We start from the raw sequence: 222,088 nt of genomic DNA, 5'->3' as shown, positions 1-222,088 counted from the left end.
GGAATACGAACGCGGAGACCTTGGAAGAATATTGAATTATCTGGAAAAGCTTTTCTTGGCTCGCTTCGAGAAATCAGTTGTAAAAATTCCAGACTTGTATGACAACCGACTACAAACGCAGTTGATCACTCAGTTGTCTTCCTCTAATCTGTATATGTCCAATCCTTTCATCTCTCCCAGAGCTTCCGGAACATTTGGCCCATTGTACGCCTGGTCCCTCATTACAGCCCAGTTGGCACACCAAGTATCCAATCTTCTAAGACTCTAATAAAATTTGGTACCAAGTCCACTCAGGATGTTTGCCAATTTCAATCCTGGCCATATCTGGATCCGGAAAACAGCTTCTCACCGCCTCATACAAACGCTCCGTTAAAATTCCTGCACTCCAAAGCTTTCTCACGCACTCAGCATTTGAGTTTCCAATGCTACTTCAAGAGCATTTCGGAAGACCTTCTCCATACGGCCTGCGAACTATCGCGTAAATATCAAAAACACATCTACCTGCACTAATATTGATTCTGGGACGTGATGTAGACTTATTGATACCGTGCATCTGCGCCAGTGCCGGCCGAAATGCCACAATATCGGGATTGTTCGGACGTAATGTAAGAATGCACCGAAGACGAGGTATATAACACAGATAAAAATCCCTCAAATGTAGAGATGTACAATGTACAATATAAAATGCACATAAAATTCAAAACTGCAAAGAATATCTACATACCCAAATACTTATGAGAGGATGTACAATGTAGATTATCTGAGGGCTCCGTTGGGCCTTGAAGGGTTACCACATAGTAGTCTCTTCACCCCGTCCACCTCTTCCCCTCCCTCTCTTTCTCTCTCATTCACTTACTTAAATTGATACAACACCAGATGCGGTTATCTATAAAAAAGTTGATTCTTGAAAGTTCTCATTGTCTGGTTGCTATTGGCGATGGACAATTACATACCTAATACGAATGAATTACAAATGAAAATCTCAACGGTATAAAGTCGGTAGCTTGATAATTTACTAGACCCATAATTATCAATTTAACTTTTTTCATTGGTTAAATTATCTCAAGGGTCCCCTCCCCACCCAAATATGTCCAAATTCCTCCATCTCCCTTCAAACATCCCCCAAACCCCAGAATATTAATCAAAACATTACTTCATTTTCAGGTGTAAATTGATGTAAAAATTATTATATTCAGGGCAGTCTATTCACGCCCTAGTTAACCATGACTTCATCACGACCACCACCGACTTCTCCACCTTTACGATCAAATTCCAGAACTCCAAGTCTGCGAAATCAAAATGTTTCGCAATTCACACCGACACATCCTAGCGGATTGAGAGAATCGTTTACCCTTGCGACGAGTCCGGAGGCGACAAGACATGTTGAAGAAGATGGTACAAATGACAGGAACGATGAGAACTCGAGGAACGATACCGAGCAACCATTACCGCATGCTCGCCCTACTCGCGCCGATACATCTGCAAGCACAGATGATGGACTAGACGGCTATTCGCATGAACACACTGGGTTTGGAGGAAAGCTCTCCGACGAGACCACCGCTTTACTGAGGAAGCCTTTTGAACCGATTGGCAATGCGGTACATCCTGGACCTTGCAATCATGGAACATTTAGCCCGAGGCTGGGGAGTCGTGCGGACAGTGTGAGGAGCTTTGGAGGTTCTGCGCCAGTATCTCCCAATGGCAACGGGGAGCCTAGTGACGGACTGATTGGGGGATTACTTAAAGGCTTAGGAGTGAGGAATGGTCCAATGGCAAAGCCAAAGAGGATGAGCACGACAAGTTGGCTCGCAGAACAACATGGAATTACCAACACTACTGGAATGTATGTATAAACACTGAGCTGCCAGAATTGCGTATGGAGTTTTGCTAACAGTTTCTTGCGTAACAGGTACATAAATTACTACATACCATTTTTCACCTGGATTCGACAATATAGATGGGTACATCTTCGGGGCGACCTCATAGCTGCTATCACAATGGCTTCCTTCTACCTACCTATGGCTCTTTCTTATGCATCCAACCTCGCACACGTTCCGCCAATCAACGGTCTTTACTCTTTTGTTTTCAATCCACTTATATATGCTATATTTGGAAGCTGCCCGCAAATGGTTGTTGGTCCTGAAGCCGCGGGAAGTCTACTAGTTGGCTCGGTTGTGAAATCTACTGTCGATATCGGCGACGGGGGCGAAGAAGACGATTTAATGCACGCAAGAGTTGCTGGTATTGTTACCGGTATGGCGGGAGCAGTAATCTTCATTGCTGGCTTAACTCGCCTAGGGTTCCTAGACAGTGTGCTGAGCAGACCATTTTTGAGAGGTTTTATTTCTGCGATTGGTTTCGTCATTATGGTCGATCAATTGATACCAGAGATGGGACTGGCAGCACTGGCAGATGAAATGGGAGGTGTCGCTCATGGAAGTAGTGTCGATAAGTTGGGCTTTTTGATTCGCAATGCAGGCAAAGCGCATAAGCTTACTTGTGTTGTTGCTGGTGTCAGTTTTATCATAATTATGATTTTCAGGTATGTGGGACCAAGGATCTTAGTTCCGCTCATTACTGATTTGATTCAGAGAGATGAAAAAGCGCCTTCAACCTCGATATCCAAGTGTTGCATACATACCCGACAGATTTCTAGTAGTGGTTATTTCGGCTATTCTAGCCTGGAAATATAATTGGGAAGACCTGGGACTCCAGATCCTCGGTGAAGTCAAATCGACTGGCGGAGCACCATTTACTTTCAGATGGCCATTCCAAATTTCTCATATGAAGCATGTCCGAGAATCTATGGGAACATCTTTCTTGATCGCGCTTCTCGGCTTTTTCGAGTCATCCGTAGCGGCTAAAAGTCTTGCTGGTGCAGAGGGGAAAGACTTGATCCAAGGAGTACAGCTCAGTCCTAATCGCGAATTGGTCGCTCTTGGAGTCGCAAATTTAGTTGGTGGCTGCTTCCAAGCAGTTCCTGCATTTGGTGGGTATGGTCGAAGCAAAGTTAATGCTAGTACTGGTGGAAACACTCCCATGAGCAGCATTTTCTTAAGTTTGTTAACCGTACTCTGCATTCTGTTTCTCTTACCTGCGTTCTATTATCTTCCGGTATACCTCCATAATTTCCCTTACTTTTTTTATCCTAAGCTAATATTGTCCTAGAAAGCGGTTCTCTCCTCAATGATTACGGTGGTAGCCTATTCTTTAATCGAAGAAGCACCGCATGACATAGCATTCTTTATTCGAATTCGTGGATATACTGAATTAGGCCTTATGTTCATCATCTTTGCCTCGACTATCTTTTACTCACTCACTCTTGGCATCGCTATTGGAGTCGGTCTCTCTCTTCTATCCGTTATCAAACACTCTACTCGTCCTCGTATCCAAATTCTAGGCCGTATTCCTGGTACCAATCGTTTCGAAAACGCTGAAGACAATCCGGAGAAACTGGAATTCATCGAGGGATGTCTCATTGTTAAAATTCCCGAGCCACTTACCTTCGCCAACACTGGTGATCTCAAAAACCGACTAAGACGATTAGAATTGTACGGCACAAATAACGCCCATCCTGCACTACCTCGCGTACGATCTCCTGAACATAATAAAAATATTATTTTTGATATTCATGGCGTTACAGGACTTGATGGTTCGGGTACACAGGTTTTAGAGGAAATCGTAAGAGGATATAGAAATAGAGGTGTTAGAGTGTTCTTTTCCCGTGGTCCTCAAGAAGGAACTCACATTTGGAGATTATTGGAACGAAGCGGGATTTTGGAAACTTGTGGAGGCAGAGAACATTTCGTCAAAGATGTGGAAGAGGCATTGAGATTGACGGAAACTGAAGTCGATCCAGATGCTACTAATTTAACAAATGATTCTGTGGGTACATGATTGTATATATTTACAGGGGGTTAGCAGGTGTTGTCGCCGAAAATTTGGCGGATTGGTCAATCAGTCGCCGGGCTGGGAATTCCCTTTCTTTTCTTTCTTGATATTTGTTTGTTTGCTGATTGGGCTGTGTGTGGATTGGCTATTATATGATTGATGAGCGAATGAGCGAATGAGCGAGCATTGCTTGGCGCATGGTTTGGTGATTGACCGATTGATGAGCGATTTATATTCAATGATGAGATGAGATGAGATGAATGAAGATTTATATATATTGTATGTAGCACGGGATGGTAATTTGGAATGAAACGTAATCATAATTTTGTTGATATTTTTAAGTTTGAAAAGCGAAAGGAGAGATGTATAGTTTGGTGTGAATTTATTGAAATCCTTCCTTCGACAGTTGTAATATTTATGCTTTGCTTTGACGAATGATATTGATAGTAGATTGCACCATTGGAGTTTTTATAGTATTTCAGACAAAACTACATACAAAATTACACATGTTTATATATAGGTATGCTTGTTTCAAAGACACATCCTCGCACCACATTCTCAATTCCAAAATCCAACGCCGATATACTTGAAGAGACGCGAGGAAGAATTTTACATGGTATATACATTTGAATCATAAATACCAAAAAAGATCATATATATCTGTATCGAGTGAAGTAAAAGGAGATACACACACATCCAACTCCAGATCATCAAATCTCCATTTCCTTTCCTATCTGTTCCCTTCGAGCCCGGTCCATTTCATGAATTTCCTATCCTATCCTTTTCTTGGCCCTCCCATTTTCAGATATCCAGGTGAGGGTCTCCAAATTTCATAACTTGATCATATTCCCGGTCCAGTATCCATCCCTTGCCTTTCCTGCCCTGCCCTGCCTATCCCATCCGATCCCATTCCATCCAGTTACTCGCGCACTGCAAGAAAGCAAAAGCGCGCCAAGAAATGAAAAAAAGAGAAAAAGTTAAAGGAAAATTTCATAGAGCTAAACCCGTTCCATCGCCTGTCCAGCGATATAGAGAGAGCACTTCTCTCCGCTTCAACTGTTGCTCGTTGAAGTCTTCTGGGATGCGGCCGCGCACCTGTGCGAGTGCTGAGCGCATTACTTTGCGGAAATTGCGCTGGAATTTTATGTTAGTTTTTTGTGGATGCAATTGAGAATGTGGAGGAGAGGGAAAGGGGGGGGGGTTGAATCAATGAATCAATGCGGAACTAACCTGATATTCTGTATTCAGCGTCGCGACACAGGCTTCGTGGGCTCGGACGATGGTTTCACAGGCTTTTACTACGCTGGGCGATGCTTCGACCTATTTATTTATGTTAGTTTCATGATTCACATCATTTCTCTAAATGGAAAAAAGGTAGATAGGAAAGAACATACCTGAAGTTTATCGGCGATAAGTAACAACAGAAAGCTACCCTGCAACAAATACACACCAAAGAAAAACGGCATAAACTCCAACCCGGGATCATATTCCAAAATATTGTTTATGGCTTCTGCTGCACTAACAGCATGTCCCGTTGCGTTGATAAAACTCTGCGACGAGATCCATAGGTCATTATCATCAAGTAAAGAAATCGGGTCCCATTTTCCCGTTAATAAGATGTGAAGAACATGCATGACATGTGTACCATAAGCCACCACAATCCGTGTTTGGATGTTGGCTTCGGATACGTGGCTGGAGGATACGGTGTGAACTGAATGAACTGAAGGAGAGCCGATATCGTTGTGTTCGAGGGATTTGTTTGGCGTGGAGGATGAATTGTTTCCTTCCATGTTTTGGTCTTTTGAGTCATCTGGCAAGGGGGGAATCTGCTCCGCTTCGAAGGCTCGTAGACTCTGTCCATAGGCATCGAGTTGTTTTGCGATTTCATTGGCATGATCATCCCACTCACGAGCAGAGCGAAAGCCAATGCCAAATCGAGGATGGTTTTTGGCGTGGTATAGGTCTACGATCTCACCGAGAATCGTCATAAGGGGTAGGAAGTATCCGAATATACTATGTCCAGTACACTCAAAGTTAGGTCCGTGCCTCCGTATACGATGAGTGCCGGAAGGGGAAGTAATATGAATGCTTGAATCACCAGTATAGTATTCTCCAGCCTGCCATAATGCGTCATCCATTGGCTGGAGAAGACCATCACATTCTATATCTAACAGAAAGAGTGGCCTGTTGTAACACAATGCGAGGTGCCTGTCCACTGTATAACAAAGCCACCAGATCCTTCTTCTCTCTTCTCTTTCTTCTTCAGTTATCGGCCCTGGAGTTCGAGGTAATTCATCATCATCTTCTCCATCAGCATCCACATCATTGGCTCCTTCATTTGGTTGTTCTGGAGCCATTGGTGCTGGATGGTGGGGTAATTCCCTTCCTAGTTTGAGTTCACGAGCTAATGACCAAGCCGCATTCCACCAACGCAGGCTCGCACCTTTGTACTCGCTAGCTGACACAACAGTAGCGAGATGAATATAAGTTATAACATCGTCAAGAGTGCCAGCTGCACCGAAAGCACCTGTTTCATTCAGTGCATCTGTAGATACCGAACCGGGCATTGCCACACCAAGACCGCCCAACGCCACACCATTAATGACAGTATTAGAGAAATTGGAAGCAGATTCATTGCTTCCGGAAGTTCCATGAATAAGAGGTTTAAGAAGACCGACAGTAAGTTCGAGTAATTTTTGACAAATTCGTCCACGAGATGATGGACTGGCTGTTAGAAAAGCTGCATCACTAGTTTGTGCCACAACCCATAATATGCTAGCAAGTAAGGCAGGCATACATTGCCGAGGCTTCGTAGGGTGAAGTATCGAGTGTTTGCGAAAGACGTAACCGAGAATATAAGGAGAGGTAGGGTGCATCAAAGCTGATGACGAGCTTGCGAAATATAATTCGAGTAAATCACAAGCTAAAGGTATGGGGATGATACTGCCAAGGTGAGGTACCAATGGCTGTAGCACGGGATATCGTAGAGGTGCATTGAAGTTCTGATGTGTCACGTGTTGGTACTGGTTTGAAGGAGAGGGTAATGACATCCACCCACCGGGTGAAGGGGCCTCAGAGCCCATAGGAAAACCGGTCAAAGGGCTTTCGGCTAAACGAAACTGACCTTGGGTATTACCCGTAAAATTAGGCGGGCTTTGGCCCTGTATAGCATAGGGTAGATCTGAATAACCGGTCTGCGCCGTGTTAAAGTTTGCATGACTGCCACTGCCGTTCATCATGTGGGGATTTAAGGTAGAGCGGTAACCGTGCATGCTTGAGTAGCCATGCAAATTCAGGGACCCAGGGCTCCCGATTTGATCGACGTCTGCGCGGCTAACGTGGGGCGGATGTCCTTGGGATGGTACTTCTGTAAGGCTTTCGAGACTACCAGCACGAATTCTTCCTTTCATCAATTCACGAGCTGAAGGCTTTTCAACTGCGGCTGTGTTAAGACTTAAAGACCTGGATGGTGTATGTCGTGGGAATTCAACATTTTCGTTTGTCAAGGAAATGGCGGAAGTTGGATCATTGTGGGACTCCACGGGCGATCTCTCTTCGGACGATTGATCAGTAGGTGATTTTTGTCCATTGGCAGCAGCGGCGGCGGCGGCTTGTTGCGCAAGATCTTTTCGGGAAGCTTTTCCTCGCTTTTTTCGTTCACGGATATACTCGCATCCTAGTCCAAATTCTATATCCTCATGAGCCTTATCCGTTAGATCTCAATGAAAATACTTACCGACACAATGAGCGCAGGGACTTTGACCATCGCATTTAGTTCTGAGCTGATTACACTGATCGCAAGCTCTGCTGATCCTCCTTCGAATTGGTCCAGAATTCCCGGTCCCTCTAGCAGATGTAGCGTTGCCTCCTGGCATTCCCATTGCATAAGGATGCTGTCGATGTTTTGAAGTAGCATTTCTGTGACTCTGTGAGTTTTGACGAATGTCCACTTGTTGTTGGTGAAGCTGTGAGATAGCATATTGTGAGCCATGAGCAAGAGTATCTAAGCCTGAAGTGTGCATATGATTGGATGGTAAGTGTCCGTTAGACAGCATATTGTTTGAGGGCATAGTATTATATGCCGAGAAACGGTGAAGGGGATTGGAAAGCATTTTGGAGTTGATGCGCAAACAAAGTTGCTAGAACAAGGTTGGTTTGAAGAGACTTAATCTAGCTGTGATGGAAGCTCTGTTAATGGTTGGCAGATTTAATAGTTGATAGCTGACGAGCTTTCCAGAAGATGCAAGTAAATAAGGTTCGAGGATGTTTGTAAAAGTGCGATTCGAGCATCTATATCTCCTGAATACGGCATGGAACTGACATATACCTTGGCTCCCTGTATATCAGCAGGACCGTCTTGGAAGGGGAAATAAAAGCTAAAATAATAGGCACAAGATGACAGGGCAAAGTCTCTAACATGAGCTCATGAACTAATAAAGTCTATTAACTATATGGCGGGGTTCGCATGAAGTACCGGTAAAGGACAAGAGGCATGTTCCTTTCCTAAAATTTATTGATCTTAACTTGTGGAGAGAACAAGGATTAAGAAAATCAGCGAATAGGTCCAGGGTATGCAGATGCTGGTCTTTTGGTCTCGGAGAGCCTACCCCACGGTGGCATCACCTCCGAATGTCTTTTCCTTCGGTCATACTTTTTCCGAAAATCTTGAAATCGAAGATTGAATCATCAAGGATGCTCTGGTGGTTGGTGTGAACCAGGTTTGAATTTTTTGTTGAAATTCCAACACTCACCCAATAATACTCAATATAAACGAGGACGGCCAGTAACAATGTAGGTATAGGGTATGATAAAGATAATATCACTTATCGTTTTTTTTCGCTTTCTCTCTCCTGCAGTACTTTCATAATCTCGTTGTTTCGTTTTGCCATTCAATCCATGACTTGGTTGAGGTCCAAATATGTAGTAGTAGCTCGTTTAACTAGCTATTGGTGGAGTGGAGAACGGAGCGGAGCGAGTCTCTGGCGAAATCTTAATATTTGCCATCCGTCAACTTTATTCAGTGGATTGAGAAGGATTGGACAAAAGGAAAATTAGTCAACTCGGTAGGACACGGCTCTATCCTTCAATTGGCAGTTCTTAATCTTGTCAACAGTGTTCTAGTGTTCTAGTCCATGAGCTTGCGCAATAAATCACCCCCAAGAAAACGGGATCAGGGATACGATCTCTACTATTGTCTTTTAGTAGTGTAGCACACATGAACGAGTGAGTTATTCAGGAAGTTGTCAAGACAATCCAGATTCCACATCCCTTGAAATCGAAATTCTCAAATGAGTGATCATCAGGGCCCCCCTCGAGTCAACCTAGTTCAACCCAAATCGACCCCCTCCTCCGATGTTGGTATGACCAGGAAATTTTAGGAAATTTTAAGGACGACAATCATCGTTGTTGGGACAAGGTAATGAATGATCTGTGTTCATTTCCCCCCTCGAGACCTTATTTCTCCATAGCTTTTTTAGAATTACCTTTCCCCACACCCCTTTTCATCTTAATCTACTCGGTACATCGAGTTGACACAAATGTGAAAGAAGAGGTGAAAGTGGGTGGCGTCAATTTAGTGATGATACGGTGCTGAGATCCGTAATGTGATGTGCAAGTACATTTCTCAATGAAAGCTTGCCTGCTTGCTTGTTTTCTTTCTTAATTAGATTATATGTTTTGGTAGTGTATATGTGCGTACTCGGTATGAGTTTGTGCTCCAACTCTATCTTGACAATTAATGCGCCAATGAAACTTCAATATTTGATTCAGATCCCGCTTTTCTAGAAGCCGTAGTAGATATTTTGGATACCTTTCTCATGTACTTAATTATTGAATTTAAAATAATTATTCCATCGTCATCCATCGTAATGGTGCGCATAACACTTCATTGTGAGGTGAGTACATCAAGTGCCCCCCTCTCTGATCGCCATTTTCAGCCCGAGGTAACTTCCTTTCGGGCACCGCACAAGATCCCCACACTTCAATCATCAATCCAAATTCTGACTTTATGGTCAGCAGTTTCCAATCTTCAACGCAGCATTCCATTCGCAGCATCTTCCCGAACACAACCACACATGTTCTGGGAAGATCAATGCAACAAACACATGCAAACAACATTCATGACACGATAATAAGATTATGGATAGTAAATAGTACGTTAGCGAGGTTGGGTACTCGAGTCTAGCTGGTGCTGAATGCATGTCAATTCTCATACATACTCACCGAAAAGGAATCGGATATGGTACGACCAGTATTGTTCTCATTGAATTGTTAGTGGTTATTCCTGGTTACTTGACCATCCAAGCACCAAACGGTCCGATGTTCCTCGTCCTTATTCGAGCTTGCTCGTCTGCACATGCTTTCGCTTGCACGTTTATAAGTGTTGCTTTAATCCCAATGTGACTCTGTGCCCGACCCCAACTTCTTGGCAACCCCATATCGATTGTGTTGATTTGATGAAAGCTCGTAAGCAAAGTCACATTTTAAGCCGTGATCAATAAAAACGATTCATAAATTCACTCTCTATCTCATCTCCAAGGTCGGTAACAGTCGGGTCACATCAGGCTTTCGAAAGGGTGCAGCATGCAATATGCACATCCAACAGAATCCTGAAGGTCTATCCTTCTCCAGATCAAAAAGATCCCCACGTATTACCAGGTGCGAGGCCTTGATAAGCGTGAGAAAATTGGAACTGCCATATGCAGGTGCAGCTGTTAGTAGGACCAAAATGCGGAGTCCCGAGGAGATCCATGTTAAATTTCCCCGTGAAATTCCCCCATTCCCTTGAGAATCAGAAGTAACTCTGTTCTTCTCCAGAGTCGGTACTTACTTCTTTTCTCGAGGTGACATTAGATTTTGTCATCATGCGAATCATTCATTTCATTCATTTCAGGCAGGGGTGGCGGATTGTTGGTATTTGGATGTGATAATCCTACTTTCCATGGTCCCTTGTAATATCATGTGCCAGGATAAAAAAATAACGTAGGCATTTCGTCTCGGACTCCGTGTCTAGGTTGTCAAAGATATTAGTTAGACGATAAGCTTTAGCCAGCCACCCGAGAAGCGCAATATGGCCCGTGTCTCTTTAGGAGCCGAAACCCGCCGCCATCGAGGTGGAAATCTTAAGGCTGGCGCGATATACTAAGGGTTATCCAGATGAATGTATACGTGCCATTATAATACATTGAGACCATCCCGGGGACCCCTTTTTTGAATCCTAAGTTCATAAGTGCGTCGTGAGGTTGTCGAATCATGAGCAGAAGAAATGTCTGGACCCGTGTACTGATATATTGATTTTCCAGGAACAAGTTGACCAATATTGAACATTAAAACCACGGAAAAATCTCCGATTACTTCACGTTCTAGTGAAACCTGCACTGTGAGAGAAGCGCTGCGGTGAATGGGCCGATGTTCCCGCACTTTTTTTTACCTTGCTACCCCAGATCAACGAGCCTCTTGCCATAAGTTTCACAGCTTGATAATCTTTATAGTTTTTGGTTGACTTTCTTCACTCTCAAACACCAGCTGACTTGAAGATCCCCATTTCTTGCTTTTTTGGCATACGGTGATCACGACCTGATTCTTAGATCGCACCAAACACGAATTTGGAGGGTCGGAAAATGTTTACCAATGTAGAAACTCATATCGGTCCTTCGATGGCGAAAGATTGATATCGGAGGAATTCGAAACAATTTGATGGCTTGGTACATTCCATTCTGGAACTAGGATGAGATTGAGCTGGGATCACAAAGTAAGATGCATTTCCCCCTAGCCACATGTGTTAACAAACATGCTGAACAAGACCGTCAGAAACGCCTTTTTCGATGCAAAAGATGCTCTCATAGGAAGATTGTCAAAATTGTACAATGAGTGTTGGGATATTTTTTGGAGGTCAGACGCTGCTATCCATGGCATGGAATGCCAACTCGAGTGACAATTCTGATGTCGTGTCACTCTGAATTACTCGAGGCGATGTGGTACCGCATTTGAAGTCAACATGAGATCAATGTCGCAGTATTGTAAGGGTGGACTAGGTGTATATCGTACCACTACGATCCCACCACTTAGGTTTAGTAATTCTGGACAGTCATCGTCTAAGCACTCTTGATGGAATGATCTTTCAGAGTCGATCTTAACGGTGCGAATTTTGGCACCTATTGAAATCTCAGCCGCCATGAACGCCGTCACTAAACACATGTTGATAGGTCAGCCAGTTGAGGCGCTTGTAAGGCGATTAGAAATTGAAACCCAATACTCACCTCTCCAATCCAATTTCATTCCTTTAACTTAATCCGAATCTCTATGGTTATGCCTACAAATATTGAACTCTAGACTGTATTGAGATCCTACCTACTTGGGAAGGTACTTCAAAAGTTACTAGGGGTAGTACCTCGAAGGCATTGAGCTTCGTAACAAGCATGTGAATATGTTATTTCTTGAAATCATAATGAAGGCGACTGCCGAACATGTACAGCCGGATTGATAATGAATGAATGCCCCATCCCGAATCTCAAGCTTGTCTGTTCATGGGTACTTGAAGTATCTTGCCTAGGAACAAAGTGTCCGAGAATTACGAAGGTCTCGTTATATAGCAGCTGCTGGTAGTGAATGTACGATATATAGGTGGTCGAGATTATCTCGTGCGTGCGAGAAGTGTACAGAGAGAGTACAACTATCAGCATACGATGTATACCTAGTACTTAAGACCCGTTCAAGGAATGGCAAGTTTTGTTTGATTTGGGTTCTCCTCGACCTTACACAGTACGAAGTACCGGCAATGAGTAAATTTTATCATTTGTCATCCATCATCAGAGCCAAGATGAGAGGTGGGTCTCAGACGAAGATTGATTGGTGGTCTAGTTGGATCATGTGATCTTTGGCAGAGTTTAACTACCTAGTACTAGGTAGTTCGCTCATATCTCGGCGTCCAAGGCTTCAGACGTCATTGCTTCATCACTGGGAATAACCTCAAAAGAATATCAAGACATGTCAAGATCTGGCCATCTTTTAGGTCTATTCCACCTCCTTATGTAATGCCGCTTCAACTTTCCTGAAACACAATACACGTACTGCGTATGGCCAATACGTTTGCTCAGATTTTTGCTGGTTAGTTTCATTTTGAGTTTCTGGTTGATGAGGAATCAGCATGATTGATTAAGTAAAGTTCTCCATCAAAGAGAATGCCATCAAACAATCTCAATGGTCAAATCATATCTCCGACGTGTCTACATCATCAAACTAGGAGATAGTAGGTTGTGGATTATTAACAATCCACTCAGGCGGGGTGATCTTAGCCATCATTTTCTTTGTACTTGGTATATATCTGCTCACATCTTTGTCACATTAACATCATTTACAGCTTTATATTCCCTTTCATTGAAACCTCATACTTTACTCACATTTACATATATAATTAACAACTAATCAACATGTCCCAATCAATTCCCAAAACCACCAAAACTTGGAGAATCGAAGGATCAAACGGATTCGATAGCTTGAAATATGATACTCAAGCTACACTTCCAGAATTGGGTGCGAACGACGTTCTTGTGAAATTTCACGCTGCTTCATTGAACTACAGAGATTTGATAATCCCCAAAGTAAGTTTGTAAAACCAATGCTACCTTTGGTGATACTGCTGCCGTAGTTGAAACTAACCAGTCATTTTCTTCCTCAGGGCCAATATCCATTTCCACTTAAAGATGGTATAATTCCCGGCTCCGATGGTGCTGGCGAAGTCCTTGCTGTTGGATCAAAAGTAACTCGATTTGCCCCCGGTGCCAAGGTCCTTACTCTTTTCAGTCAAACTCACTATGGTGGTTCGCTCGATCATTTATCTATGCAAAGTGGCTTGGGTGGTGCCATGGATGGTACACTTCGTCAACACGGTGTCTTTAACGAAAATGGGCTCGTAGACATGCCTTCTTCCCTTTCATACCTCGAAGGAGCAACTCTGCCATGTGCAGCCGTCACAGCCTGGAATGCTCTATATGGATTAAAGCCGCTGAAACCCAGTGATGTGGTTCTCACGCAAGGAACTGGTGGTGTTAGTATATTCGCTGTTCAATTTGCCAAAGCAGCTGGAGCAACCGTAATTGCCACAACCTCCTCCGAGTCAAAAGCTTCGACACTCAAAAAACTCGGTGCCGATCACGTAATAAATTACAAAACCACTCCAGAATGGGGTGCACATGCCAAATCCCTTACTCCCAAGTCCGCTGGCGTATCGCACATTCTCGAAGTCGGCGGTCCAACTACCATGGCACAATCTCTACGAGCCATCAAGATCGACGGCGTTATCAGTATAATTGGATTTGTGGGCGGACAAGCAAAAGAAAAGGAGCCAGGGTTCTTGGACTGTTTGACAAACGTCTGTACCGTTAGAGGCTTGCTAGTAGGAAGCAGAGAGATGTTCGAGGATATGAACAGGGCAATTGATGCAAACGAAATCAAACCAGTGGTCGACGAAAAGGTATTCGGACTGGATGAGCTTAAAGAGGCTTATCAATACATGTGGGATCAGAAACATTTTGGCAAGTTGGCCATCAAAATCGAGTAGAGGCAAGTAAGCATATTACCATGAGTACTAGGAAATTCCAGGACTGTCAGGATTCTCGTTTGGATATATCATCAATACATACTGTAAAAAATGGAGTAACACGGATGAGATTCTATCTCATACACACTTTTTCAGATCGTACTCTATTCACAATTTAAACTCATTTATTTCATCTTTCCTTATCCCTTTCCATTTTATATTTTGGAATCTCTCATTCTCATGATTCTCAGAAAATAAGCATTGAAAGTCGGCAAAAGATACAGGTTCTTTTATCCTATTCTGCTCTCTATTCTTCATCTGTCGCTGCTCATGCTTCCTCTCACCTTGCTTGTTCCACCTCCACAGTGTTCACATCTACAAAATCGGCGATCAGAATTTGCTTGCTAGGACTCTCTTGCATATAAGAGTCCGCAGCACGGCACACATTATGTTTCAATAACAGGATTGGACCTGCGTGAACCTACTTCAAATATACCTGTACTCGCAATTCCTGTTAGTGATAGCTATGGTCTGATTTTATAGGCTCGGATGTTTGCACTGTTGTGGACCTTTGCACTTGTATAATCTGGGACAGTGTGCATAATGGTTTTAAGTGGCTTCTAAAGTATTCTCTTCTAGGATTGCAGCTCGAATTCTTGAAAATAGAGTTCGCATTGAGCTTTGGTGGTTTGACAAATTCATTTCCGTGTAATCTCGAGAGCGTTCGAGTGCATGCTTGGGTTTTTCTATCTTTCTTTGGCATATTGAAGTATCACATCGTATTGTATCGCAAGCTTTCTCGTCATCAGACATGTGGTCATCTAATGGAGCAGGGTGTGAGGAGTAGACAACCTTGAAATGTCTATATGATCGAAGATCTTCCCGGAAAGTCAAGGGGCCGGATACTTAGTGATGTCCACAAAGGAGTGATTTCCACCCAGTCTCTAATAATGTTGAACTTGAGGGCTACTACAGGAGTATTCATTGCATGGCGGTTCATTGTGTATTATTACATTGCCATTGTAGTCCCAGGTACGGATAGTCTGAGTTTCGCAGCGCCGGTTGCATCAGGGGTACTCAAACACCGGTCTCATGGTAATCTGCAAAAATCAAGCAAATGAGACTCTACTAGCCCTTCGGGCCTCCCGTGGAGGCAGAACGATTTGATAGGAGTTCCTGAGGGCAGCGAGCTATGAGGATGAGGGTCTTGTCCTAATAATGATATTTTTGCGGTAATAATTCTATATAGTAACATTTTTATATGGGTATCGGGATTAGTAGAAATGCTATTTGGGGTCTAGTATATACTAGTTTGAATTATTTTACTTTTGCAAATATTGTTATTCTACCTAGTTCTAGTAAAATATTGAGATTTTAATTTTGAAAAGGAAAAAAGGAATTGATTTTCTAAGTATAGGAGATTTTCCAGATCTTCTTGATCTTCTGATTAGCTAAATCTAGGTTCTTGCTTGACTATAAAATTGAGAGTTACGTCATTGAAAGCTAAATTTATCTGTTATTGAGGGAGAGGGTGTACGTAGCAGACTCTCTCATCTTCGAGTGTATAGCACTCCTCTACAGCTTTGCTGTCTTATTTAGGCTATATTTTCAATGTACACTCAATATATATGTTGGCATTCGATGAGCTAATACTTAGGAGCATGAACTCTTTATCAGATCATATTACTCAAGAGGAATCTTCAAAATCAATGGGTCAATCACATGATCAATATCAATATCAATATCAAAACGAAACACTATTGACTGAATGTAAATTTGCTATATAATAGGTGCGAGATTCTAGTTACATTCTTTAAGTCAAAGCCATGCCGATTTATGCGGCGGTAGCGAAACCGATGCGGGAGTTGGTGGTGTCATAGACGGAGTAGTATTGCTCCAAGAACTTCTGTCCAATGATGGTGTTGACACCGGAAGAACCTCCGTCGTTGATCCAGGCGTAGTGATTGCCGGAGGTAAGACCGAAGCTGGAGTATTGGGCGGCTGGGACCAAGTATTGTGCTGGGGTAAGGGTGTAAGTGGTGGTTCCGAACTTGATGGAGAAGTTTGCTGTTGGCTTGGTGGTGAAGACAGCAAGACCAGATGCGCTTTCGGTTTCACCGCCTGTGGCACTGAGGAACTTGTTGTAAGCTGCGGTTGGGATGTAGATCAAAGTGGTTCCAGTGTCGACAATTCCGGAAGCGGATGTAGCGAGGGATGTAGTGCCGTAAGTGAAACCAGCGATGTTGATACCCCAGTAGTTTGAGGCATCTCCAGATGTGGCCTTAGGGAAGTAGGTAAGAGTACCGGTGTACTTAGTGGTATCAACACCACCGAGGGTAAGCTCACCGTTAGTGTCGTCGCCATCGCTTCCAGATTCTGGCTTGAAGTAAACACCAAGAACCTCACTAGTGATGGAGCCTTGGGACTTGAGGTTGTCCATGAAGGTTGGGACGGTAGAGAGGCCGGAAACGGTACCCTCAGTAAGATCAACTGGACCAACACCGAGAATGCCATCGACGGTAGAGAATCCAGAAGCGCTGGTGGCAGCACCAATGGATTGAGACTTGACGGTAAGACCGCCGAAGCTGACAACGTCTGTGTACTCCCTTCCGGAGAACGAACCACTACCGTAAGAGACAGAGACGGAACCACCAGAGGCTACACCGGTTGAGGACTTCTCGCAAGAAGACTGAGCACCGCACCAGGTGTTGGAGGCTGAGTGAAATCATTAGTAAGATTTTTAAGAGTAGATTAGAGAAGTAACTTACATCCAGTATCGACGATGAGAGAGTATGTGGCACCTCCAATCACGACTGGGGCGACGTAGGAGACATCATCGTTAGTGACTGCGCCAGAGCTGACTGCAGTAGCACGCTTGGCACTGGTTACGATACCGTTGACCTTGTTGAGACGGGCTTGGCCTTTGTCAACGATGTTCTTGATGGAGGTGATGTTGTGGTTCTTGGACAACGGAAGAACGGCAGACTTGACTTGGGCAACTGGGGATGCCGATACGGCAGCGGCGCCGGCGAATGCAAGAAGGCTGGTGAACAACATGGTGCAAAGAGTACAGAACTGGTGAGGCAAGTCAAGGTGAAGATGAAGATGTGAGGATGAAGAGATAGAGGAAGATGGAAACGTCTTATTTATACTTCAAAGACTCACCAGTGACTCGTGCCTGATGCTTGATCTAATCCCTCTCTCCATCTCGGAAAGGAAGGTAACGATCAAATGCTTTGATGGCGTATTATCACCATGTATTGCGTTGAATAACGATATAGGGTTTGTTTATTGAAACGAAGCATTTCAAAGACAAGACTTACTGTTCTTGGCAGGTCAGTATTGAAAAGGTTCAATGTCGGCATTTGCCATGCTCAGGGGAAGAATCCATTCTTCACAAATATATGTGAGTTTCTATTTCTGGGGTGTAGAAACCAGCTAATGGTGTTAATCTCCCGCACAGATTCGGGTTAGTGAGAGGAGCACCCGTTTTCATCAGATTGATCTAATCCCGTGCTATCTTGAAATATCTGTACGAAAAAACGCCATCAACACAAAATACAAGCTTTGTTGGCGCTAGCCAAGTTGTAGCTTCCCGTCTCGGCGATGTATGCCGCGCCGGCTCCACCGCCGGCTATTAACATTTATGCATACTAGGATATTTTAACAGCACTGGGTACTCTGCAGCTAAAACTCGAGCCTTCACGCCTTATCTGCTAATGATTTGATTGCTATGTACTTCTTTCCTTCCTAGATGGATATAAGTCAAGGCGTCCCCACCATCCCACCTTCCGCAATAGGAGGTTCTCTGCCGTTCTTGCCTCGGTGCACTTTAATTTACTTCCCTTCTATGGACTGAAATTTAGATAACCTTACCGCCCATCTACTCAATTTGTCGATCGGCGGCTCTCCATAATTCGAATTGTCTAGATCTAATCTCTCTGTATCGATCGATTGATGTAACCCACAAGGCAAATCAAGAACCAAGGGAACGATTTATAGATGCTGTATCTCGCAATTTGGCAATCCAAAGGTATGATTCGAGACATAGGAAAGTTCAATCTTATTGTGCCCTCCATTGATCATTTGAGTGACACACTCACTGAAGTTTCTACCTCACTTCAGTGCTCACGACAAGTGCCTTTCGTACTTTCCTTCTCGAATCCTAATCCTAATCCTAATTCCAATTGCTGAGTCAAAATAGACCATTCAATGATTCACGATGTGATCTACAATTGATCGAAAAGATGTTCATTTGATTTCATTGGAGGGAGTTGATCAATCTTACAAGTTACCAAATGCCCTTCCAACGTATGGGTCCTACCCCAAGTGTAAATATTAACGGTACCGACAGCTATCTGGATTGGAAATCAATCAGAGTGATCAACAAGAATGAATGATTCTGTAAATGATTACCTATCATTTACCACCAAGCCAATATCGCAATTTTACAATCCACCTCAATTTCTCCAATCGCAGATCATTATTTTATGACACCCCGCTCAACCCGGCACATAATTGCGAGCACCCCTCACTTTGACAACTTGCAGATACGATCTAATCCCCTGACATTAATCACATCACTATTCCACAAAGGGATTAGACAACCTCGTCTCGAACATTCATCATTCATTTGACTTGCAACTATCTCAAACTATCCCAAACTACCATTTTCTCTAAGCAAGTGGTTCAGATTCTATAATACTCTTCTCAACACAATCATTACAGCGATACAAGACATGAATGGAGACTCAAGCCAATTGTCTCAAGTTGTGGGTATAACCCCCTAAAGAGTCGCTTGTACTTACCACTAAATGACTTCATCTGGTTGAGAACATTGTGAACAGGGTCATAAGAGCCGAACACTAAATATCTCAACGCTAGGCGTTACTGTACTCATTATCATGTAGTTTACAAGCGTTTGCTGCAGACCTCAACACATTGATATAGAGACAATGGCTCCTCGTACCCTGATGGTAACTGAGATTTAGATGAAAGGCTCGAACGCCAAGAGTTATCCAGAGATGCTCCGTCCAGTGCTATTTCGTATCAGATACGCATGGACGTAAAGCCAATCTGTTTAGAGCCTATTGCCCCGTGCCCTATCTGCGGCATGTCTAGTCTAGGAAAATAAGTCGCCATTAGCTACAGATCAATGTCAGGGTATCCAATAATCCGGAATACAGCCTAACAATGTAAGGTTTTGGATATCTAAAGCGGTTAGAAATCTGACAACAGTTCAATCTTCCAATCAAATTCAATATCTTGAATGGTTTTAATGTTCCAATTGGTTTGGAGAGTCTAAAAATCTTCATTGTTGGACTGCATTCCAGACTATTGAACACTCTGCCAGAGATTATTTCAAGCGAAATAGATGGAGGATTCCTCATGGTGATGAGCAGACGAGATAGCAGTAGCAGAAGAAATCGTAGCGGTAAAAGTGGCGAGAATGGAGATAGTATAAGATGAAACATACTCAAAATGAAAGATATGAGATGAGTGTGATCTAGAAGAGAAGATACTCAACTTTCAAAGAAGTAGGGATATTGGGGAAGGAAATCCTTCCGGCGGTGGGTTTGCACTATCTTTGTGGCTGTTCCTACCGTTAGTTCCGAGCTCTAGGAGCACCTTTATACATAGAAGATATAACTTGAGTTCCAAAGTAAAGCTGTGTCTACCATGATTGGGCGACGTCAAGGTGTGATAGATGTACTAGGAAGAAGAGAGAAGGTGAACGTGTGCTCGAACGCTAAGTGAGAATGCCGAAGACTTAGGTTACGAGGCATGAAACTAAAGGTCAAGATGTGAATGATAGTGCCAATATCCAATCTTCACGAGTTGTCGTCAATGTGTGGAGAGTGTAAAGGGGTTAAGATATCCTGATTACAGGGCAAGTCCCTGTGTTCGGAAATTTAAAGTTTTGACGGGCGGAATAGGGTCTCAAAATTGAACGAAGCGGGGCGGATGGGAAAATCTTAGATATAATATATTGCCTCGAGATTGACAATACAACGCACCTGTCGGTATTGCCGCAACTCAATAGAAGTAATTTCGAAAACTTCTATGGACCTACATACGAGACAATCAGAAGTCCCCGCATCGATTATCATAATATCACTCTTTTGATACTACCAGGAAGGGAAATTTGTCGCTTCTTATATCGTTTCCAAGATGCTGTCTCGAGCGGAATATGGATGAATGGATGAAAGGATGTGAATATAGAGAATACTTAAATAGATGTAATGATCGAGTTTGAAGACAAGACTTATATGGTCTACATGTCATGAGCGCAGACTCTATTTCATTGTGTGTTATTTATTTGAAGATTGTGTCAGAAGTGTGAGCTGAAAGAAGCAAATGATGTTTTGAATCATATGTAGAAAAGCGACAAGCTCATAAAATGTCGAAGACAATGTGAAAAACAACAACGGGCATAATAACAGTGCCGTCGATTGTCGTATTTTGGTACATTATTATCACTGAACGCAGGCATGAATTCCTAGTGCAAATTCTCATAGCTATCCTTTCGCTACCCGACCTGACTTGGAAATATTGCAGTGAATTTGGCTGTCAAGTATTGAGACCTTGAAGTCCAGCCTCATCAGTTGTATTAAGCACTTCTCCATGATCGTCTCATAATAAAATGCAGAAATACAGAGCTGGAAGTTTCACAGTTCTTCTATAGTGCCAGGTTGAAATTGTATGGAGTGAGTAGGTATGAGCGTAAGTAGATGAAGAGCTCGATCTACCAAAAGTGGAAAGGATAACAGACATACATTAAGTGAATGTCGTTGTAACGCAGAGTGTGTTCAAGTGGTGCATATTATATGGTAACACGTCAAATGCTATAAAAGTATGGCTGAACATAAGAAAAAAGAGTGCACCCAAGTTCTGGCCATCAATGGGTACTGAAAACATGACCTGATCATTCGAAGGATTTCTGACATCTGGCAATAAAGCTCGATCAATTCGAGTTACACTGCTCTTGCAGATTTGTCTTTCCAAAGCACTGAACATCAAATAAAAGCATCGACAGCAGAACATGAGTGCAATGAAATTTTCAATAACAGTCAGAAGAGCATACGACGAGATAAATGAGATGGCAGTCATATGCTAATGACCAAGCACTTGCCGAGTGGAGCGTACAACCTGTTCCTCGAAGCTGGCAAGATGTTCACAGAAAAAGGTACTATGACACCAATTTGTGAGCAGGTTTGCGACCTTCCATTTTTGATGAAAACTGCGGACTATCCAGCTTCCTAGCCCAGCTAACCTCACAACTAGTTACTAGCGCATCATCTTCGCCAATGACTGGCCCTCACAATACGCCCTTCAAAGCCCACGTGGCAGACGTCAATAAACTTCAATCAATGCTAGCGAATAAAAAGACAGAACCGTGTTAACAAATTAAATATCTCAATTAAATCCTTGGTATCAAGTACAATACATCCAAACATATATCACAAGTGTGCTCTAGCCTTCAGCGCCTGCCTTCTCTTCTCTCTCCTCTGCAATTCCTCCTTGTCCTCCTCCGACATCCCTATATCCCCAGATCCTTCCGCAAATAATGTCTGACCCAATTCATCAGCAAGTCTCAAGACTCTTGTTGATACAGTTGCTCCATCTCGTCTATTCTTCCCTTCTCGCCTTGACTTTGCAATCTTTTCAATAAAATCCCATAGTTTTCCTTCTGCAATTATCATACTAGTCTCTGGATTTCTCTGTGGTGTCCATTCAGGAGCAAGTCGAGATCGTGGTGGGATCTTTGAATTTCGACTCTTAGATACTATTACAATGCCTTCATCTTCAAATCGCTGATATGCATTTTTAAGTGTTTCTTTATTAACGGCTTCGAAGTAAGATAAATCACCTTGATGATAAAGAGTTTTGCCAAGCTTGAAATCATTAGCAAGTAGTCATAGACGACACACGACATGAAGAGACTTACCAATTGAGCGCCGTCATGAGCTTTCTTGACTTCTAACCAAACATCATTTGGTTTGCTTGGAGGTGGTGTGAAACCCATAAGAGAAACAGCACCAAGCCAAAATGCTTCAACGAATGGCCATATCAAGAAACAGTAAAAATCGTAATTTTCGCGTCCAACAGAACGCTCATGATCAGATAGACCGACAGTCAATATCTTTCCTTCCGGATCCCGAATAAGTTCAACAATATTGTCAGCTTCCAGGTCGTGTAGAGTGTTGTCCAGATTAACAACCAATCCTTCGGTCGGGTAAATAAATTCACCTCGAAATAGTTGAGAGAGAAATTGGACTTGACTTCGAAGGTCTTCATATGAGATGTTCTGGTGAACTTTTCCTCCGCCACGCTTTACGTTCATGTACATACTAGCGCTAACTAATGCTTCAGATATGAATAAATGGATTGTCATGTTTCGGTAGAAAGAAAGTTGGAATCGATCGACAGCGTAGTATGTTTCTTCTGCCAGCCCATCTACCCTGCCTACAAGATCTTTACCAAGAACCTCAAGAGCCCGCTCAACAACTGTGGATGTGGTTGCACCGGCAAAATGAGCTACTCGCCCACCTTTGTTTCTAACTCGTTCGCTGATCCATTCGACTCGACGAATCAACTCAGATTTTCCAACACCACGGCCTCTCAGAGTCAATAAAACCGTTCCAACCAACGCAGTAGGCATGACAACCGAAACTGCATTGATATCGGATAAAACTTTGTAACCTAAAGTTCTCAGTAGCTTTTGCCGAACACTAGGTACATTGATGCTCTCAAAATCAAGAGTCTTTGGTATTCCCAGCGATCGAGCTTGTTGTTGTAAAATAAAATCTCGTAAACTCCAAGGTTCATGAAATCGAACATCCACACGACCCAATTTTAGAGAAAGAACTGATGATGCCGAGAGGAAATCGGCCAAATTCTCCTTTTTCTTGGGAATACCAAGTAGTTCGCCAACATAACCTTCGGTTTCGATTACTTTATCATACTGAGTGCTGACAGGACATATTATTGTATCTTTGACTCGACCTGAAAGAATACTGTCCAGGATGAAACTCAGGATACCGAATTTGGGAGGCAACAACTTTCCAGTTCTTGATCTGCCGCCCTCGATGAAACATTCAAAATTATAACCGCCTTGTAGAAGGGTATCTATGTATGATTGTACAAGAGTGGTATACAAAGCATCATCTCCGAAGCTTCTTCGTATCCACATGGCCCCTATAAAATTATTATATGTCAAGAGCGTTTGAGGATATAGACTAACCAGCATGTTGTAGAAAGCTCCCCACGACAGGGAAGTTAAGATTATCACCAGCTACAACTGTTGGTAATGCGATGCCCAATCGATAGCAAATCAGTTGCAAAGAAACATAGTCTACATGGGATCTATGACATGGAAGGAAAATTATGGATGTTTTGTCTTTTTGTGCCTTTTCGGCAACGTTTCGTAATCTAAGGACTTCCTCGCTGGACACATGAATACCTGCATATTAATTAGTATGGAAACAGAGATCCATGTGTATTCACTTGCCTTGATGATATGCCCTTGTCAAGAGCTGAGTACATAGATAATAAGCTCCTCTGATGAATGGCCTACTTTCCATTTTGCATATCATATCGCTCGTTAACTTTTCTGAAAGCTCTTGCAAACTTTGTTCAATGGCAGACTTCCTCTGTGATCTTTTCGAATGGTATAATGGATCATCTTTATTCAATAGACCTTCCTGCTCCTCAATTCCTGTCCGTTTCTCGGCCAATTCAGATATTCGTGTTTGTAAAATAGGTGTAGACATGACCGCAGCTGTCATATTTTCCGAGAATCCAGGATAAAAGATAGGTTGTCCGATGAAATGATCGTAGGCACGCCATCCTGTCTGTAAGAGCGTTAGATATTGGCAATGGAGATTTATGCCCATTAGTGAAGGCACTTACTCCTGAAACATGTAAGGAGACTTCTCTCAGAAATTCCAAAGGACTTGACCTAAACCTAGCCATATGCTCCACCAAATTCCTTTCTTTCTCCCCATCGTGAGGTCTTTCCGGAGGCTCGATGTAACCACTAGGATGCAATGTTACTTGATCACCCAAGATTTCAAGATCAGGAGCCGAAGTCCTTGGAGGAGATGAGGTTTTGTTGTCTGCCATGTTGATGGATATTGGAAGATGATGTTATCATATTATCGTTGTCGCACAGTATTATTGAATGCCGAAAACAAACATACGCATTGTTATCGCAAACCTGCTAGGTGTGATGGATCATTGTCAATTAAATATTTTAGCCTCGGCGAGGCACGCCGGAGCGCGCCATCCATTGCCTTGAGGATCGCAGCGAAATCTGGGGTCACCAAAAGTAGTTTAGCGTTCATTTCTACTGTGGAACTATGTTTTAGCATGTGAATTTTGGTAGCTCTAGGCTTCTTCTCAACCTTGTAATCTTTTGCGACAAATTTATTTCTACATGGAACAAAACAGAAACAGAAACAGGAAAGATGGCATCGAAGGATAACAGTATAGCGACTCAATTATTGTCGCGGGCGCATTCACCTGATACTTCAAGTCGGATCTTCACCGAAAAAGTCAAACAACGGCCATTACATCTAAAACCCACAGAACCAAATAACGAACAACAACGTCGTCGTCTCGAAAGACAGCGAAAACTAGCTCTACGAAAAAAGAAATTGAAGCCGGCCCCTCTATCTGCTCGAGAGAAACGCGCTTTATGTCTATACGATGTACCAAAATTGGCCCAAAAATACAACATCTACGAACCATTAAATAAAATGTGGTTAGGATATATTTCGGAAGTGTTGGGAGGAGAAAATTGTATGCCAGTTACTGGATCTGCGGTTGCTAAATTATGCAGTGCAGATTATCATGGAGCGGAACTTGAGGTTGTGAGAAGTAGATGTGTGAGTAGAGTTGGTATGAAGGGGATTGTGATCAAAGATTCGAAGGGAGTTTTCGAGGTTATCACGAAGAATAATAATTTAAAGGTTCTGCCAAAGGAAAACACCATTTTCAGATTCACGGTACCAATTCAGGCGAACAAGAAAGATATCGAGTCAGAGAGTGATGGAAATTCCGTCACAGAACTGGTCTTTGAGTTACATGGTGAACAATTTATGCATCGAGCAGCAGATCGTGCAAATAAGAAATTTAAACCACATTTCTTACCTCACGTATGAAAGACCAACTTGGGGGATCTTTTATCCCGGGGTCTCCTGATGGAACAATTTTAAGTCACCCTTCTTTGCATGCGATGGCTCGCCAGACCCAATGCAACTGTCTCATACGATTCCGCAAAAGTTAGAGCGTTGGGACGGGCGTTGAAGATGTAATTTGGATGTCATCAATATCATATTGAACGAGCATTCGGTCAATAAACAAGACATTCCATGAACGCCGTCATCATCTAATCCTTTTCTCAACCCACCGAAATGGCCCATTATAGCCACCATACGACCCAAACTCCAGGCGGCAGACTATACATAACGATTTATACATGAACTTCTCCTAAAGATAAAGCATACACAACTCACTCCTCAAACCACATCCTTCGAAACATGCGCTGGTGCTGGCTGCGCGATCCCCGATGATTGCTGAGAGACAACTGTTTCCCCGTTTGCCGGCGCATAAGAATAGGCCGGCAAATTCACATCATCCGTAACACTATAAGGTGGAGCCGCCGCATTCGCTCCCGGTCTATTGTATATCATTCCCGCGGATTGCGTGTGTCTTTGTCTTTGTCTTCGTCTCCTTGAACCGATCGTTGTCAAGGTTACTATAATAACGACGAAAACCACGAGGATGATCACGCTGATAATTACGTGAATGGTAACAGCATTCTTCTGTCCGGAGTTGAAATCTCGTTCTTGTGAATCCGACGGTGATTGGGGATAATCATTACCGACATTTGCCATGGCCATAGGAAAAGCGAGGAGGAGAATGGGAAGGATATTCTTGAGAGTGGGCATGTTGATTGAGATACAATGTCGTATTGAGAGATCAATAAGTTGTTGTTCTGAAATGATATTGTGCACAATAGAGAATCAAAATTTCAACCTTGAATTTTACACAATATCTTCAGGCAAAAATTTCCAAGTCTTTCAGATAAACCAAAATAACCAAAAAGAAACTTTCCCTTCAAGAAAAAAGAAAAAAACAACTCACAACCACACCATATACCAAATCTCACCGTCTCCCTTCCCATCTACCTCCCATCCCTCACCCCTCTGCGCCTCCCCCAAACCCCATCTGATACACTCCAATTCGTGGCTCTGCTCACACCATTCGTTTCCTCTCCAAATCATCTCATCTCATCTCATCTCATCCATCCATCCACCCACCCATCCATCCATCCAGCAAAATATAACACTCCTACCCAAACTGTTAGTATAACATTGTCTTGCATTGTCTTGCATTACAACAGTTGTCCAAAAGGTTTCAGAAGTAAGATAAGAGAGAGGCACAGTATTTAATGCACCTGTCTGTGGTAAGTTATAACGCATCGAGGTATTTATATAAATCATGCGTAAAAGTGTGGAATCGAGGCTGTGTGGACATATTTCTGGCCTTGGGGTAGATAGTGCTTACTGCATTTAGGTATTTGATTGATTTGAATTTACGCAATCCGGGTAGTAAGCGCTCGGTTATATCAGGGGGTGTCGAGGGTCGGTAGTACACACCTTATAGTGTAGTATTTATGTATGTATTATGCGTGATATGTGACGTGATGTTTCATGTTATCTACATAGTTTATGATAGATAGGGCTGCAAGGCTGATTTGCAGGGCTATTCTATAACTTTACCTACTTATCTAGGTCCGCAATGGTACTATTGTCTTATATAACTTAATCAAGAACCTAGCTACCAGTAAGGGGATCAAATCAAGTGATCCTTCATCCTCAAACGACATGATCGTATACCTGCACGAATCATGAAGAGGCCTTCAACCCTAGGAACTTTGGCCAAGACTCTACCAGCGTTCGTCATTACAGACCTTCTTCTGCTTGTTTCATATCCTGCTCTCAAATTTATGAATATTTTAGTTTGTATGGCTAAGATTTTGATAACAAAGATCATCGTTAGTTAGACCAATTATCAAGAACTTCAGATTACCAAACATGATTTACGTTGCGTCACTTCAAATCTCCAGACGTATGAGGAACCATTATTGAGCCATATTCATCGATTCTTTCTCTGCCATTTGGACTCTTCAATTACCCATTTAGGGATATATGTAGCTAGACCTTTGACATCATTCCAGATAAGATTCGTCCATATCCTTTTCAATGCTAGGTATTTCTTCAGCTTTCAGTCTCCACTCTTGTACAACCCCTCTACTATATTGTACAACATTTCCAGATATCATCTGAACAAATTCAGAAGACTTTCATGGGTATTATCTTCATTGATCATTCTTCGATTGTTCGGTCTCGGTAAAGTCGTTTTGTACTCCTGACGCCATGAAATTGTAGGTTGTGGGAAATGAGCTTGCTAGATTGCATAGTTCCTCTATTCCGTACCGAATCACCATTTTACTTCACTCAATACCATAGACTGATGAGTTCCTCACTAACAGCACTTGGAGTCAGAGCCCCCGATTCGGTGATAAGCGCGGATATAAGAGCTGGAGGCTACAAAATAGTTAGTATTATATCAAATCCGGGTAGAAAACACTTACTGTAAAGTCCACCGCATCAACAGCATCTGGTTTAGATATATCAATCTTGCCTGTTTCAAAATATTCCAATTTCTCCTCAATCTTCGGAGTTTTATCTCCTTCATCATCCTCAGTACGGAAATCAATAATCTCTTGATCAATACCAAGATCATACTGTCCCAAAGGATATAATCGCACAAACTTGTGACTTTCCGCAGCGACATAGAATGGTTTTCCAGCAGCTTTCGCCAATAATGCGATTTGATATGTTCCCAATCTCGAAATGACCCCTCCATTTTCTACCACACCTTCTGCGCCAACGATAACTAAATCGACTTTTCCCATAGCGTATCCTACAGCACCTTCTGATATTGTAGCAACTGGTACACCTTTAGCCCTTAATGATGTAACCACGGCTTTACTCTCTGCGCTCCTAGCATCATTCATAACATAAATGACGTTGAATCTAACATTTCCACCAGTAGCTCTCGATTCCGCAGCTTTATCTAAAAGAGCTCCCACAACTCTACTTCCTCCATGAGTCAAAACCACACTTCCATCTCTAACAAAGTTTCGTCCATAAGTAGCAATACTATATCTAGCCTGCTTTGCTCTTGTAACAAACAATCTTCCATTGCTCAAAAGATGCTGTCGCACGGTCTCGAAGTTTCCGGTACTTGAAGGTTTTAGAGATTGTATCATATATCTTTGAAATAAATCCGTTCCGGCAGATAATGATATGGAATTAGGAATGCGAGATTTCAAATAATCGGACTGGGTTTTAACTAAATCGAGAGTTTCGTAAACGGTGACTGCGCGAGAGCAGGCCAGAAGTTCAATGAGCGCTTCGATTGCAGCGACTGGCATAGTAACATCGGGATCATCGTTGAGGAGTCGATGGTAGGTTTCTACTATACTGATAGAGGGGTTATGAGTCAGTGAGGGGCTCTTTTGAGGATTATACACAGAGAGATGTACTCGAATTGTTTTGAATCCTTCTTTTGAGGAATATTTCCTATGGAAGCCATTTTCTTTAAAGCAGGAGGATATCCAGAAAGTGCCGGCGGAGTTGTACTACGGAAGCTTTCTTCGAAAAGAGGTGTTGCTAATGAGGAGGGGAAATTTTGTTAGCAAGAGCAAGGCTGTGACGCACCACAAAATGGATTTTCGACGGCGCAAGAGCTAGCTAGAGCAATGGTTGATCAAAATCGCATTGACAATTTATAGATTTGGCATACCTGGTTCTGGATCCATTTTCGGTGTATGTTTATCCTTTGAATTTCTGCAAGATTTCACGTCGGTTTGTAAAGATTCCTCAAAAAATACTCGTTCTATGGAATATCAATAGAGACATGAAATTGTTTGTAAATGCAATTGATGACTCTAAGCATTATCGAAACAATGAATTCATAATTAGAGAGGGCAAGGATTTTATCAGCCAATCAGAGATCATTTCACGTGCAGCCTTACCATACAACGATACACTGTGGGGAAAGAAGGCCGAACACCTAGCATCTCCTCTAATGGAGTACTAGATACATACATACTATGTAGAACTTTCAGCTCTTTCTTATCAATCATAAAGACAAACATCAGGAACCTCAAAGAAAGGGGTTGATCTCAAACTGATTTGTTTTCCTGATAATGATATAGAAAGAGATCCCCCAGCCTAGAGATTAAACAACTTCCGTCAAAATCATGGAGACTATCGACCCCTCCACAGGTAGACCTTTACCACCCGATGCACTCCAACGAATCCTCTTCATCGCACCTTCAGTCCACGTCTATAACATTCCACCTCTTACCTCGAATAAAGGCTACGTAGCTGCTACCTGGACTGCGGACAACAACAAACGACAAATCTTCACTGCGCGAGTTCGTATTCTCGAAACAGCTATCCCGGATAAAAATGGCGAGGAGAAAGTCAAAGCAGATATCTTGCTCGAAGATCCAAGTAACGGGCAGCTATTCGCCGCAGCTCCATACACAGTAACGGGTGTGGTAGAGCAAGTACTGGATAGTTCACGATTTTTCGCAGTCAGAGTACAAGGAGAAGGAGGAATGAAAGCGGTTCTGGGAATAGGGTTTGAAGAGAGGTCGGAAGCATTTGATTTTAGTGTGGCATTACAAGAAGTGAGAAAGACGTTGGGGATTGAGGAACAAGGAGGAGGAAAACCTCCATCTGCGGGAATGAAGAAAGGAGAAGAGAAATCGGAGGTGAAGAGGGATTTTAGTTTGAAGGAGGGGGAGACGATCACGGTTACTATTGGAGGGAGAGGTGCGGGTAGGAGGGCACCTAAAAAGAGTGAAGAATCTGAGAGAGGGCTGGGTGGGTTTTCTTTACCTCCTCCGCCGGGTGGAGGAGGCATGGGCGCATTTTTACCACCACCTCCAAGTGCACAGGCGATTAAGGCTCAGAAGAGATTAAGCCAGAATAATATGGAGGCACCTTCAATACCTGAACCATCTGCTGAGGAATTAGGGTTCGATGATGGAGAGTTTGGAGAGTTTCAATAGAGGACTGTTGATGGACGATGATGAACAAGCTAGAAAGATGGATATGGAGATTCAAGCGAGATGCCCAAGGATACGAGAGGGGAAAGACTAGAGGAATTTGGCCAAGGATTATTGAAAATTTAATCTCTCGCCAATCGAGAGCGATAGAAATCTTCAAAGCCTGGTACTGACTGTCGTCTGCAGGATGTGAACTGGAGTTGATAATCGGGTGTACAAGAGGACTTTTCTTCGGACCCGAACCTACAGTCTTCACAAAAGATTCCAAGAAATTTGAAACAAACACATTCACCCAGCAAGATATTTCAATACTCATAATGGGACAATATCTAAGGCGCATAAAGAATGGAACGGAGTTCAAAGGATCTACATCTACAATGAAACTGAAGTTATTGTCATTTAATTAGATATCAATCAATCAACACCTCAAGAATCATTATTGTCCATACAAATTAAAGTAGTGAGCTGATATTCATAGCACGTGTATATATACCTACTATCCCGATCCCTCCATATAACTTGCAAGTAATAAAATCTGCAATCCAAACTCCGTCATGTAAAATATCAATTCTATGTAAGATCTTACGAGTACAATCCGCATAAAGTACCTACTAGGTATGTACATAATGTTACAAAAGATCTCCGAAGCAAAGAATACACATATGTTATCCGATAGTATCCCCTAAGGTGCCAACAAATAACGCCATCGCTTAATTAGTCAATACTAATCAATCAGAATATTAAGATTTCTCAAAATCTCGATATTTTAAAATCTTATTTTATAATAACTATTAAAACACTTATTATTATTATATAAATAAATATTATATTCTTAATATCCTTATTTATTTTTATATTTATTATCTTTTAATCTAAAATTATTAAATATCTTTTTTAATATAATCCTTTTTGTATTAAAAAACTAATTTTTATATATATAATAATCTCTTTTCTTTTCCAAATTTATTAAATAATAATCTTTTAATAAATTAAAATCTTTAATTAGAATCTTTAAATTATATTTTAAATTTCTATATTGATATTTAGGTTTAAATTCAGTAATCAATCTTTGAGAGATTAATTTTCGAAAATCATTATACTTAAGAGATTTTATTATATTATATTTTAAAGTAATTTCCTTATAAATCAAATAATAATTGATTAAAATAATAACTAATAGCTATTATTCTATTGCTTAGTAATCTCTACAATATTAATATTAATATTCTGATATTAACGAATATAATTAATCCCTTATATTAATAGAATTCATATTGAAATTATAATTATTATAAAACTCTAGAATAGGTAGTATCTTTTTCTATTTATTTCCAAATAGTATTCTAACTGTTTTAGCTTTTGAAAAGATAGATTATAATTGTTTACATAGTTTTCGAATAAAATCTTTGTTATTATATATTATAGATTATATTAAAATTAATGTACTATTTTTTTATATTATTTGATATATATTATTTGAAAAAGAAACCCTAGAAAATATTATTCTTTATAATATATTATTCTTTTTTATATTTCGAATTTTTAAATTAATTAGATCTCAATAAATTCCTGAATTCATTTTATATATTCCTATTGTAGTGTATTCTAGATAATATATATATTCTAATAAATTATAAAAAACAAATAAATTATTAAGATAGATATAATATAAAGCTTTAAATAGTTTTTGTATTAAATGTATAATTACTACTTATATTTTATTCAAAGATTTCTTTTTATTTATTAATTCTAAAAGAAAAGGAATTGAAATTTCTATAAAATTATTCTTTTTTTTTAATTTATATTAATTTTATACTATAAAAAACCCTCGATTTATAATAATCTATATCTTAAAGTTAATAGATATAAATTTATTTTTAATAATTGTGATATATATCAATTGATTGGTATAGTATATAATATATTTATTTATTATAATTCGACTTTGAGATTATTAAATTAAAAGATTAATCTTTTGAATATAATCTAATAAAGGATTTACTTATAGAGAATTATATTAATATATTAATTTTAAATAGGAAAGTTGATATTTTACTCTTTTATAAATATTTTTTATTCCAAAAGATATAATATAATATTATATATAAAACTCTTAGAATCTATTCCTTAATATAAAATATATAAAAGAATATATAATAATATTTTTATTATATTTTTAATAAATTTTAATCTTATATTTAAAATAAATAGATATATATATATATATCTAAATATAAATAATTTTTGTTTATTATTATAAAATACTACAAAAATGTTTATAAATTTAAAAGTTTTTTATTTTCTGATATTTGTATATATAAATTTGTTTATTTTATAATTGATTTTATTATTTTAATAAAAAAATAGAAATAAAATAAAATGAGTATATTACAATCTCGAATATTGATTTGTAGAATAAATTCTCAATCGAAATTTATATAATCTATAGATTTAAAACAAATCTCTACTTTTGAAATAAAAGGGATATCTGAGTGTAATATTTTTATATTAATAAAATCAAATTGTACATTATCTGGAAGTATATTAATGAAATTATTATATATAATATATTTATTGATTTTTGTATTATCAATATTATTCACAAAGTTATTGATATTCTTCCTCAATGCACAGGCTACAATTGGCGCCATTTGTTGGTACCTTAGGGGATAGTAATCCCCAAACCTTTCAACATGTAGAACTTTTCATCCCGATCCCCTTCTTATCATCATCATCATCCTCCTATACAATTCAATTCCCTCTATCCCTATGCATCTATTCCTACACACCATCCTCCAGGGTCATTTATAACATCCATACGTCATCATATATCCAACTCCAAAAAAATCAATGTCAACATCAGAATTCCTATAAAACCCCCTTACTAAACCTGATCAATCTCATTCCTCTCTTTCAGAACTTCCTTTCCATGAAACTTCCCCTCCCCCTCCCCCTTCCCCCCACAAACCCCCTCCCACCGCTGCCTCTGCACACCCGGCAAACTTTTACTTTTCTTCTCTCTCCCCACTCCCTCTTTCCCACACAACCCTCTCTTCCCCTCCCCATCTACCCCATCAAAAAACCCCAACATCACATCATTAAAACTCTTCGCGCCTCCCATCGGCGACATCCTCGCGCTCTGTTGCGGACTCGGCGTCGTAATCGCCGTTTCAGTCGAGGAATCTCCCGCTTCACCCTCTCCAGACCCAGAGCCAGAACCCTCCCCTTCTTCTCCCATCCCTATCTCATTCCCTTCCTTATCCCCACCTCTAATCTCCACGCTCCATTTCAAAGAAGATTTTCTTCTCTCCTCAGCCAAGGGCGATAATTCACATTCATCCCACCCCCTACTGAGTCTCTCCACCTCTCCATTTTGCACATGCTGCGAGATACCAGAAGGAACCGTAGACGTAGAAACAGAAACAGAAGTAGAAGAAGAAGGTTTAAAGAAATTAACTGGTGAGAAGACAGGCGCATCCGTATTCCAAAACTCATTTGAATATTTTCTTCCCCCCACACTCGCCCTCGTATCGACAGGAAAAGCACCGCTAACACTGACGCTACCACCGGGTTGAAACGCAGGAGTGCTAGCATTCAACATGCCTTCATGAGCGTTACCATGTCCAAATCCATATCCATATCCATATCCATATCCACTCCCACTATATCCATAGCCAGCCTGACCAACAGCACCACCAGCTCCAACAAAACAATTCCAATATCCCCTCTGCCACTCCATCATCTCCTCATTAATCCTTCTCTGCCGCTCGATTTGCATCCATCTCCATCTCCTCTCCTCCTCCCCAATCTGCTGCAACCTCTGCATCAAAATTGTCTCCTGTCTCGTACACTCCTTAATCCGACATCTCAGCCACGAGATTTGTTTCTTCAGTTTGCGACGAGTGGGCGCCTGCGCCTGCGAGTGCGGTGTGGCGGGCGTAGAGATAGAGGAGAGGGGAGATGTGATACCTATCCCCACACCCTCTAACTCCGTAGCTAGGTGTATGGAAGCGAGATTATTTTCTGCCGCTGCGATTTTTTGTCGTAGGGAAAGGGCTTTGAAGTTTTCCCGAGAAAGGGATAGAAGAAGATAATGGTGTTCTGGGTTGAAGAGTTGGGTCTGGCATGGTTGTGGTTGTGGTTGAGGGATTGCAAAGGGATGATGTTGGGTCAAAGGGAGAGCGGATAGTGGATTGATCTGGTTATGATGTACTAAAGGCGGGGCTGAGATTGGATATGCAGAGTTGAGATTTTGAGGATTCTGAGAATGCTGAAGGAGACAAGGTTGTTGAGAGGACGGCGCAAGATCTGTTACTAGACTTAGGGATCTACCAACAGATTTACCACGGCATGGTGATGTGGTTTCATGATTTTCTTCCATTGCATATAATAAGTCTGCTAACAGAATTTTACTTGCTTTCTGATACGCTTTGGAATAATATTGCTCGTTACAAGAAGTGAGTGACAATATATAAATTCAATTTCCAAACAAGTCAAATGAATGATGCTGCTGAGGGAGAATACACTGACGCTGTCTGAACAATTGGTGCAACAAGTATATAGCAATCTCCAATAAAGAAAAAGCACTAGTGATTCCGCCCAGAATCGTAGCGAGTTGACTTACCGAAAGAATATAAAAAAGTCCCAGGCTACCTGACATACTCACTAACAGAGGGGTAACAGGAAAGTAAGACTAAGAGGCTTTCACGAAGATTTATGATGAACTGGCGTTGTCTCGAGATTAAAATTAGATTTCTTCGCGTCAAATTGAACAAAGAAGCAAGAATACCACGAGGTCACTACCAATTAAGTCGAAGATGTAACATCGTTTCTTTGTTAAAGAGATCTACCCCTCGTTATAGTTCGGACCATCCTTCTTTCAAGAGGGCCAAAAGACTCGGATCAGAAATGAAAGGGTTAAGGAATAAACCGAACTTGGTGCCTGAGTAGCTTCAAGAATCGTGGGGAGTGTTCTTTGTGCTTGGCATTCTGGACAAGCCTCCGTACGAGCAAAAACCAATAACAATCAAGATGTGTACTTGAAAGGCCAGGCTAATCTCCGCAGAGATCAGATAGTCTACTATTCTAGATCGATTTGTCCCACTTGAAGTCGTGAACATAGTTCTGTCCATAGCAGGATATTTCCATCACGGAAATGCCATAAAACATACTCTTGCTTTACTCAACCAGGAGACTTATCTTCAACAGCAACTATACCATCATGATTTGTGGCTGGTTTGGTATTAGTGTCCTTTGACTCCAAGACTGCAGTTGCTTTTGGTACTGAGGGCGCTGGTGGTTCCAATGCTTGTTCCAATGACTGCAGTGGCTCATTTCCCGAACAAAATAAATCTCCTGCAAGCATGTAACTTCTTTCTTTCTCTGCCACTCCATTGGCACAACCTCCAATTTCGTGTCTGAAAGTCCGACTATAATCCTTGGCTTTTAATTGTATCTCTTCGCTGTTAATATTCTCGCCGTCCCAACCAATCAATTGCATTTCAGCTATTTCGACAGGTAAATCCGATAGAAGAGTTTGCAAAGATGCTGAAATTAATGGCTCCTCTTTGTGTTTTAATGATAGATGTTCTGTTGGATTTGCCGTAAAATCTGTTGCTTCATCTGGTTCGTTCATGTATTCTTCTGGAGCTGTGTATAGTTCTGTATGAATGGTAGATAAAGCATCCCAGCTTTCGAAATGAGGATAAAGAGTCCAATAGCCACGAGCCCTTGCTAATCTAAGAACATATTCTAACCACGATGGGTAGGTTTTGCTGACGTGTTTTTCTCCCAAAGTGGCTGGTGGGGGTAAGGAATGTTCGGAAAACATCGATCTAGCTATGAAATCATGAAGTTCCACCCACTTATCTCCAAAATAAAGAGCGGCATTGCTGTTTGGTGCTTGCCATAGAAATGGACTAGGGTTTGTACTTGAAGGCGGTATAAACGACGTTGAATCATTGAGATAAGTTGATGGTAGATCAAGACTTATCCCAAGCATGTTTTTTTGACCGATTGCTCTATTGTAAGAGTACCTATACTCTAATAGTGCAAATTTGAGGTAATGAAAGAACAGTGGAGAAAGTTCGGCTTGGGGAGAAAGAACGAGAACATGAGCGGACATAGGATCCGTAGGCCAAAACGATTCCATGAATTTGATTGAATTTTCCTCGGGAGTGAGTCCGTGTTGTGGGATTCGATGGTGAAGTGTCAGGAGACTTGTCTCATCCTGATTACGCTTTGGTGGCCACTTGAATCTCGAAAGATATTGTTTGGTAGGTTCATCGACGTCATGCGGCAATTCTATCGTCAATCGCGGTATGTTGCTGGAAAAATAATCGGCTTTCTTAAGTGATGTGAGTAACCTGATCAAAGACCCGGATTTTTGTGGTTGCGCGTGAACAACAATATCAATACTGATTTTGGTCCAGGCTATAATTGTTAGCTAAACGGCAACAGTTTCCTTCTTCAGAGATGTACTTACCACTCAAAGCGGCACTATCTAATTGAACAATCCACATTAGATTTTGTTCGATGTTTTTAGGAAGTTCAATCAAGGTTCTGTCTAATGCATTGGCCCTGGTCCTAAAGGCAGAGATTAAGAAATTATCCTCATCTCCAGATGCGTCAATGAGAACAGCTTGAGGATGAACGAATGCATTGATATGATTGAAACCTGCAGAACAACTGACTTCCATTCGAAAATCTGAGCTTTGCAAGGAATAATCTGGTCGTGCGTCTAATGGTGTTAGAATATCTAGCAAAAATTCAGGGGGAGTTCGTACCATGAAAGAAGATCTGGCAATCCTTATTGACCCCATTCACAGATTTTAATATATCCATCGGTATATCATCTCTTCCCATAAATGCAAAGTGTACATAATTTCTTTCCCTTAATGCCATCTCGCATGCAATGGGTAACAAAGTCGAAGCGCTTTTTAAGCTCGAGGCCGCAAATAACTAAGCACTTTATTAGCCGTGAAATTCCATGCTAATTTGCCAAACTAAGAACATACCACATTATTGTTGACAGGATCAGAGCCTTTGACCTTAGACATCGCATGTAAAGTCGTCGCCAGTTGATAGAATTTAATGGGGCCATTAAAATTGTGCCCTATCTCGATCGATTCATCGTCATCTGCTTTCGAAGCTTGATTCGAACTCAGCTGCGGAGATGGAGCTCTCGAACCAGCTTGCGCAGGAATTCCTCCGTTCTGTGTATAATGTGGTCTTTGTCGCGGATTCTGAAGATCTGTCGGCATATTCTTGTAGAAGTAATAGAGACCAATTCCGACCAGCAGACCTATTATAATCTTCTTCATTGATCGCCGTTGAACATGTGGCCTTCGATGTTGCCATGCCATTCCTAATGGCGTTTTCGAGCCAGGCCTATGATCATCATCTCGTTTCCCCAATTCCACGTCACCATGGAAAAGCCTTGGTGGGAGAGGCATTGTTATGTGCGCTTCCCACACTTATTAAGAGAGAATAGCCATGCGAACAATTAGATTAGATTGTGGAAGGGCGAAGGTAAGGAAGGCAAGAACTTCAGTTGAATCTCCACATAACAATATACAGATGGTTATAGAATTGCGATTCAACAGTACAAAAGATCAATGGAAGAAGTGTTCAAAAGAAGGAAATGATGACTATGAATGAAGTTCGTATTGATTTGACATTGTCTGAACTCTAAGATAGCTCGAGTTTAAGGTTATTACATACACATAGACAGCGCACGGACGTTTTGATGAGACTTAGCGTTATTGATACTGACATTGCCGCAAACGATTCAAAACCCATGCTTCATGCTCTATGCTTCATGCTCTATGCTCCATGCTCTCCAGCAAACCCCCAATGATTCTCCTTTGCAGCGGGATCTCACTTGCCCTTCCCTCAGATTTGCCCCTCCATGAACCATACTGTACTTGTACTTAGCCACGCTTATGTCATCTCGGTTTTCCGAAAACACTATCTAACCTTTTAAACATCGCTAAGAAGGAAAAAGAAAAAAAGATCAACACACCTCTTCATACTTGACACAGCCTCCAACATAGCAGCTTCAAAAATTGCAAAAATATAATCTTCAATGACCAGACTGGGGCACGATCCCAGGACCTTGTCCGTGTATAACAGGTTTGAAGTGTTAAGGACACGTGATAACCAACTACACCATCCGGCCGTTTTAGTTGTATGGCAGTTTACGTATCTGAGTATATATTACAAATTGGTAACTCGAGATTTTTTTTAGAATGCACCCTCGCGCCCCACCAACATGCATGTATCAATTGATCAACAATAGAAAGTATTGTTCAATTTTCTATTTCTCTCATTGTAAGAAGGCCCGAAGAAAGGTGGTACTCTGCGAAGTCATTGTATTTTATTGATTGCTGTTTCTCTTTATCCGCTATGCGACAGGCATCATTTTCTGGGTCAAGTAGAATAAGAATCTCGAATTGAAAAGAGCAAGTATCTATCGTATTGGCGAATTCGTCTACTGTGGAATTTTCTAATGATCGATGCCATTCATCTGACTGTTGCATACTATATCGATACAGGGTGCGTCGTGCTGCCACACAACGCAGGCCTCTTCCAAAGGGCAAAAGGGCGGATTTCTTCAATTTTTGGGATTTTTGGAATTGCTGATTAGGAAAAAATCAATCAAAAAAGTGTCAAGAATTTTCGAGTGAAAAGTGGGATTTATACCTATCTCCCCCCAAAAGCACTCTTATTGTTTTTCAAAAGATTTCTCCTTATACTTCGGAAGAGGCACTATCTCGATCAACCATGTTTAATCCCATCAATGCTGTTAAATTCGCTGTGGAGTTTCAACTTATCTACAACATACTTACCAGCCTTGCTGTTCAATCATGAGTATGATATTCAGTTAGATGCATCTCTTGTCAATCTAAAGCTACTGAGTCTGATCCTTCACTAGATCTCATCACTAGTCTCCTATCAAACTCCATGGCGTTTACTAATCCCCTCATTGAACCTCAGCGCAGGCCATTATCAGATCACATTGGAAGTATTCGAAAGAATTTCCTCAAGAGAAATAACTAGTTTTCTCCCTCAGGAGTGGACTCTCCCTCGTTCTATGTAGCTAGCTTCAACGAGCTCTCCATGTAGTCGTCTACAGAAGAGAATGCAGTCTCCGACCCACTACCGGCACTGAGCGATTTCAAGACACCATCAGATCCGACCGAGTCAAAAGCATCGGTGAATTGAGTCACCTTCTCTTATTCGGGATCAACACTTAGCTTGTAAGCTCTCCAATCCTTGATTACCTCGACAATGTTGGCGCTGTACTTCATCGCTGCAAAGTTCACCTCTGGGAATGCTGAATATTGCGCGATATCCGACGATTCACTACGCGGCCATACAGCTCGTGTAATTTACATAAAAAAGTGAACACGCTTACTTGGTAGCTTGCTGGCCTCGTCTCGTCTCGTAATGTGTCAATCCGGTACTCGAAACCAACTAATCTCTCAATCTTCAAACCTGCGGGCTAGTCCACCTGAGCGATTTTCAAACTATTTGTGTCGTCTCTTGAATCTTTGAAACCTCCCACCAAAAGACAATACCTCTTTTCATTAAAGCCGACGGCAACGATCACCTTTACTTCTTGCTTCTCGAATTAAGGGGGAAGACTTCCAATTAAGAAGTTTTAGCACAATCAATCGCTTCACCCTTTGAATAAGCTCGAAAACTTACAGCCAGAGTACTTGTATCCACCAACATTGAAATTTGTTGATGAGCTAACTTGAATAGCCAAGATGACTGAAAGATCAAATGTCGAGCCCGACCCTTACATAGTCGAAACTGCTGAGAGAGAATCAAAAGTGATCAGCTTGGTCAATCAGGTAGACGAATACGTTCGATGGACCCTGGCAGAAGAATTACGAGCTTGCCAAATGGTGGGAGGAGTTCGTAGTACCATGCTGGAGATAATGGTGCCGCTCGACATGGAGAATCCATGGTTCAGCGAAGAGGACGATGAATCAAGACGCTCCGCCCGATTCACTGACTTCATCGAGAACCTCGAGAGCATGGCACCCCAAAGATATGTCCAGGTCATCACCCGTGGTAGGGTTCTTCTTGTACACACACTTGTTACGCTGAATAAGGACATCAAACTATGGAGATTGTAATCTCTCAGTAAATTACATTCAACCGCATCCATTCGATTCCGTCGTGAGAGTTATCGAATTACCTTACAGACGCTCAGAGATGCCTGCAGTTCCTCGTTGAGTTCATCAAGAGACAAATGGGAAGAGATAATGGAAGAAGTAAGGTCAGCAGAAAGCGGAGGATATCCAAGGGAGCCATTGATTATAAACGAGCTCGAGAATTACTTTGACCCTGATATCTTTATGACCCAGAGAGTCAGAAGAGAGAGCAGGATTACGGAAAATAAATGGCTGGGGATCATTGCGGCAAAGATGAAGATCATGATAAACGAATACAAAGTGAGGAGACAAGGTGTAGAACTGTTCGTCGCTCAGATCGACGAGTTGTACGCTTGCTGGTACCCGAAGAAGGGAAACAACACCTCGTATAATCAAGCCAATGGAGATCCTTGGGGCAGCTCCAGGTCGGGGATGAGAATTCCAAGGCAAATGGAAGTAATCAAGGGCGATCAAGCTCAGTGGATGCGAACTCCGCGGCAGGAGCCGGACAATGTAAGCCTTGCTCATGGTCTTTCGTCAGTTTTAATGCTAACCAACAGCTTTATCAGCTTTTCCAAGCTATCAACAGATAAATAAACATCCACAACCGAGTTCTTCTACTACCCAAACTGTTACTAAACACGGAAAGTATGCAATGACATCTAGCAGCACAACCCACGACACCGAAACTTCCAGCAAGAACACTATCTCAAAGAAGCGAAAGCAATCGACTCTAATCTCCGAAACAAGCGACGCCAGTACCGAGTCTAAACCCAAACGCTGTTCTGGAAAAAACGTATCTACTTCTACCGTAGATGATCCGACGACATCGTTGAATGCGAGAAGAACGATATTCGATAAAACACAGAAAAGAAAGCCATTTGATAAGAAGATGAAGGAAATCATCGCTATGAGTAAGGAAGTATATTACTTAGAGCATTGATGAATTTTCGCGGCACTTGGGGATTCGCGTTCGGCGCCAGGTAACTTCACTTTAGCAGTCTAGAATATTTTCTGGGATGACTTACTTTTATTTCAAGAAGACAGATGGGTTTGCTGAAAATAGCCTTTAATACGATAAAATATTCTACAAAATCTGGTTTGATAGGAAGTGATCAGTAGTCTATTCCAAAATGCTTGCTGGGCTTTCACCATACCTGTATATCAGAAAAATATCTCACTACCTACCCAAAGATCCCCTCGCGCTGGCCAGCGAGCAATTCAAAAAATCCCAATCGATACAAATGACAAAGCAATTTATTAACCCAAGCGTTTAATAATACCACAGTCATGATAACGATAATAATAACAACAATAACAACAATTTTTCTAGTGAAATCGAAGATCAACTCATGCACACATCCAACCTCGAGCCAGCTTCACGACACCTCAAGACATTTTTCTTAACCTAACCAAATCCGTTACATAAGAAAGCGTGATGAAGCTTAAACTTTTGTTGCACATCGCAATTAATTGAGACGCACTAAGATTGTCTGGTCCATCTGACAAATTGACTCTCGGACACACACTATTGAACCACGGACATCACAAGGAGCCTCAACCAACCTCACAACCAACCTTAACGCACTTAGTACCCAATCACTCCAGCGAACTATACTTTGAGAGCACTAATAAAGCACCCAACGCGCACAGATTACAGTGCTATAAAATACTAAACTGAAGTATAAATTTCATCACATTTTGTAATCAAACACATGATAACTCATTGGATTGGAAGCATTATATTTATGTTCCGAAAAAAAAAATACCATTGCTTTAAAAAGCCATGCAAGTCGTGTCCGTAGTCCAACAACATTGTAATCTCAAACGTTAATCTTCACTTTTATGATCCACCCATGCATCAGTAACTACCTGTCGTACCATTTGACAATGCCCCGTTACTATGCCCATTAATTAGACCATTCGCCTTGCCATTTTTGTGAGGAGCATGACCATTGGTTCCATTGGCATGTCCATTAGTTCCATTTGCGTGCCCATTGGTTCCGTTGGTATGACCATTAGTTCCATTTGCATGGCCATTGGTTCCATTCATCTGGCCAGCCTTTTTCGCTGCCATTTCAATGATTCTTTCTTCTTCCATCTTCGCGTTCTCGGTGTAACCGGTGTCAGATGCGTCAACAAATGCCTCGAGCCCTTCTCCATTTCTAGGATACTCCTTCATAAGCTCCTTGTGGCGATGTAAAGCTTGGTTCATCTCCTCGGCAGAAACGTCATTCAAGAAGGTGCACGACCCAAGAGGATTTGGAACAGCGGCTCTGAGTTTGCCATCTCGTGTCTTGAGGATAGCAGCAGTAGCCTTTTCGAGGATCTCTTCATCGAATTGATGATGATCCATTGAAAGACCTGCACGAGAGAACAAGTTCAAGATGCGGCGATGCTCCTCATCACTCAAGAGCTTTCGCTGATTGGCAAGAGTTGCCGAGTAGGCCATATCAATGGATATCGCGTGGCCGTGTCGAAGGGGTGTTTCCGGAACAAGCTCGTGGAGAGGTGACCATCTAATGATGTTAGACTTTGAAACAATTCGAAATATACAGCGGTGGACTACTTACGTGTGCCCATAGGCAATAACACGATCCAAACCAATCTCATGAAGGTTTGGTGTTTCCAACTTCAACATTTCGTGGATACCCCCTCTGTTGATCGTGTCTGCGGCATCGATCAATTCCTTGGAAGAGCCATCAGCTCGACCAAAAGAATTTTCAATGAGCTGTTCACAGTATTTGTCTAATAGATCGAAAGTAGGGAGGTGAGAGCAGGATGAAATCTTGATCAATTCGGCAAAACCATTACGTATTTGCGCAGTTGGAAGTGTTCGTAAAAATGTAAAGTCAAGGAATGTATGAATGGGAGCATGATAAGCGCCTAGTCTGTTCTTGTAGTTGCCATAGTTGACTGCAACCTTGATTGACACTGATGCGTCAATCAATCCAATGACGGTAGTTGGAACACGAATAAAGTTGGTGTTTCGTCTGTATGCTGCGCAAGCAAATCTATGAAAAAATAATTGTCAGACTTTATTCACATGACTTGAAGATGATTGTGATTATATAACTCACCCGGCAACATCAGTGACAAGACCTCCTCCGACAACAAGAACTGGCTCCTACAATTATGTTAGAACGACACATGACGACTTATCAAACAATGGTCAGAGTACAAACTTTGCGATAGATTCCAAATTCGGTCATGGAATCCACAATACTCAAAAAGGTAGGAATGGTCTTTGCCTTCTCTCCGATCTTCGTCTTGTGGAATACCAACTTGATGTTGTAGTGCTGAAAGTACTTCTCCATCTGCTTTCCGTAAACATTGTAAATGTTCATGTCAGTGACTGCTAAGCATCTTCCCCAATGGGTATAGCACTCGGCAAGATTTGGATTGTCGATATTAAAGACACCATCAATGAAAGTGAAGTCATATTCAATCTTCTCATAACCTTCAACGTGGAACCCGGCATGGCCGGACTTGGTTGTGGTCTCTGAAACGGTTGCTTTGAGGTCTGACATGTTGAGAAGAGTTAAATGAGAGGTATGAGATGTATTGTTGAAAATTTGGTTGCAGTTTTTCCAACAGATCTTGGGAGAGGGGTGTTCTTAAGCACCCCTCGACAGGGATAGGAAGAAGTCAACGTCACTAAGACTTTTCTATTAGCACGACTATTATTGCACCATTATACACTATCAGACACCAAGATCAAACTATGTCTCATTAGTGCACCGCAGACTATCAAACTCCTTTGAAGTAACATATCGATATTGATCAAATGCAAGCAGTTGAGTTACGGAGATTGTTCAGTCAAACATGCAAGGTGACAATAGCCAGTCCACAAACTCAATCTATGACATTATCACCCCACGCTAACCAGGAAGAGTTCAGCCATCGAACAACGTTCCAGACTACATTGAGGTCAATTCCGAAACCAGGAACAAGCAAATATAAAGAATTCGAATTGCCGGGCGAAATCGTGGCTCTACGCTAACTTACAACGAAAATGCAACAGGCAGGCGCGAAGAGAATGCAAAAGCCAAGGATGTGGCTCGCGGCCCGCGCCTGGCATGCTAATGCTCTAGCATGAGCGAATTCCATGACCCCACGATCAGCTGGTTCGAGATCTCGGGTAGATTTAGTCCATGGTTCACCTTACACTATCTTCATAGCTTTGCTGTTCGGAAATCTTGACACTTGGTATGATAGCACAGCATCCGCATCTACCCGTTCGTACTACTTCAGGTTGAAGGCGTGCGTTTGCTTGTCATTTCCATTGGGGTACATTTGCTATCTTGTAAACTACGACAAGGTAACATTTCTGTAGCTTTGTCGTATTTTGTATGCTTTCATCGAAGCACCGACCTTTGTTCACAGATTTGATAAACAAAGGGAAGCTCCTTGAGCTCCCCCACATAGCCTGTCACGCTAAAACAGTAGTCTAAGCCTTAGTACAATTAGGTGCATTGATGCATGCATCCTGGGGGACATAGTTCGATATTAGAACACCGAATACGACACGTCGAGAAAGTCAATGACACCAACACCTTTCAAACTAATGCGAAAATCAAGATCTGATTACGACGTCTGTGCCTAGAAATCAAGGCCACAAATATCGGAAGGTTGTATGCAGTGAGACATGGTTATTTTCACTATGCCATTCCTAGACGTTTGTGCTAGGTACTAGATTTACTGCTTAGCAGACAGTGACAAGAAACTTCAAGCAGTATCAATAGTAGGTATCAAATTGCCCTCAGCACCTTTTGCAAAGACAACAACATGGCTCCATTTGACAAGACGAAGTCATATGCTTCACAGGAAGAAACATTTGTGGGTTTTCTGACTATGTTTCAGGACGTTTCACTGCTAACTTTATCCGTAGTTCGATGACGGTAGAGAAGAAGAACTTGTCGAGTTTGTGCGAAATCATCACGATCGATCTAAGATTCAAGGTTCGCCGGCGAACGTTCTCAAAGCTATCGATGAGTATGGACGAACGAAGAGATATCTCATGAATGTAGGAGAGGACAAAGGAGCTATTGTCACCAAGATAATCAGTGAAAGAAAGCCTCATATAATGGTTGAGCTCGGAGGGTATTGTGGATATTCTACAATACTTTTTGCGTCAGCAGTACGGGCTGCAGGGGGAGCGAAGTATTATTCATTGGAGAGAAGCCCGAAGTTCGCGAAAGTTATCACTGCTCTCGTGGAATTTGCTGGTCTCGAAGAATTTGTTGAAGTGATCGTTGGTCCTAGTAACGAGGGAATTCAAACACTACATTCTCGCGGATTGAAGACCATTGATATGATGTTCCTAGATCACTATAAGCCAGCATACACGACTGACCTAAAGTTATGTGAACAACTGGGCCTGATCAAAAAAGGAACAGTTCTTGCTGCCGACAATGTTATTAGTCCAGGAAATCCTCCATATCTGCAATATGTGCGAAGCAGTGTCGAGGATAAACTTCAAAAGCTGAAACAGGAGGGACAGCTAGATACTGATGGGTTTGCAAAACGATCTGCCACTCAGTATGGTGGGATTGAAGCTCTAGACACCGGAGTCAAAGGCAATCCCAAAATCATATACGACAGCCAACTGATTAACAGCTTCGAGCCTACTGGAGAACCAGTATGTAGCCCAACTTTATCCGATTGAATTCACTGACAATATTCTCGTAGGATGGAGTGGAAATAACTCGGTGTATGGGGGAAGTTGGAGGTAGCCAGTCGTAGAGTCGAACGGCGGCCTGGGATCAGTATTTTTGACAATTTGATCAGGTCTTCGTCGGGAATCGATCGAGATTGGAAATCTTCCTGTGGATCCTCTCATTTCCGCTATTGCGGTGTATATTTGTGAGTGGGGCGCGAGACACCAATGTGCCAAAACGCGGCTCTTGTTGCTTCTCGCCACTCTCTCGCCACTCAGTGACCTCGCGACAATGAGTAAGAAGGATATGATTTCCGGACGTAGCTTTACGATACAGATTATATGAATATCGATGCCATTTAACTTTATCATGGACTGCAATAAATCGAAGGTTGTACTGCGAAGTGTATCCCATAGATGGATTAATTTATTAAGATGTATAGTTGTTGTAGAATTAAAGTACAGAGATCCATCTAGCTCAATAATAGTGGCCTTAGGTTACAATGAAACACCCAGTGACTAACTTGCTCATGCCTTATTAATGAGTGGTGGCCTTGAAATCCAACTGTGAATCTCAAAGACAAGGATCACGTGTAAATCAAGGATTATGATTATCTAGTAGAAACTAACAAAGGTCGAAGCAGAGTTATGCCCTCCAAAGAAGTGGCAAACGAACCTCAACAAAGCATGAGGTAATGCACTAACCATAAATACTTGTGGAAACGGAGTGAAGGAGCAACTGAAATTTTATACATATTGGGTTCAATGTGCCACATGGAGCTTAAACTCTGGAGTTATGAGTCTCGATAATTTCTCACCGCTTTGATGCCTCACAGCCCTATCACACATGTGAATATATATTCCATTTTGAGCCGTCCCTCCATCAACAATAACTCAAAATCGCCCACTTGGCGCAGTGGTACCGCGTAGCACTGTAAGTTAAATTCCAATTCCTCAAATGTGTATTTCTTCTAACAATATAATCAGCGTATCTCAGAATATGGAAATGCTAAGATCATTGGTTCGATTCCAGTAGTGGGCATTCTTTAAACTTTTGCTTTTCTGAACTCTGATTGATGATGGTACACGATTTTTTTCACTCAGATTTAAGGACAATTCCTTGCTTTTTCATGTTACCAATTGTTTATGTTTCATTGTCAATTCGCGCCTCTGCATCCACCTCTGGCTATGTTTTCTTATCTTTTTGATCTATCCACTACTGTGAACCAACCCCTCCATGTAGTCAAGGGTCCCGTCTTGCACACATGGGCCTAAGACTCAAGAGTCAAGACATGCCTAAGCTCCTCTCTTTCTGGCGGACGATCATGTGATATTTAATTTCACCTTGCACATACATCATGTACATGTACAGTGTATGTACATGGTAAGAACAGGTGGTCCTTCCGCGATTCAGTTCAACAAAACGTGTAATCTTTTGTTTGGTGTATTTTCAGACCTTCTGTATTGATCGTTCTTCTTCCAGGAGGAGGTTTCGCAGTTATAACCTTAGCTCTGGGTTTAAAATCCGTGCTTCATGGTGATTGGTTGCACTAGAGACAGAGTATGTCCTCATCAGTTCATAATGCAGTTAAACAAGTGTAAGATCCTGCCAACAAGTGATTAGGCTGGTGAAAACAGCTGACATTCATTAATTAAATGACGCACTACTACCTAGGTGTATGTAGTCCGTTTCTTAAGGATTTTTCCAAACCTTGCCCACAACGGACAAAGCGCTCCGGCCCGGAATAATTGACTGCGCGGCGAAGAAACAATTGTCTCTCGCATGCCGATTCCGATGTGGTCGGTTCCCTGATTTGACTTTAGAAAAATTTAGTTGCAAGTCAAAACACCAACCAACCTTAAGGTAGGGCTTAGGAACGACCCAATGTCCTTTGATGATGGGCGTAAGGTCTCTTCAATCACAAAAGCTTCTTCTACACAGTCCTAGCTTTGACCCTGAATGTAGAAATAGTTCTGCCCTCTCAATACTTGGCTCCTCAAATAAGGGACTGATCTACCTTGACAACGCAAAGAGAATTTCTCAAATCTGTCTCCGTGCAGAATAGCCTAAGTATTCGTGATATTTCACAGTCCTCATATCCTTTCCTATCAAGTTCAACATCATTTTGCGTGGGTTCTTACTTGAATTTCCGAGACTCCGAATTTCATGGACCATTGCCTATCCTCGTCGTGTATGCCCATCCATATCTTATACTTCTGCAACTCGAAAAGCTAGTTTACATTAGTTCCATACCCATGCCTTTGATGTCCAATCCCGATGACGTAGTTGTTCATCAGGCTCTCACTTGAGACCCTCTTGTGCTCGGGTTATACCGCGTTGGAAATCTATGTCATGAGAATTACCATTTGATTGTTTTGTTCTCTTTCAGACATTCCAAAATCCTATCTTGTATTGCATTTTCGGACTTCTTCTTGTTTCCAAATATCTGGAGGCATTGTATATTTTCAGGCACGGGATACTGTTGTTTCATTGTTGAACTTGGATTGAGAAATTGGAATATCTCTTTTAAAGATGATCTGCTTTTCCTATTAACCAGAGAGGGATAGCTAGAGCTTTTCGCTTGATGCCAACGTCAATGCTATGTTGGATCGCATCTCGGCTGTATTGATGAGATATGCACTGCATGGCAATGAACGGCAATCGCATCGTTTCTTTTCCTGCTTGATCTATTCTGCAACGTGAAGGTTGACCAAAATTCCAGGCTACCTTTCAATGGCAAGGTTTTCAAAGAGGTGAGAGCCTGGATTAGTATTATGACAATGATATGATGTACATTTCCCTCGCTCGCAAGCATAAGCTATACAGATTTCTTATATTTTGCCTTTGTTCTGTTTGAAGGAGATGACCATCTCAGCTACTTGATTCGAGTAGGCAATAGCACTCAACTTTCTTGACGAACTCCTCTGACACAAAGAAAGTATTCATTTGTTGCGTGTGCCTTTTCGGGGTGCCCAGTATTCATACATGTGCCCCTCATTTCCCGCTCTCCGTGCACCCAAGTGATGGTTGGAACCATTCATCGTTGGCACGCCTCAACAAATCCTTCAATTCTCCCAGACTGTTACATATGAGATTTGAGAATATTACATTATGCCGTCGCGGGGCTGTGGTAACATGCTATTCCACAATCATTGATCTGATAAGTGTTGGTGTTTCGCTAGTCCACAAAACAAACGTTATTTTACATTAGTGAATGGTGAGAGAGATCACAGAACTTTGAATTAATGGTCTGCATCTCTCTGCAAGCAGATAAAATATCTTAGACAGGAAATATGTGTCTTGATTTTGGGATCGTCGTTCGAGATGACTTGACTGTCCGAAGAAGTATTCGCATCAATCACAGTATTTTTGTATCTAATTCCCTCATTTTTGAGGCTATTCATCGCTGTAAATGATGTTCTTGTAGGGAGATATGCAATGCTCTATACGAGCAGTCCCTCATGAATGAAGGGAGATATACGTGAGAGTTAACCTTTTTCTCTATTGACTCGAGATCGACATGTGTTAGTTTAGTGTTAAATGAGCGCTGCTCTGGATATAATGACTACCACTCGCGGCTCATCATTAGCAACGTTTGGTATGGCATTGAAGCAATGACATCTATCTAGCATGTATGCAGTGAGCTTTGGATCGACTCCATCGATCAGGTACTTTCATATTCGACTATACACTAAGGTTGTTAAATAGCTTTCATATCAAAGTACACAGTCAGACCATATCCATCAACCCTTTTTAACTATTCACCCATCATACTAATACAAAATATCGTCCTATAACAACATCATGCTGAGCAATCAGAATTACATAATTCGTCTCATCCAAAATCACGATATCGAAACCCTTTTGAAAATGAACAATCAAACATTTTTCAATACAAATTTCAACAAAATATCTTCTAAAAATGCCATTGCGAATGCTATCAACTCATCATATAATATTCCTATAACGATTGAGTGGTTGACTGTATCTAGTCAAATAATATTGCTCCAACAATTATAACTTCATCACTAACGAAGCTATTAACCCTATCCTATACATCTGATCTAATGTATGCAAAGCTATGAGTGCGGTTATGATAGCAGCACGAGGGATGTAGACTTGGTATGATGATCAGTTGAGAATACACGAACAAAACTCATACGACTGACGAACTCGTAAAGCTCTACAGCCAATTCAATCATATAATAGCAGTATAATCTTTCTCAATGATATCAAACAATAACCCTATATACAAACGATATTTCAGATGAGACTATCAAGATCGTGATCTGAATTCTTGATAAGATCACCGACATTGGCATCTCATACTAATATGACATTACATTAAATGACACTATGACACTGCAACCTGATAAAACGGTCCTTTCACCACCCTGAGCAGCACTCGCATGTCGAGCGGGTGATGTTTCAAAAACGAACTTCTCAAATACTATGGAATATACTCGATATCGAGAGGTTGAAATTGCCATTTCATCAACGTCCTCGGAAGCCATTGCGCTGCGCGATGGGTCCGCTCGTGTGGCCGGGACGGGTAATTCAAAAGCTGGAACAGATAAATCACGGAATATGCGCAGTTGATCTGCGGAATATGTGGAATATTCCAATTTTTCGCTTATTTTTAAGGTTATTCCCAAATCATTTCATAGTCTCGATATGATCCAAGCTTATATTATACTGATACCATTCAACACAAAGGTATTTAGGTGCCCAAAGATAGTTCGCAGATATTCCACGGGTGACCCGTCCCAGATTTTGACTTTCTCACCCCGCCGACAGATGATCCGCCTCGCGGGTACCCGATGCGTAGCCTAGATCCTCCAGCGGCGAATTCAAGACCTGGCCTTCCATGCCAATATTTTTCCTCAGTTGTTATCCAACGAATAGAATACTCAATCATCATGTATGGCCGAGGATGAGAGTTAGTTACATGACGGGCACAACATTTTATATGGACCAAGATGAAACTGAGCAAATTGAATCGGCAACCTCGGAATTAGATAGACTTCATACTAACGAGCACCATCAACTAGAGTATGTTCTTGGAGTCTGGAACATGAGCAAAGCAAAAAAATAGATAATTATCTCTAGGAAGAGTAATAGGCTCCTTGGCCATAGATTCGATAATGCAGACTACAGTCCCACAATGAGTGATTCTTGATTTCTAAATCTATTTGACGCACTGAGATCTGTTGAAATACCCGAGTGATTTGATAGATTGATATCCTGGAATCCCTTCGATTGTAGTTACTATCAAGAATTTAATCTTGCTTTCCGCAGCCTGTTAGGAGGTTAGTTGACGGCGACTCTAGATGGGAGTTGCAGTGTCTCACCGAAGAAAATGTTAATGGCAGACATATGCAGCGTATTAACTTTGAAAGTTCTCAGATTTTGAAACACCATGATAATGCTCTTTGAGTGAGATCCAACGTTCCCAGTAGCTACATATTTTGCTCCAGACAGATCTGATACTTTGATATATCTCAATGTATTGAATGAAACTAGAACTGAGCTAAGTCCGATGTGCTAGGAGAGAAACCCAGTACCCAATAAACAGACGAGGAGATCGTAAGACTAGGTGAGTTAGGTCGCTAAAGGATTTATGATCGCATTGAAAGAAGAGAAAAGAAGGAATTAGAATAAGGTTATCTATCTCCGGCTATATTGTCTAAATATTCCTTGCTCAAATATTTACTAATGTATGATATAAGATGGATGAGATAAGTTGCAGACGAGGAAAATCTTGTAATATAGTCTGTTTTGAACTTGATAATTTCATATTTTTAATATTTCATATTATATTACATGTTTCAATAATTCGGTTTGAATTTGATAATTTGATACTATCAATATTTAAAATCAGTTCAGATATTTCAATATCTTTAATAATTTATATTGAATTTAACAATTAGAAAATATCAATGTTCAAAATCAGATGCCATATTTGAGATAGATATTACTAGGAGCAATTTCCTCCACTTGATTTGTGTGTTGCATGGCCTCGCAGGAGTCACTTCCACCGAACCGTATCATTCACCTCGTCCCCTTCGTCATCCATAGTTTCGTCAACATCCTTGGAGGCATTCAGAGGTTTGCTTGCCGCTCCGCTCATCCGAATTGCAACGATTAGACTAGGAGGGCCTTCGGGGGCCTTTCTTCAATGTCTTTATGATATCGGAACATATGTCCACCTTCAGCCAAAACTGTCCTAACCAATCGATATTCTAGTTCGGCTTGAAGATCGACAAGACCTTTCTTGATTTGCCTAATCGCTTCCCACCTAATCTCTTTGATCTCTGGCCACAAACTTTGAATCTCAGCAATAACATCGTACCTCCTCGATAGTGAGGTCTCTATCCACCTCACAGAAATTGCGAAGTGCAATACAATAAGGCGGAGGACAATATTCGAAATCCGCGATTGCATCTTTGACAAATGCTTCTATATCTTGTAGCATCAATTCGTGCCAGTTTAAAAACCAACTTGGAGATAGGCTCATAGGCTTGCTTCTCTTCAAGTCAAACTGTCTCTCTGTGCGTGTTGTCAGGATATCTGGTCAACATACAGCAGCAAGTGCTTGCCGTCCCCAAGTAGTTTCCCTTGTATTCAGATCAAGGATTCTAATACTTTCAATATCTATTTTGAATTTGATAATTAGATACTATTAATATCCAAAATCAGCTTAGATATTTCAATATCTTCAATGACCAGATTCGAATTCAACAATCAAACATTATTAGCAATTAAGATCAAGATAGACATTTAGAAACTCTCAGTAACAGGACTCGAGCACGGCAACCAGATACTACCTAGTATTCTAAATCAGATCCTATATTAGAGATAGATGTGAAAATCTATTTTGGTGTAAGGGTTGTTATGAATACTTTACCGTTTGTTTAGAAATAGTTGATATAATTATAATTGTAGGTTCGAGCACAACAAGAACTCCCAATTCTGGTTGTATGGTGTAATGGTTAGCACGTCGGATTCTGATTCCGGAGATATTGGTTCGATTCCTATTACGACCTTCTCACACGAAGGTTGTTTGCTACTTCAGTTCGATCCTGAGGTACAACCGCGAGTTCTCTTTTGCTATTCCCTTTGGGATTTACATTTTTTAAAGTTGTATTTCTCTTTACCTTTCGCGCATGTGGAGATATTGAATTTTTCCTTCTAGTGTATAGATCCACTTTTACAAACCTAGCAGGCGCAGATGCATGTGTCATGTTACGTAATCTAGATAGACCCCGCGAATCGGCCACAATTTTTTCTCGAATCTTTTAGTGCGGGCACCCTTTGTATCTTTGATTTCCCATGCGCCTTAAGCCGATCATTTGATAATTTATTCCTCCCAGCTACCTATTTCTTCAAATACCACCACATTTCTACCACAACATCATTTAGAATCAAATTAAGAGAAACTTATCAAAATGGCTCCATCAGCAACATCTCCTGCTCCAGAGGAGACTACTACAACCGCTACCATCCTCAGTTTGCGCAAAACCCTTTGCTCAGAAGCCCAACCTATCGGTCTCCGATTCCGCGCCCTCTTTTCCCTTAAACATTTCGCATGCATGCCATCTTCACCCTTGAATGTTCCCGCCATCGAAGCCATTGCGGCTGCATTTGCCTCTCCATCCGCGCTCTTGAAACATGAGCTTGCCTATTGCTTGGGTCAGACCAGGAACCTTGAGAGTTCCAAATTCTTGAGAGGGGTATTGGAGAATCGACAGGAAGATAGTATGGTTAGACATGAGGCTGCTGAGGCTCTGGGTGCTTTGGCAGATAGAGATTGTCTGCAGTTACTCAAAGAGAGGAGGGATGACCCCCATGAGCCGGTCGAGGTTAGGGAAACGTGCGAATTGAGTGTTGAGAACATCGAGTGGGCACATTCGGACGCTGGTAAAGCAGAAAAACTACGACAATCGTGAGTGAACCTTTCATATGTTTCAGAAGAACACAACATGCACATAGCAGAGGTAGCGTAGTGATACGCTCCAATTTTCCAATGCTGGAGAGAGTTCCTCCATAAGTTGCATGGGATTCTTTTTGCATTGCATTACTGACAATATCGTTAACTATAGGGATTTCGCATCTATTGACCCTGCTCCACCAACCGCAGAAGAGAACTCAGAATCACTATCAGTCGAGAAACTTGAGGAAACCTTTTTGAACACCAAAGTTCCTCTATTCATCCGATACAGAGCCATGTTTGGTCTCCGAGATCTTGCATCACCCCCAGATCTTCCTACCGCCGTCCCTGCTGTTCTTGCCTTGGCTAAAGGCCTCCATGATAAATCTGCACTTTTCAGACACGAAATCGCTTTCGTTTTCGGACAATTGTCTCATCCAGCATCCATTCCTGCCCTTACTGATTCTCTGAGTAATTTGGAGGAAGTCAGTATGGTGAGACATGAAGCGGCCGAGGCTTTGGGAAGCTTAGGTGACGAGGAAGGCGTCGAAGATACCCTCAAAAAGTTCTTGAACGATAAGGATTCGGTTGTGAGAGATAGTGTCATCCTTGCGTTGGATATGGCGGAGTTCGAGCAGAGTGGAGAGACCGAGTATGCGCTGATCCCAGAGAAGGAAGCTGTCGCAGCCGCATAAGTCTTTTTATTTTTCCCAAAAAAACGCGTCGTATTTATTCTACTAAAATAGACGGCTGGTGCCAAAGTGCTTGGCCCATTGAAATATCACCATTTCTTCCTACCAAACACCAGATCAAAGTCCCCATACCATATGATTTTTAATTCGTGAATCGTGAAGTAACATGTCCATGCGTCGTGCGTCGCAAATTAATTGTTCTCGGTCCACCTAGTATATGTCAGTAGGGAAGGAACAATTGTATCAATACTATGCAAACTTACTTGTTTCCACAGGTACAATTGTAGAAAATGGTACTTCCTTCATCCGCACTTCTCAATTGTACGGCTGTGAATCTGACCTCCTTCGCGCCGCATTCTGGGCATGGTGTTTTACTCATTGCTTGGTTCTCATAATCAGACTTCTCTACCGTTTGAACGACTGATCTTTTTTGGCGCAATACTGAGGGGAAGGATGCTTCTTTTGTTCTCGTCTCGATTGTTTGTGAAGCAGTATCTAGAAGGAAAAATTGATCAGTACTATTCACTCTCACAATAGTAAGAAACATATTGCGCTGCGCGTACCTTTATTTTCTGCTCCACAGCAATCGCATGTTAAAATAGTGTTCTTATTACCAGTAGAACTTTCCAATAGATTGCCACAATCCGTACAAAATACCAGAGATCCAACTGCAGACATCTTGAAGTTCTGTTTGATTGTCAAGTTTTGAAGATTTTGGTGTTTTGATGTTTTCTTGATGCTCCTCAAAAATAAATTTCTATATCTGCAAGGTATGCATGCAAGGCCCAAAGTCGAAATGAAAAAAAGCCGCTAGTGACGGCCCATCCAATCCAGATCTTTAGCGCAAGGCTGCCTACATAAGTTGTAACGGACGGCTACTAATAATAATATTCAATGGTGAAGTCGAATTGGTCGTTCGTCGACAACCTTTATTATGCTTCAAGAGAAACAGTATGTCTTGCGGATAACGACTTTTGATTGTACAACGATATGATCTTGTAAATCAATTCTATTGGATCTTCAATTTCCCACCACACCTCTACGAGCCTTCCGGCCTTGCGCCTATCCACGCCTCACTACGCTGAACAAGTTCACCATGGATTCAAGTAATGGATACGGATATGGCTATGGTTATAACTACCAAAATGGCCATAATGGGACAGATGGCGCGTCTTCCACAAGTGAAACCCGTCAAATGAGGCCACGGCCATTCACCGTCGACGAAGCTCTTCCATATTCACCTTTTTCCTCTGTCGTTCCTTTCAATTCTGGTAACTTGCCTTCTCTTCACTTTTCAACCTATCCTATCCCCAATTACTATTATCAGTTTTTCTAATAACACTTAAATTACAGATATCATCCCGTTACCTACAATAGGACTTGGTTCTTCCTCTTCATTATTTTCAAATGCAGCAGAAATTCAACATGGCAGAGGAAGTCTAGAAAGTTTGAACGCCGAAACAACAAATCCATATCAGACCTCGCAGCGCCTGCAACGAACTCTGAAAGACCTCGAACAGTTGCTCAAACCAGAAGACCATACAATATAGTAAGTTCGAAATCCAGCAAACAATTCGATCTGACTGACGTTCAAAAAAGTAACTTCAAGATCGGACCAAAGATCGCATCTGTTCCTGATGCTACTCCATTGAAACCAAACCTTTCACCCTTTGCGCAGATGCTATACGACTCAACTAAGGTGGAGTATAAGACTGCGGAGCGTCTAGAAGTGGCAGCTATGAGGCATAAAATCCAGAAGCAGAGAACCAAGTCGCAATCGAAGTCGAGAAATCCAAGTAGCAGCTATGGAAATACGAACTTGCAGGCCCATGTTGTGAATACAAACGCTACTATATTCTCTGAAGCCACTACTACGAAGCCTGCTGCTGAACATGCGAATGTCCCGCCTAAAGCAAAGTCGCAAATCGCGGTCGAAATTCCTTTGCCAAAGGCACTTGCGCCTATTCACAAACAAAGTCCAAGCCCTGCGTCAAATTCACATGTCATGAAGATCAGTCCCAAAATATCGCATATTCAATCGTCGGTTGCTCCTCCACAAGTTGCACCAGCCGCTTTTCAGGATGGCAAGCAAAGTCAGAATATTCCACCTTCTTCCTCACAACCAGGCATATCCGTTATCATTCCACAATTACAGATAAAACCAGAAGAGTACAAAGTTGTAGAACCTCTTCCAGACTCGCCTGAAAGTCCTGCTAAGAACCGAAGACGAGCGGGCTCCGATGAATATGAAGGGAATGTTTCCGGAGTGATCGACCAAAGAGAGAAGGCCGATATTGCCGCGCGAAACCTTCGAGAATATCTTCAAGACGTTTTCGAAGCCGAAAATCAATTCCAGCCTGAAACTAACATCTCTAGCAATTTCCTTATCTCGACGAACGAGGGAATCGGCCTTGCGGCTAATACTCAAACGCGACTCGAGGGCCTCTTGAACAGAATTATTGAAGTTGGCAGAATCAAACAGGTTCCCTTGGAAGACTTAATTCGAATTCAAAAACTTTCTGAAGCTGCTTTAAAAGAAGCCGAGACACTCGACTTGAAGATCGACGAGGAAATGGGAGAGTCAGATGTCGAAAGTCTGTTTTTACAGATTTCAAATGCAGAACTTGGACTCAAATCTGCTCGCACCTCGCTCAGAGTTATGACTGGCGGGCGTGACGAGAAGCAGCTGTACTCAGAAGACCTAATTCAGTCCACTTTGAATGCCTTTAAAAACATCATGGAGAATTTCATAATCCCGGTTGTGGAACTTCGCAGCACGGGGTCGACTTCAACATTGTTCAAGCTACTTTCTGCCCAGAAGAAAGCTATTCTTAATTTACTTGCTCAATGCAGACGCCTTTTGTCACTCATGGCAGTTCTCGTGGCCAATATTGATCTATCTGAAACGGTCATCAACAGTCTTGAGTATGCAGCCTCCAAATTGATATTTGTCGAGAATGCTCATGCAGAGAAAGACTCCGTACTTGGTATCCCCAAATTCGACAATCTTAGAGTCATAGCGATGGATGTACTTGCACAAGTATTCAATAACAACCCGAAAGAAAGAGCAGAAATCTTCAATGAAATTCTGACATCCTTGGAGAAGCTTCCTGTTACCAAACAGAGCGCTCGGCAATTTAAATTGGCGGATGGGGGAAGCATTCAGCTTGTCTCGGCTTTGATTATGAAGCTGATTCAGACAAGTGCCAGCAAAACGGATGATGCAAAAGAGAAGCGAAGACGAAAGGCCCAAGATGCTCTAACTGGAGATGATGAGGGTCAAGATGATGGAATCAATGATGCTGATAATCGTCGGCGATACGATACAGAAAGAAGAGCAATCGAACAGAACGTCACAGCGATCCAAGAGCTGAAAGACTGTGGAGCTTCACTACTGGAAAGTGCGACACAGAATACAGGATATGTGGTCAATTTCATTGTTAGTAGAGCAATCAAATCTACGAAGAATGGCGATACACCATACCGGAATCTGCTAGATCTCTTCGTCGAAGACTTTGTTACATGTTTGAACTCACCGGACTGGCCTGCTGCAGAACTACTCTTACGCCTATTCCTCTTCAAAATGGTTCAGCTTGCTGAAGCAGAAAAAACACCTGCTCCTGCTAAGAACATGGCCCTTGATCTTCTTGGGTCAATGGGCGCAGCAATTTCGGAATTGCACTTCCACGTTCGGAAGAGTGCCGCCTCGCTTGAAAATCGAGATGGACGCATGGGACAGTCTCTTTCAAGAATGGTTGAGGAATCACTTAAACACGAAGCAAATACTCATGAAATTTTGACATGGGGCGGACCTTACTTCATGTGCCTAGACTTCATGGAAGATCGCTGCTCTGCTGATCCTCAGTTAGCAAGCAGTATTTCTCTCATGATTGTCGAATGGGCTTCAAAATTGACAGACGAATACGACAACATTCTTGATAATGATCCTGATCACGAGCGTATTGAGGAGAACTATGGTAAAGTGGCATACCGACTTAGAATGATGATCACAGATAAAAAATGGTTTTCTACAGAATATGGTCATGGCTCAGTTGACCCAAGTCATGCCCGCTTGGCTTACTCTGTGACCTTGTTGCATTCAACCTTCTGCACATCCTTCAGTCGTGTGCTGGACATTCTACTTCGATCAATGTTCAGCGAACAAGCTACCGTCAGAAGTAAGAGTCTGAAGAGTGTAAATCAGGTTTTGGAAACAGATCCAACCATCCTTGAAAGAGAGCCCACCGCCAAGCAAATGATTTTGAGGTGCTCAAATGACCCTTCAGTCGGTGTAAGAGATTCGGCATTGGGCCTCATTGGAAAATGCATCTCACTGGTACCATCACTTGAGGTGGAGATGACTCCTAGTATTCTTCACCGTGTCAATGATAGTGGTGTTGGTGTCCGAAAACGAGCCATGAAACTATTAAAAGACATCTACTTGAACAACACCAATAAAGATGTGAGGGCCTCAATTGCAGATGCTATTCTATACAGAGTCACCGACCTTGATGATAGTGTTCAAGAATTGGCCCGGTCAACAATCGAGGAAGTTTGGATGTTACCTTTCTACAAAATAACTGGATCTGAAGATGCATCAGTTCAAGCAAAGCTCGCCATTTCAGATCATGTTACCCTGATCATCAAGACGGCTCAAAGACAGAATGGAACCTCTGGTGTGCTAGACAAAGTGCTCCAGAATCTACTTTCACCAAAGTCAAAATACCCCGAGGCCAATTTCAAGGTCTGCAAAGCACTTGTTGCTGCTATGTTCGAGACAATTATAGATAATACCACTTCCGAGGATTCCGATGCACCAAATCTTCGGGAATCTCTAGAAGTACTCACCATATTTGCCAAGTCCAATGCAAATCTATTCACAGCTGATCAAATCCAATTACTACAACCATATGTTGCAAATGTCGGTAGCGGTGACGAAGCTGCTATCTATCGTTCAGTTGTCATCATATTCCGCTATGTCCTTCCTAGTTTACCCAAGGTTCAACATGGTTTCCTCATTGAAATTAGGAAGCATCTCTTGCCAACTATGACACGCAGTCCCAAATCTATTTTAGATGACATTGTTGCATGCTTATGGATCATTAGTAGTGTTCTTGATGATTATCATAACTTAACAAGAGTCGTATTATCTAGTTTGGCTGGTATTCAGAAGATGAAAAGCATCGATTTGAACGATCCAAAACGAGCTGATCTTGTTAAGAAACTGACAAAACTTCTCCTTATTTGTGGCATGTGTGGTAAGCACTGCGACCTTGATCCTCAGCATGAAATTTTCAAGGAGAAGGAGTTTCCGAAAATGAAAGGCAACTCGGTTTCGAAGCTGATGGTTGATACATTTGCTCCATTTGCAACTCCTTCTCAGCCTATGGAAGTTCGGAAGCATGCGCTTGATGCAATGGGTATGGTTTGTCAATCTTGGCCGAAGAACTTTTCCGCCGCCAACGTTTACACTACGTTCATTCAAGTATTTAGTGATCAGGATTTGGAATTAGAGACGATCGTGATGAGAGCCTTCAAAGAGTATCTTTCGATTGAGGAAAAGCGATCAGAAGAAAGTGGCGATGGTGCGGTCGGCACTGGTACAGATTCAAAGGCAAAATTGGGTGTCATGGGCGGCAGTCAAGGTGACGGTGTTGCATTGGACATCGCACAGAGATTCTTGAAAGATATTGCTCGCATCGCGCTTGGTAGCCAGGATAAGGAAGCACTTCTTGCTGCAGAGGTCGTGGCAAGCATAAATAGACAAGGTCTTGTTCATCCCAAGGAAACCGCCTGCACTCTTATTGCTTTGGAAACTTCACCCACCAGCAAAATTGCTGACATTGCATTCAGGGAGCACAGGGCTCTTCATGAGAAGCATGAGACGATTCTTGAGAAGGAATATATGCGAGCTGTTTTGGCTGCGTACGCATACCAGAGAGATGTAGTCAAGGACACTCATGGTGCTACACTTAATCCCTTCACCTCGAAACTGTGGATGATGATTGAAATCATGAAGATTAGCAAGGTCAAGAACCGAAAGAAATTGTTCGATAGCCTATGCTCGCGAATTAATTTTGACCCGGCTAAACTCGACGCCATTGAAGATCTACCACATTATTTGGATTTCGCGCAATTCATCATCGAGAATCTCGCTTTCTTCGAATATCAAACCGTGGATGAGTTACTGTCAACTATCGATTTGATGGAGAAACTGGTCGCGGGTACAGGTACGGGTATTGCTCATGCGATTGAAACAGAGGTTCTTCACATTAGCCTCGACCAACCAGCAAATGAAACCGATGCAAATGGTCATATTCATCCAGACGTACCAAAGCGAGATTCAATGCGCCTACAACAGCTCACTGCAATATCAATCATGCTTACGAATTTGTGGGAGGCTCGTACATATCTTCGTCGTCAGTTTGGATTGATGAATAGAGATGGAAAAGTTAAAGGTGCAACCAAAGATCTCAGTCGGGCTCCAATAAGGGTAACAAGCGTCTCTGGAGATAAATTCTGGAGTGAAGTTTGCGGTAGAATGACTAGTTGCGAGTCTGAGGAAAAAATGGAAGCGCAATGTCGAGCCTTTGTGGAACTACTCAATGTAGATCACGACTTCAAGGTCTCAGCAGAAAATGATGAGATTGATGAGAGAGGCAGAATGAGCACGCCAAGCGATGATGAAGATGGCACCCCTGGTCCGCCGGGTGGCAGCGGAAGAGGCCGTAAGAGGAAGGCTGGCAGCAACGGAGTTTTAGGGGGGCGAAAGAAGCGAGCTAGGTCCAGTTCAATCTCAAGAGGACGAGGTAAACCAAAAGGAGCGAGTTTCAGTTCCGGAAAGGGAGCTTCTGTTGAGCGTAACGATGAAGGCGAGTGGGATAATTAGGTCCAACCCCTCCAACATGATTCTGGAGAGGAGTTTGCTTGTGGCGTTCGCTTGGCTTCTAAAGTGTGTTCATTGGCTGTTTGGGATGGGAAGGAATTACATTTTTATCATTTGAGATACCAGAACATTCATACCATTGGATGTCACTTTATGCTGGATTTATTTCACTGGGAAGGATTATTGAATCGGGAAGTGCTACATAAACAAGTGCGTATCATGGGAATACAGGTCGGAAGGGTCTACCCGGCATGTCAAAATGGCTCAACATCTAGCTTGGTGCTTGGGTGAATTGGCCACATAGAATCAATATCGTAGATATCTTTGGTTGATTTAATCAATCATATCATCCATTAGCAAATAGTATTAATAGAAGTAACATTTAATAATTCAACGTTTAATATGAAGTGCGAGCAACTTCCGGAGCTCGAAAGTCTTTTTATTGTAAGGGAAATCACTTTACAGGTTCTGTATCGTATCATCAGATGGCTGAAGTGTCCAGCAAGAGAACCGAGGCTCATGAACATGATTGAACGAGTTCCAACGAGGGATCATTCGAATGATGTAAACAATCGCAAGGAATTGTTCCGTGAGGATTATGGTTGAGGCTAAAAAGGTGTTCTATAGATGGTGGAAGTGAAGGAGGAGTTGATGTGGACGGTTTAGTTTACTTTATCTTGGTGACCCGGCAGTTCGTATCGTCTTCCTAGCTAGAAAAGACCTCGATTCTTAATTCTAAATCTGGAGTTCCGACATCGACATGCGATTGCTCTCTGACAACACCGATACACACCATGTCTAGCCCTTACCTAAGGACAATATTGAAATAACAGTAAGGGGGTGGGAAGTGATAGATGTTTTAGACAAAGTCTTATTGAAACATTGCTTTTGTTCCGTTTTATCACTAAGTTCTGTACATGTTGCTGCACAGAGCAATGTTTGGTCTGAACTTGAGCGTTTCATACATCTGACGTTCGAAAAATGACGTCGAGTCATGGGCGGAGGGGGCTTTGACGATTATAGTCACGTGACATTTGCGCTTCTTTCTTGGGTTTGCTCTAGACGATGAAGTCTTGAGCTGTTTGTTCATCTAGCGCTCGGTAAATATCCAGAACGTTGAATAGTTTCGGTCCGGCACTCGTATTTCGGGAAATAGATGTCTATTTGTCATATTATTGTGGAACGTACAGTATTCTATTCGAATTATATATTTCTAGATCTTCAACTATTAGGTTGCTAGATATATATATATCTGAGTATGAAGCGATGGCAAAGGAGCTGTCAATTGCTCGGTCTGAACGTTACGGGTCGGTAATGAACCCTACTTTTTCCATTTGTGGTGCCTGTGGAGATGAAATTGAATTATATTACGTGTGTAAGTATGCTCATTCACGATCCAATCGTCATAGAATAGATTGCATGAGTGGGTAATATAAAGAGTTGTATTGATCTAGAAGGGGCAGTAAAAGGAATGATCTTTTATACTCCACTTTATTTACCAATCTATGGGTAAGCACCACCCTTCCTTCTGTCATGGACCTACCTAAGTCAAATTGGTGTATCACTGCGTTGGGTACAAAAGATATTGATTCTTAGTGTTCTAAGTACGGAGAATGGCTATTGAGCTATTAGTTGTATTCGGGTAATACAAGAGCTGATCTCTCGATACCCCACCTAACTAGCCAATTCTACCACGGAAAGAACCCTTTGAAAAATACCCGTGTAAACTTTATAGATTCAGTCTCTTGGTATTTAGGGTCTGGTTCACAGAATAGTCTTGCCAGAAAGTCTGGGGTTAGATATGATGAAGTAGGCAGTGGTCAGCCGAGGTCGAATTCTTTAGACACAACAGTCTCGCCAATCGTAAAGGCCCTGGTTGCCAAGAGGGCGAATCTTTTAAACTTATAATTACAGTCTGGAGAGACGACACATTCTTTCTGGGGCTTTTGAATCTTGACCCGGCATTGAGTTTCGTGGCCCACAGATCGACCACTAGGATAACATCTGGATCGTCGTTTAATTGGTTGTTAAGAATTAGATGCCGAGGACTCAACCTTCAAAGTCTAAGCGGTCGCAAGTCGAGCAAGTGTGTGATAAAGTATGTCTGTTAATTGATTGATCTTTTTCCTCGGGGAATTTTATTGCATCACTATGCTAAGCAGAGGTCCCTTCCTTACCTGTTTACAGGATGCAGGTCTTACAGAATTCTTCCCCTTGCATAACCGAGCATAATTATCACTATTATCGCATAACTAAAACTCAATAAACTGATAATGAATCTTTCGGTATTTACTGCAAAAAGCTCTAGTTTGCCTCCGTTCCGCCCCAATCTCGGGAATTTCGACGGAAATTAAGCAGAAATGGATTTAAACTCCTCTTTAAAAGGACCCACTTTGCTAATTCTCGCATCCATACATACTGCCCAGCTTCCCCAACTTGACATCAGAACTCATATGGTATGGTATCTCTGCACGGATCGTCGAATCCCCTCGATTTGTCAATATGCCAAAACAATCTCAGTGCGGAAGTCGAACGTGCAGTCGAGCCTTCCATCCCCTCATATATGTGGAACCGCTTGGGTCTAAATCTTAAATTTGTAGATGAAAGAAAATTTAACATCTGTATCTTATCATGGTTGATTCTCTTAACGTCTGAATAGCTACTCACTGCGAAGCGGTTGTTTATATCATGGAAGGCCGACAGATCCAGATTGTGACCTTAGTGACCCTAGGCCTGTTTTTTTCTTGGTTAAGTGTTGGATTGCGATGTTATACGAGAATAATCGTTTCGAGGACTTTTGGAAGTGATGATTATTGGATTATTCTCGGACTGGTGAGTGAACCCTGAGATATAATGATGGCGTTTGAATCTCAAATAAGCTTTGGCTAATCGAACTTACAGGTTGCGTATACTGCCGATTCAATTTTTGCATACCTTGGTGTTCATTATGGAATTGGAGTGCATGCTGCTCAACTCACTTACGATCAGTTAATAAATGCTGCAAAGGTATACATTCTGAGTTACAGCCTGCATTGAGTTACAATTCGTGGAAGGATTCTAACACACCCAGTACCAAGTCTTCGTCGAAATCGGCTATATTCTTTGCACAGCCATAATCAAAACGAGCGTCGGGTTGCTCCTCCTTCGCATTACTTCTGTCAAAACCTTTTACAAATATGTCATCTGGATCAGTCTTGCCATAATATGGATTTGGACAATAATAACATTTGTTATTAGTTGTGTGCAGTGCAGACCATTAAAGGCGTCATGGGATCCATTAACTCCAGGAGTTTGTCTCGAACCCCGTATTATTGCGAATTTTGCATATGCCATCTCGGCCGAGACAATTTTCTTTGATTGGCTTTTTGCATTGTTGCCAATACCAATTTTGTGGAAAATCAAGATGGGTCTTCGTTTAAAGTTCTCGATCATGGTTATTCTGAGTTTAGGAATCGTGTAAGGAGACAATCCGTCGTACTTACAGTCAAAGGGAAACTGACACGAGGCTTTGCCTTAATAGTGCAAGTGCTGCTACCATTATTCGTCTTAAGTATCTGGTTGCTTTTCTGAATGTTACAGATTCATTGTGTAAGTTGCTCCTCGTTAGCGTCTCCATTGACTTAGCAATACACACTTAAATTCACTGCATCAACTAACATCTCATCTCCCTCACAAAGATTCTATCACTCCTGTTTTCATCTGGTCCACGATTGAGATTGCCCTTGGTATAGTCGCTGCATCAACCGCCACCCTCCGACCTCTTCTTCGTAGCTGGAAAATCCTTGGTTTCAGCAGCGAACACAGCTCAGATAGTGAACCTGGAGGCCCACGATCGGGTTCTTGGAGCGGATTTAAGAAAACTCCTCGTGGTGGGAGTGATCCTACTGCGAGTCATCAGTCAAATGAATTGACTCTGAGGGATACTATCCATACGCAATCTTCGAATCTTAAGACGACTAAGAGTTGGAGCGGGAGGAGTGGACACAGTGAGGAGGGAATATTGAGGAGTCCAGATGGAAGATTTGCTGATAATGAAAGGAGAGGGGAAGGGGAGAATGAGGAGTATGAATTAGTTTCGAGGCCGGCCGACGGAATTGAGAGGCGGACGGAAATTCAGATTGAATATGCTGAGAGGATGAATGATTTGGGAAGAGACATGGTTTGATTTGTATACTAATATTCATGATTAACTGTACAATATCCTTCATAATGACGGCGTTGGTGGATATAGACATAGATACAGGCATGGAAAAGGGCATAGGAGGCAGGATACTTGGATATCAAAGTTTTGGTTAAAGGAGACCAACAAAACATATCCTAGTGAACTCGTTATATTTTTTCAACTTCCAAGCTCTTACGAGTTCTATATCTTTCTCGTCCATCAAATTCCAAAGTCAAGAATAGTCTTCTTGATGTCTTTACATAATGCTATCATCGGCCATCAATTTTTACTTTTTGTCGCATTCATGGAAGAGACGTGCTGGTTTGAAAAGGATACGGATGACGTAACGCCTTCAATATGGAGGTCTTCAATGTCAATATTGTATTCTATCTAAAGAGCTAGTTATTGTACACAAATAGTAGGCCTTGAATAAGGGCTACTGAAAGAGCTAGTCTCTTTCGCATTCGCCTAGGTTTAGTATAGTGGCCATTGAATTGAAAATTTCACTTACGTTCATACAGACGAACACAAAAATCTCATGGGTATCATTTCAGGACCAGAACATTGAGAATCAACAAGAGAAGAGATCTTGGGGATCCATATGATTGTCTCCAGAAACAAGTCCCTGCACTCAAGTATATTTCCAGTATACTTCTCGCTAACCTCAATCTTGTAAAATCTTACAATCAATTGATTGATCACTACCTAGTCAAGGATCTCGGTAATTGGTGCGCTTATCATAATCCATCATCCAGTATTCATTATTGATTCTTTCTATTATATCAGCGCTTTATTAATGAGATTTTTCACTTTATCCCTCTTTTACATCTTCCAAAAGAGGGCGTGGGTAGGAGTAGTAAGGAGTTGAAAAGTCTAATAATTATAACGAATTTTTGACTGTGGTGATTTATCTATTCCTTCTTACCATATACAATTTGCTCGCATTGTAATGACACTGCTTGATTTGGGAAACGCAGAGTGGTTTGCTCATGATTAGTAGGTCCAGTTGACTTTCCGTCTTTCTCCTTTCTTATACACATCTATTAATGCGATAGATGGGATGTGAGTTTCTTACAAGTGATTAAAACTTTGAATTTAGAAAATGAAATACACAATGTACTCGTCGTATATTCTCCTTGGTTCATTTTCCTCTGTTGTTGATAAAAGGGGTCAGAAGTTTCAAGCGAATGTAATCATATGCGACAATTCTCTAGTACGTACCAACACTAAGGTGTAAAGAATTTCAGGATAGATACGCATTCATCTTGATATATTGATATTTTATAGCGAGTTATCTCTACCTGACCATGATATATTCACAGCAATCTTTGTCCTAACTTCTCGTTTCATGAATCTCACTTTTGTAACCATTCTCTACAATTGCAAGTGTTGTGTTTGATTACACCCCAACCCAAGATTCAAGGCTATCCAAAAAAGATTATCAAGAATTTCTGTAATCGATTGATTAATATGCTCTCAATACTACAGATTTCAGGAAGATTTCTCGCTAATATCTATGTATAATCCATTTACTTCCAAATAACAAAGCCATCAATCCATCTTCCCCCATCAAATGCGGCAACATCTCTTTGTTCCCTCTGGAAATTCTCGCAAATCTAAGTATAACAAAGCTAATACAAATCAAATTTCTTTCAGAAATACTAGTAGCAGACTGTACTCCAAGCTGTTACCAGCTACTCACGATCGCGATTTCACTTCCAATAAAAAAACATGTCATGCAACACTCCAACCCCAAAATATTATCCATCCATCCAAACCCAAATCCAACAAAACCATGCAGCAGGAGCAAAAACCCAAACCCAAACCTCTACTATCATATCCACATCTGTCCCGTCTATTCATTATAGGCAATAAACTTAATTACTGCTACCTCTACCTCTCCCTCATCGTCACAATCTACACCCGTCTCCTAGAAAACAACACTTCGCTAAGTGGGGGTCCTAGACTACCTCCACAGATTATCCTACTACTAGGAACCCTCCAGGAGATATCCCGGCGTTTTTTCAAAGCAATAGGTTTATGGAGCAATCCCGCGGCCGTCCCTCCACCCCTCCCCCCACCACTTCCCCCCGCAAACCCCCCAGACCCAGACCCTCCCTCCTCAGACGACGAAGCATCCGATTCTTCCCACCACTCCTCCCAAGATACCCCCAGCCAATCCTCCTCCGACTCCAACGCAGAATCCATCTACGCACCCACATCCCCGCCCCAAAACTCCTCGCTCTCACAACGCGATATCCATGAATCTGAAGAACGACTCGCGCATTATTATCAATCGTTGAAGAAGGAGCCGAAGAGTATTAGGCGGAATAAGTGGAGAGAAGATCCGAGGTTGGGGAGGCTGGAAAATCAGGTTTTTGAGGGGATATTGGGGGTTGGGGGGTTTGGGAGTGTTTGTAATTATTTTTTTTCTTTGATTCGTCTTTTATGTATGAGAATATAGGGGTGGATTGGGAAGGAGAAGTTTAGTTCCTTCGGTTTGGACGGGAAAGAGGGAATTCGAGTTTTGAAAAAAAAAAGGGATGAGATGAGATGCCCAGAAACGGAGGATTCTCGCTACCCCTATCCCATCCCATCCTATCCCATCCTATCCCAAAATATTCCCACCCAAAACCCACAAGCTAACCTCATCCCCCAATTATAGACCTCGTTCTCAACACCCTCACCCAGAAACGATACGCGCTGAAACTCCAATCCGAAACCACCGACCAACGTCTCTCGCGGCGCAAACGCGAACAGCCCCCCACGCCGCACACCCCACCCGATCCCCTCTCGCATACACCCCCCATCACGCCCTCCTCCGAAGCAACCATCACCTCACCCACCCTCATCGGCGCTCGCAATCTGCTCTCCAAACGCTACCGCGAAAATCGCTGTTATCTGCAATACATCAAATCCGGGCATCCCAACATCTGCGCCCTGGACGCCTTCCTCGATTTCACTTCCCAATTCGGCGCCGCGGAAGAACGAGGAATCGTCATGTTCGCTTCATACTACGAGTACTGCGATGGCGGCGATCTCTTCCGCATCCTGAGCGGCTATCGAAAAAGACATCAACGCATTGCCAGCGCGCGAAAACGAAGCGAAATGGTCAACCTCGTCAACATGGGTCGGCACATGCGGCGCGAACCCCTCCTCCCATTCCCCCCGGAAGCAGAACGTCGATTCCCCCCCGAACTCTTCCTCTGGCACATATTTTCGCAGCTCATTTCCGCCATTCTCTTTCTGCACAACGAACATCCCGATTACAATACGCTTCCCGAACATCGAAATCGCGCCATGGTCATCACCATGGATCTCGCGCCGCAGAATGTCTTTCTGCAATGGCCGGACTATGCATCTACCCCGGAGCAGCGAAGAGCCGTATACCCCGATATCAAAGTTGGGGATTTCGGGACCGCGAATTTCCTCCCGCCGGGTGGACGCATTCCCGCTGAAGAGGGAGTGGAGGCGGAGACCCCGGATCAAGAATACTATGATGCGCGGACGGATGTGTGGACGGTGGGGTTAATGATCTATCAATTTGCGACGCGCGCGCAAGCTGGTGAGCAGAAGGATGATATCGAGGGGATGTATAGTGCGCAGTTGAATAAAGTTGTGAAGGCTGCGATGAAGAAGAATCGCGAAGAGAGGATTGAAGGGAAGAAATTAGGGAGGATTCTTCAATCCGGGTATGAAAAGCGGATTCCGCATATGTTTAAAGAGCTTCCCGATTGGGCGATATCGCAGGAAGATGTGCTGAAGTATCGGTTTTCGGAACGGCATGTAAAGGAATTATGGGAGCGGGATTGGAATTTGAAGATTGAGCAGGAGGAGGAGGAGGAAGCGAAGGCGGCGGAGGATGAGGATAGGGATCTTCATTTGATGTTGTTGGTGAAGGAGAGGAAGTTGAGGTTTGGGATTGAGTTGGACGAAGATGAGGAGGATGATGAGGCGCATTTGGCGTGGATACAGGCATTGAAGGATGAAAAGCCGGAGCTGTATGCGGAACTTCTGGCGGAGGCGAGGGAAAAGGTGCCGAGTCCTGAGGTGCCGGATTCGGGAGAGAGCGAAGAAGATTTGGGATGAAGTGGTGAGACAGGCGTTAATCGTGCATTCTGTGTGTAAAAAATCTTCCTGACAGTGGCTTGATACTCCTGGCGAACCACCTCTGGAAACAATTTACACGAGCTGAAAAGTTCGAATGCGAATACGTCGCAAGATTGATGAATTCTAGTATTAGATGCTAGTTATATAGCTAATTTCGATTTAACAAAAGTATGTTAGGGAGAGAAACAGGAAAATACTCAACACGTGTGGAGTGTGAACAAGGAACTACTAACATAAATATTTTCGTTTGGGGAGGAGGGGTGGGGGGAATCAAAGATCTCAGAAACAAAAATGCATCAAATTCAAGATGAGAAGAAATTAAATAATGAGTATATGAATTTATTAGAAATCTATGTCTCTATTCCATTTCGAGTCGTGGTATCGTTTTCATCCATCCATCCGTTCATTCGATCTCATCTGATAAAGAGAAGAGAGAAACCCCATCCAGGCAAATGCCAGTAAAAAGCGCGTATATACAGTAAACAATAAGTTTCATCTATTAAGATGTTCGTAATCCCATCCCAAACACCCCAAACCATCCCAATTCATCCTTCCCAAAGTATCGTTAAAGACAGCGGAACTCGTTTAGATGGTTTCCTTTTGCTCAACACTCATTACTTTATCTCCATCATAATGAACCTTTTCAACCACACCACCTGCAGCACCACCTACAAACTCAGCTGAAACGACATCCTTGACTCTCATGATATGTCTTCCGTGTCTAATCCAATGGAAAGTAACGTATCCCAATACATAAATGAATCCAACCAATGGAACCACATATGAGATTCTAGTACCCACAGAATCGGCAATGGCACCTTGAATAGGAGGGAAGACGGCTCCACCAGATACACCCATAACGAGGATACCTGCACCACGACGAGTATGACGACCGAGGTTGGCAGTACCCATGGTGAAGAGAGTAGGATACATAGGAGCCTCGAAGAAGAAGAGAAGGATGAGGATAACTACAGCGCCATTTCCGTGCCACGCAGCTACAACGGCTGTGAAAGCGATTGCAAAGACAGAGTAGATGATCATGAGGAAATCAGCTTGGAAAACGGTTGCGAGAGCAGTGGCGATGAATCGACCAACGGTGAAAGTGATCAAAGCGTAGGACAGCATGTTAGAAGCCTGGGAGGAAGAGTAAGATGCATTCTCGGTAGCGTAGTTGATGAAGAATGATGCAACAGTGACTTGAGCACCAACATAGCAGAATTGAGCAATGAAGGCGAAGATCATGTTGTATTGCTTATAGATTGGTCCTTGGCCGATTTCATGTCCAAACTCATCGAGGGCCAAGTTCTCCGTCTTGACGGTGCTAGATTCGAGCATTTCTTCGGAAACTTCAGGAAGTTTGGCGACAAGGAAGAGAACGGCGATAGCGGCACCAGCGCATGCAACTGCCAGATAGACGAATTGAACATTGGTTAAGTTGTGAGCATTTTCACCCGAGAAGAAGTATTTTCCGGCAATCAATGGACCGATGAATGAAGCAACTCCGTTCCATGACTGACAAAATTGAAGACGAGCTGATGCGGATGCTGGGTCACCGATAACAACGGCATAGGAATTAGCGGCAGTTTCGAGAGTAGCAAGTCCACATGCGATGACCAATGTACAAGCACAGAAGCCACCAAATGAGGCAATTCTATTTTCGTATGTAGAGAAATGAGCAGTTGGCCTGGATATTATGTTAGCTCTGATTCGAGTGGTACAACGTTGTAAATCAATGCCAAAACTTACCAAAACATAATGGCACCAAGAGAGTAAAGTGAGAGACCCATCAAGATAGTAATCTTATAACCCTTGCGCTTCATGACTTCGGCGGCAATAGGAGAGAAGAGAAGATAACCGCCACCGAAGTAAACGACTTGAAGACCGGTAGATTGAAGCTTGGTGATGTCAAGGACTGTTTGGAAATGCTTGTTGAGAACATCGAGTAAACCATAGGAGAAACCCCATAGGAAGAATAGAGAAATGACGAGGGAGAGTGGAAAAATGAGAGCTCTTCCACGGAGGAAACCCGTTGAAAGAGGTGTAGTAGAAATTGGAATTCCACCGGCCATTGTGAAGGGATTGAAGGGAAGTGTTGTTGTTGTCGTTGAGGTGGAGAGAATGGAGAGAATAAGAATGAAACTCTTCTATAGAGTATAGAGAGAATACGAGGTTCTTATTGGAAAGAGAGAGGTTGAATTGATGATGATGTTGTATTTAGAAGTTGGGTTACTCCATCTTTATAGGAATTTCCCAAGTTGAACTTCCCCAAACCCCAGTCTCCATTCCATTACCCCAGACCCATCATTCAACCCACTCACCCACCTCCATCTCCCACCGGAGATATCCATCATTCGACTCTTTACTTTTTCACCCTAGACCTTGAATAATTTGATCCAATCAAGTAGATTGAATCAATGTGATTGCATAAGGGTATCCACACTTTGGAAATATAAAATTATTCAAATGATATAAAAAGTCTGAGTGAATGTAATCTTACCCAGTTCGGCATAGTCTATATCATTGAATCAACCAAATCCCGTACTCCCCAAAGATCGGTAGATACTTTTAGACAGACAGATGTTTTGACCGTCTAAGTTTCTTAAAATCAACTAAGCTATATTCATACTTTAGTTTACGATCCCGTCTCAAAAGATAGGTTTGATTTGATCTGATTGGCTATTTTGCCATTGAATGTTCTATTTGAAGGGAGAGATGCGCACTACGTAGGTAGTCAAATATTTTAAGTCGTTTTAGGACGCTCCGAAAATATGACCGAACAAGGAAAGTCCCGCAGTCGATCTATTGAAGAAGTGCGAAAGTTCAAAGGTGTCGAGGGTGTGAGAAAAAAGCTGGGAAAATCTGGAGAAGCTAAGTGAACTAATGCAAATGTAGAGGAGCTGAAGGAACTAAGACGAATATAGAGAAGCTTCATGTGAAAGCTTAACCATTTAGCATGATGTCCTCAACACATTTACCCGGACCAATCCTTCCATTGGATCAGGTTTCTTCTTCTCCTTCTCCATACTATCATCTACATCGTACATGATCTTCCCAGTCTCATGGCCCTTGTCGTCGGGGTTATTATGGATCTTGGAGGTATCGAGTGATGGTACTAAGATGCTTCTCCAACCTCCAATGCTTCACTGATCAAAGGGGGAAATATCCAGATGAGCATCTAGTCGTTCATGGTTTGAATGAGATCGAGGTCAAGTGACCATGAACATGTAGGTATCCACGTATATGTGCATTGGGAAGAAAGGGCTAAGCCTGTTATGTATTTCCCCATGGGTTACAATCCGGTGCGAGGGTGAGGGGCAAGAGGGGCAATAATATCAAATTCCAAGAAAGATCCACTTGTACACGGACTGAAGTTGGTGGGGAAGACCAGGAAGACTAGGGAGACAGGGAAGACAGGGAAGACCAGGAAGAGAAGGAATGGTGCGGGGGATTTTCATGACCTAGTCGAAAGGGATCAACCAATAATCATTCATGTAATCTTACGTGATCAAAAGATGTAATCAGCATCTTTTCATTCTTATGTACTCGAATATCGCCTCGTCTCTTCCAAGTTCCAATCATTACCCCTTCATCATTGAATCCTCGCTGAATTTTATGCTGAACCTCTTTCAGGACTCATGCATACTCGTACACATAAGGTTACTTTCTGCATCGCGATAACATGCATGGTATCAAAACCACATGAAAAGCCAATGCTCTCAAAGATCGATAATGGAAAGACGGACATGCCGAAGAGAATGGGAGGAAAATTCTCTAATCTGAATCTAGACAACGCCCATGAGCAATCTGGTACGAATTTCCAGACCTTCTAGTCTGCTTCTAGTTCAATTCTAGCGCTTTTTTCTTCTTCTTTAGCGTGGACTTAGTGCCATCTTCAAGCATCTTTCAACGCTAATTATGGCACTTCATCGGCAAACCAAATACTACAAATTTTATCAAGCCTTTCCTTTCCTTACCTTTCTCTCGCTGGCTGACCTTTAATTTTTTCCACCTTCGCCCAGAACACCACTCAGAACAAGCTTCACCAAGAACAAAACACATTCATCATCGGTTATTGTTAATGTAATGACTAAAAGGCTTCTAGAAGCTTATCAAAACTTCAAAAGGCTTAATGTGATGTAACTTCAATCATGCCACAATCTTAATGTGGCTTGAAACTTCTTCAAGAGGCGAATACGATTGAGGAACATGTGAAAGTGTTAGCCGACGAGATGTTTGAGGCTCTGTCCTATATCGGAACCTTGTGGTTGGGATACACACTACAATGAGTGATTGTGGCTTGCTTCAAGTGGGTTATTCATCATCATTGACATGTCATTTCATGACATTAATTCTGTCTATGGCCTTATCGCATTTGCCTACGCCTGATGATACACCAACCCTCTTGCTAGAGCAGATACTCATACTATTTCTTGAGCTTTTTCATAAGTATCCACTTCTTAACAACCTGGACCGAAGTCGAGACTCTTGTCCATCAATTCCCAGATCCACTTACCCTCAACCGCTCAATTTCCCCATATCCACTATTTGACCCCATCAATACATTCATGATACACGCCTCAAAGCTTCATCCCCTTTCATCTCCAAATGGAGAAGCGAGCGCACTCCACGAATCCACCTCCGTAGTGTGTGCTCACAGTATCTCACCTCACCTAGTCAAACGCGCGGGACACTTGATCTGTGCTGGAGAGCGGGATTCCCATAATCCACAATAGGCCCGATTCCTCCAGACTCACCGTGTCTAGCCTTGGGGAAATATCCACGAAGTTGGCACCAAGTCTTAAGCCACTGGGGTGGATATTAGAGTTCAATAAATGAGAAAGAGCCGCTTCTAGTCTTGTATGGGAGTATTGCTCCGAGTTCGCTTCACTCAGCTCTATGGCCTTTTCTCTCGAGAAAAAAGTGGGACTTGATGAAAATTGCATTCATGTTTTATATTGAGAGATTTAGTAAGGTCCAACCTTTTCTATGTATTGGGTTGGGTGACTTTCCGTAAAAGAGATGGAGAGAGATATCCTAAAGAAGATAGTTACCCCTCATATACATTTTATCCATCTCATCTCTATGCATCACCCTCTTCTAACGAGAAGGTGAGATATCAAGATGATTTTTCTACCTAGATATCTAGCTATATACTGTTCTTGTTCCGATTCTTCCTAAAAAAGGCCTCGTTTAAGAATTCAAGATATTTTATGCCTTTCCTAGATCTATTCTTTTATGTTGATGTGATAGAAGGGAGGTAAAATGTACCTATTCATTGCTATGTCAAATCCGAAAAAGAATATGTATTTATTTGTTCATCTATTTAGTTTGATGGATGTATTTAAATATAATCTTTATTTAATAAAAAAATCTTGAATTTTATTAATATTCTTTTTCTTATTTTTATTAAGGAAAGAGGAGTATATAACAAGAGTTAAATTTAAGGATGCATGTAGTGTGAAATTATCTTTATATACCTATCCAATCTCAATCTCAATCTCAATCATATCATCCCTTCCTTTCTTTCTTCTTAATTGCTTTTCAACTTCTATACTCCAGCGCGAATATACATCTTCCACAGCTATTAATTATGATACAACATTACTTCTCAGCATCATCGTTCTCTCTTAAGCTACTCCCTCTTATTCATACCGACTTGTCTACTGCTAACCTAGAAGGAAGTTCCCCCCAATATTCATCTATGTAGATATAGATGAATATTCCCGGTCAAGTCTCAAGTCATATCTAGATCATAAACGTCTATTTCAACATTAAAATCAAAATCTCTTCCCTTATTTTATTTTATTTAAAATAAAGTACTTCCCTAAGCTCAAACCTCACCTAAAGAAATGCCATCAGAACTATTAATGAACCTCCCTCTTGCTCCTGCTGACCTCTCACCAGCTTACAAAATCCCTCTTATATCCACATCACTATCTTTTTTGTTTCTTTCTTACTTTCTCAGGATTTTGCTCTCCTTTCCTCAGAATCTCTCTTCTCCTCTATACTACCAACATTAATTCCCACTACACCATACCCCGTCCCCCTCCTTCCCCCTTCGTCTTCTCTTCTTCACCCCTTCTCATTAATTTCTCAATAAAACTTTCTCCTCTACGGGAGAATAAGAAAAAAATGAAAGTCATTTTCATAATTGAATTTCTCTTCTTTCCCATCTCTGTCCTCTATCCTCTTGTATCCTTTTATTCTATTCTCCTATTATATTGTCCTATTCCATGCTCTTATTCTATCCTTTTATCCTATCCTCCTATTCTTACCCACCCCTCAAACCATTAATAGTCTCCTCTCATTTATCTCTTCTTATTCATCTTCTCTCATCCGTCTCCTCTTATTCATCTCCTCTCATCCATCTCCTCTCATCCATCTCCTCTAAAACCCCAAACATCACCCCTCATCCTTACCCTAAAACACTCCAAGATCCCTATCAAACAACACGAAATCTATAATCCATTTCTAAATCTTAATCTCTACTCAAAAGACAAATACTTCTTTCTAACCACCCCCCTTACTCTTACTCTTTTTCTTATTCTTTCCCTCATTGCTTCCCTCTCTTCTTTTTCTTTCCAAAATATATATTATTCCTTCATTTTTTCCCTCTCCCTCTCTACCCCCCTATCCCCCTCTCCCCACCTACCCTTTCTCTCTTTCTCCTTCAAAACATACACATACACATACACATACACATCCACATCCACATCCAACTACACAATCAAACACACAATTAAACTCTAAAAATGTATCCTCCATCTTAACCTACATTCACATCTACATCTAAATCCACATCTACAATATAGCAAAAACAGATTATGTGATATTACATTCACTCCCCTGCATCCCTAATAACCATCTCAAATCACTCCCTTAACTTCCCTCTCCTCTTTCTCCTCAATATCTTCATTTCCCTCTCACCTCTTCCCTCTTCCCTCTAACCTCACCTCTCCTCCTCAAAACATCCAATCCACGACTATCTCTCGTACAACATTGAAATTAAAATAAATCATACTCTTCTACTCTTCTACTCTTCTACTCTTCTTCTCTTACTCAACCTAATCAATTACATAACCACAAAAAAAAAAACTAAAATAGAAAAAGCCCAAGAATCCTACCCAATTTGACTCACTAAACTCCAGAAATCTCAAGCATCAAAAAGTCAACACTCCCATTTTCGCAAAACTCTCATGGATATTGTAATCTTCCTACTCGCATAAACTATGAACATTCCTCTAAACTAATCTCTACCGTGCATCCACTATCTCTCGCCATCTCCCCCTCACTCCCACATGCACACCCTAAACCTTCAACAACAATTTCCCCGTCGTGCCTCTCCCCTCAATATCCGTATGCGCCCTCCTCACCTCCTCTAACGGATATATCTCATGAATCTTCACATTCAACTTATCCTTGATGATAAAATCAAAGAGTTCCGCCGTGTACCTCTCGAATTCTTCACGGGTAGCTATATATCCAAAAAGTTGTGGACGAAGAACCTTTAGATTCTTTGCCGCGAGTTTGGAGATTGGAAAAGGAGGGACTGCTCCAGACTACAAATATGATGGTTAGTATAAAGTCGAGATTCAAGATCGAGAGGAGTGGATGATAAAAAAAAAAAAAGAGAAATGAAAACAGAACCTACAGCATTACCGAAACTAACCACCGTCCCCTTTCTTCTCACCACCTCCAAATCCCCATCAAAAGTATCCTTCCCCACACTATCAAAAGCTGCATGTACGCCCTCTCCCCCAGTAATCTCGAGCACCCTCTTAACAATATCCTCCTCCTTATTATTAATCCCCACCGTCGCCCCATTCTCCTTTGCCAATTTTAATTTCTCCTCCGAGCTCGCCGTCGCAATAACCTTCGCACCCACCACCCTCAAAAGCTGACACAACCACAAACCCACTCCACCGGCCGCAGCGTGAACCAAAATCCAATCGTCGCGTTGCACATGGTACGCTTCCCGAATGAGAGTCAGGGCCGTGAGACCCTGAAGAATAGCTGCAGCTGCGATACCCGGGGCGAGTTCCGAAGGAACAGTGTGTACCTTTGCTGCGGGGACGACGGTGTATTCGGCATAGGCAGAGGTACCCATGTACACTACTCGATCGTTGAGTTTGAGGTCTGTGTTTGTGGAGGGGCCAAAAGAAACTACTGTGCCTTCTGCTTCGCGGCCGAGAATTTCAGGTTTGGGAGAGGGATAGAGACCGGTACGGAAATAGCTGGAGGGGAGGAAAGTTAGCGGGTGGGTTTCTGAATACCATTATAAGGATGGATTGTGTTGTAATTGAATATACTCTGCGACGAGTAGGTATATCCATCCATCCCATTCCAAGACATCCCATCCACCCACCCAAATCACACCACACCAAACCCAACCCCCCAAAGAAGCATAAACATAAACATAACCACGAAAACACAAAAATGAACCTACGTATCAATATAATTAACCCCCACAAACTCATTCTTCACCAACACCTCTCCCTCCCCGGGTACAGGCACCTGAACATCCGATCTATAATCCAGAACCTCCACGCCCCCCGTCTTCTCAATGACCACGCCTTTCATAATCTTTGGAATTTCCGACATATTTCTGCTCTGCATCTGCGCCGCTCGATTTCCGTAATTTCTACTCTCACACTTCGCCGCGACGAATGGTCTAGTACCGGTAATCGCACGAAAAGTTTCCGCGCGGTATGAGGATGCGCAGCGTGCAAACGGGAGGGGTAATGTACGTGGGGTAAGATTATGCGAGATGATACGATTGTTCGTGTGGGTAGCTGTAGCTGTAGCTGTACCTGTGATTCTGCGAATGGGGAGTTCGACACTTCGTAGAGACATGGAAAGGATTAGGATACCTACGAGTAAGTAGAGAGGAAATGGGAAAGTGGATGAGATACTGTTACTTATATTATTTATTACCTAACTTACGATATAACAACCCCCAACATTAACATGCGGATGTATAGATACGATTCGTCACATCACTGATGCTTAACAATCGGATGCTTAACAATCAGCTGTGTACGATAATTACTCGTATATTGGGGAGAGCTGTCATAGCTAGGTACCCCTGCCTGGAAAGAAGAAAGGAACCCCGCACTTGCGTGATTGAGGCTTTTGATTTATTGATTAAGAAATATATACGATAATTATACCTAGCTAGGTATTCTCGACGTAATCTTGTCAAAAATGTAAGATACAGAGTAGGATTATATAATTTTCAAATGAAAAACACATAACTACCTGGTAAACAGTTAAATCGTGATCATCGTAACAAAACGGCTAGATAAGCGTTTTAATAACTAAACCCTACAACATAAAACCTAAACCTATCCAAAAATGTCTGAATAGGTATCGTAAAAACAAGAAACCGAAGAGATACCTACCTACCTACTAGGTAATCAAGCCCCTCCTAAAACCCACACCCCATATTTTCCAAGATTCCCAGTAATCCTTCCCCTCCCTCCCCTCCCCTGCATCCACCCCCTCAAACCCATTCCACTCCCTTATCCATTCCCCTACCCTCCTCTCATCTCCCCTTATTCCGCTCCTTCTCTTTTCCACCCAGATCCCGATGAGCCTCTCTTTCTCTTTCTCTTTCTCTTTCCCTTTCCCCTTCCACTAATCAACTTCTGGTCCCGTCCAAGCACTTACTATACAAGCTCCCGGTGAGTTTATTCAACGCTACTTTACTTGATCGCAATACTACTCTAGCTCCCGCAACTCTATGTCTGATAAGCTCATTACTATGACATCCTACGTATCAGATAATGACTATTTCTTTTAACCCTGTTCATTTATCACACTTGATCATTCGTTCACTTACTCCCGAGATAAATACTACGACTACACACACACACACACACACACACACATCAATCTTCTCTACCCAAAGACATAGATCGTGGGAAAATTGCTTCTAATTTTATTCTCTAATTGGTCGTGAATGAACTTATTTGATATCTATAACTAATATAACCTCATGTAAATGCCCAAAATTAATCATGAAAGTCTCCTCAAACTGCAAAAACTGTGCTCAATAGGCCCTGCCCACACTAATTATTCTTCTTCAAACTCTCCTTATAATCACTCAAAAGATTCTCCGGAAAATCTTGACGATATCCTTGTGGGTTATTGCTAACCCATTTCCACAAATGCTCACAAGCATCTTCTAATGTCAACTCAGTCTTCCACTTCAATTCCTCATTCGCGCGGGTAGGATTGGCAGTCAAATCTAGAACGTCACCTGCTCGGCGTTCAACTACTTGATATGGAAGGTCGCGTCCTACAACATGACTGAATGCTTTGACCATTTCGAAGACGGTAGATCCACGACCAGATCCCAAGTTCCATGCGCGAACACCTGGTTGTTGTTCGCGGAGGTGATTTAGAGCGGCAAGATGTCCCTTTGCTAAATCGACAACGTGGATGTAATCGCGAATAGCGGTACCGTCCCGAGAAGTATAGTCTAGAGAGAAAATTTTGTTAGCTCTTGCTCAATCTGGAGGCAGGCCGAACCGAGGCTGGAGAGTATAGAGTGGGAGGGTGGAGAATTGTAGTGGGGGGCGGAGAAGACTGGAGATTGCTTACCATCACCAAATACGAGCAACTTCTCTCGTTTTCCAGTAGCAACCTGGCCCAACAATGGCAAGAGATTAAATGGGACACCTAGAGGATCCTCGCCCATGATACCACTTGGGTGAGCACCAGCGGGGTTGAAGTATCTCAGTAATGCACCATTCCATTGCTCATATTTCTCTCCCTTCTTCTTCAAATTATTTCTTTGCGCATTGACATGATCAGTGATGACATCTTCGATTGTGCTCTTGGTACGTCCGTATGGGTTTGTGGGTCCAATTGGGCAATGTTCTGGAATCGGAATCATATTTGGAACCCGAGTCGCATCACCATAGACGGTGGCAGATGAGGAGAAGACGATGTTGGTGACATCATATTTGCTCATGCATCTCAAAAGAGAGATTGTTCCACCAACGTTAACGCGGTAGTATTCGAGTGGGATTTCGGAAGATTCTCCAACTGCCTGTCGCACAAGAGTTGGTTAGTTGAAAGATGTTAGTCATGAGATATAGCATCTACCCACCTTCAAAGCAGCAAAATGAATGACACTGTCAATCTTTGGATGAGCAGCAAAGACCTTCTCTAACTCTGCCTCATCTGTAATATCGACTTGGTAGAAATCTGGTCGCTTGCCGCATAGTATTTCAATGCGATCCAATGCGACAACGGAAGAATTGTATAAACTATCAACAATCACAACATGATAGCCATGTTCAAGTAAGGCCAAAGTTGTAAAAGAACCGATGTATCCAGTACCTCTATGAAAAAGAGTCAATTAGTAAATAGTTCACCGTTGGTGGTTGGATCATTGATCGATTAATGGTTGGATGGCGGGGTTAAATTTCGAGATTTCCCCAGTTTCTCCAACAATTTGTCTGGACTCGAACGACCGTTGAAGATTTTGAGAAGTCGAAGTATTATAGGAAAACAACTTACCCGGTGATTAAGACTGTTCCAACTGACATGGTTGCTGTATGAAATTGTATTATTCTTTGAATCTTTATTTTAAAAAAGTTGGGAGAGAGTTTTGTTAATAACAAACAGCGAGAGAGAGGAATAATAAATTAAATGTCAGATTCTCGGTCATCGGGGGGCCTGCAGATCGATGGTGGGGCAAGATTCGAAACTGCTGGATGTGCCAGGGATTAACGAGGATTGCCTCATGAAATTTTAAGTTGCGAGGTTGCTAATAGATTGTTGATATATTTGTTGATACATGGAAATTTAATCCGCGGTTACTTGAGTAATGATAATCATATCTAATTTGCGGATGGACACAGGACAGAACAGAGGGAGGAAAAGGAAAGATGCATGAAATTATATTGAGGTTGAGTAACAGGAATACTCAGTCACACTCACACTCACACTCACCCTCACACTCACACTCACAGTACCGGTAACAGTTGCAATAACAGTAGCAACGACTAGCCATCAGCTTCATAGTAATTCTCATACAACATATTACTACACGGAGTAAAAGCATAGCATGTGGTTAGAACAGGTACGGAGTACGGTACAAGAATCTACTCATAGTACCAGGTTTATTTCCACTTCTCATACCTCCGCCACCGATTTAATTTCCATTATCCGCTCGAATGAAAGACGACATAGCAAAAACCTTTACGAGACTGCCGCTATTAATTGAGTCATTTCTACGAGTAATAAGTAGCTAACGAGGACCCGCGGGGATAGTGTTGCCGTCAACGGGTGATACCTAGTAGCAGGACTAGCAATATACTGGATCCTTCATTGTCGTCTGAGGGAGGACAATAGTGGGAGGAAGCAGGAAGGAGGCATGAGTAACGGACGGATATCAATATCAATGCCAATGCCAATGTCATTAACTTTCGACTCTTCGGTATATTTAGATCAACATCTATTTATATCTATTTATGGAAGAGAGGAAAGAAAATCTTCCATCTGAAGTTTGGAACTAATGATTCAAAATTGGCTGAGGCTGACGTTATCGAAGTGTTTTATGCTTTGATCACGACTTTCTCTGAAACCAGCGTACGCCAATTGTATGGAGTAGGGGTGGAAAAATGGAGAAATGAGATGGGTCCACTACTGTTGATCTTCTGGCTTGTTCTTTGAACTTTGAAGTTCGTTATTTCATTTTGATTTGGAGCTTATCTATTGAGATTGTGGCTTGTGGCTGGTGACACAGAATCACATGCATGGATGACCTCGGGAAGGAGGAACCTACCTAGCGCTTACATAATTCCAACTATTCTAGCCAGTGGAGCGTCAATTCAAATCAATCACAAAGACTTCACCTATGAAAGTTCTAGGAGATAGCTTGCAGATAACAAACATCTCGTAGTACTGGAATCAATCAAGGATTCGATTTCATACGGTCCTCTTCCATTCCATCATACGACATGGTCTCTCAGAATTTACTATTCTGCCATCGGGACGTACATATCCTCCACTGATCACTCTTTGTATCAAGCTATACCGGTGTGTTCTTCAACGCCATTATTCTTGTATCTTTGACCGATAGCACAAAGACTCTTGCTAAGATTCTTTCATGATTCTTTGTTTTGTTATAGCTCCACCAGTTGCCGCGTCATTTTTGTATTCACCCACATCCTTTGACCTTCTTTTCCTTTGTCTATTTTGATGCATGTTTTCTAAACCTTTGTATCTGAATGATACTACAAGATAATTACCATTTCCAGTAAAAAAAGCGGGGAGGGATCGAGTTCCTAACTAAATATTCACAATGCCAACTCTTTGTCTACAAGCTTGATCAAAGTACCCAATCAAATGTCGATGAAAGCGAAGAGGTTCATTTTGGAGTTGTTGCTTTTGATGATACTTTTCTTCGCTTTTACCGCATTCTGATTGCACTAGTTACCTTCTCCTATATTTACTTTGGCCCTCGACAAATTATTTATCCCAACGTGTGTCAAAGTTTACCTCTAAAGCTCAAGATGCAATGCTCAAATCAAAATGGCAACGCGGTGGACACATCCTCACAAGCACAACCCATTCTTTCAAGTCAAAAAGAGCGTGTTCCAGGGGTGGTAGATTTAAAGAATTCTCTTGAATCGATAGCTCACATGAGAAGTAATGAAGAGAAAACCACTTACTGCTTTGAGATGCTTGAGGCATTAGATGTCAACAAAGATGATATATTTGAATATATGAATACTGTCTTTAAAATACTTAAAAGCAATCCAGATTGGTGGAAGGATAAATACACTGAAGAGACTCTCGACAATCAACTTCTATACTTTCGCCTAGGGATAGAGCAAAATATACCTCGGAATCGCAAGCGCCGCATAGAAAGAATTAATTATATAAAAGCTAGATGGTCGAAATATGAGGAAGTGTGCTCTTGGGTGGAGGATTCATCACAGACGAGCAATTTTCTTTTTCATCTGGCAAGAGTAGCAAAGAAGTTTCCACATTACCCGGATGCTCTACATAGATTAAATAATGCTTTAATTCAACGCCTTTTGACATCCAAAAAGGGATCAAGGAATGGAAAGCGATTGCAAGGATCAGATTGTGAGAGGGCGATAAACATTGAAGAGGCCCGGAGACACCCTAAATCAATCTATGAAAATCTACAATTGAGTAGGAATCTATCAACAGGATTATATGGCGATATGATTGAAGCACACTATCAAGATAATTCAATGAATATCTCCGCCAAGATTCTTGATGGAACAACTCTGTGGGAGGAAAATGGTTTATATTCACAACCAGATACACCACATATTGAAGGTGCATCAGAGCTATTCTGTGTTCAAGGGATGAACGGGACTGAGTCTATCAGCATTGACACCAGACTCAATGACTCTTCTCGAAAATTATCAAGATACATTAGATTTGACGCGGAAGCGAATGAGCTTTCGCCTTCTATTGATAGTGACTCGGATGAGTCTATGATATCAAACTTTTCCGATACAGCTCATCAGCTCCTTTCCTGTCAATGCACAGTATCTTTTCGTCAAAAGATTGATACATTATACCGGACGCATAAATGGCGCCGTATGCCATTAAATGTTCTCAACGATGTTATGACTATGCTCAATGTTACCGTCAGAAACCTGGCGCGAATTTGTTCAAGGCACCAACGGAAAATAGCTGTTCTGTCTGGTCTCAAAGTCAAATACTGCAAACAGGCTGAGTTAAATGATAGGATGAAAGCTTTAAATACGGCACGTCTCAATGGTGAAGATGCTGTGAGGGCACTTAAGATCGGCGAAGCGAGTGGTTGGTTCTCAGATTTACATAGAGTACAACAAGAGTGTGATGCATTGGGACATTACAAATTTGCTAAGCAAGCAAGTTGGCCACCGAGGACCATTCAAGAGCGACTTTTTGACGAGGATTTTCTAAAAAGAACGCTTCTATTTTTATTGTCGTCAGATGTTACAAGAGAGGTCAGCTGGGATTCTGAGGCTGCTATTCGCACCTGGGACGAGAAGGGATCTGTGAATATCCCAATTTTCAAATGGTGGTGGATGGTAAATGATGGAGAAGTAGCTCGCATTGTAGATGAAGATCTGGAGATGTATAAACATCACACTCGACATGATTTCCATGGAAATGAAAACGAAGGCTGGCTCCCAACAGCTTTTCATTCTATCGCACAACAGCTAGTATCACAAGATCCCGTAAATTACGCCACTTACACAGCCTTAAGACCAGATCATTGGGCGAGCTTATTGTCATATCCTAGTTATGCAAAGTACTCCGAGTTTGATAAAGATCACCCTACAACAGGTAGCTTTGAACACATTGATCAAAATGTGAACAAGCTTTTGAAAGGGGAATTTAACATAAATGCTCAAGTCCAAGGCTCTGTTAGTCTCGATGACGAAGCTCCTAAAAACAGTACTAAGATCGTCCCTGGCTTTCACAAACCCGGGGTTCTCGCAAACTGGTGGGCAGGAATACCTGAAGAGCACAAAAAAAGCGGTGCTGTAACACGCATCCCAAGTATATCGACCCTGCGACTGAACTGGGAAACAGTACCCTGTCTCCACGGCGAAGCGCGTTTCACTATGCCCCAAATCTTCACGGTGCTCAACCCCGCTATCCTGATATGCCTAAACGCCGCACCATTCTCCCCTGGATGTCTCGCGTTGCGGAAGACCATATTACGCTTCCGAATACGGATAATGGAGCGGGGACAGTACAAGATGTTACGTTGGCGCGAGTAGCGTGTATGCCACCTAAAGCGACACAGAGCGGGAAACCGATTTTTAATTCACGTATCCCGTATAGATTTCTGGGGTGTGTGAGATTGGATTCGTTGGGGGCATTGTCGGATGCGCTGCTGGGCTTGAGAAGGTGGGATGCGCCAGAGGTGGTGGAGGAGCAGGAGATTCTTTTTGGGGAGGACAGAGCGAGAGCGAGGGAGTTTATTGAGGAGTGGAGGGAGAATGCTACGAGGGCTGCGAAGAAGGCATTTGAGATTGGGAAGAGGACGGAAATGAGAATTTTTGGATCGGATTCGTATTGGAATGATAAGTAGGTTACTGTAGGTTTACAAAGCTGAAAGAAAATGGAGAGTTTGTGTTAAGAGTAATAATTCACTGGCAATAAATTGCACATGGCATGGTGAGAATCTTATGATATAATTCTGGTAGCAGCAGTAAATAGCCTGCCCTTTTGCTCCTGTATAGTCGCACTAGCTCAATGATTACTGACACACAGTCTCATTAATATAGCTATATATCTATCAATGAAATCACAATGAATGTCCAACACAAATCGTGTTATATTCGTAGTGGTAATTGAAAATTCATATAAACATTTCTGATTTCAATCAACAAGATGGGTGACTAAGGAGGCTCTTGTGTAGGATGAATTGACTTATAGCTGCAGAAATGAATTCATATCATCCAGGACATTGAAGTTTAATCAATATCAATGATAACATATTTTATATTGTGATATCGAATTGATGTACAGGCTTACAGGTATTTGCGTATGAACACTCACCTAGTAATCATGAAGTAATTGTGCCTGATCTGACCTAATACGGCAGATTCAATTAATCCCAGCCGAGCCAGCGTCATGGTCACATGGCTGTCAAACCGTCCGAAGTAATGAGGGAGGCATTAAGCTTGCAGATTTGGCTAACTGATTGATTGATTGACTTGCTTTGCTTTGTTCCATAATCTTCATAGGACAAAGAATCAACACCGAGGAATGGGGAAAAGAAAACACAAATAATCAAAGAAAAAACATTCTTTGTATTCTAAACATTTCATTTCAATTGACTGAATTCAATCATTACTTTGTACTCGATTAAGAAAAAAAAGGTCTTATTCAATTTCCTAGCGAGAAACTCCGTTTGCATCATTAACTTAAATGGCCTTTGAAGCTATTGTGTCGTTCAATGTGTTCCGCGATATCGTGAACTCCAATATATCAACACGCGCCAAAGAATACAATCAACCATAATAATTACTGCGCATGCGATTCAAATGCTTCACGAGATATTTTATTGATCTTGCTTCTTATTGAGACGCGTAGACGAAGAAATTACCACCGTGTTTTGTGCGAAAAAGTGAATCTGCGCTTTCATTGTTCTCATTCTCGAGATTCATCCGAATAGCTTCACAAGAGCTACGGGCTTGCAGGATCAAGAAGCAACAGTACTTCCAAAGTCTTCTCTCAGTATATCTCCTTGCTCTTTGCTTCTTGCTTTCTTCTAGAATCTGCAAGACGAGAATATTTGCAGTGCATATTGCGCATCACGATAGCTTCAAAGGTAGGCACTTTTCCGTTCTCTCTCATTTATTCTAGATAAAACAGCTGCGTGCATTGGTTTGAGCTACTTATATAGATCTTATCGCTCGAAAATTTGATCAATTCTTACTAACTCATACATCTGCAGATATCAATTTCAATCTCGAGTTCCTCAAATACTTCTTAATCGTCTCACAATATCGCTGCTAAGATAGCAAGTTTACAACAAATTAGCAAATAATGTCTACAAGACGTACTACTCGAGCTGGTAGCCGCACTGCTACTAGTGTTTCCGGATCTAATGCTGTTGGTCCTGAAGATATACCAGCAGCTCGAACACCAGGTAGAGGACGTCCTAGAAAATCGGCTGGCTCAGTGATTGGTTCGGAACGCGGCGCTGGTCCCCCTCCTGTGGCAGCTTCTACAAGTACTGCGTATGGTACAAATACACTTGCACTCCCAAATTATGGTCCAAGAGCGGCCCCATTGGCCAACGACATCTCTTCTGTCATTGAAGGTCTTTTAGAGCCAGAATCTTCTAGCAAGGGAACCAAACCTAGAGCAAATTCTCCTGAGGAATCAATTCCTGATGGTAAGTCTCACCCAATTCTATTTTTTCATCGGAATTTTGGCTAATTTTATAAGTTGATGCTCGTCCTGCCAAACCAGTCCCTTATGCTCCTGCTCACATTCCTTCCATGCGCTCGAGGACTGGACCTGTCAAACGACGGCTTCCTCCAAGCGCCAATCGAAATTTCCAGAATGAGAGTCAATTGTACGACAATGCTAGCATTATGTCTGATTCATACCAACAACAAGACTATGATTTTCATATCTCCACCCCTTTGGACGAAGACGAGCTAAACCGTCGTACTGCATTACGAGATATCATGGAAGAGCAGCAATACATGCGGGGTGGTGCTCCAACTGGGCCGATATTAGAGCTTAGGGATAGAACTGTTGTTGACGTTGGACAGGGTTTAAGATGGCCGTTCAGGCTGTAAGTGAAATTGATCCGGCTGTCTATGGAATCAAACTGACTATCTATAGTTTTGCAAGGCTTACAAAGGGCCTCTTCAATCTTTTTGGCGATATCACCAAGTCTTTAATACCGATGTTTCTTCTTGGCCTCATTGCCTTCATTGCATGGACTATCTTTTTGAATAGTGGCGAGCCTAGCCTACGTTGGTATGGCACCGACATGTCGTCAAATATTGGACAATTTATCCCATCGCAAATCAAACATCCCACTCGAATATTCGCCCCGGGGGATCTCAAGGAAGTATACCGCCGTCTGGATGCTGCGGAAGCTGATATAACGTTCCTCAAGCATCGTTCTTCAATTGACAAAAATGCTCTGGAAGAAATCCAGAAATTGCTTCCAGATTTCCTTGTTCTTGAAAAGGACTATGCTGGAAAAGCAGTTCTCCCTGCAAAACTTTGGCAAGCTATGCGAGACAAGATTCGAAGTGATCCATCTCTCATTCCGGAGCCTGTCTATGTTACTTCCGATGGCTCTCCCGATCGTCCTACAACCTCTCCCTCCCCATCTGATATTCCTAGTACTGGAGCTATCAATTCCAAGCACTTTGATCGATGGCTTGAAAGTAATAGACTTAAGATTCAGGGCTGGGCTGGCTCTGAATTCGACGGTCTTCATCAAGCTCGAATACAACAACTTATCAAAGATGGTAAGATTGCCTCGAAAGATGATGTCATCGAATTGATCAAGAAGGACTGGAAAGATAAGTCAGCAGACATTAAATTGGAGCTTCAAAAACACATTACAGATTTGGAAGACAAGGTCACAAATCTTGGGAAGAATGCTCTCACCGCTGGGCAAGTGAAAGCAATTGCTAAAGCAGTTAGCATAGCTCAAATTGAAGCTCTCTCGAACGCAAATGTCAACCAAGAGGTCGCTCGACCCCTTCGACGTATGGACCATTTCGCCAAACGATCCCATTCTGCTGTCATTCCTCGTCTCACCTCACCTTCTTACCGATTTCCACACATGGATTTTGGATTTATTCACAGAAGTATTGCCTTGATCTTCAATCAACCTATTCCCCTCCCCAATTCCGCCGATACAGCTCTTACCGCATGGGAAGAAATTGGTGATTGTTGGTGCTCACCACAACAGAATGGTCACGGCCCTACACTTGGTGTCGTAACGGCTAATCATATCTGGCCCGACCAAGTTGTTGTGGAACACTTCCCTCAATCCGGTTACGAAAATTCAGGTCTCTCACCTCTCTCAGCACCAAGCCACATGGAACTTCTAGCCTATATCCCTCACACCCCTACTTTCGCGAAAGTCAAAGTGAGCTCTGATGAAATCTTCCCAGATGAAAATTATGATGATCTTGAATCTGGCTGGGTAAAGCTGGGCGATTGGACATTCGATGCTTATGGTGCAAGCACTCAAGCTTTTACGATACAAGTAGATCTTAAGGATTTTGTAACGGAACCGATTGATAACATCATGAACGATACGTCTGCTAGTAATAAATTCTTGATCAGAAGTAAGGGGAATCATGGCAATGGTAAGGTGCCTTATACTTGTCTTTATAGACTTAGGTTACATGGAGATGTGAGACCAAATGAAAGTACTCTTTACACGGGGACTAGTGAAGATTGAGGCGGGGGATGTATAAATTCATTGGGCGTTTTTTTCCTTTATCGAATTTGGTTTGCTTTTGTTTGGCGAGGGATGTTACCTTACTTGGGCAGGGGTGCATATGGTATGGTGCAAAATGGGTATGGTGCAAAATGGGTATGGTGCAAAATGGGTATGGAGCGGATGGGATGGCACTGGACTGGGAAGGAAATCTCACTTACCGCGCGATCACTTATTATATGAACAAAGCTGGATTGCACGGACATGGAGTGGCATTCTGGGCACTTTTGGATGGGGGTTGGCGTATGAGGATACACACATACCCTAGATTCAGCGTGCACACACACTATACTTACTATACATGGAACTCCGTCCCTGTCTGTGTCTTTGGTATGCAGGCAGTTGTAACTCAAGTTTGCTAATGAAGAAGGAAATATGTATTTTTGGAATATTTTTGGGTGCTTTTTGGTTGTGTAGTGTGTATGTGATGTGAGTCTGTATGTGCAAGTGTCTAATTCCGCTATAGGTAATCTTTCGAGAACGAAAGAAAGTAAAGAAGGAAAAGGAAGAGAAAACTACACATGCCTCCCCAAACAATGCATATCCATATCCATTTCCATTTCCATATCCAAATGCACATGCACGTTCATGTTCATGTTCATACATCCAGAATCAACTAATCAATAATATATAAAATACGTAAAGATTCCTTGCTCTATACTGTACTGTACATTGTGTCATCCATGCTGTTCAATATATCTGTATTCTGTATTCTCTTGAATCTTCTTCATGAAGTGAAGACTCTCGTCTCTAGTGGTATCATGCATATGCATCATTATTCCTCTTATTTCTTTCTTTTTCCCTTCCTTCCTTCCTCGCATCCCATATGTTTCCTCTCTATTTAGTGTTCAAGTATTCATTCCCTCTACCCCCTATGATTCTTCCTCCTATGCTTTTCACTTTTCGCTTCTCCTCTTTACATCCTCCCATACCCTCCGCCCCTAATAATCCCGACCTAATCTCTCCTCCTCATCCTCCACCAATTCGTACGCAGGTCGAAATTTCACTTCTCCTTCTCCATCTCCCTTGCTATCTTCGGCGACTAGTACGGGATTCGGATGCGTATCGGTTGTGCCTCCTAATGAGGTATAGCCTTGATCGTAGAGCGGACAGTAGGGGATATTGAGGTGGCGGATGAACTGTGGGGGATTGTGTTAGTATTTCGTTGTGAGTAATTTCCACTTGATAAACTTTCACAGTTTTTGATCCTAGTATAAGCCCCTAGAAAAGGGCAAAGGAAAGGAGCAAGAGGGGGGGAGAAACCCCAAGCACGAAAAATAATGAAATGATAATAACTCACCCCCCATATCTCCCGATAATGCCAATCAATCACCGGATGCACCCTCATAAACCTAGGCCATCCCCCATCCGTCAAATCGAAATGTGTCAAATCCGCACCATGCGGATCTGTCCTTCTGGTGCCTACCAAAATCGCCTTCACAACCGGGTGATCGTGTAAGTATTGCGTGAATGCTTCTTTCATCGGTGATGCGTAGCGCGAGAGTTGTAGATGGTAGTGTGCGGAGGACGAGGCGACAAAGGTGTCGACTTCGGGGAAGGGATGCGGGGAGAGGATGTAGACGGAAGGGAGAGCGAGGGGGAGGGGTTTCGGTTTGGGTTTCGAAGATGAGGATGGGGATGAGGATGAGGATGAAAAAGAGGATTGGTGATTGGAGAGCGCGGTGAGGAGGAGAATCAGTAGGACGAGACAGTCTTTTCCGCCGTTGTAGGAAAATGATATTTCTTCTAGACTATGAGGATTCTCACATGTTAGCATAGTTTCCATAGGTACTGAATACTTAATCCCATTCCTCGCACACAATCGCAGAATCACCCCCCAGAAAACGTACCTATATCTCTCCAAACACTCCCTAATAACGCCCAGCGCAATCCTCGTCTGTTCCTGCACCCCCCTCAAGACCTCCTCCTCCTCTCCAAACTGTTCTTCCAGAAACCCATTTACTTTCCCCGCCACCTCATCGCATCTCTCTAGCAGATTGCTCACTTGATCTATATCCCCATCCCCATTCCCATTCTTCTTCTCTCCCGCTCCAAAATTCGCAGCATGTGTATCCGTATCCGGGTCCCCTCTCTCAGCGCAAGCAGCCTGCCATTGCTTCTCAATATGATTGTCATCTCTGTCCTGCATATCGCGTAATCCTCTCATATCATTATCTGTCCCTTAATAACCCATCTATCTCTCAATCAAGAACTTCCTCTGGCATAAAAAATAATTAAAAGCAAAGCAAGAAAGAAAGAAAAAGAAGTTCTGTACAACTTGAGGGTGGGAGGGTTCCCGCGCCGTCGGATTACCTCCGAGTCGAATTGGCTTCGGGGCCCCATAAAAATGTGAGGTAAGCTTCACATGGGCCGACGGACCAATCGTGGTGGTGTGAGCTGTGATTACTTGTTGGAATGTGGGGGTTAGGTTGGAGGGGTAGTTTTAGCCAAGATTCGGTGAAATGGGTTATGGATTAGGGGTCTTGATTTGCGATACCATGAGATGGATATGTAAATATTTGACACTAGGACAAACAACACAGCAAGAAATTCAAAAAGGGTATATAAAGATTCAATTCTGATCTGATTATCAACGCTATTTTTACATTTCATGTTACTCCTACTCCTAATGCCAAAATTAATTAAGAAGACCAGCAGCCAAAGCCTCCAAATCTTCCAGTGTCTCAGGTTCATCTGCAGCTTCAATAACACGACTCTTTCTCTTAGCAACCTTTCTCTCATCATCTGAATCATCCTCAAACCATTTCTTAGGTCTCTTTGCAGGCCTTGCCGAACTATCTTCATCCTCTTCGTCTTCTGGTAGAGGCAAAGATCTAAGAAGAGCCATAGGATCTTCATCATCCCCAGCACCAACCAATTCAGGTGCCTCATCGTCATCCTCCAATGCTGCTTCTCTCGCTCTACGTTTCTCACGCTTTTCTCGTTTCTTGTCCTTTGCAGTTTGTTTATCAAGAAGATCTGCTTGACGAACTCTTTCGGCTTCTTCTTCCAAGAACTTAGCTCGTTGCTCCTCGGCTGGACCTCTTGCGCGGAAATCTTCTTCGTCTTCCAATTCGTATACTTGATGAGGATTACCTTCTTCATCGAATACCAATTTGGTTCCTCTATCTTTGAGCTTAAGAAGCTTCTTCTTAGATTTCAAAAGTTTCTCTTTTCGTTTCGAGTCTATCACAATAGGATCCTTGCTAATACCCTCGATAACCTTTCCTAGTGGCCCAGTCGCAGCAACATCTTCATCGTCGTCGTCGGAACTATCATTGTTACCCACAGGTATTACTCTCTTCACTGACAAAAAGTCATTGTCTTCATCAGCGTCCGCGGTACCATCTACATCCTTCATAGGGGTATCATCTGCGATCATCTTGGAGTAATGACCAGACAAAACATCCTGGTTACGGCGCTCAAACATTCTATCGTATTTCGTTCGGACTTCTTCTTTCTTTTTAGGTTTCTTCTCGGTTTCGCTGTCGTCGTCGCTAGACTCAATAGCAGCTCTTGGAGCATTCTTGACATTCTTTGCATCGTTTCCTTTCTGGAATTTAATCTTTGGCGCACCGGGAAGACCCATACTCGATGCAAAACCCTCCAGATCAACCTCATTGATATTGAATATCTCCTTGTCTTTTTGTAAGAAGATAGATTTGGCATAACTGACAAATGCTTTCTGACCTAGGTATTTCAGCTCAGGGTCCTGGAAACACATGTTTTGTAATTGATTTTTGATGTCTTGCGTCTTGTTCGGTCGGATATTAATCTTTTGTATCGGTACTTTCTTATGTTCCAATCGTTTCAGCATGCCCTCTTCCTCAGATGGATCCAAAAACATGACTGCCCGGCCTACTTTCCCATAACGTGCAGTTCGACCAACTCTGTGAATATAGGTATCAGCATCCTCGGGGCAATCTAATTGAATCACCCAATCGACTGCAGGAAAGTCAAGACCTCTTGCAACAACATCTGTCGCAAATATACATGAATTTTTCGATGAAGAGAACTTCGAAGTTATGTCAAGCCTTGCGGTTTGCTTTTGCCTACCGTGGAGATGAAGCAATGGAATACCAGGTTGTAAATGTCTTAAACTTTCGTAGACAAAACGTACTTGCTTGCCTGAAGACATAAATACTATTATTTTAGCCTTTAGGTTAGCTCTAATGAAGCCAAATAGCGTGTTGAGCTTTGCAGGCAACGGCACTACGCAGTAATGTTGTTGTAATGTTGTGGGGGTGGCTGAGGATGCTGCTTCATGTACTGCGACATATTCGGGTTCCTTCAAACTCAATCTTGCTAGATCCGAGACTCTCTTCGTTTGTGTGGCACTAAATAGCATCGTTTGCCTTTGTTTCGGTAAATGTTCTAGTATAGCGTCGACAGATGTTTGAAATCCCATATCCATGATTCGATCTGCCTCATCTAGGACCAACATTTGTAGGTTATCAACATCGAATGCAGCCGTTTGGTCCATATGTTGTAACATGCGCCCGGGTGTACACACAAGTATATTCATCCTCCCTAAACGTTCCCTCTCCTCTTGCAGACTCCGACCTCCAATGATCAATCCTGCCGAGAAGGTGTGGTATCGTCCGATTTTTCGCAGAACCTCGAAGATTTGTATGGCCAATTCACGAGTTGGAGATATAATGAGAGCGCCAAGGCCATCTAATTCTGTCCATTTCTGTCTGTAAAGGTTCTCTAATACCGGTACTAAAAATGCAAGAGTCTTTCCACTACCAGTTTTCGCAGCGCCCAGAATATCTTTTCCCTTGAGCGCAAGAGGTACAGCTTTCGATTGAACGTCCGTCAAAGTTTTGAAGTGAGATGCTTCGAGTCCAGATGATGTCGGTTCAGACAGGGGAAGTTCAGAGAAGTTTTTGATTTCTGCTTTCGCATCCTGAGAGAGTAAGTAAATGTCGATAAGGAAGCCATGGCCGCACTTACAAGCTCATCAATTGATTTCTGAAGTTTTTCAAGATCTTCTATATCTCTTTTCCTTTTCAAAGTTTTCGCATCATTTTTACCCTTGCTAACGTTCTTAGACTTGCGCCCGGAAGCTGGTGGTGCCATGATTCTCAAATATTTATGTACAATATCAATGGATCGCTCAAGGTCCAAAATATTTCGAATATATTTTTCCAATCTGCCTCCAAAATTTAAGGTTTTGCGCTAACGAAGGCGGTGAAATCATGCACGGGCCATATCAGAAAAAAAGTTGAACTGATAAGATTTTGGATATCTTCAATGCTTCGTATGCTGCTATTTGCGCGCGCTGTGGAAAAATACGACTCTCAAAATGCCTCGTCGTGCAGCATCCCCCGCGCTTTCGGAGAATGATTTTGATATCACAAAATCTCTCTTCAATGGTGATATCGACGGAGATGACGACAATTTCGGAAATACAACTACTAAAAATGTAGAACCTCTGGATGCTAATGGTATATTGGATCTGGGACTTGAGAGCGATGGAGATGGTGATGGAGCTTTCATATCGGCACAGCAATCAGCTGCGAACCGAAAGAACTCAAATTTGAAGGGGCAGAGTGTCAAGAAGGGTGGTGGATTTCAAGCAATGGGTATGAAATCCCTCTCTCTTTGCATTTTGCGCAAACGTGCTAATTTTCAACCAAGGATTGAATTCTCATTTGTTAAAGGCAATTAGTAGAAAAGGATTCAATGTACCTACACCTATTCAACGAAAAACGATACCCTTAGTCCTCGATAATCAAGATGTTGTTGGTATGGCTAGAACTGGTTCCGGAAAAACTGCTGCCTTCGTCATCCCAATGATTGAAAAGTTGAGAGCTCACAGTGTGCGTGTTGGTGCAAGAGCCCTAATTATGTCTCCGTCTCGAGAATTGGCCTTACAAACATTGAAAGTTGTTAAGGAATTTGGACGAGGAACTGATCTTAAATGTGTACTACTTGTTGGAGGTGACAGTCTCGAAGAACAATTCGGATTTATGGCCGGAAATCCTGATATCGTTATTGCTACGCCTGGTCGATTCTTACATCTGAAGGTTGAAATGTCTTTGGATTTATCGTCGATGAAATATGTTGTTTTTGATGAGGCCGATCGTCTATTTGAAATGGGTTTCGCTGCTCAATTGGGAGAAATTCTTCACGCCTTGCCAATTTCAAGACAAACTTTATTGTTTTCTGCAACCTTACCAAAGTCGCTGGTGGAATTCGCCAGAGCTGGTCTTCAAGAGCCAAGTTTGGTTCGTCTCGATGCAGAAAGCAAAGTTTCCCCAGATCTTCAGAGTGCATTTTTCAGTGTTAAAGGTGCTGAAAAAGAAGGTGCTTTATTGCACATTCTCCAAGATTTAGTCAAAATGCCCACAGGCCTACCCGAGAATGCACTGAATGCAACAGACAGGTTTGACAAGAAGCGCAAGAGAGGTCCCGATGGCCCAAGTAGGAAGCTAAAGCCCACGGAGCATTCAACAATCATATTCGCAGCTACGAAGCATCATGTCGACTATCTCGCTTCTCTACTTCGTATGTCTGGATTTGCTGTTTCTCATGCCTATGGTTCACTCGATCAAACCGCTAGAAATATTCAGGTTGAGGATTTCCGTACGGGAAAATCAAATATATTGGTAGTTACTGATGTCGCCGCTAGAGGTATTGATATTCCTGTCCTAGCAAATGTCATTAATTATGACTTTCCACCACAACCAAAGGTTTTCGTTCATCGAGTCGGTCGTACTGCAAGAGCTGGTCAACGGGGTTGGAGTTACAGTTTGGTCAGAGATACTGATGCGCCATATCTTCTCGATCTACAGCTATTTTTAGGAAGGAGATTACTTCTTGGACGTGAATGTGGCGACTCACCAAACTACGCTGAAGATGTGATTGTTGGTGCTCTGCAGAGAAATGAGATAGAAAGCAAGTCGGAATGGATCACGAAGCTTCTCTATGATGACGACGATCTTACCGCGCTGCGAAATGTATCAGCGAAGGGAGAGAAGCTCTACGTTAAGACCCGTAACTCGGCATCAAGTGAAAGTGCAAAGAGAGCCAAAGAAGTAGTGGCATCGAAAGGGTGGATGGAGCTACACCCACTTTTCAAGGATGTGACAAATGGTGCCGAACAAGCTCGATTGGATATGCTTGCAAAGATCAGTGGATTCCGACCCAATGAGACTGTCTTTGAGATCGGGCAGAAGGGTAAAGCTGCTCACAGTGAGGCTGCCGAAATCATGCGACACCGAAGGGAGAAAATCATTCCAAGAAGACAGAAAGAGGAGGACGAAAAAGCAGCAGCGGCAGCAGAAGAATTAGATAACGATACGCCTATGGAGGTAGATGGCGACGATGGTGATGATGATGATCTTGAGGTCACAGTCACTGGAGGAGATGACGACATGGCCGAGGCATCGGAAAATGAGCTTGAAGTTACCTTCTCGAAAGCATCACAAAAAGGCAAAGGACGAACGCTATCTTGGAAAGACTCCGAAAATTTCATGTCATACACGCCAAAAACTATCAATACTGCAGAAGAGCGTGGATATGGTGTTCATTCTGGTTCATACAACACAGCGTCACAAAACTCAAACTTCGTCGAGGCAGCTAGAGGTGTTACTATGGACCTCACCAATGATGATGGGGCGAAATCTTTTGCCGAACCCGCTAGAGCAAAGGGCATGAGATGGGATAAAAAGAATAGTAAATATGTCGCTCGAGCCAACGATGAGGATGGATCCAAAGGAACCAAATACATTCGTGGAGAGAGTGGCCAAAAGATTGCAGCTAGTTTCCAAAGTGGTCGATTTGATAGATGGCGTAAAGCACACAAGGTCGATCGTATGCCTCGAACAGGTGAAGCAGAACGCGAAGGCCCTGCCAGTGCTGGTGGAGTTGGACGAGGCTTCGGTACACGATACAAGCATAAGCAAGAAAGAGCACCAAAGGAAGCTGATAAATATCGTGATGATTACCATGTCAGGAAGAAGAGAGTTGCCGAGGCAAAGGAAAAGAGAGTTGGCTCATTCAAAGATGGTAGTGGAAAGTCGGAAATTAAGAGTACGGAGGATATTCGAAAGGATAGAAAATTACAGGAGAGGAGGAAAGCAAAGAATGCTAGACCGTCGAAGAAGGGTAAATATTAGTAATATAACGTATGCAGTGTATTGTTTAGAGAAATATAAATGGGCGTTCTCCGCCCCGTTTGTATCACTTACTGCGGCTCTCGTGCCAATGCGTAAAAATGTGGATGAGCGTGAGAACTTGGTCGCGCATCAAGTGACTGCAGAAGGAATCAAATGCTTATTCATATTCAAAGCTTATGGCCATGCAAACTGCGACCCACTGGGGCGTCATGCAGCTAGTGGGCGGGAAGGTGTACTACATACATACAATACAGTAATCAATTCATAAGAACTTCGTACTACACCAGTTTCTACATCTTGCGTGGCTGGTAGTCGGTCTCGCTTTCGTATAGTATGGCTATATACAAGATTGAAAATGGCATTAGATTGCTATCTTCTCTGGTCATATTTCTAGACTAAAGGATCATTCTTTTTCCATGTTGAAATTTGTGTCGAATATCTTCTGTTTTGGGGGAGTACACCAAACACATTTAGCATCTAGTTCGCATCAATATATGTATAAATCGATCACTTCATTCAATCTCAATGTTAAATGTCAATTCTCTCTATTATCTGAACATCTACCAATACAAACTAATGACTTAATAAGGAAAAACTTGTGATTTTGCATAACAAACACTCTGACTCTGTAAAAAAATTACACAAAAAATCTAAATCCTTCAAATACTTCTAGTGAAAAATGAGTACAGCTAAATCTCCGTGAAAATCTAAGGAAAGTATGAAATAGAAAATTGCGAGCGATAATGACGAACGATAATGAAAAACGATAATGAAAAACGATAATGAAATCAGAAAATGGTGCTCGGAAAACAAGAAAGCGAAACATCGTATCCAAACAAAACAATAGAAAAAATCGTATAGTTGTAGTCATCCATCCAGATTGAACTTGTCGGGACCTTCCATACTCAAGAAAACGCATGTCCATTTCCTCGACCTCTTTCTTCCTCTTCCCCTCGCGTCATTCTTGCTTCGTACTCAACTTCATTCTCATCTTCATCTTCATCTCTTCCTCCTTGTCTTCGTCCCGCACTTCCATTTCCTACATCTTCATAGTTCAATCTTCTTCTACTTCTTCTGTTGCTTCCTGGAACGTTTCTCCCCTCGCTACCCTCACCCCGTTCGTCCCTCCTCCTCATACTCCTACTTTGCATCTCCAGAGAATCGAGCTCCTGGCCCATTTTATCCTTATACCCCCAATTTACATCTGCGTCAGGAACTCCCAGTTCTACAGTACTCAACGCGTCTGAAGCGCGGCGTTTGCGGGATTCTTGAGCGGAGAGTGGAGACCAGGGACCTCCTTGAAATTGGTGATGGGGTTGTCGAGTCTGCAGTTGGGCTTGGGAAGTGAGAAGAGGCGGGAAGTCTGATCCAATAGATGGGACGTGCTGTGTTTGAGCTTGAGGCTGAGTGAGAGGGAGGTGGTTTTGGTTTTGGGCTTGGTGGTATAGTGGATGAGCTTGGGGATAATGATGAGAGGGATCAAAGCGATGAAAGTGTGGGGGAGGCGGTGGTGTAGGAACTGGTGGTGGCGGCGGGTAGGGGTAAGAAGGTGAGGCGGAGGTGTAAATAGACTCAGGCTGAGGTGCATTAATGTGAGATGGCATAAAGGGTGGATCGTTATGTTGAAGTTGAGGTTGAGAGGCAGTTGTAGTTATAGTAGTATACGGCTGTAAATTTGATGCAGATGTACCATGATATGACACAGGAATAGAAGGCTCGGGATAGAGAGTTGGGTCATAAAATGATGATGGTACTGAGCAAGATCTTTGAATATGATATGATGATGCCATTTGAGTCTCTTGATAATCCCCATGTTGACTAGAGAGGACTATGTCTTGTGCCTGCTGTCCATCGGAAATATCACAGTTCCGAGTGTCAGGCTCGGATGGCGATCCATTACTTCACAGCACGCCATTAGCCTAGCTCATTATTTCCACAAGCAACTAGAGCATAAGAGAAAAGTAGACAAACTCACCTCTGCCTCGAAGAACCAACATCTGCGCCATTTGAGCCAAAATCTGTAAAAGGATGTTCCTCCATACCGAAATTTGCGGCTTCAGCAGGCTGATTCCGACTATCTCGCTCGCTAGACTTATCCAATCCGCTTCGTAAACGCATGTATACGTATCCACGTAGCTCGGATACTTAAGCAAGCTAGAACAAGACTAAGAAGTACAAGCAAATGGAAGTAGAATCCCGATAGGCGATATGACCATCTTACTTATACAAAGTGTTAAATTCGTTCACACATTCCATGTTACATGCATGAATTCTCCACACAGCATTTCTGCACACAGGAGGAGAGAACCGGTTGGGAAAATGGCTCATTACACAGCATTGCCTTACCATCAACAATGAAACGCCCCTATTACCGATACACTGGGACGGTTTTGCATATACATGCTGGTACTTGTACCTTCACGATGTGTCCAGTCCAGCCGGACAGGGACCATGTTAGGCTCGCTCCGGTCTACACACTGTATAATTAAGATCCCCGTGTTACTTCATTTCCCAATGCAATCATATCCAACTTCATCACACATTCATTTGTTTGGACGTTCGCCACCGAGGCTGAGAAGTTGGAGCAAACATACTGAATCAAGCCATGGAGTGTCAAGCACACGGAACAAGTAAAAGTGGCTGACCATATTCAAGCCAAAAATTGCACAAGGGAAGCTCTCCTTCGCGAGGCTGACAGTGGCTTGTTGCGAATTTGCATGAGGGTTGATGATTATGGTGGCCGTGATGATGTACTTTCTTCAAGTTTGGCCCCCATTCAGACAGGGGTGACATGAGATTTGCTGAGCCGCAGCCTGGGGCGCATCGATGGATACCATCTAATGACGATATTCCTATCTCGACAATTAGCATTATTGACAAAATACTCTATTGAGATGATGTTATGCACCGATACCCATGACTTTCCATGAACATGATGGTTCACTGAAGAGTTATAGAAACGGGAAAGTCGGAATTTTGTGGAAGTGAAACGGGAAACGGGTAGAATGATTCGAGACCTTCCATGCACAGCCCACCCACTCTGATTATGCTGGGCGAGTAAGCCCTGCGCCTAATTCGTCTCCATAATAATTTTTAATTGTTGACGTCAAAATCCAAATCAAACTTCAAAGTTGAATAAATAAGCAAAACCATAGATTGTGGTTTTCAAACTGCTGTCTCACTCAGCGAACGAATCAAAAAGGACTTGTGGTATCATTGTCGGATTAATCTAGCATATGAAGAAACATTCTGTGTGTCGTAGCTTGACTATCCTAGTCCTTATATCCCATCATCTATATCCTAGCTCGACTTTTCTGTTTTCTTGTACTTCAAAAACCTCGCTAAATTCAATACTGCTTCATCAATTCTCGAACGAAGCTCTGGTGATTTTCTCTTGTCGATTGATTTAGCCATCTTTTTGCACTTAGGCAAACTTTCCTCCAAGTGTTTGTCGAATCCACTTCCCCAGAAAACCGATTGGTCAAATGAATAACTTTTGTCGGCATAAATGTCGAAAATCTCGTTCAAGGCTTCCACCGCATGCGCCGCAGGGGTTTCGGGAACAGCCGCAATGAGAGTGACTAGGAAAATGCCAATTTCTCGATTGAGCTCGATAGGTGCGGGCTCGAGGGCAAGACTACCTAAGACGCCAATACACTTGACCCCCAAGGACTGGAAAGCTGAATCATCAAGATTTTCTGCGTCTTTCTTAGAAGCCTTGGAGTCGGTTGGGGTTTCGAAGCCCTTAGAAGCATGGTAGAGAGCCATAAACTTTCTGTGTTCATCCGCTCGTATCTGGACACGCCCTTGAACACTCTTACAAACAGCCCAAGCAATACTTGTAATGGAGGCAGCCAGTTCAACGTTCGCCGTGTTGGATGCAAGTACACGACACACGACCTCATCCCATATACGCTGGGCGAGGCCAGCCCATGATTTTTGCAAGCTACCAAGATGGCTCTTAGAAAAGTCAATTGATGAGACGGTCCACGCGATGTTGTTTAAAGCTGCCAAAGCAGGAGTTTGTACATCATCACCCTCCATTTTTGAGTCCTCAGATAACTGTGTAAGAGCTATAACTGCAGGACAAGCGACCTGAACAAGTTGATGAAGTGTATCCTGGTCATTAGACGTCTCCTCATCTTCTGGATCATCTCCCAAGACCATATCCATGTCAGCCTCGATATCCTCCTGTGTCATTTCGTTCTCCCCGTCACTCAAGTCACCTTCTTCACCTTCCGACAAATCTGCATCGCCGTCAACCATCTGGTCTTCACCCACTTCTTCGTCATCACCAAATCCTTCAAACACCTCCTCCTTTCCATTTCCAAGTTCAAGAGCTTCTTGAAGGCTAGTTGCAATCGATGCGGTAATTTCCAAGGCCATTTGCAAGACTCGTTCGGGGCTAGAATTTGTCCTGTGGCCGTTTGTACCATTAGCACCATTTGTCTGTTGTGCTTGTTGCATTGACTTGATCAAAGTCGGGAGAAGAATAGCATCCGAGGCGCCGTCGATGGGAGCATTGTCATCGGCCCAGTTCATTGCTGTAAATATGTTATGAAGTACTCCACAAGTAGCAACGCCTTTGAATCCACCAGAATTCTTCAATTGCATCAGTAGTTTGAACCAATCCTTCTGCTCTGTAATAAACTCGACCAAGGTCTTGTTGTCTTCTGTTAAAGCTGCTAAACATGATAATACTTCATTGTTGATCTCCAATGGAGTTGTATCGAGTGACAATAATCCAAACAAAAAGTTGATAATTGTAGATAATTTCGATATAGCTTCGACAATTTCAAGCTCTGCTTCAGACAGGGATGTTAACAGTGTTATTACAGAACTTGTAAGACTCCACAAGAGATCTTGTTGAGGTTTTGGTATTTTCGATAACGGAGTGTCTTTTGAATCGATAGTTTCGATAATCTACTTTTGTTAGAGTAATGATTGGACAATGGGATTACTGTGACTGCTTACTGATTTGACAGCTCCCTCAATTGCAGTCAGAATATCCTGTCTGAATAAATGCACACAAAAGTCCGCTTCTTCTTCTAATGCTAAATTCCTCATTATTCCCCATCCTGCGATTCTGGTTTCCATGCTCGAGTCTGTAAGGGTTTGTTCGAGCAGAATTCGAACAATCTGCTCTCGCAAAAATAGCTTTCGGCATTTTGTATCGTCAACGAGGTTCGCAATAGCAGTCGCGGCGGTCGATCTCTTCAATTGGTCTGCACTTTGTAGGTCTTGGAGAACTGGTAGAATTTTACTCTCCCGAATGGCTGCAAGCTCTGGGTCGGTGGGGGGCTTGACAGATTTTGCAGTAGGATCAGCGCGATGCTTAGTCCTATTTCTAGAAGCTTTTCCCATATTGATTTTTCGAATGCAAAGCAGATTAATGTGATGTGATGTGATATGATACTCGATTGAATCGAATTGATTAACTTGTGTTGAGATACAAAATGCGAAGTCTTTTTTCCAGATGATATCGATATGTGAACTCGTAGATTCGAATTTCTTTTGGTTTCCGAGCCGACCAAAATTCAAACAAACTTTTTTTTTTCTGCCCCTCTATTGCCTGAGGTGTCAAAATTCAATTGACAGCCTTCAGTGACTCGAGTGACTAAATTTCCCCGCCAATTTTAACCTTTGGGCTTTGGCCAATTACTCAGGCGGGAATAGCGCCCGCAATTTAATTGCTTGAGGCATTTTGTCCCTGTTCCCCTTATTATTAATACCTTGAGCCATTTCTGAACAATCTAATCCCAAGGAAGGACTTTCAAAATACCATAAGACCACCACCCTCCCTCCATTTCACCATGTCTACTACAACTACAATTACACACGCTGAGCCAATTACTGCTCAGAGTATTCTTCGACTTTTCCCTGACATTGACACGAGCTCTGCAGAACTTGAAGGACACGATGAAGAGCAGATCAGATTGATGGATGAAGTCTGCATTGTTCTAGACGAAAATGATAAGCCTATTGGAAACTTCAGCAAGAAGATATGTAAGAGAAGAGAATCAAGCATTTTTCCGATTCTCATATACTGATCATTCTAGGTCATCTCATGACAAACATCGACAAAGGCCTCCTGCATCGCGCATTTTCCGTCTTTCTTTTCAACTCCAAGAATGAATTACTACTCCAACAACGTGCGACCGAAAAGATCACATTCCCCGATATGTGGACTAACACCTGCTGCTCCCATCCTCTTGGCATACCTGGTGAAGGCGGTTCTGAGTTGACTGAAGCTATCATGGGAGTCAAGAGAGCAGCGCAAAGAAAGCTTGATCACGAACTTGGTATCAAACCTGCGCAGGTACCCATCGAGGACTTCAAATTCTTGACCAGAATCCACTACAAAGCACCCAGTGACGGAAAATGGGGAGAGCATGAAAGTATGTCAACCCGCTTTTGTGATCCTTTATGATGTGTAATGGCTAATGATTGACAATCTTTTTAGTTGACTACATTCTCTTTATTACCGCTGATGTCGACCTCGAGCCAAACATGAACGAAGTCCGCGATACTCGGTATGTTTCTGCCGATGGACTCAAGACTATGTTCACCGATCCTTCTTTGAAGTTTACACCTTGGTTCAAGCTTATCTGCAACTCTCTCCTATTTGAATGGTGGGAGCACAAAGACACCGATCTCGAGAAGTATATGAATGAGCAAGATATCAGAAGAATGTGAGGACGATCTTGCAGGGACAAATCAAATTGAAGATGAATGAATATGGAGGAGTTATTGAGGAGCTGAGAATGTCACCATGCATGATGCACATTGCATATTGGCCTTGAGGTTTATCGCGATACCAAGTTTATACCCAACAGAAAAGCGAATCATTTGATTACGCCTAATTAATATCATCCAGTACGATCAACGCGGGCCAATCCCGAATATTTATTCCAATCGGACATTCTGTGTCTGACAATATGCAACGCAATACGTCCTACTTTTGCATGTTTCCAATTTCTTTTCTATCTTTACATTACTTTTGACTTTTGACTTATGATTACTTTTCTTCATCTAATACTATCTATCTTTCTTATCCATCCATCCTTTTATCTCGCTTACTCAATTCCTATTTTCGTCGCTGTTCCACGCTATTCATCTTATCTCCCTTCAGTGGAGTGGAGTAGGATCGTATCAAAGTCGGCGGACGGGGCGCGACAGCCTTCAAAGATTACTCCGATATCTAACCAGATTTGGGAGGTCCAGCCACAGACCCTTTGGACCAGATGATCGCACATGGCGTCCCTTGTCAAACTTAACAAGTAAAGTATCCATGTATTGATTGTTTAAGGGTTGATATCAATCCAATCAGCTCATGGAATTTTCCAAGAATCATGCGGCAGGCTACACTTGCCCCAAGGGATTTCACACACTCGATCCTGTTGGTTGCCCTCAATCTTTATGCTTACCTCGTGCTAGCATACAAGTGGAGTTATGCAGTGTTTAATTGTGGCATGGTTATCGTTGAGGATTACCTTAACGTTTTGAGTTCGTAGTGATAACTACATAAACCTCGACCCAATCGCCATTTCTCGGAATTCCTTGCTTTCCAATTCATTGATCTCTGCAGACAATTACAATCACAATCACCGGTTTTCTGTAACATAAATCATCAAGTCTCCCAAGGAAACACAAGACAGTACAAGATCATTCTTTCTCCTCAATTCACCTCGTATCGACCGATTTAGTAAAGTCAGCACTTGTCCGGCGTAAGACTCCCATAGCTACACAACCAACGTCCAAAGTCTATCTACCCACTGTAGACGAAGCGTGATTTCGAAGAATCATACAACTTTTCCCGTTGAAGAGTAACCCGAGTTTGATAAACATCTACATTGATGTCGGTTGATTTCCGCCAAAGTCTCAACTGTCTTCGTTTCCCATCTCGGTACATAACGGTATCGAGAACCCAGCTCTCGATAGTTCATACAGGCGATTTAAATAGGCCAGCTAATAAACCGGATTCTTGTTCGTTCTCTGTCTTTCTAAATACCTCCAAATGCCATATTAACAGATTATATCTGCAGAATTATTCCAATATCTCAAGATATATTATAGATAAATCGTAATCATGGCGCATGTTATTGAGGATAATAGTACGACCATGAATTTCCTTGAGAAGAAGCGCAGCCTTTCCCCGGCTACAACGGAGGAGGTTCGTGTAGTAAGCATTTCGGAGTGCGAGGGAGCGGCTCAGTGTCTCGCTCAAGCTTTTGCTACAGACGAAGTAGCAAGGTACTTCCTTGATACCGATGACATGACTTCTTATTCCGAGGAATACAAATGGAAACTTCATTGTGATATAATCAAGTACATGACCGCTGCTCATTGCTACAAAGGCATAGTGACTACCATTGGTCCAAACTACGATGCAGTCGCTCTATGGTAAGTCTTCTGAAGATCCACGATCTCTGAATAACGAATTAACAAATCAACAGGATGCCTCCCGGTCAAGACATGGACGATTGGCTTACCTTTTTCCGCAGCGGTCTCTGGAAACTCTACTTTAAGCTCTCCGTGGAAGGCCGCAAACGTTTCTATGATGAATTTCTGCCCCTTCTCCACCATACCATTGACGACGTCATGGGTGAGCGCAATAACAATTTCTACTACCTCGTTTATCTCGGCAGTAAACCTAGCGCTCGAGGAAAAGGATACGCGAAGAAATTAATCCAACATATGACTGATCGAGCGGACCGTGAAAATCGTCCTACTTATCTGGAGTCAAGTGCAGAGATTAATTTGAGCTACTATCGTAAGTTGGGTTTCGAGTGGAAGGAGGATATTGTGATGAAAAGAGGGGTCAAGCCGGTTAAGATGCAAATCATGGTCAGAGAACCGAAATTTTTGGGAGAGACTATCGAGGGAAAGGAGGGTGTCAATGTTGAGATGATTGAGTAGGTGGTGTCATTACGATTTGACTTCTGCTTCTGATATTAATTTTCCTTATCGAATCGACGCTTTTAAGATACCATGATTATTCTGGAAAATTTTGTGGTTCGTCGGATATGGCTCTCTTTGGGTAAAATCCTTTTGCATGAACAAATACGCACCTCACCTTGAAGCAATCAGACAAGCTTTATCTGAGTTGTCGGTTCGGATATTGGATAATGCAACGATGTCATCATTGTTTTTACCTAATATCAGCAATCCAAGACTCTCATCTGGTATATCATCTCATAGAATCATATTTCATTCATATGCAGCCATTACTTTTACATAGATGCCATAATCCCATCCTACAACGCCATTGATGCTGTAATCTTCCATCCTCTAGTACTCCAACACAGCCCACGTCTCATCATCAACCGTTGTATAAATACAACCCTCCGCCAATAACTCATCTCCGCACTTGTAGACATCTGCAACTGGCATACCAAGCTTGGTCGCAATCATATTTACATTCAAACCCTCATTGTTTTGGGGCTCTGACTGTAAAAGATCGAAAACCATTCTGGAATTGCGAGATACCTTCGCAGGTAATATTTTACCACCCGTAGAAGCATCTCCAGCTCCCATGTTATTGCCACCATACGAATCAACAAACATTCCATCGCCTCCCTCTTTCTTTGTCATAGCACCTGCTGTATCGATAGGACCGCGAGTGAAATATAAATGTGCCAGAGTAGCTTCTAATCCATGGAATGTCACTTCGTTCATATCGAGAACGGGTCGAATAATATGAGCTCCTACATGACGTTTATCATGGAAAGACTTGAGTCGTCCCCATACGTGTATGTACTTTCCTTCTTCCGGCACAGGTCTTGCGTTTTCGGGAGCAGCGTCGTTGTCGATCCATTGTTTTACTTCGATGAGACCGGTACCATCGTCGACTTTGTAGGTGTTATTTGTGGCTTGGGTGGAGATAGAGTGGACTTGGCCAACGAATGAGAGCTAATAGTGAGAAGTTAGTATGCTTGTTTGATGATAGATGATGGCAATGCATAGTATAATAGGAAGGAATATACCTACTTGAGTTACTTCCGATCCATCAATTTTGAAATCTGCATCGGGATGTGGTTGCACTGCCTCGAGGATTTGCTTGATGGTTACTGGTCGTAATGTATCTTTACCATATGTCTAAATGTCTCATTAGTATATTAATATGACTTCATAGGTAGCAAGACATACCTTTGAGCCTCCAGGACTTTCTTGGCTTCCTCCCTGCGATCCACCATATCCTCCTTGAACAAATCCACCACCATCTGCCCCGCCTTGTGCGCCGTAACTGGTGGTTGAATAATTATTTTGGTATCCGTAGCTGTTTGCTGGGTACGAGTAAGTTTTGAGTTTTGGAGTGATGCGCGGGGACACTTACACATGATTGACGTTGTTAGCGGGTGAAAGGCAAATATTGAGATTGTGGTGCTGTTGAAAGATGGGAGATGATAGATGGAAGACGCGTTGACCGCGACTGGATAAAAAGTCGCGTAAAGCGGAAATCTAAAGGTCATGTGACGGGTGCAGCATTTGGTATCGGTCCCGGCATTCTTCCGACCTCCTGACACAAACAAGCGACAAGAGATTGGAATTACATGCAGTTGGTATTCCTTCACGAATCTAAATAGTTCTGAGCTTTCGTGCTGAGGTCAGCTTCTGTGTGGTAGGCCTCCGTTTTCGAAAATTGTTCATCAATGAAATGCGTTGAATGCATAGCAAAGATAGCAGCTGTTTCCTGTTTGAACAGTTTAACTGCTGGTTAAGTGAGAGGTCTCATCCTCAACAAGAAGTCTTCATTGGTAGTCATATAAAGGCCGAGAATCTCTCAGAGACAAAGTCCTGTCATACTGGGAGGTAATGAAGAATTTAGATGCGTCATGTCATTTTGGTTCTCAAAGATACCTGGCCGATCATGTATGATAACGTTCATATCCACCTACAATAGCATTCATTTTCTGACTCAATGGCTAGCACCATTAGAAGTCGAATCCTATCCTATCAAATTCCCCTTTTTTGCTTCGGCCAATAATGTATAACCCCAGGATCTTGGTTGTATGTCTCAAAGGATTGGATTGCAAATCGTGATCACGATCTTCCCACAGACGGCAAGTTGTGGATATGAATACGTGAAAATTACTCGTTTTTAATCCTCACCTTGTTTCACCTGCTTTATGATGGCATCTAGTGAGTTAGAGGCGTCCGGGAAACTCGGAGGTACATGTATTCGGTGCTTTTAGTGGCATGTGCTGGTAAGCCTGTCGAGATGATTACTGTCGTGCCTTGTAATAGCTGTCGTCTTTCAATTCCCAAAGATCTTGCCATCGATTGAAGCGATACCTAAGCATAGAAAGTGATTATATGATACGGAATGTGAATGGTCGTAGTTGTTGACTGTTGATGGTTTAGGTCGTCCGGCCAAGGACATGCGTAGGATTCATGATATCAAGACTCAATTTACCTTATCGAGGCAAAATGCTCCCCTGAAAACAACAGGTATTGAAAACCGACATGACGGTCTCCATGAAAATTGGCTGCAGAAAGCTTCTCGTGTTTTTGATCTCTATATCAGCAACACTTGCAGTCAGTACAAGGGATATTGTGTCCACCAATAATCGCTTGAATCACAAGTTTTACGTGTCATTGATTTACCATTCCTTGGACCTCATTTATAGAAAACTTTAACGAAAGTCAAGTTAGACTTTTATTTCATCATTCAAACCTTTTGTAATAGTGATATTCACTCAAAGGGTCATACTCTGATAAGCCCCCTCAGAAATTATTGAAGACAACCTTTCGCTACGACTCGAACAGTTACAGAACTTTTATCCACTCGACAGATAGACGAGTAGTCTAGAAAATTTACCACATCAGCTTGCATCTCCCACTCAAACATGAAAAGTTTTTCCGTCTGATAGGGCTGTGATATCAATCTTCTTATCAAACCATGAAAATTCACACTGCATGATTTGTTCGACGAATCTAAGCAGATTTCCTTTCCTTTATTCTGAGCTGAACATTTGATACATAGTTGATAGAGATTTCGGATGAGACAGACAACGTGGAATTGATCTATGATAGCATGCGGTATATTGACAAGATGAATGGCGATCGAAAAATAGCTTGACATGACATGAAATTGCAATGCAGTCCTATCTGAACTCATATCATGTCTGTATAGCCAAGAAGTTAGATTGATTATATCCGTTTTCTCGGGGAAGAGCAGACTTTTCTGTAATTTGCTAGGCCCTTTCAATCCCCTGAAAAGAGTTGAAGAGTTTCCAGTGGATGAGATTGTATTCATGAAAACGTGACTATCTAATATTCATCTATCTTTAAAACTTCCAGAACTTCACTGTTTTTAGGGAAGCAGTAGAAGTCCGGAATTGCTTGAAGTCGGTATTGATCACATTAAAGTGTCGATTTAAACGAGACATCGGCTTTTCGTCCAATCAACGCAGCCAATAATCATTGTATTATTATTATCCCCCCAACTGCATGCCTTGAATAGAGCAGTGATTTTGCATTGAAGACCTCGTTCAACAAAATCATTAATTGTGGACGGTGAAACTTATTAAAGGGTTCGGATAGCCTAAAGCACTACTGACTTACCGGACGGAAAACCCCCACTATTGCGCAGCCAATCAAATTTCCCATCCCACTTGCTCATTATGAGTCGAAAGCTCAGCCACCTAACCATCATGGTATGCTAGAAATATGGATCAAAGATTTTAAGGTAATATAATCTTCATGGCCATTCTCTTGATTGTAATCAAACAGTATCCTTATAACCAATCCTAAGAACAAATGAAACGATGAACACCTTTACAGCTACCCGACACAAAACACTCACACCCGCCACCACTCCAGCCAACAACTCACTCCCTAGTCCTTTCGTTGTCTGTGTAATAGGAGCTAGCTCTGGCATAGGCGAGCATATCGCTTATTCATTTGCACAAGCAGGAGCCTCCGGTATTATTCTAGCATCTCGCAACAACTCCGAACTTACTCGCGTTGCTGAAAAGATTCGTGTCATCTCCCCCAAAACACGAGTCGAAATATTTTCATGTGATATCGCATCATCCAGCAATATTTCAGACCTTGCAAAGTATATCAAAGAAAGTTTTTGTCGCCTCGATGTCTGTATTCCCAATTCTGGATATGCGGGTCCCGTGACTCTGAAAGTTACTGAAGGTGATCCGGCATGGTTCCAAGGAAATTTCGATATAAATATGATTGGGACTTATAATTGTGCGCATTATCTGATACCTCTACTGCTAGAGAGTGAGAATGGAGCAAAGGGTTTCATACAGATTGGGTCGTTGGCTGCGGGTTTAACGGATGGCCCCATTGCCAATACAGGGTATTGCGTGAGTAAATTTGCGCAGAGTAGATTTATAGAGATGGTAGGTTCTCAGTTTGGAGATGAGGGATTGGTTGCTGTTACTGTCCATCCTGGGGCCGTAGCAACGCCGATGGCTGCTGGAAATACACCTGAAGTTTTCCTACCTTGTAAGTTTTTCATCTACTCAACATGTAAGGTTGCGGGAGTACTAATGAACGTCAAAGATCTAGTTGATAGCGTGGATCTTTGTGGTGGATTTTGTGTATGGTTGAGTAAAAACATCAAAGATTTGAAATGGATAAATGGAACGTTCCTGGATGCAAGGTGGGATATTGATGAGTTGCTTAAGAGAAAAGAGGATGTCGTTGAGAAGGATTTACTTAAGTGGACATTAAGAACTTCATGAGCTTAGAGAATTCTTCTTAAAAGCAACTCACATCGAATACACAACAATCAAGTAAAGTTGCTGAGATGAAAACCTCTCATATTTCTAAGACAGCATGAAATTGAGCGACCATTACAACAAATAATGGAACCAAGAGACCGATGTCAACTGTTGACAAAAATCGAACGAGGTCTCGATTCCTGTCGAGTATTAATGATTATTGACCATAGAGAAAAGGTGGAAAAGTAAGAGATCCTTCCTTTCTTCGATAACATTGGTGGTATGACATATTTGGAATATATTCCCTTAGTTATGTATGTGACGGTCTGGGGAATAATTTCTTGTCGAAAGTCCGTCTCGCCATTAATTCTTGATAATCAAAGTCGCAATCCATCTCTCGATCTCTATTCTGGAGTCAGACCTAGATGATCTGTACTATTGAATTATGATTCAATCACCTGCATCTACCCAATCTTCTAACAAAAACCACTTCTTGCTTCCTACGGGAGAGGAAGGAGGAACGACTGGCAGGACTAGGAAGGTATTCTTGAACCTAAGAGATTGCTAATTTGGCGGCCCGCAAACCGCTCTTACCACTTGCTTGTACCCTTTCAAAGACATTTCTGTTGAAAAAGTAGCATTCCTTTGTTTACTATATTCTCAGAATCGTTATCGTAATCGTATAGACATAGTTGTCCAGTACTATCTCTTTCCCATTTTCATTCTTCCAGCATCAGCAAATACCACTGTCACCCTTCGTCGCACAATAAAACATTCAACTTTCGAGCCTCTAATCCACATCCACTCAAATCGACCTAATTCATCGTCTCGTCATATTTCGATCATCTCATCATGCAGCTCACCTTAGAAGAGATGTATTTTAGGTCGGTACTCGAGCAAGTCCAACAGGAAGTGAATTATTCTCTCCAAAGCCTGCCAAACTTTAGGGACTCAATGATTCGTTCATCCAAGCAAATATCTGAAAGCCTCATATCGGAAGAGAAACTTGGAGCAGAGCTCCAGGAAGATATGGATGTCTTGGAGGATTTTAAGAAAAAGCTCAATGTACGGGTGGGACGTCAACCAATAGCAATTAGCATTGGAGAATTGGAAGCGATAGAGTTAGCTGCCCGCAACATGAGGGGAAAATGGGAGGAAATGGAGAGGATGTCAAAAGCAGAAGATGAATTGCTTGAGGAGGCATTGCAAGAGGCAGAGAAGTGGTTCCTCGAGGCTGAAGAGATGTTGCAAAAGGCCCAGAAAGAACGGAGCGACGCGGAGGCAGCATGGCACGCTGCGGCATTTGAGTTAACAGACTCGAGAATCCTTGATTCGGACGAGGAAATTGTACCACTTCAGTAGGAAACGGAAGTGACAGAAGCTGAAAGCCAGCCGGCTAAATCTATTACATGAGGTGGGATGGGACGTCAGCAAGACCAGTTGTGGTGGCCTGGTGCCCTAACTCTGTTACTAGAAAAACTTCGCTTTGCGAGGGAAGAATTGTAAAATTAGATTACTACAAATTCTAGCTCAGGGCGAGATCTGTTAGAGTATCAATAATCATGGTATTGTTAGGAACACCTGAATATCATAAAAGTATTTTAAAGACTATTCATATACCGTGGTTCGGTGATATTGTACATGAGAACCAAATTGTAAGAGTATTTATGCTACCAAGCTTTGGAAATATGATAAAAAATAGTAAGAGCTCGTCGCATGACAGGGCTTGAAGATTCTTCAACACAACACATACATGAATGAGTGACAACAGGTAAGTAAGTGCTATTTATTATCTAATATTCAAAGTAGACAACTGCATGATCTGAATAATGAATAAAACTGTACCACCCCGTATAAGCTTCCCGAGCGATATCATCGTTTGTTTTTCTTCTCAGAACCCGTGTATAGAAGGATGATTAAAGTATATTTCAATCCTCTCCCAGAAGCCAGAAGAGAATTAACTTATCGAGTCTTGGGTCGTGTTATGCACTCGTACGATATTCTCGTTGTCTATGTTCTAGTGTTGTCGATAGACCCTTCCAAGTTTATCGAGTCCTTGCTGCTCCGCTCCACTGTCCCGCTGTATGCCATGGAAATTCATAAATCATTTTTGACCTTCGACGCCGTTTTATCCCTATAAGAAATTTTAGATAGGTGTTTAGGAACATATGTAACCGATAATACAGAATCTGATTCACCTAAATATTTATTCGAAATTTATGGTAACGTCAAGTGCTTTGCGATTTGCTCAGCATACACTATATTGCCAGCATTATAGTGTTCAGGATTGTCGTAGGCCCGATATGCTTGAATAACATCATGGTATACTTGATTCACAACCGCAAGGCCATTATACCAGCGATGGATTTGAGCTTGTTTAATCATCCTCAGGCGATGTTCCCGGTCTTTGATTGCAAACTGGATGGTCGAGAGAATCAAGAAACAGTCATCATGAAGTTTTGCCTTCCCCAATTTATCCCTTTGTCCGAAGAAATTGTCATTCCAAGCTGCCCACTCTTCGAAGAATCCCAGAATGGTTTCACGATCAGAGCCGGTGCCACTTTGGGCAATGTCTCTTTGCAAATTTGCCCTGAAACGTTCAATGTCATTTGACACCCAGAGCTGAATCTGGGTTTCTGCATCTCCGCGAGGATGCGCTCTCCGCGTAATATCAAGAAAGTCCTGCCGGTTACTCCAGAAATTCATTGCCAGATTTCCCTCTAACGTTTCTGCCATTGATGCGTCATCAGAAATATAACGGCGTTGATCAATATCGAGCTCTGCCTCGGCACTTTCCTTGAGCTTTTTGGCCATTTCTGGTGAGGTTCGGTGCGCATCCAAAAATGCTTCGCCAAGAACTGGATATTCTGGGAGTTTCACCATGCCTTTCCAATTTTCAGCAATAGTTACAGCATTTTCCTACCATTTGTTATGTCTATTGACAAAAGTGCCAGCTGGATCTGTACATTGCTGCAATATTTCTCGGAATGCTTTCCTCCTTAATTCCATTTTCTTCTGACGGGAAATGAATCTAGCTACATCTTCTCCAATATCTAAGAAAGACTGGTTGACCATGTTTCAATTTATTTCAACAGCTTTGAGAGAATCGATGTCTGCATTCAATTGAAAATAATTCAACAGTTCAATAATTGTAGATATGTAGAGAAACCTTGACCCGGGGATGTTCAGTTCTAATCCAGCAAGTTTAAAGACTTGAATGTCTAGGTCTGATTAGAAGATTAGAGCTGGCTTAATATTCAAATCATGTTAAAGAATTTTCGGCTTCTCGAAGATTCAACTTACTTGAGAGAATTGTAGATTGTAATTGTATAGTTTTCAATGGAGGATTGTGATGAATTGATGGTAGGCGTTAAGACGAGACTATGAAATCGGTATTCGAATGCAATTTTCAAATTGATTCTCTGGGGAGAGACTGAGATATGTATACAAAATGAAAAGTGGCGATTTCTATATGGACTGAACTATCGTTTACTAGGTGCATCACGCTGTATGCCATTCGATTTTAGCCCTTGAGACTGATATTTCACTTACCAAATCCACTGAAAGCTTAACTAGAAACTCAAATTGAATTTACCGTAGAACGACATACTGGAGTCAGTTCAATAAAACATTGATGAAATGAAAGTATTGTGAATAATGGACATCGTGTGTGAGATGATTACCGTTTCAGCAATAGCCGAGCGTGCGTGAGAGCGACATGTCGTCGCCAAAATTCGCGTGAAATCGTCCGTGCATCTGGATGAGCTACTAAGTGATCGTCCAAAGTCACGAAAATTGAACAGCCCAACTATAAGAACACTATGTCATGATTTGATGCATAAGGAGTCATCAACTTCAAGGGACAAAGTCGTACGTGCAGCTATCTACATGTAAATCTTTAAAAGTCAAGGAGCCAAAGGGTGGGTGTGTTTTGTCTGATCGGATTTCTTGAAACATGTCAATACGTCTCGTACTCATTGTATCATTCTGACTACACAAACTTTCCCTCTCCGCTGTCGATGACGCTTGACGTACCAATACTCAAGAGCCCTGCACTTCTACTCAAGGTCTGTCCATGCAAACCTTGGCTTGGGTCTGGTGACTACGAGCTTAATTCGAGGGAATTGAGAGGATGGAAGAGATTGAAGTCGGTGCTATGGTCTCTGCCCCAAAGTCAGAGGGCAGATGACATACTGTAATTATCAGACTGTTCAGTTGTATACTTCATGAAATCAAGATACTTGGTCAAAGTCATATGTAACCAAGTTTCTCTGAGCTGAATGCCCTGAAGAAACTTCTACCCCTTTTATTCAAGGCCATACGAAACTTTTGTCCATACAGCATCATAGTTTCCCAATAATCCACTAACATCTATCTTCGACTATTTTATACTTTTACTGTCCATCCCGTTGTATGTGCCTGTGAATTTGTCGGTGAAGAGCGGGGTTCAATGCTAAATTCCTCCCAATACAGTCTAAAACACTAATTTTGGATTGAGCTAGTGATGACTAGCGTGGAAGGAGGTCTTGATCACGAGACTATGGTGTAATATCGTAGCAGTAAAGACCAAAAATTATTTATGGTAATTTGGGGATGTGAGAACTCAGATATTGAAGTGCTGTCCTGGAATAGTCGGCCTCGGATCTCATAGGCCAGTCACATTGACATGAAGTCTTGAGAATTCTCGATTAATGTGCTAACAGAGATCTTCGTAGGATACTGACTGTTTCCTGATCAGGATCCACTACCAGAAACCAATTTGCTATGTTTCTTGTGAAGTGATGTGGTAGATTCCAGACGATGGACAAATATTACTGCAATTGCAATTTTCGGAAAGCTGATTATGGCTCCGGACAAAAATGCATACTTCATCTGAGCTTTGGAAGCTTAGATATTTGGAATCAAACAATTGCAAAATTTCGACACTCGCAGGCTGCAGGTTCTCGAACTCCAGGATTTGTTGGAGCACCAGGGAATTTTTCCCCTTGTGACGAGGGCACGTCAAGGTAGATTGGGCTTTAGAATAAAGAGTGCTGACGCCAGGCTTCTTGCCTTATTTGTTTCACAAATCACGGCAATCAAGGGTCGAAATCCACAGAATTCGTGCGTGCTACGATCAATTTGAGCCAGAGGGGGTGGAAAGCACTAGAAAATCATAAAATGACAGTGTCGACACGGCTAAAGCTTCAAGAAAGGGCTACCGATCGAGGATATGCTGTAGCCTCTCTTCCCAAAGCCAGAGTTAACCTTCACTTGGAGCCTCAGGACATGTTCTCTTGAGCTCATGTTTAAATCGGGTCGATCGAAGTTTGATCACGTGAGATAAGCTCACAACATCACATGGTGGAGAGGAAGGTTTTTGGTCTCACTTGCAATTAATAACCGACATCAACTTCCCCCGAAGTCGCAATTTACGAAGCCGGATACAGTCAAAGCCATTCAAGCCACCGGTTATAACAAATTTTGCAAAAAGTATCAAAACTGGACTGGAAGTTTGTCGGTCGGCAACGACGTGGAAAATATACCTGACTGAGAAAATAAGATGCTTGGTTGATTTGCAAGTCCGAATTGTCTTAATATTGAGTATGATTCTTGGTTGGTGTCCAGAAATCGACTTCTAATTACTTCTTCCAAGAAATAGGAGTCAGATTATTTTCCGAAACCTAATGCACCTCTTGGAACGAGTTGTACGCATTAGCCTTCGCTACCCTCTACCGGTACTACCATTGATTTGAGGTTTGAAAAGATAAGCTCCAGATATCTTGCCCCTAGCATCAATTGAAAATGGACAAAATTCCAGCGGAAATCTTTCGCTTGATCGCCAAGGGGGTAACGAACACCTCTGATCTCAAGAACCTCCGTCTTGTTTCGAGACCACTTTCAATTATAGTCACTGAAAAGCTCTTCTCACACTGTAGTGTGAATCTACAAAGCTTAAATGAAGGATACGATGACGATAATAAAGACGAGGGGTCTGAACAGGTTGCAGAGATAGACTCAACCATTCCACTCACTAATTTGGAGAAGATCACCTGTGTACCACTTCTCAAGCAAGCAGTTCGTTCTGTCCGTTATACCACCAGTCGCGAACCCTATGCAAATTCGTATCTCAATTCCTACGCGGAGAAACACCCCCCACAGCATTTCAATATCTCGATCAAAAGAATTATCGAAAAATGTAACAGGTTCCCTAACCTGACCACCATCGCAGTCGAATTTGCAGAATTTTGTACATATTTGGGCGAGGAGGATGAAAGAGGATTCTATCTCACCCCAGCAGAAGACAGCCATGAATATCGTACCGCTGTCCTCAAAGAATTGTTTCGTTCCTTGAATGACCCAAGGTATCCTACACCTTCACTCACCACGCTTTCTCTCAAGAATCTACAAAATGTCAATGATTCGAGCTTGACCGGATCGAAAGACTTCCTTGCGGTTTTGAAAAGGATCACAAGCTTGCGTATGAGAATCGTTGTCGAATACGAAAAAGCAACTCCTGAGTCTTCATGGTCTCTTCCGCCTATGCATGATTTCTTTACAGAGCTGCCTTCTACATGGTTGGCCCCTTGTGCTGACAATCTCACCTCGCTTACTATTCACTGTATTCATTGGTGGGGATATTTTCCAAAGTGTAATTGGAGGGATGTGCACTTTCCAAAATTGAAGAAGTTGGAATTGGGCAACTACACTTTCTCGCACGATTGGCAATTGGACTGGATTTTATCTCATGGAGAGACGTTGGAAGTTCTGAAACTCGACGATTGTCCAATACTCGCAGGTATAAGACACTTGGGCGATCTCGATGATGAGAACTATGCGATGACTCCCATGGATAATGGAGGTGATAGTATCTGAGGATGACTCGAGATTATAGATACTGACGCTTATTTCAGGCGAACCCACTATCTGGCATTACAAAACAAAATGGGCCGATTATTTTCAGAAGATGCAAAATAATCTGCCTAAGCTTCGCCTTCTTCTGGTTGGATCTGGAGTATGGGAAATGGGTGAAAACTTTGATGGTGGTAAGATGAGGTTGGCTGAAGAGCCTAGTAAAGCTGTGCGCGGAACATACAATAGGTTTGATCCTCCAATTGCGTATCCATACAAGTATTTCAAGAGGAACCGATTTTCTACCCCATGGGTGGACAAACGTCACTTTCCAGAGAATAGTTCCGACGAGAAGCCAGTAGGAAGTCTCTATGATTATGACAAAAGATCTCAGCCAGAGAGAGATCAGTCTAGCTATGATGGTGAGATTTTCAATCTGATTTTTGGGCTGTAAGATCCCTTCGACCACGTCTAATACAAGCCTTAGAATTGATAGCGATGATAGAGAGACGCATTTGATGATTATATAGCGCTCCTTAGTTATAGAATGGTTGGACCATGTGCTAGAAAGATCAAAAACTTTGATCCCAGAAGCGCACTTACATTTCAAGAGTCGTTGAAAAATGCTACACACGCTTTCAAGGGTATTAGAGGATGATTGTTCATAGAAACTTATACCTACTCAACCTTGATCGAAATGAAGGCGTTGGGAGATGTATCTGTCACGACTTTAATTGGCTGATGATCGATTCAAGAGTGATGTGTTCTATGCACAAAATGACAGCATTTTGTGGACAGTTCTACTTTAAAATCAGATACTGCTGTAATTGATTTCAGTATTGAGCAGCGTACACGGCCCTATTCTTGGTCCCCATTATTCATCAACATCGACCTGACAAGATCCAAAAGTCATCAATCTGCAGCTTTGAGTAATATCATTCTTCCCAAACCTCGTCTCTCCGTACATCCTTCATCATCAGCGGCTTTTGCCAACATCTTTGCCATGTGTCAGTTCTGAACAAGCCACAATTCCAATCTCCCTGCCTAATCATTCTATTGACCAGCGTACAAGGCATCCAAGCAGTTGCTTCTTGTGCTTCAACATCCCACTCCAGAGTACTCCATACAATCAATCCTTTCTCTCTAAAAGTATCGGATTTTGAGCCCCTGAACCGGCTATCCATTTCATCTCCCCACGTAGGATCCAATAAAGGACGCAGATCATTGATGAACGACCGGCTACCCATCTCGCCTAAGTCCATGAAATATTTGAGACTCCAGAATACGAGTATGAGGGTGTTTGGCAACTCTTGATGACTGATTACGCTAGGAAATGGAAAGGTATATCTATAGATATCATTCTGTGCCGGGATAGCCGATGATTCCAGACTAAAAGGGAGTAGCGGCATAAACATTTGTGTGAGAGTTGCCATTTCGTGTGAGAACGGAGCGGTGCAGAGGTTTCTGGTCTTGTGCTGCTTTTCCAATGCCGAAACAGATGTTGGCGTCATTCTTGGAGGACGACAGCTACTGACAACTTCATTTTCGATGATGTTCGAAAGTATTTCTGACATCCAATGAGATGGATAATGACGCGAGTGAAGTTGATCCATTAAACGAAAGAGGATGGTGAGATTGAGAGGCGAGAAGATGACTGTGTTAAGATTGAAGATGTTGACGTTGTAAGGCAATGCAAGTCTAAAAAAAAAGAGCGTAGAACCATCTTTGGAATTCGCTTCGAGGCAACAAAGCCGACCAGTCGTCTTCTGATATTGGTTGAGCGTGGCTGCAGAAGGTGTATTCAATTAAAGGAAACATTGCCCACTTGAAAGGTCGAGGCATGACTTCCACACCAGTGAGTTGTTTTAGCATAGTCTTGTTTGTGATGCATTGATAATGTGCAAAAAATGCCTCTATTGATTTCCAGTTTCCTGGATTACGCAAACAATTGGATCGCACAAAACTGGTTGCCTCTTTCTTCAAAAGCGGAGCAATGTATAGAAAGGTAGATAAATTACCACCAATATAATCACTATGAAGGCAAGTCAGCTTTACCATTGATGTTTCCAATCTCGATGTGGCAAAAGAGAAATATGAGTAGAAAAGTGTGATGGTTTGACCAATGGTTTAAAGGACAAATGACTCTAGATTAAGACTGGAGATGACTTACGGAATGTTACTCAGGTGAATACCATCAAACTCTGTGGGAAACTCCTTTGATCGTGGAAATCTGGTGGGCGAAGTGCCAAATCGGAACCATTCGGATATGTCGATAATGTCCCCGCAGAGAACTTCAACATGGAATCTTCCCTTCAACTTCTTGAGTGCATCTGCTGCGTCTTGGAAGAACGGAGCCACATGATCGAATAGGCTTGAAGGTTTTCTCCTCTTGTGAAAAGCCTCGAACTGGAGGACAGCCTCGAAAGGGTCATTGCCCCAATCAAACTCTTCGGACCGGTTCCTTCTTTGCATATCATCATACCAATCGGAGTCCATCATGGTTGGGGTGAACTTCCAGTTTTTCTCGATATATTTACGTAGCTCAGTTGACTTGGATGGAGTTTTGATAAGCCCTGATAATCTCGGCTCACGAGACATAAGAATCTTTTCTGGTGGTCGTAAAACTCCGTATTTAACATAGATTTGCTTTTCCTTTTTGAAATGCTCGTCAAGGAAATGAGGGCGATCCGACAATTCCTTATGAATATCCCGCATAGCTTCTGAGCTTGTAAAGCTGTAGGAGCCATCATCATTCTTGTTGAGCCAATGATTCAGGACGCCAATATACTTAGCCATATCGGATGCATGAAGCGGGACCCATTCAAGTGGGGAATTGCCCTAGAGCCATAGTATTAGTGAAATCTACCTAATCAAATATGCTTCAAACAAAGGCGGAAACTCTAGAGAATTATGTATCTTTCATCCTGTTGGCTGTGGAGACGATCATAGTTCTATAAAAATGAAAAGAAACAGAATTCTCAATCGTCGCGATGGAGCAAAGAAAAAGAATATCCTAGCTGATCGGCATATAGAAGGTTCACATACCTCTTGTAAAATTACAAGAATCTTTTCCATGATTGCGCTTAGATACTCGTGTATGTAGTTGGGCATTATATTCACTTCATAGATGAAAAAAATAGTGGCTAAAGCCATCATTCCCTCATCTGAGTCATGCGATAATGTTGAGAGAACGTCTAGTAACTTCTATATGATGAGGTTTCTGGTAAGAGCACACTTATTGATATCATTTGCGACGAGATGGTATTTCCTGAGAGGAGCGATTCCCTTCTTCTCTGACGCATAGAGATCGATCATCGCCGCATACAAATTGCGAGCATCCCCGATGCCACCGAAAAAGACTGAAAGTGTCCTGTCTTTACCATCTCGACGGAGTTTCTGCATGAACCCGTGGGAGAGGCTTTCGGGAACATCGTGCCCGACCGTAGAGTATTCTGTCGTTGTAACCCTGGACAACTGTCAGTCTCAGGTATGTACAAGTGGAACTTTCCGAGGACTCATAGAGAAGCACGGCAGCGTGGTAAAGACACACTGATTTTCAGACGTCTGTCAAAATTCTGTTGATCTGAAGATTTGGGAATATGTTCAATAGATCTCTCTATTCGCTGCGCAAGCTTCGCAAGGACAGCTTTATCCTCTGGCATTGTTTCCTGAATTAGTTCGACCACTTGCTTCGTCTTCTCGCGGCATTGAGTATGCCTGCCGAGCTCAAATTAAACAGCAGTCATATTGCGAAAAGGTTTCAGAGTGCAGGGCCCAGAAGTTTTGTCAGCTGCCATGGCTTCCTGATACTTCGTCACAGCTGTGAGTGAATGATGTCAATTACTTTGTCATCAAAATATCAGGAAAGAGCTCAAAGTATACCTTCAAGAAGTTTTCCTGATTTATAGAGAACATTTCCCTCACTATTGAGCTTCTCTACTTCTGTAATTGTTGACACATCTTTCTCGGATGCCACCGTCATGATGAGCAAAAGTTGACGAAAAGGAAAGTAACTGTTCTAGAGAACAAAGATAAAATCAGTTCTGCAACGCTGGTCTATCAATCATATAGCCTAGTGAGCAATCAGTAAAGAGTAATCAGTGCAATGTGACTGGGAATTTATATAAGATCAAACAACCAAGCGCAATCTAAAAAGGATAGGTGAGAGGACGTGTTTGAAAAAATCGCCAGAACACGTGGAATATGGTGTCTAATTTAATGTATTATTGTGTTGAATTCATCTTGTTGTAACCGACGATTAACTGACATTCTTTACAGGCTGATACCTAGTATTTCAAAAGAACCGAACACTGGGGAGATCCCTCAATGTTGTTAGGATGATTCCACAATACCTGGGACTATGATTTAAAACGAGATTTCGAACGTGGACTTGGTAAGTAATCTTTTCGATAATGCACATGTGGAAAATCTGACAGTACGCCTCTAAATGCTAGGAATCAATTTAGATTCATTTGTATAATCCAGCTTGCGATCGCAATGTCTTCAATGACTGTCCTAGAATTTGTCATTGGCGCGTAAAGTAAAATGATTGACATGCTGAATCCTTGAATGGTAAAGGTTCCATACCGAAACGCTGCGGACAATGTATTTACCGGGTCACATTTGATGATACTTTCCATACATCCTGTTATCTTTCAGGAAAGGGGGGAGGACTGGTCTTGATCCGGTGTAAAGTTAAAATTGTATAGGCTTTGTTCGAACTTTGATGTAACTTTATTTATTCTATCGTTTGCTAATACTATCCAATGGATAACAAAAACACCCTAGAATGAACCGACCTAAATGGCCCTTTTTTGTTCTTTCAAGTAAGTCTAGCTGTTTTCCTATCACTACCTGTGCTCCTGACAGACTTCTAACAATTTTGGGGGTGGTTTCATGGGGTATTTGATCCAAACAAATGCCCATAAGTTTCACTTGATGAGGAAAACATTAATACATGTAATCTTGGTTTGGCATTAAATTCTTTCATATCCGTGGTTGCTCCCGTTCTCTCCAACATACTGGTATCATTCCCACCATTCTTCATCAACAGGGGAGCTGGGCGTATATGCTCACAGTCATTGCCCTGGATATCCGCGACTTCCGTTTTCTATTCAGAAGGGCTTGGGCGATTGGCGAATAACGCAAAGCCATTCAGAAAACAAGACGGGATGATATCAATCGCCTCTTCATAGGCACTCCTACTGCCATCATGGACAGAATCGTATTCATTCACTGAAAACTCGTTCCATTCTCGATCCCGCTAAGCCTTTCTCTCATCTTTAACAGCAAGTTCGAGACTATGAAAGGTTTGGACATTACAAAATTCTACAGCAACACCTGTTAGCATGATGAATCGCTTCAAACTAATTTTTCGGAGACTTACAATACCGTTGTGTAATGCCACTTGAACTTGCTCCTCACGGGCATTAGCAGTAATTGCGATGATCTCAAGATGCCTCACGATCTTTCCAGATTGCTGCAATGCTCGGATCTCCCGACTGCAAGTGATACCATCCATGACAGGCATCTCCCAGTCCATCAATATGATATCTAATTTCTTCGCGTCTTTCACCGGCTCATGCCAGCAGGAACATTGTCTCAATATTTCCAAAGCCTCTAGCCCATTGTTGGCAACGTAGACTATGCACCCGGCTTTTTTTAACTGCTTCTCTAATATCCTCTGATTGACCAAATTGTCTTCGACCAACAAAACGTGCATAGGCTTCGATCCGTCATAGTAAGATCCATCGAATGGTACTGGTATCAATTTTGGACGGATATCTCTTCGTGGTTTAACACTACGTCGTACCTTGACGTAAAACCCAAATGTACTCCCCTGGCCTAACTTGGAAGATAGACCAATTCTACCTCCTTGTTTTTCGGCAAGCTTCTGAGAAATGAACAATCCTAAACCGGATCCACCATATTTTATAGAGGTTCTCGAATTGGCCTGCTCGAAGCGAGTGAACAGGCGAGGGATCTCATCAGCACGCATGCCAACTCCTGTATCTGTGACTGCGCATGTTAAAAACACAGGTTCACCAGAGCCCCACTCAGGATTGAGCGTCAAATCTTCAATCTTATCCCCGCATGGTACCCAGTAGAGCTCCTTACTGAAGTTCTTCTCTGGATCAACAAGAGTAGCACCGTAGGTGACTGTGATCTTTCTCTTTGGTTCACCCCTCGTAAACTTAATCGCGTTTGTTAGTAAGTTAATCAAAATTTGGTTCACACGCGAAGAGTCAAACATGACCAAGTCAATTTTATTGGCGCCGAAGGAAGGTTGAGCTATTGTTTTGATTGAGATATCGTGGGACGTTGAATCCGCTTCAAACATTCTGACGACCTGTTCCAGAATCCTTGCTGGATTAGCAGAATGCGGCGAAATTGACAGCATCATATACTTGAGCTTCGAGAGTGTCAAGACATCGTCAACGATACGCTTTTGATGACTGGCACACATAGCTATCGTATGAGCGGCCTCGACATTGCTTTTCAAGATTTCAAGAGTATTTGTATGCGATAAATCTTTGTAGGAATTTGATATCATGTCGGCGCATTGGAAGATGGCAGAAAGAGGATTTCTCATCTCATGAGAAACAACATCAATGAACTCCTCTTGTTGACGTTTGGCCGCGCGTGCTTCCTCGGCATTTCTTGCTTCCGCTGCTTCGGCCCATTTTAGCTCAGAGATGTCCGTGAAGCAAGCCATGATGGATTTTACTTCACCATTAACAATATACGGGAATGCCAATGATAGCACACAAGCATGCTCGGCTTCCCCACTGGGTGGTACGAACATACGCTTGAGCCGTGATGCAGTCTCAATGTGAGAGGATCCATCATGAAGTTGCACCCAAGCTTGTAAAGTTTTAGACCTGTCTCCTTCAATCAAGACGTCGAGAAAGGAATAGTTGTACTGTGGTTCCTCAGGTCCCGGGTGACCAGTGATTCGGTAGTACATATCATTGGCCCAGAGGATCTTACCTTCAGTCGATAATTGCAGCATACCAACCGGAGCGTTCTGTGCCATATATCTGATTTGTCTCTCACTTTCAGCTAGTTCTTTTTCCAACCGATCAGCCCTCCGCCTTGTTTCCTCAGCGCTAGCCAAAGCAGATGCAATTGATGACACCCTCGAGGCAATAGCATTTATGAATCGATCGTAGGTATCGTCAATTGGTCGGCAAGAGTTGGCGCCAAGTATCAAATAGCCAAACATACGATCAGCACTCGAGATTGGAAGTATACTAAAATGTGTCGATGGTTCGTAAGCTTGGGTAAAATCATCTTTGTGGCCACGCCATTCGACTCCCTCAAATCTCTCATCAACAGAATGAGTCGAAATCTTATTGCCTGTTTTACGCAACAATGGAAATAGACCAAGACAGCTGCTGAGTGTAGCTTCCGGCACGGCGAGTGGGTGGTTCTCGGGAAAGCCCAGTTGACCCCGCAAATAAACCGTAGACCCAGAAAAACTTTGCTCGTCTACCTGGTATAACATTGCCATGGGAATATCTAGTGGATTTGACTCTAAATGAGGCATAACTTGGCTAGCAAGTGTCCCTTGTTGCAATCCATTTGGAATCTCCAATGATCCCAACATCGACTGCCTTCTCTCGTTAAGCTTTTGGGCAGTAACTTCAACTGCATCCACGTTTCAGTAATTGCTAGCCAAAAGAATATCTGAGGGGATAATAACGAATCAAATTAGACTTGGAAACAGAAACCAAAAGATTAATGAAACAAACCGCATACCAAATTCAATAATACTTCGAAACGATCTCTTCAATATCTAAGTTGAAGTTCGACAATCAAATAATATCTTGAGCTTCAGTACAACATTCTACTATTCCAATCAGGGTGGAAAGTTGTATTGTCTCAACCTCAGAGAGTCAAGAATTGATTTCGATATGCGATATTTTACTCCATTTATCGCATGAATGGGGAAGGAGAAAAGTTGGATATGAATTTGGAGAACGGAAATAAATTGAAGGCTGCAAGATCTGCGAAACAAATACGAACCTACAGAATTATAAAAGCCTGCAACCGCTCCATCCTCCCTTCGGACTGGATTAAAGCTTCCCGTAAAATATGTCTCCTCTTTGAACCCGCTTCTTTCCACCATCAAAGATATCTCATTGACGTCCACAGCAAGCTTGCTCGTCTCTGCATGGATGAAAACCCCCTTTATGTCCTTCCAAATTTCTGGGAAAGCCAACTCGAATGGTTTGCCCATCAATGCTGGATGTGTTTTGCCGGACATTTCGATGAAATTTTCATTGTAAATTGCAACTCTCTCAGGTCCCCTAACATGATGCTGTCAGATTGTTCAAACTTGAGTGGAGAGATTTCGTCTTTCCATCATACCAATATAAACAAGCAGGTCTTGAATCCGCAAAAGTTGTGAAGGTGTGAAGTCGAAGGGCAAGACCCCATGATTCCAATGGTCCGAGATGTGTTGCAGCCCAATTTGTATCTTTGAAGAATTGGACATGCTCAGAGTTAGGTAGATCTGAGGTCCAGTCTGCTGGCTTTGGTATTGAAGAAAGGATCGTGGATGAATTTAGGCCTTCGGCGATGGTGGCTATTGTGTTCGAAGAGCGCGTTTTTGTGGAATCTGGTATGGAACTTTGGCTCGTATCTGCGATGTGAATATCTTCAAAAAGATCTCGAAATTCTGCAATGTCTTGCACAGTCGGCTTGACACACCCATTTCCTTTACCGTTGAGGATCACCATGGTCGAAGCAGACCAGCAAGCTCAATGTCAGGTATCATTCATGCCTCTACTCTTTGAGGTCTAATAACTTCACTTTGTAGAGATTTCAGTATCGAGATTGTTCGTGATATTCTGACATCAACTTTGCTTGTATCTCGAAATGGACTTTGTTCATGCACGCACTATCGGAGAGGCTTGATGGAGATTCGATAACCGCTTAAAATTGCACTTAATAGACCCACCCACATGCGGATAACCTTCTAGGAAACATGCCTCCAGGGTTTCCGAGTGGAGCACAACATGTAAAGAGCAACCTCCAAGCCTCCGTATTACAGGAAAGAGAAATTTTGTTGATGACTAATCACGAACGGTTAAATCGGAAATGCTGACAAATGACAAATTATTTGCTTCCATGGACCATCAGCTGAATTAGCCTCGCTAGCCTGGTGTTGGTTCTTACATATACAATCGCGTTTATTCCCCAAAATGGAGATCTTTTTTCATCCAAGCACGAGCTGAAGAAGCTGTGCGCAGTCACAAACTTTTCCTATATCTCCCCCCTTCACAGCTGCACTCCAGCTGGTAGTCTTATCGGCGGACGATGATATCTACATGACTCGAGCAACCTTGCTGAAACATCTGTCGCACGATGATTCCTTTCAGACTGGTACATCACACTGGTTTTTAGCCAGCAAGCCACTCATGCCGCCCTTCATCCAGTGCAGCCCTTCTCTGGTATCTATCTTATTGAGGCTCAAACAACAATCCGGAATGAACCATCTGCAATGAAGGATCTCTGTAAAGGGATCGCGCCTCGTTCCCCTAATGTCTATTCTTCGAATTCCATTCAATAACTTGAAGAGTTTGTTACCAACTGATCCTATCAGGCCAGGATGCTTAAATTTGTGAGAATTGAAGCTGTGGCATTTGAAATCCAGTGCCTCATTTTGACCTGAAATGCTATGTACAAGCCGTTAACTAATTTCAAAATCAAGCATCGCCGTAGGTGCTGTAAAGGCTTGGTCAATCACGTGAAAGAAGAGCCACTAGACCAAGAACGCGTTGTAGTATTCAATGGCAACGGCTCTTTATTTCCCAAATTCTGGGATCTTCATTGGTGACAGCTTTATTGGGCTGTTAGTTCTGAATTTTAATTTGGGCTGCATGGCAATGGGTACAACACCAGAAGAGACGGGAGACGCCTATTATTTCCAGGTCCAACAGTGTTCTGAAGGTTGCTGGAAACATGTAAGGAAGCAGTGACATTCAAGAGTTTTGCTTCAACGAATGGCACTAAAATTCCGCAATGTTCGGGAAAGTGGTATTCTGGGAAGGTATTGCATATCATACCATGATTACCATCGTGTTCACGCGTGCCCATCATCAGGAGAAGTGTTCCGGTATGCAAGAGTATATTCAACCGGTGTAGAAAGCTGCAGATGAAATAGATCTGAAATTTACTATGTGCGAGAGCCATCAGAGAAAGGTCCGAATGTTGCTTGGTCCGGGGTAGGAATAGTGTATATTCGGGCTACATTGCATAGCTTAATAGTTAAAGTCGTTGAAGATATCTTCTAGGAAGAATACTCGAAAGCCTTGCATTAAGTGGATCTACGATGCAGTGGCATTGGTATATGTTACTTCGTAATCAAAACGTGCAATACTGCAGAAGCAATCATACTGTTCAACAACGATCGCAATCGGGTATGTCCCCTAAGCTTTGCCAGTGGCATTGAAATGCTACAGTTCTCAGAGAAAATGGCGTGCACAGATTGCCTTACCGCATGCTTCATGACTCAGTTGGTGTACTGTTCATAGCACAACATCGTATTACGATCGGCTATAATTACCTCGCTCGGTATTTACATATTAGAGAAAGCTTATTAGTAATTGTGCTGATGATGCAACTGCAACAACGTCCACTGCATAAATTTTACTCGCTAAGCACTTTAGATACATGTAATCTACCTAGGTAAGCATCAAACACCAATGTAAGCTCGAGAGCTCCCTAACTTGTTGCTAATCTATGTGCCAGTGTACAGCTAGCTATATTCATTTGATCAGGACTAATTATCCAGACCTGGTTGGATGTTGCAAAGTTCAAGGTCTGACCCCAATTGCTCACAAAAGTAATATGAATTCAATCCTTTCCTGTTCGTGGACAACGAAGCATATGTTTGGCACCTTCATATGTCAGTTTCCTTTTTATACTGGCTCATTATGTTTTATCTTTTCTAGACACCCGTTGAAATTAGCATATATAACTCATACGCCTGCAGGGATTCTTCATGATCGCGATGTGATTATGGTCTTTGACACTCTATGATTAGTAGGGTCAAATGCTAAAAATATTTCTAGCTTCGTACGGACGGTTTATTCATCTAATAAACAATCATAACCAAGGATCGAAACTGGATAATGATTACTTTGTTTCTTCTTTTTGCATATATCACTGAATCGGAGATCGGGCTGAGGTCTTGATGATTCTCTGTAAAAATCGAATGTTGAGTCTCCGAAGTAGCATCCTCCTTCTGAAAATTAGTTTCATGCTATGATTCTTTTCGGAAGAGTCGAAATATCCCCGAAGCTCCAGGGAGTGAGGATATCCTTAGTTTTAAGCAAAATCTCCCCTGAATTGCCTAACCTCTCTCCCATCGCATGACCCGCGCACCTGAGATTTGCCCAAAACATGAGGTTCAATACAAGTCTTTACCTCAAATTTCTCGGTCTACATCGTCCAAATGGTATAAGGACTCTTTTTTTATTCATTTTGGGTTAAATTGCCCATTTGATAAGGATCAATAAAAGATGATCCAGGGTAAAACTTTTCTCACGTATGTAGAACTAGAAGTTTGGCACGTCCAAGTTTTCTTCCTTACAGCTGAAATAAACTTCGTCAAAATGATACTGCTTTAGGATAGCTAAAGTATTGATCTTTGGAAGAACTCAAAAACAGATTCCAATCTGGGGAAGCATCTCAAATGGAACAATTTTGAAGATGAAATAATCTACAACTTTCACTCGAAATCCTCTATTGATAAACTCAACATCAAATGTAGGTGATCAACTTTTCTTGTCTGGAGCCAAGCATCTATCCTGGGTTCTGCTTTGAATGTTAATATTCAATGGCATGTCCGAGACATTCTTACAGATGCAAACAGCATTGCAGACGTAGAAAGATTTGATAGGAAGCTACACGGCATTCTGAGCCTGGGCAAGGGAAGACACATCTTTCATTTGCTGAGAAGGATTTCCCTCCGGACGACTCTGATGTTTGCAAGACTCTGTGAGATCAGAATATATAGCTGGAGAAAGAGAAGAAATAGACGAAGTAAGTGCAAAGAAAAAAAAGTCAACTGAAGTTATAGCTTAATTCGGGATGGCCTAGGCTAAGTATTTCCAGAGAAGGAAAGCGGGAGATAGCAAAAAACAGATGCTTTGATTTTGGATTAATGGCAACATTGTTATTGTCAGTCTTGCTTCCATGACCTCTTCAGAACGTTTAAAAGACGAGGCTGGTAATATGAGACTTAGTCAATTTCGAAGCATCTTGACTTGTCTCTGACTGTAGATAGGTATTGTTACTCTCGACGAATTGTTGCCGATATACTTGCGGAAAGAGGATTTAACTGCACCAGAACAGTACGCAATCTGTACCAAATGTGACATGTTCAAATCTCGTGACTGGTAGCTCTTGCTTGTGATGGTGCAGTTAAGATCACAAAATTGAGACTTGGAAGAAACAACAGGAGAATAAATGTCGCCGTTATACGTATATCTGAATCACGTTAAATTTCGGTGGGACAGAAACCATGTGCGATTAGAAGACCCGCGACACTATTCCCACTACACGTAGATAGAACCAATAACAAATCTGCAGATTCTATAGTTTGACGCCGACTCTGCAGCAAAATAGGCATAAGACCAAGGTATTTTGCAGCGAGACAAGTTTAAATAACTTTGGGATAAATGGCAATAGGCCCAGGAAAGCAGTCGGGCCCAATTATACCACTTTCGAGCAACCATCAAACTATGATGCTCTGGAAGTATTGCTGTTATATAAAGTTAGCTAAAAAATTATGAAGGTGGTTCGTCTGATCACACTGACAATATAGGTGTATAAATTAAGCGGATTTTAGGATTAATTATATCGTCTCGCTCGTCTATCTCAAGTGGGCTCCCGGTTTAGCTCTGAGGCTCTAACATGGCTCGCATGGGATAGCGGAAGCACCCTCGAGGCACCACCCCACCGCCAAGCTATCGGGCTTGTGGGCTTGCCATTTCCCCGACTTATTGATTGTCAATCTGCAGACACAAACCACCTCCATTAAGTCGCAATTTTCGATATCTCAATTGGTATTATTCTAGCATCGACATTTCAGAAAGGACATCCTTTACCCTAGGCCTATGAAAGTTGGCTGATCCAAAGGAAAGGAAGAGAAACGCTTATTTTATCGCGAAACGCCAATCATTGCTTGGATCCATCGAATTCATTGCAACAGCTCTCATTCCGGAAAGCAATAGCTATAAACGTTTCTTCAGATGTCGAATTAAGATTTGTTCTTCTGGAAAAGGCCCTGCAAAGCTTCATTACCTATCACATATCTCTAATCAACCGCAATGGGCCATTTCCCCCTCCAAACATGGCTTCTGTGGCTAGGAGCTTTGGGCGCAATAGCTCAATCGCCATATCGATCACAAGAACCAATAAACGATCCTCATAAGTATGCGAAAGCATGTCCAGATTATAAGAAGTATTCGACGTTTAGGCATGGGCCAGTATCTGATGGACCTATGGAATTGCCTTTTCAACGGCCTGCTGAGGAGTGTCGAACATTCTCCTCCCCTTTGGTGGAGAAGGTCATCGATGATATGTCACTTAAGATGGTTAACAAGGACCTCGCGAGACTGTTCGAAAACGCTTTCCCCAATACTCTCGATACAACTGTACGATGGCACGTCGACGGAACTACAAAGCATACGGAATTGAAGGCGAGAAGTGCCCAGAGCAATCAGAAATGGCAGGGAGCGCAGTCATTCGTGGTTACGGGAGACATCAATGCGGAGTGGCTCAGAGACTCTACAAACCAATTGCTACAGTATCAGCCTTTGTCAAACAAAGATCCAGCTATTTTCAATCTGATTTTGGGAGCTATCAATACACAAGCAGAGTATGTTATACAGTCGCCTTATTGCAACGCGTTTCAACCGCCCCCGCCCTCGAAGCTTGCTGCATCGCAAAACGGACAAGATGACAATGTCCACCCCGCATACGAACCATCTTTTGTCTTCGAGTGTAAATACGAGCTCGATTCCCTTGCCAACTTTCTGGCTTTAGGAAACGCTTTCTACAATCACACTAAATCGACTGACTTTATCAATTCGCGGTGGCTGACCGCACTGGATACACTTCTCATGGTCATTGAGCAACAATCCGAATCGAGCTTTGATTCAAAGACTGGTCGTTTCCAACGTAATGCCTACACATTCAGTCGTCGAACCGATCAGGGAACCGAAACTTTACCATTATCTGGTGTTGGAAACCCATTGAATTACGGTACAGGCTTGATAAGGAGCGCATTCCGCCCTTCGGACGATACTACGATTCTGGGTTTCTTCATCCCAGCCAATGCGCAGATGTCCGTCGAACTGAAACGTACCGCCGAGATCCTCAAAGTAGCCAAACGTTCCGATTTAGCCCAAACTCTCGAGAAGCGTTCGCAAAGTATCAAAGATGGCATTATGAAGCACGCCGTCGTACAACACAAGAAATGGGGTAAAGTATTTGCATATGAAGTAGATGGCTATGGTGGGCAAATTCTTATGGACGATGCCAATGTGCCTAGTCTCCTCGCACTGCCAATCCTCGGTTTCTGCAGCAATGACGATCAAATCTACAAAAATACTAGAAAGATGATTTTATCTAAAGAGGGAAATCCATACTATCTCGAAGGGAAAGCATTCAAAGGCATCGGAGGGCCACATATCGGCCCTGAAAATGCATGGCCTATGTCTTTACTGTTGCAAGCCATGACTAGTAATGATGATGATGAGATCATGGAATGTTTGAATTTAGTTTTGAAAGCGAGTAGATTGGGACTTATTCATGAGAGCATTAATGTCAACCGTATACAGGAATATACGAGGAGTTGGTTTGCATGTATGTCATCATTTTCTCTCCCCTTTCCGTCTTCGCGTGTCTTATAGGACCCATCGCATATGGTAAATCCAGATACTAACATTTACAAAGGGGCTAACTCAGTCTTTGCGCAAACAATTCTCGATCTCGCAAAACGGAAACCCCATCTTTTGTTCGGGGAGGGCGCTGATCCTTACGACCTCGAGACTTGACGTCTTTAATCGTCAAGAGGCTTGGTGCATGAAAGTATGCAAGCAATGGCTATGCTATGATTGGAGTTATACTTATGTAAGGAGTTTCCTGGGCGACTTGTCGGATTAGCTGGATCATGCTTGTTGGCGAAGCAAGGCAAATTATATGTATTTGATATTCTATAAGGAAAAGTTAGATTTGAGTGCAATTTTTGCAATTGTGCATGTCTTGCATCCGAATACAGTGATCTGGTTTTATTATATTCATTTGCTACCAATGCATTTGGGTCAAAGCTATCCTCAATTGCATAACCTCTATGATGCTCAATTCAGCTCGCTATCAACTGTCGTCAACAACCACTCCCTAAACTTCCGCCAGAAACTCTATTTCTTCCCGAAAAATGCCATAATATTCCCCTGTCCCTTCTTTGGAGCATCCTTCTTGGGCTTAGTGGAAACAGGGGCCGCTTTAGCTTTAGGTGCTGGAGCAGGCTCGTCTTCCGAAAATGATTCCCAGGCTGCTTCTTGTTTCGTTACTGTTATTTCGATTAGCACAGTATGCATGGAAAGGGGAATGAAGTTCGTGAGTAACCTACCTAAATAGCCGTCTTCGTCTTTCACAGTCCTCTTCTTCATGACTCTTCTTCTACCTCTTCTTCGTCCACTGCTTGTAGTTGCAACAGGTTCTTCTTCCTTTGCTTCCTCTAGTTCCTTTTCCTCTTCTGATTCCTCGGCGGGTGTTTCAGGAGCTGAAGAGGGTGCTATCTTTTCTTCTGCTTCTTCTTCTTCTTCTCCATCATCTTCCATCATTTTCCTTAGTCTCTCCTGTGTTGCTTTCCTGGAACTTCGATCTTGAGACTTGGTTTCTTTATTGACAGGCGCTGGCATCCACGTATCCTCCTCGTCGTCGTCCGACACATCTTTCATCGCTGTATCGTCTTTTATATTCGATTCTGTTTCCTCAATTTTTGCTTTCTTAGGCTGAGTTTTAGCGAACGCCTTGAAAATGCTACTAGATTCGCGCTTCAGATTTGCAGGAGGAGCTGGTGTTGATTCTTTACTCGAAGGCGCAGTCGAGGATTCGGCTTTTGTAGAATCCGGTTGTGGCTTTGGCTTGGCCTTTTCTTTTCCATTGTTGCCGAAGAAATCTTTGGCGTTAGATGGTTGTGATTTAGGTTCGGGCTTTTTGGAGGACGAGGATGATTTAGGAGCCTCTTGGACTTCATTGAGTTTGGATTTCGCAGTCGCAGGTCTGGCTGGAACAGATGCTTGTGTGGCAGCTGCAATAGGTGGTGCTTTACGGGTGCGGCGTTTGGCATTTGGATTGGTTATTATTCCATATTTATGGTAGGATTCGAGGGGGTCTTCGGATTTGGCGAGTGTTTGGATTTCTCGGGTCGAATCTGAGAGCAATTGGAGCTCCTACAAACTGTTAGTACTCAGAGAGAATGGATATAAAAAGGTGTTCTACCTTCAATGGATGAGGTCCTAAACTATAGATATGTATTGAGGAAATATGCTCAAACTGAGACCGTATTGCTGTAAGTTATTAGCTACAAAGATGGCTTGCCAAAGGCGGGGTTCCAACTTTCCAAATCCTCCTCTCGAGTCAATGTTATACTCAATGTAGAGCCTTCGCCGGTACTTCCTTCGGCCTGTGGCATTGAGCTTCCGACGAACGGACTGCTCTGCATATAATCATCTTCGCCATCTTTTTGCGCTTCCACCTCTGTAGGTGCTTCTTTTCTCTTTGTTCCACCGATGAGATAAGTTGCATGGATTGTTCCTGGTTTCTTTGCATTCTGTACTCTATGAAACTCAAACAGCATTCTGTCAAAATGTTAGCAGAATGTATGCTACAAAGCTTGGAAATGACATACTCCTTTGCTGTATTTACATGAACCTTGAGCACCCGACTAAGCAGTCTATAAGTGACCTAAGAACTTTCAGTTTAAATAATACAAACCCACAAACAATTGCTTACCACTTTATCTTCTGTCAAGATACTCGCAGCAAGATAACTTTTAAAATCCGTCATTTTGTTCAACTTTGTGGTTGTCTCAAAAGGTTGCTGGAGCTGTTATCTGATATTTTTTCGAGGTTACAGCAACTGATAAACTAGGAGTCGCGACGCGTCTGTCAACCACTTTACGCGAAATTTCCAGGATGTCACCTCCGTCCAGAAGAAAGAATGCGACAAGCAAGACAGTTATTACGAAAAAATCGACCAAAACTCTTATCGAAGAAGCTATGAATATTAGAGGGCCAAAGGATGATTCTTTTGATATAGCAGATTCAACGGATTGGTTAGAGACGCCACTTTCTAAATTTGCAGATATTGATTCTTTATTACGATGTCAAGTCTGTAAGGACTTCTTCACCACGCCAATGATCACTTCTTGTTCGCACACATTTTGTTCACTTTGTATACGAAGATGCCTCAATAATGACTCGAAATGCCCAACATGTAGATCGAACGACCAAGAAGTCAAGCTGAAATCAAATGCTGCTATTGAAGATTTGGTGGAAGCTTTTAAGAGGGCTAGACCGGCAGCACTGGAACTTGCGAGGAAACCTGTGGCGGAATCTACTGTTACATCTCCCAAAAGGAAACGTGAAAGATCAGATCTTGATGGATTGGATGAACAAGCAAATAAGAAAACGAGGGCTTCGACTCGCCAGGCAGCAAGACGACTCGAGAGCTCGGAGGCAGCACAAGAAGCAGTGATAGTTATTGACGAAGCGGACAATGATGCAAATTTTGAACCAGGTAATTGGCCATAGAGCTATTTTATAATTTCACAGACAGTGGCTAACCTTCTTCCACAGATGATGGTCTTACTGCATGTCCGGTATGCAATCGACGGATGACAGCAAAAAATGTTGAAGCTCACATTGGAAGGTGCCTTGCGGAATCCGAAACTACTCTTCAATCTACAAGTATCTTATCGAAACCCTCACTTCCATTATCTCAGTCGGTCAGACGGCCAGAACGATTACCCGTTGTCAATTTCAGTTTAATCAAAGACCAGGCTTTGAAGAAAAAGCTTATAGATTTAGGGATATCGGCTGGTGGGGGGAGGGAAATGATGAGGAAGAGATTAACAGAGTATACAACCATATGGAATGCCAACTGTGATGCAAAAAATCCCAGGAGTACGGCGCAGTTGAAAAGGGATCTCGATTCTTGGGAAAGGACGCTGGGGTCAAGAGCACCGCAACCAAGCGCATTATCCGCTCATATCAAGGATAAGGATTTTGACGGGCAAGCATGGGGAGAAGAACATAAAAATGGCTTTAAAGACTTGATAGCTCAGGCTCGTCAAAAAGTTGCGAAAAACAAGCCTTCTAAAGAGTTAGAAGCGGACTCTTTAACATCCACGACAGTGCTCCTGGCATCTACTCAAAATTCACCAGATATTGCACTCAGTGGGGATGTTGGAGAGGGGCGGGAAGATTTCCTACCAGAGATTCAACGCGATCGGATATCTGAAAATAACCCAATACCACCACCAACTGGGGTATCAGAAACCAACAGTCCATTACCTAATGGGCGATTCTTCTCAGAAAGTGCAGGAATACCGGAGGACGTGATGGCTGCTCCACCATCATCACAGTATGATAAAAACATGCCAATAACGCATGTACAAGAGCGGCAAGATGTATTTGCAGAAGCAGGAGCAGGAGGAGATATAAACAAAAATGGGCCGATGCGGCCATAATAGATCAAACTAATATATATATAAGATACCCTCTCAACCTTCCATCCTTTTGATTATCTTCTTTGATATGAATCATCCTTTATGTTCTTCCACTGGTCTAGCATTTTCATAACAATATAAGTTTTACAATAATTCCATCGCCTTGAATTTATATAAGTTATTTATATTCTGTTTCTCCTAGACGACCAGGACAATAATACATATCTAGTCCATATGTACCAATCAATCAATACTGGATTGCGCAAGGCGCATCACTTCTCTCTTTGACGTTGCCCATTCCCTAAGTTTGAGTACCTATACCTTGGTCCTAAGTGAGAATAAAGTGAGGGAGTGATAAAATTACTCCAAAAGGCTGGAGAGATTCAATCGTCCGTAAAAATGTTCTCTTTACAATTGTTTATGTTTTCATAATAAAAATCAAATAAGTTCTCACCTCTTCTTATTTCGATATGGTGAAGTCACCCGGCTGTGACTATAAGTAACATTTTGTCCAGCCCTAGTCACGCTCCTTCCCCAATTCCCACCGTCTACGTTCACGCCTTCCTCTCAACTAGAACCCTTCACCTTAATAATTTGCAGAATGCTCACCGTCATCACCAATTACCACTGTGACTTAGTGGTAATTGGGATACTTCAGATTTGATCTCCGCAGATACCTGGTTCAAACCCATGGATCCACTTTATAGGAGAGTCCTATGATTGACTCGAAATTCAGAAAATTTCTAGAGTACCATACGTGGTTTAATTCCATGAATTAAAAATATACCCTGATAGACTAGAGTAGTCATCATGAGGTCAAAAATACTTAAATGGTTTGAATCCATAATTATAAGGGTGATGGCAAATATTGACCTCCCCTTGCCCTTTATCCATAGTAAGAAATACTATGTTGATATCAAATCAACTCAAAAGAGTTAGATTTTACCCCGGAGCAGACGTGCTTCTGTGGGACCTCAAGATACTTGAGTGTGAGCGAGAGGATGTACACTACAAGAGTAGTGGAACCTCTTTTGCTGGTTTGGATTTTTGGTAAAAGTTTTTGAGGAGGGGGGAGACGGGGAAGTGGGTGGAGCAGCAAGAGGTAAGTAAGTGAGTGAGAGGCTATCATAGATTTTTGAGAGATGTTTGAAAGGACATACTTGCATTGGATACATTGATGAATGGCCTTTTTAATAATCACAAACCCTCGTCTGACAGGTTCGTTAATTTGTGCGATTTCTTTGATCTTTCAAGTTCCTGAATCATAATTTAAAACTACCTGTCGGGACATCGATGATGTGATCGAAGAGGGCACTGTATTAGCTAGCGTCGCGCTAGCGCTTCCCTATATTAAGTACTAGCTTTCCATAGATAATAATGATCAAGAACGAATACAACCACAATAGAACTAAGTACTTACACTTATCAACCAAGTTGATACCAACACTACCTGATTGCCTGAGAGTATTGGATTTAGTGATGTTCCCTGCGAAATACTTAAGTGAAATGTTCAGTGCCATTCAAGACTGCCTCTATATGTGTGGACTACAAATCTGAACAGCCGTTTGGTTTCTTCAATGCAACACTTCGAGAGCCCAGTGACAATATTTAGTGCGCAGAGCGAGACTATATTAGTGATGGAGAGAAGAAGTGGTTCAATAAATAGAAACAATGAATAAAAGCCTGCGCTTCTTGCATGATGTGAAAGACGAGAAATTGAAGATCGTGTCGGATGTTTATCTATGCGACGTCTTCGAGAAATTCAGGATAAGTAGTCATCAAGCAATGAGTGATAGGATCGAAGAGTTTAGATTGATCGAATCTAGAAAGGGTTATGGAAGGTAGGAGAGTGAAGGCTGGGAAGCTCTGAGCATTGAGATGTTTTTTTGTAAATTTGATTACCGTTCGTCTCGACGGCTAGCTTCTTCTAGCTTCTTCGGTGCGGATGAAGCGAAAAAGTTGAAAAGAAACCTGTGGCTCCTGAACAGAAATGAGATGAAAGTGCACATCAATATAAGATCTGAGTGAATTTTTAGTGGTGGAAGGGCAGACGAGAAAGATAGATTATGATGAGAGGAGTCTACCCAGAGCTCGCTTGATAGACAGTTCATGGTTATGGGATTGCCTCGAGTCACTGTGGCTTCCAATAACTGAGTTATAGATAGATTGCCACACCACTATTCTCAAATAAACTTGTCTTTGATATTTGATTTCATATTATCAGAGTAAGAGTATATCCCATTTAACTATCGACGCCGTATATGTGAAACCCCAGTAAAAGATCCAATCTACAAAGAAAAAATAATACAAATGCATCAAGCGTGCTCTGATATTGGCTCTGGTTCTAGAGACATTCGTCGTAAGCCCTGTGTATTCTCAACAACAACTTCGTCTTCTTTCTTGGCCTCTCTCGCTTGTCGTTCCACTTCCTCCAACTCATCCAACTTGCGCTTTGTATCTGCAGCCTCCTTTCTTTCTTTCTCCTCCTTGACCAGACGTTCTTTTTCTTCAATCTTCCTCGTCTCTTCCTTCTCCATAGCTTCCAATTCTTCATCCACCTCGGTCTCATCCACCACATTCGTTTGTCCAGGCTCAGCGATAATATCTCCGACCTCATCGACTTGTCCCATTTGCTCCCTCAATTGATCAACCACGTCATCCACTCTCTCTACACCACCAATCTCCTTGTTGAGACTTGACAAAACCTTTGTACTGGACTCCATGATTCGGACAAGATCAACTTGATCAGCTGCTTGCTCTATCTTAGAAAGCACTTCTTCTAATTGTGATAAAGTAGCATGTCGATTTGCAAGAGTAGTTTCGGCACTTTTCTTCGACCTCAGGGCTGCCAGAGCTGACACACGATTTTTCTTTGCAACGGCTTCTTTCGCTGTGCGCTCCATGATGTCGACCTTTTCCGCAAACAATTTTGTTTGAATCTCAAGATCAGCAATCAGAGATTTTAATGATGCTATCGAGGTATCCTCTTGAGTTATCGTTGGAGTTTTTGTGTCTGTTGGTGCTTTCAGCTTGATGGTCTCGCCATTACAGGCTATAATTTTCTTGTCCCTTGCAAGGAATTTCAAGAAAGCATCCAAATCGACATCTGAAAGAGGATGCTCCCCAAGAACATTGCCGAACTCCTCTTTGAACATTCTTCTGGAATATATCCTTCCCACCCTCCCTGTCTTTGTACCACTTTTCCCTGCGAATACTTTGGCTGCTTCCTCGACATTTCCAAGAATGACCAATTTACCACCCGGCAGCTTGCCTCCTCCAAAAGATATGCCAATTTGCTTCAATCCCCATCCTACTATATCCCAAGGCTTTATACTCCAAGACCTGTTGTATATACTGTCGGTAGCATTCATAAAATCTCCCAGAGGCATCAATTCTTTCTTCGCGATTGCTTCTTGAAAAACAGCTCCCAAAGATAAAGGTCTTCCCCATTCATTCGTATCTAATGCGCGCAATAATTCGTCATCGGCCCTCAAAATCAGTAAATCGGGACTCGACCCTTGTGATGGCATAACTCCAGCTCTCGCCGCCTTTGCCAGTGCCTTTTGCCATGCTTCGATATTTGCTTGATAGCCATCTGGATTTAATGTCTGCTGTTGGCGGAAGTCAGAGTACAAGGCTGCAAGTCTTGCTCTGGATGGCGGTAGTTAGTATTTCGGTGTGGAAGCTGAATGTAGGACTGCGGGGAAGAAACTTACCGACGAAACTGGGGCTCATTATCAAGAAGGTAATTGAATAGCTCACTCATGGTGAGCTAGAGACACTGCTATTTTGCATGAATCTAAGATTGTAGAAATTGAGATGATTGTTGTGCAAGGTTGTTGATTCTTATCGTAAATCCTTATCAGTGACAGGTCGTGAAGTGACGAAATAAATATCCTTGTTTGAAGTGAATGCCGTGAATATGCGACGTCGACTGCTAATGTTAACAAACAAAGACAAATTCTCGAAATTTTATCCACAACTTTAACGAAAATAATGAACCTACGGTGAAAGGAGCTGCCGGGTCACTATGGCAGACCAAGAGGATGGTCCGGCTCGAGGACACTCGCCAGGCGCTGCTGATCCTAATGATGGGCATGTTCATTTCGACGATGGAAGCACAGTCACTTCTACCATTTCGCAATCAACATCTGCCATGACCTCTCCTCTAACTTCCGAATTTAGAGATGTAGAGAAGAACGATCAAGATGTGCCACGAATACCAACACTTTCATACCATATACCTCCCAGCGAGGAGGGGTCGAGAAGGGATTCAATTGGGGGCTATGCCACTGACGAGGAAGCTTCTGTCTGTAAACCGTTCTTGAGAACATCCAGTCCACACTTGGATTTGAAACGAAATAAAGGGGCGGAATATGAAAAGGTTGGAGACTTGGGTGTTTGCACCATGCAAAAGTTCTCGTTGTATGAAACGGCTACGAGGTATTATGTTGTTGGAGCCGATATCCTCGATTCTCGATTTCGGATCTTGAAGATTGATCGCACCGCAGAGATAGGGACCCTGAATATCACTGAGGATGAGATTGTATATACGAAGAAGGAGATGACCCAGTTGCTCAATGCTATTGACGATGGGAACAAGAGCTCAGGTGGTATGAAACTTAAGAGTGCTGTCTGGGGTATACTTGGGTTTATACGATTTACTGGTTGTTACTATATGCATATGATTACGAAACGGAATCAGACTGCTATGATCGGTGGCCACTTCGTATACACCATCGAAGCTACGGAACTAATACCACTGACTACATCAACTAGCTCTAGATTCAAGTCATCAGATACTCGGAATACTGAGGAGTCAAGGTTTTTGAGTATCTTGAACGGCCTTGATTTGAATAAGTCTTTCTATTTCAGTTATTCCTATGATATCACCAGGACTTTGCAGCATAATATTATGACAGAGCGAGCTGCTCTCGCCGCTGGAAAACCATCCCCTCATCCCAAAGATTACAATTCCATGTTCGTTTGGAACAGTCATCTGTTGAGTCCTGCGGAAAACCTTTTAAAGAATACTTATGACTGGTGTGTACCAGTAATCCATGGGTATCTCGCGCAAGCTGCTCTACCAGTATGGGGACGAATAGTCTATATAACAATTATAGCAAGACGCTCCAGATACTTTGCTGGTGCTCGATTTTTGAAGCGTGGTGCTAATGACATGGTATTATGAATCAATCTACTTCGAGGGATCTGCTAATATTTTCAGGGATATGTCGCAAATGATGTCGAGACTGAACAAATAGTCTCAGAAAACACCACAACCTCATTACACGCTCCCGGGCCGAAGCTCTATGCAAGTCCCAATTACACTTCTTATGTGCAACATCGCGGAAGTATCCCACTACACTGGACTCAGGACAATACCGGTGTAACTCCCAAGCCTCCTATCGAGCTAAACCTGGTAGATCCATTTTACAGTGCAGCTGCGTTGCATTTTGATAACCTCTTCGAAAGATATGGAGCCCCTGTTTATGTATTGAACTTGGTGAAAGCAAAAGAAAGGACACCCAGAGAGTCGAAACTCTTACATGAGTTCACAGATGCGATCAATTACTTGAATCAATTCCTTCCAGCAGACAAGAAAATCATTCACAAACCATGGGATATGAGTCGCGCTTCAAAAAGTCGAGACCAAGATGTGATTGGTACGCTTGAGAGTATGGGTAATGAAGTTGTTACCCATACTGGAATATTTCATAACGGAGATGGCAAAACAACAATGCCAACTGTGCAGAATGGCGTTGCTAGAACTAATTGTATTGATTGTTTGGACCGAACTAATGCAGCTCAATTTGTCATTGGTAAGAGAGCTCTTGGATATCAACTCCATGCTCTAGGTATCCTGAGTGAGCCTTCGATAAACTATGACACTGATGCGATAAACCTTTTCACATCTATGTATCACGGACATGGTGACACAATTGCGATTCAATATGGAGGCTCACAATTAGTCAACACTATGGAGACTTATCGAAAAATTAATCAATGGACTAGTCAGTCTCGAGATATGGTAGAAAGTTTTCGAAGATACTACAACAATTCATTCCTTGATGGCCAGAGACAGGAAGCTTATAATCTGTTCCTCGGCAATTACGTCTACGAGCATGGACAGCCAATGTTATGGGATTTAGCAACTGACTATCATCTTCATCATACTGATCCACGTGTTTGGTCTCCGCGTACTCGTCGAAGTTATATAAATTGGTACACACCTGCCTTCCTCGAAAAAAAGACTTTGCCACCATATTCCGATCCACAAGGTGTCTTGACGAACAAACCTCTTAACTATTTCGATGACTATTGGATTGAGTATTACAAGCCTCTCTCCATCTCCTCCATGGTTAAAATTTTTACTTATCCAGGCAAAATGTCCTCGTCCGCTCGTCTCATGCCCCGGTCACAGCATCGTGATGAGTCCCGCGTCGGCTACGATTTGTCGCCATTCAAAGTTCGCGCTGATGCTACTGCTCATGTTGAAGAACCACCTGTTCACCAATCATCTCCTAATGCAAAGGGCAAGAAAAAGGAGGTGTCATTTCCGGACATCACGGAATTAAGGGCAGATGACGATATTCCAGATAATTCATCAATCAGATCTGGTGGAGCCGGTACGAAACGTATTAGTCTTCAAAGGTGGCTCCAGCCGATCCAGGAGTCATACCCTCTCTCTGATAATGGATCGTATCATTCGACAGCATCACAAAATCATCACCACAACCCCCCTGGTATCATGAAAGAAACATCTTCTCATTCGCAATCACATTCAACAGAAGATTCGTTCCATAATTATAATTCTGCTTCGAACCATTACACTTCCAATGTCCATTCAGGTCGAAATCTGGGAGGATTAGAGAGAAAAAAGATGACACCACTGGATAAAAGTAAAGCTGCTCAATGGACCTTCACTCAAGTTGTTAGTGAATCCCTCAACCCAAGTGTCAATTTAGGCGAAGAAGAAGATTACGAGCGATACGTCGAGTATCCACAACTACTGTCATTAGTAGTGGGAGATGATGACCATGATATCGAGGGTGTAGATGAATACGAAGAATGGGTCAGAGGTGTTGGATGGGATAGTGGATTTGGTCAAGGCGCGTACAACGGGGGAATCAATGGAGGCTGGGGTAGAGAAGAAGATCATGAGGAAATCGAGGAGTACAGAAGCTTTCTGAGGGTGGCGGAAAACCCTTTGACAGTGCTTGAGGAAGATGGACAGAAGAAGAGATATAAGGCATATAGGAAATGGTTGTCTGGGAAGAGTTTGTTTAAACAACAACCTATTGATTAGGGAATTGATGACGAGGCGCATGGTCTTTCGTTTTAGCATGGTGTTATGGGCGCATATTCTGCTAGAACTTATCTGGGGGTGCGGTGTCAGGTATCAATATATTTACGTTTTATAACATTCAGATATCTCGTCGAAGTATAAATTTGATTTTTTTAAGTTCTTTTTTCTTCTGGAGATTCGCTAGTCCCTCAATCTTTTATCCGTATTCACATTTAGGTCTTTTGATTACACGTCACTGTTTCTCATAACTCTTGTCGCATGACGATCGATCCTTGCAGCTTTCTGATCAATATCAGTCGTGTTACGCGCTTCTTGTGCAAATATCAGTAGAATCCCTGTAGTTGTTAGAGATATTGATGAGTGTCAAGTCACTATTAATGTCTCTTCAACGCTCTCCAATCTCTATCTCCGTGGTTGATTGGAGGGGGCTCGGTGGTCTATGACGATGAATTGTTCGGAAATATGTCTGGATTACGTGGAAATCATGCATATATTCTTATTCTATACCCCATGCTTATTGGGCGGATTATATTGTATTATGGTTGATGTATAGAAGATATATATTGTAGCCTCTGCTTTCGAAATCGAAGATCAAGACATTCCAAGGTTCGTGGAACATGGGTGTGGTTTGTTTGCTTTTGGGTATAACTATGAATTTATCAGGAGAATACCACTGATTATTGTATAATTATAATCAAACAGTTCGTTCTGTATTTGTCAAAGAAACGAACATTTTGACTCTTATATTAATTTTTCTTCTAAAAAAACCATAATACAGGCAGAAAGATTTAAGGCTAGCTCGTTTATGTATTCCAGCCCCTTTTCAGTCTTCACTCTAATTAATTTCAATAATATACCAGATCTTGCGATGCAATCTTTGCACTCCTCTCAAGAGTCAGCAATATTTATCTCTCATCAAACATAAAACTGGTTTAGTAGAATTCTTTATACACTATTTCGTTTCATCTCATACTCTTCTTTCTCGCTAATTTAACATACGAGTCTGTGTGATATGGATCAATAATGACACATCTGCAAATCCCCAAACCACCCAAATGGTAAACTCATTGTCTAACTAATCATTCATCGCATGATTCATATCCTATTCTCCATCTCCGTCTCTGCTCCATCCTCAAAACTCAAGACTCAAGATTCAAACTATGACACCCTCCTCACACCACCCATCCACTATTAATCCACTCCTATGTTTTTCTCTCAGTTCTCTACTTATAACCTTCTCAATCCTTTTCGTCGTCTAATATTCCTTTTATCTCTATTCTAGATTTCTCGAGATGATAATTTTGTTTTCGTATCTTATGTTATTATTTTTTTGGATCGTGGGAAATAATGAGTGTGAGTTTTTATTTCAAAAGGTGGGTGGAATTGTATATATGAGATTGAGGAATAATGGGGAGTGAAATACGGGATTGGAGTTGGGTTTAGGATTTGGGGGAAGAGAAAGGAAGGGGAGAGGGGACTGGGTGGAAATGAAGGGGAAGAAAATTGAGTGTTGGAATGACAGTTTCACGGTATGAGATGAGGGAAAATGAGATGGAGAAGTGAAATGGTGTTTAGGTTTCTGATACAGATGAGTATGCGATACCTGTGCAAACAATGATGGTCTCACTGACAAGAGCGAAAGTGAAGATGGCAACTTAGCTGGAGATTCAATAGAGTGGATGTATTTTTTGGGTTGAAATTGTATATTTGGATTGAACACTGAGGAACTAGGTATGCACGTGAGAAAGAGGGAGAAGCTTTTTAAAGAGGATGTTCAGCAATCGTTTGGGGATCGTTCAATATTTTATTTTGTTGGATGTGGGAAAGGAACAGTGTCAGAATGCTCACTAGAGTGAGCACTAGTAATTCTTGATTCGTCAGAGCTATCTAATAGTAACAAAATATACCTATACTGTTAACTACGACATCGTGACTCTACTTGGAGAACTTGACTTAGTGCGTCAAGACGACTTTGCTTATATCTTCCATCCTAGAAGATCTCTTGTGACTATATATGAGAACATCGCATTCTTATATTTATATATATGTGGAAAATTGCGAGTCCCTTGCACCACAATCATCTAGGAAATACTCTAGCCAGCGTTCCATCGGTCTCGATGATCCTCGTCAACTCCCGCTCAAAACTCTCCCGTTCCTTTTCATCCCCCGCCTGTTGGACCACTGCTGTAAACACTTTTCCCGTCTCTAGTAGTTCATTTAATATTTCCGAACTTGGCTCTTTCTGTTCCTCAGATTTCTCATCACCCTTTGAACAAATATGGCAGTTAAGAAGTGTCAGGGCGCTTATAATAACCAATCGATGCTCATCGGTACTAATGCGGGGCCAAAAGACTAGAATAACCTCTTTGAGTGTCTTCAGCGTACTGATAACAAGAGATGGAGATGTATCTGGGAAGAATGGATTCGACAGAATATTTACCAATATAGGCAATATATCCTTGAGATGTTTCACACCTGAAATCCTCATCTCCGGGATGATGATACCGATTTGTACGACCACAATTTCAACTACGGAAGGTATTTCTTGACAGTGTAAGTAAGCAGGAAGGATAGCATGGCGAATTATTCTGTCAAGGAATGCGAGACGAAGCTGAGCTGGTGATTTAGAAGGGGTGGTGATGTGTTTCGAGGGCTTCTTCATGGCTATGGTGGTCACACTGTTAGAAGACTCACTATCTCCTTTATCAGGCCAAATCGCATTACAAAGTGCATTCAAAGCTTTGTATCCTTCTGGCAATAATTGGATTGTTTCTTTGACGGGTGTCGTGGATGGTAAGAATAACAAAACTGGGTGGATAGTATTCTCGAAGACATCGCCTAGTCCTGTTTGTTGAAGCAATTTGTCACCCATTTTCGAAAATAGCGTGGGAACGATTCGAAGAGCGTGGATTCGAATTGGGTTTGATGGTGAATCGAGGAGTATCAGAATGGGTGTGGTCAATAGAGGCCATGCTTGCGCACGGAGAAGATCCGGCTTAATGTGATTGTTAGTCTGGAGCTGGAGTGAGAAGAGGAAAACATACAGGAATGATATCTACGATCCATTGTAAGACGGGTATAGTGTATGGAATAGTTGACCTCCAAGGTTGTTTTGAAGGAGAGGATTCGAGGATATCGAAATGACGGGGTGGTGCAGATGATGGAAATGCTTTCCGGGAAGATGCAGTGATGGATTCGGGAGTGGGGGCCTCGGAAAATATGAGACGAATAAAGGACCTCAAGAGATGATTCACCAAGAACTCGGGAGACTTTGCGTAAGATTCATATTTATCGAGTATTGTGATGGCGATTGGCTGAGACTGGCAAGTCGTCCAGGCATAATTGGTACTAGTGAATGGGATGAGAGAAAGAAGAGTCGAGTTCTTCGGTGGTTGTGATATATTTGAAGATATACGAAGTAGATTCTCTATCGAAATTATGCAGAGGTTATATTTCTCTTTATGTTGCTTGATTTTGTGAACTTTGTCTGACTTCCTCTCTTCTTAAAGATATGAGTTTATGCTGCAAACAATTGAATTGGCCAGAGAGACATTACCATCAATCTTATCTAGCGAGAATATCTTGCCATCAGGTAACAATTTCTTCGATAAATGATCTTCAAGCTTCTCATGCCATATATCATCATCTGCTTTTTTAGATATGGTCGAATTTTCCTTCAAGCAGCTGGCAAGGATGACGAGGGTTTCTAGCTCCTCCTAACCATTTAGTACAAGTTCAGATTCGATCAATGATTGAAGCATATAAACTTACATCTTCGCCTTCCTGTCCTCCGTTGACAAGCTCTTGATACAGATCCTCGAAAGAGTAAGATGGTGGTAAAACTAGTCACGTGTTAGAATAAGTTGTTTAAAAAAGTCTGGAGATTTTACCACTAGATGACAATAACGTGATAGCATCCTCATCAGGTTTCAAGTCTCGGATTCTGTCTCTAGCAGGACTACGAGCAGATGAAAACATTATGAATTTCAGGCGTGGTTATATAGATGTATATTTTGTAGTTGAGAAGAATTGGTGGTAAAAAGGAAATGGAGATTCGAGAGGATATAGCTTAGTAATCGATTACATAGAAGCCCGTATTTTTCAGGATAACAACGCTATATTACAGTGCTTTCCTAGGTCGTTATACTGAACACAATTGACAATACATTCTCGAGGTCTCCAGCTTCCCCGAAGAATATCGCAGCCACGAACTAACATCTTCTACGATGAGTGCAAGATGGTAGGTTGAAAATTTCCCCATATCCCATTCTTTTCGACATATGTGAATTAAATGCTTGTTATGGAAGTCTAAAAGAAGTTAAAATGAACAACTTCACGCGCAATTGTGCACGTTTTCTCCCCCTATCTCATTGTTGAATTTGAAGCCACTCACCGAGTGTCAATATCTAAGGAGTTTTTTCTCATCTGACTTAGTAGTCAATTTGGTATCTAGGTGTTCAACGAGATACCCTCATCCTTTTTTTATGGGCAGCCTCATGTAATAAGAACCCACATGTTACTTGTAATGTTAGGTGGCTCGATGTGTTCAGCCTTATATGAACCTGACGAAAGATTCCTTTGCCGAATTCCATACACTTGTAGCTTTCCGCGAGATATATCTACTCATGAACATGAGAAGTTGCTTGTTTGGCATGTCCTTGACAGGGCCTTGGAGAAAAATCGTGAATTCCTACATAGCCGCGCGTTTGACTTGGAGGCGATGAAGTGATCCCTCTATGAATTTTTGTTTCCATGGCGCTACAGTGTCCACGTAATGATTCTTTCCTGTTGCATCTTTGAACAAGATACTACAAACATTGAGTTCAAGGGATTTTGGTATATATACCAGTTGATCTGAACACTTGGCGTGGTCTTTGAACTCCTATCAAGAACTGGAGGACTCCTAACTTTGCTACAAGAACTTCACGCTTCCAAAATATTACGAAACAGACAGATTATCAGCACATTCTGCGATATTGTTCTGAGTTTTTTATTTCTCTACAGTCATGCAGATCGCACGAAAAGCTGTATACACTCCTGAGGAGAACGAGAGTGGGAGGTTTTGGCTCAAATTTGGAGGACGCACCATCAACTACTATGACCAATGAGAAGAAGGATAATAATAATGGCAAAGTAGGCTCAGAGTCACTCAAAGGTACTTTATTCAACGCACCTAACCAAATTGCCTCCTAGGAATGATCTAACTATTATGAAGGACCATTTAAAAAGGGCTCGTGGGTTGAATTTGGCACGAAGAAATTCAAGCAGGAGGAAGTAGAAAGCGAGGAAGATACGGAAAAGATGGGTGAGATGGAAGATAAAGGCCTTGATATGAAGTGAAGATAGCAGATGCGTGCTTCAAACGTATGGGATAGCAATCGTGAGAGCTCAAACAAGTTGAGCATCTTGTTGTTGAATACTGTACCCGAGAGAGTTCTTGGAGACTGAGACTTAATTGGATAGGAGGTGGTAATACCGGAGCTTGGAGTTGCTTTTTCAAAACAGATCAAATATGACGATGTATGCACTCGACTTGACGCTTGTTTCTCTGATTCTGCGGACGTTATATGATTTATTATTATGGTTCATTTGTCTCACCAGTACCCAAGTATGCATATCATACTCAATACAGTCCCAATATCTCAAATTGTACGATTGACCTTGCGACTATCAACATCTATTATATCCTACGCCTACACCGAATTTAGGTTTGTCGTCGATACGTCTCTACCTAGGTAAATATTCGGCGTTATAATTCCATGTTACATTGCACAAAAAATTCCACCATACATAATCTTGCACAATTCTTTAGTCAATCAACTTTTCCTTCCTAAACCAACCGGAAATACTCATTTTCCCCCGCTGACACACACACCACACATCAACGCACGCCTCACGCCTCACACAACCACAATTTCTTTTTTTCCATGTGAAAGTCCACACCACTTCTTTTGCCTTATGAAGCACTAACTTTACTCCGATCCCATACTTTTTCCACATTGACTTTCCATGTAACCATTTTCATCTCACTGTCTTGGGCAAAATGCTTCCCATGTTCATTCTTTAATACTTCTTTTGATTTATTTTGATTATTTGGGTGGAAGAGAGTGTATTAGAATGATTGAGAGGGATTTCGGGGACATTTTGGCTTCTAATAAGGATGATGTAATCCAGAGTGAGTTTTTGCCCATATTTGACATGTGATTTTGGATGTTTGGTCTTCAATCTCGGAGTTCTGGAGAGAGGATTTGATGTGTGAGAAATTGCTGACTTGGGACTTGTTTTTCGTGATGAATAGGTATTCTTACTGAGGAAGATGTATGTTTATTTTCTTTACCGCGTGTATATGGCATTGTCGTCTGCTTTTCGTGATCCTCTTCTCTTGCCCTGTACTCTTTGAAAAGCTGTGGCGCAAACAAGTACCGCGCTTGGCCATAGAGGGGTTGAGGGGTACAAGCAAAGCAAAGAATTCGATTATTGACAATATAATACATATAGCTATACAAAATCCTTGGAGCACAAAGGTCTGCTTCGGGTGCAGAATTGCGACGATGTTATTTAGAACGATCGAAAATATGTCATCCCGATAGAATTCCTTTTCATCCGCTTTCTACCCGGTAATTCTTCTCCTGTTCTTCGCTTTCGCCTACATAGCCCCCTATTATGTCGATTGTGGACTGACAAATTATCATTCAGCGCATTCCAACGTCTAGCCTTCTCCTTCGAGATCCTCAAATCTCCCTCTTCTCGTCGAGCTTACGACTCCGTTACTTCTTTGTCCTCAATTTCTACTACCACTTCGTTACCCACCAAACATCCTTCTCCGTCCTTAGCCTCCGACAATTTATTTCGAACTACAGTCTCATCACTCGTACATGACTTTCTTACAGGAGACTTTATCACCATTCGCTCTCTTCTTTCATCCCTGAATTCGCAATACCCTCACCTCGTTAATACCGACGTAACTTCTTCTATCGAAGTCGCTTTTATAAAAGTAAGAGAACTGGTTATGAGAGGGCGTGTATGGGCTTTATTAATATATATTGAAATGGGGAGGATCTGGAGGGTTCAGAAGAGGCTAAGAAGATTGGGAAGATGGGATCTAGTAGGGAAAGCGAGGATGATGCTCTTATTAGTAAGGGTGGTTGTAGCTGTTCCTGTCAGAGTTGATAGGGCTCTCAAAGCACGTGTTGAAAAAGAGAGGAGAACGATGAAAACGAGATCTGAAGCAAAGGAATTGGATGAGAGACTGGACTCAGAAGATGAACTCGCAAAGGGCGGAATTTTGAATGAGAGGGTTTGTAAAGTATTGGAGTTTATTGTTGGGGAGGCGGGTGATGATGAGGAGGGAGAGGATACTGGTGTTCGGATTTGATATTAAAATGATCTGGTATTGGTATTATACGGGGCTTGGGCTTCGAATATTCGGATGTGGGAAAAGGGGCTTCACGCTTTTGGTGACTTGTCCTATCATTACCGGGGAAGTGGCGTTTGGATAGGATATACCAAAGACTAAAGAGATATAGTTATATTGTATTGGATCAAAGATCTTTTGCGGTGCGATGCGATCCTTGGATGCAAGAAACATTTCCAGCTATACAATGACGAAACAAGATTGTTTGGCGTTACCATTTTGTTCCTGGACGGTCAAAACTTCGCGGCAAATGCAGGCAGCAAGTTCTATAAAGTACTCGAATGTGTAACGGGCGAGGATTTATATGTTCCTTTATATTGCTCGTTCCTCCATCTTCTCGGTTACCAGACTGCATGCAATGTAGACGTTTATTCCTCTCCGTTCCTTCCCTTGCCTCGTTTTTCATTCTCCATACCATCCATCAATGCTTCCTTGGATTCTAGTGAATCAAGCTTTGGCATGTAGGTTTGTATAACTACTTAGTAGGTAGGTGTATTGGTTTTAGCTATGGTTGCTTGCGGAGATTTTCTTTTGGACTTGGACTTGGATTATTACATAAATATGGACTGGAGAGTTTAATGTTTATGATGGTATTGGTAATGGTAATTGTAGTGTTTTCACTTGAGTGTACAGATAGAGATGGGAGGGATGGTATTGAATACCGAGTCATTTTTCATATCTATATTTATGTTTTATAGAAAATACATCAGGTCATCAGAACTCGGTCTGTACACAGGATAATCGTGTGAACCGAAAATTGTCAAATATTTCAACATCATGAAAACAATGCTCGATTTTGCGGGTACCCATTCACCCGCCAATTAATCAACCATTTGCAAATATACTCGAGTACAGCTATTTGTAAATTCTCTGTAAATTATATGCGTATCACTTTCAAATAATCTATTCAGATCTACGCTTGCATCACTTTTAGGCTCCAAAATAATTTGGGAATAACTTCAAATTCAATTGAAAATAGGGAATGCAAATAATCCGCAGATAGTCAGCAACGCATGTAGAATCTCTGGCAAGTAACCCGTGGATTGGTTTACCTGCAGTTCACCCCTTGTCTACAGATAATTGTTGAGATAATTGTCGTGCTGCCTATTTGCAAAATTGTAAATTGAGCTTGGCTGGCGTCAAACGCCAGATACACAGCATCAAGCACAATCAACATTTGGCGAAGGAACGCCGAGATATACTAACGTTGCAGTATGTGAGATGCCTGGAATGGGAATACGGGTTATGTCGATAGAGGAATGAAGAATAGAATCTACAAGAGCTGCAAGATTCTCCTTCACTTTTCTCTTCCAGTTCAATATCATCAACAAGCATCACTTCGCTCTACTTATCACATCATCAATAACAATACCATTAACGACTTCTACTTCTCATTAAACTATAAAACACGATTCGTACATTCCCAAAGCCCAATCAAAATGCATTTCTCCACTCTCGTCACCATTACCCTCTCCGTCTTCAGCGCCCAGGCGATTGCAAAGGATTGCAAGAGTGGTCTTGCATACTGCGGCGGAGATTTGCTCACTATTGGTACGATTACGTTTCTTCTCCCTCTCTTCCTCTGCTTCTCGTCCCCTTCCCCTTCCCTCTCCTGTCCTCCCGTCCCCATGAAAACACCCAATCCACTAACACAAACCCCAGGCAATTATAAAGACACCATCATGCAAAGCCTCCAAAGTAGCGGCCTCACAGCCGACGATGATCACATTTACCACGGGCTCTTCACATGCGCTGAAGGTGGTTTGCTGAAAGATACCGTTTACTGCGACAAAGGCTGTTGGTTGGCTGGAAGTGACAGTCCAAATAGTGATGACTGTTACCAGTGAGGTGGAGAATGTCTGATGCGAATTCTTGAATGAGATTCTAGGAGGCGGGTAGGAGGTTTAGGGAAAGAAGGATAAGGGGTATGGAGGAGGGAGAAGGGGAGAATATTTGTGCTTTTTTTGCTTGTTATTTTCATACTATGTATCATGGTAGAACTCACACACTCGTTTAGCTCGTTTGGGGGAGGGGGGGGGGGGGGGTCAGACACTCGTCTGGATCGATTGCGCTGTTATTACTATTATCTCTGCTTTAAGTTAGAATTAGACCGTAAAGTTAGGGATAAATCATCATTCAAATTCATCACTTCCTTTCGGATCAGACAACTATCCTACACATGGGATAATACTTTCTAGATTGAAGATCGCGTGAACAACAATTGGCGTAAATACAAGGATCTATTCCAAAAATATTCCCAATTTACACCCAGACAAAGGTATTAGAGAAACGTATTTCACTGATAATCTAGGGAGCAACATCAATACCAATCGATACGTAGTCTGGCCATCATCACCAATATAATGATTGTGAAACTCGCACAGTGTTGACTTTCCCTCTTATTGCGTCTCTCATAGATAGGTGCAAACCTACAAACGATGAGCTGTAGAGACGCGAGGACTTTGATAATGTCGATTTGACAGAAATTGAATATCTGCGACCACTGTAAGATGGCTTTGTCGTTTTGTGCAGAAAATTTTAAACACTGCGACCCTCTACTAAGTAGACAATCACTAATGATCAGAGATTGGTAGCACTGAGATCCGTGGACAACAAGGGTATAAGCTCACACTTACAGTAAATTCACTGAAGTAGGGCTAACCTTGTTCACCGATAAGAGATGTGACGAGATATCGGTGTCATGATCTATGGGTGACTGATACACAAAACTTAATAATATTGATCGTCGCTAAAGCCGTTCATTTAATTCATCTCATAGCATATTCATACATATGACCCCAATGTTCATCCCTGAGACCTATCTTCAACCAGATCTATAACTCCTCAGACTCCTATTTTGCAATGCTTTTCTCCAAACACGGTCAAAGCTTCCTCTCGAAATAACGGGGTATATGCAGAAAGCTCGCTCGCTCTCATTCACGACTAATAATGCTTCCACCGTATCATTATTCTTGTTCAAAATCGTTACTCGTAACAATTTTATTTTTCTCTTCCGCTTCTATGATTGTCCCATGCAAGGGCGCTGATTCGAGACTTGCAATGGGAGGCGGTGCTACTCCGCCCGGGAGACTTCTTCGATGTGGACGCGAATTGAAGACTTCGCTTTCTTCTCCCATGGTTGTCTCTATCATATCATCGTCTGGCATGATCGTTGCTTGGGATTCTGTGATCGGATATAAAGTATTTTCGATCTGCGTCTCAAGACCCTGAACAAATTCATTTGCTTCCGCAAAATGCAACAAACTATCTTTATTTGCCAATGTAGCATACTTCGCCCGAGCATCATCTAGACTCTTTTTCGATTGATGAGGCTTCTCTAGGCTGAGCCATCCTTCGGCGGCCATGATACTCCACATGGCTGATTTTCTTGTTCTACTACCCCAGAGACCAAGTCCGTGTCCCTTCTTCGTACCATAACAGACCGCAACACGCTCCTTGAATAATGAGTCGCCAACTGCACCCACAATCTTGTGTTCAAGAAGTCTCGCACCCCATCTTGCTGCATCGCCGGTTGCCGAGCCGCCTCTGACCCTAAGAAGCTCCATTCCCAAGGTCAAGCAGCGCAGGGCTCCGTAAGGGGCACTGCATCTTGTCATATACGAGTATGACGATGTTTCAAGCATCATATCGATGGTTTCGGTACGTGTTTTGGCGCTGATAGAATGAGGCATCATGAGGGTACTAACAGCAGCCATTTCATTGGCTGCCGCATGATGTTTCCATGCTTTATCATTAGTGAAATCAGACCGTAACAGATCATAAATTTGCTGGGCCAATTTCCAATCTCGAAGCATAAACGAGTAATCTGCGAGCTTTCGCATCAATGCTTCCGGTGAATCCGGTCGGTAAAACCCCTGCAATGCGTCATAATTGCTACCTGATCCTACCGAATTTGATGAATTACTTCGTGAGCTGGAACCAAATGCTCCAGGCCATTTTATAGTTTTCGATAAGCTCATGAATCTACCACTTATGCCTCTTCGCCGTGAAGCAACCTGGTCGTTCCAAGTCGCTACACACCTCTCCATTGACGGAACAACAGATTGAGTAACCATCTCGCGAATAAATGTTTTGATGGCAGTAGTATCGGATTCATATATACAAGGAAATGAGTCTTCGGGGTCTTCCTGAGACTCCCGCGCCTGTATTTCGGCCATTTCCTCTGATGCAGCTATCCATTCACACCGTGGGAGTTGTACACTATCATCATCTGTTGCCACGCATTGACTGCTTCGAAGCCTTAAGAGATGACAATGAAGCCCAAAATGGCGTTTCATTTGTTCAAATAATGTGATAGATTTTGTAATATCATCTCGTTCTTCATCATGTACCAGAACATAATAGCGAAGATAATCATCATTGACCCATAGTGGCAACCGCTTTTCTCCGCGACTTGATTCTTCATATAGCCTCCTTAAAGCTTCAATCGGATTCTTGTTACGTGAACTTATGGCGATAATACATGCCACTGGATGAGAGAAAGTTTCGTGCGGGGCTAAAGGTATTCCTGAAAGTAACCTTCGTAGATAAAGAGTATAAAACGGCGATGTTGCCCCTGAAATCTTAGAACTATCCTTCAGGTTCAAAAAATCTTCTGCGCTGACACCAGGAAATTCTTCAGCATTCGTTAAATGACGATCAACAAGTCGCTCAATTTGAGGAATATCTCCTCCAGTTCTCAGGCGCTGAGCAGCTATTGAATCTGGTATAGGTTTGTTGCCATTCGGTGACAGAACTTTTCCCTCTCCACTCCTTCGCGACCCAGGTATCCCATCCGGTATTTCGAGCCCATCCCCCAGTTGAACAAAGCGTACTCCAAAATCGTCATACGTCCGGCCAGCCCCTATACTATCTCGTACATTCACTTTTCCTTGTATTTTCTCCCCAAATGGCCTTATTAACTCCCAAAGTCCTCCTTTGAACCCTTTGTCTTGCACAAGCTCATGTGTGTCGATAGATGTGTGTACCGCAATATGTGGAACAAATCCCGATAAAATTAAGTTTCGAGGATCGTCTTTCCTATCCGATAGTAAGAGATGGCTTTCAGAAAGCGTACTACCACCAAATACAGATCCTGCGATTCGCGAAGGTGTCGATGATCCGCCGGTCGGGGAGACTGGTCTTGAACCGGAAGGTGTTGTCGTTGACGCGAACAGTGACTGTACTGAGGCATTCGACGCTCTGTACGGCAGTGAAGCTACAGATGAGGTCATTGATTGCGAATCTGCAGAAATTCTTGTCTTGGGCCTCCTCAGCGGCGTAGGACTCGTCACCGGTTCGGGGGGACTGAAGGGAGATGCATGATTCGAAGGTGTCATGAAGACCGAGGGGTCCGCAGCCGGAAGAAAACAATATTCGCACTAATTTCAATGACCCTAAATAATCGCACAATCATGCGCCGGATCAATCAAAGGTAGACTGCAGCAGCGATTGTTCATCCAGATGTGGCCTTGTGTAATACTCGAACGTCAATCCGTCTGAGAAGGTCTATGTTGGAATTGTAATTAATCGACATGAGCATGAAATATACAAGAGGGGTTTATGGACTTTTGTCGTATAACTTCCTTTAAAAGGTCCCTTGTTTTTTGTACTTTGTATACGTTGTATAAGTTACCATCGCGGGAACAACTATACACTTGATGATGGCCTTGCGCTAAGAATAATCCAGCATCACCAGAATTCTTGACATCACGTGACTTGAATATCAATTTCGAGTTGGTGCCGTACTTTTCCTTTATTGGTTGTCTGTGGATTCAGCAGTGAAACTAAATTACAGCTCGACTAATAATTAAAAGCTCTTCGTTCACCTCATGTTATGATTCCGTATTGGAAATCTTCTGTACAGAGCTGTGGAGTCATAAAAGTCAGATCTATTTTAAGAGTCACCACCACCAAACGACAAACATTTCAATTCTCTTCCATGAAACGAAAACACAACGAAGAAGAGATTTCTTTTGCAAAAAGACTACGAGGAACGACTATGGCTACCGCTACTGTGACATTGACTCCTCGAGAAAGTCAACTTCGAAATCTTTTGCTTGATGTAGCGGATTTCATCAATGGGTCAAAGGATATTGAGAAGAAAGTCGAGTTGAGATGGGCAGGAGGATGGGTTCGGGACAAGCTGCTTGGGATCCAAAGTCATGATATTGACATAGCAATCAATGTCATGACTGGGCAGAATTTCGGTTTGAAGATGCGGGAATATTTGGAAGATGCAGAAAACCTCAAGAAACATGGATTGGAAGCTAAAGATGTCAAAAAACTATACAAAATTGCTGCGAACCCAGAGAAGTCCAAACAGTTGGAAACTGCAACTACAAACATCTTTCAGTTCGATGTGGATTTTGTGAACTTACGCAAGGAAACCTACGCCGAAGATAGTCGCAATCCTGAAATGGAATTCGGCAGTGCAGAAGAGGATGCACTTAGACGGGATGCTACGATTAATGCTCTATTCTATAATCTTCACGCAGATATTCTAGAAGATTTCACTGGAGGACTTGCGGATATGAAGGCCAAACTCATCAAAACGCCGCTTGAACCATACACTACTTTCAAGGATGATCCGTTACGAGTTTTGAGATTAATCAGGTTTGCTAGTCGACTAGATTTCAAAATTGATCCAGAGGCGGAAAATTGTATGAGTAATCCAACCATCATGGAAGCTCTGAAACTCAAGATCAGTCGAGAGAGAGTTGGCGTTGAAGTGGAGAAAATGTTAAAAGGTAAGCAAGCTGTCGTTCAGATAATTCTTTGATATTTCAGTTCATTTCTTACCAATTTCAGGAAATAACCCTTGGCAATCTTTAAACTATTTTGATCGGCTTGGTATTTATTCAACAATATTCACGGATCCTACAGCACATGAGGTCCTAACGCCAGATACATCGAGCTGGAAAATAGTGTATGATTGCTTAAAGGAGATGACATTGAATGAAACACCAGATTCTATTTACAAATCGCTAGTGAGATCAGATGACGCCAAATATCTTGCCTGGATTCTCGCCGCTTTGACACCATGGACGGCCATTCCACCAGCACAAGCAGCAAAACCAGGAGGGAAGATACCTCCGCCACATGGAGCTTTGGTTGCTCGAGAAGGACTAAAAGCGGAAAGTAAATTGTGCAATATGGTTGCCGGTGCATTTAAGCAATACGCCGAGATCACTGAGCTCAAGGATGCGATCAAAAGAAATGACCCTTATATTCACGAACGAGATACAGTTGGCATGATAATTAGGAAGTGGGAATCACATGGTGGACAATGGAAATTGCAAGCCTTATTTGCATTGCTTGTGGAGTCTTTGAAGCTAAAAAGTGCTGAAGGTATGGTTGATGTCCACACGTTTTGATCATCGGAAGCTTTGTGTGTCATACAATTTATACTAAGTTTCTCTAGGATATCAATCGCTATTTTCGGAATGGCAGAAGTTCATTGACCACCTCAAAGACCTTGATGTAATGGAGGCACCGGCAATCCGAGGGATAGTAGATGGAAAGATTCTGTCAAAGGCACTGGGTGTCAAGCCTGGCATATGGATGGCGCCGGCATTGAATGTATGCATGGAGTGGCAGTTGAGAAATCCTGATTCGACAGATAAGGAGGCTGCGATCGAGGAAGTTAGGAAGCGAAAAGAGGAGTTAAATATACCCCAAAAGTAGTGATTAAATGATGTAGAACAGCGATGTATCACAAGTTACATCGGTAAAATACTATTGATATTCGCAGCTGCGCTCCACTTACCTGTGCTATCGGATTCTACATACCATCGCAAGTAGGCAGTCTGTCTAGCGTAGATCATCACTCGCCGTCTAATTTAGCATGAAATCAATCTCCGACTTCAAATTGTCGCCACGAGTTCATATTCTGTGATCCAGTCCCGGTAGATTGTGCTAAAAGTCGTTTGCTTGAAATCCCCAATATATATCATAATGCGTCCCTCTGATTCTGTTCTATGACCATTCGCAATAGAACCATTTAACTCATAATAACGGTATCTTCAGCTTCCATCCTGACTCTCATGACTATCACTGTCTTTTGCAATTGGTAATTCATAATCCTACATTTTGGCATCCATCTGCAAAAGACATGGTCCTCTTTCTGCTCCGTTCATAGCTGCAACTTACACTATTTTATTTGTTCCCGGATAGTAATAACAAATCCAACGTGAGACCTTCCGTCCGCTGTTCAATGGATATCTTATGGCGTACTCTGTAATCACAATGCCAGATGGCAGTAGCGCTGAGTCGGGACAACCGATTTGCGCCCCAGCATTTTACCCCGGCTTTTAGCGCCAACAGCTTGCAATAGTTCTTCTCCAAAGAGCCAAACTATGTCCCAACAGCTGCACGAATTAAAAAAAGATGCACTAGATTCGGCATCTTTTGCATTGTTGTATGCTTCGGTGTTTGGTGATTCTCTATTGTGGAAATACTTGCCAGTTGCTCGAAGAATCTTGGCGCCAGTTTCTGGGAGTCCAATTCCAACAATGCTATTCAAAAGCAACAAGATTGAATTTTAAATATGCCTTCGGGTTTCTCGCTCTGAGATTGTTAGAATTTTGCTTTCCAGAATCGATATTAATATTTCAATATACAACAAGAGCCTAATCCCTTCGACTTGGAAGTCTGCTGCTAGTCCAACGTTACTCTCAGTCTCACCGCCTAAAACTAGCATATTCTGCCCATAAGAAATTCTTCAAATGGAGACCGTTTGAATCGTGAGAGCCACCGGATTGTAAACCGAAACCAAAAATATCGAGAAGTGCACGAGTACTTTCTTCTTGAGCATTTACTTTGTTTCTAGCCATTCACTTCGATTCTCCGCACAAAGCCCCTCGCACTGGTCTGGTAGTCTGATTGTATCTTATGGAAACACATAATGAAAATGTAAAATGAAGCCAACATCGTCTTCTGTTCCAATATACCCATGGAAGTTTGGGTCATGATAGGAAAAGCTTCTAGCAAGCCCTCTCTCTATTCTCTTGTTAGAGTACCGCGCAGCTTCAGAACCATATTTTCGCCGATTCTTTACGAAAATTATACTATCGAGGTGTTGGGTCACGAAGCATCTAATGTGATCCCGTCCTTCGTTCCTTTTGTCAAGAACTTGGAAGTGATTATTGACATTAGACCGGAAATGTTGCCCACATTCAGACAAACTAGCCTGGACTGTGTTTGTTGATTATACAATATCTGAACAATACTAAGGAACTCCAATCTTTCAGGTGAAATGAAATAGAAACTACTGAATGTACAGTCACTCATTAATGCATTATCTAGGTTGGTTAATAACAGCCGTGTGTCCATATCTGGGTGGGGGTTGATGATATGGAGAATGACAACATCACGTGTGGAGCCTTGATCTTAGAGAATGCGACATTATTACGTCGTCTCCAAGACATTCGAAGCCTTAAGAAGGTTTACTTTCGAAGTGCCACTCTAGCTAACCGGGAAGCTGCTCAGGCTCCACATATGTGTCTTTTCAAAGTGAGCGGATTTGTCAACCTGACTAGTCTAGAGCTTTACGCTCTCCATGGTGATAATTACAGTATCATCAGGGATCTGATAGAGATTTTACGCACATCGCCTGCCCTACAGATACTAGGGATAGGTCTAACTGGAGAATGGATTCCCGACACTCAAGCTTTTCTGCATAGAGAGGGAACCAGAGATTGTCTCTCAGAGCTATGCCGACTTTACAGAGAAGAGCCAGAGACTTCGCCATTGAATCTGAGAGAGCTCAAACTCGGATGTGGCATGGTTCCCTGGTTTAGCATGTCGCAGGATAATACTCGGTGTCTGAGTGGTCTACTTAACACTCAATCACTTCAAGAACTACAATTATTTAACGCAGAAGATGAAGACGCTTTCTACGAGACAGTAAATCTGGATTATCTGAGCATGGATAATTGTCTGAACCTCCGAAATTAAGCGGAGGATGCAAAGATTTCAATACTCCGGACTGATCTTAAGCTTTCAATTTTCGGAAGCTACACAACATCGAGGCTGAATTTAGTGATTTAAGCCATTTGAATCAACCACGCTGTCTACATCATTTGAACTATTTGAATCTTTCAAACGATCTGATATAAAAATCATCCGAATCATTCGAATTGAATCAAAATTTGAAAGCTTCTGTTTGTCAGGTTGGTATATGGGCTTTTTAAGAATTGCATAATAACGCCGTGTTCTCTTTGATCAGGATGAGATAATCCTGTTTAGGCGTATCATTTAAAAGCTAAGCTATTATTCTAGGACGACTTTAGGTCTGAAAGACCCAATGTTCCATCGTTGACTCGACTCTCGTTACAAAGTAGAAGAACCAGACCCCGTGCATGGCCCTCGGCACAATCATCCCGCTGGCCTTACGTTAGAAGGCCCCGAGATATTGCGTACCGATATGCCCATATAATAGCTGAAGAATCAAATCTCTAGGGTGTATCGAAATTGGTGAATGGGCTTGGAGGATGAAACGGAGACCATTCGCACTCGAAGAGCTGAATGAGGACGAAAAAGAAGCTATATATTTGTTCACTTGCCGAAACTAATATCCGAATCTGCTCTAGGAGGTCGGAGGGACAATTTAGATTTTGAAAGTACAAACTACTTATTATAACTTTCTTAATCTATTGACTGGATAAAGTACAAAAATAGTTCATGGGGTTTTAAGAGTCGGTTACTCGGGGTGGAATTCGGAATATGAGAAAATTAAGACTACACAATACATCAATAGATTCAACAATTTTTAAAGAGAGAATCATGATAAGATGCCCAAGATGGTCAGCCAAGTAAGCTCTGAGATTGATAAGAAATATGGAGGACCACCGCTTGAAGTTTTGATTATGGTCGCAGGTAGACGTGGTATCGAATTTCCCGTTTAGAGAACAGTTTACATGAAAACGACTTGTGCAGTCTTGAAGTGCATTCCCATCGCTGAATCTGAAATCAAGAATTCAAGAACATAACACGGGACCTAGATCAACTATTTGGATGCATCAAGGTGCTCGCATTGTTGCAACTTACCAAATATCATAACAATGTATCTAAAACCAAATGGAGAAGATATGATAATTGAATTGAGAGACAGCACTCCGGGTACCGCAATGCTAGTTTTGAAATGTTACATTAGAGTAATTCTTTGAGCACATGCATAACAGCAACTATTCATTACTAATCAGTCTTAGATTCCAGAGACCAGCAGACATACATAATACACACTAACCAAAGTGAGTCGAACCTTCAGTCGAATATTTTCTCCACGTATATACCGAAGGCCTGCTTTGGTTATTAATGTCGAAGCCAAAGATAAGACTCCTATACCCTCGAGTCTAATATATGTGACAGACATATCAATTATAGCTTTAAGACAGTGTTCAAATACCTCCAATTTGGAGAGATGTCTTCATGCTATGGTCGGACTTTGATCTCTACAGTCAGTCATAAATCGCAGTTGAAATGTCGCATCTACTGATGAAAATTTAGCTTATACGATTATTCCACAAGTGACGAGGATCGAGATAAGTTTTTTCTCTTGGAGATGAAGTTATCCTTCAGATTTTTAGAAAAAAACTCCCAGAAATAACAGAAATTTACATGACGATGTCAAAGGATGGACTCATCAACATGTGAGGGAGTGAAGATGCATTGGGGAAAAATTCTTTTTCACGATCAAAAATTGGTCTCACTACGCCATGCATGCACCAAGACTTATTCTTTATCGATCGCTGGAACCAAAATCGGCACAAGGTGATGATTATCCAAATACTGAATCGTTCGCTCCCACATATGCCAGAGATCCAAAACTTATCGCTCAGCCTTATGCAATATTCATAGCCGTGGCATGTTCGTCACTAGGATTTACTCAGATTGGCAGTTGGGCTTGGAAGGTCAAACGTCTTGAGAAACGAGTTGAGACCAAGAAACTCAGCTGGAAGGTTACGATGGAAGAGTCGGATGCGAAGGAAAAAAGTGCTATTCATCTTTTCATTCTCCCGGATTTGGTCAGACGGTCCATTGGCGCACATTGCTAGATCACAATAGTCGTAGACTTGCAATTCAAAATATCGATAATCGGATTTATGTTGTTTTTTCACATTCACACGCAGACATAAGAAATTTTACGTAGTATGTATATACTTGTTTTCAAATTTACCTGGGTGGAATCTCCATCAAAACAAAACACCGATTATTTATCTTTCAAAGCTACTATTCTAGGACATGAATATGAAAGTACAAAGAAAGGAAGGCGGGAAAGAAAAAGAGTACTCTTGCTTGGAACGAAATCAGAGTAGAAAACTCAGATCTAAGCAAATATAAAAAGCTTTCGGGAAGTGATCTCAGAACAAAACATGATGTGTCAAGGTTCAAAACTCACGTCAATTTTGACATGAGAATTGGACCATGTTGACTTGAGATTTATCATCACAGATCAGAAAGTAAAACCAATCGCAACAGCCCACAATTATCAACAGTTTTCTGTCAGCATTTCCCCTGTCCCACAAGCCAATTCCCACAAGCCAACGCCCACAAGCCAAAACCCACAAGATCAAAGATCAAAAGCCAACAAATCATAGGAAAGTTGATTTCCACAGATTCCCCAAAGGTTTGACCTATCAAGTAAAGTTCTTCACAGAACCCACCATCGCCTATACCAAATCCAACCTCTCTCATACTCTCACTCCTGTGGATGCCAGGTTGAACTGACAATAGAGCAAAAGTAGATATGAGTGGGAAGATTCTCAGACAGCCCCAACAATAAACGTGGCATCGGCTTCCCTAACGTCCCTCGTGAGAGGGTATTAAGTAGGCTCGGTTTGTGCTACCACGAGTTTTGGACAGTGCAATGGGTCTTCACTATGCTAAAAATCTTCCCCGTACCACTAGATAGCATCAATCTTTCACCACAGATAGATCTACCTGAAAGCAAGTACAGTGATGTTGAAGTAAAGATGTGTTTCTTTGAACATGGCAATGGATTGAAGAGGGAAGGAAAAAAAAAATGAAGGGAGTGGGAGGGGAGAGGCCTTATATGGACGTAGAATGCTGTACCTTGATGGCCAAGCGAGACCGAATGCGCAATTAAAATTGCAAATTCAGGTTACTTACGGCAGAGATTTTTTCTTTGTTAGGGAGGCGCAGTAAACTGATGGTGAATATCAGTAATGGATGGTGATGAAGTTGTCGTCCCATTTTGTGTGGCCAGTCTTGCCTACTCAAAAAGGCATAGCTCATATATCACCATCGCTTTTTAACCACGAAGGTGATTGCAGTTGGTCCAATTTGAAGGGAGGGAGGGCTATGGGGGACATGAATGTAGAATCAAGTTCATTTGAACGGTTCAAACCCTCTTAAAGGCTGAAATTTTCAAAGTGAGGGTAGTGGTCCGGGGTCAAAATTCAATTTTGCGCTTATCAAATTTCAATACATTTACGCATATGGCTTCATCATTCAATGTGAATTCTTGCGCAGTTTGTGGTGGGATAGAAACTTGGTTGGAGTCATCAAGGTATTCGAAATTTATTCAACAAGTGAATGAACGATAAGCCAAAAGGTACGCATGGTACAGTGAAAACTGTGGGAGAAATTTTGAATTTGCTAAAGAGTCTCCGAGTTGTATTCACTACCTAGGTACCAATAAATCAACCCCTTCTCACAGTTCTAGCAATTTCCTTGATTGATGTCCATTCGCAGACATATCTAAATACATCATCTGGTCCACCTACGATTACTCACCATTGTCATCACTATCACTCAACGCCGCGTACGTCTCAATGCTTTCCACTACTCAATTTATGAAATCATGGAAGTGCACAATTGTAGATGCTCCTTACATCCATAGTCATCCTCCTAGAAACCAGAAACGAAGTATCGAGTCTTTGCTGCCTCTCGTAGTCTAGAATGGTTTATTCGAACAAGTGTGTCTGACTTCCGTACTGACTGGCAGAGAATATGCGCCAATTTTAATGCATTATCTCTAATACGTGTATATTGTCCGATGTATTGTCAGATGTAGTTAACTTCAATCTTTTCCTGATTCATTCTGAAGCATTCGTGAGCATTCGAGTCTTCTTCACAAGAAACTTGACAAGCAACAAACTGAATACCTGCCAACTTCCACTCAGGACATTCACTGGTAGGCCCTGATATAAAGTTCAATCAGGACCGAACTTGATGCTTTAAGTTTAGACAAGCTTGAAAACTATAGTCTGTGGAGAGTTTCACTAATATTTTGACACCTAGTATGTGCTCCACAAGCGAGATAGTCTTCCATTTCGTTTTGTTGATATTTGGAATAGCCTGGAGGTACCATCTGGCACTCTCGAGAGTTCAAAAAGAGTATGAAGCTCTTCCTGAGTAGCTTAGAAGAGTTTGATAGCTTTGGCAAGCAGAGTCAGACCGATATAGTTGTCACTTAGGATTTTTAATCTTGAACACAGCAAGCAACCGCTGAGAATACAGCTATACCTAAGTATGACATAACAAGCAAAGAGGTGACAGTTTCTTTACACACTAAACCACGCGGTATGCCGGCAGTTGGAATGATGCACAAATGTGCATCATTGATACCTCGGCCCCTATGACCGACGTCCATTTAGAGTTGAAGCTAGCTTTACCCCACACTTCATAAATCTCCCATCTTGGGTATTTTTTCCAGAGATTTTGAATCGAAATTTACAAAAGTTCTACTCTTGTAAAACAATTCATTATAACAATTTGAGAAAATAACATCATTTCCTAGCAATTGTCATCAATTCAATTGGAAAAGTGTCATACATCATATCTTCTTTTCACACTTTCAGATTCCCGGACAAAGAACCCAAATAGGAAGCTTACTCGCGAATACCTTATCCGAAATGCCGCCCCTACGCCATTCCATTTCTCAGCTATTCGCGCCGCATCCAGCGTTTGCTCTTCGAAGTTCCCAATCGCACGAACAATCGCTTCATACAGCTCCTTTAGCACCTCCAAATAACGACGAGATGATTCCTTCATTACAACCAAAAAGACCAACCGTATGTTTCGTACCTTCGCCGAGCTTTCCTTATCCAACGGGTGATGAGTGAAGAAAATAGCTAATCGATCATCGATCCCACTAGGTCCCAATTCCCACTACACCCTCAACTGCACCTCCCAATCCACCTACAACTTCAATGTCTCCGCCTACCTACCAATCAGAATCTCCCTTCCCTACCGCATCTCCATCCTTTCACGCTCCTGCATTCCCCACCACAGCTCCAATTCCTCCCCGCACCCAAATTGAAGCTCTGCCACCCCACGCAACACCCTTACAAATAGCAGATTCAACCTCACCCTTCCTACACTTAACTCACAGAAATGGCAAATTCATTCTTGATTCCGCAAAACGACATCCAGTATTCTTCACAGATAGATTGAGGAAAGCACCTACCGGTGTGGAAGCAAATGAATATGCATTTGAGGATTGGAAGGCGGGGAGTCCTGTTGCGAGTGGGTATGTGTACGAAAGTGGTGAAGTTCAAGAAAGAGAAGCAAAGTTGTGAGGGCCTTGTTGATCGTGGTCAGGCCATTTAATACAATCAAGAATTATTACAACAGGTTTATATATTGGAGTTCGGATTGGAAAAGGGATTCGGATTCTTGGATTGTATATATGGGACCTCTCGTTTTCCACATTGTTAAGGATGCTTATCATTGTGCTTTAAGGGATTTTTTTTTGAGTTTTCTTATGCAAGCGTAATCATAAATAACATATCAATTGCTCGTCCTTATAAACCCATGAAAGTATGTATACTAATAAAATAACACAAAGCCGCATGCCAAAACTCCACGCCATGGTATAAAGTTCCCAATCCTAATTTTATCCTCCTCAGTGGTCAATTTGAACTCAATGCACGGCCTTCTCAATCCACATTATGTCGTTTTCCCGGCAATGCACCTATCCAACACACTTTTGCCATCCCGGTAATCCGCATCCAAACCCAACAAACAAGTAAAGCAAGAAGATGATAACAACAGTCAAAAGTACCATCAACTTCACATTCTTCCACCACATCTGTCTGCGCAAGCCTCTACTCCTGATTCTGAATTCCGATGCGCTTCCACCGAGTCTATCCGTTTTGTCAACGAGAAGATCAATTCTCTCGCCTCTTTCCAAAAGACTTTCGATGTTTTGACTCATAATACCTCGAACATTGTCAATTTCACCTTGTACGTTCTTGATCGCATCCTCTTTGCCGCCCTGGGTTGTTCCGTATTCTACCATCAATTTCTTGAGTTCGGAATTGAACGATCCAGCACCGTAACTTCCTAAATCAGAAAAGTCTGTAGTTGAAGGTGGGAATGATGTAAAGAAGCGCTTCTTGATCTCGAAAAGGAACCCAAACGGTATGCGACGTCCAAGAGAGGCATCAGCAATCACGAGGAATGTAAGTCCACCCGCAGACGATTCGGAAGCAGGGTATTCAGAGGGTGCAGATGCCATATAATGGATGAAAGAGTTGTTGTGGGTATACGTCAATTTTTGAGGTTCATCATGCTTAATTTTCGGAAGGACAAGGGAGGCTAGGGATGAAGTTTGCGAAGCGGCAGACGTGGTATGCTCGGCGAGGATAGTCGTATTGTGAGAGATACAAGAACTGCATTTGTTAGAAGTTAAATTAACAATTTTTGAGACCGATGTATACTTACTAAAGAAGGGGAGTTGGTGTTGTGGATGAGGATGCCATTGTTGGAATTTGAATTGAGAATTCGAAGGGTTTTCCACGAAGTCCGAAGGTTTCCAATGTCTAGAATACAATTCAACAAAAGGCAAAGGAAGATGTACGGGTTGAAGGAGATGATATGAACAATTGCGTGCGAATATGGACTGGCAGGTTGATGAGGATAATGGTGAAAGTTGGATTGTCAGTTCAATACGGTTGACATAAAGGTAACAGGACTGGGAAAGTACAATGACGATGGCGCAGAAGCTAATGCAGCTGCGGCCGGCGCTAAGATTTGCCATTTCTCGATGATTACCTAATCACAAAATTAAATCTGTATTTGAGGTCAATTATTATTCTATCCATAATCGGATGCTTTTGCGCTATCCACTGCGGTAATGACATTGATCGGCAGGAGGTCTGGGCAATGTGCGTTCTGTACATTTCGCAGCTTAATATGGCCAAGCTCTTCACCTCTCACAATCAATGGTAGAAGTTTCCATCAGTCAAGGCCTGTGGCGAGGACGTTTCCAAAGTCGCGCCGGAAGAAGGTATATAACATGGGCGCTGCTACTTTGGTATCCTCATCTGCTTACCACCTAACTTTTTAGTATCCAGAGCCTTCGGAGTCCTACGGAGTGTCAAATCGCAATGGTTCCCATAAAGGATATGGAACGCCGAAAGACACGGAGGAACGGGCTAGGACGGCATTTCGAAAGTTTGAACAAACGATAATGCAAGAAGCCCAAATGCTGAGAAGAACGCTTATAAATGGAACGATATATGTGAAACCAGTCGGGGACGAAGAACTGAAAGGCTGGGGTGTAGCAAGTAAAGAGGAGTTGCTAGTCAAGCTTCGAGACTTCGAGGATTTGATAGCAGCGGCTGGCAGAAGAGCAACTGAGCGGGGCGAGATTGATAAAGCTTCAAATCCTATGTTTTGCAAACTTAAGGATGCGTATATTTCAAAGGATACCAAAGGCCTACAAGACGAGATAAGACATGCATTCACCCATTTCACGCTCTCCGGTAAGTTTTCGAAAGAGGAACTTGCCAGCCATCAGAGGTTAGCAGACTTTCGTTACCCAATTGAATGGTACCCAGCGACACGAGCGATGCAACGCACGTTCCACTTGCACGTTGGACCCACGAACTCTGGCAAAACATACCATGCTCTGCAAAAGCTTGAGGCAGCCAATAGTGGTATATATGCTGGGCCACTACGATTATTGGCTCACGAGGTTTATACGAGATTCAATGCCAAAGGAAAGCCATGCTCTCTTATCACTGGAGAGGAACGACGGATACCAGAGGGTGCTAAGGACACCATGAAGAGTTGCACCGTGGAGATGGTACCTCTCAATTCGAAAGTCGATGTAGCAGTTATAGATGAGATCCAGATGATCGGAGATGAAGAACGCGGCTGGGCTTGGACTCAAGCAGTGCTGGGAGTTCAGGCCAAAGAAGTACATCTCTGTGGCGAAGTCCGTACAACTGATCTGATAAAAAAACTATGTGCAATGATGGGAGACAAGTTAATCATACACAATTATGAAAGACTCGGGAAATTGCAAGTAATGACAAAAAGTCTCACGCCAAAACATTCCGAGAGAGATGGTCCACCGAGCAAAGAGAACAATCCAGTTAGCAAATTAGAGAAAGGAGATGCTGTTATCTTGTTCTCGAGGATGAGGATTCATGCAATGAAAAACGCAATTGAGGCACATCATAGAGGAAAACGATGCGCTATTGTTTATGGGTCATTACCTCCCGAGACCCGTGCACAACAAGCCGCTTTGTTCAATGATCCAGACAATGATTACGATTTTCTGGTTGCTAGTAATGCCGTTGGCATGGGTTTAAATTTAAGTATCAAACGTGTCATTCTAGAATCTGTCAAGAGGCATAATGGCACAGATCTCATAACTCTCCCTATCTCTGAGATCAAGCAAATTGCTGGCCGGGCCGGGAGATACAAGACGGCCCGAGATGCCATCGAAGCAGGGCCAGTAGACGTCACAGATGGCACCCCCGCCAAACCAACAGAGCCTCCCGTAGGCCTTGTCACAACATTTTTCAAGGCTGATCACGAGATATTATCAAGCGCCATGTCAAAAGAAGCAGCACAAATGACAACAGCAGGAATCTTTCCTCCCGCAAATGTCATAGAACGCTTCGCTGAGTATTTTCCTAAGAGTACACCATTTAGTTACGTGATATTGCGACTACACGAGCTCGGTTCTTTAAGCAGCCAGTTTCACCTATGTCAACTCAAGGAGCAAGCTGCCATTGCAGACGTCATTCAAGAATTCAATCTGACCATTCGGAACCGCCTCATTTTCCTGGCTGCTCCTGTGTCTTTGCGCGATCCTGGGGTTGTCAATGTGGTTAAAGCCTTTGCTCGTTGTGTATCCGAGAACACTGGTGGCCACATTCTCGATATACCTGAGCTGAGTCTGGATCTTTTGGATGAGGATCCCGACACTTTCACTCGGCAACAGGAACGGGAAATGTATGTTCGCAGTATTGAAAGGTTACACAAAAATATCACACTCTACCTCTGGTTGAGTTACAGATTTACAGGTGTATTCCACAGCCAGGCCTTGGCGTTTCATATCAAGGGCTTGGTAGAGGAGAAGATTGATTTATGTTTGGCTAAGGCCGAGTGGCAAGAGAAAGCTAGAATAAAGGCAATGAAACGGAACGTAGAACTTTTAAACGCCCTGTCGGAGGATAAAGGTGTAATAAATGCTTCTTCAGTTGATGTACCTTTGGAGAAGAATGTTTCCGAAGATGCAAGGGAGGCTTTAGACTCGAAAACACCGCCGGTGGATGAGTCCTCGGGCAATTCCATGATGTACTCAGATGCAGAGGCGAGCAGCGAGGCTCAATCTGGAATAAGGGATGCCAGTGACAAAAAATTTGGCACTCTTAGAATGCCACTACATACGAAACTTCGTGGACGTCATGCCAGTCCTTGAAACATGATTAGTCAATTGAAATGTAAGATATCTACGATAGGATCGTGTGGATTGCCAATGTGCTGCACATTCCCCTCTCAAGATTTGAAAATAAATTATATTATTATTGTGTATGTTGCATCTTATTTCTTTCATGGTCCAATGTAACTCTTTGCTACGCTCTGTTATATCCTGCTCTTCTAAAAGGCTTCGACAAAAAATTTTGGTCTACCCAACTCGCCCTAATCACATGTTTTCTTCCAAATTTCAAAGAGTGGATTTCCTCGTTGAATTACGATGAAAGACTCGACAGTCAAGTGCTGTGAACGCCCTCTTCTTCGTCCGTTCTAGGTTCGCGTTCTGATGCTAACTATCTCTGAGATAATCATTCTCCTAAGAAGAGTAATTATGAAGTGTATGATAGTTGAGGTGTTATATACAATGATGTGCGGATATTGGATTGTTCATGAAAGATATCTAGAAAAGTCCTAGCGCAAACTGAGATGCTGTTAGTCACAGTGCACCCTAAAAGATATTTATAGTGAAATAAGAGACACTTACAGGAAGTAGAATATGGCATGCCACTTGATTTGAAAGGGGTACGATGGCTGTGAAGTCCGTTATTTCGAAGCCACGAGGTGCAAAAGCTCCCAAGTACACCATTCCCCCCAAAACTGGAATCATCACTAGATACATCCACTTGAAATCACGAAAGATTTTATCTAAACCAATTCTAAAGCCACCAGCTTCGACTTCTTTGGCGGTAGCTGTCCATTCCATTTTGATGCTGAAGAAATGGCATAAGATGGCAGTCAAAAGATGGAAGGATATGCCACCAAAGAAGAGAACAAACATGGGAGTCCATTTTGCGGTTTCAACTATGGAGGAGACGAAGACTTTTTCGCCAAGGCGATGACGTAACATGGCGAAGGCGAGGGGTGAGAGGACGTTGAAAATTACGGCCATACCGACGAATATTTTCCAGGAGGTGAGGTAGAATTGATCTAGTGAGTCATTGAACCAGCCGACCATGATATAGTTTGCCAAGGTAAGTGGAATGGCACAGGCAATTGCGTAGTCTGGTAAATAATCAGTGCTAGGCCAACTTTTGAGGATGTGAATACTTACAAGTTCCGATATAAGCTAGAATAGTGATTTTAGAGGTGAGCTTGATGTCACTCCAAAGGAATCTCATAAAAATTTTCGTGAATGGGCCTCGCCACCACTTGTAGATGGGATTGAAGACTAATTCGTTACATCCATATGCGTATTTCTCCCATCGAGCAAGTTCGTCATAAACAGTAAGTGATACACCTTCTTTGAAACCACCCTCGTGGTAAGTTGCCAGTCTCACGATAAATTTGGCCATTTGAAGTCGAAGACTCATGTCAAAGTCCTCGGAGACGTGATCTAGCAAGATGTTAGAAGATTATAGTATAGGCGAGATATTGAAGCGACGTACCATCAGACCAGAACTTTAATTGTCCATCTTCTTCATAAGCTACGCTCTGTACAGCTTTCCATCGTAGAAAGGCATTGTGGCCAACAAATGGAGCACAATCACCATTTCCTACTGCGAAGGTAATAGACATGTAGATGAGGTTTGTGAAGTAAGTAACTGTCAACTGTTAGTGTTCTTTCTGATGAACTCTACCAGGAATACTTGCTTCCGTTTTCGAAAGGATTATTAGCAACTTGCATGACCCCGGAGGCATGTTGTAGAATAGCCACTTGAGGACTCTCGTGCATTTCCAATGCGCCTAACAAAAGGCAGTCTTCAGGCACTCGAGTGTCGCTGTCAATGATTAAAATGATATCACCGATACGAACATTACCTCCAGCCATAGTCCGTCCTTCATCTTGCTCGAGACAAGTCGCTAGTGCCTGCTTGTAAAGCACATCTTCCTCATCTGGAGTGATATCGCCTTGGGGTCTATCTTCCGCTGCAGTTTTTGCAGCAATCAGTCTCAGTAACTCGTCTTCAACTCGAATAGAGAAACTGAGACAGTAGTTCATGTTCGATGCTTTTTTGAATTGGCCCTTTCGCTGGAATCCTTCGGGGTTATCTTGTACCTTCTTTCCCTGATACCATTTCTTTTTGCTGTGGGTATGCTTTGGGCGCGAGCAGTAGCCGATATTGTTCAACTCATAAAATGTCTTTCGAGCTTCACACAGCTCGGGATCTACAGCTTGCATTCCATCCTCATTGACGTAGATTGAAGCAGAGCCTCCTTGTGCTTCATAGTAACGAATAGCAGCCAGTATACTGGTGACAGTGGGAATAATAACACTATCTCCATCAGTCAGCTGCTTCAAAATAAGATCCTAGTGGCTGCATACCCTTTTAATCCTTCTTTATATACTGGCATCTGAATGGTGATGTGTGGCAGCTCTAAGTCGGGGTAACGGCCCCTCTTGGGCGGCTTGGCCGAATAGAACTGAGAATTCTTCCGAACATATGTCAACGGTCCAAATAATTGGAATAGGCTTCCCGCAATGACAACCATGAAAAACTGATGATAAACATGTTAGTTACGTCCGGGGAATCATCGGTATTTTCTGTTGTACTTGAGGCTTACGCCACGTACAAAGTGGCTGAAAATGTCTTACCAGAGAGAAGGAAACGAAGAATGGAATAACGGCGACAAGTGCAAACCTAAGTACACCACCGTCCCATTGATACTCTGTTATTAATCGCGACGCACAAAGCATCTCTACGAATACCACCAAAGTCATGGCAAATCCAATGACACCAGCATGTAATAACAGAAAGGGCCTTTCTGGTGGTGCCGCGGCCTCGATATCTGGATTGAAGATTGTGTCTTTGTTTTCTTCGCGCTCGATCGCGGCTTGAACAATGTTCATTTTTTCATTAAATTCAGGGTCCTCACTGATGGCCGATGGGGTTCGTCCGGGAGTTTGACCTGGCGTCTGTCCAATAGGTGGAGTCATGGATGCGTATGGAGAAGTAGCTGTCATGGTACCAATGTGAGATCCCCAGATCTATTTTACTTTCCGTAAGCACAGTCCAAACTATTTTCAGTTGATTTTACTAACCAGACCAACGAGAATACCTTCAACATCTGCACCGTGGGTCATAATACTTTCAACCGATTCATTCCAAATGAGAACAAGCCTCTCTTCTCTCAACACACATAAGTACGACTTCTTTGATACTCCAGTACCTCCGTATGCAAGTTCTGAGAGATTTTGGACAATTGGAAGTCTGATTCCGCGTGGATGTACTTGGACTTCTGTTTGAAAAGGGCCAATTTGGTCCATCAATGCTGCAGTGATATCTGAAGACATTGTAAAGGCAACTTTGCAACCAAGATATTGCATCACGGTGTAAAAGTTGTTATCAACGTTTGGTGGCTCAGTGTAGTAACTACCATCCGGAAGCCGCATAGCAACACCCACCCACGACGATTCGTTGATGGTGCCATTCTCCTCCTCGATAGGTTGAAGCCATTTTGCAGCACTGCATCGTCTTTGAAGATATTTCGCAACCTATAAACCATCATCAGGCGAAAGCCAGAAATCATTTCAAGTATTTTGGAGGGAGAAATAATATATAGTAAACTATGTAACCGAAAGACATACCAGAGTATGACGATCGCGGCTTCCTGCAGACCCTGTGCTCATAATGCTATGGGGTCGCGAGGCTGGCGCCAGACTTTCTGGGCGGATCATGGAAGGTATTGGGGCACTCTGATGACGTTCTGCCATCATAGTGCGTGTATCTGAGAGAATTGGCAGCTGCTCACCAGAGCGCAGTTGAAAGTTGAACTCTTCAGACATGATGTAGTAGGTTTGAGATTGGGGAAAATCTAATACCAACTTGAACCAGGAATTGAAGAGCTGCAAGTCTAGACTGAAAGAGTGGGAACCTGAGATTATCAGTAATCGATACGCGGATTAGATCGTAGGCAGTTGACGGGATTCGTCGAAAATCGGAAGTCAATATTACACTTGCCAACAAATTCGTAATGGCGGCTGTAGGAGGAAATCGAAGACCGTGAGCTTTCTGTCTGTATATTGTTCGAGCTAGCTGATTGAGGGCGACGGAATATCGAAATTTAGGTTAGTTTCAACGACCGGGATGAAAAACACGAATTTAGCACAAATACTACATCTAAGATATTGAGCTCGTGGCTTATAGCCTCGGTGACACAGCAGGCAGTAGCCACATCTCCTGCGGGAAGCCTATACTATTGGATCAGATTTATAGATGTATAGTGTCTTTGGACGAAAGTTGTGGCTTCATCTATATCTCCACGCATGCAGGATGCAGAGTATTGACCTAAGAATAGCAATATGGTCCGACGATAAGGTAGGAGGCTTGGGAACGTGTGTTATCTCTGGTAGTTCCAATGAAATAGATAAGTCTATACGGAAAGCTTTTTCGTTGAATGGCTCAACAATATGAAGCTTCGAAGTATTGAGAGACTGACATTGACCAGGGGTTTGTTGTACATGGCTATATCATCCAGATTCCGCAAAAAGACCAGGATATTGAAATTGATGGGTTCCTCATTATTCGGAAATCCTTCTGAGATCCTGGGGAGATTAAGAAGATACATGCGAGAGCAGCAAACCATTGGCCACCAAAGTGTCCAAATATGTTCGTCCGGTGTTTGCTTTGATGTGATTGGCTAAATCGAGGCTCATAGTAACGCAATATAAGTAAGCTAGATTGGAACTCTCCATTTCCCCATAAGACTAGACGGGCTCAGATCCTGCCAGCCCTTGGCCCCTTGGTACAGCAGGGTACTTCCTAAATCTTTTAATACTAATAACGAATTTAGGTGCAGACCCCGGAGTGATATGTTACTATAAGCTTTTAGGGGTCACAGACCCACCGTAGGCTTATTTACCCTAAATCAATCGCTAAAATACCCTGTCCGCTACCCCTCCATCTTCAAATTGCTTGCATGTTACTCAGTGGTACAGATAACACTGTAGTTCTGGCTGTTCGTTGGTCGACAAATTCGCACTTTGTACAACTCATACAAGGAAGTGAACAATTCAATGTTTTTCCACCCTGAACTCTCGTTAGGAATTTTTAATGTCGATCATTTCGATATCCCGACATCTCAACCACCCCTTTTTCTCGGTAATACAAACGAAATACCCCAACATGCACCTTTCCTTCTGGATCATCTGAACCGTTGTTTCGAATTTTGATTTGAGTTCATTGTTATGACTTTTCCTTCAACCCCATATTCGATTTTCTCTGATTTTAACCGTTCGTCTTCCGTCCAATCAAGTAACCATTACCACAAAGATGAGACCTATCTGCAGGTTCCTGAACTCTCGTATTCAATATCGATATTCACATGCATTCTTGCAAAGTGTTACAGTGCCATCATCCCATATAAGACATCGCATCATATGTTTTCAGGCCTAGCGGCTCGGACAGTTCAATCATTATCGTGGATTGACGCCTTTAAGATTTTGAGGTTACATCCGCCTTTAGCTTCGTTTTGGCCTTTGAGTCTTTCAAACACTAGTTGAGAATGGTTCACAACTACTGGATACCGACAGATGCTATGGTTCTGATTGAACATAGCTGAACATTCATGTCTGTAACTCTGTTATCATAATCAATTTTCGATATCGCGTACACACTCATTATCGGCGATATTACCAGTGCATGCAGATCTACTAGGGTATCATTTCGCTTACTCCTCTCATTTCTTCTTATGAGGCTGGCAGAAAACGTCCAAAGCTTCAGGGATTGATGCAGATACAAGGTACTCTGTCGCCCATGCCGTATTCGACAATACCATTATTGAAATGTATCGATTTATTTTAGCTTATTTATCGGAGATTTCTCTTATCTTGGAAATATTTTCTACCATACCATAAATTTTTCGTGGGGATATTCGGGCAAGTGCGTGGGTGAATAGAAGCAGTCAAGCGTCCAAATTGAGATTGTGATTTTTCGATAAGTTATCCAGCGACTTATCCCAATCTTTTCAAAGTTGCAGAGAGTAGAGAATCCTCAAGATGTCAACACACAGTACATCCCTGACTGCGCAAGATCCTCAAATCCACCGAGCTTCTGCCCCCGGAACACCTCAACTTCTCTCTCAGCCAGGAACACCAAATCACGAATTCTCCCATACAAGTATACCAAGTGACCGATTTTCATCACCAGGGGAAGCTTCTTCAATTTCAGGTATGGAAATAGCACTCTAAACGTTGGATAAATTGCTGACCGTTGGAGATGGCTTAGATATTGTACCTCCAAGACAGCGCCGTTTTAAGAGTGCTAGGCTTATTGGCGAGTAAGTTTGAACCTTTATCCCGGAGTAACAGATACTTAACATAAGAAAGCTATGAAAAGCCATGGCTAGGAAAGGTTGCTACAGAGGGAAAACGCAAGAAGTGGTCTGGACGAACTTGGGATTCAATAATTTTCTGGACAAGTATTATCATTGGCTTTGGGCTTGGCGGCATCATGTGCTACATTGGGTTTACATCAGTCCCAAACAATCCATACTGTCTTATGTTTGAAGACGATTTCCATAACATAGACCCCAGTATATGGAGTTATGAGATTCAACGAGGCGGCTTTGGGTCAGTTCAAATCACTGAATTGCGTTGAAAGATCTGTCAACTGATGAAACTAGTACTGGATCCTTTGAATGGACCACAAATGACCCTCAAAATGCTTATACTGATGCCGATGGGCTTCATATCGTCCCAACATTGACAGTCAATTCAACAAATATTACACCTGCTCAGATTTTGAACGGGTATACATTAAACTTGACTACCGACAACAGGCCTGATGGCGTGTGTACATCTGATGATGCGGGCTCTTCTTGTTCTATGTACAGCAATATTACCGCCGGTACCATTATAAATCCGGTTCGAAGCGCAAGGTTGTCGACCAAGGGGAAGAAAACCATCAAATATGGCAAAATTGAAGTCATTGCAAAGATGCCAAAGGGTGATTGGTTATGGCCAGCGATATGGTGAATTTCCATCTTCCTTCACATTGGAAGTTACTTACTTGGAACAGGATGATGCCAGAAGACTCTGTTTACGGACCATGGCCTGCTAGTGGTGAGATAGATCTCGCTGAAAGTAAAGGTAATGATGGGGCTACATACGACGGAGGTCGAGACAGCATTATATCTGCTTTGGTATGATCCATCTAGTTTGAAACCAGACTTAAGCTGACCACTATCGAAGCATTGGGGCCCAATTCCTCAAGTAGACGCCTTCTGGAAGACAGATGGAAAACACAATATTCGACGAACCGACTACAGTGAAAGCTACTATACATATGGCCTTGAATGGAGTGAAGACTATATCTTCACCTATATCAACAGTCGTCTCTTGGTATGACCTCCATGAATCTTATTATTCTCGTCTTGTAGCCTGTTCAGAACTGATTTTGGTGTAGCAAGTATTCTACCTCTCTTTCAGTAAGGGATATAACAGTATGTGGAATAGAGGAGAATTCGGCAAGACAATTGTGAACAACTCGGCATTACATGATCCATGGAGTCAAACGGGAAATCCAGCCACTCCATTTGACCAGGCTTTCTATCTTATTCTGAAGTAAGATTACCTTGAGCATAAAATGGCATGATGATAACTTTGCTCACATTAAATAGCGTGGCAGTGGGCGGGACCAATGGATACTTCCCGTGAGTTGTCTAGTCGCGCGCGGCTTGCAAGTACAATGAAAACTAACTTTGCCAATAGTGATAAGGTTGGCAACAAACCGTGGGGAGATGCTAGTCTGACGGCCCCGGCAGAGTTCTGGAACGCTTCAAGTCAGTGGGGCCCAACGTGGGGGCCGCCCGAAGACAGAGGAATGACTGTCAAAAGTGTCAAGATGTACTCGCAGGGGACTTGCGGAAGCCCGAGCTGAGAACGAAATCGAAAGAGATAGTATAATTCAAGTAAGCAAAATATAAGAAGTGAGGTAGATAAGACGGGTGCTTAATTTGGTTTTGATATTGCATGGAACAAATTTCGGGACGATACACATGGGAAGATTAGAGGAGTAATCGGTAAATGAAGCCTCCTAACGGATAATAAAATGTACAATCCTACACACTCATCTACACTTTCATGACTGTTGGAAAGTCACTGATAAGAACTGCATACACGAAGACTAGGCATACAAAAAGATGGTGTTCTCGAATTTTCAAGGATTAATTCGGTCGTGTCTGCTTTACATGTGGTGACCGGGTAAATGCAACCCTACCCTTGAATGTGTCATGAATTCCGGGCCGATCAATAAACATCTTGGGTATTCTAATTTTGCACATCGGAAAAGAATTATGGTATCATCGTTTCTTTATCTCTTGCCAATGACTCGGGAATGGTCAGATTCTCCTACAACATAGTAGGTAGATACACATTGTTGAGTATCATTGACTCGGTATCGTAAAAAGATAAGCATGTCATCTTCTCCGATGGCTTTCTAGTTCACTACTCCATCAGAGACTACGTTACATGCGTACTCTGTTTCGTTTACCGTGAGTAGGATTGGGCTTCAAGTGTATTGCTCGAGTCTAGACTTGATATCGCAACTCTTCTATCCGTGTAGACCTATCAGATCGAGTTTCCTTTTTCGGCTATGCATGATTAATATGTTATATTGAAATATAGTGGGTCATCAATTTTGCAAGGGATTCTTCACAAGGGGTATAACAATGCTCCTAGTTTCCTAGCCACCTCCGCCACATTAAGCTTAATTGAACGTTTTTTTGGACCAAAAGAAACCCTGAAATACAATATCGGGTAACCAACAACGTTCTTTGCTCCGACATCGTATAGACTGGTATAAAATGTTTTCGTGCTGGTCAAACTCTAATATACCTACATGGTTCTGCGTGCAGATATCCCTCGATTTTGGACCATTGTATCGCCAGCACATCATCTCACTCAATAGTTTGGCTACGGCTATCTCCACTTACTCAGGCTGCAGGTTGATGCAGTACATCAATATACAATAGTGTACCTATGCAATTGTTAAACGGCCATGAATAAGCTTTGCATCTACCAATGACACGATCCATCCCATTCTATGACCTCACTTTTGGTGGCGACGAGCCCTATCATGATTGTCATACCTCGTAACTTCGTAGGTGCTACCGTGAGACTTGCCACACAGGTTCTTCAGCCTGTCAATACTTCACGTATCTGCACAGTCAGTCATGCTCTCAGTTGTTCATTTGTTAGCTAAGTTGTTGGCGGATGTCGTGCCTCTTTCGGTATCCAAACCGAGCCGTGGAAAATGTCCGAACGAGATTCAAATTCCAGGTCATCAGGAACCCTCGAGCCGCAGACAAGGATTCGCGAAAAAGAAAGAAACACCCAAGGATTTGTAATGCCTGTTTTGCGGTACATGCATGATCATACTGTTTGGAAATAACTTTCTGGTACCATATACCACTTTCGACAATGTGGAGATAACCAGAGAGAATCCACGGGGTATGCCTTGCACCAGATGAAAGCAAATAATACGAATCAACAGGTGAGAACTATACAATTTTGCTGTTCGTAAAGAGAAAAGGCAACATTCAAGCTGGTTCCTGTCAGCCTCCAAGGATCCGAGGATCAGTGATCCATCATGTGGAAGGTCATGGCAATTCTTGTCAATTCTTGTCACTGTAATCCAAGACTGTAAAGCTTAAGCAGGTTGATGGAGTTCTCTCTCCGAGTGCAGATCTTTTCACTTTCTTTCTCCGTTTCCCGTGTATATCATTGAGCGACAGTCTTTCCCAACGTGCATTTGAACGGTGATTGCTAGCAACTGCAATCATGGCTCTTCCTTTTCTTCGGCTTGCCTTTGCAGCGCTAAGTCTATCCATGACGGTATGTTAATGCTAGCTTTTTGTGATTGCCGCCCTGTATTCCATCTGCTAATTAGCTTTTGTTCGATAGTTTACTTGTTCCGAAGCGCGTTCAGGGAGTCATTCTGTCCTACCAAGAGCAGATACATGGTCATATGTGGGCTGCTACAGGTATATATTTACATTGTTACATTGCCAAGCACACCCTTATTTTTCGTTGAAAGTTCCATCCTTTGAAGAAAGAGGTTCCAATTGAGGGTGCAAGGGGCCCATCGATGATAGAGCAATCGATGGCTTGCATTCTATACCCTCCCATCAATATACCTTAAATGACTGGCATATTGCAACGCAGAAAGCTGGTAGCCGAGTCTCTGACTGAAAATTGCTTTTACTATTTCCATTTTCCGTATACTCGCGCTTGAAAACCCTCATACAAAATTTTACTGATTCAGCATTGTTAGCGACAACGTGGGGGCTCGCACGCTCACTACTAATGTAGTCACTCCAGGAGGAGAGGCAGCTTTGACAATTCAAATCTGCCAATCGACATGTCAAAACCTTGGTTACGTACTTGCTGGAGCTGAATACTCAGGAGAATGCTGTAAGTGGCAAGCCCTAGTCAAGCTTGTAGCTTTAATTTGACAATCATAAGATTGCGCGAATAACATATTCAATGGCGGGGGCCTAGCTTCTGATGGCGAGACGGGCTGTAATATGCCTTGCAATGGCAATGCTTCAGAAACATGTGGTGGTTCCGCCAGATTAAGTCTTTATGATTTGAACAATGCTATAGTCTCGCTTCCTACTCTCACGACAAGCTCTATTCCCGTTCCTACCTTTACAGGAGCACCGTCTGGGTGGGTACCTCTTGGGTGCTACAATGATAGCGTGAATGCACGTACCCTCACCACGCAGATATATTCCATTGCCGGGACATCCATGAGCGTCGATGCATGTCTTTCCGCCTGCATTCTCGGAGGTTACAGACTCTCGGGCGTCGAGTATGGTAGTGAGTGTTATTGCGACCACGAGATTGAAAACTATGGCGCTCCAGCAACGGGTTGTAATATGGCATGCGGAGGGAACTTGACACAATTTTGCGGAGGGTGAGTATTGTTTCTAGCGTCGTCGTTGCACATTGATTCTTTTCTCCGAGAGAGTTCGCGAGAATCAATGACTAATTATCTTGTAGTTCCGGGCGGATAAATCTATACAATTACACCGCAACGAGTTTACCGCCTACGCCAACACCCACGACAATCAGTGCCACTGTCCCTTCGGCCACGATCACAGATCTTCCAAAAGGATGGACCTACAAAGGATGCTGGGTTGACCGAGCCCTTGGTCGTGGTAGTATCCTCGCCGACAATCTGCCTAACGATGCCAATATGACTGTGGAATCCTGCATACAAAACTGTATCACAGCAGGATATAGTATAGCTGGAATGGAATACTACACACAATGTTATTGCGACTCTGCAATTATTAATTTGGGAGCCTTGGCATCCTCAGATTCTCAGTGCAACACTCCGTGCGGCGGAAATGCAAATCAAATGTGTGGTGGAGGTTAGTATTTGCGGTCTTGCACTCTCAATCCTATGTCCCATCTGTAGCGTCGCTTGTCCCCTTACCTTATACATCTACATCGTCGTTCTACAATACAATCTTTGTCCTTTGCCAAACGTAAATAATGCTAATTCCTAAATTCAATAGGCGATCGTATGAGCATTTATTCTAATCAAACAAGTTTGATCGTGCGACAACTACCCGTAATACAGAACACGAGTTTACCAGGCAATTGGAAATATAAGGGGTGTCTCACGTAGGTGCAACTCTCAATTTCAAATTGTTCGTCGCATATGACGTGCTAGTATTGCGACACAAAAGATTAGAGCTGATCACCATGCAGTGACGATGCTGTGAATAGAGTGTTCCCTTATCAAATCGCACTTACAAATAACAACACAGCCACAAATTGCCTTAGCTTGTGTTCTGAATTTGGATATAGTGCTGGGGGTATGGAATATTCGAATCAATGCTGTGAGTTCCCGTTTGTTCTGCTAGTTCTTTTCATGACTTGATGCACCTAAAAGCTCCTTGAATTGTGCGTGGTTCTTTAAATTGCATTTGCTATTGGCATCTAATTTTGTTTCCCTTTCATGTAACGTTCCAGATCAGACTTTGTGTTGACTTCATTCATAGTTTGCGGTGATGTACAGGATGTTATCAACCACAAGGCTACGATTGTTGATGATTCGCAATGTGTCATGCTTTGCACTGGTAATCGTGATACATATTGTGGTGGGCCGTCCTTGATTACCTATTACACTTGGACAGGGACCCCACTCAACAGCTGGACTTTTGAGAGCGGAAATTCTGCCGGAAAATACGAGTTCCTCATTGGAGGTAGGCTATAATACCAAGATCGTCTGACTGCTTGACTGATGAGTTTACAGGGCCAATCATTCCATTGACATCCGCTGTTGGCATCAACGGAAAGATTTCTTTTCTGGAAAAATTCGGAACGTCGCCAGCAAACAACAGCACTGGTGCTTATGAGCTCGACCTTACCCAGATCAATAACTATACGGCAGCATGGCGGCCCATGCATGTGAAGACAGACGTCTTTTGTTCTGCCAGTATAATTCTCCCCGATCGTCTTGGGCGTCAGATAAATATCGGGGGCTGGGCACTTCCCTCAACTCTAGGTGTACGTTTTTATACTCCAGACGGGGCACCTGGAGTACCAAGCAAGAATGATTGGGAAGAAAATTATCAAGAGATTGGTCTGCAGACGGGTCGATGGTATCCCTCAGCAATGATTATGGCCAATGGAAGCATCCTCGTGGTAGGTGGCGAAGTGGGCTCCAATGGCGCAGCCGTTCCTTCCTTGGAAATTATTCCTCGCCCTCCTGGAGGGGATGTGCTCTATTGCGACTATCTGGCTCGTACGGATCCGTACAACTTGTATCCATATCTTGCGGTTCTTCCATCTGGAGGTATCTTCATTGCATATTACAACGAGGCGAGGATTTTAGACGAGGTTACTTTGCAAACTCAAAGAGTATTACCGAATATCCCTGCTGCGGTAAATAATTTCCTGGGTGGAAGGACGTATCCCATGGAAGGCACTGCTGTTTTGATGCCTCAAAATGCACCTTATACAGATCCACTCGTAGTGATGATTTGCGGAGGCTCTACCCCAGGTCCAGAAATCGCGTTGGACAATTGTGTATCCCTCAAACCTGAGGTACCTGGCGCAAACTGGACTATTGAGCGTATGGTAAGCTTTGGCCCCTATTATGTTACTCAAGAGACTTTGTTAACAAGGGTGTACAGCCTTCGAAAAGAGTGGTGTCATCTATGGTAGCCCTGTAAGCTTTCCCCTCAAAAATCTACACCACGCATTTTTAACTTGGTACTTTTAGTCCCGACGGCACGTTTCTCATTCTCAATGGGGCTCAACAAGGCTTCGCTGGCTTTGGCCTTGCTACCGAACCCAACCATAATGCTGTTCTTTACGATCCGTCGAAGCCTCTGAATTCCCGAATGTCTTCTTTGGCAAACACAACTATCGATCGCCTTTACCACAACGAAGCCGTGCTGGTTCCAGATGGCAGAGTGCTAGTCACTGGTAGTGATCCAGAAGACACTCGATTTGTCCAAGAATATCGCGTCGAGGTATTTTTACCTCCCTACTTATTGAATGGTGTTACCCAACCAAGCTTCACGTTTTCAAACGGCAACGATTTCGGCTATGGTGATACAATTAACATAGCCGCTACTCTCTACCGAGGTAATCCATCAACCGTTCGCATATCTCTTATGGCAGCCGTAGGAGCTACCCACGGGAATTCCTTCGGCCAGCGAACGTTCTTTCCAGCCTTCTCCTGCTCTGGCACAGCAGCAAATATGCAGTGTTCGATTACAACACCCCCTAATGCACATGTGTATCCGCCGAGCTGGGCCATGCTCTTTGTACTGGATAATGTAACTCCAAGTGTAGGACAATGGGTGAGAATTGGAGGTGACCCAGCGAGATTGGGAGAATGGCCAAATTACCCAGACTTCACGCTTCCGGGCGTTGGACCCACTGTAGGAGCTGGGGGGGTGGTAAATAAGGGATCTGCTACAACAGCGGCAGGAAATGCTACATTGAAGATTTAAAGAGAATACAGTTGATAGGGACATTCTTTGATATAATTTGATTGAGCGTTGATATTGTGGGTATAGTCATTGTAAGTTGAGCGGGTGAATTGCACCATAGCATGGATGTGGATTATGCTTCTTTTCTATACCAGTAGTGTACTTCAAATTAGTCTTTTAAGTATATAGTAGCCATAGCTTAATGATAAATGCAGATATTTGACTGAATCAAAACGAAATCCAAATGAGGGGGTTGTGCAATTCCTGGTGAATGTGATATACATTGCGTGTTTAGTATCCAGAATCATGTGAAATATTGTCTGCATTGTAGAGTTGAGAGATATGAACGAAGGTTGAGGTGAGGTTGATCTGAATGGATTGTAGACATTTAAACGTGTATGAATCTCAAAATGATGCCTAAGTATACTACACTTATGATAAAGACAGACGAATACACGCTTTGGTATCTTGCGATATTTTCAGTTATTGAAGTAGACTGATTTATTGATATAAATTGAAAGATTGTGGTTGACTTGAATGTTCGAATGGTGTGACATATTGATGCGATCTTAGACATGCAATAGGCGTGACAACCTTTGCTTATGCCCAATTTGTGTGAACCATGAGAAAAAAATTGGGATGGAACTATGCAAACAACAGTGATTGGCCGAATAAGATGAGATAACGATATAAGGTCGATGAAACTCATCGTAGATACCCAAGTCTTACATGATCCACCGACGAATTGTTGAGCGACGAATGGCATGGAATGAATGAAGAAAGTCATTTTGAAAAGGCGAATGTTTCGGTTGTCTCAATGAATGACTTGAGAGAAATACATGTGGCGTATGAACAAACAATGCCCACCTGCAGTGGTTTCGAGTCTTGATAACCGTTGAACTTCATCCTCCTATTTTTCTCTCTCTGAAGATAACAGACGTCGGCTTAACGTCTGAACAGTTTTGACACGATTCTGATGTTCACCATTTCATCGTGCGTACCGTTGTACGTCTAGAATGCATCCCTTCAGACACAAAGCAACAGAAGCATGATTGATTAGTTTGCAGAAAGTTAAAGGGAGGTCAAAAATAATCTCGACTGTCTCTAGTTGTGGAGCGAACTAGGAAAGTTTTCCAGGCACGATAGCAGAAACTGAAGTTTCCTTGACGCCTGCAATGATTATGCCCAAGTTGCCGAGCTATACAAGAAAAAGCTTGTGGAAGGGAGCTTTCGAGAGCTTTGAATCTACAGAGTTTACGCGAAAGATTCACCAGGTCGAAATCCACAGGCAACCAAAGACCAATACCTTCAAGAACATCCATACTCAGGGGTAATCTTTGCATTATAGTTATTAGATGACCCTAAATAACTCGACATCACAGTCTTTATCAGATTCAAGGTAGTGTGACAGTGAGGGAACGATGGTACTTGGTAAAAGTTTTGAATCGTGATCGTTCAATGTTGCCAAATGCACAGGCGTTACTTTCGAACTTGGTGTTCCAATCCATAATATTTGCATACACATCTCGAGATTCCCGAACAAATAAAGTAGAACTCCAACCTCCATCTGCCTGTTTTCGGTATCCTACAAAATCGAAAGCACTCAGATGCCCCAGTCGAGCCATGTTTAAGAGACCAGCTCCCATGATGCCTAGTCGAGTTTTGGGATTTTTAGCTATTAATTTTCGAGAACGTTAACCTTCAGCTATACTCCCCCTTGGACTTTCCTGCCTCGACAAGTCACTTGCGCTGGTCGCAATACTCATCTGTACGCTCGGTCTCCTCCCAAGTACGGGTATACTACTTCCAACTCCCGGCACCCGCTCCAACCTCATTGGTGTCGGACTACTATCCCTTCCATCTCTTGTCAAGATCCCCGGCGGCAATCCCAATGTCGGAATATTCGAGTCGAGAAGCATAGCCGGGAATGAACTTCTGAGCGTTGGTGGGGTCGCATGTGGTGGTGTGACTTTTTCAAAAACTTCTTTATAGAAGAGTTCTAGTTTCCAGCTATTGTGACAAAATTCTTCAAGTTCGGCTTTGATGGTGTCAGGACTAATTCCACCGGTGATAGCTAGTTTTGAATTGGGAAGGGAAGCGCCTAGTACATCAGCTGTCGCTCGTAATGAAGGGGAAAGGGGGTGGGTCGCACGAAGAAGAGGAGAAGGGGCATGAGCCGCACGCAGGATTGGCGATTGAAAGGGGCTGGATGTATTTGCAGCGATTCCTGGATTGTTTGCAATTGGACTGGGTCCCATGCGATTAACGCCCGCATGATCCACTTTCATGTATTTTTCTGTATCTCTGGCCGATGTAGTCCTATTATTGTACAGTCGATTCGCTAATAGGAGGAAATTGCCTTCATCTGTAATTTGTGCAAGTAATACTCCAGATCTATGAATGTACTGTGTATAGGTATAATCTGGTCGACCCCATGAGAACGACACATCAATATTGCTTGGAAAATTCTTCGCAGCCTCAATATCAAGAACAAAATTGAACTTCTTCATAATTGCTTTTTGGTAGTAATGTCGATTAGATTGAGTAGTTTGTGCTTGCGGAGTAAAAGAATTGACGTCAAAGTATGTTCGGGGCTGTTGATCAGGAGGCTGCAAAGACAATTCAATCAAGTAGGGGCTCCTGAATGGATGAACCGAAGCGATGGAACATGCTTCGCCAATTGGTGCTTCGACTAATCGTAGGCCATGTTGTTCAGCGGTTGTTGCCCACGTATGTATGGCATCCTCGATCAGCTTAGCGGTGACATTGAGCCAATCAATTCGAATGTGGTAACAATTGTCAGGATTATGAAGACGATCATAGTGAAGATTGATGAGTTCGGGTCGATAAGAGCGTTTTCGATGGTCAACATCATACTTCATAACTTTACTTAAAGAAACTTTGGGCCTTTTGCCCCCACATGTAGTTGGAGTTGGCACACCCGACTCGTGTGAACTATCATCTTGCGTAGAGCTGGACCTTGCTCTATCTGGTTGAGGAGAGTCTTTGGGCATAACATCTGACATTGGAGTCGAAGGTACAGAATTTTCACGGCGTCGAGAGCCGAACCAACCACTGCGACTATCCGGTCTCTGTTTGGCAAATTCTCCAGTAACTTGGTAGAAATACTGCCCATCTCGGAAAGGATGACGTTTTTCGACATGGACAAATATGCCTGCATCTTTACCAACTTCCTTCTCTCTCAACCTCTGTGTCTCGTCAACCATAAGAAAGTTGCCCAATTCCACTGCCTGATCACGATCTTCAATGTCCTCAAAATTTTCAAGTAACCATGTCGTCATATCAGAGCCGATGAAACAATTATAATGCAATCGAAAATGCCATCTTCGATTCTGCATACGGACACCGCCCTTCTCCACTGGTGCTTGGATAGCTTCCGCCAAGGCGGCAATATCAAGTTTGGATTTTCGAAAACGATCAGTGTCAATTAAGTGCCCACGTCTAGTTGCACTTTCACTTGTCTCCACAAGGGGTAAAGTCTCGAGTTCTGCGCTAACAACAACGGATGGATCCTCCGTCTTATACACAATGTCAAGTGGATTTGAATCTTTTATTTTCCTGGAGGCAAGACTATGGAAACGCCGCTCTGATGGTGGAACGTATCTGTGGCTTTGCCACATTTGAGTGAGCTTCCTGATGCCTTCTAGTCGGACTTCTTCTTCGTTATCCTCACCTCTCATGCGGTCTCGTCGAGACTGAGTTGGGCGTACCACAGGAATCAGCACAAACCTTGCACGCCAGAACCGGAGGTGCTCGTTCATGTCGTCTTCGAAGCCCGCAATGAAGGAGTCTACGTAATTCCAGTTATATTCATCCTTTGGTCGACCCAACGTCATTTTGCGCGATTTATAGGTTTCGCTCAAAGTAGTTCGAATGGCCGGATAGTATCCAGAGGGGCTCAATGTCCCTTGGCTAGGTGTAGTCAGAGCTGTAGGTTTTCGGACAAACATATTGACTTCGATTTCTGTACCATTCACGCAAGATAACTGATGAATTATATTTCCCATGGACATGAATACACTGGCTCCATCCTCAGCAATACGATCACGGTCAAAAACATCCGCGATCTTCAGAGACTTTTGTCCAAATGCCTCGGCTACCCCAGGACCGATAACAATCTGAAACCCTTGGGAAAGTCGTAAGCTAATCAACTCCCTTAAAAAGTCTTCCCGATTACTTGAATCTTCGCTAATTTCATCCTCGGAATTTTGTGAGATATTGTATGGCTTCTGCTGATATTCGGTTTCAAGTTGAAACTTTGTAGGAAACGACTCGGTGGTCAAGGGCACGGATGCGGGAGAACAGAGAGATTTCCATTTCATCGTTCTAGTGAGCACTGGCTTAGGGAAGACATGTTGCCATCTTCTGTACACTGTTTTTCCCATTGCGTCATTCTCTGTTGGGTTGGATGGATTCAGCACACTTAGCCATGGCGACAAAGCAGTAGTAGGAGATAGGGTCGCTGGTAGTTCTGGAACCGCTTCTGCGAGAAGTTTTGAGTTATACACCTTTTGGTTATCATTGGTTCTGAGCAGCTGCACATTCATGTGCTCATCTTCGGTGCCCTTGATCCCGTCGTAAAAGGAGCTTAAGACAGATTTAGATTTGAACTGATTCGTCGAATCTAAAGACTGAAGTGCGCTCTTGATAGTCATGGGGCGTATCGAAGGACTCCTCTCAACGTCCGGCTCGCTTTTCCGTTTGCTTTCGATGGAACTGCTATCGGACTTCATCCTTGACTTGTCGCTATTTGATGACGGTGGTCGATCTTGGCTCACTGGAGCGCTAAGTAAATGATTCGCTATGGTGAAAGTATTCTTCTTCTTTGGATCAAAGTCTTTCGACGAAGCAGAAACTGGTTTCGCTGCACTAGCATTTTCAGTGTGTAGTTCAGCTGCGACACCCTTAGGCGCGGCGATGCCAAAACCGTACTTGCCTAGACTTATTTGGCGGTTCAATTTGGTAGGTCGTGGAGCAGGAGCTTTGGCTGCAGTCATAGTGCTACTTACACTGCCTTTACGTGGCAATATCGGATCATTACTATGTAAGCTTTGCTTGTCTCTGTCGAGCTTCAACCCATTGAGCAAATTCATGCTTCTTGAGGTTGGACTATCATCAGTGAAAGAGGTGCCAAAAACTTTAGAATCATTTGCAAGAACTTTCCTCGCTGTTTCCTCACTTCCTGCTTTAAAGGGCGACTTTAGGCTTTTTTGTCGTGAGCCGATAAAATGCTCCACGGTTTCAGAGTGGTTGACATCGTATAGATCAAGTGCCTTGACGAATTGCTTTTCAAATTGTGTGGCATGTCGATCAAGTAAAGGTTTTGATGGCCCATTAATAAACTCTGAAAGGCTCGACTGCAACTTCGCGCGTTCCCAGGTATAAGAATGCTTTTTCGCACCCCGAGTTTCGCGAGATTCCTGGATTAACATTTGGGGAAAGACAATGTCTAGTTGCAGTGGCGGAACGGCAATCTCGGTCATTGAATTCTCCATGACACTAGCCATTTCCATTTCATACATTTTACATCGTATCGCGAAATCGCTAGAGGACTCGGCTACTCGTTTCTTGAAGAGCTTCGAATCAGCCAGAGGATATGTAGACAGCAGATCTTGGGAAGCCCCAGTCCAAAATGATACATCGATCCAGTGCGGTATTGCATAGTTCCACTCACTAGGGTCCTGCCCACTATTTGAAGAGGAATTTTGGAAACTTCTATCACGAATTTTGGGTGGGGAAAGCGAGCCGTTCAAGGATGAATAGCTTCCAAATATGGGAGCTGTTTGACGTGGAGTGCTATCTTCGCTACGAAGAGCTTTAAAGTGCAATGCTTCTTGAAATGAAGCATATCGTGGGTTTCGGTATCGGAACAGTGGTACAGAGTGCAGTGGCATTTTTGGGAGACAAACAAGGTCGATTCCAATGCCGTTACCGATGAGACTCTCTGCGGTTTTACGAAGAGTCTCATAGTCTACTTCAAAAAGTCCGGCACATGGAGTTACGACAACAATAGATATTCCAGTCCTAACAAGGTCCCGATCGATATAATCATGCGCAAATTGGGTCGAAGCAAGATCGATTGCTTCGAGAACGTTCCCATGCATAGCAAGCGAGGGCTCCGCCTCGATGCGAGTCCCAAGAGTGCCTTTACTTGTTGCTGAGGACGGCGCCCCCAAAGCTGTGACTAACTCGATTCGATGCATGGAGATATCTTTGCGAAAAAATTTAAACTCGCGCTTCAACTGATATAGAATCGTTGTCCACTCTCCACTGGCCATCTCACTAACAACAACTCGATAAAAATCTTTGTATGGCTTTTTATTACCATCAGTTTGTACACCTGTGTGGTAGGCGGTATCGTGTGAAGATCTTGCTAATTCTGAAGCCAACCCAGTATCGTATTCGACTCTTGTAAATAACACTATGCTGACTAAATGCTTCACTTTAAGCTGCACCCACTTCTTGAACAATGCTGGCAGAAAGCCATTTACCACTTTGTTGAACATTATTTCTCCTGAACCTTCCGAGTCAAAATCCCACATCTCCCTCGACATCTGAATAAAAAGCACGTAGCGCGCTGATTCGCTCCGAAAGACTGGTTTGGTAGTCGTCGAAAAGAATGCGGACTGCACCTTCCGACCACCAATGTAAACAGCAGTAACTTGTGCCTTGATCGTGCCCATAAACAAAATCTTTTGCCCTTTATAGACAGCCTTGTTTACCATTTCGCCCACAGTTAATCTCCACATGTCCGATCGAGCAAGGTATTCATCTTTGAACGACATCTCAACATGAGATGCAGAGCTGATGGCTGTATCAGTCTATAGGACATTATAATTAGCAGCATATTTGAGAAGGATTGTGTCGATAGAACATACTGTGCAAAGAATTACATTGGACCGATGCTTCAAATTAAATACATCGGCAATGGGCTTAGCAAGAGAGACCTCCAATGCGGGTTGCTTCAGCTTCAAATCATTTGGCATGTCTTTTGCGAGAAACAGATAGCGTTTACCAAAGCCCATATCATGCTTAGAGCCTTTCCCACGATGGTCATGGCCAGATTGAGACCAAATGTAGCTTCCAAACTGCCCAGAAGCTGTTCCACTATCAATTTCTGTTCTATTCAAAGCCGACTTGTCCTGAAAATCGCGAAACCCTGAGTCTGTTTTGAGGGCTACGATAGCCATAAGCTCCCCGGCCTTGACATCTGGAAATAAGTCTAGATTTAAAACAACTTCATCTTTCGAGAACGTTTCATCGTGCGTCCATAGGTTGCATCGCCTCTCAACGGGAAGCTTTAGAGGTATCGGATCGTGCTGAACAGTTCCTGTGCTTGAGCACGAAGTGACTGGTCTGCTTGCGGACGCGGTCCCATTATCAGAGCTACCATTGCTCACCTGGCGGAGGTGAGAGACTCGTTGGATACCGCGTCGCGGGGTCAGTGGAAGAAGCGTCGACATTTGAAGACATTAGCTAACTTTGGCTTGATCGAAGCCAATTGCGAGATTGATCTTATTTGTTGATCATGGTTGTGTGGTTAGAGCTCGAATATACGATAGCATCGAAGTCGAAGCTACCAGGTCCTCCCAGGAAGGGCGAGGTCAGTAAATAAAGTTAGGGTGTAGATTTATCTGTGGCATGGGGCATTAGATTGCAAGCCACGCCCGTCCCAGGTTCGCGCCACAACTTTAAAGTCTCGGTGATTAAGCATGCCGACTATCAAAATTTCGATAAGGATGTCAAGAAAATTATTTTTGGGAACGAAAAACATTGTCCAGACCACGGATGATGGATGCAATCGACAATTGAATTGCCCAATTTTTAGTAGCCAGCATAAAATACTTGAGAATGAGCAAACGAACTTCTGAGGTCGTTGAAGATGGAGGCCAAGCATACCAGAAGCGTCAAAGGATATCCAATGTCACCAAGACAACTTATACCTCTGTCGATATACAGTCTGCGAGGCAACTGAAGCAGACTCTAGCATTTGACCAAGATTCTGGTCGTTCAAAACATGGTACAAAATGCCTCGATATCTCTTATTTACGTTTAGCTGACCCAATACAGGCATACAATCTTTAAAAGCTTTTCTGGACAGCTTTTCTATCGCAGATACTGACAACTCGGCCCGAATCATCATTCTCAAAGAGTACCTCGAATCGCAAAAGCCTGCCGACGATGAGGACAAATCAGCCGTTTTCCTCTCCGATCTGATGCAAACTTGGAGTTTCGCATCTCAAGCTAACGATGAATCTCTTCTCTCTGCAGTTCCAGCCGTACTGGCGTTACTTTTGAAGACTTTATCCAATATACTGGAGATGGCTGAACACGGATTGAGGTTAGGTAGAACGATACTTCAGAAGCGCCAACTAGAATTGATTGCAAGAGGCCTTACATCTAATAAGAGCAAAGAGCATGTAATTTCCCCAGTTTTACGACTCCTTCGAGAACTATCGATTTACGATGGCGGAGCTTTAGCGAAGCAGGTTTTCCGATCAAGAGACTACACCTTTAAGACATTGGCGAGAAACCTTAGCTTGAAATATACAGGAGATGCAGTCGAAGATCGCAGGAAGCCTTCTGTGCGGACCAATGCGCTTCGATTCCTCCTCTCTATCATAAAGTTCCTCCCCACAGAATCGAAGCGAGAACTGCTGAATCAAAGGGATGTTGTTATGGGCTTAACGAGAGATATCAGAGACGATCCCCCGTTTGTGATACGCGATATCCTCGAGACTTTGAAATCCGATGTTCTGCAAGATGATGCTCTACCCAGAGATGCCAAATCGAAAGTTGTAAATGCAATCTCTCTCGGCCGGATAGCAGCGCTGTATGCATATGATCAGGAAGATGAGGAAATCGGCAGAGGGAAAAAAGCAGTTGACGAGATCGCTCATAATTTTCTGATGCTCGCATGCACATCGCCAAACCTAGGAGTCCTTAATCGTCAAAATGGATTTTATCCCAGAGGAATTGATGCCGACGAAGGCTTCGAAGTTGATACAAGAGCCGGACATATTGATCTCGGGCTAGACAGTATTGAATGGATGGAGCGCTTTACAGAAAAAGTTCCAGTCCGCAATACCGTATTATCTGAGTTCATCCAAAATCTTCGTCCTTGGTCGAGCTTGAAACAAAGCGAGCTATTATTGTCTATTCTTGAATCTGCCCCAGAGCTTGTCGCAAGTTATTTCTTCACCAAAAAATCGTTTTCGTTGGATCCTAAGCTTACCGCGACGTGGGTTGGATATTCAGCTTTTGTATTCTCTACCCTGCAACTTCCCATCCCTCAATATCTTGGACACCAGGAGAGGTATGCGAGACTACCTCCTCCCTCTTCTATTGTGCTGGAAAGTATATTGCCTCAACCATTAACGCAAAAGGTTTTCACACGTTGTCTAAATCAGCAACATAATCTCATTTCCTTTTTTGCAATACGTATTCTTTCCGTCGCATTCAACAAAATGCAGGAGATATTGAAGATGTATCAAGAAGCAGCCGTTGCCTCTTCTTCGATATGGACTCAAGCTGCTGAGAGATTGACAGATGAGTTTTGTCAACGTGTTCCTTCGATCAAGGATGTCATTAGTACATTCCGAAAGTTATCAGATACAGAATTGATGCAACGAGAGGCCGTCACCAAGTTGTTAGTTCTGTATTATGAAGTGGTTCCACGGGTTGCATTGGACGCTAAGTTTGACGTATCGGAAACCCTTACGAACGCTCTACAAGCTATCGATAGCACCGGGGTATCCAAAGAGGATCGCGCATTCCGAATTATGGAATTGGAGAATCTGTTTCAATTCTCTCATTTTTCGCCGGGGATGCGATGGTTCGTCAAGGCAGAGGGGCTTTCAGCTTCTCCTTTCGTGGCCATGCTAAGATTATCAGCCGAAGCACCAGCCGGTGTGCCTTTGCTCAAGCTGAGATCCGTCCTGAACTCACTTGTCCAAGAAAATCAAATTTTTCAGACTGAGACTACAATCTCAGCGCTTGACACGTTCATAGCGAGACTTAAGGAAATTCAAGGTACGCCTAAAGAAAGGCAGGTTCATGAATTTCTCGATGACTGTGTTTCGAGATGTGCTTCAAAGCCAGTGAAGTATATATTTTCGCTCGAAGAACTAACTTCAAAGTCCCGCGACGACGAGAAAGAGCAGTCTGCTGTAAGTTTGCTGATACTTGCCGTTGCTGAACAATGGCCATTTCTTGTCAAGTCTGGAACAGATAATCTCAAAGGTGTGGCCGAATTCATTGCTCGTTTCCTGGCATCTTCCATAAAGATTGGCGAGGATAAAAAGGTTATCAGATTGATCAACAGAGCTATGGTCGACGAGACACCAGAGGAATCGTCAGCTCGAAAGATTCTAGATAGATCTCGAAAACTTGTTGATGAAATTGAAATCCCACAGCCATCGCAACGAGCCACTGGAGAGCCCAATTCTGCAATTTCCAAGGGTGAAATCTCGGCAGCAGAAGTAGACGAGGTAAATGCTACAATGCTGAAGGAACTGCCTGAGGAGGACCATAATGCATTGGTGAAGTGGGTGGCAAAGGATATAGAGGAAGTCATTGAAGGCGGTTATGCTGCAGCACTGATCATGCTACTATCTTCGGAACATTTCAATGTTCGCAAGGAGGCATTGACCAATATATCGAAGATTGGAGCCAAACTCAAAGAATCTTCATTCGAGGAAAAGGAACAAATTTGGCTACTACTTTGTGAGTTAGTGGAAACATCGAAGAAGGTTATCAGCGCAGAACCACTTCCCACCATCATATCCTCGTTCGCGTCACATTCTGTGGCTGTACTATGCGACCCTCTCCACTGTCTTTATCCTAAAATCAACAAGTTCCTTTCTCAGGGCCCAACATGGCAGATTGACAAAATACCTTTGATGTATAAGGTTCTAGACGAGTCGCCAAGTCTCGACGATCACCATCACTCAGAAGTTTCCTGGCTTTTAGATTTTATGCTTGCTGGTCTTCAAACGCCAACAGATATGGGCATATTCCGAAAACGCCGAGTCTTCGAGAAGTTGTTCACGTTATATAACAACCCGTATCTTGCACAGGGGTTACAAGAGAAAATACTCAAGCTGTTGTTTCGCGCAACCACAATTGAAGGAGGAAGCACCACGTTGATTACAAGATTCAGTAGTATTACATGGTTGGAAGTACAAGTTGCTTTGGGTGGCGGTACGCCTTTGAAGGTGTTGATGCAAAGGATTATAGATTCAAGTGACAAGCAAAGAATTGAAGGGTGGAAGAAGGGGGAGAAGGCCCCAACGACTGAATAGTTACAAGGCGACACGAACAAGATAGCTAATAGCTATCAGGTACATAGTAAGGATAATTGTGATTGAAGATACCCTGAATATTGAATCTAACCTCTTTCCAAGACACTCTCCATTTCTAGAGTGCTATGCGAATGTATGAACACTGTTTTAACTATGATATATTATTAGTAATGAAGAACACCGATATTTATATTTATACCACACAACCATAATGCTTGTACCCTTGAACGCTTGAATGGACGAAATTTGTATCATCGACATTCAAAGCTGAGCCCCACCGAGGCTGAAGATCGCTAAGACAAACGGAACCTGCCTTTGTGGCATCAACACTTCTAACGACGGCAACGAGCAAACGAACGACCTTGAACCTCAACTTTAAAACAGTCAGAATAAAATAACATAAAGCTATATTGCCTCCCAAAAAAGACCAGAGATTAAAACAAGAAGCCAGTCAAACATATTGCGCACACTCAATAAGAGACCTGAAACCTTCATTCGAAAACCCTCATCTCAAAACCCCTCCTCGCCGTATTAAACAAACAACCACGACGAGTTCAAAGTCCCTCTCACACCCTACAAAATTACAACAGCCTAATAAATCGTAGAGCTTTGCGCCTACTTAGGTAGCTGCGCTGAGCTCGGCCACAAGAACGTCCTTGCTCATACTTATAATCTACAGTCTTCGAAATACAACACAAAACAAACACACACCTACAGCTAACAAAATTTACAAGGTCATCTGGACTAAATATTGTTAATTCTACCAACAATACAATTCTCCATCTGCATATAATTTAAGCTTTACAATACTCTTCAACACGATCGCAGCAACGTATCATAATGGCTCCCGACACGGGTGAAGCTCGTCGGTATACCAGAGACGAACTGTTGTTTCTACGAGACTCACCATTGGTTGTAAAACCTCCTGGTCTTTTGTCTTCTGCAGAATGGATGGGGTTTGTTGCAAGAAGCTTCAGCCATAACAGCTCATATTAACTATTTCCAGACAAACACCTGATCCGAATCGAAATACCTCTGCTAGGATACCTGATAGGACAAGAGATCGTGATGCAAATCCGCTCCTAGAACACACAAATCGACGACCACGAAACAATGCAAGTATGTCTGCCAACGATCTCACTCCTCCAGTCATTACTTGTTCTCTTGTACTGACATGCAGATAGACCCCGAGACGATTCAACTTGTGCCTACGAGAACTACCTTCTCATCCGCCAATCCTGCTCGTAATGCAGGTAAAGGTATCGATTCTCCAGATCGACCCGCCCTTCGCGAAAGCGAGTCGCAAAGCAAACTCAGCTATCGTACAAAAATCGACGACAGTGACGATCGTTCTAGGCGTGATATGCTGCGACCGAAGCCTGGTGATGGTGTCGACCAGGAAGGCTGGATGGAGGTGAAACCTCGAAAGAGTTTTGGTACTGAGGGAGCTGAGCGTTTCACTGGGCGCATGGGTGGAGAGAGGCACCGAGATGAGAAGCGATTCAAGGATCGAGAAGAGCGCGATCCAAAGGAAAGACCTAGAGGGTTTGAGAATTTCTCTCGAGACAAGGAAAAGAATCATGAACAAGACAATAATCGCAGAACTGGAAACGGTCGGGGAAGAACAGAACCTACTTGGTTCCGAGAGAATAACGATGGGCCGCCAACTCCCCGGGAGCGAAATACGAATGCAGATAGGTTTGAGAATCGAAACAAAAGTTGGCGAGAAAAAGAGTTCGATAATCGTGGAGATAAGGACAGAGGTGATCGACGCTGGGCAGACAGGAACAGAGTTCATGACGATCATAATGGTGATGTTCCAGCGTGGGCGGAAGACGAAGGTATCCAAGTTGCTCCACAAGATGACTTTCAAAAATCGCACACATCTACTGGCAATAATGAGCGCAAATTTACAGCAGAGGATATGCAAAAATGGAAAGATGCAATGCATTCCAAGGATAAACCAATTACCAAAGGTAATACAGTGGCGGAAGAAGCCACGCAGTCAAAGGTTGACGAACATTCTTCTGTCTCTGGAATACAAAAGCCTATCTCTCTTGCGCCGCTTGATACTGGGTTTAACGGAGATGAATTTTTCCGTTTGTGGGCTCAGCCAAAGAATGACAATGGACTCGCATCACAGTTTGATCTGAATACAGAAAACATGACAAAATCTGCCGTGTCCGCTGCACCGGGTGGGAAAACCTCAAGGTTTAACAAATTCTTCACTCATGATGAGACTTCGCATAAAGCGGAACCACAAACAGCTATACCCCAGCCAGCGGTCCATAGACTTGACGGTTTGACCAACAATATCCAATCCCCTGCGGATAAAGAAGCAATGCCAATGATACTTGCGATGCTACAATCCAGTGGAACTCCTCCTGCAAATCCTATGATGCAATCGAAACCTCCCGCACAAGATACCCAACCAAGTACAGCTTTCGAGAGCCGCGATTCTTCGCAACAGCGTCTTCCAGATCGCCATGATGAGATGAGGCCGGCTGCTCACCTATATCCTCACAATTTACATGACCTTAGCGCTCAACGTGAACAAGCAGGCAGTCAACCAACTGTACGTCCAGAAGAAATGTTGAATCATTTGGTTAACCAGCGTCAGCATGCTATCAGTCAGTCTTCTTTCAGAGGTGAACAGCCTCGGTCCGAACAGACTGCGTTTCTCATGAGCCTCATGAGAGAAGCACAAGCAGCTCCAGAGCCTCAAAGAACAGAGCAGATCATCCTTGGCCATCCACCCAGACAACAACCTAGCCGTCAACTCCAACTCCAACAACAATTGGAGAGAGAACAGGATTTACAAGCTCAGCGCGAACGTGGAAATCCACAGCGTCGCCCACCTGGATTCTTTGATGAACCTATTTATCGGGGTGGACCTCCTCCACAACATGATAATCCTCGGCCACAACCCACACATATTCTTACACGACCACCTCCAGGTCTCGAGCAATTGCAGCAGCAAAGCTGGCCAGGACAGCCTTCCGCTCAACACCCTCCTCCTCCGCAACAGTTCCGACCAACGGCCCCTCCTGGTCTAGGCGGAAACGTCCCACGCCCGATGCAAATGCCTCAGCAAATTCTCCCACCGGGCTTTCAAATGCCTGGTAACATGAGCAACTTTCCCCCTCCAGAGGTAATACCGGGTCCTCGAAATATGCCATTCAATCCGGCTTACTTCAACGGCCCACCGCCGGGTTTTCTTCCACCAGCTATGAGTCCTTTTTCAGCGGAGGGCATGCCGGCATTTCCTTTCGATGGTCGTGGGCCGCCTCCTCCGCAAGGTGCATTCAGACGGCAATAGCTTGCACGTGTGTGGGTAAGAAGAAAATCGCTTAAATCCTCATAGTGGTAGATCATATCAAGGTTTACATGGAATGATTGTCAATGACGGACGTAAAAGTGTGTATGTAGACTATCTTTTGACCTTTAGTGACACTCGTCTGGATGATCAGGGAATGGTTCTCAGATGTTTGTCAGTCGAATGCGTTTGTGCGTTGAGAAGAGCAGTGAGGGAAGTTGCGATTTACCTACGTAGCGTCAGCGTCGAGCGTGTGTGATGCAAGTTTTTGGCTTGATACCAAGATCCCCCTTATCTAGCTAGCTATATCTGTGGAGAGGTTTTACTCTTGCGTGAATGATAATTTCAAGCACGTTTAACCACCGCGTTTCTGTATTATTCAATTGCTTTATGATTTGTAATATGTGATAGGAGAGGTATGTCGATCTGGACTGGTACATTGTTTGATTAGGAAGGAGCCTTCTATAGGGGTACCAGAGGGGAAACGTAAATTCTGTAAAGTTTTGTTGCATATCTGTCATAGCATGGTAATTAGGGAATTTCCGATGGTAGTATAGAAGTTGGTCATGCAATTCCCAAGGTCTTCAGTCCCTTATTTAGAATACGATGTGCATATTTAAGAATACAGCAGTGCAATATTGAATTCATAAGGAAAAATCAAGATGCTAGAGTTTGGAAGTGCAGCTTAATCTAAAGAAGATCCAGTATCGTAATATATGTGCTGATTTATAAGCAACTGGACATGATCTAGTGCGCTTTTATAGTTATTTTGAGTTTGGTTTGGCGTTTGCTAGTGGTGAACTAAGGGAGTTTGTGGCTAGCGGGGGGGGTCGGGGAAAGGTCGAAGATTTATAAGGGCTTGTCGAGATTTCGCATTTGGGGATGGAGTGAGATGGACGTTTGATGCTATGAGTTTGACCTGGGGGAATGTGGTTAGAATTGGACGCTAGATCATAATGGAATAAGCTTGGGTTAACTTGTTATGAGTTTGTCGGCAGATCTAAAGTTTGAATGTGGCTTGGATCAACGAAGTAAGTGGGCTGCTATATGGGTGAGGAACAATATCAATACAAGTTTGACTGTAGCTCCACGACATTGAATTTCTTAGATTTGCACACATATAGCAAGATCCTGTCAATAAGACCTCCAGAACTTAGGTATTTATGTGTAGCACGTCATATGATATGACAGAGTTAGTTCGATGTCGTTTGAAGCAGCTCTGTATGATTGACATTCAGCACTCGATCAGCAACCCCACCTCCACCCCCGCCATCTCCCCATATCTTCATGTTCCTTACTTATTTCCCATTTGGGTTCGCTGGATGTAGCGAATCTGATTGAACCCATGCTATCAATATTTGAAACACAGGAATAGTAGACGACCTAGATCGCGGAAATAAGAGCAAGATGAACTTCCGTCTAGCTATCAAGATCCAGCAAATACTACCCTTCTCCGCTTCCCCAAGATCTTAGATTGAAGCACGACTCGAGAGGTTCAGTAGCCCGGAAGATGTGAGCATGTGAAAATTATCGGACAGTTTGATGATTAAGATGATTCAAATACAAATGAGATAGAGTTTCGAGGAGATTTAACACATGAAATTGTTCCAAAAAGATTGAACAGGAATTTGTTATTGAGGAACTCCACTTCCCCTAATTGAAAACAATTGCCGGACTTGAAATCAGCAACCAAGTGTTCCCTCTTGGTCTAAATGATAATCGACAGATACCATTCGATGTCTACACTGAGAGATGATGCAATGGCTTTTCTCGTTACAACCCTGACGGCACGCTTCAGAGTATAGGGATAGATCCGACGTTGAGATGATGTCTGAGATGATATCTGGACCCTCAATACTTCCAGCCAGGTAAGCTTTCACAAGCCTAATTAGTACTCCTTGTGACTTCTATATCATAGTGTTGCCAGTTGATGGGACATAACTACCCTTCTGATAAATGTAATGGTATCTCGGCACACCAGCTAGGTGCTTCGACCGTTCTCTGAAAAGGCTAGCATTCTGGACAATTTTGAGAGTAGAAGCACGTAGGCTCAATAATCTTGTACTTTATATCTATACTCGAAGCACTCAGATTGCATTTGTCCCTTTGATCGTTTCTCGCATGTTCCTGAGACAGCTTGTGGATACTTGCATTAATACCAAAGATCCGCTCCACCATCAACCAATATTTCAAGCCGGAGGTTTTTAGGATGCATTTTAATCCTTAGCGAGTTGCAATCTAGAAGAGGAGGTGAAAGACCACTATCGATCACCTTCTGCCCTTGTGAAAAGATCGCATGCAGTTTGATAGTGATTCTGTGAGCACTTACTTCATGGGAATCACTTGTAGACAGTATTTATATTACTATGAGCACCTGATTCATAGAATTCATTCACAGAACTCATTGATAGACACAGTAATATATATAAATAAAGGAGAGCGAAAGATTCATATCGGTTTAATTATGATAATCATGTTGAGACATTGTAAATCTATATAAAACAACATGTCGTCGTAGCTTTGATTGAGCTTTGGTCTTTCTGTGCCGTCCTGTCTTCACTCTGTATTAGCGCATAAGCGGCCGCCTCACGAAACAGCCATCATGTTTCTGTTTCCAATGTGAACATGACCCCGCCAAGAATCAAACTCCCTTTCAATCAAACAACCACAAGAAAACACAATAAATCATTCTGTGCTACTCATTCGATACTGAAGATTAATATTCCTTAATTCCACTACTTGACCTTCTCGGAAACACCTCTAAAAAGTCTACACCAACAAGTCATACACCGCCCATCATGGGGGTGTCGGCCATTGACGAACAGCGCCAGGGTAAGCTCGAATTCACGGATGTTGGAATATGTATACAAATTAATATGAATTACAGCTATTTTGGATGCCATAAAGTCAATCACTCGAGGCGACGTATGTTCTCCTCCTCCGCGATCGAATATATGCTAAACAACTGTAGTGGAAGGTGCTCGTTATCGATGAGGCGACCAAAAAGATAGTGTTTAGTGTCCTAAAGGAAGATGATATTCTCAACGAAAACATCGCCAGTATGTCCATTTATGCGTGCTGAGAGGGCGCTACTAAAGTGATCGCAGATGTGGAAACACTCGAAAGCAGGAGGGAAATGAATCCAGGCATGGATGCCATATACCTTCTATCGCCCGAACCACATGTTGTCGATTGTTTGTTGGCAGATTTTGAACGTCGAAGATATCGCAAGTCATTCCTAGTATGGGTTGCTCTTCTCGATCCAACGATGCGCCGGCGTATCGATTCCTCAAGACAAGCACAAGAACAATTGGGCGGATGGGAGACTCTATCCATAGATTTCTATCCTCGCGAGTCGCATCTAATAACATTCAGAGATCCCTGGAGTTTTCCCATCTTATTTCACCCAGCATGCGCTCCTTTGGTGCGCGATCATATGCAACTTCTAGCGCAAAAGGTAGGATTCCTTGGTCAATATGAGCTACAGAATAGAGACTGATTTGATACATAGATCACTGGAATCTGCGTTTCTCTGGGAGAATCCCCAAAAATACGTTATTACAGACCTAAAAATCCTACGCATGAAGCAGCGGTTCTCTGTTCTCATCTAGCCAGATTTGTTCAGGAGGAGCTTGATGCGTACCAACAATATAACCCCAGTTTCCCACCGCAATCTAATCGACCTCAAGGTGTTCTACTCATAACAGACAGATCAATGGACACATTAGCACCAATACTGCACGAATTCACATACCAAGCCATGGCACACGACCTCCTTCCAATCAAAGACCACGAGAAAGTCACTTACACAACTGTGTTGAATGAAGGAACTGCGCAAGAAGAAGAAAAAGAAATGGAGATTACTGAGAAAGATAAGATTTGGGTAGAAAATAGGCACCAACATATGAGTAAAACTATCCAAAAGTTGATGAGCGATTTCAAGAAGTTCATCGCAGATAATCCACATTTCGCCAATCAAGATGCGGAAAATGTTAATATCAGTCAAATCAAAGATATGTTAGCAGGGTTGCCACAATTTCAGGAGATGAAGGAAGCGTACTCTTTACATTTGAATATGGCACAAGAATGTATGAACATCTTCCAACACCATGAGCTCCCGGAAATTGCGTTGGCGGAACAAACTCTAGCCACGGGACTGGACGAAGATTACCGAAAACCCAAGGAGATGGGTGCACAAGTTGTTCGTCTGTTAGATAATCCAGCTGTTGCTCCCAAGGAACGATTACGGCTTATCATACTTTATGTTATATTCCGAGACGGATTGATTACGGAAGATCTCGAACGTCTCTTACATCATTCTGGGCTTCCCCTCTCAGAAATGAATGAAATTCTAAACCTAGAATTACTAGGGGTACACACCACCAAGAAACTTACAGACTCCAAAACCAAAGCTGTACCAACTCCATTATTCCCACCAAAACCTACACCTACTGTAATCAACGAAGAACTTGCCCTGTCTCGATATGAAACAAATCTCCAACGCTGTCTCGAAGAAATCACCAAGGGGGCTTTAGACCCAAATATATTCCCTTATACAAGACCTCCTACTGATCCATCTGAGGAAATGGCTCTTCAATCACAAGCTTCACTTCGTAGCGCCAAGCCTACATGGGCTCGTGGGCGTAGTACCACCCCAGATAACATGCAAAGAATTATTGTTTTCATGGCAGGTGGAGCTACTTACTCAGAAGCAAGAGCTTGCTATGAAATTTCGAAGGATTGTAACAGAGATATATTCTTAGCTACCTCGCATATGCTCAACCCTAACTTGTTCCTGAAACAAGTGGGAGATTTGACGGCCGGAAGGAAGCAATTAGATTTACCAATTGACAGACCAAAACCAAAAGCTCCGGCCTATCTTTTCAAAGCTAACGATCCGCCCCCTCCTCCACCCGTTGTCGCAACACCCAGACCTCAAGTAGGACTTGGATTACCGGGCGGACCAGGGAATGCACCTGGAGGTGTAAGACCTGTGAGAAGCCCAGGGGCTCCGGCTCCGCCAATGAAGAGTCCAGGATATGACAGTAAACCTTTGGCTGCAGGAATGCAACAGATGTCTCTAAATGGGGCAGGAGATGGAGCAGGACATTCCTCCGGCAAATTGGAGAAGAAGAAAGGTGAGGATGGAAAGGAAGGAAAGGAGAAGAAGAAGAAGATGGGATTTTTCAGGAGTAAGAAATAAGCAGGTATAATCTAGTCATCGGTTCAGAGTGATGAATAGCGGATGAACGTGGAGAAAGTATTGAAATCGTGGTCAAGACTTTATGCATGGAACCAAGGCTTAAGCAGCGATATCCTGCATCCAGGAAGTGAGAGCCAAAGATATGTTCTGAGCGTGTAAAGAACAATTGAAGGAATAGAGAAATACCGAACAATATTTGCAGAAACGATTATGCCAGATATTGAAGGAACTTATTGGTAGTCGGTGAATAAGGTATACAGGATTTACAAGATAGACGAGCGGCGCAGGAACAAGAGTAGCATGAGCGTGTAATAAGAAATTGAAAACTAATTTATCTAACATTGTTTGGTTCAGCTTGATGTGATGTCGCCTGATGTTTACTAGAGGGTGATTTTCGATGTTTAAGATTCGCATGAGATATGTTGGCAGTGTTCAGGAAGCTCACCAGGGGATAGAAAAGGGGGGGGTTCACCAGACATAGTGTACCGGATAAGTTTCACAAATTAAAATCAAGAGTCATCACAGCGTCCTTCTGGTTCCATTTCAAGGTCAAAGTGATTCATTAAACTATTTCAAATATGAGCTTTTCACAATCTTATCTAGTTACATCCGAATGCTGTATTTGTGTGCTCGTTTTGCATCTCCGTTGTTACATCTCAAGTACGCCGATGTACAAATAAAACAGACGGTGTCATTGCTTCGCTCAATTTTCGTTCTTGGCCACCACACGCTTTTCAATATATAATGCCACTATACACTATAGATCCTTTGTCGAATTGTCCCTCGCCTCAATAGCAGCTTGTGATGCAGCAGCCTCCTCCCATCCCCTCAAAGCCGCTGCATTTTCCTCGCAAAAGTTCTTACATGCTCTTTCAAAGACAGAAGCATTAGAGTCTGCAGCCATATCCTGATACTCTCTCACGTTATCCAATCTGATAAAAAGTCTGAACTGCTCCAAGATCTTTCTTTCGACTTGGTTCGCCAATGCGAGCATCTGCCAATAATCTGCGCCTTTGTGCAAATCGAGAAGTAGATCTAATTTGTGGTCATTGGCGTCGGCATCTTGAGGAGACACTGAGTCAACAGTCATCTCCTCCCAGTTAATTGGTTCTTCGTAAGCAGTGTCAATTAAAATGCGAAGAGTGTGAGCCGTCATCAAATCCAAGAATATCTCTTGATCGTTGCGCCAGCGACCGGAGAAACTGGCGGTGCAGTAACCAGATGCGCATGCCAAAACAACTCTGTGTGCGTGAAAACGAATATTTTCGGCTACAAAAACGATATCTATCATCTGCTTTTCCTTGCGGTGGCCGCGAAGATTGCTGATCAGTGATTGCGCTGACTGAGATGCGGGCAAGTCGACGGTTGGGTGATAAATCGACTTGCAGCCAAGTTCCTTCAACAATTTTTCATATGGACTCAAACTGAGCCTAATACACTCTAACGGCGGTGCGTCAGTGGAGCTAATAAGCAAAAGGTGCTGAAGAGGCTTCCATGAAGACCGCAAATCTTCAATGATGACATGCATGGGATCTGAAATGTCCAAGTTGAGCCAGAGATCAGTTCTGTTTAAGCTGTGAGCATATGCCCCGAAATGCTCTTTGCTGCGCACAAGATTGTTTTGAAGATAGTCATATATTTCGAACAGGTCCGACAGAAAGTTAGGGATGTCTGCGCGCAAGATCCTCTTCGATATTTCGACCATGTGCTCAAGATGCTTCCAAACCTCAATCATGAATGGTTCTCCGTGTTTTGGCACCTTGCTTAAAACCTCTGCAGTTGGTTCCAGGACCACAAATTGCGTATTGCTCCAACAGATTGCCGCGTATTTGTAGAGAACCACTTCAGATAATGGGACTGCTGTACTGCACTCTGAGACTCTGTCCATGTTCTCTCGTCGGTAAGATGGTTCGCGAGAATTGTCTTTTCGGACTACGAAAATCATCTTGCGTGCAAGTGCGTTCCAATCATGGTGATTGAAAAAATGCGTGGCGGAACTTGGAGCAATTAGTGGCGACAACATTTTTCTCATTCTTTCATGGATGATTGAAGTAGGGTCCACGAGTATTCTGTAGTCGCTAGATTTAATCAAAGCTTCTAGAGTTCGTAGGCACTCCATGTAGTCTTGGATCTTGAAACAGCCATTGTTTTCTCGTCGACGAAGGCCAATCCTGTACCATAGAGTGTCGGCTTTTACACTTTCATGAAGAAAATAGCGGTTGTTGTCTTGAAAAGCCGCCTTGAAAATCTCATCATCGTGATCAAACAACTCATTAGGTGGGTGCATTTTACCGTTTCTATCTGCAGCAAGGGTTAAGGATGACAATGTCTTGACGAGAGTGGAACCCTGCTTCGCCTTAGATACGATTCCAGTTAAAGTGCTAATGAATTGAGTATAAACAGTCTCATTCATTGTCTGTAAAGTTGATGGGAAGTCCTTCGACTCAAATTTTTGAATCAAGCTTTCGGCAGTAACCAAAGTAACCGACATTAATTCTAGGCATTTCTCGGCTCTTGGATAATCTATGGCCTCAAAATCGATTAGATTCGTAAGTTTCTTGTTCCAAGGTGCCAAAAGCTGAGGTTGCTTGGTATACCTTGCGGATGAGGCTGCGATGTACTTGTGCTCCGAGCCCAACGGCAAGTACGCAGGCCAGATTGGCAAGAGCTTCAGGTACTCAATGGTAGTCTTATGGCCTGTCGTTAAATATGGTATGATGAGTTCTCGAAGTAGCTGTATCTTTAATTAGCAAGAGGAACTTGGACACAAGTCACGATTGTGCGAATTTACCTTAATGAAATTTGATTTCTTCAGGGCTTGTCTAGTTGCCAATTGAGCGAACAAACGCCCAATTGAGGGTTCATCTGGAGCCAGTATACTCAAAGCATTAATGAATCTTCCTAAAGCTTTAAGATCGTCCAGGGACTTCTCGTTATTAGCAATCGATTTGGGCATAAGATTTGGTCTGATCATGTAGAGACCAGGAATACAACTACATAACTGCTCATGTTCTATCTTCGATATTTCAATGATAGTTGGCAGATTTGCCAGTTCCGACATGGTGTAGTATCCCCAGATACCGTTGCACTTTGCTTTGAATAACGGCAGAGAACAAAATGTTTTAGACTTTTGGGACAAATCTTCCACAGCGGATGAGGAAGATTTATTCCAGTAATCCCAAAAGAGTTCCAGCCAATTATCCGTCTTTTCATTTACAACTCTAGATCCTTGAGATTTCATGGATAGAAGCTCCGGAACGTGGGAAGTTGTCAAGCCTTTGACGTTGAACTTTTTGCTTCTGACAATTTCGCCTATGCGGTCGTAACGGTCAACTTTTTCAGGAAATATTAAAATACTTCTAGCGAAGTCAAAAATCTCCACTTCCAAGTTCGTAACGGTGTAGTAATATCGAGTATTCAGAGGCATGGATGACAGATTCCGCGTTAATTGTCCCAGTGTTCCATCTGCGAGAGGTAACAGTCTGCATCCGTCTAATTCTGCTAACTCCTCCGGAGAAACATCTCCCACTGGGATGATCTCACGTAGGACATTGCCAATCAAATGGGGATCCCTAATCATCTCCTTCTGAAGACAGTCACCAGCCTCCTTGGACTTGAGGAGCTCACGTAAACCAGAACGGTTCATGGACTTGGCAACGTCTATCGAGTTGATACCGATGGATATGTGAGCAGGGAAATTTGGTGATAGATTCGGCACCAGGCTGTTTAATACCGGAGCAATTTGCTTAGAAAACTGTGGCTGCAGGAGATCGAAGACCGTCTCAGACATGTTCATGTTAGTTGCATCAGGGCCTGTAACACGTCGAGGAAATAGCCTCGCTGAACTGTGAGGAAGCTTTTCCCAAAAAGATTTACATAGTAGTTCTAAGCGACTTCCGTTTGTTAGATTTCTTCTTGGCCAAAATTGGAACGCATCTTGGCCGATCTTCTGGGTCAAGCCTTCCAGAAATGTGAAGTAAGCGTATGTCAGTTTTTCTTCCAATAACCACGAGTTCCATTTTGATCCCTCGGCCTCAGATAGTTCGCCTCCAGTAATGAGTGTATTCCTATCTCCGGAGAGAGAAAATGTAGCGTGTATGTGCACTGGCAAATTCGATGCTTCAGGTAGAGGAAGAGTGCTAAATAACTTTGGCGTTGGTAGATCAAAAGTTTTTGGGTCCTGTTTATTTTCTGATTGTACCAATGCTGCGATGCCGTACTCTACATTCTTTCTAAGTCTGGATTGATATTCACCGCTAGGTGTCTCCTCAATCACTGAATAGACCCACCACTTATCTTCAGTTGCAGTAACTTCAGGGCCAAGCATCTGCTTTGCAGAACAAATTGTGTAGTCGGATGTGGATGTTCTTTTCTTCATCTTCACCGACCAGAATAATTCCTTCGCCTCGGGTCCCTTGAAGCTGACCACCGAAACTCCTTTCAGGAACAGCAGGGAAATTCGAGCTTCTTGAAAATATTTATCCAAAAGCAATCGGACAGAATCTACAGATGGGGGCTCTTGCTTTGTTCTTAGAGGTGAAACATGTTTCCTCAAAGGGAAGCGAAAAATCGTGCCATCATAATGATCGGAATCACTATCATAGCCCCATAAGTCCTGAAACGGAGCCAGTTGATTTGGGTGAACTTGCTTGAGCTTGGATAGCAAAATCTTCACTCCTGGCTTCCGTGCCTGCCAATTTCTGTTTAAAGGGAGGCATGCCTGCAATGGATCTAGTATCAACAAGTAATCTCCAGAAAGTAAGACTGGATTATCTGTAAAATGGTACATGGTCTGGCTGCCTCGACCAAACATGCCGATGGTTGACCTATTTTCTCGCTTGCTGCCAACACCAACGTTTTTGAAACCTCTGAAGTCGCTGTCCTGGAATACTCCATCGTTATGAACCAGTAGAGCTGGCCCTTGAAGATCTTTCATCTCTGGAGTAAGAAGATTTTCAGTTGGGTGGTACCTAGTATCTAACATCCAGTGGATTGCTGATGCTTTAGAATCATCTGCGTTTGCTAGATACTCTTTGAAAGTACTTTCGATAGGATAGCGGTCAAGGGTATTGGATATGCTGGTCGTTATAGCCTCGCACTGTTGAAAGTCCTCGTCATCATCATCGTCGTCAGCGAGTTGCAGTTCCCCTTTCCTTAAACGCTCACTCAGTTTCTCTATAAACAAGCTATTCACTGTCTGTTCAGAGATTCTCGGATTGGTAAATTTGACTTTATCGACAATCCTGTCAGACTGCAGCGGCATATCATTGTAAACTATGTCCTCAACCGGGCATAGAATACTATCTTGATCCAGAATTTTCAAGCCCCCCAGAGATTTTCTAGAGTATTTGCTGGCCATTTTAATCGTTTCCAAGAGAATCTCGGTGTCGGATTCTTTATAAGGATGGCCGTACCGCTCAATTTGAGCTTGCACATCGAGAATATCTTTTACTCCTGGCCTCGATCTGACATTCATAGCTTTCAAGATATCTGCGTGCATTTTGGCGAATCCGATATCAACATTTCCCAAGAAAGGACTAAGCAGCGTGCAACCAAAAAAGAATGCCTTGGAAGCAGTGACGAATGAACCGTTGTCTGTGAGAACGCATCGACGACGCTTCAATGATTCCGAAACTATATCAGTCCGGAGATTGTCTCTCAAATAAGTAAGGACAGCATTGACAACAGCCTCTTCGTCTTTGATGACACCCTGATCAAGCTGGGCAAGTAAGATATCGTCAGGTAAGATTTTGTTCCATCCGAGGAATTCAGACCAACGGTGAGATACGGTGAAATGGACGATAGGCAGCCTATAACCTGCACGCAAACGATCCTGAATACCGCGGCATTCACTAGGGCTTACCATTTCGATACCTCCATCGGGTAAAATAGCTGGCAGCCACTTGCGTTTCAGGAATTGCTTGTATTTTGTCGCCGTTGCTTCTGATGGAGACCAGGAGCAAGAAGTCTTCAACAAGTTTTCAGCGCGGCTGTGGACTTCTTCTTTAGGAAGAGAACTGTTCAAAAATTTGCCGACTCGCTCATAAACAAATAACTCATCAACTTTAGCCCTCAACCCAAATCTCTTGAAAATAGAACCATACCGCACGAATTGATCATCAGTAGGTAACACTTCCTCGTCATTGAAGAACACGCTCTTCAGCCTACTGTCTTCTGGATCTATCAGAACAGAAGCGGTGGCGAACTTGCCGGTTAGACTTCCACCAATTGACTGAGTCGGTACTATTGGCAAGCTAATCATAGCCGCTTGTGCTTGTGGAGACAAATCATAGTATGTTTTAAGCATCAACTCTGCAGTTTGCGCCTTGGACGATGATGACCAAGTGCACTTTTGAAGTCCCTTCCAAGCCGGGATAATATGATCTTCTAACGCTTCTTTCTTCGATTTACACACAGCGAGTTTCTGATAGCTAAGGATCCTTTGGATGGGAATGGTCTGCGCATCTATAAATTGGTAGTCCTTGAATATAGGAAAGGGAATTATTCCATCAGTGACCCCAATTGCAGACTTAAAAGTCTCCATACGTACCCATGGATACCTTGGAATAGGGTTAGTTACTTTCAAACTCTGGGTACAAGGATATACATACCGATGATCACCATCAATCCCGTATGTCAATCCTCGAAAAATTGGGAGTTTCTTCAGGTGAAGTAAATGGTCGTTTATGTATCTGGAATCAAGTTGTCCTCTAATAGCTTCTGCGATATGTTCAATGATGATAATTTTGTCTTCATCGGATGCTTCTTCAACTGCAAGATGGGACTGAGCGAGCCATTGCAATAAGAAATGAAAATTCTCACCATTGCGAACTTGCAGGGTTGCTCCTGCCTTAACAGGTTTCAATATGGCTAAAAGACCTCTGTCTAAGCCCGTGCTACCTGAGAGAATCACCGGTGCGCTTTGAGCTCTATCATCCTCCCCAAGCTTTTGAACAGTATCGCCGAGTGATCCAGGCGGTGGTATGATGGCCCAGCAACTGCGAGGCTTGACTTTTCTATATTTGCCATTTGTAAGAGGAAGCAACCATAAGTTAGCAATACTGTCATTCAAGATATCTGAGCATCTATGTATCCAAGTCCAAGACTTAGTGACAAAGAATGTTTGATCGGAATCCAAAGCAGCCATGTCGGCACCAACGTCAAGTTTATCAAAAAAGTATGCCATGGCGTACTTGCTGAGATCGCTGGCAGAACGGTGGCGGATGTGAGGGTGAAATTGTGAGGCTCTTAGACGATCTTGTAAAGTGTTCAGGCTTGACTGAGAAAATTGCTTTAGGTCCAAATTGTGCTTAGGGTCGTGTTGGAATAACTCGGCCTCAAACTCATCGCGATGTACAAAAGCAAGATGCTCATCGATTGAACGGCATGAGCCATCTTCGAATGGAAATAATTCTAAGCCCTTCCCATGGTCTGATGAGCCCAGAACAGGGAGAATGTATTCCAGGATCTGTTGTCTTATTGCTGGTGGCCAGGAAATGACCAAGTTATTATTGCCGCGCAGATAGTTGCACAGAGTTCGAGGTCCAAGTTTAAGATCCAAGAAGAGATCAGTAACTTCCTCTCTCAGCCTATCTGGGATATAGACAACTGGAATTTGTGCCTCTGCCAATGTGAGCTTTAGTGATTCTGACTCTTTTCCTGTCGCCAAAAGTCCGGCGCCGGCACTGATATAACCATTCACAGTATGCCAAACAGGCAGACGTTGATTCTTGATCAAGGTAAGCACTTGAGCAAGCATATCCTTGGACAAATTGTCGGGGTCCTCGGATTTATAAGGCCAATACTTGAATGATGGATCGGGTGGAAAAGATAAAGCAAGGTGGCTAAGCAGCTTAGTCCAAGCATGTGAAATTGAGCTATTGAATAAAAACTGATTCCATTGTGCCGGTAACTGATCCTGCGAGCTATGATCCTGAGATTTATACAGTCGGGCTCGATCTGAAGAGATGCTGAACAAGCCATGAATAAGAGCCGGCTGGTTGATGGGAATGTGCAATGGCATCACCAAGAATAAAGATCCATTTATAGCAGGACTGTTTTCAACCTGCAGATTTGTCAGTAATGCCGAGTATGATACTTTGGTGGTGGTGACTGAATTGTTACTTTTCAGGAGAGTCAACTTACGTGCAAGGGAACGGCCACTGCGACCCAGGGTAAAGATTTTTGGGCTATGCTCCATTTACGGATCTCTTCTGTCATTGAATTTCCTTGTATACTGTGGTGGACTATGAAGCGCATTTTGCTTGTTTTGTTTTGATTCTGGTGCCTCAATTCCATTTCGAAAGTACAATCGAAATCTTGAAGAGGATTCTTTAAGAAGCTGACGATTGCATCGTTGACTCTAGTCTTGTTTCTATACAACGGATTGTCAATGGAGGAACAAGTGAAAGTTAGAGAAGACTTACAACTGAACAGATTTCTTATTCATCACCTCGATCTCAATGAGACCCGTAATTTTCGAAATCACGCTGATCTTAACGGCATGTTTCATGAATAAGAGGCCTTCTGTTCCGAAGTCTTCTGTAAACTTCTCCAGTACATGGGCCATCTCGTGGGCCGTGATATTCCGATCAGAAATACCACTTTCTTTTGCTTGTTCGACTGTACGTAAAGGAAGTCGGATAATGGTGCCGGGAAAAGGTTGCTTCGCATTTTTCAGAAGTGATTGATAAACAGACATATGAGCTTTCAGACCGGGGTCTTCAGAGTGTTCTACGAAATTATAGCCGTTTCCACCATTCGACCAAGAATGATGAGGGTCCAGGATTTGTACGCGATGACCTGATACGATAGACGGAGAATCTGTCCAGTTGTAAACCTGATTGCTGTTAGTCGAAAGAAATCCTAGATCCGATCTCAGACGTACAGAATTGAAGCCTCGACCAAACTTTCCCGTAGTCGAACCATCCTCCATCTTGAGCGAATTTCCCACCTGTGACAAGCTTTGAAAATGCTCTTTCTTGAACTCAGCATTATTGTAAGCTAATAGAGCGGGACCCTGATATTGAGCGAGCTTAGGATGCAGATTGTCCGTCCCATAGCTATTCTCATCAAGAAAGAATTTCTGCAAGTTGCGTTAGAAGGGAACAATATAAAAGTAGTTGAATGAGAAAAGTAAATTTACATACCACTTCCGATGCCTGGGCATCATCAGCATTTTGTAAGAGCTCTCTGAGAACAGAACCACCAGCAGGGTAATCACGACAGATGTTTTTCAGTGCGTTTAAGATGGTTTGGACCTGCGGGAGGTCGAATTCCGCAGGAATATCCATCTTGAGGTTGTTGAGATATGAGGTTATTCGATTTTCATGCAAGGTTACTCGTTGATAAAAGGTAAGAAGAGCAATTGGGGGTGAGGAAAGCGAAGTGGTTGAGTAAGGTTGTGGTCTGTTGTTGTAAAGAGTAAGGAGGTGAACTTGGCGTGATATATCTGCCCGCGGAGGGTGAACGAGACGAAGGTGAACGGTTAATAGCGAACCAATAGCGTGGGAAGAAGACGAATTGAACGGAGTGAGGTCATAAAATCACAAAGTGATAGATAAGTGAAATGCAATTCGAAATATTTATTTATTTGGAGAAAGAGGACCAAGGGGTTTTATAGAATTTAAATCAACAAATGCGACTCCAAAGTATGGCGATTCCTCGCTTGATGCAAGGCGAGGCTGACATGGAATCTGCCTCGACAAACAATTGGTCGTTTCGGATCCTGCAAGGTCCCCAATTTGTAAACTCCCGACCGTCGACAGGTCCTTCTATTGGATATTTCTATAGACGTGGAATATGTAGGGGCTCGCATTATCTTTGAGGGAGGCATCAAATAACATCCATTGACGCATTTTCGACCACTTGATGCGACCAGACTATAAATTCTTCAGACACGAGTGCACTCGCATTGAATACTCCGGTCATCAAGGGAATACACCACAAGGTCATTCATTCAAAACAACGAATACTTCTTGTTAATACGAAATTTTGAGAATGAAAAATCACAGACCTGACATTGGAATAACTCTGGGAGTCCGCTACAGAGAAAACTTTGGTTCTTGATGCTTTCTCTACTCTATGATCTAGAGGAGCTTTTCATTCCTGGTTTCGTAGTTTTGGGGGCGCATCGAATAGACATTATTTACATGATCACTGTGTACCATTCCATTTAGCGGAGCCAAGAGCGAGCAAAGCTAGCAAAGCTTTACTTGTACTCGAGACAAAGGTCAATTATCCACCTCTCAGGTATCGTTCCACGTCGTCATTTCTATAAAACATTTCCCTCAACTTCTCCCCATTTCTCTTATCTTTTTCGTGCAATTTCCTGACCTTTCCAGCATCAAGTTTCTGTGACTTCTCTTTCTTCCTGATCTCTCCCTTCTTTGGCATCACTACACCAATGCCCAGTTTATCATCTTTTGGTTTGGTTTTGATTGGGAACTGGATACCTTGGCCAGATGCACCAAGTCCAAGGCGAGAATCAGGGTCCCAACCATATGAGGAGAGATATGTAAGGCCTTTTCTATTTCGATTGACATGAGAAGGGGGATGTGAATGGTTCAGACATACTTGATGTGCTAAAGAAGCTTCGTGAGGTCGCGATTTGGTAGAAGATGTGGGATTTGATGGACATGATGAGCCAGCCTCATCCTTGTTGATGATCGACTCGAGATCTGTGGATAGAGGTAGCTTGCAGACTTCACATACTTCCGATTCCTTTAGAGATATAGTGCTCTCCGTTGAAGTGCTCTCGGGTATCGAGGAGTCTTGAGGAAGAACCAGTTTGAGATATGAATCGCTGATACTCTTTGCAGAGCTTGTAGATGGCGTAGGCTGTATTGTGGATGACGAAGTTGATGGAACGAATTTGACGCGTTTCCTCTTGATACCAGCTCCGAAAGCTCTCTGGTCTTGCAATGGGATCTCATAAGTATCTTCGTCTGACATATTGTCCACCCTAGAATAGCAGATCCATCTTGTATCAGTAGTAGCAAAAGTTCATGTTATGGTATAGTGGTGATGTCCTGGAAACTTCAAACGTAGGGCTGACCTCAGGATTGCCGTAACGACGCTAACATAGCTTACGCCACAAGCGCCACAAAGCTTCGTCAGCCTCAATCTGAACAAATATGGAATTTTGTCAGTGTCCACAGGTCCCCTTTCCAATTTATTCATTCATTTGTTAACCCTTCAATACTTCACTTGTACAAATTTTCTCTCTCTCTTGGTCGGTCTTATCTTGGATGATCATAATGCTATATTGAGAAACTTATCATAGCCTCTCCAATAGCTTAAATTCTATTCGCAGTGATGCCTGTCGATTTCGTTGCAAATGTAATATGGGGGAAGGTTACCTGGCTCCCTAGTCTTTGGACTGTGGCCAAGGTAGTACCAGCTGTCCTTGTCATTGTGCTAGTGAAGCTCTTCTCTGCGGGAGTGAAGAACTCTTCGGAGAGGAAGATGCATGGGAAAGTGGTTCTGGTAACGGGAGGGACGTCCGGAATAGGAGCTGCAGCAGTCCTGGATTTAGCATCACGAGGAGCGCAGATAGTTCTTCTCACACGTCAATCTCCAACAGACATGTTCCTTGTCGACTACATCGAGGACTTGCGAGAAAGATCCGGAAACGAATTGATTTACGCCGAGCAAGTCGACCTGTCATCATTATACAGCGTTCGAAAGTTTGCTACGAAATGGATTAACAACGCACCTCCCCGACGACTGGATATGATTGTACTGTGTGCTGCCACACTCACCCCTCCTGGCAGGCCTCGCGTTACAACAGCAGAGGGTATTGAAGAAACCTGGATGGTTAATTACTTGGCAAATTTCCACCTTTTGAGTATTCTCAGTCCTGCGATTCGCGCTCAACCACCGGATCGAGATGTGCGAATTATATTTACAACTTGCTCCTCTTATAACAAGAGTCCTATTGTTGGAGACGGCAGTGATGCGATGAAGAAGAAGGATTGGAGTCCCTCTGCGGCATATGCCAGAAGTAAAATGGCATTAATGATATTTGGACAAGCTTTCCAGAAGCACCTCGAGTCATACAAACGACCCGATGAAGCTATCATGAACGCGCGAGTGATATTTGTGGATCCGGGATATTGTCGTACACCAGGATTCAGAAGATGGTTCTCGCGGGGCACATTGTGGGGATTGGTATTATATGTCATGTTATGGCAAAATGTTTGGCTCCTATTGAAGAGCTCTCAAGGGGGTGCACAAAGTATCTCGTATGCCGCTATGGAAGCAGCATTGGGAAGAGGACCTGGTGGAAAGCTTATTAAAGAGTGCAGTGAAATAGACTTCACCACATCTGATGTTAAGGACGAGAAGATTGCAAAGAAGTTATGGGAGGGAAGTGAGAAGTTGATTGAGAGAGTCGAGAGAGAGGAAGCTGTCAAAAGAGCTTTGGAGAAAAAGGAAAAGGAGGCGGCGGAAAAGGCTAATGGATCAAATGAGAAGCCATCTGACAGCCCCGAAACTACAGAAAAAGCGACGGAGAACTCCAAAGGAAAATCTCGAAGGCAACGTAAGGCGAAGTGAGACGATGGAGAATTGGGTGACATATAGCATTGCGACGGAGTCTTCAATATAGCACTTTCGGATACCAGGCTCAATACAGCATCTTTACGTGAAGCTTAATAACTTTGGTTTCATCTAGTTTTCACATCTAGGCACATCTGGTTGATATAGTGGTACCCTTATTTGAAACCCGATTTTCTTACGACTAATCATTTTGCTTAGGTTTGATCTATTGGATGAGGACTAATGATTGAGCCAGTCTAATTCTTGTAGTGAATGCCGTGGTTTTCTCTAAGACGGAGGGTGTGTATACAGAATTTCCTAGGTGGTTGGTTCAATAATGTGTTGGATGATTACCTGGTTTGGCAGCCAGATTTACCAATCGAGTCGTGAATCGTGATGCATCTGTAGCTTATATACTGTGAGTTGGCCCATTTTGATTCTCATCGTCGCATATACGAATTATTTTGGTTGCAGCAAAAAAATGGAGAACTTACATCCTTATATGGAGAAGATGATGTCGAATGGGTCCTCTACGACATATCCACCGATTCATGAATGGCCGTGTCACTATCGTTCACAAGCTCACGGCGGTAGTGGTAACGCAGCTGTCGTTATTCGCTTCACAACACCCTGGAATTATGCAGGCAATAAAAGCAGATGGTACAGCAGATTCTCGATTTAAGCATCTGTTCTGCGGAACCAAATTGGTCATTTTTGTGGCTCCCACGAATCAAAGTACTCTCATTCCTTGAGCAACGTTCGCTAGCATCACATCTTCTCTTCGGCCGTGTGGATCTTGCTTGGCAATATTGCTTGATCCGGGAACATCTGCAAGATGATATCAGAATCTTTTAATGAACGAAATTCTTGATAAATTGTTGTGGGCCTTCGATAAGCTTAATTGTCTTGGACGGTCTCTAGCCGAAAATTCGAGTCAGGGGTGGATCTGAGGCTTCAATACTCATGTACTGTCGCAATGTTCGCGGAAAGAAGCTCAGATATCGAGCACCAAAATTTGATAACTTTTAGAAATTTACAGTGTTATTTGTTCCTCGATAGAGAGTGTTTATTGGTCTCGATTTCTCCGTTAGCCACTAACATGACTCTTGATCTCGTTATGTGATCACATGATCACGGTAGATCTAATACCTATACGGATCGGCATTTTGAGCTTCTAGAAAGGAAGGGACCGCGATGCCGCCGAAACTACCTGGGGACGATACGTACGCCATCCTCCACCAGGAACCAAAATGGATTTCAAAAAATGCGGTACCTCCACAGCTTACAATTTTTCGAGGTCTGATATCATACTTCCAGTTTTGATAACCACTTCCATTTGTGCATATTTGGATCTACCCATATTACTTGGACAACATAGGGTCCACCTTGGAGAGATTTCATCATGACTATCAATGTTTTTTCTATCTTTTGTGGACCTCCATACCGACTCGAGGAGAAAAAATGCTCCCCAGACCCCATATAGTCCCCCATCTCCCACCTCGTATGACTTTTTTAATCCAGAACAACTTGAAAACCCCCTTCAGAAAGCGCATTTACAATCATGGGTTTACTAAGTCATACGGGTTTCCTTGGGAAGACAGTGCAAGGGAAGGCTCTTGAGAGTCTTGTCTGCGCAACTGCTGCAAGTGGTTTCTTACTCTTCGGATATGATCGTAAGTAATGTCCCAACTTAGACCAAAAAGCCAAACTCACCAGTCTATTCAGAGGGTATCATGTCCGGAATCATTACAGAGGAAAACTTCCTCGCGTACTTTCCACAGATGGAACCGCACAACAAATCTGGAGCAATTCAAGCCTTGGTCGTTGCAATTTACGAAATTGGTTGTTTACTCGGATCATTTTTTATCATCGGCTTTGGCGATAAACTCGGAAGAAGGAGAGCTGTGTTATTGGGAACTGTCATCATGTTGATCGGTACTGCGATTCAAGCTTCGAGTTTTGGGATGGCTCAATTGATTGTGGGAAGAATCGTTACCGGTGTTGGAAATGGAATGAACACTTCATCCATTCCAGTTTGGCAAAGTGAAATGGCACCACCTAAGATCCGAGGATTTTTGGTCTTGTTCGAGGGTGCTCTGATTGCTGGAGGCAGTAAGTGGTTTTCATCCCCGTTCCCTATCAACTTCAGCTGACCAAACATAGTTATGCTATCGTACTGGCTGAATTATGGATTCTTCTTCGTCACTCAATATGGCTCCTTCCAATGGCGCTTTCCGATTGCTTTCCAAGCATTTTTCGGAGTTATCCTCCTCATTGGTATCCTCGCATTGCCAGAATCTCCTAAATGGCTACTCAAGAAAGATAAGGACGAACACGCAATCGAAATTCTTTGTCGCCTACAAAGATGCGAGAAAGATGATCCACGAATTACGGAAGAAGTGAGGGAACTTAAGAGAGTTACTGCTATTACCAAAGGGCAAAAGCTCACACTCAAGGAATTTTACGGAAGTGGTCCTGAGATGAACAGATGGAGAGTTACTATTGCATATACTTCGCAACTTTTCCAACAAATTGGAGGCACTAATCTTGTTACATATTACGCAACGTAAGTTCTTATGTCCACGTTCATTCATGTATGCATGTGCTAACGCTGTACCACAGAACTGTCTTCGAGGACTCCCTGGGTTTCTCTCCGGCTCTTGCCCGTCTCCTGACCGCCTGCTATGGAACTCTTTATCTTGCCGCCGCCATTTTCGCTCTGTTCATTGTCGACCATTTTGGCCGCCGCAAAATGATGATCATGGGTGCTCTTGGAATGGGACTTTCATCTATGGTCATCGGTGTCTGTCTTTCACAAACAACAGAAGACTACAAGGCTCCCGGTTACGTTGCCACTGCCTTTATCTTCATCTTTATTGCCTTTTTTGCAGTGGGATGGTTAGGTATTACTTGGCTCTATCCAGCCGAGGTGACGCCGCTTCGAATTAGAGCAGAAGCCAACGGTCTTTCAACGTCTTTCAATTGGATTGGCAATTACATTGTTGTCCAATTGGCTCCAATTATGATTTACAGCATCAGTTGGAAAACATATTTCGTATTCATGTGTGTCAACCTTGCTTTCATACCAGTCATCTGGTATACTTTTGTGGAGACCAAAGGATATCCACTTGAAAAGCTCGATGAGATTTTCGAAGAAGCATATGAAAAAGGAGAGAATCCCGTATGGACAGAAAGAAGAATTAGAAAGAATGCAAAGGAGTTACGAAACGGCGGAAAGCACGCAGAAGAAGGTGTTGCTACCGGCGCCCATATTGGAGATGAGGAAAAGATCAGAAGAGAAAGTAGAAACGAAAACATGGCTGCGGATGCTGGACGTTTGCATAATCATGTCCATGGTGGAGAGAGCGGAAGGACGAGTGGCGAAGATACGGTAATTGAGCAAAGAGAGAAGCTGGAGGAGGAGGTTGATAGAACGGATAGATACCCTTTTGCTGGGAACTGAGTGGTTTCCTTCGGAATTGTGGCTGCTAATCGCAGTCCATGAGAGTTGGGAAATTTTGGGCGCTTGGTGCTCATCTGTTTGTACGATATTGGGTGGATGTAGGAATAGCGTGTGCTTGTTTGATTTTTGTTATGATATCCATGATATGATGCGACGATATTACATGTTAGATGATAAATAATAGACTTAAGAAGGATTATATGAGAATGAATTACAAAAACTACTATTATGAAGAAATAAAAACTTTACGAAGCGATGTGATCTTGTGTGGATTGCGAGGAAGTTGTTCAAGCTAGCTTAGCACAAA

At 42.7% G+C, this 222,088-nt stretch overlaps 67 protein-coding genes across 67 annotated transcripts; 36 read left to right on the top strand and 31 right to left on the bottom strand.

Moving 5' to 3' along the window:
* Window positions 1-1,223: 1,223 nt before the first annotated feature.
* EAE97_004789 (uncharacterized protein) lies at window positions 1,224-3,897 on the top strand (the record flags this gene model as incomplete). Its single annotated transcript, XM_038875301.1, has 4 exons — window positions 1,224-1,843; window positions 1,910-2,542; window positions 2,592-3,114; window positions 3,169-3,897. 4 exons carry the CDS (start codon window positions 1,224-1,226, stop codon window positions 3,895-3,897), a joined length of 2,505 nt encoding a protein of 834 aa, XP_038733658.1.
* A 984-nt stretch (window positions 3,898-4,881) lies between these two features.
* Window positions 4,882-8,003, bottom strand: EAE97_004788 (uncharacterized protein; the record flags this gene model as incomplete). The annotated part of the gene is made up of 4 exons (XM_038875300.1): window positions 4,882-5,025; window positions 5,122-5,211; window positions 5,286-7,579; window positions 7,628-8,003. 4 exons carry the CDS (start codon window positions 8,001-8,003, stop codon window positions 4,882-4,884), a joined length of 2,904 nt encoding a protein of 967 aa, XP_038733657.1.
* Window positions 8,004-11,850: 3,847 nt separating this feature from the next.
* On the bottom strand, window positions 11,851-12,087 carry EAE97_004787 (uncharacterized protein; the record flags this gene model as incomplete). The annotated part of the gene is made up of 1 exon (XM_038875299.1): window positions 11,851-12,087. One exon carries the CDS (start codon window positions 12,085-12,087, stop codon window positions 11,851-11,853), a length of 237 nt encoding a protein of 78 aa, XP_038733656.1.
* Window positions 12,088-13,319: 1,232 nt separating this feature from the next.
* EAE97_004786 (uncharacterized protein) lies at window positions 13,320-14,449 on the top strand (the record flags this gene model as incomplete). Its single annotated transcript, XM_038875298.1, has 2 exons — window positions 13,320-13,490; window positions 13,568-14,449. 2 exons carry the CDS (start codon window positions 13,320-13,322, stop codon window positions 14,447-14,449), a joined length of 1,053 nt encoding a protein of 350 aa, XP_038733655.1.
* A 1,734-nt stretch (window positions 14,450-16,183) lies between these two features.
* Window positions 16,184-17,592, bottom strand: EAE97_004785 (uncharacterized protein). Its single transcript, XM_038875297.1, has 2 exons — window positions 17,197-17,592; window positions 16,184-17,143 (listed from the first exon to the last, which is right to left on the bottom strand). The coding sequence occupies exons 1-2, from the start codon at window positions 17,483-17,485 to the stop codon at window positions 16,263-16,265; spliced, it is 1,170 nt and encodes a 389-aa protein (XP_038733654.1). The 5' UTR covers window positions 17,486-17,592; the 3' UTR covers window positions 16,184-16,262.
* A 4,296-nt stretch (window positions 17,593-21,888) lies between these two features.
* EAE97_004784 (uncharacterized protein) lies at window positions 21,889-24,553 on the bottom strand (the record flags this gene model as incomplete). The annotated part of the gene is made up of 5 exons (XM_038875296.1): window positions 21,889-22,323; window positions 22,377-23,626; window positions 23,673-23,891; window positions 23,940-24,282; window positions 24,341-24,553. The coding sequence occupies 5 exons, from the start codon at window positions 24,551-24,553 to the stop codon at window positions 21,889-21,891; spliced, it is 2,460 nt and encodes an 819-aa protein (XP_038733653.1).
* Window positions 24,554-24,897: 344 nt separating this feature from the next.
* On the top strand, window positions 24,898-25,593 carry EAE97_004783 (uncharacterized protein; the record flags this gene model as incomplete). The annotated part of the gene is made up of 1 exon (XM_038875295.1): window positions 24,898-25,593. The coding sequence occupies one exon, from the start codon at window positions 24,898-24,900 to the stop codon at window positions 25,591-25,593; it is 696 nt and encodes a 231-aa protein (XP_038733652.1).
* A 357-nt stretch (window positions 25,594-25,950) lies between these two features.
* EAE97_004782 (uncharacterized protein) lies at window positions 25,951-26,382 on the bottom strand (the record flags this gene model as incomplete). The annotated part of the gene is made up of 1 exon (XM_038875294.1): window positions 25,951-26,382. The coding sequence occupies one exon, from the start codon at window positions 26,380-26,382 to the stop codon at window positions 25,951-25,953; it is 432 nt and encodes a 143-aa protein (XP_038733651.1).
* Window positions 26,383-27,954: 1,572 nt separating this feature from the next.
* On the bottom strand, window positions 27,955-29,324 carry EAE97_004781 (uncharacterized protein; the record flags this gene model as incomplete). Its single annotated transcript, XM_038875293.1, has 4 exons — window positions 27,955-28,044; window positions 28,092-28,986; window positions 29,049-29,175; window positions 29,309-29,324. The coding sequence occupies 4 exons, from the start codon at window positions 29,322-29,324 to the stop codon at window positions 27,955-27,957; spliced, it is 1,128 nt and encodes a 375-aa protein (XP_038733650.1).
* A 444-nt stretch (window positions 29,325-29,768) lies between these two features.
* On the top strand, window positions 29,769-30,587 carry EAE97_004780 (uncharacterized protein; the record flags this gene model as incomplete). The annotated part of the gene is made up of 1 exon (XM_038875292.1): window positions 29,769-30,587. One exon carries the CDS (start codon window positions 29,769-29,771, stop codon window positions 30,585-30,587), a length of 819 nt encoding a protein of 272 aa, XP_038733649.1.
* A 2,881-nt stretch (window positions 30,588-33,468) lies between these two features.
* On the bottom strand, window positions 33,469-34,965 carry EAE97_004779 (uncharacterized protein; the record flags this gene model as incomplete). Its single annotated transcript, XM_038875291.1, has 1 exon — window positions 33,469-34,965. The coding sequence occupies one exon, from the start codon at window positions 34,963-34,965 to the stop codon at window positions 33,469-33,471; it is 1,497 nt and encodes a 498-aa protein (XP_038733648.1).
* An 801-nt stretch (window positions 34,966-35,766) lies between these two features.
* EAE97_004778 (uncharacterized protein) lies at window positions 35,767-38,038 on the bottom strand (the record flags this gene model as incomplete). Its single annotated transcript, XM_038875290.1, has 4 exons — window positions 35,767-37,016; window positions 37,069-37,323; window positions 37,370-37,544; window positions 37,601-38,038. The coding sequence occupies 4 exons, from the start codon at window positions 38,036-38,038 to the stop codon at window positions 35,767-35,769; spliced, it is 2,118 nt and encodes a 705-aa protein (XP_038733647.1).
* A 2,319-nt stretch (window positions 38,039-40,357) lies between these two features.
* EAE97_004777 (uncharacterized protein) lies at window positions 40,358-41,693 on the top strand (the record flags this gene model as incomplete). The annotated part of the gene is given in 3 exon segments (XM_038875289.1): window positions 40,358-40,728; window positions 40,741-41,263; window positions 41,340-41,693. 3 exon segments carry the CDS (start codon window positions 40,358-40,360, stop codon window positions 41,691-41,693), a joined length of 1,248 nt encoding a protein of 415 aa, XP_038733646.1.
* A 763-nt stretch (window positions 41,694-42,456) lies between these two features.
* On the bottom strand, window positions 42,457-44,791 carry EAE97_004776 (uncharacterized protein). The gene is made up of 4 exons (XM_038875288.1): window positions 43,936-44,791; window positions 43,831-43,877; window positions 43,324-43,764; window positions 42,457-43,269 (listed from the first exon to the last, which is right to left on the bottom strand). Exons 1-4 carry the CDS (start codon window positions 44,278-44,280, stop codon window positions 42,612-42,614), a joined length of 1,491 nt encoding a protein of 496 aa, XP_038733645.1. The 5' UTR covers window positions 44,281-44,791; the 3' UTR covers window positions 42,457-42,611.
* A 747-nt stretch (window positions 44,792-45,538) lies between these two features.
* On the top strand, window positions 45,539-46,495 carry EAE97_004775 (uncharacterized protein; the record flags this gene model as incomplete). The annotated part of the gene is made up of 3 exons (XM_038875287.1): window positions 45,539-45,589; window positions 45,642-46,391; window positions 46,442-46,495. The coding sequence occupies 3 exons, from the start codon at window positions 45,539-45,541 to the stop codon at window positions 46,493-46,495; spliced, it is 855 nt and encodes a 284-aa protein (XP_038733644.1).
* Window positions 46,496-52,554: 6,059 nt separating this feature from the next.
* Window positions 52,555-52,854, bottom strand: EAE97_004774 (uncharacterized protein; the record flags this gene model as incomplete). Its single annotated transcript, XM_038875286.1, has 1 exon — window positions 52,555-52,854. One exon carries the CDS (start codon window positions 52,852-52,854, stop codon window positions 52,555-52,557), a length of 300 nt encoding a protein of 99 aa, XP_038733643.1.
* Window positions 52,855-53,858: 1,004 nt separating this feature from the next.
* Window positions 53,859-55,035, top strand: EAE97_004773 (uncharacterized protein; the record flags this gene model as incomplete). Its single annotated transcript, XM_038875285.1, has 2 exons — window positions 53,859-54,355; window positions 54,513-55,035. The coding sequence occupies 2 exons, from the start codon at window positions 53,859-53,861 to the stop codon at window positions 55,033-55,035; spliced, it is 1,020 nt and encodes a 339-aa protein (XP_038733642.1).
* Window positions 55,036-55,223: 188 nt separating this feature from the next.
* EAE97_004772 (uncharacterized protein) lies at window positions 55,224-55,710 on the bottom strand (the record flags this gene model as incomplete). The annotated part of the gene is made up of 3 exons (XM_038875284.1): window positions 55,224-55,242; window positions 55,296-55,527; window positions 55,596-55,710. 3 exons carry the CDS (start codon window positions 55,708-55,710, stop codon window positions 55,224-55,226), a joined length of 366 nt encoding a protein of 121 aa, XP_038733641.1.
* Window positions 55,711-56,128: 418 nt separating this feature from the next.
* EAE97_004771 (uncharacterized protein) lies at window positions 56,129-61,921 on the top strand (the record flags this gene model as incomplete). Its single annotated transcript, XM_038875283.1, has 3 exons — window positions 56,129-56,303; window positions 56,386-56,581; window positions 56,632-61,921. 3 exons carry the CDS (start codon window positions 56,129-56,131, stop codon window positions 61,919-61,921), a joined length of 5,661 nt encoding a protein of 1,886 aa, XP_038733640.1.
* Window positions 61,922-64,606: 2,685 nt separating this feature from the next.
* EAE97_004770 (uncharacterized protein) lies at window positions 64,607-66,083 on the top strand (the record flags this gene model as incomplete). Its single annotated transcript, XM_038875282.1, has 5 exons — window positions 64,607-64,750; window positions 64,820-64,924; window positions 64,989-65,374; window positions 65,439-65,506; window positions 65,596-66,083. 5 exons carry the CDS (start codon window positions 64,607-64,609, stop codon window positions 66,081-66,083), a joined length of 1,191 nt encoding a protein of 396 aa, XP_038733639.1.
* Window positions 66,084-67,875: 1,792 nt separating this feature from the next.
* EAE97_004769 (uncharacterized protein) lies at window positions 67,876-70,201 on the top strand (the record flags this gene model as incomplete). Its single annotated transcript, XM_038875281.1, has 3 exons — window positions 67,876-68,493; window positions 68,545-68,578; window positions 68,746-70,201. 3 exons carry the CDS (start codon window positions 67,876-67,878, stop codon window positions 70,167-70,169), a joined length of 2,076 nt encoding a protein of 691 aa, XP_038733638.1. The 3' UTR covers window positions 70,170-70,201.
* A 574-nt stretch (window positions 70,202-70,775) lies between these two features.
* Window positions 70,776-72,259, bottom strand: EAE97_004768 (uncharacterized protein; the record flags this gene model as incomplete). The annotated part of the gene is made up of 2 exons (XM_038875280.1): window positions 70,776-71,874; window positions 71,937-72,259. The coding sequence occupies 2 exons, from the start codon at window positions 72,257-72,259 to the stop codon at window positions 70,776-70,778; spliced, it is 1,422 nt and encodes a 473-aa protein (XP_038733637.1).
* A 5,238-nt stretch (window positions 72,260-77,497) lies between these two features.
* EAE97_004767 (uncharacterized protein) lies at window positions 77,498-79,043 on the bottom strand (the record flags this gene model as incomplete). The annotated part of the gene is made up of 3 exons (XM_038875279.1): window positions 77,498-77,749; window positions 77,842-78,424; window positions 78,637-79,043. The coding sequence occupies 3 exons, from the start codon at window positions 79,041-79,043 to the stop codon at window positions 77,498-77,500; spliced, it is 1,242 nt and encodes a 413-aa protein (XP_038733636.1).
* A 1,064-nt stretch (window positions 79,044-80,107) lies between these two features.
* EAE97_004766 (uncharacterized protein) lies at window positions 80,108-81,748 on the bottom strand (the record flags this gene model as incomplete). The annotated part of the gene is made up of 4 exons (XM_038875278.1): window positions 80,108-80,673; window positions 80,796-81,246; window positions 81,307-81,541; window positions 81,720-81,748. 4 exons carry the CDS (start codon window positions 81,746-81,748, stop codon window positions 80,261-80,263), a joined length of 1,128 nt encoding a protein of 375 aa, XP_038733635.1. The 3' UTR covers window positions 80,108-80,260.
* Window positions 81,749-83,719: 1,971 nt separating this feature from the next.
* Window positions 83,720-86,277, top strand: EAE97_004765 (uncharacterized protein; the record flags this gene model as incomplete). Its single annotated transcript, XM_038875277.1, is given in 2 exon segments — window positions 83,720-85,723; window positions 85,741-86,277. 2 exon segments carry the CDS (start codon window positions 83,720-83,722, stop codon window positions 86,275-86,277), a joined length of 2,541 nt encoding a protein of 846 aa, XP_038733634.1.
* Window positions 86,278-87,740: 1,463 nt separating this feature from the next.
* On the top strand, window positions 87,741-90,138 carry EAE97_004764 (uncharacterized protein; the record flags this gene model as incomplete). The annotated part of the gene is made up of 3 exons (XM_038875276.1): window positions 87,741-88,092; window positions 88,146-88,500; window positions 88,551-90,138. The coding sequence occupies 3 exons, from the start codon at window positions 87,741-87,743 to the stop codon at window positions 90,136-90,138; spliced, it is 2,295 nt and encodes a 764-aa protein (XP_038733633.1).
* Window positions 90,139-91,118: 980 nt separating this feature from the next.
* EAE97_004763 (uncharacterized protein) lies at window positions 91,119-92,344 on the bottom strand (the record flags this gene model as incomplete). The annotated part of the gene is made up of 3 exons (XM_038875275.1): window positions 91,119-91,316; window positions 91,478-91,928; window positions 92,028-92,344. The coding sequence occupies 3 exons, from the start codon at window positions 92,342-92,344 to the stop codon at window positions 91,119-91,121; spliced, it is 966 nt and encodes a 321-aa protein (XP_038733632.1).
* Window positions 92,345-92,815: 471 nt separating this feature from the next.
* EAE97_004762 (uncharacterized protein) lies at window positions 92,816-95,259 on the bottom strand (the record flags this gene model as incomplete). Its single annotated transcript, XM_038875274.1, has 2 exons — window positions 92,816-95,086; window positions 95,134-95,259. 2 exons carry the CDS (start codon window positions 95,257-95,259, stop codon window positions 92,816-92,818), a joined length of 2,397 nt encoding a protein of 798 aa, XP_038733631.1.
* Window positions 95,260-95,485: 226 nt separating this feature from the next.
* Window positions 95,486-98,303, top strand: EAE97_004761 (uncharacterized protein; the record flags this gene model as incomplete). The annotated part of the gene is made up of 2 exons (XM_038875273.1): window positions 95,486-95,765; window positions 95,821-98,303. 2 exons carry the CDS (start codon window positions 95,486-95,488, stop codon window positions 98,301-98,303), a joined length of 2,763 nt encoding a protein of 920 aa, XP_038733630.1.
* Window positions 98,304-99,208: 905 nt separating this feature from the next.
* EAE97_004760 (uncharacterized protein) lies at window positions 99,209-100,421 on the bottom strand (the record flags this gene model as incomplete). Its single annotated transcript, XM_038875272.1, has 2 exons — window positions 99,209-100,202; window positions 100,279-100,421. 2 exons carry the CDS (start codon window positions 100,419-100,421, stop codon window positions 99,209-99,211), a joined length of 1,137 nt encoding a protein of 378 aa, XP_038733629.1.
* Window positions 100,422-101,603: 1,182 nt separating this feature from the next.
* On the bottom strand, window positions 101,604-103,667 carry EAE97_004759 (uncharacterized protein; the record flags this gene model as incomplete). Its single annotated transcript, XM_038875271.1, has 2 exons — window positions 101,604-103,226; window positions 103,278-103,667. The coding sequence occupies 2 exons, from the start codon at window positions 103,665-103,667 to the stop codon at window positions 101,604-101,606; spliced, it is 2,013 nt and encodes a 670-aa protein (XP_038733628.1).
* A 307-nt stretch (window positions 103,668-103,974) lies between these two features.
* EAE97_004758 (uncharacterized protein) lies at window positions 103,975-105,840 on the top strand. Its single transcript, XM_038875270.1, has 3 exons — window positions 103,975-104,309; window positions 104,363-104,701; window positions 104,767-105,840. The coding sequence occupies exons 1-3, from the start codon at window positions 104,117-104,119 to the stop codon at window positions 104,997-104,999; spliced, it is 765 nt and encodes a 254-aa protein (XP_038733627.1). The 5' UTR covers window positions 103,975-104,116; the 3' UTR covers window positions 105,000-105,840.
* Window positions 105,841-106,392: 552 nt separating this feature from the next.
* On the top strand, window positions 106,393-107,222 carry EAE97_004757 (uncharacterized protein; the record flags this gene model as incomplete). Its single annotated transcript, XM_038875269.1, has 2 exons — window positions 106,393-106,706; window positions 106,760-107,222. 2 exons carry the CDS (start codon window positions 106,393-106,395, stop codon window positions 107,220-107,222), a joined length of 777 nt encoding a protein of 258 aa, XP_038733626.1.
* Window positions 107,223-107,594: 372 nt separating this feature from the next.
* EAE97_004756 (uncharacterized protein) lies at window positions 107,595-108,643 on the bottom strand (the record flags this gene model as incomplete). The annotated part of the gene is made up of 4 exons (XM_038875268.1): window positions 107,595-108,215; window positions 108,294-108,401; window positions 108,453-108,589; window positions 108,640-108,643. The coding sequence occupies 4 exons, from the start codon at window positions 108,641-108,643 to the stop codon at window positions 107,595-107,597; spliced, it is 870 nt and encodes a 289-aa protein (XP_038733625.1).
* Window positions 108,644-110,986: 2,343 nt separating this feature from the next.
* EAE97_004755 (uncharacterized protein) lies at window positions 110,987-112,009 on the top strand (the record flags this gene model as incomplete). The annotated part of the gene is made up of 2 exons (XM_038875267.1): window positions 110,987-111,770; window positions 111,828-112,009. The coding sequence occupies exons 1-2, from the start codon at window positions 111,074-111,076 to the stop codon at window positions 112,007-112,009; spliced, it is 879 nt and encodes a 292-aa protein (XP_038733624.1). The 5' UTR covers window positions 110,987-111,073.
* Window positions 112,010-112,840: 831 nt separating this feature from the next.
* On the top strand, window positions 112,841-113,350 carry EAE97_004754 (uncharacterized protein; the record flags this gene model as incomplete). The annotated part of the gene is made up of 1 exon (XM_038875266.1): window positions 112,841-113,350. One exon carries the CDS (start codon window positions 112,841-112,843, stop codon window positions 113,348-113,350), a length of 510 nt encoding a protein of 169 aa, XP_038733623.1.
* Window positions 113,351-114,205: 855 nt separating this feature from the next.
* EAE97_004753 (uncharacterized protein) lies at window positions 114,206-115,063 on the bottom strand (the record flags this gene model as incomplete). Its single annotated transcript, XM_038875265.1, has 2 exons — window positions 114,206-114,907; window positions 114,932-115,063. 2 exons carry the CDS (start codon window positions 115,061-115,063, stop codon window positions 114,206-114,208), a joined length of 834 nt encoding a protein of 277 aa, XP_038733622.1.
* A 2,709-nt stretch (window positions 115,064-117,772) lies between these two features.
* On the top strand, window positions 117,773-119,338 carry EAE97_004752 (uncharacterized protein; the record flags this gene model as incomplete). The annotated part of the gene is made up of 3 exons (XM_038875264.1): window positions 117,773-118,829; window positions 118,882-119,241; window positions 119,307-119,338. The coding sequence occupies 3 exons, from the start codon at window positions 117,773-117,775 to the stop codon at window positions 119,336-119,338; spliced, it is 1,449 nt and encodes a 482-aa protein (XP_038733621.1).
* A 416-nt stretch (window positions 119,339-119,754) lies between these two features.
* Window positions 119,755-121,894, bottom strand: EAE97_004751 (uncharacterized protein; the record flags this gene model as incomplete). Its single annotated transcript, XM_038875263.1, has 4 exons — window positions 119,755-120,517; window positions 120,567-120,851; window positions 120,990-121,657; window positions 121,865-121,894. 4 exons carry the CDS (start codon window positions 121,892-121,894, stop codon window positions 119,755-119,757), a joined length of 1,746 nt encoding a protein of 581 aa, XP_038733620.1.
* Window positions 121,895-124,051: 2,157 nt separating this feature from the next.
* Window positions 124,052-127,563, bottom strand: EAE97_004750 (uncharacterized protein; the record flags this gene model as incomplete). Its single annotated transcript, XM_038875262.1, has 4 exons — window positions 124,052-124,147; window positions 124,206-126,469; window positions 126,848-127,131; window positions 127,193-127,563. 4 exons carry the CDS (start codon window positions 127,561-127,563, stop codon window positions 124,052-124,054), a joined length of 3,015 nt encoding a protein of 1,004 aa, XP_038733619.1.
* Window positions 127,564-132,162: 4,599 nt separating this feature from the next.
* Window positions 132,163-133,893, top strand: EAE97_004749 (uncharacterized protein; the record flags this gene model as incomplete). The annotated part of the gene is made up of 2 exons (XM_038875261.1): window positions 132,163-133,702; window positions 133,793-133,893. 2 exons carry the CDS (start codon window positions 132,163-132,165, stop codon window positions 133,891-133,893), a joined length of 1,641 nt encoding a protein of 546 aa, XP_038733618.1.
* Window positions 133,894-134,134: 241 nt separating this feature from the next.
* On the bottom strand, window positions 134,135-135,910 carry EAE97_004748 (uncharacterized protein; the record flags this gene model as incomplete). The annotated part of the gene is made up of 6 exons (XM_038875260.1): window positions 134,135-134,408; window positions 134,469-135,294; window positions 135,344-135,411; window positions 135,461-135,702; window positions 135,753-135,808; window positions 135,857-135,910. The coding sequence occupies 6 exons, from the start codon at window positions 135,908-135,910 to the stop codon at window positions 134,257-134,259; spliced, it is 1,398 nt and encodes a 465-aa protein (XP_038733617.1). The 3' UTR covers window positions 134,135-134,256.
* A 128-nt stretch (window positions 135,911-136,038) lies between these two features.
* EAE97_004747 (uncharacterized protein) lies at window positions 136,039-137,624 on the top strand (the record flags this gene model as incomplete). The annotated part of the gene is made up of 2 exons (XM_038875259.1): window positions 136,039-136,642; window positions 136,702-137,624. 2 exons carry the CDS (start codon window positions 136,039-136,041, stop codon window positions 137,592-137,594), a joined length of 1,497 nt encoding a protein of 498 aa, XP_038733616.1. The 3' UTR covers window positions 137,595-137,624.
* Window positions 137,625-139,888: 2,264 nt separating this feature from the next.
* EAE97_004746 (uncharacterized protein) lies at window positions 139,889-141,339 on the bottom strand (the record flags this gene model as incomplete). Its single annotated transcript, XM_038875258.1, has 2 exons — window positions 139,889-141,224; window positions 141,290-141,339. 2 exons carry the CDS (start codon window positions 141,337-141,339, stop codon window positions 139,889-139,891), a joined length of 1,386 nt encoding a protein of 461 aa, XP_038733615.1.
* Window positions 141,340-141,603: 264 nt separating this feature from the next.
* On the top strand, window positions 141,604-144,882 carry EAE97_004745 (uncharacterized protein; the record flags this gene model as incomplete). The annotated part of the gene is made up of 2 exons (XM_038875257.1): window positions 141,604-142,755; window positions 142,801-144,882. The coding sequence occupies 2 exons, from the start codon at window positions 141,604-141,606 to the stop codon at window positions 144,880-144,882; spliced, it is 3,234 nt and encodes a 1,077-aa protein (XP_038733614.1).
* Window positions 144,883-146,959: 2,077 nt separating this feature from the next.
* Window positions 146,960-148,860, bottom strand: EAE97_004744 (uncharacterized protein; the record flags this gene model as incomplete). The annotated part of the gene is made up of 5 exons (XM_038875256.1): window positions 146,960-147,877; window positions 147,927-148,384; window positions 148,439-148,598; window positions 148,654-148,724; window positions 148,773-148,860. 5 exons carry the CDS (start codon window positions 148,858-148,860, stop codon window positions 146,960-146,962), a joined length of 1,695 nt encoding a protein of 564 aa, XP_038733613.1.
* Window positions 148,861-149,979: 1,119 nt separating this feature from the next.
* Window positions 149,980-150,222, top strand: EAE97_004743 (uncharacterized protein; the record flags this gene model as incomplete). Its single annotated transcript, XM_038875255.1, has 2 exons — window positions 149,980-150,037; window positions 150,098-150,222. The coding sequence occupies 2 exons, from the start codon at window positions 149,980-149,982 to the stop codon at window positions 150,220-150,222; spliced, it is 183 nt and encodes a 60-aa protein (XP_038733612.1).
* A 777-nt stretch (window positions 150,223-150,999) lies between these two features.
* Window positions 151,000-152,257, top strand: EAE97_004742 (uncharacterized protein; the record flags this gene model as incomplete). Its single annotated transcript, XM_038875254.1, has 4 exons — window positions 151,000-151,057; window positions 151,181-151,200; window positions 151,381-151,499; window positions 151,579-152,257. The coding sequence occupies 4 exons, from the start codon at window positions 151,000-151,002 to the stop codon at window positions 152,255-152,257; spliced, it is 876 nt and encodes a 291-aa protein (XP_038733611.1).
* A 1,478-nt stretch (window positions 152,258-153,735) lies between these two features.
* EAE97_004741 (uncharacterized protein) lies at window positions 153,736-154,143 on the top strand (the record flags this gene model as incomplete). The annotated part of the gene is made up of 2 exons (XM_038875253.1): window positions 153,736-153,847; window positions 153,959-154,143. 2 exons carry the CDS (start codon window positions 153,736-153,738, stop codon window positions 154,141-154,143), a joined length of 297 nt encoding a protein of 98 aa, XP_038733610.1.
* A 1,119-nt stretch (window positions 154,144-155,262) lies between these two features.
* On the bottom strand, window positions 155,263-157,635 carry EAE97_004740 (uncharacterized protein; the record flags this gene model as incomplete). Its single annotated transcript, XM_038875252.1, has 1 exon — window positions 155,263-157,635. The coding sequence occupies one exon, from the start codon at window positions 157,633-157,635 to the stop codon at window positions 155,263-155,265; it is 2,373 nt and encodes a 790-aa protein (XP_038733609.1).
* Window positions 157,636-158,023: 388 nt separating this feature from the next.
* EAE97_004739 (uncharacterized protein) lies at window positions 158,024-160,147 on the top strand. Its single transcript, XM_038875251.1, has 3 exons — window positions 158,024-159,045; window positions 159,107-159,646; window positions 159,720-160,147. The coding sequence occupies exons 1-3, from the start codon at window positions 158,133-158,135 to the stop codon at window positions 159,980-159,982; spliced, it is 1,716 nt and encodes a 571-aa protein (XP_038733608.1). The 5' UTR covers window positions 158,024-158,132; the 3' UTR covers window positions 159,983-160,147.
* A 1,503-nt stretch (window positions 160,148-161,650) lies between these two features.
* On the top strand, window positions 161,651-162,253 carry EAE97_004738 (uncharacterized protein; the record flags this gene model as incomplete). The annotated part of the gene is made up of 1 exon (XM_038875250.1): window positions 161,651-162,253. One exon carries the CDS (start codon window positions 161,651-161,653, stop codon window positions 162,251-162,253), a length of 603 nt encoding a protein of 200 aa, XP_038733607.1.
* A 1,760-nt stretch (window positions 162,254-164,013) lies between these two features.
* EAE97_004737 (uncharacterized protein) lies at window positions 164,014-164,352 on the top strand (the record flags this gene model as incomplete). The annotated part of the gene is made up of 1 exon (XM_038875249.1): window positions 164,014-164,352. The coding sequence occupies one exon, from the start codon at window positions 164,014-164,016 to the stop codon at window positions 164,350-164,352; it is 339 nt and encodes a 112-aa protein (XP_038733606.1).
* A 2,655-nt stretch (window positions 164,353-167,007) lies between these two features.
* Window positions 167,008-168,015, top strand: EAE97_004736 (uncharacterized protein). Its single transcript, XM_038875248.1, has 2 exons — window positions 167,008-167,334; window positions 167,419-168,015. The coding sequence occupies exons 1-2, from the start codon at window positions 167,176-167,178 to the stop codon at window positions 167,839-167,841; spliced, it is 582 nt and encodes a 193-aa protein (XP_038733605.1). The 5' UTR covers window positions 167,008-167,175; the 3' UTR covers window positions 167,842-168,015.
* A 221-nt stretch (window positions 168,016-168,236) lies between these two features.
* Window positions 168,237-169,026, bottom strand: EAE97_004735 (uncharacterized protein; the record flags this gene model as incomplete). Its single annotated transcript, XM_038875247.1, has 2 exons — window positions 168,237-168,936; window positions 168,989-169,026. The coding sequence occupies 2 exons, from the start codon at window positions 169,024-169,026 to the stop codon at window positions 168,237-168,239; spliced, it is 738 nt and encodes a 245-aa protein (XP_038733604.1).
* A 260-nt stretch (window positions 169,027-169,286) lies between these two features.
* EAE97_004734 (uncharacterized protein) lies at window positions 169,287-172,525 on the top strand. The gene is made up of 3 exons (XM_038875246.1): window positions 169,287-169,553; window positions 169,614-172,093; window positions 172,344-172,525. Exons 1-2 carry the CDS (start codon window positions 169,401-169,403, stop codon window positions 171,981-171,983), a joined length of 2,523 nt encoding a protein of 840 aa, XP_038733603.1. The 5' UTR covers window positions 169,287-169,400; the 3' UTR covers window positions 171,984-172,093; window positions 172,344-172,525.
* On the bottom strand, window positions 172,440-175,763 carry EAE97_004733 (uncharacterized protein; the record flags this gene model as incomplete). The annotated part of the gene is made up of 9 exons (XM_038875245.1): window positions 172,440-172,460; window positions 172,524-173,041; window positions 173,091-173,372; window positions 173,425-173,580; window positions 173,630-174,252; window positions 174,303-174,475; window positions 174,573-174,965; window positions 175,020-175,472; window positions 175,566-175,763. The coding sequence occupies 9 exons, from the start codon at window positions 175,761-175,763 to the stop codon at window positions 172,440-172,442; spliced, it is 2,817 nt and encodes a 938-aa protein (XP_038733602.1).
* A 2,211-nt stretch (window positions 175,764-177,974) lies between these two features.
* Window positions 177,975-179,856, top strand: EAE97_004732 (uncharacterized protein; the record flags this gene model as incomplete). Its single annotated transcript, XM_038875244.1, has 9 exons — window positions 177,975-178,146; window positions 178,195-178,255; window positions 178,305-178,547; window positions 178,601-178,948; window positions 178,996-179,119; window positions 179,169-179,318; window positions 179,383-179,540; window positions 179,597-179,629; window positions 179,688-179,856. 9 exons carry the CDS (start codon window positions 177,975-177,977, stop codon window positions 179,854-179,856), a joined length of 1,458 nt encoding a protein of 485 aa, XP_038733601.1.
* A 1,901-nt stretch (window positions 179,857-181,757) lies between these two features.
* Window positions 181,758-185,956, top strand: EAE97_004731 (uncharacterized protein; the record flags this gene model as incomplete). Its single annotated transcript, XM_038875243.1, has 11 exons — window positions 181,758-181,811; window positions 181,881-181,960; window positions 182,251-182,390; window positions 182,442-182,895; window positions 182,982-183,355; window positions 183,503-183,611; window positions 183,699-183,829; window positions 183,992-184,195; window positions 184,246-185,072; window positions 185,129-185,163; window positions 185,218-185,956. 11 exons carry the CDS (start codon window positions 181,758-181,760, stop codon window positions 185,954-185,956), a joined length of 3,147 nt encoding a protein of 1,048 aa, XP_038733600.1.
* Window positions 185,957-186,121: 165 nt separating this feature from the next.
* On the bottom strand, window positions 186,122-193,526 carry EAE97_004730 (uncharacterized protein). The gene is made up of 2 exons (XM_038875242.1): window positions 192,835-193,526; window positions 186,122-192,777 (listed from the first exon to the last, which is right to left on the bottom strand). The coding sequence occupies exons 1-2, from the start codon at window positions 193,417-193,419 to the stop codon at window positions 187,630-187,632; spliced, it is 5,733 nt and encodes a 1,910-aa protein (XP_038733599.1). The 5' UTR covers window positions 193,420-193,526; the 3' UTR covers window positions 186,122-187,629.
* Window positions 193,527-193,753: 227 nt separating this feature from the next.
* Window positions 193,754-197,437, top strand: EAE97_004729 (uncharacterized protein). Its single transcript, XM_038875241.1, has 2 exons — window positions 193,754-193,976; window positions 194,027-197,437. The coding sequence occupies exons 1-2, from the start codon at window positions 193,808-193,810 to the stop codon at window positions 197,257-197,259; spliced, it is 3,402 nt and encodes a 1,133-aa protein (XP_038733598.1). The 5' UTR covers window positions 193,754-193,807; the 3' UTR covers window positions 197,260-197,437.
* Window positions 197,438-198,099: 662 nt separating this feature from the next.
* On the top strand, window positions 198,100-200,578 carry EAE97_004728 (uncharacterized protein; the record flags this gene model as incomplete). Its single annotated transcript, XM_038875240.1, has 3 exons — window positions 198,100-198,215; window positions 198,266-198,378; window positions 198,444-200,578. The coding sequence occupies 3 exons, from the start codon at window positions 198,100-198,102 to the stop codon at window positions 200,576-200,578; spliced, it is 2,364 nt and encodes a 787-aa protein (XP_038733597.1).
* Window positions 200,579-203,373: 2,795 nt separating this feature from the next.
* EAE97_004727 (uncharacterized protein) lies at window positions 203,374-205,778 on the top strand (the record flags this gene model as incomplete). Its single annotated transcript, XM_038875239.1, has 5 exons — window positions 203,374-203,407; window positions 203,463-203,500; window positions 203,547-203,634; window positions 203,683-204,032; window positions 204,087-205,778. 5 exons carry the CDS (start codon window positions 203,374-203,376, stop codon window positions 205,776-205,778), a joined length of 2,202 nt encoding a protein of 733 aa, XP_038733596.1.
* Window positions 205,779-206,322: 544 nt separating this feature from the next.
* Window positions 206,323-215,071, bottom strand: EAE97_004726 (uncharacterized protein; the record flags this gene model as incomplete). The annotated part of the gene is made up of 6 exons (XM_038875238.1): window positions 206,323-208,512; window positions 208,570-212,338; window positions 212,390-213,843; window positions 213,924-214,152; window positions 214,205-214,863; window positions 214,928-215,071. The coding sequence occupies 6 exons, from the start codon at window positions 215,069-215,071 to the stop codon at window positions 206,536-206,538; spliced, it is 8,232 nt and encodes a 2,743-aa protein (XP_038733595.1). The 3' UTR covers window positions 206,323-206,535.
* A 943-nt stretch (window positions 215,072-216,014) lies between these two features.
* Window positions 216,015-216,731, bottom strand: EAE97_004725 (uncharacterized protein; the record flags this gene model as incomplete). The annotated part of the gene is made up of 1 exon (XM_038875237.1): window positions 216,015-216,731. The coding sequence occupies one exon, from the start codon at window positions 216,729-216,731 to the stop codon at window positions 216,015-216,017; it is 717 nt and encodes a 238-aa protein (XP_038733594.1).
* A 363-nt stretch (window positions 216,732-217,094) lies between these two features.
* On the top strand, window positions 217,095-218,336 carry EAE97_004724 (uncharacterized protein; the record flags this gene model as incomplete). The annotated part of the gene is made up of 1 exon (XM_038875236.1): window positions 217,095-218,336. The coding sequence occupies one exon, from the start codon at window positions 217,095-217,097 to the stop codon at window positions 218,334-218,336; it is 1,242 nt and encodes a 413-aa protein (XP_038733593.1).
* A 1,543-nt stretch (window positions 218,337-219,879) lies between these two features.
* Window positions 219,880-221,781, top strand: EAE97_004723 (uncharacterized protein; the record flags this gene model as incomplete). The annotated part of the gene is made up of 4 exons (XM_038875235.1): window positions 219,880-219,991; window positions 220,044-220,430; window positions 220,482-220,884; window positions 220,941-221,781. 4 exons carry the CDS (start codon window positions 219,880-219,882, stop codon window positions 221,779-221,781), a joined length of 1,743 nt encoding a protein of 580 aa, XP_038733592.1.
* Window positions 221,782-222,088: the final 307 nt, after the last annotated feature.

Source organism: Botrytis byssoidea (assembly GCF_014898295.1).
Source record: "Botrytis byssoidea strain MUCL 94 chromosome Unknown BBYS_008, whole genome shotgun sequence".
NCBI classification, from domain to species: Eukaryota; Fungi; Ascomycota; class Leotiomycetes; order Helotiales; family Sclerotiniaceae; genus Botrytis; species Botrytis byssoidea.
The sequence above is the reverse complement of the archived record's forward strand: the minus strand, read 5'-3'. Positions and strand labels throughout refer to the sequence as shown.

Excerpts from the sequence above, each read along its gene's own strand:
- EAE97_004729 (XM_038875241.1), top strand. The coding sequence starts at position 193,808 with ATGAGCAAACGAACTTCTGAGGTCGTTGAAGATGGAGGCCAAGCATAC. Across the intron at positions 193,977-194,026 it reads TTCTGGTCGTTCAAAACATG|GCATACAATCTTTAAAAGCT; the intron begins GTACAAAATGCC and ends GACCCAATACAG.
- EAE97_004758 (XM_038875270.1), top strand. The coding sequence starts at position 104,117 with ATGTCTACTACAACTACAATTACACACGCTGAGCCAATTACTGCTCAG. Across the intron at positions 104,310-104,362 it reads AAACTTCAGCAAGAAGATAT|GTCATCTCATGACAAACATC; the intron begins GTAAGAGAAGAG and ends TGATCATTCTAG. Across the intron at positions 104,702-104,766 it reads AAAATGGGGAGAGCATGAAA|TTGACTACATTCTCTTTATT; the intron begins GTATGTCAACCC and ends CAATCTTTTTAG.
- EAE97_004730 (XM_038875242.1), bottom strand. The coding sequence starts at position 193,419 with ATGTCGACGCTTCTTCCACTGACCCCGCGACGCGGTATCCAACGAGTC. Across the intron at positions 192,778-192,834 it reads CCAATGTAATTCTTTGCACA|ACTGATACAGCCATCAGCTC; the intron begins GTATGTTCTATC and ends AATGTCCTATAG.
- EAE97_004776 (XM_038875288.1), bottom strand. The coding sequence starts at position 44,280 with ATGTCAGACCTCAAAGCAACCGTTTCAGAGACCACAACCAAGTCCGGC. Across the intron at positions 43,878-43,935 it reads AATTTGGAATCTATCGCAAA|GAGCCAGTTCTTGTTGTCGG; the intron begins GTTTGTACTCTG and ends ACATAATTGTAG. Across the intron at positions 43,270-43,323 it reads GTTATTGCCTATGGGCACAC|ATGGTCACCTCTCCACGAGC; the intron begins GTAAGTAGTCCA and ends TAACATCATTAG.
- EAE97_004734 (XM_038875246.1), top strand. The coding sequence starts at position 169,401 with ATGACATTGATCGGCAGGAGGTCTGGGCAATGTGCGTTCTGTACATTT. Across the intron at positions 169,554-169,613 it reads CAAAGTCGCGCCGGAAGAAG|TATCCAGAGCCTTCGGAGTC; the intron begins GTATATAACATG and ends CTAACTTTTTAG.
- EAE97_004785 (XM_038875297.1), bottom strand. The coding sequence starts at position 17,485 with ATGTTGTTCACCAGCCTTCTTGCATTCGCCGGCGCCGCTGCCGTATCG. Across the intron at positions 17,144-17,196 it reads TCTCATCGTCGATACTGGAT|CCTCCAACACCTGGTGCGGT; the intron begins GTAAGTTACTTC and ends GATTTCACTCAG.
- EAE97_004736 (XM_038875248.1), top strand. The coding sequence starts at position 167,176 with ATGCCGCCCCTACGCCATTCCATTTCTCAGCTATTCGCGCCGCATCCA. Across the intron at positions 167,335-167,418 it reads TACAACCAAAAAGACCAACC|GTCCCAATTCCCACTACACC; the intron begins GTATGTTTCGTA and ends CGATCCCACTAG.
- EAE97_004739 (XM_038875251.1), top strand. The coding sequence starts at position 158,133 with ATGATTCCGTATTGGAAATCTTCTGTACAGAGCTGTGGAGTCATAAAA. Across the intron at positions 159,046-159,106 it reads AGTGGAGAAAATGTTAAAAG|GAAATAACCCTTGGCAATCT; the intron begins GTAAGCAAGCTG and ends TACCAATTTCAG. Across the intron at positions 159,647-159,719 it reads GAAGCTAAAAAGTGCTGAAG|GATATCAATCGCTATTTTCG; the intron begins GTATGGTTGATG and ends AAGTTTCTCTAG.